Here is a 287,543-nt window from a genome sequence, read left to right on the forward strand (position 1 = left end):
TTTAAAATGCATTTCATGGAAGACCCGGTGCTTTCTGATGCCGCAAACTCACTGGATCTGTTGCATAAAAGGCGTTATGAGGAAAAGCTTCGTTCTATACAGTCGCCAGATCCATATTTGATGCCCAAATCGATGTTTTTCGACCCACTGTCTTCGCCCTGTCTGCCTGACATCTGCTACGCTGATATTTACAATTATCTTGTCCACACAAAATCAGCCTATTCCCACGAAAATTTGAAAAACTTCAAGAGCTTGGAGGCTTATAAATACTTCGTTGCTGGTTGGGTGAAACAGGTCCTCGTTCGGCAGGAATCTATCTTGTGCTTGGAAAGGTGAGTTACGAAATTTTCAATTCAAAATCTTTTGTTATTGCTAACATCCACTGTCAAGTCTAATGTATTTCATGTCGTTTGTCAATGGAGTTAAGGCTTTTAATGTTTATATGGTTTAGCGATAGCACTCTCACGACATACATACGTGTATGTTGTCGGCGATTAGCCTAGCAATGATCTTAATTGTGGTTATTTGTCAGCCCCGTAGACGAGGCCAGTTTCTTTCACTTGGTACCAGCTAAATATTATTCAAAAAATAACGATGGTGGAAGAAAGGGAAGTCACAAACATCTTTAATTTGAAACTATGTCGTACTACGTCGTATGTTGTCGGCGATTAGCCTCGCAATGATCTTAATTGTGGTTATTTGTCAGCCCAAAACCCCCTAAGTATATCTTAAATGCATCTTACCGGATATAAAATGACTACTACATAGTCTGTGGTGATTTTTTGGTGCCCAGTTTTCACGTCGAATTGCAGCCGTCCATTTCGCTCTCCTCTTTGGATCCCTCGGAATACGGTAAAACTTCAAGTCTCTCCTTCCATCTTCTCTGTTAGTGCAACCAACAGCCACACACGCCTTCACCATTTTGATTATTAATGTTAAGGAGCAGAAAAACACGCCGTAAATAGGAGAAATGTACGTAGCCGTAACAGGTTAACACTATGTTTTGACGGACAAGTGGGCGGTACCATTCAGGAGAGCGGAGCTGTGACGTCACGTGGGTAGGGTCTATTGACATCTTCATATGCAAAACAAATCTTACTGTCGTTGTCATAGCCATAATAAGTTGACTTTATTTTCTTACGGCAAAATTTGACATTCAAAAAAGTCAACGTATTGTTTCATCTAATTATTAACGGTAGGGTTGCCACCTTTCAGAAATAAGAAATACGGGACGCCCTCCTCGCACACAAAAGCTGTACAGGCGGATGAAAAAAGGGACATCCCAAAAAGTCCTAAAATGCATAGAAATGTATCTATTCATTTATATTACGCATTACTTCAATACAGAATGCAACATTTAATTCCCAATTTCAGATTGTTCCTTATTTTAAGGGACAGGTGGCAACCCTAATTAATGGTGAAAAATTATGCATTGCCTAGTGGTAACTGTCAAGATTCATCTTTTTATACCATTTGAGCCATTTTAAGATGAAGAAACGTTGGATTTTTGTGAACATACATGTTTCAGTCCTCTAAAGGGGTGGTGATATAGTGTTTTATTAGGTCCTTTAAATCTCAGTGTTATTCACGATGGAGTTCCAATCGTGACTCTTTTCATTCTGTTGTGTTTCATTTTAAGTTACTTTGTCAATGGCAGCCAATTGGTTAAAATGACAGTTATGAAGTTGAAGAATAGCAAATCAGTACTGGTCTTGACTGGCCTGGGACTGAAAAAAAACATTAAAAATGTACAAATGAGTGGATAGTCCCAAAGCCAAAAATGAGAATCTGAAAAACCCTTTTTGCTTTTCACCTTCAAGCTTAGCTTACCCTTGTTCTTGACCTCCAAAATGGTGGACACACAAAATCCGTCCAGTCCTGCCCCTGATCCCAACAAAGAGCCACTAAGCACAGACACACTTGTACAAAAGGAAAGAGGTTTTATTCACAGTTTGTCCCTTTTTATTCAGTACAGAGGAAAGGCGAGATGAATAGGGACGTCGTGGAGCAATTTACGAAGGAAGAGGAGGCCGGCGACCACGCCGTGAAGAGCAGAGGAGGAAACGTCGCCGAAGATGTGAATGTTTTCTTTCGGGGACGTCCCTCTTCTCCCTTCATGTGTCATCCCTTCCAGCCCCAGAGGACCTCTTCGGAATGGGAATGAGGGCCCCCCCAGGTGGTCTCAAGAGGACGCGTGGAAAGAAGATGGCTGGCGTATACGAATGATGACGTCATTTTTTATTGAAAAGCATCCCCTGTTCCCCCATAAGCCGACACAGACATCCCGTGAGCCCCCGCAAGTCTCTGCTTTGAACGAGAGAAGGGGGGATAGGGCGGGGGGTGACCCCACGGGTACACACGGAGGGTGGGATGGAGGGAAGCAGGCAGGGAAGTAGGAAGGAGAGGGAAGGCAGGAAAAAGCGAAGGGATTTGTCGTCTTTCTTCCAGTCTTCTTACTCCTCCTTCTCCTCTCCGTGTGTGATGACGTAGCAGATGTTCTTGTAGTCAACGTTGCCCGCGACATCAGGGGGGAAGGCGGCCCACATGTTCTTGATCTGAGGGGGGGGGTGACAAGAAGTGAAGGAGTCAGTTTACTTTGAAATGTTATTCTCAATTTAAACTTAATTCAACTTAACTTCAACTTAATTCTTTTGCGTATTGAAGGAAATAATACCTTTTCTCATATTTACTTTTGGCAGTTTGTATTACTCTAACACACCTAATATAAAATAAATAGAATTTATATCATAGTTTTAAAAAACAAGCAAAATATACTTGATATTATGGACTTGGAATGACTGGAAATTGCAGCGCCAAGACAACGGGCAGAATAGGGCATAAGAGATACAGGACACCTTCTGACCACGGAAGCCCAACGCGTGTGTCATGCAGCTGACTGAGCGAGATTGACTCTGACAAGCAGGTGATAGGCAAGACATCTACAAGCCCATGTCTGGCCCACCAAAAGGCCGCCATCAGCTCTTCTGTGGGGCCAACTATGGACTGTCCAGAACAAGGACGAGGCATGCTGCTTTACCACAAAGAAAGCCTGATATCACACTGATAACACAAGAAGACCAAGGCTGAGAACTTGAACACTCAGTGCCTCTTTGGCGCTAAGGTGGACAAAACCTCCTACTCCGGTTGCTTCAGTAACGGTGACTCCGCAACTATGACGCACGAATTATACAGCCCAACCTGCAACAGAAGATTATCCTAAACCCATCTTCCGGCTCACATACCGGCCCGCGAGAGCCTTAAAAAATACTGAATGTTTAACTAATCGTTGTCATTTTTCCCAGGAATCTTTTGTTGACTTGTGATATGGTGACCCTGGATCCAGTTTGCCTCCTCACCTGGGTCTCTCTGATCTGTATGATTGCTGCCGACTTGGAATAAATTGTCAACTTGTATTTTGAAGCTTTTTTTTCCAGCTTTTAAAATGTAGTCAGTGCAAGGGGTTAAACTTAAAACTAAGGTGAATGCGTGGAGTTTGGCCTTTTGGCCGGGTTGTCGGGGTCCGCCGACCCGGGTCGTTGGAATTGCGCGAGCGCGGTTCTGGCGATTGGGCTGTTTTGATTCTAGCAATCTTGCTAAAAGGTCACATTCCTTCAGTATCAATAGAGGGAGCCCGCGTGCCACACTTTGAGGGCCACTGATCTAAGCCATACATGATGTCTGAATAAAAAAAAATTTAAAAAAAAGATTCAAAAGCAGAAATAGACAGTTTACCTCCTCCTTGGAGAACCTGTCGCACTGAGTGGTCAGGAGCTCCTCCAAGCTGAAGACACGAAGGAGAAAATAGTTAGAATAGAATAGAATAAAAAATGACTTACAGTCACTGCAGTACATATTATTAACAAACAATGTATCCCTTTAAAAGAAAAAAGTTGAACCTAATTCTTTGCCTGCCACTGACGACGCTAGATGTCCGATCCATTTGGACTGGGAGAGGGCAAATTCGCCCCTCCCAGTTTGGATTGGACGTCCTGTGCCGTCAATGGCGCTGAATGATGAGCATTAACAACCAGTCCTCCTTGTTTAAATGAATTGGAAGTTTATCTTTGTCAATGTCAAGCATGACCCTACTGAGGAAACCCTACTAAAGAAATGTGAAGATGAAGAGTAAAACTCACAACTGCTTCTTGATGGTTCCGGTACCCTCGGGGTCCAGGACCTTGAAGGCGCTGAGAATGACGTCTTCGGGGTCAGCGCCTGTGAAGGAAATTAGGTCATTAATGAAGAAAGAAAAAAAAGTAATTATAGATTACTCTTGGTATGAAATAGCTAAAAACCTACCCTTCAGCTTCTCGCCGAACATGGTGAGGAAGACGGTGAAGTTGATGGGGCCGCTGGCCTCCTTGATCATGGCCTCCAGCTCTTCGTTCTTCGTATTCAGCTGGCCTGCAACGAGGATAGAAGAAGATCAGATTGCAGTAATAAGCACTTGGAACACAAACATATGGAAATTTGATAAGTCTGTCGTCCTGCCCTTGTCAAGGTTTCACGACTACTCTCAATCACTCACAAACTAGAGTAATATTCATCATTGTTTGCATTGTATAAAGATTATTTTTGGGATTATTGTTTGTCTCCATGGATTACTCACCAATTTGTGTTCAAATATTGGTTGCTTCGAGAGGGTATACCAAGTGTTATTTGCTGGTTTGTGGCATGTTCCATTTTATGTTAGCATTAAGCTAGCAAGGGCATTCCTAAGGAAAAATGATTTGGTTGTTGTTGTTTTTTTCATGTCTGGGTGAGTGATGTTGGATGTTGATTTTTGTGAACTGGGGGCATGTGAAGCCCTATGAATTTAATGATTAAGGGCTTCCTAAATAAACCTCACTTGTAGAGTTGAGAAAAATACTTTACCCAAAGAGGCCAGAACGTCCCTCAGATCATCTTTGCTGATGATGCCGTCTCTGTTCTGGTCGATGATTGTGAAGGCCTACGAGAAGACAAATTAATGGAGACATGAAGGACACCCAAGATATATTGGGTTCTCGTTTGAGTTCATGTGGAAAGCTAAAACCTTCTGGATGCTTGTCAATAAGAGTTTCCCCTTACTGAGCGAGGTCCTTGCAGTACAGTAGTCACATTCCACCAGCTTTCCTTACAGTTAAATTGGGACGAGCAGGGAGCAGCTGTGTGATTCGTCTCCTCAGATGAAACTTAAGATCTTTGATTTGAATCTTGGCCGCCATGCTAATGCTTCCCGCAAGATGGCATCATGATCAAAGATAGTCTTGTATGTGATGGCCCTATTCTAGGGGGAATTTATGTACAGCCCTGGTGTGAGGTGTAATTTTGGGGTGGAGTGACAGCTGGACAGGGGAGGTCAAAGGTAAGCTAAACAGGAAGGAGGCGTCGGACATTTCATCTCAGTGCAAACGATGTGCTTGTTTAAGTGTCATAAGTGAATGGTTTGTTGGTGTTTAGGAGGTGTGGGGCAAATAGCAACCATAGAGGAAATTAAGTGCAAGTGGGTCCAACAAGTTATTGAATTTGGGTGGGGTGGGTACTCACCTCCTTGTACTCCTGAATCTGACTCTGCTCAAACATGGAGAACACGTTGGAGGAGCCGCTGTCTCCGGCTGCCTGCCTCCTCTTGGCCTTCTTGGGTGCCTGTGTGACGAATCGAGAAGAAAAGTTAATTTGTTATTGATAAGGATGATTGAAGTCTTCATTCAAATCAAGGTTTAACATCTGCATATTTGCTTAATTACATAGTTCGACTTACTCTTTTATATACTTCTGTTTATTTGCTCACTTTCTAACACCTGCTTACTTTGATTCTTGTTCACTTTCATGCTTACGTTGTTTGCTTACTTATTGTCTTGCTCTCTTATCTATTTACTTTGTTGCTTTATTGTTGTCAAGCATACTTTTACCAACTTGCTTTTACAGAAACTTTTGAAATGTGCTTGATCGATAGCATTTTTTTTTTTTTTTTGCTTACATGTATTTACATTCTTATTTACTTGTTAGGATGGCTCTTTACTATTAAGGACATACTTGCTATCACTAGCTTACCGTCATCAAAAATTTTGCGAAATTATTTTTTTACTTATAGTGATTTGACTCTTACTACCTACTTGCCCATTCAATTTCTGACTCTCTTTCCTGTATTTTCTTGCTTTACTTGCTTGCTTACACAATCAATTTACGTTATTTTTGCTTAATTAAGTAAATCCTTGCTTCATTGCTTACTTGCTTGTCTACATCCTTACACACATTTTTTTTTACTTGTGCCGCTTTGCTTGCCAACGAACTTCTTGTTGCCTATGCATACTTAGTTTCTTTCTTAGGATTTTTACTTCCATACATACTTGCCTTGACTTGCTTGTTGTCTTACTTTTGCTTACGTGAAATAATGAATAGCCTTCTTGCTAGGTTGTGATTTATTAATTTTATTTGTTTACTCCACATCACTTATTTCCTTTCTCACATATGCTAATGTAACTCATGCTAAATTAGGCTTTGGAATTGGAAAAAAAAACAAATTATGGTCCTTGTTCCTGTGATCCAATACATTAGTCATATTAATAATATATTTTGCATCCTTAAATGGGTGGTCTTCTTCCAAGGTAAACAACAAGAAAAAACAAATAATTCCAGGATGTAGGGTGAAAATGTAGTCGAAGCAAGTGAGTCCACGTCGGCGGGGCAGCTACTCACCATCTCGAGACGCTGAGAGCAGAGGTTTGGGACGATGAAGAAAGAGAGGAGAGGGTGAAACCGCGTTGGTCATTTGCCCCCGGGGGGCTTATATAGCCCTGGGCCCCCTTGTCTAACTTTAGCCACAGCCTCAAGTTTGGATGGGGGATAAAAAAGAGAGCGAGAGGGGAGGATGCTTAGGGACGAGCGGATGGCAATAGCCGATGAGACAGAACGGCGGTGACGGCGTATCCTCTTACAGGAGAGCCGAAATAGATGTGGGGAGTCTTGGAATTAAAGTCAACCTGATAGCCGAGGGAGCTTGGAGCGGGTCCTCCGTCCCACGTGGACTAATAAGGACATTGAGGACACGGATGCTCGAAGGACTGAGGAACGAGCGCTCCCTCCTCCCTTCCCACTCCTTGTGTTCCACGCCGACACTAGACGCTTTTATTTTTGGGACCTCGGTGGGATATCATCGTGAATATGCAATCCACGCCGCCTTGACCGTGTATGTGCACGGCTCCCGGGGAATCATGTCACATTCAATGACATCACACAAATTCAGAATATTAATACTTCCTTAATGAAATATTTATCTTGCGGAACAAAAATTAAAGTTTTTTTTTTTTTTTTTTGATGAAAACAGCCATCACTGCAATAGGACGTTATGAAAACAAAGATTTACAATAAAATTAAATAGAATGAAAAGTATTGAACAGTTTGTTTATAATGAGTTCATGTTTCAATTCAATTCATTTTGCTGCTCCTTTTGGTTCACCCAACCACCAGGAGGCAATATAACACAGTCATATACACAAAATGGAGAAGATTCAGCACTTCTCTTAGTGACATAACAAGTTCCAATAATATTCACCATTGTTTGCAGAAGGTAAATAATATACATGTGATTATTGTCTGTTTTCATGGATGGTGCCACAATTTGTGTTTAAATAGGGGGTTATGAGCATAGGCGGAGTTTGACTTTTGGGCAGGGGGGGCACAACATGTTGATGACCCCGAAACGCAGTGTCAGCAATAAAATTAACTTACAAGAATATTTATAAAAATAAGTTGACAATGAGGGTTTTTTGTGTCCCATCATTCTTGAGGGGAATTCTGAATCAGGCTGCTTAGGCAATACTTTTCGCCAAGATCTTCAACCATTGAATATGGTACGCCTGCCGGTGTTGTGCCAATGTAGTTACTTCAGTCAAAAAATGTATCCCCTGGGCTGAGCCATATGGAGGTAGATTTGTGTCTTTATTATTTAATCCCCCCCAAAAAATTCGCTTCAATCAAAAAAATTGCAAAAAAAAAATTGAAACTCCCAAAAAATGCATGTGAAAGCTATTTCTTTATTGATTTTTTTTGGTTTTTTGATAGGAGTCAAGTTTTTGTTGATTGAAGTAAAGTTGATTTGTGTTCTGTGTGTGGATGTTTTTGTCTTTATTATTCAATTAAAAAAATAAGATGCTTCAAAAAATGTATATCTTCAAAAAGAAAAATAAATTTAATCAAAAAAAGGAAAAATTTCAATCATAGAAAACGTTTTGAATGTGAAAAAATATTTGAGATCGAAAAATTTGCATTTTGACACTTAATTTTTCATCCATCCATCCATCCATTATCTTCCGCTTAGTCCGGGGTCGGGTCGCGGGGGCAGCAGCTTTAGCAGGGAAGCCCAGACTTCCCTCTCCCCAGCCACTTCAGCTTTTTCATTGAAAAAGTTTTCTTTGATTTTTGTGTTGGACCATTTATGGTAGGACATTTGTGTCTAAATCATTCAACCCCCCCTCCCCCCCCCAAAAAAAATCAATCGAAGAAAAAACTCATTTGAAAAATAAAATTGCCCTCCTAGTCACATGATCTGTTCGAAAAATAATTTTGACCCATTATAAAAATATATTTTTTTGTTCATTTCATTCATTTTTGTTGCAGTTTTATTGCTTTACAATTTTTATATAGATAGAGGAAAGTCAATTTCATGCAATGACACTTTTCGGCCACCAGGGGGGGCCTGGCCCTTCCAGCCCCCCCTTAAAATCCACTTATGGTTATAAGCCCTACTTTTGTTTAGCCTGTCTATGGTGTTTTTTTTGTTGTTGTTAGCATTATGCTAGCAGGGGCTCCTAAGCCAAAGTGATTTGCTTGTTTTAAATACAGAATTGTAATTATGTTTAACTTGGCATAAAAGCAGTGAAAATTTGTTCACTATTGTCCACATCACTAACTGCTAAGTCTTCTTTCTGACTGCCTGTCATCATAAAATTTATGAGCCTTCACTGGAGCGTGAAAATGAACGACAACATGTCAGACACATGAACACACCGTTAATCTCTGTCTGTATGCTCTCTGTGCAAAGGTGTGACTTTGCTGCTTGGCATTTTCTGCACCTGTTTGCCAATCGGGACCTCCTCCACTTTTAAACCCCACTACGTTTCTAAGGCCCCTCCCTAGCCGAAACATAAGGGGATTACTCGGGATGTCGTTGGTGATGGCAGCAGACGTTCGCAGGAAAAAGGGGACAGCTGGGCGTGACCGAAATAGCAAAATAAACTTGAGCCACCGCCAAGGGCTTGCGAGGGGTGGCGGATGCGCGGGGGGAGCTCAAACCCTCACAAAACGTTTTGCTCGTGTTTGTGTTTTTGTGTCCAAATTTACCCATCCTTAATCCGCGCTCATTTCATTAACAAACCACCCATCGGTTGAGGCTATTATTGACTGTTTATGTTTCCACGGATCTTTTTTCACCTGCTGTGCTGGTTCACCTCTTAACCGCATACAGTTGAGGCCTGATTATTTATTATGGAGCAACCTGGGCCTTGGTCGCCCCTGACCCCCTGTCGCTTGTGTCAGATGACCTTTGACCTTGGCCATACGTAACTGTCACCACCTTGTTGGATGATTGATGTACGATGCCACGCTGTCATTTGGTCTTTAAAGAACCTTTCTTCTTTATGGTGCTGAAACATAAACTGTTGAAAGTGTGACTGGGGGCCCTTTGCTGGCCTACAGATAATTTTTTGATGGGCCCACATAATAGAGAAGCCGAAACCTGTTTCTCTTCGCAATGTGATGTGCGTGACGATCATGAGAAAAAAATTCGAAGAAGCCATGCCTGAAAACACACAGGAAGATTGCCATTTTGGTAGTAAAAGCCCATTTTGTTTTTTGTTTTTAAAATTTAGCCCAGAAGTCAGCTTCACATAGCAGCATTACCTGTACAGTAATATCCATATTCATCACAGCAAGACTGCTATTTTGGTTTCAAACAGACAGCAGCTATTACACACATCTTAACCCGTGATAATGAACATAACAACAACCTGTCTCCTTTTTCTGCTCTTTCTCGTGTACAGACTGACCTTCCTCACCCGTCACGTCACACATACGCTGACACGTCTGTACGTCGCATGTTGGCATATGCAACGTGACACCATCCCTTGGCATGCGTTTCCAAAACCATCCATCATTCTGACTTGATTGGCATTCTTGTCTGCCAGCCTGTCTAGCTGTCTGAGAGTGTGGCTGTAGTAAGTTAGTAACAGGGTAATATTTTTGAACCTCTAAGTTGACTTTTTGAGGTGTTATTGCAAGACATCTAACCTGATATAGATTCTGAAAGTATTTATTTATTTTTTTATTTATCTCTTGCAATGTACGTTCCTAAATATTTCACTTTAACAAGCAGACAAGTTGATTATATAGTATGTGGCGCCTTCTGTTGGTAGAAAATAGATAACACTTCTACCTGGGAGGCTCGTTTTGCTGTGGTTGATTCAAGGGTGTAGGTTTGCATAGGGCACAACCAACTTTTCAGGATGCGCAAATTGTCCCCACCAACTTCAAGTAACCTTGCATTATAAAATGACTTCAGTTATATTAGTTATTTAGATTGTATTTTCATATGTTCTAAGGATAGAATTGACCCTTTCATTAATACTAGGGTTGTTCAGATCAGAGGTCGCGTTAACCGAATATTTTCCGTCGTTGACTGTTTTTTTAAAACGGTGACGGAAAAAACAAGTCCATCTGTCATTTTGACAGGTTGCAATTCACACCCCAGACCACAGGGTGGCGAGTGAGCATATTAATTAGCTATTGTTTCTCTTGATGCATGACGTCGGAAAAATGTCAAGGCAACTGAGTGTCCGAAGCAGAGGTTGCGCTAGACTTTTTCGTTGTCTGTCATTTTGACTGACAGGGTCATAAAAATCCGGTCATAATCTATTTTTACCCGTCACTTAAATTTTTTAAATGATGATAATGACATTGTGGAGACCCTTTGTTTGACATAATTCATCTTCCGTACTTGTGTGTCCATTTGGCTGAGCGCGTTTACCGGCTACGACAGTCACGTGACAGAGACACTTAAGAGCCGCGCGCGGTCCCCTCTCTATTCACTCGCTCTCGCTATATGTTTCCCCGAAGAGTCGAAATGCTCTCCCGTGAAATGCCTGTTTAAAAATGTTCCCGTTGTTACTTCTTGCGTTCGCTTATAAGTGCCCATTTAAAAAGGAAAAGCGATGGATGATACTACACACAGAGCGTATTATTAACAAATGTTAAAGTTGTATAATCATATAGCGAGAATAAGGAACGTCACTGACAAGCGCAGGCCCCCGCGAGTGGATAGTGAGGGGTCTAGGATAGTGCGCCTACAGCTAACAAGACTCTTAACATTGCATACCGCTTCAACATATTCAATAGTATTTAGTTTTCATTCATTTTAAATTAATATTCTGTCCGAACAAGCTTAACAGAGAATCCACACCGTGCCATCACACATCAAGCAGATGAATATGTAACTTTTTCTCCGCAGTGACAAAAACAGCTAACTGTGGCCCCAGTAGTTAGGTAGCCTACCATATGTAGCATATGGAACAATGAATTTAACAGTTCACCTGCTGTGGCCTGAACGTAGTCTCACACTTTCCTCCTGGTGCGCATGGACTTGAATTGCGTGCCCGCTTGTGCAGTCCCTGTTTTTTCACCTCTTTTATCAACACCATCGTCGTTTTGGGGCTTTTTGAAGAAACTTCGGACACTCAGTTGCCTTGACATTTTTCAGAGTAAGGCCAACGACGTCATGCATCAAGAGAGACAATAGCTAATTAATAAGCTCACTCGCCACCCTGTGGTCTGGGGTGTGAATTGCAACCGGTCAAAATGACGGATGAACTTCAGTTTTTTCCGTCACTGTTTTTAAAAAATCGGTCAACGACGGAAAATATTCGGTTAACGCGACCCCTGGTCCGAAGTTTCTTCAAAAAGCCCCAAAACGACGATGGTGTTGATAAAAGAGGTGAAAAAAGAGGGACTGATGCAGTGGAGGATGAAGGACAAACAAGCAATCAGCCCTCGGCAACTACTGAGCGAGCAAGCGGCAGCAAGGAGGTCAGGAGGGGGTACAGAGTGTGAGACTGCGTTCAGGCCACAGCAGGTGAACTGTTAATTTCATTGTTCCATATGTAGCCTACCTACTGGGGCCACAGTCAGCTGTTTTTTTCACTGCGGAGAATAAGTAACATATTCATCTGCTTGATCTGTGACGGCACGGTTTGGATTCTCTGTTAAGCTTGTTCGGTCAGAATATCAATTAAAAATGAATGAAAACTAAATACTATTGAATATGTCATTATTATGATTTTAAAAATTTAAGTGACGGGTAAAAATAGATTATGACCGGATTTTTATGACCCTGTCAGTCAAAATGACAGACAACGAAAACGTCTAGCGCAACCTCTGGTTCAGATCATGTTTTTTTGCTCCCGATCTGATCTCGATCATTTTAGTTTGAGTATCTGCCGATCCCGATATTTCCCGATCCGATTGCTTTTTTTTTTTGCTCCCGATTCAAATCCAATCATTTCCGATAATTTTTCCCGATCATGTACATTTTGGCAATGCATTAAGAAAAAAAAAAGAATAAAACTCAGACGAATATATACATTCAACATACAGTACATAAGTACTGTATTTGTTTATTATGGCAATAAATCCTCAAGATGGCATTTACATTATTAAAATTCTTTCTGTGAGAAGGATCCACGGATAGAAAGACTTGTAATTCTTAAAGGATACATGTGACTTTGTATATTGTGACTAAATATTGCCATCTAGTGTATTTGTTGAGCTTTCAGTAAATGATACTGTAGCCATTTAACTGTTCTGCCCATATGCATGATGGGAAGTGCAACCATGACTGTGCGTAGTGGTACCAATTGATATATCTTCTCTGCATTGGGAAATAAGATAGCGTATTAAGAAATAGATCAATCACTATCTTTCTTCCCCACATTGCTTCCCACGATATTTCTAGTTGTAGGGAGAGGGATTGTAAGACTTTAGCCAATTAAAAAAAGTCTTCAAAGGCTGCCAAAATTCATTCTACTCATTTTACACTGCCTTTTATATATAGGTAAAACGGCGCCATTACACATTGAACGCGACAATCCGTGAGTGGGTCGTGCAGCGCATGCGTTAATTGCGTTAAATATTTTAACATGTTAATAAAAAATAAAAAAAAATCGATCGGGATGCCTCTAATTATTACCGTATTTTTTGGACTATAAGCAGGGGTGAAAGTGGCTAGAATTTCTTGCCGGAACTCCCCGACGTGAAGGTCGCCAAGGAGCCAGAAATTTTATTTATTTTTCATTCAAAATTGTATTTTTTCAATGATTTGCAAAATAAAAGTTAACAAAAACAGCAATAACCCCAACCGCCATCTCCTAATTTTTATTTTCCCTCAATTCCTCACATACTAATTGCTTAAGAACATAGGATATATATTCAAATTGAAGTTAATGTAACCATTTTTTTAAAAATAATAAACATATATGTAACATACATTTAAAAAAAATAAGTACAAATGACTTATATTATGCATAGTGAAATGGAATAAAGTTTGAAGATCGTGCAAACATTGACTTTTTTCAATCATAAGGAAATAAATAAGTAGCCTAACATAAATGAACAAATAGTCCAAAGTGCACATTGACAGCTAAGATGTTCTGAACCTCCCCATCAGAGCAAATAAAACTAAATATGACAAATAAGCCTCCTCAACTCTTTCATTGCTCTTAAATATTTGATCCATTTTATGTTGCAATGCTCTTTTTTGTCACATCAATTTAACAAGTTTTTTTTTTTTTTGCTATTCCAGAAAACATGCACATTTGAACCAATCAGAGCTAACCATCTCTGCTGATTGAACGGATAAATGAGTCCAGGCGTTTTGCTTTGCTGCGTGCATTCGCACATTGACGTGACTCATCATCGTCAGACTCAGATAACTGCAGCAGCTGGGGAAACCTCCATGCCGTCCGTGGAATAAAATCAATAATAAATATTGGTGGAGACAGATTACGCTACACAAGCACTTCATTATGCTTGTTGTTACCACTTGTGTATGTAAATCTGAAGATTGTTTTCTTCTTGGAGCTGAAATGCATGTGTGGCAGCTTAGCATTTTTTTTTTTTTTTTTACATAGAGTTTTGACATTTGCTGTCATTTTTTCAGAATCAAAGCACCGTGAATCTTATACCGGAACTGCGTTCTGGCCCTGAATCTTATACCGGAACTGCGTTCCTGACCGTTCTGGCCCATTTTCACCCCTGACTATAAGTCGCAGTTTTTTTCATAGCTTGGCTGGGGGTGCGACTTATACTCTGGAGCGACTTATGTGTGAAATTATTAAGACATTATTATATCATTTCACATGTTGTTTTGGAGTGACATGGGTGTTTTGTAAACTTGTTAGCAAGCTCTTTATGCTATAGTTATCTGAATAACTCTTAATAGCAATGTAATATTGTATTTTTTTTAATTGCCTTTCAAGATGACATCTGTTCTATGTGTTGGATTTTATCAAGTAAATTTCCCCCCAAAATGCGACTTATATTCTGGTGCGACTTATACTGTATATGTTTTTTTCCTCTTCGCTGGGCATTTTATGACTGGTGCGACTTATAGTCAGGTACGACTTATAGTCCGAAAAATACGGTAAGTGAATCTTTTTCATTATGTTCAGACATGTGCTGGTCCATTTTTTTCTCAAACGGACGTTTGATTGGCTGATGACTTGACCAACACACCAACACACACACACTCACAGCTCTGACAGGAATACAACATGTCGACAACATGCCGCCTCCTCCGCCCCCTTCGAAGAGGAAGGATGTTAGAAGTTTAGTTCAGCCAGCAGCAGCAAGTAATGTAAAAAGGCGTCAATGTCGTGGAGGTGGGGAACACACCAGATATTTTACTACTGAAAGTCTAACCTTATCAGAGTTAGGATAACATTAAGCTGTGTGAATTTGCTAACCCAAAAAAACTCGAGTAGGAAGCTGCTTAGAGAGAAGCGTCCTCCTGTATCTGTTTTCTAGTGTTAGCGTTAATTAAACTGTGAGAAATGTAGTGAGCTGAGGTTAAACCCTTTCTCCCCAATTTTCATTTTTATTTTGTTTATGTGGTCTTAAAGTAGTCCAAAGGAGCTTTCATTTTTGTTGTTGTGTTTGGCTGCACTTGTGGACAAAATCAGTCGTGTTTTACTTTCAGGAAGGCCCAATTTTTATCTATTTTTGTTATTCCCTGACTAAGAATTTTCAGTTATATATAATTTCTTTATTTAAACAGACAATGTGGCGTGGTCTTGAGACAAATGTTTTTTTTTTTTTATTCATGGATAGTTAAGCGATTATCAACAAGTTTGTATTTATTGTTTATGTTAATATAATTTAAATTATGTTCAAATATTGCTATTTAAATATGCTAATAAAATCTAGACAATTATTCTGGCTTAGGTTTTTCAAAATGTTTCTTTAGTAGTTTTTGAAAACAAAGGTTTGAATCGAAGGTTGTATGACCTGAACCAAAACATATGAAAAGTTAGTGTATGTCAATACAGATTTATTTTGCATTGATTATTAAACCTATCAATTAATTAGGTTCATATTTGTGAGAAATGTAGCCCCTACCTCTGTGCACCTAATCTGTTTGGTTTTATGAACGTCCCGTCCTAAGCAAAAAGTGTACATGCAGGTTATGCTGTTATATCGTCCCTACCAATGTTGAGACCATTCCTACGCCTTTGGGGTGATCATGATCATTTGATTGATTAATTACAAGAAATTAACTCCTTCAGACCTAAGCTTGCTGCTGAAGGACATGATGCTTTCGCGTCTCTAAACCAATAAATACACTGAATTTAGTTGCTATTGCCACTTCTGGGAAATGATTGGATGAAACTTTACCCATTGAAATCAAATCATGAGGCTTGGCATGCCCTCTTTGCTATTTTTGGCTCTTTGAAAATGGCTGACCAAACGGAACTTCAAAAAGGATAACGTAAAGAGCTCATTTCTCATCAAAAGCACATTAACATTAAAAATAACCAATAAAAGCATGCAATACCTCCGACCCAAAAAATGCACTTTGTTCTGGTGTTTGAGAAGAGTAAAAATCAGCGCAGATTTTTTGTGTGTGCACAGCAGGAAAAAAATGCCTGTCTGAAGGGGTTAAATATTACCAAAACATAACATAAATTACAATGTATTATTTGTTTATTATTATTATTATTGAATTATGGATCATCTTATGTACATGCTTACATTGTTTTGTTTTCACTCCATCTGCTGATGACCTACCATTTGAGCTATTATGTGGCCTAAACTCGTGTTTTGAAGTAGATAACATGCCAAGTTCCTTTTCTCCTTTCTTCTCAAAGAGTAATTCCCTTTTCACTCAGATCTATGAGATCTTGCACGTTTGTCTCTGGAGGCTGCCGTCTGGTCAGCCAAGCTTCGCGGGCCTTTTTTACCTCTTGGCCATAGTACTCGTGAAGTTTACGGAACTCCTCCCGTGGATCAGTCCCCAACAGGGGCCACTCGGCGTATGATGGCGGTGTTGGCACATTCAAGGGGGTGACTTGAGTGTTCCACCTGTGCCATGGATTGGGTGACTTTTTGATGACTACTGTTGATAAGGATGAATACAATAATGGTGGTCGTCTGAGGTTTATGGTGCTGTGGGGAGAGTCATCGGAGCCCTGGAGATGCTTTACCGCTGCAAAAAAAATGAAAGATGGGGTCATTGTAATGATTTTGACACACCAAGAAAGAGGATCAATTGTAAAGAGCATAGGCGGGTATCGGATAAGGCTACCTTGATACTGCATGTGCAGGTCTCGTAGAAGCAGCGAGAGGTAGCAGTGGCTGGCGCACAGCAAAGTCCGCACCCAGCTTTCCAGCGTATCTTCATCCCCCGCTGCAAACCGGTAGCTCTTTGTTTCAGACCCCTTGAAGAGCAAACAGAAGCAGAAGCGTCCGTCGGCGTCGGCTCTTTGCACCGCGCATCCCTCCAACACGATAACGCCCAGCAGGTGACGGTCACCAGGCCGCTCTTGGTAGAACAGCAGGTTGGCTTTCAGGACGAACCAGCGCCGATGGTAAGAGCCATTCATCTGTTTCTGCAAGAATTATGGGATTATTCGGCTTCAAACGTACTTTAATTTCATATATTTGGTTGGGAACCTTTTTGTAGAGAAATCCTTCTTTGTCCACCGGTGATGTGCAGGATTGGTAATGAGTCAAAATCTTCTTATGCAGCTTCATAACAATCCTGAATGGGGGAGAACAATATGATAGGAACCTTAACACCCAACCCATGGAACTGGACTTGAAAGAGCAACCTTGCTCCAGCTTGAATCCCAAACTTCAATCGGCATTGACTCCAATCAGCATGCTATCCTAATCCCAACCCTACTCCCCAAGGGTTTGTATTGGGACAGTAGGGACATAACTTTTCAGGATGCTCAAATTGTCCCCACCAACTTTTAAGCAACGCTGTTTGCATTATATAATGACTTCAGTTATACAGGTAATTTAGAAAACCCCACCTCCTTAAAACTGGAGGGGGGGGGGTACTAATTCCCTTGTTTTCAGTGTAAATCTACTAATAAGTGAAATTATTCACCAGTGCTTCAAGTAAATTTTACTCAGATTTCTTGAAATAACAAGATAGCTAGCTGAAACAAAGTTTACAGACTTATTTTAAGCAAAAAGTTTGCATATTTAATCTTAAAACTTGTCAGAAATGTTCTTAATTCAAAAATGGATATTGTTCTAAACCTTATTTGAAAGCATTTTTCTTGAATTAGGTGAGAAATCACCAACTTTTAGATGTATGGGCTTAACAAGAACAAATAGTAATATTTACTTAAAGTAAATGGAAGAATCTGACGCATTAATCTGTTAACTAGTCTTTAACACTCTAAACAAGATGGAGAAAATTATTCAACTAGATTTAAGGAAAATGATCGGATTAAATTGCAGTGTGAAAGTTAATATAAGTCAATACAGATTTATTTTGCATTAATCATTTAGCCTATCAATTAATTAGGTTGATACTGGTGAGAAATGTAGCCCTGACCCCCGTTCACCCAATCTATTTGGTCTTATTAATGTCCCGTACCCAGTCCCGTCCCCAGCAAAAAGTGTAAATGCAGGCATAGACAGAGTTTGATTTTTGGGGCGGGGGGGCACAACACGTTGATGACCCCGAAACTCAGCGTCAGCAATAAAATTAACTTACAAGAATATTTATAATAATAAATTGACAATGAGCGTTTTTTTGTTTCCCATCATTCTTGAGGGGAATTCTAAATCAGGCTTCTTAGGACAGCTATACTTTTCGCCAAGATCGTCATCCATTGAATATGGTACGCCTGTTGGTGTTGTGCCAATGTAGTTACCCCAGGCAAAATTGTATCCCCCTGGGCGGAGCCATATGGAGGTAGTTTTGTGTCGTTATTATTCAATCAAAAAAAAGTTGCTTCAATCAAAATATATATTTTCAACCCAAAAAAAAGTCGCTTCAATTAAAAAAATGTGTTTGAATGCAAAAATAAATTTGAAACTCAAAAAAATAAAAAAAATTTAAAAAATGCATGTAAAAGTTATTTTTCTTTGATTATTATTTTTTTCTTTTAGTTATTTTTTTTTGTTTTTTTTTGTTTTTTTTTGATTAAGCAACTTTTTTGATTGAAGTAACGTTGATTTGTGTTTGGGCCACATTTTTGCTTGGGCATTTTTGTCTTTATTATTTAATCAAAAAACACGTTGCTTCAAAAAAAAAAAAAAACATTTTCAAACAGAAAAATCCCTTCAATCAAAAAAAGAAAAATTTCAATCATAGAAAAAGTTTTAGAATGCGAAAAAATATTTGAGATTGAAAAATTTGCATTTGAACACTTCTTTGATTGAAGCCATCCTTTTTGTGTTTGGGCCATATTATGATTAGGACATTTGTGTCTAAATCATTCAATCCCAAAAAAGTTACTTCAATCAAAAAAAATATTTTCAATCCAAAAAAATCATTTTTAAAAAAATATTTTTTTCTAATATATATATTTTTAAATTATATGCAAAGCAAATGGCTGTCTAAGGTGCTCGAAAAATAATTTTGCCCCATTATAATTTTTTTGTCCATTTCATTCATTTTTCTTGCAGTTTTATTGCTTTATGACTTTTATAGATATAGGAAAGTCAATTACATGCAATGACACTTTTTGGCCACCGGGGGGGCCTAGTCCCCTGGCTCCCCGTTAAAATCTGCTTATGCATGCAGGTTACGCTGTTCTATCGTCCCTTCCAATATTGTGACCAAACCCACGCCCTTGCTACTCCCCATAAACAGTACCCAAAATCCCAACCCACCTGTTAACCCTAACGCCTATCTTAATTCAACTTTAAATCCTCATTACACACAGAACCTAATCATAAACTCTGTATTACGCAAAGTGTGCAGTAACGACAGTAGTGACTCACCTCTGCCAATGCTGAATCTTCTTCTTTAAGTTTATTATTATTATTATTTTAACATTTAAACATATTTTATCGTCTCTCCTCTTTTCCTTTCCATAGAGTGAGACATGGGCACTCTAAAAATGTTTGAATTTCAAAGTTTCAGGTTACTTCCTGTGAGTGCCAGCCCTCGAGGACGAGTGCTGTAAAATATAAATAACTCGACCCACTTCCTGGTAACAGAAACCAGACACATTGTGTTCTCTGTGATGTTACCGAGGCTCTCGCAGAGTCATCACCTAGCAAAAAAAAAAAAGCATCACCTGGAAGTGATGCTTGACCGCTTCTGCATTCTGTGTCACTCGTGACTTACTCCATTATTTCAAGTACATCATTGCCGACTGTTAAATCCTCATTTATGACATTTGTAATTACGCTATAGCCTGTAATATTTAGATTAATGAAGGCTTTATACCCTATTGTTCGAGGATCAGGTGGGCTTTAACTTGCTTGCCCCCCCCCCTTGTTTCTTGTCTTATTGCTTCTATTCTTGACAAGTGCTGATCCCTTTTATCCAGCTGGACCTCATGGAATTTCACATCTAAAACAGTCTCAAGTGTGAGGAAGATTGCAGTAAAGCACAAGATGACTCATGGTGTGTTGTTTTTGTTGTCACATAGACGAAAATAATTGTCCTTTTCTTCAACCCTTTCGTTTATAATCCCAAACAAAAGAGACAGAACAGCAGTATTTGAAAAAATGTCTAATTTTAGCAGTTTTGCACCAAAGTTCGCCCTCCGTACAGATGGTATCGCTGTAGGTTTGGGAAGGCAAACGTCTGCTTAGCAGAAGAAGAAAAAGAAACCACCGAAGAAAAGCAGGTCAAAGACGAACGTCGTTTAAATTGTTATCAGGTTACATTTCGTAACTTTTTGTGTTTTACACTACTATTTAAAACTATAAACCGACGCTTTCATTCCGCAACTTTTGCATTTGACTGATTAGTCGAACAGGGCTTGAGCTTAACGCCAATGAGCTCACAATGCTTTACATTTGTGCATGTGCCTCCTGCTGCTGCGAGCTAACATGTTAGCATCAGAGCTAACGTGATTGCTGTGCCAATATCAACACACTTTCTCCCAATACCCTACTATTCTTCCGTTTTGGGGAATAAAAAGGTTTGTTTTTTTCAAGCACCAAAATGTCCAAAAGGAAAGTCACGTTTGCGGATGGTGACGGTGGGGCGTTGGATCTGGACGACGAGATCCCAAACAAAAAGGTCCACATGCTATATTTTTCTGTTTGTAAACATTGTTCGTAGAGAAAGTGCACATTTTCTTCGATTTAAAAAATGCCATTTTAGAATGTAACTGGTTCTTACGGTGTGTTTTTTTCAAATCGGACATTTTTCAGAATTGAGCTTTAGATTTAAAAAATGTAAATGAAAATAAATATGAAGAATTTTTGTGTGTCCTTTAGCCGACAGTAGAGGTGGCGAGTGGCCCGGGCTCCAGGTTCAAGGGCAAGCATTCACTTGACAGTGATGAGGAAGACGAAGGGGAGGAAACCCAGAGCAGCAAATATGACATTTTGGCCAGTGATGACGTGGACGGTGAGTCTTTTATGTTGCCCACAAACTGCGGGATTGTCAATTGTTTTTTGCTGTTTCATCAGTTGTGCACTCTGTGTTGCTTCTCAGGCCAAGAGAATGCCACCATCGACTACGATGAGGGCGTTTCCATCACGCCCTTCAACCTGGAGGAGGAGATGCAAGAGGGACACTTTGACTCAGAAGGCAACTACTTCATCAAAAAGGAAGAGTTGATCCGAGATAACTGGCTCGACAACATCGACTGGGTAACTATTCCAAGGAACCTTTTCTTGAGCCGCTTTCACTCAGAGATCATGCTAAATTCCGCTGTCGGAAGACTGCATTTACCTTTTGCACAGAATCAAGTGATACACAGATACACATGCAAGAGTTAAGAAGAGAAAAAAAAATGTATACATGTACATGAGCAAATTAACCAAAACATTCAAACCCAACTGCATTTTGTGTAATTTAATACCTCAACAAAACGGAACAAGTTGAATGAATTCAATTTAAAAGTACAACTACTGTTCCACTAGATGGCGCCAAAAATTTGGTACATGCTGAGCAGATGCAGTTATGCGCAGGCCTCTAAGCAGCAGTGAGCATGGGCCAAAATCAGATTCTAACAGTATGATAACCTTGAGCAAAAACGGTATCAAAGCCAAAAAATGTGTTATTTTCTTGTTTTTCAGTTTTGGTTGAAAAACAAAACTTGATTTTGCTTTTAATTTTTATTTTTAAACTAAACTATTTGATCCAGTTAAAAAAAAAAAAAAAACATTTCTAAACTAAGTAAAAATTAATATAGAACATTCTTAAATCACCATTTCCTATCACTGTTGAGCTATATACAGGCATGAAAATCTCTCACCTTTCGGCGAAATTCGCCGTTTTGAAGTCAAAAAGGATGACCTACGTGAATCGTGTAGATCCGACGAGAAATTTTTTAAGGGGGGGTAGGCATGTGTCGGTTACCTTCACGGTTTACCATGCTATGAAAAAGTCGCGGTTACAAAATCACTAAAATTTTCCGTCATACAGTAGTACGTATCCGTTATTTTTCATGTGTCAAAAATACAGCCAGAATGGTAAATGGTGTTAAGTGGCTTGGCGAGGCAGCGCTTACCCCTTCCCCTGTTTGATGCTGCGTGTGTCAGTGACGCTAATCCAGCAAACCCAAAAACAAACACTCCAAACACAAGGCGTACTTTTCTTCAATTTATTGAGCTCTCAAATTGTGGTAACTGAAATATACCAAATGAATACATTTAAAACGTTGTACAATCGTATTTTCAACGTGTGAGTAGCTTCAACAGTTTAGCTTCATGAAAATGTTCGCCAAAAAACCCCCCACACATTTTCCTTTCAAATTCAATACACAAAGTTACTAAAAACTTACAAAGACGAATGATAGGCAAGGCTTAGCTAGGAGAGCAACTTCATTGAGGTTAATCACAGCTGCTGAGAGAGAAACAAGTTTGAATGCAGGGGGAAAAAAAGAGAACGTCAAAGATCGCTAATTGCGACAGATGATCTTGTCCTAAGCACAAATTCACGTTCGCTGGACGAGGAGAGGTCTCACTCCCAATTTTTTTTTAGATGAATGCATTTGCCAGCATATTGAATTTGGTGAGTAATGGTTTCAATCGTTTTCATATTTTGCGGCATGACAGCTAGCCAAATCTCCGGTGAAAAAAATAGCTCCCGTTAAGTTAGCGTCAAGCTTGTGTATTTAATGGTAATATAAAAGCAGTGTTGTCAGTAACGCGTTATGTGAGTAATGCGGAACTGTAATCTGATTACTTTCAGGAAAGAGCAATCTAACACATTCATTTTTCTAAATCAGTAATCTAATTAAAGTTACTTTCCTTGATGCCTGTGCGTTACTATTTTGCTATTGCCCCATAATGTATGTAGAAAGAAGAATACTGTAGTCATGGGAGTGACATCACATGTCACATTTTCTAATCGGGGATGGAAAAAAAATGGGTCACGTGTATTACCATAATGCGTGAGTCGTGAGCGCTGGGAGTTTGCGGCCAAAACAACATAGCCTTGCTACCTCGCCAGGATACAATGAAATAGGCAGGAGATATACTACAAATGGCTGCTTTTGCACACTGGAGAAACAGCCATTACTTTACATTTTTGTCCAGTAAAGATGACAAAAATATCTCCGTGCGCTGCGAACTTTGCGTAGGCTCAAAAAGACTGTCGACCGCTAAAAGCATCCAATTCAAGCACCACTTGGAATTACTGCACAACAGGTAACAAGACAGCCAGGACTTTTTTGATACTGCTTGTGCTCAATCCTCGGTTCAAGCTCAGTTGTTGTTGAAGGTTTTGAAAGCTTAGGTTTAAAGAAATTCTAAATATCCATCTTGCCTCCTCAGCTGTAGTTTTGGCTAAGCAAAGCAAACGGCTGTCTCTAAGGTGATTTCGTCACATGATCTGTTCGAAAAACAATTTGGACCCATTATGAAATACATTTAACGATTCTTGTTAATTTCACTCATCTTTGTTGTTTTTTTTATTGCTCTAAAACTTTTATAGACAACATTTTAATGGCCATATTCAATGGTCTTTATTTTAAAGGGGAAGTTCGGAATTTTTTACATTAGGCTTAATCTTTGAGTTAGCCGGGGTTTAATTAGTCGTTGGAGTTGATTTGAACAAATTCTGTGCAGTTTGCCTGTTATTTGTTAGTTTCAGGGCTCCGGAGTGGCTAAGCTAGCGCGAGTCAATGGTGGTTGAAATCAACTCCTTCAACTAATTAAACCCCCGCTACCTTGAATAATAAGCCTTATGTGAAAAATTTAAATTTTCAAATTGGCCTCATGTAGGACGTTTTGCCGACGGAGGACATTTTGGCAGAACGCCGGAACATATTTCCTCCACACCCTCCTCACCTTTTTAACCTCTGACCCATTTTCATGCCTGTATATACGTGAGTTACTTATGTGCTTGCAGGGGAGGGGCTACCTGATGCATGCGGGCACCTGCACTACAGACTAAAAAGCCCATAACTTTTAACATTTCAACCTTTAAATGGGGTCGAACAATCGATTCATTGTTCAGGCTTTAAAGTAAGAACCTTACAATCACTGTAAATGACGAATATAAATGAAAATATGAAAAACAATAAAGGAGAAAGGAATCCCAGCATCAACTAGATTCTTTAGTTTAAATTTTGGTATTGAGAAACGGCAGGTGAATGAGCGTCAAGGAGCTGATTTGGTTCAGCATAAGATGAAAATTTTGTCAAAACATTGAACTTTGTTGATACATAGTAGGGCTGTCCCAAACGATTATTTTCTCCCGATTAGTCTGGAGACTTTTTTTAACGATTAGTCAACTAGTCTAATAATGTTTTTTATGATTTTTTTTTTTTTTTTTTTTTTTAACGCTTGCAATTAAATTTTTGTTGACGATTATTAATTCAAAATACATGTTGGAACACTTAAATTCTTTATTAAAGTACAGTGTATCAAAAACGTGAGTACATCCCTAACGTTTCTGCAGATATTTAAGTACATCTTTTCATGGGACAAAACTGACAAAATGACACTTTGACACAATGAAAAGTATTCTGTGTGCAGCTTATACAATAGAGTTAATTTATTTTCCCCTCAAAATATAGCCATTAATATCTAAATCCCTGGCAACAAAAGTGAGTACACCCCTTAGAAACTACATCCCTGAATGTCCAAATTGAGTACTGCTTGGCATTTTCCCTCCAAAATGTCACGTGACTCGTTAGTGTCACTTGGTCCAGGTGTGCATAAGGAGCAGTTGTGTTCAAATTTGTAGAGCAACTCTCACACTCTTTCATACTGGTCACTGAAAGTTCCAACATGGCACCACAGCCAAAGAACTCTACTTTTCATTGCGTCAAAGTGTCATTTTGTCAGTGTTGTCCCATGAAAAGATATACTTAAATATCTGCAGAAATGCGAGGAGTGTACTCACTTTTGTGATACACTGTACAAATAAACAAATGAATAACAATAATATATCACAAACAATGAGGTCCAATGCTGATGGCGTTAACTAGTGCAAAACAATGGAATTTAAACTGATTCGGTAACCCCACTTTTCCAACAGCATTCAAAACAATTCTTACTTTCTCTTTTTGTGGTATATCTTTATTGTTTTCAGCATTAGAGTGAGCACCAGCAGAGTAGATAAATAAATTGTACGTATTACTGGAGTGAAGTACGTGAAAAAAACTTTGACACAACGCTACGCTGGAGTATTAGGGCCAAATAAGTAAATTAAAAGCAAGAAAGAAAATTAAAGTAGTAATATTGCTACGAGAATAAAAGTTGCCTTATTACGTAGGGGTAATGTTGCTGGGAGCTACGACGCAGCGTTAGTATAAACTGATTATAATTTAATGTAGATGAAGCAAGTTGATAAGGATTTCCTTAAACCGATTCTAAAACACAAGATGCTTTCAATATTGTTGATTTTAACGGGGGCTGCAACGCGCTATGTAAAGTGCGTAACTGCTTATTCAGCCACATTCGGCCGACATAAGCCCCTAATACTCTGTCGTACAACCCACATAAAGGCAACTTCAATAAAATATGGAATTATATGGACTTAAGATCCGCTTGTTGTCTCCTGCCGTCTTCCAAAATTATATCTGGGTGACGGGCCGGCGCTTCAGGTGTTCATTCACGGCCGATGTGCTGCTATGGTATGCAAGTTTGGCATTGAAGAGACTGCACATGACAGTGTACCCATAAATCCACGCTTTGATCTCTCTGGTGCGCTTTTTTTTTTTTACCTTGTGGCGCTTTCCCCGCTTGTATTCCAAGCGTCCGCCATTCTCAACTTTCCACGCATATATTTTTTTAACCATTTATTAACCGTTGACGGGATAGTGTGCTCGTCGATGCATTTACGTCATCAATGATGTCGATTAGTCGGGACAGCTCTAATATATACTGTATTTTTAAGTCGCTATATAATTCTATAAGTCGCACCAGCCCAAAAATGGGCAATGAAGAGGAAAAAAAACATAAGTCACAATGGAGCATTTTGGGGGGGAAATTTACTTGATAAAATCCAACACATAGAACAGGTATGTCATCTTGAAGGGCAATTTAAAATAAAAATACAATAGAGAACAAAATGCTGAATAAGTGTAATTGTGTTACATGATGCATGAACAACGAAATGCGAACGTGGCCGGTATGTTAACGTAACATAGCTATTAAGAGTTATTCAGATAACTATAGCATGAAGAACATGCTAAGAAGTTTAACAAACTGTGTCTCTCCAAAACACCAAAATAACATGTGAAATAATATAATAATGTGTTAATAATTTCACACATAAGTTGCTCCAGAATATAGTCGCACTCCCAGGCAAACTATGAAAAAAACTGTGACTTATAGTCCGAAAAATACGGTACATATTTTGTCCGCCTTTTGTATTGTAAGATTATCCTTGATGTTACTCACTATTCTCCTCCTAACTCTTCTCTCACATGGCTCTGCTAGTTACCTTAAAAAATACACTGCTTGTTAAATCTAGTTTGCAAGCGGCCAATCATATTACAGGCTGCAGAGTGCTCACAAAATAGCACAATTTGGCAAGTATGGCAAATTTCTGCAATATTTGGTACCTTGACTTTTTATAACCTCAGTATACCTTCAAACTGGTTATCAGCCCATGTCTACCTGATACTAATTAATAGGGCTGCAGCTATCGAATATTTTAGTAATCGAGTAATCGACTGAAAATTCTATCGATTAATCGAGTAATCGGATAAAACAAATATATTTTTAGGTGAAGAGCAATTATAAATATACATGAGAAAACAAGACATTTCATCTAATCTTGAACCATTTTCAGTCAATCAATGTCTTTATTTTCGATGTATATTGTTGAAAACAGCCAACAATGTCATCTCAGATGTAACTAGAATTAAAAAAAAGACAAATTCACTGCTTTCACTCAAAAAAACCTTTAGATCTTATTAATATATATATATATTTATACCTAAAAATGCCATTACGCTTGATAACACACATCACTTAAAAGTTAGGATTTTTTCCCACCTGTTTCAATTGAATTTCTATTTGTGTCAAGCCATTTTTAAGTACTAGTTAAGTTTTACGCTACTCTAAACTGTAAGTCCTGATAGGATTTTGTGTTTTTGCAGTGTTCAAGATAAATGTATGATACAGGCTGTATTGGAGCACATTAGGGACCAGTGCTACTTGGTGTTTTATCCAGCAATGACTACTAAGCTAAAATTGATAGTTAGCATTATTGAGTTTTTATTTTACACCCTTATCACTCCACAAAGCTATGTTATGTTAAAACCTGTATGTAAGACACGTTAGCCACGCATCGAAAGTGGTCATAATTAATAGAAACCTAGCCCTCTGCAGGGCTAACGTTGCGTGAGCTAGTGACTCAGACAGTAACGTTAATCTTATTTTTTAGCGCTTAGCGCTCTACTGCTTTAAGATGGCCGCTGTTTATTAACGCTGCCCAGACGCGGCCGAGTCTATCATATTGCATCTAGTTCAACATACATGTGATCTCTATGAGACTCCTCAGATGCTACCTGCTACCAACTTAACATCACGCGGGCTAGTTTTTAGCAACGTCGGCGTAGTTTGGAGCGGCTGTCGGCTGCGGAAATGTTTTTTATATTTTTTTATTGCTTCTTCCTCTACGCACGTGACGTCAGCGCGTTGTCCCGCATTAAAAGTAGTCCGAGCGAAACGGGATGCTTAGAGCTGTCAAAATAAACGATTACTCGAGGTGAATAAAATTACTCGGATCAGTTTTTAAACTCGAGTTACTCGAGTTGCTCGAGTATTCGTTTCAGCTCTACTAATTAAGAAATACTGTAAAAATTGAAAGAAGCTTAATAATTCTCATTTTCCCAGGTGAGAATCAAAGAGCAACCATTCAAACAAAAGAAGAAAGGACTCAGTGCCAAACGCAAGCGCAGAGCAGGAGATGAAGATGAGGCAGAGGAGGAGAAGAAGCGGGAGGAACAGCAGGAAAACAAGGAAGGAGGTGAAGATGAAGAGGACGAGGAAGAAGAAGAGCCGGAGCCCGCCGAGGACCCCCTGGCCTCCCTCACGCAGCAGCAGCTCACAGAAGCCCTGGTGGAACTTTTGTTGCCGGGAGAGACGGTCACGGCAGCGCTGCGTCGGCTCGGAGGCCTCGGCGGTCGCAAGAGGGGAAAACTGCGGGATGCCGGTGAACACGTGGCAGACAACAAGCGGGACACTGAGAAGCTGGACCGCCTCACATCTCTTGCCGACCGGCTGGTGGCGTCGGGCGTGTACGGCATCTACCAACAAACCCAGGAGAAGCTGGCCTACACGCTCAAGAGCATGAGCGGCAAGCGACCCGCCAAGCAAACGCAGGAGGAAGAGGAAGACAAAGATGAACTGGACATGTTCGGAGAGGAGTTCGACGAGAAGCACGGCGCTGGGGACAAAGAGAAGGTTGACGAGGACAAAAGAGGTTTGATGCTCGCTTTGTCAGGCAAGGGTGTACCTATTTCATTGAATCTCCTGTTGTCTCTCGGCAGTGAGCGAGGAGGTGATGTGGGAGTACAAGTGGGAGAACGAAGACAAGTCGGAGGTCTACGGACCGTTCACCAGTCAGCAGATGCAGGTAGATGGATCGATAAACGAAACTCAGAAGTCACAAGTACTATTGCAAACAAGTCAAACCTATTACAGTTTATTGATATCATTTTGCCGGAAAATCACTGGCTAATTTCTAAAGCAATGTTAATATAGACAATTACAAACGGTTTATCAACTGCTATTGACAGAGATGGACATCCAATCCATTTGAACTGGGAGCGATTACTCAACTGCCAGGCTCTCCTAATTATAACGGATTGGACGTCCATCTCCGTCAATGGCACAGAAACATGGTCTTTCGCTAAAATTTTCTCTGTTCTCAGGACTGGGTGGACGAAGGCTACTTCAGCAGCGGCGTGTACTGCAGGCGCTTGGATCAGGAAGGATCACAATTCTACAACTCCAAGCGATTGGACTTTGAGCTCTACACGTGATCGCATCCTGGCGCCTGATGATACAGCTTCATTTCTTGTTTCACCATTATTTTTAAATAAATCACCCATATACTGAATTGTTGTGTATTTCTTGGACATTACAATTGACGACACTGCTTGTCTATGCGTTTTGCATAATAAAACATTGTTTTGACCATGCCTTTCAAGATGTATTTTTTTATGACGGCAGAAAAAAACTTTTTATCCCTCCAGATATCACACGTAAATTACTGTATATCCATGGATACGCGCATTACTATTTATCACTGCTACAAATAAGTCGTTTTGCTCGAATACTAATTCTCATTACGAACCACATCGAATTCTTAATTGGTCAACCCTTCACCTAAAGTGATGTATCGAGATCTCCCATTGGCTTGACGTAAGCGGCGCTCTTCGACCGACCTACAAGCTCTACTCTGATTGGCCGAAACGTGTGTGTGTCATTGGATTTGTATAAAAAACGCACCCAAAAAAATGCTGTAGCCTCTGGCCGCCGTCGTCCGGTGTGTCTTGTTTACGATGAGGACGTAAGCCTTTTCCACCGTTGTCGCGCCGACATTTATTGGTAAGATTTTCCTTCTTTTTAAATACAAGTCCACTGTTCAATCTGCATAAGTCATTAAAGGCGCAGTGGTTCCTAGTACGGCAGTGAACACGTATACCGACTGGTCCCGGATGCAGCTATTCCCTGGCAGAGACCGTAATGTAACCTAGGAAAGGGATGTACTGATTAAACCACCACGCGACTCGGGTTCAAATGTATGGGCGATCTTTTCCCAAGCACTCCAATCCACGCTGAACTAATAAAAGGTCGAAGGCTCGCTCGCGCTTTAAAGTTACGATTTGACACGGGGTCCACTCCAGCAAATAGACGGTTCTCTACCATCCGCGGCGCGCTGCAGTTTCATTTTCAAAACAATGCTAGAAGTTTACATTGAATATAACCAATCACAAAATGTATGCAATTTGGCAAAAAATGTTTTTTATGTTGCCAGATTCATGTCTAAACTTCCGTCTTTAATGATTTTCCATTTCACGCTTAGTTGGGTGAGTCATTGAGGCGTTTGCACGTATGACTCGTCGCGTAAAATAGTAACTCTTTACAAATATTGTTACTTTTCCCCCATATATAGGCCAGTTAGCTGTTCAAGACTGAACTTCACATTTGGGAAGAATTTATTGCGAACTGTGCCTCCCTTGTAGAACTAGTTTAGTCGTTGCACTCTCAAGAAAACATTTTGTTTTAAATGGCCCAATTTGTAACTACTCTTCCCATCAACTCGAACAACATAACTGGGAAAAGTACCCGCGCAGTTGGCTCGCCAGCCATCAGTACTTGAATAACAAGAAAAATAAACCTGAATATTTATTATATAAATGTAATCACCATCATTGGTCGACTACAGCACAGCACACTACTTTTTTCCCTACCATGATGTCACAAACGCTACATACACATTCGGAGGTTCTAGAACTCACCACATATCCTTTTATGTTTTTTAAATTGAAAGTCTAGCTCTTCAAGTCCAATGAATCATTTGAAATAGCACAATGATAAGCAGTAAATATAAATAGGCATGTGCCGGTATGATATTCTGATGGTATGATAACCTTAAGCTAAAATATCACGGTTTCACGGTATTGCAATTACAGGTCTAAAATGTGTTATTTTGACATATCTGGGTTAAAAAAAAGAAAGAAAGAAAAAAAAAAACTTTGCCCCATTGAACAGGATTTAAAATTTTCAAAACATATTAGCAAATTGGAACATAAGAATAACATTAAGTTAAAAAAAAAACCTTTTTTTCCCATTGGACAGGATTTTTAATTTTCAAAATAGCAAATTGGAACATAAGTATAACATTAAGTTAAAAAAAAACAAAAAAAACAAATCGAAATAAGATTTAAATAAATACAGTCCTTTAGGCAAGGCAAATTTATTTATATAGCACAATTCAACACAAGGCAATTCAAAGTGCTTTACATCACATGAAGATCATAAAAATCACATTAAATCAATAGAACGTAAAAACAAAGACAATTGAAACAGGAAATAAAATTATACATAAAAATCGCATTTAATCACAAATAGAATAAAAAAAAAAAAAACTACTGCTAATAATAATAATTAAAATCAGCAATGGAGATAAAGCACAAGAGGAATAGAAAGCAAATAGCTTGAAATATATACAGTGCCTTGCAAAAGTATTCGGCCCCCTTGAATCTTGCAACCTTTCGCCACATTTCAGGCTTCAAACATAAAGATATGAAATGTAATTTTTTTTTGTCAAGAATCAACAAGTGGGACACAATCGTGAAGTGGAACAACATTTATTGGATAATTTAAACTTTTTTAACAAATAAAAAACTGAAAAGTGGGGCGTGCAATATTATTCGGCCCCTTTACTTTCAGTGCAACAAACTGACTCCAGAAGTTCAGTGAGGATCTCTGAATGATCCAATGTTGTCCTAAATGACCGATGATGATAAATAGTATCCACCGGTGTGTAATCAAGTCTCCGTATAAATGCACCTGCTCTGTGATAGTCTCAGGGTTCTGTTTAAAGTGCAGAGAGCATTATGAAAACCAAGGAACACACCAGGCAGGTCCGAGATACTGTTGTGGAGAAGTTTAAAGCCGGATTTGGATACAAAAAGATTTCCCAAGCTTTAAACATCTCAATGAGCACTGTGCAAGCCATCATATTGAAATGGAAGGAGCATCAGACCACTGCAAATCTACCAAGACCCGGCCGTCCTTCCAAACTTTCTTCTCAAACAAGGAGAAAACTGATCAGAGATGCAGCCAAGAGGCCCATGATCACTCTGGATGAACTGCAGAGATCTACTGCTGAGGTGGGAGAGTCTGTCCATAGGACAACAATCAGTCGTACACTGCACAAATCTGGCCTTTATAGAAGAGTGGCAAGAAGAAAGATATCCATAAAAAGTCTCGTTTAAAGTTTGCCACAAGCCACCAGGGAGACACACCACACATGTGGAAGAAGGTGCTCTGGTTAGATGAAACCAAAATTGAGCTTTTTGGCCACAATGCAAAACGATATGTTTGGCGTAAAAGCAACACAGCTCATCACCCTGAACACACCATCCCCACTGTCAAACATGGTGGTGGCAGCATCATGGTTTGGGCCTGCTTTTCTTCAGCAGGGACAGGGCAGATGGTTAAAATTGACGGGAAGATGGATGCAGCCAAATACAGGAACATTCTGGAAGAAAACCTGTTGGTATCTGCACAAGACCTGAGACTGGGACGGAGATTTATCTTCCAACAGGACAATGATCCAAAACATAAAGCCAAATATACAATGGAATGGTTAAAAAATAAACGTATCCAGGTGTTAAAATGGCCAAATCAAAGTCCAGACCTGAATCCAATCGAGAATCTGTGGAAAGAGCTGAAGACTGCTGTTCACAAACACTCTCCATCCAACCTCACTGAGCTCGAGCTGTTTTGCAAGGAAGAATGGGCAAGAATGTCAGTCTCTCGATGTGCAAAACTGATAGAAACATACCCCAAGCGACTTGCAGCTGTAATTGGAGCAAAAGGTGGCGCTACAAAGTATTAACGCAAGGGGGCCGAATAATATTGCATGCCCCACTTTTCAGTTTTTTATTTGTTAAAAAAGTTTAAATTATCCAATAAATGTTGTTCCACTTCACGATTGTGTCCCACTTGTTGTTGATTCTTGACAAAAAAATTGAATTTCATATCTTTGTTTGAAGCCTGAAATGTGGTGAAAGGTTGCAAGATTCAAGGGGGCCGAATACTTTTGCAAGGCACTGTAGACATTTATGGATATGCTGTGTTAAATAAAAGCATTTTTAGCCCTGATTTAAAGGAGCTAACAGTTTGAGCACAAGTTCAGACCTTCAGGTAACTTGTTCCAGAGGTGAGGAGCGTTATAACTAAATGCTGCCTCACCATGCTTGGTTCTTGTTGTTGGAACATATAGGAGACTGGTTCCAGACGACCTTAAGGGTCTAGATGTTTCATAGGAATCTTACAAATCAAGCGTGTATTTTGGTCCAAGGCCATTAAGTGCCCACCTAAACCCACAGATCAACACTATTTCCATCAGGACAAAAAACGTTTAATTATTTTCCATAAAATCCAAGTGTGTATGACTCGTATAATGTTTACATTGCACTCTTTCTCAACACTGACAGTTGCTAGAAAGAAAACAAAACACCACGTTTTACCACCGCTAGACACACTGAACAGTAGAGGTGGGAATCTTTGGGCACCTAACGATTCGATTACAATTTAGAGGCTACGATTTGATTATATTCGATTATTGATGACCCCCCCCCCCCCCCAAGCTTAAATAAACTACTATTTTTCAAGTTAACAGTTCAAAACTGTAAATAAAATACTCAAGTCCCCATTCTGTATCAGCAACTTTAAACTACATTCATTTTTTTTTTTTTTTTTTTTTTAAACCTGTCCTGTTCAGCTGTTTGACACAGAGAATGGAAGTCTAAGTGCCCGGATTCTGAACAGTTTTAATGTTTCACATTGAGAGTCTGACATACTCCCATTGTGATCATTCAAAATACCTTTTTATTATGACAAAGCAGCGAACAGGAAGGGATTATGGGGGGACAGAAGAAAAGAAATACAAGAGAAGAAAGAAAAGAAACACATACACAAACAACAACAAGAAATACATTGAACATCTAAACTAGTTACTAATATGCTGGTGCTATCGTCAGCGAGATGTATTTCCGGTTTACACCATGTGGGGGCCTATTGGCCAGTGAAAGAGGAGAATGGGGGTGGGGGTGTCTATAAGACTATAAGCTAAGTGATTGAAAGGGGTAGAGTGTACACAAATCAGTTCTGTGATCTAGAACCCAGTAATCGTGTGAATCTCTTATGAGTGTAAGCCCGTTGGCGACCAACCCTACGCCGCCGCATCGCCAATACCGGCACCGGAACCCCCAACCCGAGCATGCCCTACCACATCCAGCAGCACGCAAGCAAGCAACAGCATCTCTTCAACAGCAGCAACTTTAAACTACATTCAATTAATTTAATGTTGTGAATCAACCGTTAAAGTTGTTAAAACTGCTCCCGTTTTTCCATAATTTCCCTTCTGTCTACTTTCAACATGTGGAAGTTTTAAAGATAGATAAAAGTCAAGATTTTGTCGATTTAACAGTATTTTAGATAAAAAGTTAATTAGGTTCGCTTGGAAGTTTCTCTACAACAGCCTTCCAGGGAAGTCTACTGCTTTAAGATGGCGGCTGTTAACTAAAGCCGGCAAGTCTGTCATTTTGCATCTCGTTTTCTATACATGTGCTGCTACCGCTGTCGAGTCTGTCATTTCAAATCTAGTTCTTTCTACATGTGATATATATCATAGCATTATGTGGCCGTAGTTTGTAATGGCTGTCGGCAGTGTTCAGTTTTTTTATCTCGCAGTATGAGTTGAGCCAGAGCCGTGAGTTGAGCATTGTCATTACCCGAGTAATGACAATCATGATGTTTATTTGCGGTCCATTCCTCATTGCGTCCCGAAGACCGTGCTGACTGTGTTTTAGTTCCGCTTTAGTTGACATATTTCAATAATCGAAATTTGGATGTTCGTTCTCGAATCTTCCACGGCCGAATCGCGAATAATCTAAGAATCAGAAATTTCGCACACCTCTACTAAACAGGCTGGAGTTAACTCTCGTAGCTGGTGGAAAACGTTCATGACAGTGTTTACAAACCTTTAATTTTGTAGAAATGCGAAATCATATTGGAGGTATTACCAACATGTTTTACATGTCGGTTGGCCCTCTCATCTAAGCCGCGGCAGTCTGTAACTTTTCTGTAGACGAAGTATTCTAATACCAGCGATTTCGTTTTCTTCAATGGGGAGAAAAAAGTTCAGGAGTTTCACCTCATCCAGCCATCGTGTCGCACAGCTGACCCAGTGACACTGAGCAACAACCGGTGGGGGAGGGTTGAGCCTTGCAGCTGCAAGCGAGGGACTTCTCGATGCATTTTTGGGAGATAAAACAGCTTATACAGTGATCCATCGTTTTTCGCGGTTAATGGGGACCAGAACCCACCGCGATAAGCAGGGGTGCACATAAGTGGTCCGCATGCGCGCATGCCTACTGTACGTAGACAAACGCGCTGGCCCTCAACGGCTTCCATACGCTTTTGCGTACCGATGGCTGACCACTGTATTTGCGGTAGACACGAGAAAATCACTTCTCAAAATGTCAAAGAGGCAGGCCCCACTGAGTAATTATTTCCGTGTTCCCCAGCCCCCGTCAAAAGACAGACAGACGACAGAGACGTCACCAGAGCTACTGGGAAAAAAAGGACTTTTGCTGAAAAGTGGCTGCAGGAGGTACCATGGCTAGAAGCAAATGATGCTCGCACGGAAATGTGGTGCAACTTTTCCCCTGAGAATCCCAATGTCGTTAATAAGAGCAGCGCGTTTTATGTAGGGTCAAAGAATTTTAGCCATCCAAGCTTTGAAAAGCATGAAAAAAACAGAGCATGTGGCAATTAAGCAAACTATCGATGTCAGACAGGGCCCCACTCGCCCTATGGACAAGTGGCGGAAAAAAGTTATTGAAGAACTGCGCCATGCACTGACAAACGTGTTTTTGCTCGCTTTTCACAAAGCTAAACATGCACGTTCAATGAGCTCTTATGAGGAGGACATCCTACTTTTACAAAGGCTTGGAGTTAATGTGGGAGCCGCATATGAATGCCCTTTATTTTGAATTTGTGCTTTTATGTTTATTTCTTTACATTTCACTTCAAAGTAATGGCAATTTTGTTGTGCCAGTTTAAGTTTAATCAAGCGTTAATTGTTTATATAATTAATTAAAGGTAATTGGCTCTAAGGAAAGCTTGTCATAATTTTATCGCATCAGGTGGGTTGGCTCTCAAGCTCAATGAGGACCAAGTCACATCTCCAGGTCCTCCTCTGAGAACCTGGGCAAAAAAAATATGTGCACCCCTGGCGATAAGTGAAAAACGGCAAAGTAGCGACCCCCCCCCCCCCCCCACACACACACACACTATTTTTTTTTTTTTAACAACCTGTCCTGTTCAGCTGCTTGGATACAGGCAAATTTTATTTTATGTATATTACATTCTTTATATATTTTTTTGTGTATACAGTACACTAGTTAGAAAAGTAAATGCAATATTAATATACAATAACATGCATAAGATGAATAAAATGTACTCACCACACTGATGATCTTAATAAATAAAGAAAAAACTCCAGAACAATGGATATGAAGGTAAAGATGATTTATTGAGAAGCTTTAGAGCGATCTTTGTGGGCCTTAAAGCCTCGCCTCTTCACTTCTTCCTTGAAAAGGAACGTCCTGGATGGCATCCTCTTCCAAAAAAGGCCAGTCTCGTCCATGTTAAACACCTGCTCTGGGAGATAGCCACCCTCTTCAAATAATTTGGGAAATTGGTCCTCAACGTAACGAACAGCTGCGTCACGGTCCGCCGAGGAAGCCTCCCCATTCAACGTAACGGTGCGAAGTCCAAACCTCTTTTTGAATTTTTCGAACCAGCCCTTTCTGGCAACAAAACCACAATTTTCTTCACTTGAAGCACTGGTACTAGGCTGTGGTTCATCTTCGTCGTAGTCGGCATCACCCCCACCTTCATTCAACTCTCCTTCAGGAATGAGGCTATCATACAGCGCTTTGGCTTTTCATGTTTGTGTCAAAACTCACCTTCTTTTCCCGACAGTCCGATATCCACCCTGTTAGTGCATTTTCCATTTTTACAATCGTCTTGTTGCGAGGAGTCACTACTCGCATAGTGTCCCTGGAAAATGACATTGAGGTGGTCTTTCGGATTTTCGCCTAGTCTTTTTTTTTTTTTATGTAACGAATGGTTGATTCGCTTAGTCTGTAATGGCTTGCAACAGACACCTAGCTGTGGCCAACTTTAAGCATGTCCATTGTCCAGTAAGGGTTCGGAACGGAGGGGTACCGAACGAGTTTCTGACGTAATGTAATCCTTACTTTTCGAGGCTGTGAGTCGATCGGGTTACAGTTTCTTTGTGTAGATCATATTTGCTCAGTCTTCTCTACTATAATGAGGACCAACACGGTAGGACAGTATAACCCAGAAACGTCAACGGCGCGACAACGTGGCCGCCGCGAGAACACAGTGAAACGCGGGCGTTAAAGTCAATCAGCCAATGCACACCAGTCGCAGTGCGGACGTATGTTAGACGCGTTCCAGAAGCGGCTCAACACGACGCACGCGAAAAGAACGGCAGATTTTATTATTTGATGCGAGACGTATCAATACTACTACCGGTAGCTAGGATCGGGCAGACTGGAAGTCACTCATGTAAAAATACGGTGGATCCGGTCGATTTTCAAACTAATATGCAATCGTAACCCACATTTTGAGCCCATCAGATCTCTTGAGTGGTAGATCGGGGCACAGTTAACTTGTCTTTGTTGATTTACTGCTGTCTTTTCTGCTATAATAGTAACCAACACGGCCCCGTGTTCAATACAAAACCCTCCTACCACAACAAAACAAGTAGGAACTAATATTCACATAGGAACTAAAGTTATACAACATAAAATATACAATATAAATGAATACTACATCACATTTGTAAAATATAAACACATAATAAAATAAATTATAACCCATTTAAATAAAATAAAATGAAATGAGCTAAAACACCTGTAATTAAATAGTAAGAATAATGCACAGATCCTGCTTACACAATTAAATTTATTGATTTCAGTGTGGCGTTTTAACTTGAGAAAATCCACCAATAAAGCTTTTGAAAACCGTTCATAAGGGGGAAAAAAAGATTCATTGAGGCATTTCATTTGTAAAATATATGTTAAAATCTTTGTCAATGGGATTGCTTTTCTCCTTAGCACAGGACTTCTTTTTTTCTTCTTTCTTCCAGAAAGAAAGCTGACCAATACGCGGGGTCTGAAAGGCAAATTGTTGTTGGACTATCTTTAAATACCCGCTACTTTTTGAGCAGAATTCTAGCTTTATAAAGGCTAATGTTCCTATTGTTGAAAGCACAAAGGTGTGTAATAAACAACTAGCACATTTATATTTTGCATTTTGTTTTCTTACTGAACCGAAAATGAACCGAACTGTGTCCTCAAAACCGAGGTACGTACCGAACCGAGATTTTTGTGTCCCGTTACACCCCTAATGTCCAGTAATTGAACTTTCTCGTGCATCGTCATAATTTTTCTTTTCTTCTTGGGTTCGCTAGAGGATTGAGCAGGTGGAGGACGCTTTGGAGCCATTTTCCTTCGATAGCAGCAAGGTTAAACACATCTCGGCCGATCAGCTTATGATATTCCCGAGTGATGCTGGCCAGCAAATCAGAGTGGTGGGATATGAGTTGGGCGAGCTCTCCTTGCCTTCTGTTAGGGAACGGGCTGATTTTACACCATATTTTCTCCATTATTTTAATTTTTTATGCATGTATATATATATTTTTTTGACTGAAAAAAAAATCCGCGATAGACTGAAACCACAAAATTCGAAGCGCGAAGTAGCGAGGGATCACTGTACCTTAGAAAAGGTATGATGGCAAAATTTTTGCGGTTTTGAAACCTTGACGTTTTCATACCGCGGTATACCATGAAACCGGTAATCGGCACATGTCTAGCAGGGAAATGTCAGAAGTGAAGTTGGCTAAAACTAAAATATAATTAAAATTTTAGAATGATGCAAAAATGCACGGTGTCAGGACCCAATTAAGATGATTTGGTGTGACATTTTTTGTTGTTTGCAGAGGAGCAAGAGAGATCCGGGCCATGTTGACCTTCCCCTCCGACTCGCTCCCCCACCTTGTTTTCCCGATGGATGGTGATGCAATGCCCCCTCACCCTTTCTGTAGTGCACCCCCCCACAGTGAGCCTCCACCACCACTACCTTCTCTCCTCCCTCTCCCCTCCATCACTTCCAGGTATAGTCGCTCCTCACGATCTCCCTTTCTTTTTTTTTGTTGTTGCTTTTGCTTGTAAGCAAAGTGTTTAATACAATTATTGATTCCGCCTACACCTCTTGTTGTGACCAAATGACAACATGCCACTGATCCAACCTGCCGCGTGCCGGCTCTCTAACTCTGAATCCTTCTGGCCAGAGCGGGTGATGGAACCTCCGGCCACCGGAAGAGAGGTCACGTCCAAACAATCAAATCTCAGGTGGAGCAGAAAGTGGCGACGCTGTCCACGAACAATCCGTCCTCCTTCAGGAGACAGAGTGACAACATGGTGCCAGATGAAATGTTTTTTTCTGTATGAAAATGTGATGAAGATGGTCATCAACCTGCTTATCTGTTTTTTTTTTTAGGTGCAAGTATCTCTGGCCAAGCAGCCGAGAGTTGAATGCACGTATGAAAATGACAAGCACGAGCAGGTCAGTTTGAGTCTTTTTGACCCTTTTAAAAATGTTTGTACATTTATTTTTTTCCCCAGTAGTTGCCATTTGATCCCTCAGCGTGTCAACATGGCTGACCCGTACAGTGTAGTTGGGTGTGGGGGTTAATTGGGTGTCGTGTAATCCTCCTTTACGGTCTGCTGCATCACATCAGGACCAACCATTGAGCGCCTTTGTGCGTGACCCACTAATGACAATTTTAATTAAGCCCGACAAAAAAAAAAGTTTCATTTTCAAATTATTGCCATTGACGATGATAGACGTCCAATCTAAATGACGTTGTTACAAGATGTCGTCCAATCCATTTGAATTGGGAAGGCTAGCAGCGAATGAACATTCATTCACCTGCCGCCATGATAGAAGTCCAATCTAAATGACGTTGTTACAAGATGTCATCCAATCCATTTGAATTGGGAAGGCTAGCAGCGAATGAACATTCATTCACCTGCCGCCAGCCTTGCCAGTCCAAACGGACTGGACTAGAGCTGTCCCGACTAGTCGACATAGTCGACGAGCACAACATCACGTCGACAGTTAATAAAGGGTTAAAAAAATATATGTGTGGAAAGTTCAGAATGTTGGATGCTCTGTATGCAAGCGGGGAAGGCTGCACAAAGCCAAAAAAAGCTCACCAGTGTGTCCAAAACATTGACTTATTTCAAAGAAACAAAGGCGGGTACACTCTTCTGTCCTGTCTCTTCACTGCCAAACTTGGCTGCACGTCGGCCGTGAATAAACACCAAGCGCCGTCACCCAGTTTGTAATTTTTTTTTTTTTTCATTTTTTGTACACCAGAGGGTGCTGTCGCCTTACTAAATAATGATGTTTCATTGACAAAGTGCTATTAGTATTGTTCTTAATGCTAATTGAAAGGTTTATTTCATGTTATGGTTTATTTTATGGTATAGAAAATTTTATAAGCTTAAAAGGTCATAAATATATACAGTATATACAGTGATTGCACTCAAGGCAGAGATTGTCAATGATAAGGTAATAATTTAAGGTAAAGTCAATTCATATAGGCAATTCATTGATATATAAATAAGGTTTCAAAGGAAAAAGGTGAAAAGTTTTTCTTAATTTCTAATTGTGTTGTTTTATTTGTGTGCACACCGTAGCTCTTACGGTGTGTTTACATCAAGGATGGAATAAAAGTTGTAAACCATCAGTTTAAGAGACCATCTTTCCAGTCGGGATGCTACACTAGTTAATTCTATCAGCATTTGAACTCATTGTTTATTTGTGATTTATTATTGTTATTTACGTGTTTATTTGTACTTTAATAAGTAATTTAAGTGTTCCAATATATTTTTGTGAATTGATAAGCGTCAGCAAAAATTTCATTGCTAAATTAGTAAAAAAAAAAAAAAAAATTTTTAATTGTTTTTTTAATTATTAGATTAGTCGACTGATCGTAAAACTGGTCGGCTGACTAATCGGGAGAAAATTAGTCGTTTGGGACAGCCCTAGACTGGACATCTATCGCCACCAACGACGGCCAATGAGCTAATTGCAAATTAAGGCTAGATGTTGGATCCTCTTTTTTTTGTGTGTGTGTGTGTATATTTGTAAAGGTTTTGGGTGTAAGTAGATCAATATATTAACAATTTGTCACTGACTAATGAAGGATCTAAAGTAATACATCTAGGTTGCTATTTGATGATTTCTAGTTTGTGCGCGCGAGAGTTGGCATGGGATCTAACATAGGACATCTAGATTGCTATTTGATGATATCTAGTGTTTGCGCTGCGCCGCTTGAGTGTTTTCTGGCCACAGAAGACACTTCTGCTCATTACTGCACAACACCAGCATATTACAAATGACTTTCATAAACAGTACGAGTTTGAAGTACGGGGCTCTTAATTTGCCACTCATTGTTCATCATGAAACCATGAATTTGCTGAGTCTCCCACGGTCTTAAGCTTTCTGATCCCTTCGGCTCTACAATAGCAAGCGTTAGCTTACGCATGCTAATTGTTTGTGAATACCATGTTAAATGAGCAGTGTAACATCGCGGATAAGCGCTGTAGTGTACATTAGTAATATTGAAGATTAAAATGTAAATTTCGTGTGGTAATTCTGAGACAAAGACATTCAGATGTAATGATTTGGGAAGTTAGCTCATGTGGGGAGGACATTATATTAGCGTTCAAATGATGCCAGTACATGGTATCGGCGCCTTAAATGTTGGTACTCGTCGATACCGATACCACCAATTCGGGCCGGATCGGCGCCCCCTGCCGATACTGGTATCGGTATCGGTGCAACTTTACTGAAAACCACGAAGAACAAGCCACAAGAAGCGCGTCTGTGTGCATTGGAACTTGATCACAACCACGAACACAGTGCGGCATCGCTCAAAAGTTTGGTCTTTTTTTGGTAAAGTTAAACCAATCAGCTCATTGCAACATTTGCAACACAGCTATATAATGCAAAGGTGGCTGCACGACAAATTATGCACGATCGGCTTCATGGAATATAGTCTAAGTGTCAAGTGCAAAGCTAGCTGAGTGCTACGTAGTTGAGACGCTGCGCCGTCAGAACCACGTAAGTAAAACAATACATTACGTCTGTCTTCATCTGTTTCAGCGACCCGACCCCGGATTAAGCAGTAGATGATGGATTGATGGAATAATATGAGATTAAATTGTATTATTACGTCAGGCTATGGTCGATATCACATGTAAATAGAACTAGATGCCAAATGACACTCTGCGGCGTTAGAACATATAAAGAGAACTGGATGCGAAATGACAGACTCGCTGGCGTTGGTAAACAGCCGCCATCTTAAAGCAGTAGACACCTCCGTTAAAATCGACAGTATTAAAAGCATTCTTGTTTTGGAATCTGTTGTGTTGCTTATTTAGAAAGAAGCAGCCATATGAAGCATTCGATTACTTTTTTTAAATGAATTTGTAGCAGTGAAAACATAGCATCGCATCACAAAGCATCCTAGCCAGACGCTCTCATCTCTTCTTCTCCGCATTATACATACACATTTCTACAGCGCCACTCACTGGCCTAACTGGTATTGTCACAACATAAACATTGTATGTGTCTGTAAACACAACAGAATCGGTTTTACAAATAAGGCAAAATAATAAGGTTTCCTTATCTAAATCACCTTATAATCACTAGAAGAATTTATACTAATGCTTCGTTGTAGCTCCCAGCTAAGGTACATGTATGGCAAAAGAATATAAGTAAAATGTTTTCTCCGTGAGCTTTTGAAACATAAACATCTTTGTGAAAGTGCACTCCTGTGGAAAGAAACTTCATCACATTTGAGTTCAACGACTGATTTTTATATACAAGTTAAAAATAACCCAGTGAGAAGTTCATATAATTCATAGATTTCATATTAACTGTATTATTAATATAATTTTAATTTCATATAAATAATAATAAAGTTTAAACTTGTATAACAAAAAAAAAAAAATCAAAGTAAGACATTAATATAAACTAATACATTTTTAAACTATAGATCTTTTTACCCTGTCTTTTTTTTTTTTTTTTTTTTTGACGCTGCCTCTTAAAAGAATCTGAATCGAGAATCGTTCGGAACCGGAATCGGAACCGGAATCGCTCAGTTTCAAATGATGCCCAACCCTACTTGTGAATATATTTTATCTGTTTTTACATCGGTATCCTGCTTAGAAATTAGGCTAACATGGGAATTTATTTTAGGGAGACCCAGCTGTAACGTGGAAGCGGAGTTTCCCATTCATTACAAAAAAAATCAATATATGTGAAAAAGAAGTTTAAAAAAAGCAGAATCTAAACAAAGTCATGGGTTTAAGTAAATGTGTAATCTTAACCTTGCTGCGACCGTCTCCTCACTGTCTGAGTCACTTATTCCCTCAGTCATTCTCTTTTGAAACAGTGGCTAGGTTTGTTGGAAATTAAGTAGTCACTTATGTATTGTCCTTGTCGCCATTGTTCGCAAGTGCTCAAGTGCTGTCAAGTTTTCCCGTTAGCCCAATTATAAACTGCTCCACACATCGCCCACCTCCACTTTTTCCTCTGTTATATTTTCCTTTAGCAAACCAGCTCGTTACATTATGCTAGTTTGTCGGTAACAAAAACAAACACCCCCTTCCCCCTGGAATGTTACTGGTCGCGCGAGTAAATGAAAAAAAAATGCTCTTACTGGCGCTAATTTTAGTTGCAAAAATGCGACCAATTTGAATGTTTCTGCAGTTGCATGTAGTTCTTTTAATCAATTCACGAGGCGCCAATCACAGTTCGTCCGTGTGAGGCAATGGCTCTGCCCATGGCAATAGCTAGTCATTTTTCTAGTAGTTGACCTTGAGTTATATACTGTATTGTGCCCTGATTATAAGATGACCAACTCTTTTTCAAGACTCAAGTTTGAAAAAGACTTTTTGAACACCAAATTTTTCTACAGAAAATAATTACAGTACATCTGAAACAAATGATTATAACAATATATTTGAGAGAAAAAGCATGTTATTTTGCCTCATTCAAATCTTAATATCTGAACATTTATATATATAAACTAAAGCAATCACATTCATAAATTAATGGCTTCTGGTTTTTGAAATTTAAATAAGCCAATCTATTGTGGTAAAACGACAAAATTGCAATAACTGCATTACCCATTAAAGTGAGGTCTAACTGTAACTGTAGTCTTGAAACAAATCTGAATAAGGAAAAACATTGCAATAAAATAATGCAAACTGGTTAAACTTGAGAGTAGCTGAGATCTGTCATGACGGAACATTACTCAAGTTCAGCATTCGCTTCAATGATATCCGGCACCATCTAGCGTCGTGAATGGGTATAATGTCTAGACCCCGAATATAAGACGACTTCCATTTTTTCCGTCTTAGTTCAATGCAAAAAACAGTCATATATTCGGGTCAATACGGTAAATGTATTTGCCATTATGAGTCAAAATTGACTGTGTGTTATAGTGAAGTAAAAATCTTCACCATGTGGCTAACTGCCTATTCCTATATTTAAACTGCCAGTCTCTTGTATTGTTAAAAAAAAAAAAAAGTCAAATCATATCAAAGTCCATTTTTAAGGAGTGATGTACAGCACACAATAGGTAATCATAAGTTCACATCCAAATATTACCAACATTCTACAGATCATAAACAATTACAAAATATTGAATATGATGTGTCAAGAATGTTATTCTCAGCATTTTTTAAACTGATGAATGCATATCCATTTTTGCAGGATAGCTGTGATGTCAACCCTCCGAAAGAGTTCCAAAATGCGTAAGTGCCATCAGAGAGTAGCTAGCTAGTTTCTCTGCTGGCCTTCGTCTAGTTTCGTGTCTCATATTTTCCATCATTTATTCCAGGGAGAAAGACTTTGCAGAGGAACAAGACTCGCGTCATCTGAAGACATCAGAACTGATACTGGCCTGTGAGGCGCCGAGCAATGTCGTGAACGTAAGCGCTTCGGCCTCCAACGGGTGGCTGATGGGTCCCTTGTTCCAATCCTTCAAGTCCAAGATGGCCAGCTTCACAGAAATAGTCATGAGTCCCACTAAACTCTTCAAGGACAAAAACCTACCGGCTCCTGAACATGAACCAAATGAGACTGACTTGTTTTCGGAAACCGAACGGGAGCCTCAGGAAAATGGCAAATGGGAAGAAAATCACAGTTTGTTCACTCAGGTTCTACAACCTGGAAGTGACTGTTACCATTCTCATACATTGCAAAGCTCTCTGCCTGAGGAAGTCGAAGTGCCATCTAGCCAGGAAGTGTCACTTTTACAGAACCCCAACTTAAAGATTGACAACGTTGTTGTGGAAGCAGAAGTGCCAACAAGGTTAACAACGAAGCCTGGCGTTGAAAATAGTCCAGCCTTGCACTCCTGCAATGTGCAGCTGGAGTGTTTTCACTGCATTTCTCACGATGCCAGCGCTCTTGTACCGGACCATGTCGACATCGCTTCCCAACAGACTAAGTCCGGTTTAGTACGATCCAAAGTCTGGGTAGAGAGGAAAAGACTAAAGTCGGACACCCAAAGTGATGTCGTTAAACATCGCAAACAGAAAGCCCCGTCCGCGCTTACGGATGGGCAGGATGCACTCAAACCTGCCACCAAGTGTCGCAATGTCAAGAGGGACGCGAAAAGTGACAAACAGAATGACATTGAGAAGAAGGCCCAGAAAGCCCACGCGGTGCCCGCTGAGCCAGTTCTGCTGGTCAGGATGGCAAATACATCCACGCGCAAACGCAAGTCGCTGGGCCCGACACCCTCTGCCATTTCTGTCTACCTGCCGGTGACCACGCTGCCAGTCGCTCAAAATGATGGCGTTCCCGACACAGGGCGTGCCGGACCCATAAAAAGGCCCAAGAAGGCTTCCCAAGGTGGGATTGAGGTGCACACCAAAAAGACTGAAGCTAAACTTGCAAAAGCTCAAATGTCCACAGAACCACTTTACTTTGAAATGACTCGCTTTGAAAGTAATCCGTCTGAATGTACTGAGCCAGACCAAAACGGCGATGTGGGTTCCAATGCCACCAGGTTACTTGACGGAAGGGTTCACCGAAAGCAGTCCAAGAAGCCCCGCTCTAATCGGGCCCCCACACACAATATGAAGACCTCTGCTATGGCGGAGGACCTCCCGACGCAGACTGGCCAAGGCGTTTCGGCGGTCGGTCTATTGCGCAGCTCTTCGTGCCCGGAGATCCCCTCACTCTTTGCCCCGCTCCCTCGCCAGTCACCGCACGCTTTGGTCCCTGTGCAGGTTCCCGGAGGCTCGCACCGCACCCGCCGTCACACCGTGAGCGGCATGGAGGTGGAGCGAGAGATTGCGCCGCTGTGCCTGCGGAAGGAGGTGTACCCGTCCCGTCGCTCCTTCCCGTGCGATGGGCAGAACCTGTTGCCCACCCTCGCGCCTGCCTCCTCGCTGTCAGTGCTAGTTTCCTGCTTCCTGTCCAGCCCGTTGGCCTTCCTGTCCGGGAGAGACGAGGGCAGTTTGGCAGCTGCTGGCTCTGCTACTTCGTCTTCTTCGCCGTCTCTCGTGAGAACAGAAAGTCCGGGCGGAGCCCTGGATGCCTGCACCAGGTCAGTTTCTTCTTTGCTTTTCCCACGTTGAAATAAGTCAAATATTATTACCTATGCAAAGCGGAGGTTATGTATTTGGTAGAGTTGGGCATCGATGGGAACTGAGACTAACACTCCGGTTCTCCCGGAACCGTTAGAATTTTTTTTATTTCGATGTCCTGACTGCCGACCGGAAAAAATAGCTGCCGATCACCACGAAGAAGCCGCAAGAAGTGTGTGTTTGTGCATTGCAAACTTGATTTCAACCATGGACACTGAGGCGGTGCTCAAAAGTTTGGCTCAACTTCTCAAAACAAAATGACTAGTCAGCTCAGTGCAACATTTGCAACACAGCTATATCATGCAAAGGTGGTTGCACGACCAATATGATTAAACACCTCTGCACAAGTGCCTAGTAGCATAGCTGAGTGCAGCGCCGGTCCTCTAACAGTCAGAACCAGGTAAGTAAAACAATAAACCTCGGATTAAGCGGTAGATGATGGATGGATTGATGGATGGATGGATGGAATAGTACGAGAATTAGTCTTATTATTATGTCGGGCTAATGTAATTATATAAGCAGTGATGTATTAAAGCGACAGTATTAAAAGCATCTTTTGTTTTAGAATCGGTTTTACAAATAAGGAAACCCTTATTATTTTGCCTCATGTACAGCAAATTATAATCAATAGAAGAATTTATACTACTGTTTCCTTGTAGCTCCTAGCTAAAATACAGTGCCTTCCATAATTATTGGCACCCCTGGTTAAGATGTGTTTTTTAGTTTCTAATATTTTTTTTTCTAAATAATATGGGACCTTTATGGGAAAAAAAAGAGAAAAATCCAACCTTCAATACAAGTGCATTTATTCAGTGGGGAAAAGATCCCACGTAAAAAAATAATTATTTGACATTAAATAATGTGTGTCACAATTATTAGCACCCCTGGTGTTAATACTTTGTACAACCCCCTTTTGCCAACAAAACAGCACAAAAATATTAGAAGCTAAAAAACACATCTTAACCAGGGGTGCCAATAATTATGGAGGGCACTGTACATGTATATAAAGTGCGTAGCGGCTCAAAGCTACCTTACCTCTACGTAATATTTGTTTTTTCTCGTTTTGTCATATTTATGCGTTCAAGCTTCATCTACACCCAGTGAACGTGTGTTCTCCACTGCAGGAGACACTATCTGTCCAGAACGCTCACGCTTACTGCCTGAGAAGGCAGATATGATCATATTCCGCAACAAAAGCGGTTTGATTTTATACACTACCTGCTGTTAATCTGGACTGGGTTTTACAAGTTGTTTTTTTGTTTGTTTGTTTGTTTGTTTTTATTTGATATTCTGCACCAGGTTAGCCCATTAGTGGGAGCTCAATAACATGTAAAGATGCCTGCAACATACAAAACATAGGCAAAATAATATGTGTTAATGTTTTCTAAGTGAGCTTTTGAAAAATAGTCTCTGTGAAAGTGCACTGCTGTGGAAAGAAACTTATCATATTCAAGTTCAAAGACTGATATTAATGTAAGAGTTAAAAATAGACCCAATGGGAAATTTATAGTTAATTGAAAGTTCATATAATTTGAAAATAATCGAGAAGTTAAGAAAATAATATAAACTATGGAATTTTTTTACCCTGCCTATTAAAAGAATCGAGATTCGTTTGGAGCCGGAACCGGAACAGTTCAAATTCAAACGATGCCCAACCCTAGTATAGACCCTACCCACGTGACGTCACAACTCCGCTCTCCTGAATGGTACCGCCCACTTGTCCGTCAAAACATAGTGTTAACCTGTTACGGCTACGTACATTTCTCCTATTTACGGTGTGTTTTTCTGCTCCTTAACATTAATAATCAAAATGGTGAAGGCGTGTGTGGCTGTTGGTTGCACTAACAGAGAAGATGGAAGGAGAGACTTGAAGTTTTACCGTATTCCGAGGGATCCAAAGAGAGCGAAATGGACGGCTGCAATTCGACGTGAAAACTGGGCACCAAAAAATCACCCCAGACTATGTAGTAGTCATTTTATATCCGGTAAGATGCATTTAAGATATACTTAGAGGGTTTTGGGCTGACAAATAACCACAATTAAGATCATTGCGAGGCTAATCGCCGACAACATACGACATAGTACGACATAGTTTCAAATTCAAGATGTTTGTGACTTCCCTTTCTTCCACCATTGTTATTTTTTGAATAATATTTAGCTGGTACCAAGTGAAAGAAACTGGCCTCGTCTACGGGGCTGACAAATAACCACAATTAACATCATTGCGAGGCTAATCGCCGACAACATACGACGTAGTACGACATAGTTTTAAATTCAAGATGTTTGTGACTTCCCTTTCTTCCACCATCGTTATTTTTTGAATAATATTTAGCTGGTACCAAGTGAAAGAAACTGGCCTCGTCTACGGGGCTGACAAATAACCACAATTAAGATCATTGCTAGGCTAATCGCCGACAACATACACGTATGTATGTAGTGAGAGTGCTATCGCTAAACCATATAATCATTAAAAGCCTTAACTCCATTGACAAACGACATGAAATACATTAGACTTGACAGTGGATGTTAGCAATAACAAAAGATTTTGAATTGAAAATTTCGTAACTCACCTTTCCAAGCACAAGATAGATTCCTGCCGAATTTTCGTGGACGAGGACCTGTTTCACCCAACCAGCAACGAAGTATTTATAAGCCTCCAAGCTCTTGAAGTTTTTCATATTTTCGTGAGAATAGGCTGATTTAGTGTGGACAAGATAATTGTAAATATCTGCGTAGCAGATGTCAGGCAGACAGGGCGAAGACAGTGGGTCGAAAAACATCGATTTGGGCATCAAATATGGATCTGGCGACTGTATAGAACGAAGCTTTTCCTCATAACGCCTTTTATGCAACAGATCCAGTGAGTTTGCGGCATCAGAAAGCACCGGGTCTTCCATGAAATGCATTTTAAATTCCGCCATCAATTGAAAACAATGCTAATACAGAGTCAAAATGACGGACAAGTGGGCGGAACCATACAGCGAGCACGTGGTTTTGTGACGTGGGTGGGTAGGGTCTATTCGGTTACGTTATGTAGTCTGTTATGTTTGTTTGTCTATGTTTTTGTTCCAAGATAACTCTGTTATGGTGAAATTCTTTTCTGACCTCTGTGACCTTGGACCTCATAACCCCCAAATGAATCACCTCTTTGTTTCACATTACAAACATACCCTGTGAGTTAGTTCATCCCTTCTTTCGTTCTTGCGTTATCTTGAACACAAAAACAAAACCAAGGAAACATCAACAACCTATTTAATAAATTTACTCATTGACCGCCATAGACATCTAATCCATTTGGACTGGGGTAGGCAGTGGTCGAACGATTGTTGTCATACCCCACGGTCTAAATGCCTAAAAGGTGCTTCCAAAAAGAGCCTTAGTTTCAAAAGAGACGACAATGCAAAACTTGGTATACAGGCATACACTCACCGGCCACTTTATTAGGTACACCTGTCCAACTGCTCGTTAACACTTAATTTCTAATCGGCCAATCACATGGCAGCAACTCAGTGCATTTAGGCATGTAGACATGGTTTAAGACAATCTCCTGCAGTTCAAAATTGAGCATCAGTATGGGGAAGAAAGGTGATTTGAGTGACTTTGAACGTGGCATGGTTGTTGGTGCCAGAAGGGCTGGTCTGAGTATTTCAAAAACTGCTGATCTACTGGGATTTTCACGCACAACCATCTCTAGGGTTTACAGAGAATGGTCCGAAAAAGAAAAAATATCCAGTGAGCGGCAGTTCTGTGGGCGGGAATGCCTTATTGATGCCGGAGGTCAGAGGAGAATGGCCAGATTGGTTCGAGCTGATAGAAAGGCAACAGTGACTCAAATAACCACCCGTTACAACCAAGGTAGGCAGAAGAGCATCTCTGAACGCACAGTACGTCGAACTTTGAGGCAGATGGGCTACAGCAGCAGAAGACCACGCGGGGTGCCACTCCGTTCAGCTAAGAACAGGAAACTGAGGCTACAATTTGCACAAGCTCATCGAAATTTGACAATAGAAGATTGGAAAAACGTTGCCTGGTCTGATGAGTCTCGATTTCTGCTGCGACATTCGGATGGTAGGGTCAGAATTTGGCGTCAACAACATGAAAGCATGGATCCATCCTGCCTTGTATCAACGGTTCAGGCTGGTGGTGGTGTAATGGTGTGGGGAATATTTTCTTGGCACTCTTTGGGCCCCTTGGTACCAATTGAGCATCGTTGGAACGCCACAGCTTACCGGAGTATTGTTGCTGACCATGTCCATCCCTTTATGACCACAATGTACCTAACTTCTGATGGCTACTTTCAGCAGGATAATGCGCCACGTCATAAAGGTGGAATCATCTCAGACTGGTTTCTTGAACATGACAATGAGTTCACTATACTCAAATGACCTCCACAGTCACCAGATCTCAATCAATAGAGCATCTTTGGGATGTGGTGGAACGGGAGATTCGCATCATGGATGTGCAGCCGACAAATCTGCACCAACTATGTGATGCCATCATGTCAATATGGACCAAACTCTCTGAGGAATGCTTCCAGCACTTGTTGAATCTATGCCACGAAGAATTGAGGCAGTTCTGAAGGCAAAAGGGGGTCCAACCCGTTACTAGCATGGTGTACCTAATAAAGTGGCCGGTGAGTGTATAGTGAATGCTGACTGGGCAGCTGATACTAGCGACAGGCGCAGTACTTCAGGATACTGTGTTTTCTTGAGCAAGAATAGGTCTCCAATTTCTTGGAAAACAAAGAAACAACCTACAGTCGCACTATCTACCTGTAAAGCTGAATATATGGCACTAGCTTCAACCATACAAGAATGCATATATTTAAAACCACAACTAGTTAGCATTGATCATTATCAGTATACTCAAACAACTGTACACGATGACAAGCTTCTGGTGTTTCAATGGGTGTTTCTCGACAGCACGAGTCAGTTGGCGGACGAGCTCGACGGAAGAACGTGTAGCGAGGAATACTATGAGGACACAGGTCCCTCCGGTCAAGAGTTTGATGAAGCGACAGCGGCGCTGCGGGAAGAAAAATCTCTGTCCGACTTTGAGTTGAAGGTGGGTAGTGTCACCGTCTCAGTCACAGTGCGACTAATGGAGATTTGCTTGTTGTTGCCCTCGCAGACGTCGCAGAAGCACGAGCAAGGCGGCAAGGTGTCGTCCATTCGCATCCGGAGGGCCCTGCCTAAACCTCAGAACAACCTGACGCCCATGGGCCTCCCCAAAGCTGTCAGGTGGGTGCGCATGCGTCGCTGTCTTGTTTAGTCATGCAAATTTTTCTTTGTTTTGTATTTCTTTTTACAGGCTGAAGAAGAAGCAGTTCAGCTTGGAGGAAATTTACACCAACAAGAACTTTAGCAAACCTCCAGAAAGGTGAGCTCAAACAAATACAGTTTGGGTGTCATTAGTGCAAATTTTCAAATGGTGTCATCCATTTTAAAAGGGATGAGTGAAAGCCTGCGTTTTATGTCATCACATTTCCTTCCATGCGCAGACGTAATATATTGATTGCAACTCTACTGGCTCAGAAAGTCACCAATGAATATTAATTAGGATGATTAATCGTGCTTAGTGTGAAGGCAATCTTGGGGGAAAAAATCAGTGTACTGATCAGCTACTACCTAGATTCAGTTTCATTGAGAAGACCAAGAACCTGTTTATTGAGCAATATTTAGGCATGAAGATTTCTCACCTTTCGGCAAAATTCGCCCTTTTGAAGTAAAAAAGGGTGACCTATGTGAATTGTGTAGATCCGCAAACTTTTATATTTATTTGTACATAACGTTTTAATGTAGGGCTGCAGCTATCGATTATTTCAGTAATCGATTAATCAATGAACTAGTAAGTTGGAATAATCAAGTAAGGAACATAAAAAAATTAACCCACCTGAGCTGAGCCTCAAACGGTATAAATAAATGAGGATCTAGGTTTTCCATTATTAAAGGTATTAAAAGTATTAAATTAGCTGTCGTAAGTCTGGAAATTTTTCACTGTGGTTTTAATTTTCAAGAACATCTCAGTGCAACCTAAATTATATCCGTGACGAAGTTTTTTTTTTTTTTTTTTTTTCTAATCCATAACGAAGATGACGCGTAGAATTTTTACGATGCACTGCACCTCGTGCGTGCGCGCCGTTACCATCAACATCACAACAGCAGGCAATCGCACAGTACCAGGCCCGGAGTGGCTAATCGGGAGAACCAGGACAGTTCCCGGTGGGCCGGCCTGACGTTTGGGCCGGTCGTAATACACGTTTTTAACGAAGCTTTCAGTTAAACTATTTACTAACGGCATCACGCAACTTCGCGATAAATTCTGGCCCTTCTAGCATTCCATAGTTTGAAATTCGATACCCCGCAACAGGCCCCCGACTCATTCTCCAATGCCGCCAGCTCTGCCTCTGGGAAAGAGTATCATGATATCCTGTTGACTTGATTCTGGAAAAACTTAATTTTTGGTTTTAATGGCCGAAATAGGGCACGTTGAGGCAGCATGAAGAGTGTGAACCCGTCTGGCTGTTGGCGCGACCCATTATCGTTGTTTTTGAGCATGTTTGGATAAAGGTACAGCGATAAACTGTAAATGAACATGCGGAATGAAATATTTTTCATGAGAGCACCACTAAAACTTCCACCATGGAGGCTTCAGGCACTATTTTTGGGCACAAAGACTGAGGATTGGGGTGAAATCCACGTTCTCAGGCAAAACATAAGTTGGGCATTTTAACCCAAAACATTGCACTCTGAGGTGGACTGATGAGCGTAAACTACCCTGAAATACACAGGTGTCTGAACTGTATAAGTGCATTGGGAGACAGCCGTTTTGGTGAGTTCAATTACTCTTTCAATCAATCATTCAATCTTTCACATTTATTGCGGTAATTTTATGTCATGAATAATATGAAAACACTCATAAGTAATGATATATTACATTAATTTTTTATTTATTTAAACGATATACAGTACGCACCCAAAATTTTGAATATCAAGTAAAAGTTGTTTTATTTTGGTAGATTAAACCAACAAAATTGAGTATGTCAATTTGCATGTACCACAAACCAAAAAAAAAAAAATAATGAATATGATGAAAAGCTTCAGTTTTGTACACACTTGCCACATGTGTAATTCAAAACACCTGCAAAAGGTTCATTCTTTAAAAAGTCAGTCTAATATAAAATAAAATTATAGCTAGTACCCCAAAAATAAAATGGTAACTTCACACAGAACCTGCGCTTGAGCCCTTGAGAACTGTCAGTAGACATGCTCTTCCTCTGTGCCTCCCTTTTTACAAGTTATTTGGGGAAAATTCATATTTGATTCATCTTTACAAGTGTAAAGGAAAACTCTCTTCTTGTTTCTAATGAGGCTTAAATTTGATGAACTCCTGTGCTAATAGGTGTATTTAGAAATTGAAATAGATAATTTATGCATTTTAAAAAAGTTAACTATTGACAGCATGCGATTAGTCGCGATTTTAAAAAAAATTAATCGCTTGACAGCACGATTATTATTATAATATTTTAATAAGGTAGGTCATGACATAAAGAGGGCCGGTCTGTGGCACAAAACTTTTTGTTTTAATTGTTTCTTCAATTAATGTGCATTCTTTTGTCAAACACACTTAGTAATTGAGATTAAATTTGATGTTCAGTGCTTTATTTTTTTTAAATGATTAAATATTTATCTAAATAATGGGTGCGAGAAAAGTATTAATTTTCAGCTGAAATGGCATTAAAAAAGGTCTTAAAAGTCTTGAATTTAGATTTATTAATCCTGGGGGGACCCTGTTCACCAAAAGAACAATTGGCTAACTTGCATAGCAAAAGTCCGCTAGTTTAATTGCTATAGAATGCTACCCCCCCCCCCCCCCAATGCTTTTAACAAATGGTTCAAACACATATTCCCACAAAAACTGTTAAATATACCTATAAACTAAATTACGAATGCATTAAAAAATATCAGCTGAAACAAAAACTTAGCTTTTATGTTGGTCTTAATGGGGAGCAGTTGGATTCAGCCATGTGAAATGAGTTATGTTATATTCACTGTTGCCAATGAAGGGCAGTGTATCCCACCAGATCATAAAACTAAATGCAAACACTTTCAAAACCAACCATTACAATGGTAAATAGTAAATGGTGTTATACTTATATAGCGCTTTTCCACCTTCCGAGGCGCTCAATGCCACTTTTAACAAATACTTGAAGCTGCAAAATTTAATTTGAATCTTTTTTTTTTCTAGTTGAATTACTCGAGTTAATCGATTAATCGTTGCAGCACTATTTTAATGCAACAAAGCACTCCAAGCACTTGTCTTTTCCACATGGCTTTGAGCTAGGAGTGGGAACCTCTTGGTACCTCACGATTCGATACGATTTGCGATACAAAGCTCACGATAACGATCTATCGATATGGCGATACAACGATTATCGATACATTGGTCAGGAAATCATTCTAGGATATTCTACAAACTAATAAACAGAAAAACAAGCTTCTGCTGTGAATTGGAATGAGTTTATCACTAGTACACGTCCAATCCATTTGAACTGGGAGGATTGAACGTCTATGGCTGTCAGTGGCAGCCAATGCCAGGCAATTGGGTAATTTTGGGCCATTTAAGGTCATTTACCTGCTGATTTCAGTTACTTCCTGTTGATTTTGGAGTATTTTATGAGTCACTTCCTATTTAGTTACAGAATCACCCAAATTAATTGGCAGTGGCTCAAACACAACAGGAAATGACCTGTAAACGCTCTAAAATGAACAGTAAGTGACCTGTAAATGCCCTGAAAATCGGACAGAATGACTGTGAATGCTCTGGTTTCGAATGAACGAACATTCCCAGTAGGGCTGCAGTTATCGATGATTTTAGTAGTCGATTAATCAATGAACTAGTTAGTTCGAATAATAGAGTAATTGGATAAGGAACATGAAAAATTAAAATACCTGAGCTGAGCCTCAAACGGTTTAAAACAAATAAGTAAATAAGAATCCATGTACAACAAAAGAACAATTGCTAACTTACATAGCAAAAGTCTGCTAGTGTAAATGCTATAAAACTGTTTTTTTTTTTTCTTACAATGCTCTTAACTCATGGTTCAGACACATATTCCCACAAAAAACGGCTAAATATACCTATAAACTAAATTACGAATGCATTAAAAAACATTAGCTCAAACAAAAACTTGGCTTATGTTGGTCTTAACATGGAGCAGCTGGCTTCAGCCACGTGAAATGAGGCAGACTAGAGGGCAGGGTATCCAAATCTGGGGTTGCGTTAACCGAATATTTTCCGTCGTTGACCGGTTTTTTAAAACGGTGACGGAAAAAACTGAAGTCCATCTGTCATTTTGACAGGTTGCAATTCACACCCCAGACCACAGGGTGGCGAGTGAGCATATTAATTAGCTATTGTCTCTGTTGATGCATGATGTCGCTGGCCTTACTCGGAAAAATGTCAACGCAACTGAGTGTCCGAAGTTTCTTCAAAAAGCCCCAAAACAACGATGGTGTTGATAAAAGAGGGACTGGTGCAGTGGAGGATGAAGGATGACAACGAATCAAGTGAATCGCCGGTTCACTCCTCACAGCGGCGAGCAGTTGAAAACACCGCCAATTACTAAGAAGGGCAGAATTGGTAACACGGTGAAAGCGGCATAAAGCCAAAAAAGCGGACCAGACTAACCAGAGCCTGAAATTATTTCAAGGAAAATATGGAGGGTGCCACCACTGTGTGTACTCTTTTTGCTAAGCTGAGCTCGCATACCACGGTAGCACGTCGGCTATGAACGAACACTTGACGCGCCGTCTCCCAGGTGTATTTCGGAAGACAACAGGAAACAACAAGCTAGCGGATTGTAAGTCCATACAACTTTCTAACGATTTTTTAAAAAAATTGAAGTTGCCTTTATGTGCGTCGTATCAGCGTGCATTTTTATTTAGTAATCATAATACATTTAAAAATATATATATATATATATATATATATATATATATGTGTGTGTGTGTGTAATGGAATTATATAATATTTTATTAAATGTATTAGGATCATGGAAGGTCCCACTTGGGGGGAAAAAAAATATATCATGTATATACATAATATAATAAAAATATATATGGAAACACAGCACTGGCCTGCTTAGTGTAATCCATGACTGCACTAATGTTAGTTACTTTATATTATGCATCAAGATATAGTCATTTTAAAAATTTAAGTGACTGGTAAAAATGGATTATGACCGGATTTTTATGACCCTGTCAGTCAAAATGACAGACAACAAAAAAGTCTAGCGCAACCTCTGATCCGAATATTACTAGAGGGCAGTGTATCCAATCCAAATAAATAAAACTAAATGCAAACACTTTCAACATACACATTACAATGCCACTTTAATTAAACGAATACTCGAAGCAGCAAAATTTAATTAGAATCTTTTTTTCGAATCAGCACTATAGTTTCCAGTCCAAATGGATTGGGCGTCGAGCACCGTCAATGCAGCCTTATTGTATACATAACTGAGACACTATTACGGTGGAAGATTTTGGTAGCAACATGTTGGTTCCTTTTTTAAAATTTTTTTTAGACATTGACACCTTTTTAAAATGATATCTCGATTCTTGGCAGGAGCATATCGATAACCTTTTGGGATGCAAACTATCACGATATATCACCATTTCGATATTTTGTCACACCCCTAGCTTTGAAGCACATAAACTTGGTGACTTTTTAAGCAAACGGAAGATAAATGTGAACTGCAACTTCAAAGTACAAATAGGTCAGGAGTTCACTATATTTTATTCATTATGGAGCTTTTCCAGAAATTCTGTCAGGCTTTTGATTGGTTAAAATTTTTTGTTTATAGCACCGCACTTTGCTTCTCTCTCTCTCAATATTCTTGACAAACCCAGTGTCATTTAAATGAGTGCTAAAAATGTGGACTCTTTTGCTCTTCAGCCGGTTGGAGACCATCTTAGAGGTGCCACTCAGCCGCCGTGACGGCGCCGAGTTGTTCTTCGGCCAGCGCCGCATCAAGCGCTCTGTGGTGTTCCCCGAAATGGGCGCTGCCCGGAAGCCCAAGAAGGTAGCGGTCGGCGGAGGCAAAGTGGGAGTTGTGTCGTCCCGCACCCGGCGAGGGGGCTTCGCCAAGGGCGGCACAACCCCGTCTCTCCTGCCGCCACCGGACGCTGACACTCTTCTGTGCTCCAAGCTGAAGCAGCTGGACTTGTGGATTTCCAGCGACCGGGCGGATGCCGGGTGTTAATGTTGGTAGTTTTCCCGAACACGTTGCCTTGGTGCTTGTAGTTTTGGCTGCTACGGTTACCACACTTGTACCACAGTAATGGCAGCTCTTATTTATTGCAACTTAATCACATGACGCTCTTGTTATTGTGTGTGTGTTGTCGTTTAATGAGGCGGCTTTAAACACAATGTTAGTATTCTCTTTGTATCCAAGAGTCGTTTATTTTTTATTTCTACAGTGTCTGTATAAAAAGCACAACAAGCATCAAAGTAAGAAGGCAATAATACGTTTTTTTTTTGTTTTTTTTCAACCATGTTGGGTAACTTAAACGTTTTCTACAATATTTGGTATTGAATGTCAAGTATTTGTCACGTACAAATGCTGTCACACTTGTTTTTATACATGTGGTTTTACAAGCGGTGGAAAAATAAATATCAGCTTCTAAACGTGCCATACGCTTTGTTTTGTTCTGCCACCTCAGTCTTTCAGTGTGACCAAGTAGGAAATGAGCGCCATGAGTATCGGAGTAAGTGCCAGAATGGTCAGCCAGATGACAATGGAGGTGATGGCAAGCCTTTTGGACCGTCGTGAAAAACGGGCCGACAGCTCTCTGTTCACCTCCTTTTCGGCCTGTCGGGAAGAAAAAAAAATCTTTTGGCTGGCATTAACAGCCTTGGACATGCAAACTGCAATAAATGAAGACCCCTTGTTCGCAGATTATGTTCATTACATGGTTTATCCAGACAATTCCTGAATATGTACTCTGATTGTGTGCAAAGGACAAGTGCAGGGTTGTCCAAATTTTCCACGTTTGTTTTCTCCTTTTTTGAAAATCTAACTTCAAGTCACAATTTCTCCAAGATGAAACATCGTCACAAAATAGTTGATTATGTCTTTGGAAAACCAATGATTCTGTCTACAAATTCTTACTATTTTTGCTTTTGTGATTTTTTTTTGTATTTTCAAATGTTTCCTCAATTAGGTCATCTTTAACACAATGTTAGGATTAATAATAGTTACATTATGGAACACTCACATTATCCTTTGAATTTTTTTTTTTTTTTAACATTTTCCTTGTTCTCTAAAGTCTCCAATGCTTATGTTTTTACAATTTAATATATTCACCATTTGAGTTTTAAAAAAAAAAAAAATTTAAATACATGCAAATTATGAAGTCATTCATTGCTATTGACCCAGACATGGCTGGCATTTGACTGATCCTATTTTACTGCCATTGAGTGCATAGACTGGCAGCAATTGTTTGCATTCTGGTCAAAATGGATAGGACACCTAGCGCCGTCAATGGCAGACAATGGTTAAAAAATAAAGATTGGAATTTTTTTTTTAATGAGATCTGTCTCATTCCAGTTAATCAACACTCTTTTAAAAGCCTATACTCATTCCTAACCAAAATCACTTAAGCCCCCGATCCATTCCCTCGTCTCATGTGCTCTGCTAATTTTTGTGACGCAATCCTGACATTCTCCACAAAAATCACTGACATTCACCAATCCCTGACTCACCACGGCACTGCAGTTTCTGGGACTGACCCTGTTCCCTTTCATGTTCCTCTCATCAGCACCCTCTCCACATTTTACCTTCCTTCAATCCCAGCTATCTCTGACATCATCACCAAATCCAAACCCACTACCTGTCATCTTGATCCTCTTCCCACTGCCCTCATCAAAACCTCTCTTCCCTCAAGTGTCCCCCTCATCACTACTATCATTCACTCCTCAATCATATCCGGTACAGTTCCTCCATCTCTCAAAACTGCTTCCATCACACCCATTCTGAAGAAACCCAACCTGGATCCCACCAATTTCAATAACCGCCCCTTTTCCGACCTACCTTTCATTTCCAAAGTTCTTAAAAAAAAAAAACCCCGTTGCATCCCAACTCTATAACCACCTAATTACCAATGACATTTAAGAGCAGTTTCAATCTGGTTTCCGCCACCTCCACAGCACAGAAACAGCCTTACTTAAAATTACAAACGACCTCCTCATAGCATCCGAGTCTGGTTTTTCGATCAATCCTTGTCCTCCTCGATCTCACTGCCGCCTTCGACACCATTTCCCACACAATCCTTCTCGACTGACTCTCCTCCCTTGGTATCATCCACACACCCCTTTCCTGGTCCACTTTCTACCTGTCCGACCGCACACAATTTGTCAAATTCGGCCCCCATAAATCCAATTCCCTCCCTGTCTCCGCTGGCGTGCCCCAGAGTTCTGTCCTGGGTCTGCTCCTCTTTATCATTTACAGTATCCCCCTCGGTTCCATCTTCCGCAAACACAACATTCACTTCCACTGTTACGCGGATGACACCCAGCTCTTCATCTCCTCAAAACCAACCGCCTCCCTCCGACCTTCCTCCATCACCCTCTGCTTAGAAGACATTAATTCTTGGTTCTCCCCTAACTTCTTCCTTCTCAACAGCTCAAAATCAGAAGTCCTCCTAGTTGGAACCACCACAATGCTCTCTCATGTCCATAAGTTCTCTATTACCATCAACAGTGTACCAAACTCTCATAGTCAGGTTAAGAGTCCGGGAGTCATCCTCGACAGCACGCTCTCCTTCCGGTCACATATCAACAGCATCACCAAATCAGCCTATTTCCACCTTCGCAACATTTCTCGTCTCCTCCCTTCTCTCACCCGCCATATCGCTTCCACCCTGGTCTGTAGTCTAATAACCTCCCGGCTCGATTACTGCAACTCACTGCTCTTTGGTCTCCCTAACAAGTCCCTCCAAAAACTGCAGCTCCTCCAGAACTCAGCAGCACGCCTCATCACTCAGACCCCCGCCACAAACCACATCACCCCCATCCTCCGTCAACTTCACTGGCTTCCCGTCAAACAAAGAATCAATTACAAGATCCTCATCATCACCTTCAAAACACTCCATGGCTTGGCCTCTCCCTACCTTTGCAGTCTACGCTGTTTAAACAATCCACCCTGTCCACTTCGCTGTTCCACTATCCTCCCCCTTTCAGTCCCCCGTGTCCGCCTCCCCACCTTTGGTTCCAGAGCTTTAAGTCAGTGTGCCCCCCAGCTCTGGAACTCCCTACCCCCTGATCTTCGCAGTATATCTACCCTTTCACTTTTCAAATCCAGACTCAAAACACACCTGTTCACTCTTTCTTACCCACCATGACCCCTGCTCTGTTATATCTTTACTTCTCTTTATTGTGCTTTTAATCTTTTATCTTTTTAATCTCTTTTTTTAATGATTGTTTTGATCGTACTGTGATTCCATCTCTCTTGTGAAGCGTCTTTGTGTGGCTTGAAAAGCGCTCTAGAAATAAAATGTATTATTATTATCTAGCACACTGTTTTCCAATAGATTATTCCATAAGAAAGTGTGTTTCTTTAGCTATATTTACTTTACATATGGGGGCTGACAGCACAAATAGGGGAGAGAAAAAGATTATAATTTGGTAGTGCATATGCAATATACAAACCAGTGTTCATTTTTGACAAAATGATACAGCATTTACTGGGCTGTTTTTCTTTTTTGTGGGCTGGGGGAGTCTACATTTATTTAATCGATATAAAGTATCTCTTCACGAAACCTACCTTAACTGAGTTAATGAGCGCTTTGATTCCGATGCAGGAGATGCCGCAGATGATGCTGCAGACAGCCAGCTTCCTGTGATGCTTGTCTTGACAGCAAGCTGTCGTAACGCAGCCATTTTTCTTCGCAGTGTAGGTCGTCTGTGAGTCCGCCGATCCCGGCATCGTGTTCAGCGGCGTCTCTTCGTCTACTTTTATGCTGATATCAGATGAGTGGGACATGTCTTTGACCAGAAGAAAAACACATTAATGTAAGTTTTGTGTGCTCACATAAAGGCAGTGCTTTTTAATCATAAACAAATCTTTTTTGTCTTTTCTTTTATGTCTTTTCCACCCCAAATTGAACAAAGCTATCCCAACATTATAGCCATATAAAATGGTTATTGCTACAGCAGTGGTGTGAATAAAGCATATTAAATTCTCAAAGCCTTTTTTTTCAAAATGAGTTCTTCAGCACAAAATAAAGGTATATTTATACGTTTAAATATCTTATTTTTACGTAAATAAACATAAAACGTTGGTCATCCGTTGTGATATTGGCACCCCTGCAATACTGTCAGATAATGCTCAACTTTTCCCAGAACATGATTGCAATTACAAATGCTTTGGTAGTAATACCTTCTTTTACTTTGCTTGCAATGAAAAAACACAAAAGAGAATGGAATTTTTAAAAAAAAATCATGATCATTTTACACAAAACTCCAAAAATGGGCCGGACAAAAGTGTTGGCACCCGCTGAAAAATCATGTGATGCTTCTCCAATTTGTATAATCAGCAGTACCTCTTACTTACCTGTGGCACATGACAGGTGTTGCTGCCATGTGATTGGCTGATTAGAAATTAAGTGTTAACGAGCAGTTGGACAGGTGTACCTAAGAAAGTGGCTGGTGAGTGTATATATATACACACACTGTATATACACTGTGTATGTATATATATATATATATATATATATATATATATATATATATATATATATATATATATATATATATATATATATATATATTAGGGGTGTCAAACGATTAACATTTTTTAATCGAGTTAATTTCAGCTTAAAAATTAATTAATCGTAATTAATCGCAATTCAAACCATCTATAAAATATGCCATATTTTTCAGTAAATTATTGTTGGAATGGAAAGACACAAGATGGATATATACATGAAACATACGGTACATAAGTACTGTATTTGTTTATCATAACAATAAATCAGCAAGATGACATTACCATTATTAACATGCTGTTAAAGCGATCCATGGATAGAAAGACTTGTAGTTCTTAAAAGATGTTAGTAAGTTATCGAAATTTTATATTAAAACCCCTCTTAACGTTTTCGTTTTAATAAAATTTGTAAAATTTTCAATCAAAAAATAAACTAGTAGCCCGCCATTGTTGATGCCAATAATTACTTACACAATGCTCATGGGTGCTGAAGCCTATAAAATCAGTCGCACCCAAGCGCCAGCAGAGGGCGACAAAACTCCGAAAAACACAACAAGTACACATTTAACTGTGCTGTCATTTTAATGTTTGAGCGGTGCATGTGCGTTAATTGCGTCAAATATTTTAATGTGATTAATTTAAAAAATTAATTACCGCCCGTTAACGCGCTAATTTTGACAGCCCTTATATATATATATATACACACACACACACACACACACACACACACACACTGTATATACAGTATGTATATGTATATATATATATATATATATATATATATACATATATATACATACATATATATACATACATACATACACACTGTAAATACAGTATATACAGTGTATATATACACAGGGTGATTGAAAAGTAACTCCCTATTTTATAATACTTAGAATTCATTCAAATGTATGACAAATCCATGTTCTCGTTTTTTCCCCAGATCTATTAATTTGTTCGAGATTTCAGAGCCCTACAGAAATGGCTGGACATAGTTTGGAGATTCGTTGTTCAAGTGCAAAGATGGTGGAGAACCATTACAAAAACACGTGCTTAAGTTTAGGGCTGTCCCAAACGACTAATTTTCTCCCGATTAGTCAGCCGACTATTTTTACGATTAGTCGACTAATCTAATAATTATTTATTTATTTTTTAATTTTTTAAACTAATTTAGCAATGAAATTTTTGTTGACGCTTATCAATTTAAAAAAAACATATTGGAACACTCAAATCATTTATTAAAGTACAAATAAACACGTAAATAACAATAATAAATCACAAATAAACAATGAGTTCAAATGCTGATAGAATTAACTAGTGTAGCATCCCGACGGAAAAGATGGTCTCTTAAACTGATGGTTTACAACTTTTATTCCATCCTTGATGTAAACACACCGTAAGAGCTACGGCGCACACAAATAAAGCAACACAATTAGAAATTAACAAAAACTTTTCACATTTTTCCTTTTAAACCTTATTTATATATCAATGAATTGCCTATATGAATTGCCTTTACCTTATTACCTTATCATTGACAATCTCTCCCTTGAGTGCAATCACTGTATATACTGTATATATTTATGACCTTTTAACCTTATATAATTTTCTATACCATAAAATAAACCATAACATGAAATAAACCTTTCAATTAGCATTAAGAACAATACTAATAGCACTTATAGGCCCATTGTCAATGAAACATTATTATTTAGTAAGGCGACAGCACCCTCTGGTGTACAAAAAATGGAAAAAAAAAAAAAAACCTTACAAACTGCGTGAAGGCGCTTGAGGTGTTTATTCACGGCCGACGTGCAGCTAAGCTTTGCACTGAAGAGACAGGACAGAAGAGTGTACTCTCCTTTGTTTCTTTGAAATAAGTCAATGTTTTGGACACTCTGGTGCGCTTTTTTTGGCTTTGTGCCGCTTTCCCTGCTTGCAAACAGAGCATCCGACATTCTAACTTTCCACGCATATATTTTTTTAACCCTTCATTTACCGCCGACGGCATGTTGTGCTCGTCGACGGATTTACGTCATCGATGACGTCGACTACGTCGACTACGTCGACTAGTCGGGACAGCTCTACTTAAGTTGAGGCTAGGAAAATCAGGAATTGTCATGAAAACTCATAAATACAGGATGTGTGGTAGGGGTGTGCCATCTTAGGCACCCCACGATTCGATTCGATTACGATTCAGGGTGCTCCGATTCGATTTTTGAACGATGATCGCGGTTGTCACGATTTTCGCTGTTATCGCAATTATCGATGCATCGTGCAGTACTGTTTAATAAAGTAGCCAAACAAATTTATGTCCATTATTTATTTAAAATATCCTTATGATTCAACAGGAAAGATGGAAACATGCCCATACAACAAAAAGCTGCCCTTAAGCTGCTTATTTATTTATTTATTTATTTATTTATTTACAAGAAAGTGCAAAAACATTCACCATTTTAAAGGGAGTAATTATTTCTTTCAACAGTCAACACTACAATAAAATTTACATTGGTGGAATGAATTCCACATTTTCCGGACACAAACAAAGTGTCTTTAGAAAAAAAAGACTTCTTTTAACCAATATACTTTGTTTTCACGGTGTTACAGGTGGAAATCACAACTGCTCTTGATACCGACACGCACACACTCATTACAGCGCGCGCACTTCTCTCCCCCTCTCTCCCGCAACAATAGATTTCTTTACTATTTCGCATGTTTGTAGTGTTACCGCTGTACTTAATCATGGTTTTACACATTCTGCATATGAAATACACATTAGAGAATTAGCTAATTAGCTTAGCGCTCGGCGCTAACTATTAACATCTCAGAAACAACAACAATAAAGACTTAAAAGGGTTCGTATCTTATAGCCGCACACAGGTCTTAGCAACACACTCAGGACATTTTTCAATTGAAATTCCTTAAAACTACTGCTGGACAGTAGGAAAGACAAGGAGCAACGAACTCTCTCTTCCCCTCTCGCTCTAAAAAAAAAAAAAAAACTTGCGTACATTCTGTGCCTGCCTGTGTCATACACAAATTTATTTTCCCGTCTTTTAAAAAGGAGTAAATCTCTCTCCTAGTAACTGGGAGCATCCATCATAACGTTGTGCGTGCGTCCGTTAAAGACCAAATCTGAAGTAAGGTTGGCCAACCATGTTTTTGAATAATATCAATGGCTAAACAATTATAAGCATATTTTCGTTTTTTTTTTTTAACGCAACCCTTCCAGATTCTTTGTTTAACCCATAGCAATGCCCTTGACAACGAAATTGCTTTTCTTCGACAATCATCGGAAATCTTCGGAAATTACGTCACACCGAGAACTGCGAGGGAAGTCCACCACACACACAGTATTGTTGCATTGCTTCTCGGTAAGATGCCACGGCGGGTGTGTGGCGATGTATTGTTCTCAATCTAAAGAAAAGTTGTATGAGTGGCTGAAGGACAGCAGGGCCATGCCCAATGGACATTTTTTGTTCGCACTAAGCCAGGGGTGTCCAAACTTTTTGCAAAGGGGGCCAGATTTGGTGTGGTAAAAATGTGGAGGGCCGACCTTGGCTGACGTCCTTTACGTAGAACAATATATTTAAGAAAATTTTAGCAAGCCATTCTGTGTGTCACATTTGCTTTATTATTATTTTTTAAATTAATTTAGGGCTGTCAAAATTATCGCGTTAACGGGCGGTAATTAATTTTTTAAATTAATCACGTTAAAATATTTGACGCAATTAATGCACATGCCCCGCTCAAACAGATTAAAATGACAACACAGTGTCATGTCCACTTGTTACTTGTGTTTTTTGGTGTTTTGTCGCCCTCTGCTGGCGCTTGGATGCGACTGATTTTATGGGTTTCAGCATCATGAGCATTGTGTAATTATTGACATCAACAATGGTGAGCTACTAGTTTAATTTTTTGATTAAAAATTTTACAAATTTTATTAAAACGAAAACATTAAGAGGGGTTTTAATATAACATTTCTATAACTTGTACTAACATTTATCTTTTGATAACCACAAGTCTTTCTATCCATGGATCGCTTGAACAGAATGTTAATGTTAATGCTATCTTGTTGATTTATTGTTATAATAAACAAATACAGTTCTTATGTACAGTATGTTGAATGTATATATCCGTCTTGCGTCTTATCTTTCCATTCTAACAATAATTTACAGAAAAATATGGCATATTTTATAGATGGTTTGAATTGTGATTAATTACGATGAATTAATTTTACTGCTGTGATTAACTCGATTAAAAATTTTAATCGTTTGACAGCCCTAATTTCAACAATCTCGCAACTAGCCTTTGTGGCGTTCTCTTTCGACTCTCAGGCTCTTGCGAAATACTGCTGCTGTAAAATTAAACTAGCTTCAAGTTGCTTCAATTTCTCGCTACGTATCTTCCCTGTAATCTTGTCGTACATGTCGCGTGTCTTGTTTCGTAATATCGCCTCACATTGAACTCTTTAAAAACGGCGACTGTCTCTTTGCAAATGACGCAGACACAGTTGTTGCGTATTTTAGAGAAGAAATAGTCCAATTTCCACCTATCCTTTCTTTTTTTTGTTGAACGTCGCCATTTTAGAAATGTGGAATAAAGAGTAACACGGGGTAATGTTGCTTAGAGTGCTGCTGCCTTTTAGTGGGTATGTGAGGAGCAGCATTTAGTGTGTAAGCTACTTCATATGCTGGTAGCAGTACTGCTGACCAATTTATTAAGTCTGTGTGCGGGCCTGACGTTATTAATCTTATGACAGAGGCTTGGGGCCGGACGAAATTTGACCATGGGCCGCATTTGGCCCCCGGGCTGGACTTTGGACATGTCTGCACTAAGCGAATGAATTTCACTCCATCATCGAGTAGTGTTCTCTGCTACAAACACTTCGAAGATTCTTGCTTCCTCAATTGGTCTGCTTATGATCAAGGATTTGCAAAAAAGTAAGTGTGATTTTTGGATAGATGACTGATGACTTTGTCAAAGCAGAGCTGCGAACTGTTGTGGAATGAACAGCAGAAGGTAGCGACACTAGCTGAAAGGTAACTCGAGGCAAAACCCTGATCGTGTTGTGGAATAAACAGCAGAAGCAAACTCGTGGCAATCCCCGATCATAGTTGTATTGAGTTCATTTTGCCTACACTTATAAATTTGTCAAAACTTTTCTTTTATTCCAGGCAATAGTAGGTAGTTTATTTACCTGACATGCCTTGGCGAACACCCCCGCCCCCGTCAGAGGGTCCGAAGACGGAAGTGTTCACCGAAACATGCCAGGCAAACAAAAGCTAACGTCGCTAGCCTCCACCGCTCATTCCACAACACGATCGGGGATTTGTCAAAACTTTTCTTTTATCCCAGGCAATAGTAGGTGGTTTATTTACGTGACATGCTTCAAATCATAAAAATAATATCAGCCTCTATCTTACCAATCTTGTAATCTCGATGGGTCTTGTCTCCATTCCATGTCAGGTAGTCTGGGCACATTGTTTGCATCCTGATTAGCGTCTGGCTAATACATGTACGGTCCAACATAAAATTCCAACCTCCTCCTCTTCCTCCAACTCTTCAAAAACTTGGATCTCCTCACTTGTGCTCAATCTATCGCTTATATTGCTGTTTGAATCATTGTTTGAAGGGCTTTGTAGGGCGGTTGATGGAGCGCTGCCATCGCTGTTCTCGGTGTGACGTATCACTTCCGGGTTCGTCCCCTTTCAGGCTCGAACTTCGGAAACACGATTATTTTGTCAAATATACAACATATAAATTATTTTTCCATGCTTTATTTGTTGGACAATATTTATCTACTTTAATTGTGACCCTATTTGTCATTTTATGAAATTATTTCACATTTAGTGTTTAACGGTGTCCGGGCGGCAGACGTGTCTAGAATTTCGTTTGGCAACGAGCGGCTGTCATAAAGTTATGAGTGAAAATCATCTTTTTTTAACCTTTATGAATCGTAATCAAATCTTCACGTGTCGAATCGCGATGCATGTAATAATAGATTTTTTGGAACTCCTCTAATGTGTGGCTCATACCCAAAGAAGCGGTCATCCTTCAACTTCCAGGGACCCAAGTGTAGTGCAAAAAATGTTTACACGTAGCCCGAAAAAGTTGTTTTTGTGGTCTTCTGAAATCTTGAACAAATGAACAGATCTGGAAAGGAAATAAGACCACAGATTTAATTGCCATACATCAAGGGACATCAACAACAACAAAAATTGAGAACAATATTACAATATTTGAATAAATTATAAGTATTTTTGAAATAGGAAGTTACTTTTCAATCACCCTGTATGCAGACCTAAACTCATCCACTGCTATTATAAACATCAAATCCATTTCAGCTTGGAAGGTAGGCATTGAGTGGTCATGTTTCACCACTACTGACTGCAATAGACCCTCCCTGTTAAAATGGATTGGATGACGTCAATGGCAGCCAATAAGTTAATACCTAAAAATGAATAAAGATATTTAAGAATCCCTTTTTTGAAAATTTGATTATTGTCCTCTGATCAGGCCAGATTTACTATTTTGTGACCAGGGACATCCCTACCCTATTGAATTCACTCATTCCCTGCACTCAAAAAATGGGGTGTTGAACTGACATTAAAAAATTATGGAAAGAATTTGCACCTGATAATATTGCTTTCCTTCAGCATATAGCAATCGTGTCCTTTTAACATAAAGCACACATGTCTAGCCAACATTAGGCACTCATGTTGCGCGAATATAACGCACTCTTGTTGAGCCAACATAAGGCACTCATGTTCACGCCAAAATACATGTTGAACCGACATTAAAGAAATACATAATTTGTACCTGATTAAATTGCTTTTCTTCTGTATGTAGCAATTGTGTTCTTTTAACATAAAGCACACATGTTGAGCCAACATAAGGCACAACTAGGCCTGTCAAATTTATCGCGTTAACGGGCGGAAATTAATTTTTAAACTAATCACGTTAAAATATTTAACGCATGCATGGAACGACCCACTCACGCATTGCAGCAAACAGACTACAATGGCGCCATTCTACGTATATACAGAGCTAAGAGGCAGTGACAAGTGAGTGGAATGGATACAGGCATTCATTTGGACCGTGCTTTTAATTGCCTAAAGCTTTGACATCTCTTCCACAACAATTATAACTATTGAGGCGAGCAACGTGGGGAAGAATAACAGGAGTTGATCTTTTTCTTAACACCCTGCATTGTACACAACACAGAGAAGATATAGTATTTGCAGCCACCACACACAGTCATGGTTACCTACTTCCCACCATGCATTTGGGCAGAAGAGTTTTGTCACTACATTATCATTTACCGAAAGCTCAACAAATACACTAGATGGCAATATATAGTCACAATATACAAACTCACATTTATCCTTTAAGAATCTATCCGTGGATCCCTTTCACAGAAAGAATGTTAATAACGTTAATGCCATCTTGTGGATTTATTGTTATAATAAACAAACACAGTACTTATGTACAGTATGTTGAATGTATATATCCGTCTTGTCTTATCTTTCCATTCCAACAATAATGTACAGAAAAATATGGCATATTTTAGAGATGGTTTGAATTGCGATTAATTACGATGAATTAATTTCTAAGCTGTGATTAACTCGATTAAAAATTTTAATCGTTTGACAGTCCTCATTTTAACGTAAATGGCCGTCAATGGCATCAATTTATATATGCCTCAGTGGAATCCAGTGCATTGGCATCAATAGTAGCAACATTCATGATAGTCAATGGCATGGACGTACATAGCTGTCAGTGGTATTGACTTACTTAGGCGCCACTTCAATGTCAATGGGCTGTAATGGTAAGTGGTCAAAAATCCCAACCACCTATGTTTTCCTGTCATTGAAAATGAAGGGAAAATGTTTGTCATTAAAAATGAATGGAATTCCGGTCATTTTGATATTTAAACTTTAAACGGTGCCGGTCGGTCAAACGGTTTGGAGTCTCCAGCGTGCCGAAAAAATGTGGATAATAAGATTATGAATGAAAGAAATAAAAATAAAGTTGAGGAATTTTACTAGCTGGGCCTGTGCCTTGCAAAGCCCCGTCTAATAAAAAAAAAAAAATCACTTTTCACAAACAAAATAATAATTAAATTGTGACGGTTATTGGGCCGGCCGGCTCTACCAATGAGGTGTCACTTATTTTTTCAGGGAGTTGGCAATCCTACTTTTATTTTGCAAGAAATCACGAGACTATTTCAATTAGCTGAAAAGACACATTAACATGATGTTGCATCAACAATATCTAATCAAGCTCCTCATTTACTGTTCATGTTTATGTAGACTGCACGATTCAATCATGCTCGCCTTGGAAACATGATGGTTTCTTGCTGAAAATGCACACTGTCTTTTAGTAAACTTTACAACCTGCCTGATTCATTTTTTTGAGTGTGTAATTGACGCCGATAATCGTCCGATCCTCGATAGTGAACAATCACTGCCAGCTTTCCTGCAACATTTCGTCTGACCCATTGTGTGAACGCTACGGACGAGTTTCAACACGCTCAGCTTCTGTTTTGCTGCTGATTTCAACACCAAATCCAAAAGTGGCGCAATCGGCTTGGATATTCACGTTAGGGTTGGAAAAACATGAAAGCAAAAAGTTTCACAAACCAGTTGAATTTCCTTTTTCAGGCCTGCTGCCTTCAGGTACAGTCCAACATACAGTATGCTGAATTCAGGTACAGTTTGAAATGTCTGTTTAAAATTATAGCTTATTTTTTTGCCCAGCAAAAGTTGTAAGTGTTCTTAAATGTCTTTGAGGATAGTCAGAAATGAAAACGTCAAGAAATCTCTGTTTGAACGATGTATTCCTGATTTGACTGTGGAAAAAAAAACAGAGGAAAAATGTGGGCAGACCAGTTGAGGTTCCTTTCAAATAGCTTTTTAGTTGTGAAGAACATGACAGCAAAGCCGAGCCCAGAAGCGCTTTACTAATGTGTAATAGCACACATGCCTGTTAATCATTTGTCTTTCTTTCACCCAAAATGGCAAACAGTCTAATAAAAAGCTTATACAGTTAGTAACCTACTTTGAATTTGTTGTCCTCCTCCGTTTGTCTTTATTTCCTTGCTTTGATGAGTTGATGTCAGTGCTGAAGGCCTCCGCTGTTTGGCATGTCACCAACAAGTCAAATGTAGAGTTGAAGTCGCGCGAGTTGACTGAAACTGTGTGAAAGTGCCACGCCTATTTGCACTGCAGGCTTCTTTCTCCCTCTGACACACAAACACATGCGTGCGTCTTGTCCACTGGCTTCCTCTTCGGGCCCAGAGGTCGAAAGAAGCACGACCAAGGTGTGTCAAGGCTCTAAATAACACCTCGGGGTGAATCAAATTCCAGTCAGCTCTCATTTCGACACATGTTTATTAACTCATTCATTGGTCGCTGCCATCCCTCCCAGTCCAAATTGATTGGGCGTCTTTCACTGTCAATGGCAGTCAATGAGTTAAAGTATTGGCGAAACTGAGTGGGGCGGGGTTGCCCCCCGTGGCCAAAAATGTCATTGCATGTAATTGACTTTCCTGTAAATGAATTTAACCCTTAGATGCAGAAGTTACTGGACCCAACACTCTTCCATAGGTGGGTCAAAAATGACCCATATTAGAACCAATGTGTTTTAATGCCATTTTGGTGATGAATAATCACTTGTATATTAATTAGTGTTATATTTAGGGCCACACAAGAATTATTTCATGCTTGAAATATCTTTGATTCAATTAACATTTTTTGAAAAAAAAAAACAGAACAGCAATAGACTTTATTCTTCTTTGTATTTTATCATCAATGATGAAGAGCTCCCATGCATCTTTTTGGTGAGACAGCGGTGCTAAGCCCATATGGAGACACTGATCGATTTCTGAGGATATTGTGGCTCTGTTTTCTGCCCTGGGTGGGAGGTAATTCTCTCTAGTAAGAGCCCTACATACTCATTCTGTTGGCCATGATTTGGACACTTTCATCTTCAGGGGACACATAAGTGGAAACTTATGAGTCAGATTGATCCTGTTCAGTTGGATTTCCAGGTGGAAAACTGCCACTGCCACCTGGACAATAGTCTGGGTCCTCGTCATCAGAAATTTCGGACACTTGAGTCCAACCCCGTCACTGCCTCTCCCATCATCCAACATATGTGGGACCATTTCAGCTGTAAATGTAGCACAAATCCAATTTTTTCGTGTTTTTCTGAGTCGACTAAATGGGAAAAGTCACACAAAAGTGGACCATTTTCAAATTCGATCCATGTCACTTTCATATGTGGTTAAAATTCCATCCGGACCACATTTTCCAGAATGTGGCTACGGTCCGAACTGTCAAGTCCCCCAAATTGGAATTCATGCAGCAATTAACATCAGCAAAGAGCGAGAGAGACAGGGTGCTACAGTGCAGCTGTGCATTACGGTTAGCGCCTAGCATGAATGCGGCTTTTGGGGAGGGAGCGGGCTTGACAACAGTCATAAAAAAATAAAATGGGTTGAGAATAAACCTGACAAAGCTCGGTTTTCGCTCTGCTCCAATGCTCCTGCGCATGCAGGCCACTTTGCTCAGCGCATCTCGGACTGTGAATTAGAGCGCTGTGTGATACTTGAACAGGCTCTATGGACAAAGGCAGTCTGAACGGGTATGCCAAAAAAACAGCTATGACAAAAAATCGGAATTGTGCATTAGGACCTGCGGTATGAACCTAGCCTTAGTTAGCTAGCTAGTTATGAAGTAGGTTAATTTGTTGATAAATAATAATAAAGAGTCATGAAACACACACACACAAAATACCATATGGACATAATACTTACTGTACACGTATTAGCTCTTTCTGTGTAAAATAATCTCCTTGAGGGATGTCACTTTTTACATACCTAGTCTGTGTGGTCCACAGTAAATTTATTCCTGACAGCCAAAGTTGATAAGAATGAAAGATTCCCATTGGATTCCATAGAAAATGCATGTGGGTCATTTTTGACCCACTTGTGGAAGCTTAGGGTAGTCACACAAAAAAGACAACTTCTTCAAATGTATAAAAAGTTCATCACAAATTAGAATGGCATTATATCAAAAACATGTTTTTTGAGGAATACCTGGAATATGAATTGATAACAAGTTTTCATTCCGAAGATATTTCAAGAACACAACCTCACCGGGTCATTTTTGACCCACTTATGCATCTAAGGGTTAAAGGGAAAGTTCAGAACTTTTTAGATGAGGCTTAATCTTCGAGTTAGTGGGGGGTTTATTAGTCGGAGTTGATTTCAACAAATTCTGTGCAGTTTGTTAGTTATATGTTCGTTTCAGGGCACCGGAATGGCCAAGCTAGCACGAGTCAACGGTGCCTGCTTAGCATAACAATAAAAACAACATATGCACGCATGAGAATCACCGATGACCCATACAATCAACAATGTTGGCTACGTTTTAAGGATAAAGTTATTCGAACCTACATGCATGTCATACTTGTAGTATGAACAGCATGCATTTGTAAAGGCCGAGTTATATTTCTGCGGCAGACCTGCGCCGTCACAGCAGACCCGATTTGCGTCCCTCCACCTCAACAAAATCTTGACTTGTGCGATGTCGACACGTGGTGACGTGGCGCAAATGGACTGTGATTGGTCTGCTCAGACTGCTGTTTCCGGTTCAGCGCGAAATCACCGCCATTTTCAAACGTTTTGCTACACGCAAAAATGGACCAAGCCGATGGGAGTATAATCGAAGACAAAATACAACAACTTCTACAATGTCTCGTCAAGACATTATAAAGATTGCCAAATGGCAAGGTCGGCGATTGCATAAAAAATGGAAGAACCACCGAGACAAGTATGTGTGTGTTCGGAAGTGAATAGCCACCCGAAGCGGTGAAACAGTCGGCCAAAAACTGCCAGCGTCTTATCGCTTTATGTCGTATTTTTGGTTGGTGCATGTCATCATTTATTGTGTACATGTTTGTGTGAGTCTCTGACTTATTTACATTTCACACTTCAAGTATATGAAGAATAAAGCACAGGTTTGGTGTCAAAAGAGTTGTTTTGATGTTTAATTTTGAACAAAAGACAGTTCACACACTTGATAGATCATCACTGATTGAGAATGCCTCGGTGCATTTATGATATTGTGTTTCCCATCAAGGCTTCCAACCCAGTTTAGGAATTTCCATGGCTGCTGGAAATCTGCTATGGCTTCCCACTGGCTGGTTGTAGGACACGGCAAAAAAATCGGGCTGAAGGCTTTCCACAGTTCTTTGCAGACCTTGGACAAAACGCTGGACACAGTGCTCGATGCCAGTTTGAAGCTAGCCGCCATAGCTTGATGGCTTCCACCCGAGGCCAGAAGTCTCTGTGCGGCATCAACAGTCGGACAGATCACCTCCGAAACAGCCTTCTGCGTCGCCTGCGCCTCAACATTTGTATGATCAACATTTGCTGTTCAATATTGATGAGCTGAAGATCAACATTCAAGGGTTCCATCTTCGTTGGCATTGTTGTGCAACCGGAAGACATCTAGAGGAAGTTGACCCCAAAACCGTACAAACACAATGCCACACCCCTCTAGTGGCTTGGCGGTGAATTACGCGTTCCCTTGCCGCAGAACTATCGAATGCTCATTCATGCAGTAGTCGCTTCGCCGTCACCGCAACGCAGAAGCATAACTCAGGCTTAATCCAGCAGCTCTGAAGGGAACAGGCTGTCTAGGCAAGCAGGGCGGAGTGATTTCCCATTGCTTTGTTCACCTCTGATTTTTTTTTTTGTGGGAACGAAAGGGACTTCCCAGAAGACTGAGCACGAGTGGCTGAAGCACTCCTCTTTATTATGGTTGCATTACACATCTAAAAAATATAGTCCTGCAGAATGAAATGAATTACGGCAGTTTGGTGTGACATTGTTTTGGCCGCATGGGTATCAAGAACAATTATCTGCATTTTGAATTTATTTGACAATATTAGATCTGTTAATTATTTTTTTTTTATTGGCGTGCTAAGGAGGCACCATTGACTCATGATAGCTGAGCCACTCTGGAGCCCTAAAACTCACAAATAACTGACAAACTGCACGGAATTTGTTGAAATCAACTCCGCCGACTAATTAAACCCCCACTGACTCGAAGATTAAACCTGATGTCAAAAATTTTGAACTTCCCCTTTAAAAGGCCAGATAGATATCTACAATTTCTTTAGAGTGCGAATGACACCAAAAAGCATGTTTTTTTCATATTTCACGCAGTGTTTTATGCTCCTGAACAGTGTTGTTAATAACGGTGTTAGAATATAACGGCGTTACTAACAGCGTTATTTTCTTCAGTAGTGAATAATCTAATTAATTACTTTCTCATCTTGGCAACGCCGTTACCGTTACTGAGGCGGGAAAGGCGTGCATTACTATGTTGGTTGACTGACGTGAGAAAGTCTGAGAAAGACGGACTCACTGAGACGAGAGAGCAGAGCAGGAGTGGGGAGGAGGCAAGGGAGGGTGAAGCCGTTACAAACGTCATGCTACTATGCTAGGTGGCTCCAATAATACCTGATTGTAGCCGATAGCCTACAAACTACGCCCACATGACGCTTCGGTAGATATCTCATATATACAGAACTAGATGCAAATGACAGACACGGCTGCATTAGCTACATGTATAATAAAGAACTAGATGCGTTAGTAAACAGCCGCCATCTTAAAGCAGTAGATTTCTAAGGAAGGCTCTGTTGTAGAGAACCTTCCTAGCGAACCTAAGTACCGGTAACTTTTTTTTCTAAAATGCTCCTAAATCGGCAAAATCTTGACTTAAATCTATCTTTAAATGATGAAATAGTTTTAAAACTTACACATGTCAAAAGTAGACAGAAGAGAACTAATGCAATAACGGGAGCAATTTTAACAACTTTAACGGTTGATTCACAACCGTTGTGCCTAGTTAAGTTTAGGGTAAAGAATTGGGCTGGAGCCAATTGTCCCAAAAAACCTTTAAACTTCACATTGTGTGACCTGTTTTTTTTTTGTTTTTTTTTGAGGAAAAAAAAACAACATCAATAGTATCACCAGTTACTTTGCCAAATAACTAATTACTCTTACATTCAGGTAACTGAGTTTCTAACGCAATTACTTTTTGGGAGAAGTAATTTGTACTGTAATTAATTACAAATTTTTAAAAGCAAGATTAACAGCACTGCTTCTGAATGAAATGGACCGCTTGGATGTGTGTGGAAGCGATCGTTTCACATATTTAATTTTTTAATCCCGCGCCATGAAAATGAGTGACTTCCGGCTCCAGTCTCGGGTTTAGGACGAATGCGAATGTGACGCCACCTGGGTCAGCATCTCACAATACAGCACTGCTTTATAGCATGCAGGTGGACTGCGGATTCAGCTGATGTAGCAAATTAATTCGTTTATTTTTCAGATCGCGCCAGCCAAACTGCTGCAGGCTTTTGTAGCTGCACCAGGGAGAGGCGTTTGAGCTTCTTTGGGTTTCAGAAAGTTCAACCTGAGATCAGCCAAAACAAGTGTGCAACAACTGTGGGACCATTGGACTTACGAGGAAGTGAGTAAACATCGTGTTTTGTATTATGTAAAATACTGGGATCATGGCACACGTTTTAATATGGAGGTGGCTTGCATTTTGTGGCTGACATGCTCCTTGTTCACCGAGAATGCCACTCGGCCGATGACCGGTGGCTTGTCGCAATTCCCCCTCACCGGGAGAGCGCTATACTCGGCTTTTTGCCCTCTTCGTGTGCCCGGTGTTCTGTCAAATTTTCCACCCGATCAGAAATGACAACTTTGTGTTTTAAAAAATGGCCGCGAATTCACTGATTGCAAAGTAAACACTACAAACTGTCTTTAAATAAACAACTATTTACTTACATTTGATCATGGACGGGCATGTAGAAAAGTTCTCCTCAGACACATCCTGCCATGTTAGCTGCACAACAACTGCACGCCACTCTCTCACTGTTCTTTGCCATGTAGTTAAGCATTAATTTATGCCATATTTGTGTTGACAATGTGACAGCTATGCGCATCTCTGATGTCGGCCAGTTTGTCTGGCGGTAATTCTCCAGCTGCTTCCCCGGCAAACATGCTCTCTTCCCGCAGCAGGGGACAAGCTGTAACTTGCTCGCCGGCGGGCGGGTTGCTGATCGGCGAATACAATCAACAACCCCGCCGCCGTGTGAGATGATCCCGGGTAGTTTTGAGTGATTTTTCGCTTCGAAAGCCGAGAATAGACTTTAAGACATTACTCGGTTTGGGTTAGCATGTCGGCAAGCTGTCAAGCCTCCTGGTTTGTTTACGCTCTCCGAAGCCGGGGCAGGGAAATGACAAAAAACGGACTAACTCCGGTGGCACAAAATATCGTTCGGGAGGCGCGAGAGTAAAGGTGAGGTCAACAGAGTAATTTTGCCATGTCGTACTGAATGAATGCACTTTTAATATTTAATATTCCATTTAGCACAAGACTGTTATTTGTCATGACCATACCATATATTTAGCAATTGGGGAAAAATACTTCAATAAAAGAATGTCCTATTGGAGTAGAGATACTGAAACAATGACTCTCTTCGTCGCATTTTCCTCGTTCTGAATAATTCCCCTTCTATGGGTTGAATTCTAAATCAGATGAAACCATGACCCTGCTGACATCATCTTCCTGTTGGGGACGCTAGAGCCCTATAATGGTAGGCGTGGCTAAACGGCAGATTAAAAAACATATTTCTAGTCATCTGCGCTAGGCCAAATTCTTGTATATAGTCAAATCGTCTCAAAATATTGATTCTAATTCACATAATAATGCTATGTAAGACTTTTTTTTCTCCTCTTGTAGGCACTTTCAAAAGCTTCAACAACAACTGAGCATGAACCAAGGATTGAACACGTTTTGCACCCCCCCCCCCCCCCATCATGGGCGTCGCCAGACATATTTCACTGGGGCACGTGCCCTGGTATGAATTTCACTGGTACAAAAACAAAGAAATAAAATACTTTGGAGTTTTAAGTCTACATAGCATAATTTACAGAATGTGCCTATATTTAATATGGTCTTATTACTCTATTCACTCCATGTACACAATCTGCACATGGCTCCTACGGTAATTTATGCACGTGACTTTGGCTGTGGTAGGCATGAGTTGATATGCTGTGATCAAGTGTTTCGGGACATCTGAGTTCCCGAGTTGGTCTGACTGCTACAGTTACCTTTTCTGTTGTAAAAAAAAAAACAACTTTAGTAAGGAGGAAGTTATAGAAATTATAGATTTAAGATTTGTTATCAATGAAAAAATAAAAGTGTTCGTTGGCTGTCACTGAGTAGCATTTGCGATTGCTACACAAAATATAAATTACCCCCAAGAACAGTCAGAGACGTAGGACAACCAGAGGATATAATATATAGGAAAGACGGGGCTGCTGGTAAAGGATTGCTTGTTGAAACAGGAGAATGTCATTGTCAGTCGCGTAAGAAAAATGTGTCGATAAAAAAAGCTAAGGCTATGCTAAGGTCGGCTCATTTTTTTCGTCTTTTTCAGCCCTCGACACTCAAGCCATCTCTTTAACTGAACATTTTTATGTACTTCCACATCTTTGCAAGTTAATTTGGAACCAGGGACATCATTTTTGGAGAGAATTGGTAGGTTTAGCTTTGTAAACATCTCATTCGTACATGATTTCCATTCATTTCCTATTGGGGACAAACAGTGCCTTGTCCTCCCTAAGCAACAGTAGCTAACGTCGTGAATGATAATGAGCGGAATTGACGTGTTGCTTGCGGTACGACATTGCTCGTTCAACAGTGCCCCGTTGTGCCCCAGTATTGTATTAGGTGTAGTGACGCCCCTGCCTCCCATAAAAGTCAAACTCCGCCTATAGTTAAAAGTTACATTTTGATGTATAGACATATGAAACAAGAAACATCAATGCAGGCTTATACATATATTTATTAAAAAAATAATCATATATTCACTTTTGATGAACAGTCTCCATTCTCTTCACTCTCATTGATGAATAGCTTGAGCATTCTATGGGCTCTAGGTTTCAGAACAAATATCCCAGGAAATTGATTTCTTTTGTCCAAATTAATAAAATGGGGGTTTTATTGCCAAAAGTATAATATGAGATGAAATTCATGACAACACTGCTTGGTTTTCTTCCAACAGCAAAATCTATTCACTCTTTTTACACAGCAGTCGTCTACAAAGATTAGTCTAAAAGGAGTATCAGGACTACACTAAAAGTGGAAGGGTGATACAGTTTGGTTGTATAAGAGTTAATAAGTTGTATGAAAGCTTTGTGACTTTTAGGAAATGAAATTGGTTGAAAAAGTTAAAAACATTTTTGAATATTTCTCAAGTATTTTGTGAGAAAAATTACTGTCAGGAAAAAAAAGTTGTAGGTATACGGTATTTAAACTTTTATGTTGTAATTTTAATATTGAAGTTCTATTTGAAAAATCTTTTCCTAAGAAAAAGTATATTTCAAGTTAAAAAATATATATAGTACATGTATACCTTTTTTGAAAAACATTCTTGATCCAAGAAATATTGGAAATGTATTTTTTCAGGGAAAATCTCATTATCTTTTCCAAGAAAAAAAAAAAAAAATCAAATAAAAAATCACTATAAAAAGTTTCCGAAATAGAAACTTCTGTATGAGTATATATTTTAGGGAAAAAAGTTGGGAGTCTTTATGAGGAAAAACTGTTCAAATTACGTGTGTAAAGTTATGTATATCTCAAGATCTGATTTTAATACGAAAACATTTTCTAGACAATAATGTATATTGGGAGAAAAAAGTCATATTTAGTGACAAAATCTTTTTTTCCCCTTTAAAAAAAAAAAAAAAATTTTTTTTTTTTTTTTTTTTTTTGACAGGAAGCAAATATTTGGCGAAAACTTTTCAAGAAAATGTTTGAAAAAGTTGGAAATACAAATTTTCATGAAAACTAAGAATAGCTGTAAATAGTGAGGTGAGGAAAGGTTTTGATTTTAGAAAAAAAGTACAATTTTCGTTCCAAAATATATAAAAATGTTATTCATTTATAAAAAAAAAAAAAAAAATCTGGTATTTTCTGAAGTTGATAATGAAAGTAGTCCAAATATTGATGAAGTCACTGCTATTCTACTAATGGTAGAATGAGCAAGTACCATTAAAATATAAATTTGTAGTTTTGTTGTGTAATTGTATCTAGCATATTGTCATTGTACAGACTACAACTAGCTTTAAAGAAAAAAAAACTTACGATGCATTGGCCGGGAATCGAACCCGGGCCTCCCGCGTGGCAGGCGAGAATTCTACCACTGAACCACCAATGCTCACGTGTTCACCATACATGTTTTTACGTATACTTCAAGCATACCTCTGTAAAAAAAAAATGTGCAAACCATATTCATGCTAAAGCAAAAGTGTGTTCCATGTCCTTCCCATCATGGCGTTCCAGCATACAGTACATCTAATCTCCTCTCTTCAATGTTTTTTTCTTCTTTTTTTCTTTCCCAAAAAGACAGTGTACATGGTGATTGGATAGAGCGGGTGAGGGTGAAATGCGGCACAGCAGCTCTAGAGGACGCTGTGGAGTATTGAAAAGAGGCTTACAGCCCAAATCCAGTGAGGTGGAAAGCAACGTGGTGAAGATGTTTCAAAATTTCAAGTTTTGGAAAGGAGCAACATGTGCGTGCGAGGGACACACTGAAGAGAAAAAAAAATCGAACCGTACATGGACAAATTCAAGAGAATAAAGTCGAGAAAATTCCTGCGAACGGCCAAAATACCCAAACTGAGGCTGAAATTCATTTTAAAGCACTAATTAAAAAAAAAAAAAACATGTAATTATGTAAATAGATTTTTATCTTATTAAATGGAAATTTATCCAGAAAATGTTAAACTTAACTCTCATAATCTGATTTATTCCATGTAGAACTCCCTTTTTTGCTCAACACTTGAACAATTATGAATCTGAACTTTTCCACCTAATATTGCTTTCTGTTGCTCTCACAGCAAAACTTTCCTTATGAAACCAAAATGTTCACATTTTCAATTACATCCTGTAATGAGTTTATCTGTAACTCATTGGCCGTTATCGACGGCGATAGACGTGCAATCCATTTTGACTTGGCGGGTTGGCAGCCATCAATCGATCGATCAATGACGGTGAAACATGATCACTCAATGCTAGCCATCTCATTTGAAAAGGATTTGACGGTTATCACTATCAATGGCAATGAGTAAGTTAAAGATAAAAAAAATATTGAATCTCATGAGTTTCTCATAAGGTTCCTATTTTTTCTCATCCACTTTTTTAACATTTGGGGTGTAAAACAATAGAATTATGTGACAGAATCCACATTATTGCCTATGAATCTTGTAAATTAAACTTTTGGGGGGTAAATTTTCCTCACCAAATTCTGACGTTGTTTTGCAATATTCTCGCTGCACAACTTCTTTTGCTTGAAAACATGCATTCCTATCTTGCAACGGCAACACCATGCACAATTTTAAATAATCTGGCTGTAAAATCGCCATTTTTTGGGGGGGATTACTCGAAATATTTATTTTTTTCCCACCTACGATCCACTTTTTATGCAGTCACAGTTTTACATTCATTCTTGTAACTTTTGGGGCGTAACGTTCTCTTTTCAGTGTGTCCCCGATACCGATGAACATGAGAGTCCGCACCCCGCAAGTGGCAGCCAGTTCACCTTCTAGGGTGCAGGGCTACCCGGCAGGATCGGATCCGATACGTGCCTCAGAATCTCCCGCTCTTCCGAGGAGACCTCCAGATTCTCAGGAAGGGACGGATAGCGGCGGGTGGTGTCCAATGACCCAGGGGCCTCAGGCCGGGGCGGGGTCAGTGACACTGTGTCGTCAGATGCGGCCGTCACGTGGATCCCGCTGGACAGCGAGTCCTTGGACTTGGACTCAGACTCCGGACTCTACGTGGGGAAGAGAGAAGAGTCAAATGCTTTAGGATCAATAGCGTACAACATGAATGCTATTTTTAGACCGTGACGTCGCCATCGTAACGTGGAAGTGGGTCATTATTGACATACCCTCGCATACTACCCATGTTAGTTCTGCTTGTTTTCCCTGGTAATCTTTCAAAAACGAACATGCTAAGTAAACACTGCTGCTATGGAACTTGTAGAAACGACACTAGACATTAAGACATATGAAGGATGTTTTCTTCATACGTTTCCCGAGACCAAAAACCCAGAGGAAAATATGTGAAGAATGGATCAACTTGCGCGGAGGACCAAAAGACCAGTTTAACACCAGCAAGGAGAAGCCATTCATATTTCATACGCAGTAAACATTTTTAGAGGACGATGAGGTAAGCCACATTGATATTTTTACTTATTTTTTAGCGTGGCGTTTTGCCGTGCTGCTTCTGTCTGACAATGAATGACCTGGAAAAAAAATTAAAATGGCACCTGACTGCCACAGTTGTTACCTTTTCTGTTATAAAAAAACAACTTTAGTAAGGGGGAAGTGTAAATAAGATATAGAATTAACATTTGTTATTAATGAAAAAATTAAAAGTGTTCATTGGCTGTCACTGAGTAGCTACACAAAAATAGCAATGTAAATTGCCCCCAAGAACGGTCAGAGATGTAAGACAACCAGAGGATATAATACATAAGAAAGACAGGGCATATGGTGGTAAAGGAAAGATTGTTGAAACAGGAAAATGTCATTGTCAGTAGCGTAAGGCAATGCATACAAGAAAAAGGTGTCGATAAAAAAGCTAACTCTGGATCAGGTTGGCTATTTTTCAGCCCGCAACACTCAAGCCATCTCTTTAACTGAACATATGTATGTTCTTCCACATCTTTACCAGTGAATTTGTTTATTTCCATGCTTTTACTATTAGGGACAAACGGGAGGTTGACCCACCTAGCAACAATTGCTAACGTCATGAGTATTAATGAGCAAAAGTGGCGTGTTGCTCGCGGTACGCCATTGTATATTTCTTTGACTAGCAAGACGGGGTCACGCCTGGAAATGGGAGCGAGATGGTGACCACCTGTCCGGTTTTAGGATGGACACTCAACCTTTTCAGTGATGTGTCAGGCGTCCGGCACAACCGATTAGCCTGACGCTGTTTGTCAATATGATCTATAAACCGTGCAAAACTTTAATGTTGATGAAAATACACCGCAAGTCTGATGTTTTATCTTTTTTAAAAAGATGTCCTCCATTTGTACCTTATGGAAGAGGTCACCTTAGTGTAGGGTGACCAAACGTCTTCTTTTGCTCGGACTTGTCCACTTTTCAAAACCTGTCCGGGGCGTCCGGCGGGGGTCTATCAGTTCATGAAAATGTCCGGTTTTCAGATTTTTCACGGGACCAATTAGCGTATGTTGAAATTGACCGATGCTTTGCACAGAATACTACGGTACTGTGCTGCCTGTGGTGTGTTCCCAGAAAGCCTGCCCAGTTATTAAGACTTTTTTTAACGATCAATACGTATATAATCAAATGTTCATAAATCCAAATGAGTAATTAAGTCAAAAATACCTTTATTTTACTTAGGATACAAATTTGTGCATGCGTGCGCAGTCACAAACTGGCTTTATTGTGGCGTCAACTGTCAATTCTCATTCACAAACAAAGTTACGTCACAACAGGAGCAATTTGACAATTTGTCAACGACAATTGTCGTAATAGAAATTTTTGAAAAATATTAAGTTGGCACAATGCGTACTATATGATAATTAAATAATAATAATAATAAAATAATACTATATATACAATAGTATATATATATTTTATCATTATTTAACCATTTATGTTTTAATTTTTTTATTTATGTATTTATTTTTGCGTTTCTATTTATTTTCATTTAGGAATAATAAAGCCTGTTGAGTAACCTATGAGAATTTGAATTTGTGTCTTTGGTTGTATACTATATGGCTATAATTATTATTATTATTTTTTTTTTAAAACTGAATTTTTCTATCCAGACAGAGGAGGCACACTTTAAATATATTAAAGTGATATAGACCCCACTCACATGACGTCACAACCACGCCTCCGCGCCATATTGTCCATCAGCTCGTCGTGTTTACGCATTACCGCGACCTCCTATTATGGCGTGTTTTTCTGCTCGTTAACATTAATAACCAAAATGGTGAAGGCGTGTGTGGCGGTTGGTTGCAGTAACAGAGAAGATAGACAGACTTGAAGTTCTACCGTATTCCGAGAGACCCGGAGAGGAGAGCGAGATGGACTGCTGCAATTCGACAAGAAAACTGGGCACCAAACGATCACCACAGATTATGTAGTAGTCATTTTATATCTGGTAAGATGCATTTAATATATATTTAGAGGGTTTTGGGCTGACAACCACAATTAAGATCATTGCGAGGCTAATCGCCGACAACATACAGTTTCAAATTCAAGATGCTAATTTCTTCCACCATCATTATTTTTTGAATAATATTTAGCTGGTAACAAGTGAAAGAAGCTGGCCTCGTCTACGGATCATCAGTTAAACAGGGGTGTCCAAACGTTTTGCAAAGGGGGCCAGATTTGGTTTGGTAAAATTGTGGGGGGCTACCTGGGCTGATTTACGTAGAACAATACATTTAAAGAAATTTTAGCAAGCCCTTCTGTGTGTCACATTTGCTTTATTATTATTTTTTTTAATTCATAATTTCAACAATCTCGCTTTTGTGGCGTTCTCTTTCGACCCTCGGGCTCTTGCGAAATACTGCTGCTGTGAAATTAAATTAGCTTCAAGTTGCTTTAATTTCTCGCTGCGTGTCTTCCTGTAATGTTGTCGTATATGTCAACGTGTCTTGTTTGGTAATATCGCTTCACATCGAACTCTTTGGAAACAGCGACTGTCTCTTTGCAAATGAGGCAGACACAGTTGTTGCGTATTTTATTGAAGAAATAGTCCAATATCCACCTATCCTTGAAGCGTCGGCCATCGCAGTCAACTTTTTTTGGTATTGATTGTCGCCATTTTAGAAAATTGGAAGGGTCACACGGGGTAATGTTGCTTAGAGTGCTGCTCTTAAAAGTTTTTCAAACTTTCATGAGAATAGGCTGAGTTTCGGTGGACAAGATAGTTGTAGATATCAGGGTAGCAGATGTCAGGCAGAGACGGCGAAGACGGCGGGTCGAAAAGTATCGATATAGGCATCAAATATTGATCCGGCGAATGGATAGACTGAAGCTTTTCCACATAACGCCTTTTTTGCAACGCATCCAATGAGTTTACAGCGTCTGAAAGCACCGGGGCTTCCATGAATTGCACTATAAATTGCACGACAAATTGAAACCATTGAGAATACGGATAAACAATGACGGACAATATGGTGGCCGGATATAGCGACACGTCATTGTGTGACGTTGGTGAGTGGGGTCTTTAGGCATCATTGAGTGACGTTCGAGTAAAATTCAGGTATCTTGAGGCCGGGCTGAGTGTCCTCTTCTGTGGTAATCAAAATATGGACATCCTACCCTAGTGTCTGGCCATACGTCAAAACAATGTGCTGATGATGCTCGTAAAACAAGTCACAAAGCGCTTTTGAAAATGCACATAGTTTGTTACATTAACATATTCAAACGGACCCTTCTCACTCGATTGACCAACTGATCGTTACAATCGTGCATACTAAGCTTGAGAACCATAAACCGATATGACCGGATATCCGGTTTTACAGGTGAGAGATACAGCTGTATCGATAGTAAACTTACCATTCGACAGTAATTAGCCATTGAATATTCAATGAACCGATAGTAAAGATACAATTCGGGTATCGCGACCACAAGAATCAGCTTCTAATGCCTAGTTCAATTCATTGCTTAATATGATAAGAATTTAGCTTTTACTTCACATGCTGCACTTGTGTCATTCACCACACAGCGCACTTAGCTTGAGACCGCACGCATATAATATGGATAAGCACCACTCACAGTCGTGGTTGCCTCAACTTCCCATGCATTTTGGCAGAACCGCTACTAGTCGCCGTCATTACCCGATCGTCACGGGTATGTCATAACAACGCGAGAGCTAACAAAACCACTGTAACGCACGCTCCGTAGCGTTTTTTTCACAGGCCAAAACTAAACTAGTAGTGGCAACGAAGCAACATGCTAAAACAATGGACAGTTTGAGCACCGACGCCAGCGACGTGCAGCGATTGATTTTCAACGCACCCAGGAAAACAAAAGTCGGACTTTGAAGTGATGAAGGGAGCCAGATCTGTTCACATGGGACAGAGCTAGTGTGAAGTGTGGAGCGGTACAGAGATCGTGAGTTTTTACCCCTGAAAAATAACCCACTACAGTGGTGGAAAGGGCAGCGCGACACTTTGGAGATTTTGTTTCCACGAAACGCAGTCTACTTAAACATGAACATGTGGATTAGTTGATCTTCCTCAAGAAAAATCTGCCCTTCAAAAAAGATATGGACAGTGATGAGGAATAAAAAATGTGGAAGCATAGGCATAAGTGAATGACTTTGCTGTGTATAAGGTTAAAGTAATGATTATTGACCTGTCTGTCTAAAATGCCATGTTTTTATTCCCCCAATTATACCAGTGGTAAAGCATAATTTATTATTTATTTATGATAACACTAGCAGGTTTAATTCTTTTTTTCTAGAGCTGCTGCATAATCAATATTTTTTGTTTGAAAGATGTTTACATTGAAAGTTTGCACTTAAATTACTTACCTCTTTTGTTCAAAACACCAGGAAATACAGTAATTGAATTGAATTACTGAACTTTATTGTTGTCTGTCACTAGAGTTTTATTTTATTATCAATCCCATCCAACAAAGTGACGGTCATATAGTAAGCCTTATTTTTTTTTTCATAAGAAATAAAACATAACATTAGTATGAAGTTTTGTTGTTTAATTTTGCTATTGGAAATGTGGTCTTTTTTATATGTTTAAAATACTGTACGAACACACACAACAAATGTTTACTATCGTTTTGTTTTCACTCTGTATCGAACCATATCGTTCTTAAACTGTATCGAATCATATTGAATCGCTCGGCCTTAAAAATGTATCGTTTTTTAATCGAATCGTAACCTGTGTATCTAAATACATATCGAATCGGCTTCATGCCAGAGATTCCCAACCCTAGTGCATACCTGCAGCAGTGAGGCGGCGCTGTCCATCATGGGAGGGACAGCACGCAAGGGGGGTGGCGCCGTTGTACCATATAAGGAAGCAGGGAGCGGGCTGGGTGACACGGCGCTGTAGGCGGGCGGCACCGGTGCCATCTGACGCTGAAGGAGCTGTAGGATGACGGTGATGTCAGCCGTCATTCGGCTCTCCAGTCTGCGGTGACACACAACAAATGAATTGAAGTGAGCAAAATTTCTTTGCTTTCTTCGGGCTGCATTGTTGAACTGAAGAGACGAGGTTCATTTGGTTAAAAATCCTAGCAAAAAACAATCTTTGGCGCCATCTGTTGGCATTTTGAAAATATTTTAACTTTTCACGTGAGGATGTGGAGTCCCTTTTCATCTCCTGCAAATTTAGTGTAATCCATTACAGTCCTTCCAATAAAACAAAATGGTTAAATCACACATTTTTATCATGTGATGAGGATTTTTTTTGCGTTGTTGTTAGGTTTAAAATAACCCTTCATAGTTTATACGTAACAAATATAGTCTGTGTCCACCAGATTTCGCTGTTGTGCCGTCTCTCTCACATGATCACAATACACACTGCCGTTTGACGTGTTACGTCAAAGACGAAAACATACTGGTCTTTTTGTTGATTTCACGTTGAAAATCTCAAATAATCGGCGTCCAGACTGCAGTTAGACATGATTGGTAGCTCAAACCTAATTTGGTATACGCAGTTCGGGGGTATAGCTCAGTGGTAGAGCATTTGACTGCAGATCAAGAGGTCCCCGGTTCAAATCCGGGTGCCCCCTACGACAATGTTTTCCTGTAACACTCTTAAAAGGAATGAAGTATGTACTTTAATACTTACTACGACATTCAAAAATCTGTTTTATTTAAAAAAAAAAAAAAAAAATTCTCGAAAACCCGTACCTCTACTTCATGATGCCTGTCTCGGTCATGAAACGGTTGGCTACTCCAAAAATGAGACCACAAATAAAAACTAATATTTTTGGAGTCCTTTAGATAAGTAAGTGGCCAACTGCGAAGCCAGCAAAGGAGCCAAGGGCCCCAAAGAAAAAAAAAGCTTCTATTAACAGACAACACCAGGGTTCTACCTCAAATATGGGTTGATCACAAGAAGTTACTCTCACTCTCACACAACAATTCATTCTGCATACTACTACAGTGGGGCAAATAAGTATTTAGTCAACCACTAATTGTGCAAGTTCTCCCACTTGGAAATATTAGAGAGGCCTGTAATTGTCAACATGGTTAAACCTCAACCATGAGAGACAGAATGTGGGAAAAAAAAGAAACAGAAAATCACATTGTTTGATTTTTAAAGAATGTATTTGCAAATCATGGTGGAAAATAAGTATTTGGTTGATACCAAAAGTTCAGCTCAATACTTTGTTATGTACTCTTTGTTGGCAATAACAGAGGCCAAACGTTTTCTGTAACTCTTCACAAGCTTTTCACACACTGTTGTTGGTATTTTGGCCCATTCCTCCATGCACATCTCCTCCAGAGCACTGATGTTTTGGGGCTGTCGTTGGGCAACACGGACTTTCAACTCCCTCCGCAGATTTTCTATGGGCTTGAGAACTGGAGACTGGCTAGGCCACTCCAGGACCTTGAAATGCTTCTTACGAAGCCACTCCTTTGTTGCCTTGGCTGTGTGTTTGGGATCTTTGTCATGCTGAAAGACCCATCCACGTCTCATCTTTAATGCCCTTGCTGATGGAAGGAGATTTTCACTCAAAATCTCTCGATACATGGCCCCATTCATTCTTTCCTTAACACAGATCAGTCGTCCTGGTCCCTTTGCAGAAAAACAGCATTAAAAATAATGATGTTTCTACCCCCGTGCTTCATAGTGGGTATGGTGCAATTCAGGATTCTTTTTCCTCCAAACAAGAGAACCTGTGTTTCTACCAACAAGTTCTATTTTGGTTTCAACTGACCATAACACATTCTCCCAGTCCTCTTCTGGATCATCCAAATGCTCTCTAGCGAACCGCAGACGGGCCTGGACGTGTACTTTTTTCAGCAGGGGGACACATCTGGCAGTACAGGATTTGAGTCCCTGGCGGCGCATTTTCTTACTGATAGTAGCCTTTGTTACTGTGGTCCCAGCTCTCTGTAGGTCATTCACTAGGTCCCCCCATGTGGTTCTGGGATTTTTGCTCCCCTTTCTTGTTATCATTTTGACACCATGGGGTGAGGAGGGAGTTGAAAGTCTGTGTTGCCCAACGACAGCCCCAAAACATCACTGCTGTAGAGGAGATCTGCATGGAGGAATGGGCCAAAATACCAGCAACAGTGTGTGAAAAGCTTGTGAAAAGTTACAGAAAACGTTTGGCCTCCGTTATTGCCAACAAAGAGTACATAACAAAGTATTGAGATTAACTCTTGGTATAGACCAAATACTTATTTTCCACCATGATTTGCAAATAAATTCTTTAAAAATCAAACAATGTGATTTTCTGTTTCTTTTTTCCCCCCATATTCTGTCTCTCATGGTTGAGGATTACCCACGTTGACAATTACAGGCCTCGCTAATATTTTCAAGTGGGAGAACTTGCACAATTAGTGGTTGACTAAATATTTATTTGCTCCACTGTATGTGGCGAGAAGCTAGCGAACGAAGTGATGAGGCACCTTAAAACTACTTCGGCTCTTAAAACCAGGAATTTCGGACCCAATTGTTGGAGAGAATTAAAAAGTCACGGCCATTTGCAAATTAATCCAGGTTACAGACAAGCTACTACCGATTCAGTATATTTGTTTGTATGCCAGTCATTTGATTAGATTTTTGATGATTTTTTCTGTTATTGAGTGAAGAAAATAAGTATTTGAACACCCTGCCTTTTTGCAAATTCTCCCACTCAGAAATCATGAAGGGTTCTGAAAATGTCATCGTTGGTTATGTCCACTGTGGGAGAGATAATCTCTAAAAAGAAAAATTCAGAAATCACAATGTATGATTTTTTTAACAATTTATTTGTGTGGTACAGCTGCAAAGTTTTTGAACACCTGAGAAAACGAATGTTAATATTTGGTACAGTATCCTTTGTTTGAAATTATAGAGGTCAAACGTTTCCTGTTGTTTTTCACCAGGTTTGCACACACTGCAGGAGTGATCTTGGCCCACCCATCTGTCAGGTTTCTGGGCTGTCGCTGAGAAACACGGAGTTTGAGCTCCCTCCAAAGGTTTTCTATTAGGTCTAGATCTGGAGACCGGCTAGGCCATGCTATAACCTTGTTATGCTTCTTATGTAGCCACTCCTTGGTTTTCCTGGCTGTGTGCTTCGGGTCACTGTCATGTTGGAAGACCCAGGCACGACCCGTCTTCAATGCTCTGACTGAAGGAGGGAGGTTGTTCCCCAAAGTCTCACAATACAGAGCCCCAGTCATCGTCTCTTTAATACAGTGCACTCGTCCTTTCCCATGCGCAAAAAAACACCCCCAAAGCATGATGCTACCACCACCATTCTTTACAGTAGGGATGGTGTTCTTGAAATAGTACTCATCTTTTTCCTCCAAACAGTGTTAGCGGAATTATGACCCAAAAGTTCCATTTCACTCTCATCTGACCACAAAATCTGCTCCCATGACTCCTCTGCATCATCCAAATGGACATAGGCAAACTTAAGACAGGTGCATAGGCGGAGTTTGACTTTTGGGGCAGGGGGAGCACAACATGTTGATGACCCTGAAACCTAGTGTCAGCAATAAAATTTGCTTACAAGAATATTTATTATAATAAGTTGACAATGAGCGTTTTCTGTTTCCCATCATTCTTGAGGGGTATTGTAAATCAGGCTGCTTTGCCAATACTTTTCGCCAAGATCATCATCCATTGAATATAGTACGCCCGCCGGTGTCGTGCCAATGCAGTCACCCCAGTCAAAAATTATATCCCCTGGGCAGAGCCATATGGAGGTACATTTGTGTCTTTATTATTCAATCAAAAAAAAGTTGCTTCAATTTGAAATATATATTTCCAACCCAAAAAAAGTCGCTTCAACGCCCCCCCCCCCCCAAAAAAAGTGTTTGAATACAAAAATTAATTTGAAACTCAAAAGACTTCCAAAAAATGCATGTGAAAGCTATTTTTCTTCGATTAAAAAAATTTTTTTTTGGGGATTGAAGTCAAGTATTTTTTTCAGTGAAGCAACTTTTTTTGATTGAATTAAGGTTGATTTTTGATTTGTGCCACATTTTGGCTAGGACATTTTTGTCTTTATTATTCAATCAAAAAATTATTTGCTTCGAAAAATATATTTTCAAAAAGAAAATCACTTCAATCAAAAAAGAAAAAATTCAATCATAAAAAAAGTTTTTGAATGCGAAGAAATATTTGAGATGGAAAATTTTGCATTTGAACACTTAATTTTTCATTGAAAAAGTTGCCATTGAGGAAATCCTTTTTGTGTTTGGGCCATATTATGGGTAGGACATTTGTGTCTAAATCATTCAATCCCCAAAAACATTGCTTCAATCAAAGAAAAAAATCATTAGAAAAATAAAATTCCCCTCCCCTAATTTTTAAAAAAATTATATGCAAAGCAAATGACCGTCTAAGTTGGTAGTCACATGATCTTTTCGAAAAAATAATTTTCACCCATTATAAAAATATATATTTTTGTTCATTGCGTTCATTTTTGTTGCAGTTTTATTGCTTTACAACTTTTATATATATAGGAAAGACAATTACATGCAATGACACTTTTCAACCACCAGGGGGGGCCTGGCCCCCCTTAAGATCTGCTTATGCCTTCACATGTGCTGGTTTAAGCAGGGAAACATACTTTGCCATGCATGATTTTAAACCATGACGTCTTCGTGTAACCAACAGTAACCTTGGAAATGGTGGCCCCAGCTCTTTCCAGGTCATTGACCAGCTCCTGTCGTGCAGTTCTGGGCTGATTCCTCACCTTTCTTAGGACCATTGAGACGCCACGAGGTGATATCTTACAAGGGGCTCCACTCCGAGTGAGATTGACCGTCATGTTTAGCTTCTTCCATTATCTAATGATTGTGCCAACCGTGGACCTTTTTTTCACCAAGCTGCTTGGCAATTGCTCTGCAGCCCTTTCCAGCATTGTGGAGGTGAACAATTTTGTCTCTGGTGTCTTTGGACATCTCTTTGGTCTTGACCAGGTTACAGGTTTGAGTCTTACTGATTGTATGGGGTTGACAGGTGTCTTTAAGCTGCTGTCGACCTCAAACAAGTGCATCTGATTCAGGATAATACATGGAGTGGAGGTGGACTTTTAAAAGGTGAACAAACAGGTCTTTCAGGGTCGTAATTCTAACTAATGGACAGGTGTTCAAATACTTATTTGCAGCTGTTTCACACAAATAAATTGTTTAAAAAATCATGCATTGTGATTTCAGGATTTTTCTTTTATCTCTCTCAATGTGGACATGCACCTCGGAAGAAAATTTCAAACTCCTCCATTATTTCTAAATGGGAGAACTTGCAAAATAGCAGGGTGTTCAAATACGTATGTCCTTCACTGTATCTTGAATACCCTGTCCATCAAACCAGTCAGTGGCGTAAAAAGACTGGGGAGTACATCAGTACATATTGCCCAACAATATCCTGTTAATCTTAAATCAGACCTAGCAAATCTCACCGATTCAACTGTGACTGCAGAACTTCCAGTCTGGACCCAAGCTCGCCAGGCCGCTCGTCAGAACAGGGTGCAGGCTGGAAGCCTGCGGCCCTGGCTGCTGACGACGAGCGTCTCTGAGCCTCAGAATACTGGCTGGGTCGGCGATCCGGCCAGAAACCGTAAAGTCCTGAAACGCTGACCGGAACCGCTGCTGCCAAGACAGTTGTCAGGATGGAAGATTACATTACATTTCTTGTTTTTTTTAGAGAACAACACTCTTTGATGAATAACATTTGTTCGTTCTGAAATGGCGTTTTAATGATTCAGCCACAACATAATTGACTCTTCACCTGAGTATGGTGGACCAGCGAGGTCCATGGGCTTGCCCATCCCAGGGGGAGGTCTGGCGTGTGGCAGGAGGTTCATGACACCAGGAGGGTAATCTCTGGCATCTCCCGCCGGTGGGGCGTATAGCTCCCCCTTGCCGCTCCGCCTCCCACGCTTCACCTCTTCGTCGCTAGACTCGGATGAAAAAGTCTCGCTGCTGCACTGCTCGTCCCAGCGCGACGTGGCTACCCGGTGACGATTGGCTAATGGGCAAGATTGTTCGGGGTACGTGTCCTCCCGGTCCGTGCCATCTGAAAAATGTATATATATATTTTTTATAAAAATCAGTTTGAAAAGACAAGTTGGAGTCATTGCTCACCGGGTCGGTTGCGGCGTCGTGGGGAGCCTCTGCGGCGCCGCGTGCGACGGTAGCCACATTCAGAGTCCTTGCTCGGGGTTGTCTGGTTTAATCGATCTGCCTGGTACATAACAGCTTTAGTGATATACAAATACTACCTTCAAGCAGAATCTTTGCATTTATTCGAAGACATCTATTATCCTCAATGGCATTCATTATAAGTCTCTTTCAGACAATACAGTGGGGCAAATAAGTATTTAGTCAACCACCTATTGTGCAAATTCTCCTACTTGAAAAGATTAGAGAGGCCTGTAATTAATTGTCAACATGGGTAACTCTCAACCATAAGAGACAGAATGGGGGGGGGGGGGGGGGGGGGGCGAAAATCCCATTGTTTGATTTTTAAATAATTTATTTCCTATTTAGAGTGAAAAATTAGTATGTGGTCACCTACAAACAAGCAAGATTTCTGGCTGTCAAAGAGGTCTAACTTCTTCCAACAAGGTCTAACGAGGTCTCCACTCGTTACCTGTATTAATGGCACGTGTTTTAACTCATTATCGGTATGAAAGACACCTGTCCACAAGCTCAGTCAGTCACACTCCGAACTCCACTATGGCCAAGACCAAAGAGCTGTCGAAGGACACCAGAGACAAAATTGTAGACCTGCACCAGGCTGGGAAGACTGAATCTGCAATAGGTAAAACGCTTGTTGTAAAGAAATCAACTGTGAAAGCAATTATTAGAAAATGGAAGACATACAAGACCACTGATAATCTCCCTCGATCTGGGGCTCCATGCAAGATCTCACCCCGTGGCGTGAAAATGATAACAAGAACGGGGAGCAAAAATCCCAGAGCCACACGGGGGGACCTAGTGAATGACCTACAGAGAGCTGGGACAACAGTAACAAAGGCTACTATCAGTAACACAATGCGCCACCAGGGACTCAAATCCTGCACTGCCAGACGTGTCCGCCTGCTGAAGCCAGTACACGTCGTGGCCCGTCTGCGGTTCGCTAGAGAGCATTTGGATGATCCAGAACAGGACTGTTATGGTCAGATGAAACCAAAATAGAACTTTGTTGTAGAAACACAGGTTCTCGTGTTTGGTGGAGAAAGAATACTGAATTGCATCCAAAGAACACCATACCCACTGTGAAGCATAGGGGTGGAAACATCATACTTTTGGGACCAGGACGACTGATTTGTGTAAAGGAAAAAATGAATGGGGCCATGTATCGAGAGATTTTGAGTGAAAATCTCCTTCCATCAGCAAGGGCATTGAAGATGAGACGTGGCTGGGTCTTTCAGCACGACAATGATCCCAAACACACAGCCATGGCAACAAAGGAATGGCTTCGTAAGAAGCATTTCAAGGTCCTGGAGTGGCCTAGCCAGTCTCCAGATCTCAACCCCGTAGAAAATCTGTGGAGGGAATTGAAAGTCCTTGTTGCCCAATGACAGCCCCAAAATATCACTGCTCTAGAGGAGATCTGCATGGAGGAATGGGCCAAAATACCAGCAACAGTGTGTGAAAAGCTTGTGAAGAGTTATAGAAAATGTTTGGCCTCTGTTATTGCCAACAAAGGGTATATAACAAAGTATTCAGATGAACTTTTTGTATTGACCAAATACTTATTTTCCACCATGATTTGCAAATAAATTCTTTAAAAATCAAACAATGTGATTTTGTGTTTTTTCCCCCCACATTCTGTCTCTCATGGTTGAGGTTTACCCATGTTGACAATTACTGGCCTCTCTAATCTTTTCAAGTAGGAGAACTTGCACAATTAGTGGTTGACGAAATACTTATTTGCCCCACTGTAAGTATTATCATCCAAAAGAAAGCTGAAGCAAACAAAATACTCTTTAAATAATTTCTCCTAAATATGTATTTTACCTATATATTGTTATTATCACAATTACTCATGTCCAAGAGCAGACTGCCACCGTTGAGTAGGTTTTATTAATTTTCAAGCAACGTAAACAGACAGTCTGAGCTGCTCCACCAGCTTTTATTTTGTTACATCCGGTCTCCAGTCATGTGAATTTGCATATTAAATTAAATATTTAGTTCCGACCGTTTCCTGATTTAACATTTAGGATATAGGATACAAATTTAAGATTTAAATTAAATATTTAGTTCTGGATTTAAACATTGAGGTCCAAAACTTCTTATTTAAAAATAAATATTTAAGTTGCTAATTAATGTTGTGAATGTGTAAAAAAAAAAAGTGACTAAAAATTTCACATTTTAAACACTGTGTGATGCTAAATGTGAGAAAATGTCGTAATTTTCAGCATGTGCTGCTTTACAAACTGTGCCCCATACTCTGGTGGCACTCACATCTCTCAGGTTAAAGGTGACCTCCAGGTTGTGCCAGAAGGTGTCGGCAAAGTCGGGGTACATATCCAGAACCTCCATCAGGTCGTCCCTATGGATCTTGTGAAGGTCACAGTACGTCAGCGCCCGGACGTCGGCACTAGACTTGCCAGGTCTGCCGTACATGCTGACCGACTCGCCGAAGATGTCGTTCTTTCCTGGATGTGTGGAGAGAAAAATAAAACAAATCCACTATGGAAAAGGAAGCCAGGTGGTTGGGATTGGAGCATGACCGCGATTGGGGATCAATGGTGCTGTGGAATGGAAAAATGAAATGGAGCTGTGCCCAAACACCCCTGGCGAGGAGACATTGAAAAGTTGCGTGCACAGGCATGTATGTGTACGCTTACCAGAAAACAGGCAACACAAAAATAGCTTAAATTGTCTTTTTTAAGTAACAGAAAATACTTACATTTAAATTACATTTACAGTGAAAAAAAGTACAAACTGTATTTCAACACCCTGCTATTTTGCAAGTTTTCCCAATTAGAAATCATGGAGGAGTCTGAAATTTTCATCGTAGGTGCATGTCCACTGTGAGAGTGATAATCTAAGGAGAAAAATCCAGAAATCACAATGTAAGATTTTTTAAAACGTTTTATTTGTGTGATACAGCTGCAAATAAGTATTTGAACACCTGAGAAAATGAATGTTAATAATTGGTACAGTAGTCTTTGTTTGCAATAACAGAGCTCAAACGTTTCCTGTAGTTTTTCACCAGGTTTGCACACACTGTAGGAGGGATCTTCGCCCTCTCCTCCACACAGAACTTCTCTAGACCAGTCAGGTTTCTGGGCTGTCGTTGAGAAACACAGAGTTTGAGCTCCCTCCAAAGGTTTTCTATTGGGTTTAGGTCTGGAGACTGGCTAGGCCATGTTAGAAACTTGATATGCTTCAAAAGGAGCGACTCCTTGGTTTTCCTGGCTGTATGCTTCGGGTCATTGTCATGTTGGAAGACCAGCCACAACCCATCTTCAAAGCTCTGACTAAGGGAAGGAGGTTGTTCCCCAAAATGTCACAATACAGGGCCCCAGTCATCCTCTCTTTAATACAGTGCACTCGCCCAAAGCGAACACCCCCAAAGCATGATGCTACCACCAACCTGCTTCACAGTAAGGATGGTGTTCTTGGGATAGTACTCATCATTTTTCTTAGTGGAATTATGACCAAGAATGGTAAATGGACAGTACTTATATAGCCCATTTATCTGCATGGTTACCATGCCCAACGCGCTTTACATTAGCACACATTTACCCGTTCACGCACACATTCACGCATCAATGGGGCTGCTGCCATGCAAGGCGCTGTCAACCCATTGGAGGCAAATCAGGGTTCAGTGCCTTGCCCAAGGGCACTTCGACAGTGGGCAGTCGTAGCCGGGAATCGAACCACTGACCCTTCGGTCCAAAGAAAACTCCAGCTACCAACTGTGCCACAGCCGCCCACGAAAGTTCTATTTTAGTCTCATCTGACCACAAAACCTGCTCCCATGTCCTCTGCATCATCCAAATGGTCATAAGCAAACTTAAAACGGGCCTTGACATGTGTTGGTCCAAGCAGGGGAAAATTCCGTGCCATGCATGATTTCAAACCATGACGTTTTAGTGTATTACCAACAAATACCTTGGCAACGGTGGTCCCAGCTCTTTTTAGGTTATTGACCAACTCCTGTCGTGTAGTTCTGGGCTGATTCCTCACTTTTCTTAGGATCATTGAGACCCCACGAGGTGATATCTTACGTGGGGCTCCACTCCGATTGAGAGTGACCATACCATTTTCTAATGATTGCTCCAAAAGTGGACCTTTTGTCATCAAGCTGCTTGGCAATTGCTCTGTTACACTTTCCAGCCTTGTGGAGGTGTACAATTCTGTCTCTCGGGTCTTTGGACAGCTCTTTGGTCTTGGCCATGTTACAAGTTTGACTCTTACTGATTGTATGGGGTGGACAGGTGTCTTTAAACTGCTATCTACCTCAAACAAGTGCATCTGATTCAGGTTAGATATGGATTGGAGGTGGACTTATAATAGGTGGACAAACGGATTTTCAGGGTCAGAATTCTAGCTGATAGACAGGTGTTCAAATACATTTTTGCAACTGTTTCACACAAATAAATTGTTTTAAAAAATCATGCATTTTGATTTCTGGATTTTTCTTCTTAGATTATCTCTCTAAGGGTGGACATGCACCTACAATGAAAATTTCAGACTTCTCCATGATTTCTAAGTGGGAGAACTTGCAAAATAGCAGGGTGTTCTAATACTTATTTTCTCCACTGTATATTAAGTTCAAATTGAATTATATCAATATATTTTTATTTAAATTCAAGTATTTTTATTATTATTGTATATTATTTTGATTCACATAAAATAAAAATTTAAATCAACAGACTAACTCTTCTTGGGGGGGGGGGTACAATTAATTCTTAATCAAAATTTGAATGCGATTTAGAGCAAACTCAAATCAAATTCAGTCAAATCAATCATTTTCCCTTTTTGGGACTAAAATTTGTACAGCACATATGGATTCAAATATAAAGTAAATTAAAATGGAAAAAAAAAAAACAAGAAAAATGGATTTCCGCTTGAATCAGTAAAGGAAATGAGATTTGTTATAAGGTTTTGTCTATTCAGCTAAATTATTAAACTGATGTCATGCCACTGACATTTTTGGGTGTGGAATGAACCCTATTTGATAAATTCAGTGAAATCAGTGCAACTAAAAATCAAATGAGCAATGGTTATACTGTAGAATTGACTGAAAAAACAGGCAAAACAGCAAAATGAATTATTAATGGCTGTTATTCTAAAAAAAGCAAAATTTTTGGAGAGAATTCTTACTTTTTTTCTATACCTCTTAAATCTTTGTGAAATTCCTTGTAATGCCATTTGACACAATTTGGAATAACACTGCAAGAATTTGTTAGATAAATCTAAATTTAATATACAGTAAACATAATACGAACATGAAGAAAAAAAATCTGATCAGGATTGTGCTTTTTAAGAACTTTTTGTGCTGATGCAAGCAATTGGGTGGAAAGCTATGAATCATTATTTCTGTCATAGGAAGCAGTACCATCAGGCTCACCTAGTATGGCCACTACCATGTCGTCTCGGAGGATCTCAATAGAACCGCCGGAGATGAAATAGAGGGCGGTGAGAATGTCGCCGCTGTGAACTAGGGTGTCACCCGGCGGTGCATGGGTGGTCTTGAAGCGGATAGCCAAAGCGCGTAGACAGCCTTTGTTGGCGCCTCGGAAGGCTTTGCACTGCTGCATTAGAGTGCGGTTCAGGTGCAGGCAGATGTCGGCTTGCAGGCACTCGGGGAAGCCCTTCAGCACCTGTTTGGAAACATCAGCCGCTTGAAAAAAGGATTTGTTTCATTAAAACACTGTGATTGGCTGGAAAACAGTTAGCTGGGATAGGCTCTAGCACCCCCGCGACTCTCGTGAGGATAAGCGGTACAGAAATTGGATGAATGAATACATGAGAACAAGAAAAATTCAAGAAATACAAAAAAATGGATAAAAGGGAAAAATGAAAGTGATACTAAAATGAAAAAAAACATAGACCATACAAATGAAACAAGAAAAAAAAATGCCTAAAATAAGGCAAAACAAAGTAAAAAATCCAACTAAAACAAGAACAAAAATAAGGAAATGTAAACTTAAAACAACAACAACACATTAAAAGAAAGTAAGAAAAATGTTATTGCAGGAAAATAAAATAAAATGAAAGTGACATCAACAAGCAAAAACAGCATTTACGATAAAAAATTAAAAAAAAAAAATCTATTAATGATTCATCCGTCCACATGTCCTTCCATCAATCCATTTTCTATACTGCTTTGCACAGTTGACACCACTGTTGTGTGCTAACTCTACTCTTTACCACCAGTGATTGCATAAAAAACATCACAAAACATAAAAAAAGCAACACAAACAAAACAAGAGAGCCAAGTAAGAAATAAAAAGGAAACAGCACACTCACGGCGTTCATGTCGATGCCATTGGTGTAGGACCAGGCGTGCTGGAAATACTCCTCCAGGCGCTGCCGCAAGCCACCAGGGATTTGATGGAAGCGGATGAACTCTTTGACGCGCAGCATCTGCGTGTGGTAGCGTGCCGTGCCCGAGTAGAGCCTCTGGATGATGGCTGACACGTTGCCGAAGATGCTGGCGTACATCAGAGCTGATGAAAGACACAAGTTGAGCAATACAAAAAAAAAAAAAAAAAAAAAAACAAGAAAAATATTAAAATGAAACAAAATAAAAAAAAAAACAACAACAAAAAAAAAACTGTTTAAAGGAAACCTTGGACTTAAAGACTTATAGGCTCTAATAAGCCACAGTTGTTCTCTTTTACTTAAATATGTTATTAGAAACCTAAAATATTGCCATTGATTTAAAAATATTAGGGCTGTGAAACGATTAAAACTTTTAATCGAGTTAATCACAGCTTAAAAATTAATTAATCGTATTTAATTGCAATTCAAACCATCTCTAAAATATGCTATATTTTTCTGTAAATTTTTGTTGGAATGGAAAGATAAGACAAGACGGGTATATACATTCAACATACTGTACATAAGTACTGTATTTGTTTATTATAACAATAAATCCACAAGATGGCATTAACATTAGTAACATTCTTTCTGTTAAAGGGATCCACGGACAGAAATACTTGTAGTTCTTAGAAGATAAATTTTAGTACAATTTGTAGTAATTTTATATTAAAACCCCTCTTAATGTTTTCGTTTTTATAAAATTTGTAAAATTTTCAATTAAAAAAAAAAAACTAGTAGCTGTTGTACTAGTTGGCATCGCCGAGCGGTGACGTCACATAAAATCAAACAAACAATAAAACAGTGTCTTTAACTGCATAAGGTAGTGATTGAAATACACCACATGGTGTCAATGGCGAGTTTTAAATTACTTACAAATCAAGCCAATGAGTGTGTTTTGTCCCTCGACTGTAGTTCCCTGTTTACTGGGTCCATCCATTCCATTGTACTTCACGGTCATTTGAGTGCTGGTTTCCCAACGTACTTGACCTCTGATAGTTTGTATATTATGACTAAATATTGCCATCCAGTGTATTTGTTGAGCCGAACAAAATGTTTGAATAGAGTTTGCCCAAAGTCTGAGTAGGTTTCATGTGTTTTGCATAGCTATTTTGATTGGGAAAGCCAGTTCTCTTTGCGTTGTTGTTTAAATGTGTGAGAATAGGGCCTCATTAATACAGATTGAAGCGCTTTTGTTTTTGTGAACATTATTTTTTTTTTTTGAGCGATAGGAATATTATTTTTGCTGTGCTTTCACTAAATGATACTCATGTTTGTTGTGAAGGAGTTGCCGAAGCTTATGCCAATAAACGACGCGGTCCAATGAACGCCGGTGTGCACTCGCCTTTCTCTGCCTCTTGGCTCTCAATGTGCAAAAAATGGCGTCATTGTAAGCTGTTTGAGGCAAAGCATGAGCAGGTCATTCGCGCAGTCGTTAAATGCATCAAATATTTTAACGTGATTAATTTTAAAAAATTAATTACTGCCCGTTAACGCGATAAATTTGACAGCACTAAAAAAATCTATAATATTCAGTACATGTTTTGACCTACGGAGGGCGCCATGTTTTATGCGTGCAATGGACTGCATAGATTGTCACTGTCACGAGACCAACACTACAGGGTTACTTCAATTCCTTCTACGCTGCAAGACGTCCAACACATGCGCACATCGGTTAAAAGCGGCGAGTACTTACTATTTGTGCTTTTATTAGGTCTTTTATTACCTTTTCGTTGCCTCAAAATACTTCTCGCATGTGTTTTTCTCTCATACTTTTAAGCATGTGTTTTCTTTAAAGCAGATTTTTGATCTGTTGACCACATTAGTCACATTGCATATTTAAACCACCCTTATTTGATATTACTGCGTTTAAGTTTTTTCTTAAGGCATCTGTAGTATGTCCTGTTCTTATGCATCTAAAAAAAACAAGCTAAGAGCACACGGTAGTACTTTTGTTGTCAAATTCACCTCTTGTAGCACGTTTCGCCGGTGTAGCACAGTTTTGGCAGAACAGTTGTTTTTTTTTCCGACTCTCACCCCGTCTCATCCCGTCTTTCCTGCTCATCTTGCTTCTGCTGCTCGTTTTGTGAAATATCGACAGTGCTGTCATGCTCATTAATGTTCCTCTCGGGTTCAGATTGAAAAGGTTGAACAGATGACATGTTTATGTTGCTAGGCTTATTCTCTGGAAGTTCAGCAGTGTGACCATGTGACGTCACCGCCCTGTGGCGTCAACAACAATGGCGACCTACTAGTTAAACTAATTTTACAAATTGTATAAAACCAAAAACACCAAAGGGGGTTTGAATATTACATTATTTTAGCTCATAATAACTTTTATTGTTTAAGAACTACAAGTCTTTCTCTCTGGGTATCCCTTCAAAAATAAAGAAAAAAAAGGGTTACTATGTAAATGCAAATAATATTATTGGACCAAAATACAAAGAAATTGAAAAAACATTAAAAGGAAAGAAAACAGGAAACAAATCTATCTACGTATATAAAAATTAGGGCTGTCAAAATAATCGCGTTAACGGGCGGTAATTAATTTTTAATTTTTAAAATTAATTACGTTAAAATATTTGAGGCATTTAACGCACATGCCCCGCTCAAACAGATTGAAATGACAGTACAGTGTAATGTCCACTTGTTACTTCTGTTTTTTTTTTCTGTTTTGTCGCCCTCTGCTGGCGCTTGGGTGCGACTGATTTTATGGGTTTCAGCAGCATGAGCATTGTGTAATTATTGACATTAACAATGGCGAGCTACTAGTTTATTTTTTGATTGAAAATTTTACAAATTTTATTAAAACGAAAACATTAAGAGGGGTTTTAATTTAAAATTTCTATAACTTGTACTAAAATGTATCCTTTAAGTACTACAAGTCTTTCTATCCATGAATCGCTTTAACAGAATGTTGATAATGTTAATGCCATCTTGTTGATTTATTGTTATAATAAACAAATACAGTACTTATGTACCATATGTTGAATGTATATATCCGTCTTGTGTCTAATCTTTCCATTCCAACAATAATTTACAGAAAAATATGGCATATTTCATAGATGGTTTGAATTGCGATTAATTAAGATTAATTAATTTTTAAGCTGTAATTAACTCGATTAAAAATTTTAATCGTTTGAGAGCCCTAATATAAATAGAACTTTGTCTTTGTGTGTGTGTGTGTTCCCTATGGACTCGGAAATAGCTGGACAGACAAAATTTTACAGTTGTACTTTATGTTTCTGGAAGTGTTCTCCATTTAGTGGGGAAAATTCATTCAAAACTCCAAAAATTAGGATAGAAAATTCCTGACTGTAGAAGAGACTGCACCGTCTTTTGGGCGAAAAATGTGTCTCTTGCGATTGCAATTTCGCAGTTGACTATCAAACTTTACGGTTTCATGTACAAATTTAAATGTGCTGTGATGATACGTTGTGGCTTTGAGTGCGCCACAACAAGACGCTGAATTTCAGAAAAATGTACAATTTTCTGGAATATTGCTAAGGGATTCATTTCGGCTGGATATTCATACTGTAGTAACTGATATTTATTATGTGTTACGCCCGCAATGGTTCATGGGTAGTTGTAGCAACCATGACTGAGAGTGGTTGTTGCCGTTGTTATACTGTGGTGTTTTCTTTTCAATAAAGGCACTGTCTCTTCGTCGTGCGGTGTATATTGCGTTCAGGTTACACAAACCCGAGCAACACCGGGTCACATTGCGAGTACCAAACTAAAAAAAGAGAAGTAAAAATATAAACTAAACCAAAAACTAAGCAAAAGATGAAAGAAAAGTGTTGGGCAAATATGTTTGCAGAGGTGGGACTTACATCCAATGAGCATGACGCAGATGGAGAAGATCTTCTCAGGGTTGGTGTTGGGCGAGACGTTCCCGAAGCCGACGCTGGTGAGGCTGCTAAAGGTGAAGTAGAGCGCAGTGACGTACTTGTCCTTGATGGACGGCCCCGAGGCCGCGTCGCTGTCGTTGTATTGCTTGCCGATCTGCTCGGCCAGGTTGTCCAGCCAGCCGATCTTCAGGACGCCCACGCGCGCTGTACCAGTGCGCTCCACGTTGCCAATGGCGTACCAGATGCATGCGAGCCAGTGGGCGATCAGCGCGAAGGTGCACATGAGCAAGAAGAGCACCGCGGCGCCGTACTCCGAGTAGCGGTCCAGCTTGCGTGCCACGCGCACCAAACGCAGCAGACGTGCCGTCTTAAGCAGGCCGATCAGCGTGGTGGTCTGAGGCTGCATGGTAATGTTTACAATTACGATTATGTACAGTGGGGCAAATAAGTATTTAGTCAACCACTAATTGTGCAAGTTCTCCCACTTGAAAATATTAAAGAGGCTTGTAATTGTCAACATGGGTAAACCTCAACCATGAGAGACAGAATGTGGAAAAAAAAACAGAAAATCACATTATTTGATTTTTAAAGAATTTATTTGCAAATCATGGTGGAAAATAAGTATTTGGTCAATACCAAAAGTTCATCTCAATACTTTGTCATGTACCCTTTGTTGGCAATAATGGAGGCCAAACGTTTTTCTGTAACTCTTCACAAGCTTTTCACACATTGTTGCTGGTATTTTGGCCCATTCCTCCATGCAGATCTCCTCTAGGGCAGTGATGTTTTGGGGCTGTCGTTGGGCAACACGGACTTTCAACTCCCTCCACAGATTTTCTATTGGGTTGAGATCTGGAGACTGGCTAAGCTACTCAAGGACCTTGAAATGCTTCTTACGAAGCCACTCCTTTGTTGCTCTGGCTGTGTGTTTGGGATCATCGTCATGCTGAAAGACCCAACCACGTCTCATCTTCAATGCCCTTGCTTTGTATTCACTCAAAATCTCTTGATACATGGCCCCATTCATTCTTTCCTTTACACAGATCAGTCGTCCTGGTCCCTTTGCAGGAAAACAGCCCCAAAGCATGATGTTTCCACCCCCATGCTTCACAGTGCGTTTGGTGTTCTTCGGCTGCAGTTCAGTATTCTTTCTCCTCCAAAGCATGAGAACCTGTGTTTCTCCCCAAAGCTTCTATTTTGGTTTCATCTCACCATAACACATTCTCCCAGTCCTTTTCTGGATCATCCAAATGCTCTCTAGGGAACCGCAGACGGGCCTGGACGTGTACTGGCTTCAGCAGGGGGACACGTCTGGCAATGCAGGATTTGAGTCCATGGCGGCGCATTGTGTTACTGATAGTAGCCGTTGTTACTGTGGTCCCAGCTCTCTAGGTCATTCACTAGTTCCCCCCGTGTGGTTCTGGGATTTTTGCTCCCCGTTCTTGTTATCATTTTGACGCCACGGAGTGAGATCTTGCATGGAGCCCCAGATCGAGGGAGATTATCAGTGGTCTTGTATGTCTTCCATTTTCTCATAATTGCTGCCATAGTTGATTTCTTTACACCAAGCGTTTTACCTATTGCAGATTCAGTCTTCCCAGCCTGGTGCAGGTCTACAATTTTGTCTCTGGTGTCCTTCGACAGCTCTTTGGTCTTGGCCATAGTGGAGTTTGGAGTGTGACTGACTGATGTTGTGGACAGGTGTCTTTTTTACTGATAATGAGTTAAAACAGATGCCATTAAAACAGGTAACGAGTGGAGCCACGTTAGACCTCGCAAGATCTTGTTAGAAGAAGTTAGACCTCTTTGACAGTCAGAAATGTTGCTTGTTTGTAAGTGACCAAATACTTATTTTCCACTGTAATTTGGAAAAAAATTATTTAAAAATCAAACAAATTGATTTTCAGTTTTTTTTTGCACATTCTGTCTTTCATGGTTGAGGTTTACCCATGTTGACAATTACAGGCCTCTCTAATCTTTTCAAGTAGGAGAACTTGCACAGTTGGTGGTTGACTAAATACTTATTTGCCCCACTGTAAAAGCGTGGAGTGTATCCACCGTTTCTGTATACCTCTTCTGAGCCAGAGCGGAAGATGAGCAGGTCGAATGGGATGGCGGCAACGATGTCGATGAGGAACCAGCCCTTGAAGTAATGCTGGGCGATGCGGCCCGGGTGGCTGACCACCTCGTCGTTGCGGTTGACGTAAGTGGTTCGGAAGTTGATGAGGATGTCCACAATGAACATGACGTCCACCACCAGGTCCACCACGTTGAGCGGGTTGCACGTGTAGCCGCACGTTCGTCGACGGTCCTCTTCTACCTCGTTGAGAAGGAAGGCGGCCGAGTAGGGCGTGAAAATGGCAGTGTAGATGACTAGCAGCAAGATCAACCAGTCCCACATGGCCTTGAAGGGGCTGTAGTGCAAGATGGTCCAGCGGTGGATCCGCGGCGCCTGCAGCTTGTATTCGGGAAGCACGTCGGCACCCAGCGACAGCACCTGATGAACAACACATTCTTTGGCAACACACCTAAGATGTCGGCAAACATTTCCAAACTAAGAGATACTTCTTGGCTGCTGATTCATGCCTCTGTTGGCTTACACTGCCTTTAACGTCTCAGCTGCCTTTGATGGCAGTGGACACCCAATTCATTTGAAATAGATATACAATCGATTTGAATCCCTCTATTTCCAATGTGTTAATCGTGTGATGTAGGGAACTGATCAACATAAAAAATACTATTTGAGCCATGCGTGTTTGTAATATTATGGATACAATTCAGCAACAGTGTCAGGTTAAAATATTAGAAAGTGCCACTCTATCATGAAATTGTGACCTGATGTAACAAATAGAAATAAATTAATGGTAAAAGTGTACTAAATGAAATGCTCAAAACCAACATACACCACCAAAGCAACCAATTTCAGAGCATCACCAAATTTGAAATTCCTTTTCTGACCTCAGTGCCCTTAGACCCATTGCCCCAATATTTACGTAATTACTACTTCGGTTTCATATTGATAACAATGTTCTCCAAGTTTGACAATATCCCTTTATTTGTTCTTGAGTTATATCGTGAAATTCCTTCATTGACCTCTGAGACTTTGAACTGCATTACCCCAAAATTAATTCAACTCTTCTGGTTCATATTAAATAATCTTCTGCAAATTTGATAATAATACCTTCATTCGTTCTTTCATTTCATTTTCATTTCATTTCATTCGTTTATTTCAGGCCATGATTCCTTGTCAAGACAGCAAATATATACAGCTCATACTATAATCATGTAACAAAAAAGAGCAGCAAAACTAAGTAACATTGCAACATCAACTACATGCCTGAAAATGAGTGGGAAGAAGAGAATTTATTTAATCCCACCCCTATTCTCATCTAAGAACAACAACAACAAAAATCTTGCTACTTCCTTCCAAAAATGTAGGCAACCAAAAAAACAGTCCAAACAGTTTTGCACATATACATTTTTGTAACAAATTTTGTCCCTTGTGATGAAGTTATCACAGGTAACACCCAAACCAAAACAATTTCATACCAACATGGTAGATGAAAGTAAACCATACCAACGATGGTAAAGGCCACACACACAGGACAAACAACAATAACTATACCAACAACGGTCACGGCCAATATACCAGCAATGGTAAGAACAACCAGCACTGATACCAGAACAATGTATTGATGTAATTAAGACCTTTTATTAGTATACTGTGACCAGACCATAAGTTTGTATAACCTTTTAAATCTGTAGATAGTTTGGCATTGCTTGTGTTGCATTCACAGATTATTCCAAAGTTTCACTCCTCACACAGACACACAAAAACTTTTACGAGTTGTTCGAATTTTTGGTAGCTATTAAGAAATCTCCATATCCTCCTAAATTATGACTTCTCTCTTTCATTGTAAAAAAGTTTTGCAATTTAATCGGTAATATTTTGTTGAATGCGATATAGAGGATTATTGATGTATTATACTTTACAAGATCGTTAAATTTTAGCAGCTTCTATTGAATAAACACATTTTGTGTGTGAGCCAAATGCCGAACTTATGGATGATCTGCACGGCCCGTTTCTGTAAGGTGACTAAAGGATTTATCGTGCTCTGATAGGTGTTTCCCCAGACTTCAACACAATATGAGAAGTATGGGAGAACCAAAGAGCAGTATAAAGTGCGGAGTGCGTTCTCGTCAAGGAACTGTTTAGCTTTATTTATAATTGAGAGACTCTTGGAAATTTTTGTTTTTATATGTCTGATGTGGGGTTTCCATGTCAGTTTACTGTCAATTGTGACACATTCTTGCATTATCTTGAACACAAACATATAAACAAACAGACAATGGGCAACAGTAAAAATCAACATTAAAAAAGATGAAAGACAACAGCATGAATATTTTTTCAAAAACTTAAAAGAATATATTAACATTGTGGAAAAAGACAATTGAAAATCAATTAAATGTCATAAATTTAAAACAAGAATCCTATTTTTCCAACCAAAACAGCAAAACTGAGAAAGTTGAAATGTTATTGTTGAGATAATTATCGGGGTTTGATTGATTAAATGTTTGCTTGGTTGGTTGATTGAATATTTGCTTGTGCTCATATACCTGTATATTTTTACTTATATATTTGCTTGTGCTCATATATACCATAAATAATACATATTGCCATATTTTTCTTACCTATATAACCAGTAAATTATTATTGCTTGCTATACCAGGTTGTAGTATAATGCTTAAGTGTTACAAAGAGTAAAAGAGGGTCGGGGTGACAACTGTTTTGCTTCATGGCGGCATCATTGCGTAACTAGACCTTCCGAGGCATCCTCAGCACCTGGCGTCTGGACTTTCATCTAGACCTCCGAGGACAATTTTCCATCCGAGGACATCTTCCATGGCCGCAGCGTTGCATAACTAAAGTGTCTGGATTATTTTGACTGTTTATATGATTATTTTGACTGTTTACATGTTTGTTTACATAAGCTCTTGCTTCCACACGTTGTATTCACTTAGTTCCACCTACATGCACACACATATCCAATCGAAAACCACATGGGTGTCGCCAGCTTGCTTTCCCCTTCCCTCAGGACGACATCCATCTTGTTCAGGGAAAACCCCTAAATAAAATACCAAGGAGGTTTTTTGTCCTTTCGATCAATTTTGTGACTCACGAGTCACATTTTTGTTCTCCTTGGCCAAGAAAACTGAGTGTCTTCTCTCCTTATTTTTGGGTAATTTTACATTGGACTTGACAGTTATCAACAAAAAAATCTGTTCTTTTTGATCTCATAATGATTAATGAAATTTCCATGTCAGAATCCAAATAATGTTACTGGCCAAGTACATTAAAACACACAAGGAATGAGGCTATACACTGCGGGCCATAAGTATTGGAACCCCTGCAATTCTGTCAGATAATGCTCAATTTCTCCCAGAAAATGATTGGAATCACAAATCCTTTGGTAGTAATATCTTCATTTATTTTGCTTGCAATTAAATAACATGAAATAGAATGATTTTTTTTTTTTAAAATCACTATCATTTTACACAAAACTCAAAAAATGGGCCGTTCAAAAGTATTGGCACCCTCAGCCTTATACTTGGTAGCACAACCTTTAGACAAAATAACTGCAAACAACCGCTTCCGGTATCCATCAATGCGTTTCTTACAATGCTCTGCTGGAATTTTAGACCATTCTTCTTTGGTCAACTGCTCCAGGTCTCTGAGATTTGAAACTGCCATTTTCAGATCTCTCCACAGGTGTTCTATGGAATTCAGGCATGGACTCATTGCTGGCCACTTTAGAAGTCTCCAGTGCTTTCTCTCAAACAATTTCCTTTTTGAAGTGTGTTATGGGTCATTGTCCTGCTGGAAGACCCATGACCTCTGAGGGAGACCCGGCTTTCTCACACTGGGCCCTACATTATGCTGCAACATTTGTTGGTAGTCTTCAGACTTCATAATGCCATGCATACGGTCAAGCAGTCCAGTGCCAGAAGCAGCAAATCAACCCCAAAACATCAGGAAACATTCACCATGTTTGACTGTGGGGACCGTGTTCTTTTCTTTAAAGGTCTCAATTTTTTTTTTCCCCCCACCGTAAAATCTATGGTTACGCCTTTTCCCCAAAAAACTCTACTTTTGTGTCATCTGACCAGAGAACATTCTTCCTAAACATTTTGGCTTTCTCAGGTAAGTTTTGGCAAACTCCAGCCTGGCTTTTTATGTCTCTGGGTCAGAAGTGGGGTTTTCCTGGGTATCCTACCATTAGGTCCCTTTTCATTCAGATGCCGACGGATAGTACGGGTTGACACTGTTGTACCATCGGACTGCAGGACAGCTTGAACTTGTTTGGATGTTTGTCGAGGTTCTTTATCCATCATTTGCACAATGTTTCGTTGAAATCTCTCATCAACTTTTCTTTACCGTCCAGATCTAGGGAGGTTAGCCATAGTGCCACAGGCTTTACACTTAATTGATGACACTGCGCACGGTAGACACAGGAACATTCAGGTCTTTGGAGATGGACTTGTAGCCTTGAGATTGCCCATGCTTCCTCACAATTTTGCTTCTCAAGTCCTCAGACAGTTAGTTGGTCTTCTTTCTTTTCTCCATGTTCAATGTGGTACACACAAGGACACATGGCGGAGTCAACTTTAATCCATTTTAACTGGCTGCAAGTGTGATTTTGTTATTGCCACCACCTGTTATGTGCCACAGGTAAGTAACAGGTGCTGTTAATTACACAAATTAGAGAAGCATCACATGATTTTTCAAAGGGTGCCAATACTTTTGTCTGGCCCATTTTTGGAGTTTTGTGGAAAATGCTAATGATTCAATTTTTTCCCCCCATTCTCTTTTGTGTTTTTTCATTGCAATCTAAATCAATGAAGATGTTACTACCAAAGCATTTGTAATTTCATTTTCTGGGAGAAATTGAGCATTATCAGACAGAATTGCAGGGGTGCCGATACTTTGTGCCAGCAGTGTATCACAGAAGTACAGAGAGCCATTTAGGAATGTATGGATGTCACCAAAGCGGGGGTCAGCAACCTGCGGCTTTAGAGCTTAGTGTAGCTCTTAAGCGCTACCCTAGCGGCTCCCTGGAGCTTTTTCAAAAATATTGGAAAATGGAAAAAGATGGGGGTGGGAAATGTATTTTTTTGGATTCATATGGTTTCTTTGGGAGGACAAACATGACACAAACATTCTCCTAATTCATTAATACAGGTAGTCCCCGGGTTACACCGTACTTGACTTACGTGATTTCGAGTCCGCTAGCTTAAATATTACAAATGCTAATGTATTTACAGTTCTCATAGCAAATCACTCACATGTAACTCCACAAACTGCTGTAAACAATTACAAATGCATACACAAAACATATATTAGTTTAAACAACTTACAGCCTGATATGGGCTAAACCAGAGTGGAGTTATCCTTTATCCGTGTCAAACGTCTGAGTCTGCTCTTCAGTAATACAAGGCGACAGTCCAGCCAGACCCAACGCTGCCACCACAGATCAGCGTATCCTCTGTCGTTAAATAAAATACAATACTTTTGTACTTTTGGGATAGTTATTTTGAGATTTAGGTGTATGTAAAGGGTTAATTCCGATTTATCCAGAAATTCGGGTTACGTCGCCAGCGTAGAAACGGCAGTTGTTCGTGACCCAGGGACTACCTTTACTGTATTGTAATGAAGTTAAACATCGTACAACGGAGTATTCACATGGTGCGTCATTCTCTACAGGATACGCTGCAGGGAAAATAAGCTTTTAATCATGAAGGCTCATTATGTATTTGTAGCCAACTTCATTATTTTGATAGTAGACTAATATAGCTAATATAGATACAAACAGCATGTGTTGCCTTCATTAAAAGGCTTTTATTTTTTTGCGGCTCCAGACATATTTGTTTTTTATATTTTTTGCTCCAATATGGCTCTTTCAACATTTTGGGTTGACGAGCCCTGACGAGTGCAACGGTATAGTACAGATGGCCTTGAAAATCATTAGAGTTCTTGTCATAACTGCTTAAAAAATGCTGAAAACATCGTATGAAATACTCTAATTTCTAATCTTTAAATGTAATACTTTTGGTAAACCAAAAAATTTCACTTGCGTTTTGGGATTCTACTGACCGGTATGACAACCAGATCCTCTGCCTCCAGCCCGCCATCCGAGCGTGCACCCCAATAGCACGACAGCAAACTCCTCCAAAGCCTCCATAGCGCCACCTGCCTCATTCCTTCCTCTTCCCTTTTCCCCTGCATCATTTCGTGTTACAACTGACCCTAACCCTGAATCCAAAGCATATGCGTTCTCTGTCGACCTCTCCACAGTCAAAATGATTCTTGCTAAAAACGGGAGCACTTTCACCTGCTTCTGTCCCGACCATGTGACCCAATTCTGGTCTCGACCATTCTGACAGGCAATAAGTGCTGACATCAATTGATCGCCACGCGCATTTGCTAGAGTGAGGATGCGAACCACCACGGGACAGATTATTGCACAGGCTGGACCCAGAAGGGCCTGGAAATTTATTAAAATGTTCATTAGGTAGTAAATTTTAAAGACGAAAAAATGTTCAGGGCTGAAAAAGATTCAGTATTCTTGGTTTGCTGAAACCTTTTCACATCACTGGAGGTGCAATTTTTCATTTCATTTTATATGGCTCATGTCTTTAATGACAAGAAATGCCAATTTGGAAATGAAACAATGAGGACAAGAAGGAAATCCTGCACTGCAAAAACATCTCTTTAAAACTAGTTACATTCCTTTGTTTTCAGTGTAAATCTAGTAGAAATAAGTGAAATTATCTGCCAGTGCTTCAAGTGAATTCTACTTAGATTTCTTGGAATAAGAAAAATAGCTAGCTGAAAATAAACTTAACAGACTTCTTTTAAGCAATAAATTAGTATATTTAGTCTTAGAAAAAAGATTGTTTATCAGAAATATTCTTAATACAAGAATAGATATTGTTGAAAACATTATTTGAAAGCAAATGTTTCTTGATTGAGGTGAAAAATAACCAACTTTTATATCAGTGGTTCTTAACCTGGGTTCGTTCGAACCCCAGGGGTTTGATGAGTAAGTCGAAGTGGTTCGGTGAAGGTAAAAAAAAGAAAAATCAGAGCCCTATTTTCGTACGCTGATTAAATCTAGGCAAAGGGGCTTTTTTTTGACCAGGTTATGGACTGATTTGCTCCCAATTTACAGGCTTAATCCTTTTCTCTGAACTGCTAGCCCTCGATCTGATGGGAGGAGGAACTGGTTTGCTCAGTGGAAGGTTGACTTGCACTTGGTATGATGGAATACAACAGACCAATGGGCAGCGTGGTCTCAAATTTTGACCTGTTTATAAAACATGCTGTCAAAATGAGAACAATATTGATGGGGAATTTTCAAAAATATTAGCTTGCTATCGTAGATATCCATTTTGAATTTGAAAAAAGTTGCTTTATTATCTAATTCCGAAGGTTTCGGTGAATCCACATGGGAAACTTGTGGGGTTTGGTACTTTAGCAAGGTTAAGAACTACTGTTTTAGATGTATGGGCTTAATAACAACAAATACCGCAATTTTTGGTAAATAAAACGCAATTTTTTTCACTCATTTTGAATCCTGCGGCTTGTGCCTTGCAGCTTTATTTGACAGGAATGTCATAAGACTGTCATAAGACCGTCATAATTTTGACATGACACTATGATGGGCATTACTGAATGGTTATGACAGATATCATTAAGTGTCATCCGGCAAATTATGTCACTAACTCCATTTACGTCCAGTTTGGATTCTTTACATCCATTCAAAAGTGAGATCATTTCCCAGATGACACTATATGACATCTGTTATAAGCATTCACTAATGCTCATGACAGTGTCATGTCATAATTATGATTTTCTTATGACAGTCTCATGGTGCCACTGTAAAATAAAGTGTTACCAAATATCATAACTAGAAATTAATGAAACAACTGGGACAGTAACTGAAAAAATAATTTGCACGGAACATGAATTTTGTTTGTAGCGCCGCAGTGCATGCTAGGAGGCATGTTGTACGACAACAGTGTTGACAGCAGGTGGCAGCAGAGGTTGACTGTCTCCCCTAAGGAAGCAGTGAAGGCCAAATGAAGCAAATTGAAGCAATGAATGTTTGCAGCCAATTGGTTCAAAGCTTCATGGTGGTTCGTTTGGTTTTATGACAGTCTTATGATGCCACTGTCAAATAAAGTGTTATCAGTTAATATCTTTTGGTGTAAATATTCTGTAATGCAGTGAGGACAACTGCGGCTTATAGTCCGGTTCGGCTTATCTATGAACAAAAGCCGTTTTCGTGTCAAATTTGATGGGTGGTGGTTTATAGTCAGGAAATTACGGTCGTAATATTTACTTAAAGTAGCTGGAATAATCTGACACATTAACCTGTTAACTAATCTTTAACACTCAAAACAAGATGGAGAAAATTATTTGACTATATTTAAGAAAAATAATCTGATTAAGACATTGCAAATTTGCATTGCGCATGATGGAAAGCAAAGGAAAAACTCAATTTGGGCAAATAAAATGGGGGTAAGAGTGCCTAAAACATATTTTAGGGAAATGAAACCAGGAGCAACGGAGCAAAAATTCAATTCTGGCAAGAAAAACCTGCGATATGAAAGCTGAGTAAATTGTGGCCAGCTAAGCAAAAACAATTTTTATAAGCAAATCGAGAAGTGAAGCCAAGATGACAGTTAAGGCAGGTAAACCAGAGGCAAAAAGCAAAACTGAAATGTGAAATGTGTACAAAAAAGTAAAAAACCACAATAAAATATGGGCTACACAAGAAAAATGGGTAACACTTTATGATAACTATTCGTTTTACTAGTAAATAGATCATTAGTAAACTGATGATAAATGATTTATTGTAGATTTGTGAAGTATTTGTTAACAGTTTGTTAAGCATTTACAGGGTGTTCTTAACGTGAAAAACAGTTTGTGTAGAAACGTTTCAAGTTTTTGTGTGTAACGTTTGGCATTTCTGTCTTTTCAGGTTAAGAAATGCCGTTCACTTCAAAAGAAGAGGCATTTTGATAAGGCATTTTGCAGGCAGCGCTCATGTTGCACATTTATGAAAATCTGCCATAGAACCAACAAATATTTGTACTTTTCTTTGTATATTTAACCAGTAAAACTTATGACCTTCAACATAAAGTGTAAATAGTTTTATTAAGACCCATCAACTAGCATGGGCATTTAGAATGGGGTCAACCATATTGGAACACCCTGTAAATGTTTAACAAACTGTTAACAAATACTTCACAAATCAACAATAAATCATTTATCAACAGTTTACTAATGATCTATTAACTAGTAAAATGGATAGTTATTATAAAGTGTGACCGAAAAATGAACAATTCCAAAGATTAAATTGGGAGCAACTACGCCCCAAAATAATGTGATTATGTAGTGGTACTTCATTTTACGAGTGTAATTCCGACTGAGCCCATAACTCAAAACACTCGTATGTCGGAATATGAGAAAGTCACAGGATGCTTGGCACATTTTGTGTTGATCTCTACAGCCATTTGGCAGCAGAGTTTGATGCTTTTCATGTCCCGGCCGTAGTCATTTGCATTGTACTTTGCATGATGTCATCCATCATGAGAAAGCTCAACCGCTGCCTCCGACATGACCATTGAAGTCTCTCCCAGGAACCACAAAAAGCGTATTAATGTTCTGTTTCCACTGGCTGAGCTCCTAGCTGACAATAACCATCTTATAAAGGCACACACATAATAAAAAGAGCTTGACTATATTTGGGAACAAATCGAAATAAGGCCAGCAAGGGGTCATCGAAAGCGACGTTTGTTGACAGAAGCCAGTCGGTGTCACTTTTTAATCTGCTTAAGCGACACTCCGGGCCTCGCGGGGGGCGCCGAAGGGCCGCTCTGACCTGATGAACACTAGGGGAAGGACAAAATGCTAATGAGAGTGTAAACATAAGGTTGACTCATCCAACAAGTTATTGATGTGCTCTGTTTTGTAATGACCATCAGAATTCCCCATCGCACGCAACCCGTCAGCTCATTATAATTAACATGGCACCAGTTCGAGCTGCTATGGTGCTCTTGTGTTAGTCTGAAAGGAAGAAGTCATCATTGATATGTCACAGTTTCTGGACGAATACAGGGGGCAACAAAGATTTGGTAGGTAAAAAAATATATATAATAGAAAGCAAAAAAAAAAAAAAAAAACTCATTAATGTAGGTAATATGTCGAAAACAGACAAAAAACAACTAATTTGGGGAGAAAATGGAGCATTTGTGCAAAAGAAACAGGGGTAACAAGAACAATTGGGAGTCACAAAGCCAAAATGACAAATTTGGCAGAAAAACCTGGCGCATCAAGGCCAAAAACAACAATTTGGACACATAAAATAGGTCCAAAAAAATTCAAGAACACCAATTTGGGCAAGTAAATATGGACTAAAATAGGCAAATACAGCAGTAAATTGTGGTTAACAAAGCCAAATTGGCCAAGTAAATATGTCAAAAGACATTTGGGCAAGTTAACACAAGTGGAAAGAAAGACCAAAAAAGTAGTTGATCTCATGTAGTCACGTGTTAACAACCTGTCCTGACTTCCTGTTGCTCACCTGTGCAACTCCATATAGAAAACAGGTGCATCTGAAGAGCAATTTTTCAGTAAATACATGTGGGTTGAGTTTTTAAAAAGAAAAATACTCACAGGTTGTAGTTTCTGCTTGAAGCTCATTCTGAAGTGCACTTCAGGCAAACCAGACCAAGAGAGAGAACGATGGCGACCTCTGCCCGTACATCTACATTTCTCCCTCCCTAAATTCTTCCCCCCTTGCTCTCTTTCCCTCCCTCTCTAAGCCCTGAATGAGGCCCAGCCCAGACATTAAAATTGGCCCCACGTGACGAATCACAATATGGGCTGGTGAAATAGATGGAAACAGTTGAAATGATGAGTTAAGGAAGGCTTTTAACTAAGAGAGCACTTTTAAGAGTATTAAATGATAAACTTTTGGCAACAGACTCTGGCAAGTTTGTTGTTTTAGTTCTTTTAGATTTATCTGCAGTATTTGATACCATAGACCATGAGATTTTAATTTCTCGTCATGAGCACAGTGTGAGCAAGGTGTCGCTCTTGAATGGTTCAAGTCGGATCTAAATGAATGGAGTTTATGTGTAAAAATTGGCAATTTCATGTTCAAAAAGGCATTGCTTCCACACGGGGTTCCCCAGGGATCTATTCTCGGCCCTCTTTTATTTTCACTTTATTTATTGCCTCTTGGTTCTGTTTTTAGGAAACATGGTGCAAAATGGCACTTTCTGTCAACTCATTGAATGCCTCAACGATATAAAGTTGTGGCTTTCACTTAACTTTTTAAGTTTGAATGAAAGCAAGACTGAAGTCATTGTGTTCGAACCAAGTAGCCAGGCCTCCCTAAATGTTGACCTCGGTTCATTGTCTCCGTTTCTTAAGAACTATGTCAAAAATCTGGGGGTCAAATTTGATTCTGATTTTAAATTAGAGAAGCAGATTTCTTGTGTTCTATGGGACTGTTTTTATCAGCTTCGCCAGATTGCTATTGTGAAATCTATTGTTTCACACTCTGATTTGGAGAAATTGATTCATGCTTTTGTCATAACTCGGCTGGATTATGGTAATTCTTTGTATGCAGGCGTCGGTCAGGCTGCACTGGCCCGTCTGCAACTTGTACAAAACTCTGCTGCTTGACACCTAACTAGAACCCGCAGGCGCAAACATATCACCCCGATTTTAGCATCTCTTCACTGGCCAGTACACATTACCGGATACATTTTAAGATCTTATTATTTGTTTTTAAATGTTTGAATAATCTTGCGCCACCATATCTGTCAGAACTGCTTCAGACTTACAGTCTAACCAGAACCCTCAGATCAGCTGACCATCTGCTTCTAGAAGTCCCAAGATCAAGGCTGAAGCTCAGGGGTGACCGTGCATTTGCGGTGATGGCGCCCAGGCTGTGGAACCAATTACCACTTACTATCATACAGGCCCCTTCACTTTCGGATTTCAAATCTTGCCTTAAAACATTTTATTTTTCTTCAGCTTTTAATGTGCAATGATGTTTATGACTTCAACTTTTATTTTATTTTTTTATGTGTTTCTTTTATCTTTGAATGTTAACTTATTTTGCTGTTTTATGGTATGTAAAGCACTTTGGACTCCTTTGCGGATTTTTTAAATGCGCTATACAAATAAAGTTTGTTGGTTGTTGGTTGGTTGGTTGGTTGGTTGGTTGGTTGGTTGGTTGGTTGGTTGGTTGGTTGGTTGGTTGGTTGGTTGGTTGGTTGGTTGGTTGGTTGGTTGGTTGGTTGGTTGATTGATTGTAACTTGAGAGTAACACAGATGAACCCTTTCAGGGACAGTAGTGGTCAAAAGTTGACACTTAAGACTTTTAACCCTTTATAGGGCAAATGACTCTTCTGGGTATCTGAAAAAAAAAAAAAAAATCAGCATTCTATTCTATTCCTATTTGTTTTTATATGATTAATCATGACTGATTTTGTTGGTTTTGAAATTGCAATGTTAAGAAAATTAATTAATTAAAATTAATTAAAAATAATTAAAATGAGAAATTCACTCTGATTATGCCCCCAAGTAACACTCTAAAATATATTTTTTTAACACATTGCATGCCATTGACAGTGATAGACATCCAATTCATTTTAACTGGAAGGAGAGACTGTGAACGCTCATCTTTCAGTGCCATTGACGTTCATTCGCCCCTGTGGGTCAAAATGGATTGGACGTCTCGCGCCATCAATGGCAGACAGACGAGTTAAAGCAACGGTGGGAAACTTTTCAGTTTTGGTCAAGTTTACTGATGCGGGTGGACAACAGTGATAGTGTTTTGCCTTATGGAAGACTGCTTTTCCCATGAAGACCAGCGCACAGTGTTGTAAAATCACGATCCCACGATCGCCTGCTGATGGATTAAACGACATTTCTGTTTCCAGTGGCTGAGTGAAGGATGAATAGTAATCGGGTAATGAATCCAGTTGTGGCTAAACAATAGCATATGACGATGTTGATAATAAGAAACATTTCATTTTGTACCGTATTCAACCACCAGCCCATCGACACCCCCACTCAGCGCTGACGTGTTCGGTTGAAAAGGGGGGGTCACGCCAGCAAGTAAAAGCCAGGCCAATGTTTATTCTTGAGTGTCCTTTTATCCTGGTAGCCTCGCTTTTTCTTTGTCTCCTCGAACAAAACTTTTTGTCTCTTGTTTCTCTGCCATCTTTGCAGAATTCGCGCTAAAGCGTTCGCATTGACTTTCGCCTTTAAAACGAAGTGGCGTATGCCGTGAAGCAATTAGCACATTTGTAGTTAATTTGTGTGGCAGGGCACCTGCCACCCTCCAAGTTAATTAGTGCCGGTGAAAGTGTTACAGACCCCCTCATGATATATAAGAGGTATCATTCAACTAGTTGTCAGTCGACATATCATCACAAATGTTATGAAAATACCATATTGGCCCGAATATAAGACGGTGTTTTTTGCATTGAAATAAGATTGAAAAAGAGGGGGTCGTTTTATATTCGCGGTCTAGACATTATACCCATTCACGACGCTAGATGACGCCAGATCTCATTAAAGCGATGTTCTGTTAGGATAGATCTTAGCTACTCTCCCCATTCACGACGCTAGATGGCGCCAGATACCATTGAAGCGATGTTCTGTCATGACAGATCTCAGCTACTCTCAAGTTTAACCAGTTTGCATTATTTTATTGCAATGTTTTTCCTTATTCAGATTTGTTTCAAGACTACAGTTACAGTTAGACTTCACTTTGATGGTTAATGCAGTTATTGCAATTTTGTTGTTTTATCACAATAGATTGGTTTATTTACATTTCAAAAACCACAAGCCATTCATTTATGAATGTGATTGCACTTTAGTTTACATATTTAAATGTTCAGATATTAAGATTTGAATGAGGCAAAATAACATGCTTTTTCTCTCAAATACATTGTTATAATCATTTGTTTCAGATGTACTGTAATTGTTTTCTGTATACAAATTAATTTGGTGTACAAAAAGTCTTTTTTCAAACTTGAGTCTTGAAAAAGAGGTCTTATAAGAGTCTTATAATCAGGGCCGTCTTATATTCGGGCAAATACGGTAGTTTATAAAAGTTGAAAAGTTACCTAGTGTTGTTTTAAATGATTGTGGACATTCTAACCAAAACGTTTAGTACATATAGGTTCAACAAAGCCAAAATGGCAATTTGGAGTGATACTTGATCGCATTCATTTGAATTAAGATAACTTTTGCTTTTTTAACTGATATTCAAGTGACTATGACAGCAAAAAGCAAGTTTATTTCATATTTCACGCGGTATTTGATACTCCTGAATGAAATGGACCGCTTTGATGTGTGTGGAAGCGATTGATTTATATATTCAATTTTTTTAATCTCGCGCCATGAAAATGAGTGACTTCCTGGATTGAGGAAGAATGCGAATGTGACGTCACCCGGGTCAGCATCTCACAATACAGCATTGCTTAATAGCATGCAGATGGACTGTGGATTCCGCTGATTTTGCGGATTAAATTGTTTATTTTTCGCATCCCGCCAGCTAAATGTGCTGCAGGTTTTTGATGCTGCACCAGGGAGGGACGTGTGAGCCTTTGTAGGTTTCAAAAAGTTCTGGTTTACTGTGGAGATTGGCCAAAACAAGTCCGTCAACTGAGGGACCATTGGACTTCCGAGGAAGTGAGTAAACTACATGTTTTCTATTATGTCAAATACTGGGATCATAGCACTAATGCTCCTTGTCCACCGAGGCCACTCGGCCGACGACTGGCAGCTTCGTGTGCCCGGCAATAGACCACTATCCTTGGGTTGGGCTCAGGCAGCCACACGCTCCTCTGGCGTCGGCCAGTTTGTCCGGCGGTCATTCTCCAGCTTCTTCCCCAGCAACGAGCACTCCTGCCCGCAGCAGGGGCCGAAACTTGCTCGCCGCCGGAGGCAGGCCGATCGGTGAAGCTGTCACCCTCACCGCCGTGTGTGACTTGAGTTGGGGTAGTTTTGTGCTGTCTTTTATTTTCGACAGGCGAAAAAGATTGGAACAGCCGCTCAAAGGATATTCTCCAGCTGCTTCCTTGGCAACGAGCACTCCTACCCGCAGCAGGGGAACGACGAGCTGTAACTCGCTCGCTGCCGGGAGGTTGGCCGATTGGTGAACCCCACCGCTGTGTGACATGATCCGGGGTAGTTTTGTGTGATTTTTCGTTTTTGAAAGGCGAGAATAAGACTTGGAAATGCCGGTCGGGTCAAGTTAGCATGTCGGCTAGCTGTCACTCCTGTTTTGTTTACACTCTTTTCTCCATCTCCGAAGCCAGGGCAGGGAAATGACAAAAGCCGGACTAACTCCAGTGGCATAAAATACCGTTCGGGAGGTGCATGAAGTTTTGACCATTGTGCAGTAATGTTGCCATGTCGTACTGAATAAATGCATTTCTAATATTTCATATTCCATTTATTCTTGTTATTTGTCATGACCATACGATTTATTTAACAAGTGGGGAAAAATACTTCGATAAAAAGAATATCCTGTGAAAACATTGGAGTAGAGACATTGAAACGTCGCATTATCCTCGTTCTGAATCTTCCCCCTCAATGGGCTGAATTCTACATCAGATGAAATCGTGACCCTGCCGACGTCATCCTCCAGCTGGGGACGCTAGAGCGCAATAATGAGAGGCGGGGCGAAACGGCAAATTAAAAGACTAATTTCTCGTCATCTGTGCTTTGCCAAATTGGTCGAAGTGTCTCAAAATGTGATTCTAATTCACATAATAATGCTTTTTAAGATTTTTTTTAATCCTGTCACAGGCACTTTAACTGAACATTATGCTCCTGAGATAGCCAAGCCATTAAGAACCTTTTAATGCATTGAGTGCCATAAAATTATGCTAATTCATGTAACAACGTGTCGTGTTGTATTTTAAAAACACATATTTGAAAGTAGGGAAATTATTGGCACTTCCAGGTAAAATCCACACATTTCCTTTGTGGAAGCCAGGGGGTGCCACACACACAACACACATACCCCCGCACACACAGTCCCAGGCGTTCCTGCTCGATCACGCTATGACAATGCAGACCGATCGATAGCAGTGAGGATCAATAGCAACTTTCATTTCTGTTTTGTAAGTTGTCAATCGAAACTCAATTAAGCAGCTGGCAATTTTATGGCGTGACGCAAAAATAACACACATAAAGGCAATTTAACGTCTTTCTCAGTGTGACGCTGCTGTGTTGTTTGCCTGCAAGTTGTATTCATGTAAACGTTGTCCTCAATGTCCATTAGCTCAAGAGGCCAAGGTCAATGGAAGAGAAATGCCAGCCAGCCAGGCAACATCGCTCGATCGACCTACGCAGAGGCTCTTCGCTCGCTTTAGCAAGTAAACCACAGAGCAATCCAGACGAGTAAATAAATACAATTATTGCCATCTATACTTTGGGCAACAAAGCCAAAATGAGAGGTTTTACACCAAGTACTGCCTTCTATTCGAAGATGTGCAGCTCTTCATCATTACCAACATCAAAATACAATTTTGTATTCAGCCTAAAAGTTCATTAAAAGTAAGACATAGTTTATCTTATAATAAAATTTAGGATACAAATTGCGCATTAACACTAAATAAAGGGAAAACAACAAACTCGACAGTACTTAAAGATTTTTTTCTGTAATGCATGAACTTAGAAGTTAGTTCAGTTTTAAATTACCGTATTTTTCGGACTATAAGTCGCAGTTTTTTTTCATAGTTTGGCTGGGGGTGCGACTTATACACTTGAGCAACTTATGTGTGAAATTATTAACACATTATTATAAAATTTTACATGTTATTTTGGTGTTTTGGAGTGACACTGATAGTTTGGTGAACTTGTTAGTATGTTCTTTATGCTGTAATTACAGTGGGGCAAATAAGTATTTAGTCAACCAACAATTGTGCAAGTTCTCCTACTTGAAAAGATTAGAGAGGCCTGTAATTGTCAACATGGGTAAACCTCAACCATGAGAGACAGAATGTGGAAAAAAAACAGAAAATCACATTGTTTGATTTTTAAAAAAATTTATTTCCAAATTAGAGTGGAAAATAAGTATTTGGTCACCTACAAACAAGCAAGATTCTGGCTGTCAAAGAGGTCTAACTTCTTCTAACGAGGTCTAACGAGGCTCCACTTGTTACCTGTATTAATGGCACCTGTGTTAACTCATTATCGGTATAAAAGACACCTGTCCACAACTCTCAGTCAGTCACACTCCAAACTCCACTATGGCCAAAACCAAAGAGCTGTCGAAGGACACCAGAGACAAAATTGTAGACCTGCACCAGGCTGGGAAGACTGAATCTGCAATAGGTAAAACGCTTGGTGTAAAGAAATCAACTGTGGGAGCAATTATTAGAAAATGGAAGACATACAAGACCACTGATAATCTCCCTCGAACTGGGGCTCCATGCAAGATCTCACCCTGTGGCATCAAAATGATACCAAGAACTGTGAGCAAAAATCCAAGAACCACACGGGGGGAACTAGTGAATGACCTACAGAGAGCTGGGACCACAGTAACAAAGGCTACTATCAGTAACACAATGTGTCGCCATGGACTCAAATCCTGCTCTGCCAGACGTGTCCCCCTGCTGAAGCCAGTACACGTCCAGGACCGTCTGCGGTTCGCTAGAGAGCATTTGGATGATCCAGAAGAGGACTGGGAGAATGTGTTATGGTCAGATGAAACCAAAATAGAACTTTTTGGTAGAAACACAGGTTGTCGTGTTTGGAGGAGAAAGAATACTGAATTGCATCCGAAGAACACCATACCCACTGTGAAGCATGGGGGTGGAAACATCATGCTTTGGGGCTGTTTTTCTGCAAAGGGACCAGGACGACTGATCTGTGTAAAGCAGTACTTCTCAAATAGTGGGGCGCGCCCCCCTGGGGGGGTGCAGAGCAATGCCAGGGGGGGCGCATGTGACCTCGGGGAACATGTTTTATGTGTTTTTTTTTTTTTTTTTGCCGTACTGGAATAAAGTGTACTTGCACATCCACTCAGTAGGTGGCAGTGGCGCTCTCATTTTCAGAATGCGCGCAGTATTTTTGAACTAAGGAAGAGCACTCAGCACACACAGACAACAGATATGAAGAGCAGTGTGCCACCGCCGTTTTTGAAAGCCGTTTTCCGACCGGACTCACTCACGCAGCGACCCACTGTCTTGTCCGGTTCTCACGTCGCCGCCCGAGAAGTGCCATTTTCGGCTTGGGATCGTCACGACAACTGCCCTCACCTACGGTTCTACCTCGGCCGCCGTGAATGCGCTTTTTTCGTGCCGTTTGCCTTTTAGCTTTGACTTTTAATACAGTGGGTGATGATGAAAGACCACTGTTTACTGTATCTAAAAATAATTATAGCAGACAGCAAGAAGCCAAATCAATTAAGACGCCACTTAAAGACATTAGACCCCAATCTCATTGTTAAGCCGCTTGATTTTTTCAGTGAAAACGTGCCGAGTATTGCCAACAATCGTCCTGCTTTGTCAGTGTTATATCAGTAAGCCAGTGAGCATTGTTAGCATGTTAATTGAAAAATAACTCCACATCATTGCAAAGGAGGTAAATACTGTGAGCAGCAAAAATAAAAACTGTCCTGTCCAAGGACACCCCCCCCCCCCCCTTTTTATTCAGATTTGTTTTTTCGGTCAAATTTTTTGGCACATTGTCCTCATGAGTGAATGTTTCTAATCAATTTTAATTTGGTATTATTTACTGATTTTATTACATTTTATTTTTCTGTATCAAATGGTCAAAAATGTACCTTGAGTGTATTTTTTAGTTTGGATGTGAATTTTTTTTTTTAATTCAGGCAAATTGATGCACATCAAGTCTTCTCTGTTACAAACAAAACAATGTTAATAAAGTTATACTTTATTATAAGTTGATCTACGTTACTTTTTTTCTTTAATAGAAAAAAAGGACACAATGTTAGGCAGATGCGTATTTATAATAGTAATTTTATAGACAAATGATACTATTTACAGTGGCGGCAGAGAGTTTGGGGGGGCGCGAAACATTTACGTCTTCCTTGGGGGGGCGTGACAGAAAATAATTGAGAAGCACTGGTGTAAAGGAAAGAATGAATGGGGCCATGTATCGAGAGATTTTGAGTGAATACAAAGCAAGGGCATTGAAGATGAGACGTGGCTGGGTCTTTCAGCATGACGATGATCCCAAACACACAGCCAGAGCAACAAAGGAGTGGCTTCCTAAGAAGCATTTCAAGGTCCTTGAGTGGCTTAGCCAGTCTCCAGATCTCAACCCCATAGAAAATCTCTGGAGTGAGTTGAAAGTCCGTGTTGCCCAACGACAGCCCCAAAACATCACTGCCCTAGAGGAGATCTGCATGGAGGAATGGGCCAAAATACCAGCAACAATGTGTGAAATAGTGTTGTATCGGTCGCGAACGATTCGTTCTTTTTGAACGAATTGTTTTGGTGAACGAGACCGAACTAATCATCATCTGCACTGATTCGTTCTATGAAGGTGGTGCTTGTTCGCTGCGTGGGAGGGCGTTGAGCAAGCGGCAGCGTCTTCTGACATCGCACACGACCAATCAGACGCCAGCCTCATTGCGGGCAGGGGAGGGAGCGGAAACAGAATCAGGGCGTTTGTCACTCACGTCCACGTGTGGCCAATAAGCAGCCAGCGTGCAGGCAGGGGGGCAAGACTTAGTTTTGTCACTTCCCGTTCAGTGACTCGGTCCTCCGGTTCCTGACCTAGCTTGCTGCTAACTTGATTTTCCAGTAATGACTATGTGGTGAACGAATCAGAAAATGAAAGGAAATGACTTTGTCACATATTTGTTAACGTGGAGCCTATCAAATGCTGCTCAAACAGACAAAAACACCACACAAATCTAGCGAGCATTGTTTAGAGTAGTACTTTTCTCAACAAACTCGTGACTGCCTATGACGACATACTATCAAATTTACAGTAATTTAAAACACGGGTAGCTACGAGGCAAGCAAAAGCTGAGCTGCGGTCGCGTGACGGCAGTGAAGCGGGCAGAGAACTGTCACTATATGGAGGCTTCATGGCAGCGATATTTACCTCATATGTGCACAGAAAAAAATATTTAGTATGATCACCATGATACTGATTTGCAATGAAACTGTATATACATGTCAATTTTTTCCCGAGTGTTTTTTTTTTTTTTTTCGTGTCAGCGTGTCGGGTGTTGGTTGGTTTGACAAATTATGTCAATCCGTCCATCATGTGCTACTCAAGCGCCCAAAACAACGCACACAGACACGGGAGATGTCGCAATATGTCTACATTTTTCTTAACAGACTAATGAGAGTAGAAAGGCGACATCGTAAAGAGCTAACAATTATTTCTCGTCAGCATTTGACGATCTGAGATGCGGGGACGACAGAGGAGCTGACCGGATTATTTTATTTATTAATACCAGTGCAAAAAAACAATATGATCACCACAATACTGATTTGCAATGAAACTGTATATACATGTAATTTTTTTCCGAGTGTTTTTTTTTTTTTTTCGTGTCAGGTGTTGGTTGGTTTGACAAATTATGTCAATCCGTCCATCATGTGCTACTCAAGCGCCCAAAAACAAAGCACGCGGACACGGGAGATGTCGCAATATGTCTACATTTTTCTTAACAGACTAATGAGAGTAGAAAGGCGACATCGTAAAGAGCAAACAATTATTTCTCGTCAGCATTTGACGATCTGAGATGCGGGGACGACAGGGGAGCTGACCGGATTATTTTATTTATTAATACCAGTGCAAAAATTCAACACGATCATCTTAATACTAAAAAACAAAAATACAACAGAGCGAGATGTAAATATGATGTGTTGGTCGTTCCATATTCAGAAATTAGACTTTCGATGTATTTTTATTTTCCTGACAGCAAACATGCTGTATATGTGATTGTATGTGTGATCAAGAACCTGCTAAAGAAAGTCCGTGCGCCCCCGCCCCCTACTCCCCTCACAAAAGGAAAATGTTTAACCGTGTCCTAAATCGAAATGCAAGCACGAGCCATGACTTTGAGCCCATAGAACTAGGACAGACGACGCGGAAGTTCTCCCTCGCTTTTGCAGCAGCAGGAGGGAGACGAGGCTGTCTGTGAAAGCAGAATGATACCGCCTGTCACTCATTTCTGAAACTACGACGAGTGGTCAATGTGGAAGAGAGGGAGGGACCAAGCAATGTCACTTCCCGTTCAGTTATACTGCGAAGCGGTCTTTGGTGATTCGTTCGGCAACGTCACTTCCCGTTCAGTAACCGAACGATTCGTTTGGGCGGGGAGGGAGATGAGGGGGGCGAACGATTCGTTGAACGATTTGTTTGAACGAATCTTTTTACTGAACGAACCGGAATGGATTAGTTTACTCAAGTGAACGACAAATCTCGTCACTAGTGTGAAAAGCTTGTGAAGAGTTACAGAAAAACGTTTGGCCTCCGTTATTGCCAACAAAGGGTACATAACAAAGTATTGAGATGAACTTTTGGTATTGACCAAATACTTATTTTCCACCATGATTTGCAAATACATTCTTTAAAAATCAAGCAATGTGATTTTCTGTTTTTTTTTTTTCCACCATCTGTCTCTCATGGTTGAGGTTTACCCATGTTGACAATTACAGGCCTCGCTAATATTTTCAAGTGGGAAAACTTGCACAATTAGTGGTTGACTAAATACTTATTTCCCCCACTGTATCTGAATAACTCTTAATAGCTATGTTACGTTAACATACGGGCCACGTTCACATTTTGTTGTTCATGCATCATGTAACATTATCATACTGCACACTGATTCAGCATGTTGTTCTCTATTGTATTTGTTATTTTAAATAGCCTTTCAAGATGACATATCTGTTCTATGTGTTGGATTTTAACAAGTGAAATTCCCCCCAAAATGCAACTTATACTCCAGTGCAACTTATCTGTTTTTTTTCCCTCTTCATTGCGCATTTTTGGGCTGGTGCGACTTATACTCAGGTGCGACTTGTAGTCCGAAAAATACGGTAAGTACAACTGAATTTTACTCAGCTGATATATTGTAACGCTTTAGCCAGAGGTGGGTAGTAATGCGTTACATGTACTCCGTTACATTTACTTGAGTAACTTTTTGAAAAAAATGGACTTCTAAGAGTAGCTTTATTTTACTAAGCTATACTTTTTATTTTTACTTGAGTAAATTTGTGAAGAAAAAACACGCTACTCTTACTCCGCTACTTTGAGCTACACAAGAGTCGTTACATTTTTCCTCTTTATTCTACATATTATATATATATATATATTTTTTTTTTTTGTCAGTGGTGCCAAGTAGCTGTAGCAGCTGTAGTAGTAGCAAGTATCTCTGATTTCACCAATGAGACGTCGCAACAATAATCACATGACTCCATTATACCAATCAGACGGAAGCTTGCCGTTCTATCTTAACTCCAGCCTGTTCAATTATGTGGTGTCTTTAAAGCACTGTAAAAATTGAAGTATTTGATAGGGCGCTGCCCTCAACATATGTCGAAAGCACGGATTTTAACCTCTCTCCCAGTTTTTATTTGGCACCAAATGACCACAGAAAACCGTAGATATGATCCTTTTAATTTCAAAATAGTAATTTTGAATGAACTCTTCACTATTCAAGCTAATGAAGTCAGTATGCATCTCGCCTAATGTAATTGTTTTTCACAGAAAAACGCTGACAGTTAGTTTTGCCTCAGATAATCATGGACTTTAACTGCCAACAATAATCATGGACTTTTAACTGCCAACCAGCAAGGCTCATGAACTTCTTATCTGTACAGCATATAAGCAATGCCGAGCTCTCTGTTCAGTGTGCATTTCTCTACACAGCTTTTGTTCTGTCATTGAATGCACCCAAAAATTTCTGAAATTAAAACTGCGCAGTAATGATCTCTTGCTTCCAGTCTTTTATTTAGCAATCCAGTCTAGCCGTCTCACCTGAATTGAAAACGAACATGCGGAGGACCTGAAAGACTGCCTCCAACACTAGGAACTATTTTTTTTCCACCAGAGGGCACTCATGCTCTTTGGACGAATAATGCTTAATTTATGTAATTTTTTTCTCTTGTCAGAATGATTTTTTTTGTTTTTGTTTTTGTATTTCTTCGGCTTAATGTGGTTATGTAATGGGTTACTGTGCAGTATAATTATTATAACAACAGTTCATATAAGTATGAACTGTGCTCAGAAAAAAATACCGTTGTTTAAAAAAAAAAAAAATCCAACAAAAATATAAGCAGTTACTCACAATGTTACTTATAACATGAGTATTCTTTTCTTCAAATACTTTTCTATTTGAGTACATCTTTTTGGACAACTACTTTTACTTTTACTTGAGTAATCTTATTTTGAAGTAACGCTACTCTTACTTGAGTAAAAAAATTTTGCTACTCTACCCACCTCTGGCTGTAGCCTATTACAAAAAAAGTCGGATTTAAAAGGCGGATTTAATGCAGATAATCCTTCAGAGACAACAGGTGGAACACAACCCACATTTTGAGAACCTCTATCACTTGAATGATCATCCAGTGCCGAAAGCACCAAGGCATCACATTGAGAAGTTAACTGAGGTCGAAAAAGACAAACTGACATATACACCGGGGGCAACAAAGCCAAATTGACAAGTCAACAGAGGGATAAACATTATTTCATAACTCAGAATATTCACCACTGACTGCATATACAGTAATCCTTTTGTCCTGGCACATGTCTGCTTTTCTTGATAATACAAGAGCTTTCTTGTATCGAGGTGGTTTTGACACTGGAACGTCGTGGACGCGATGCAGTGTGCACGGCGTGAAGACACATGTCACACCTCAGGTGAGATTATTCCTTCCCGCACGTCATCTAGTGGCCTCGCCGAAAAGCCACAGGCGATCTTCCATTTTTAGACACACAAGTGTGTGAGTGCATATGTGTTTGTGATTGCATGAGAGCGACGATACTTAATGACCTGAAGCTGTCTCTCTCACACACACATAAATGCATGCACACACACAGAGGAAAAAAGGAAGGTTTTTTTCCCAGCAGGTGGTGGAGGAGCAGAAAATAGGAATCTAAATGTCACACTCACCTCCAGCTAAAAGATAAATGACAGCAGGAACGCTCAAAAGATCTCAGTGAGTACTTGTCCCTGCCAAATTACTGCATCCAAGTCCTTAAAAGGTAAAAGCACCTCAATTTTCACCAAATATATACAACTAAGGAATTGGATCACAGATTACAAAGATGGTTCTGACCATTCTCAATGTGATTTTTGACATTGTTTACACTGTCATTAATTCATTTGCTCCCAAAAACACATAAATATGTTATAATTTTAATTGTTTCAGTGTCCCAAAAACATATTTATACGTCTTTTACGTTTTTTTTTTCTTCACAAGAGACATCTGTAGGTTCTGATGCAACTTCGCTCCAAAGCACAATGCTGAAAAAGCATTTCAAAGCAATAAAACTGGCCACTGGTGGGCAGTAGTGCATTTGGTAAGACCCTCAACCCGATTCAACAGAAAGTACGGCCGGGGCGCCGGCAGAAGACGACCGAATGGACGACCAGGAGGACGTCCAGGATGCCAGGTGCTGGAATTTCAAGCAGGACGACCGGGAGGACGCCCGGGATGCCAGGCGTTGGACGATCGAGCAGAACGACCGCGACCACCAGTGCAGCGGACGATGCCGTTGAGTTTGTGCTGCTGCCCGCGCCACCGTGCTCGGCCGCTCGCGTCCCCCGCGACCCTCCATTGTCCCGCGACTCAGCTGGAAACGCACACGGCCAAACCAGTTCCCCCCAGGAACACCACATGCCCCACACAAGTTCCCCAGGCGAACTCAGCCACGAGGCAGTGGTCACCACAAAAGAACGACCCCAAAAAAATCCATCTTGATGAGACAGGCGGCAATGAGGGAAAAATTTACCCCGGCTGTCGCAGCCGCAACAGCGTCATCTCTCAGTTCAATAGTTTAGTTATGTGTAAATAAATTGTTACTTTTCTATCAAAAGCTTTTTGTCTTGTTGTTTATGTTATTTTGTAGAAGGAAAACATTCAGATGTTTGGGATAACACAAAAGCAAAAAAAAGCTGTGTTAAAGTCAAAGTTATGTTTGAAATGTATGCTTTTACAAAAAGCTCAATTTCAATTTTTTTTCATCAGAAATTGGAAAATTGCTCAAACTAAGTTATTTTCTAATGCTGATTTCTAAAGAATGGAAACAGATATGAACTAACCTTTTTTCCTGCTGAAAGAAGAGAGTCTAATCTTTCTTTTTGTGGGTTCCATGTTTGTAAAGCAATAGAACAGCGTTTTCTGTGGGCCTTGCAAAATCAGTCAAAATCCAGTAAAACAGCCGGGAGCGAAGGGGTTGCACCAGTAAAAATGGCTGGGAGTGAATGAGTTAAATCCTCAATCTGGTTCAGATACGGACTACAAATTTTATTTGATATGGTTTTGCAAATGTTTTCATTGCAAGAACAATCAAGAAACCTCTGCCAAGGATTAAAATGTAAAATTTTAAGACTTCACTATCAGTTGACGAGACAGCTCCTACAGACATTGCGCCAGGTCTTCCTGTAGGGGTTCGGGCCAGGCAGAGTGTCGTGGAAGCTTTCCCTGCGATAAACTCAAACATATGCTGCGTTCAAACGCTGGATTTAGGTGGAAAAGGACGAAAGTTTAAGTGCATACAAGCAGTCAGGTGTGTCTATAAAGAGATTTGGTCGAGCATTCAAGGTAATCAATATATAAAATAGCACCATGCATGCACTTTGAAACGTTGGAAAAAATATGAAATGAATGGAAAAAATTAGCATAAGTTTAGCTTGAAATATTTACGTAAAATGAATGATAACTGCTCGTTTTTATAGTTTTAAGCAAAAATCTGGACTTTTTTACGTTCATATCTATAGAAATTCCGTGATTTATGCATTTATTTACAATAATTTTCAACTTAAAAAAACTCTTTGTTTTGTGATGGCCGCCATGTTAGATTTTGTATACATACACAATAGCGTAACTTTACATTCAAATAACCAGGTAATTTTCTGCAAACTACCGTTTTTTTTTTTCTGCGTCCATACAAAATGTTATCTACATGTTTTTAATGTAACATTTCAATCTAAAAATGACGGGGGTCAGATAGCTGGCAAGACGTGCTGAGGCAATAGTGACATCGCAATTCAACCTAAATAAGTTGTGATTGTATGTAGAAAAATGCAAAATTTGCTTTTGTTGAGTACAATTAAGATGACTCAGCATGCTTTCCTCAAGTATTAAGTTTCTGATGTGAAAGTAAGTGATTTATTACCTATCGAAAACTTGCACTAACTGCTGGCCAAAAGTATTGGCACCCCTGCAATTCTGTCAGATAATGCTCAATTTCTCCCAGAAAATGATTGCAATTACAAATGCTTTGATAGTAATATCTTCATTTATTTTGCTTGCAGTGAAAAAACACAAACGAGAATGGAAAGAAAAATAAATCATTATCATTCTCTACACAAAATTACAAAAATGGGCCGGAAAATCATGTGATACTTCTTTAATTTGTGTAATTAACAGCACCTGTTACTTACCTGTGGCACATAACAGGTGGTGGCAATAACTAAATTACACTTGCAGCCAGGTAAAATGGATTAAAATGGACTCAACCTCTGTCCTGTGTCCTTGTGTGTGCCACATTGAGCATGGAGAAAGGAAAGAAGACCAAGGAACTGCCTGAGGATTTCAGAAGCAAAATTGTGAGGAAGCATGGTCAATCTCAAGGCTACAAGTCCATCTCCAAAGACCTGAATGTTCCTGAGTCTACCATGCGCAGTGTCATCAATAAATGTGAAGCCCATGGCACTGTAGCAAACCTCCCTAGATGTGGACGGAAAAGAAAAATTGGCGAGAGATTTCAACGAAAGATTGTTTAGATGGTGGATAAACAACTTCGACTAACATCCAAACAAGTTCAAGCTGTCCTGCAGTCCGAGGGTACAATAGTGTCAACCCATACTTTCAGTCGGCGTTTGAATGAAAAGGGACTCTATGGTAGGATACCCAGGAATACCCCACTTCTGACCCAGAGACATAAAAAAGTCAGGCTGGAATTTGCCAAAACTTACCTGAGGAAGCCAAAAACATTTTGGAAGAATGTTGTCTGGTCAGATGAGACAAAAGTAGAGCTTTTTGTAAAAAGGCATCAACATAGAGTTTACAGGAAAAAAAACGAGACCTTCAAAGAAAAGAATACGGTCACCACAGTCAAACATGGTGGAGTTCCCTGATGTTTTGGGTTTGCTTTGGTGCCTCTGGCACTGGATTGCTTGACTGTGTGCATGGCGTTATGAAGTCTGAAGCCTACCAACAAATTTTGCAGCATATTGTAGGGCGCAGTGTGAGAAAGCAGGGTCTCCCTCAGAGGTCATGGGCCTTCCAGTAGGACAATGACCCGAAACACACTTCAAAAAGCATTAGAAAATGGTTTGAGAGAAAGCACTGGAGACTTCTAAAGTGGCCAGCAATGAGTCCAGACCTGAATTACTTACAACATCAGGAGAGAGATCTGAAAATGGCTATTTGGAGAAGGCACCCTTCGAATTTCAGAGACCTGGAGCAGTTGGCCAAACAAGAATGATCTAAAATTCCAGCAGAGCATTGTAAGAAACTCATTAAAGGATACCGGAAGCGGTTGTTCGCAGTTATTTTGTCTAAAGGTTGTGCTACCAAGTATTAAGCTGAGGGTGCCAATACTTTTGCCCGGCCTGTTTTTGAAGTTTTGTGTAAAATGATAATGATTTAAGTTATTTTTTTCATTCTCTTTTGTGTTTTTTTCATTGTAAGCAAAATAAATGAAGACATTACTATCAAAGCATTTGTAATTACAATCATTTTCTTGGAGAAATTGTGCATTATCTGACAAAATTGCAAGGGTGCCAATACTTTTGGCCAGCAGTGTAAGTCGCTATTTCGGTTAAAAACTTGATCCTGAATATATAGGTGATAATCTCTGCATTTGGTGATTTTTGTGCATGTGGCGTAGAATCAGAGAATTTTACAGCCATTTGAAGTTTGGTTATACTTATATATATATATATATATATATATATTTCATTAGGAAATGACTTTGAATTTTTTGATGCCGCTGCTATTGGAGTCTCACATATGCCTAAGGGAGGTGCCTGTCTTGGTTTTAGGTCGCTAGCGGCTTTGGTTTTGAAAATATTTTGAATTTTAAATTTTTGAAAATAGGCCCCTATATGGAGCGGCCCCACGCCCCGTTTCCTGCCAACTGATAGTGAAGTCTATGTTTAAGTCAAAGGGTACAAACTAATCAAATCATTCATAAAAACAAGTCATCTGATGAGATTTGACCGATATTTGAATGTCTGACCATTTTGTACTGGAATTTCAATCTTGTGTTTACACTGTCACTTAAAGCTTAATCTGGTTCCCATCTGGATTCCAACTCGGTTTGATGGTATGATTCACACAAGGCAAATGTCTTTAAATTAAAAAATGATGCGTTATCAAAAATCAGCTTTTTCTATTTTTGTGTGAAAACCTTCGTATTTGGTAATAGCATAATTAGGTTAACATGCAATACTAATCTCCCTGGTGGTGGTCACGGTTAGTTCAGGTCTTACCTGTGTTACTTGAGTCACTTTCTCAGTGACATTCTGTGTTCTGTCTTTGACTTTGCTAGGTGCGATGATTTCAATCTCGCCGGGCGATGGCGGTCTGACGCGGTCCGAGCCGAAGGTAAGCGTCACCTGGGGAATGCGCCCGATGGCTCGGTGCCTCATCAGGTCTGAGTCTGAAGTAGAATTTGTGCCGCTCGGCTTCAGATCTGGGCAAAGCAAAATAGGACCTTAGGGTTGCTTTCTGCTGGCTCGTTATTCTCTATTTGCTCTTAAACCAAGTACCAGAAAGTACTATTCTCTCTATGTGAACATAATTGATTTTGCCATGGTCTTAACGAACGGTTTCCGAAGACTCACTACTGTTATTCCGGGTTTCACCGGGCCCAGCATTCAATTCGGATTTCTTCCCGTCGATGTCGTCCAGTGAGGAGGCGCGTCGCAGGCTGCGGACACTGTGTCGTGAGCTGCTCCGGGATAAGGACCCCCGGGGTAATGGCAGGCCCGTTTCCAGGCGGTCTGTCAGCAGAGAGCGGTGCTTGGCTGAGGGCTGGGTGACATGGGTGGGCTGATCCAGGTCTTGTTCTATGAGGGCCTCTGTCTCGGACTGCATGCAGCTCTCCTTGGACGGGATGCGGAAATCCTTTAGGGGGACGTCCTCATTGTCGGGCTTCAAAACATACAAATCAGTATTAAATATATGTAGTGATGCCTTGAGATGATTTATCTCCGTAACCGCATTTATTTACTTGTGTGTGAAATGTGAATAGTATTAAGCTTGTAAATACATCACGTGGAATTCTCTTGGTTTTGTGTTTAGTTTGACAGTAAACAACTTCAACATTTTGAAGCCTTTATTGTGATCATAGGCTCACATTTGATCAAACAGGAGCTTCATGTGAAGTGAGTTTACTGGAGCCAGACACCGCTCATATCTCAAGTTTATGCTTCCAAGAGAGATAGAAAAAAAAATGTCCAAATGACAGCTTGTATCTTGAAAATTTCACTTTAAGGCCAGGTTTAACCAATTGTAACCAAAACAATACTGCAGTGTTTATCATTGATATTAACATTATTAACTGTAATATAGAAGAAAAACTCTAGTTTTATCTTACCATTACAGATGAAATAATATTTGCGAATTCCAGTCTTACCTTATCTACTAGTATATTCAGTTTGATGCGTAACATTTTTTTCTTCTACTTATATAGTTTTTTGTTGTTGAAATGCAATCCTTTCCTTAATGACATGCCTTTCTCAGATGTCATCCCAGCAGAAGTCATTTTTATTGCACTGATGTCTTTTTATACTTTAATGACAGCTAAAGTCTAAAGAAATGTCACCACGATCCTGAGTGTCTGTTCGGTCCTTTTCCCACCAACATTCAAAGTCATTGAAAGACTAATAATTTGCCTTTATGCTAGTTTGTTTGTTTTTGTTTTTAAACTTTATACTTGCAATATTTATATATACCGTATACTTTATACTTGCTATATATATGGCACAAAACACTCAGGTGACATGAAGTTCCGCTCTGAGACCCCCAAACCCTAACCGTAAAACACAACGCTATTGGAAAGCTTAAAATCAAAATTTTCTGGGGGAAGAAAATTTTTGAACAGGAGTGCATTTGAAAAAAAAAAAAAAAAAATTAAACAGCAAAACCCTAACTGAAGGTAAGAGCACGCGAGAGCATAATTAAAGACACCATGATTTTAATGAGGTATTATTGTTAATGTCGCCGAGCCGTGACGTCACATTGGGCTCCCTGCCGTTTTTCCACAGTGTCTTTAACTACGTAAGGTAGTGATTGAAATACACTACGACGTGTCAATGGAGAGTTTTAAATTAGAGATCTAGCCAAGGCAAAGTCTGAGTATGTTTTATGTGTATTTTGCATAGCTATTTTGATTGGTAATGCCAGTTCTCTTTGCAGTGAGCGCTTTTCTTTTTGTGAACATTATTTTTTTTTGAGATATAGATATATTATTTTTGTTGTGCTTTCACTAAATGATACTTTAGCGACTTAACTGTTCCGCCCAAATGCATGATGGGAAGTTGGGCAACCATGACTGTCAGTGGTGGCTGCAAATGGTATACAATATGTTCTGCGTTGTGTTCAATTAAGCGTGTTAAGAAAAAGATCGTCTCTTGCTCCGCACAAATGTATGATAGGAGGCTGGGCAAACATGACTGTTAGTAGTGGCTGCCAAAGATTAAGCCTATAAAAGGTGGGTGTGTCCACTCGCATTTCTCTGCCTTTTCGCTCTCAATGTGCTTAAACGTCGTCATTGTAAACTGTTTGAGGCAACGCGTGAACGGGTCATTCCATGCATGCGTTAATTGCGTCAAATATTTTAACGTGATTAATTTAGAAAATTAATTAACGCCCGTTAACGCGATAAGTCTGACAGCTCTAATGTATAATATAAACAAAAGCCTCCCTTTACCAATTACTTTTAAACTCAGCTCATTACGTACTGTATGTTAAAGAGAACATTTGTTCTCTGTACAAGTATACTTACTAATTTACTAATGGGACGCTGTAAAGCTGTATGTACAGTATTGTTTAAAAAGAGTTTGGAATACTGGTTAGCGTGAGGCTGAAAGACAAAGGAATGTGTGTGTGTGTGCGTAAATGTGTCCGATATGACAGAGTGTCTTTCCGGATTGGTCGCTCATGGATCCTGTCAGGAAGTGACATCCCTCAAAAAACACAGCAGAGACGTCCAAACACGAGCAAGCTACTCATTTGTTTTTCATTTATCTCTTTGATGACTTTCCCCATTTAAACAATTCACCGCAGCTGTTTAATGAAACTTTCACATGGAATTTCATGTGAGCAGACCACAAAAACGTAAGATTTTAGCTCCCTCTGAAGGAGAGACGAATTGTTTTTAGAAATTAAAACAGACAGTCAATATACAAATTTATGGTGTATACTGTAGAGCAGGGGTGTCCAAACTTTTTGCAAAGGGGACCAGAATCGATGTGGTAAAAATGTGGGGGGGCCGACCTTGGCTGACATCCTTTACGTAGAACAATATATTCATGCAAATTTTAGCAAGGCATTCTGTGTGTCACATTTGCTTTGTTATTATTTTTTGATTAATAATTTCCACAAAATCTTGCAACTAGCCTTTGTGGCGTTCTCTTTCATCTCTTGGGCTCTTGCGAAATACTGCTGCTGTAAAATTAAACTAGCTTTAAGTTACTTCAATTTCTCGCTACGTATCTTCCCTGTAATCTTGTCGTACATGTCATCTTGTCTTGTTTAGTAGTATTGCCTCACATCGAAGTCTTTAAAAACAGCGACTGTCTCTTTGCAAATGAAGCAGACACAGTTTTTGCGTATTTTAGTTTAGAAATAGTCCAATTTCCACCTATCCTTGAAGCGTCGGCCGTCACCGTCAACTTTCTTTTTTTTTTTTGTTGATTGTCGCCATTTTAGAAAATTGGGAGTAAAGGGTCACGCGGGGTAATGCTGCTGAGAGTGCTGCTGCCTTTTAGTGGGTAAATGAGGAGCAGCATTTAGTGTGTAAGCTACTTCATATGCTGGTAGCTGTACTGCTGACCAATTTATTAGGTCTGTGTGTGGGCCAGACATTATTGATTTTATTACACAGGCTGGGGGCCGGATGAAATTTGACCACGGGCCGCATTTGGCCCCCGGGCCGCACTTTGGACATGTCTGCTGTAGAGTATACCAAAGGTGCTCATTACGTTGATCGCAATCTACCAGTCGATTGCAATGCTAGTGTGGGTAATTAAAAATGTTTATTTATTTATTTATTTTTTTTTTTTTTTGCCCCCCGCCCCCCCCCAGCTGTGCTATTAAGGTAGATCGCGGGAAGTTGTCTCCTTGAAAAGTAGATCTCTTACCTGCAGGTAGTCCACTACCACACCTTCAAATTGATCTTTGGGAAGCGACTGCCGCCGCATTGGGCGTAACACTGGGAGTCGCATCTTTAACCTGCGATTCTGACCTGTAAGAGAAACAAGTTCCAGTAAAAACGAGAAAAAAAAAAAACACTAAAAATATGAGCTCGTAAACGTCCCCCCCACAAAAAAAAAAAAAAACGACCAAAGAAATGAGACAAAATGACCAAACTACAGAAAGCAATGAAAAAAAAAGTGATAAATATTAGATAGAAATTGACAGACAAGACAAAAGAAGGTCTCAAAATAAGTAAAAAAAAAAAAAAACTATAAAGGTGAAAAAACTGAAAATAAGAACAAATAAAACATATCAAGAAGAATCAATTAAAAATGACAAAAACAACAACAAATACAACGTAGTATAAAATACTTTAAAATTAAAAAAATAATAATAATGAACAAACTAGACAAAATAACGAAACGAGAATAACGAAACCAATAAATTTAAAAGAAAAAAGCCTAATTGTGCCATGAGATATGAGTTGAATTTGCACTCGTAATTTAAAACAATCAACGAGTTAACCCTTTCAGGGACAGTGGTTACGCCAGAGGACATCTCTTCAAATGTTATCATTGGCTTAACTCAGTACTTCTCAAATAGTGGGGCGCGCCCCCCTGGGGGGGCGCAGAGCAATGCCAGGGGGGGCGCATGTGACCTCGGGGAACATGTTTTTTTTTTGCCATACTGGAATAAAGTGTACTTGCACATCCACTCAGTAGGTGGCAGTGGCGCTCTCATTTTCAGAGTGCGCGCAGTATTTTTGAACTAAGGAAGAGCACTGAGCACACACAGACAACAGATATGAAGAGCAGTGTGCCACCGCCGTTTTCGAAAGCCGTTTTCCGACCGGACTCACTCACGCAGCAACCCACTGTCTTGTCCGGTTCTCACGTCGCCGCCCGAGAAGTGCCGTTTTCGGCTTGGGATCGTCACGACGACCGCCCTCACCTACGGTTCTACCTCGGCCGCCGTGAATGCGCTTTTTTCGTGCCGTTTGCCTTTTAGCTTTGACTTTTAATACAGTGGGTGATGATGAAAGACCACTGTTTACTGTGTCTAAAAATAATTATAGCAGACAGCCAGAAGCCAAATCAATTAAAACGCCACTTAAAGACATTAGACCCCAATCTCATTGTTAAGCCGCTTGATTTTTTCAGTGAAAACGTGCCGAATATTGCCAACAATCGTCCTGCTTTGTCAGTGTTATATCAGTAAGCTAGTGAGCATTGTTAGCATGCTCATTGCAAAAATAACTCCACACCATTGCAAAGGAGGTAAATACTGTGAGCAGCAAAAATAAGAACTGTCCTGTCCAAGGACACTTTTTAAAAAATTTTATTCAGATTTGTTTTTTCGGTCAAATTTTTTTGGCACATTGTCCTCATGAGTGAATGTTTCTAATCAATTTTAATTTGTTATTATTTACTGATTTTATGACATTTTATTTTTCTGTATCAAATGGTCAAAAATGTACCTTGAGTGTATTTTTTAGTTTGGCTGTGATTTTTTTTTTTTTAAATTCAGGCAAATTGATGCACGTCAAGTCTTCTCTGTTACAAACAAAACAATGTTAATAAAGTTATACTTTATTATAAGTTGATCTACGTTACTTTTTTTCTTTAATAGAAAAAAAGGACACAATGTTAGGCAGATGCGTATTTATAATAGTAATTTTATAGACAAATGATACTATTTACAGTGGCGGCAGAGAGTTTGGGGGGGCGCGAAACATTTACGTCTTCCTTGGGGGGGCGTGACAGAAAATAATTGAGAAGCACTGGCTTAACTCATTCACGGCTAGCCAGCTAGTCACAGAGTATGTGTTGTGGTAGTTAATAAAAGAGGGAAATTGATATTGAAAACACTGTTTGATGGCAAAAGACGTCTAATCCATTTCAACTGGCAGATCGCTTCCAGCTCCTGCGAGTTGAAATGGATTGGGCGTCTATTGTCTTCAATGGCAGACAAAAAGTTGAGCTATGAGAGGTCAAAAAAATAAAACAAAAAATTAAAAAACAAAATAAGAAAAAAAAAAAGAGCAAAATACACACATGTCACACTTACTTTAATTTGTCCTTATTTTTTCCCCCCAATTTATTACAATTTATTTTCTTTTATTTTTTGAAGTTTTATTTGTTTTATTTTATTTTGAATTATTTATATTTTGTATTACTCATGGCTTTTTAAATTTTGTGGGTTTTTTATGACTATTCATATGCAGTAATTGATTTCTTATCTCAACTGCTCCTTCAATTACAACACTGCAACACTAATACTACATATGGATGTCCACAAGGTTGCCCCGCAGGCCACGATTGGTTCCTAGGCCGCAAGTTTGAGATCCCTGGGAGTGAAATCAAACAGCTAAAAATCTCTTTCTTGTTCACAATCCAAAACACACAAAAAATATCAGCGATAAAATAGCTTTTATTTGGAAGAACTCCTAAATTGGGTTGTCAGATAGAAAATGGCAAGTACTCACAGTAGAGCCAGCCCTGGCTGACTCGCTGCCTCAGTCCAGACTTCTTGATTGTGGGGTCCACAAGCTCCTGGAAGTCCAGGATGAACATGATAACAACACCTTCCTCATTCTTCACCGGAACGATGTCCACCATGCACGGCCTGCACGTTCCTGTCATTAAAGAGACGTCATGTATCATTAGAAACTATAACAAATAAATAGCAAAGGATGTGATGAATAGCTTGCTATGTTTTGTGCTACCTTCCTTGGCGTAGTAGAGGATCTCCACCTTGCGCTCTTCGGAGCCCAGCAGGGCCTGAGCTAGCTGTGCCAGTGCGCTCTTCATGGTGCCGGGTCCCACCAGAAACTGGCAGGTGCAGGACTGCTGCATGATCTCGGCTCGCGTGAAGCCGAACATCTGGCAGAAGGCCTCATTGCAGTAGATGATGCCGCAGTTTTTCATCTGCGCGTTGGCAATCACGAACTTGCGGTCTGATGGCACCACATGTCAAGATATTGAGTTTATTTGAATAACTCTTTAACATTATATGTCAATTTTTGTTGTAAGAAGAGCATATTGGTCAAGTGCTGTTTTACATATGAATGTGACAGTCAAATGTTATGTCAGCTTGCTGACAGGGTGGACATTTCTTGTCAATATAGGCATTTAATAAAGACGTTTTCACTTAACATGATTCAGCTGGCAAGCAGATTGTGTACTTGTTAGGAAACACATTAAACTTCTGATTAGTGGTCTGATTTATATGACATTCTGCCATGACAGGGTGGATTTGTTTACGGCTTCCAAATAAAACTCAGCTTCGACTAAATAAAAATACTGTGCTGGTCTCAATGTCACAAAAACCAGCACACTTGTTTTTGGCTCCTGATACTGAAACCGATGTACCGATACCATTTTGATAAAAATAATACCCCCCCCCCCCCTTTTCATATCAGAAAAATACTGCATACTCACTTGACTGTAAAGTAATTGCTATCATGGCTTGATCAGGAACTGCTTAACTCATTGTCTACCATTGATGGCACTAGACGACCAGTAATTGGTAAAGTGGGAGGAATGGCAGCGAATGAACACCCTACCACTTTAAATGGATTGGATGTCTAATATAATATAACATATAACAATATAACATTTTTATTCTTTACTTAATTGGCTGCCATTGACAGTGCTGGATGTCCAATCTATTTAAAGTGAGAGGGCTAGGAGTGATTGAATGAACGTTCATTTAGTCATTTTGTGCCATATCGATAGCAACACTAGCTAAAATGAAGGAAGCACAATTTCCTAAACATTGTATCAATATGTGTGCAAATGTTTGATCACTTATAACGAAACCTGAGAATTACAGTTGTGTTCAAAATTATTCAACCCTCACAGTGGATTTGTGGTTTTGGAAGTTTGACATTTATTTTTCATCTTGTTTACTAAACACGTCAAATAATGACATGTAAAACAGACAAATACAACTGAAAGAATAAAAATATTTTGGGGAATATTCCAGTTAATGGCCTTTCTGTGATTACCTCATTGACAAAATTATTCAACCCCCCTAACCCATAGTTCAAAAACGTGAAATAAACCAAATAAGTAGATCAGTTTTGGATTCCGCACACAAATTAGGTCCACCACTCTTAAGAACAAAGGTTTCCATCAAGTGTTGTCAAACAGCTGATGGAAACATCTGTACAGTGGTATGAAAAAGAATCTGAACCTTTTGGAATTTCTCACATTTCTGCAAAAAAAATCACCATTAAATGTGATCTGATCTTTGTCAAAATCACACAGATGTAAATACAGTGTCTGCTTTAACTAAAACCACCCAAACATTTATAGGATTTCATATTTTAATGAGGATAGTATGCAAACAATGACAGAAGGGGAAAAAAGGTAAGTCAACCATCACATTTAATATTTTGTGACCCCCCTTTGGCAGCAATAACTTCAACCAGATGCTTCCTGTAGTTGCAGATCAGTCTGGCACATCGATCAGGATTAAACTTGGCCTATTCTTCTCTACAAAACTGCTGGAGTTCAGTCAGATTCCTGGGATGTCTGGCATGAATCGCTGTCTTTAGGTCATGCCGCACCGTCTCGATGGGGTTAAAGTCTGGACTTTGACTTGGCCACTCCAGAACGTGTATTTTGTTCTTCTGAAACCATTCTGAAGTTGATTTACTTCTGTGTTTTGGATCATTGTCTTGTTGCAGCATCCATCTTCTTTTTAGCTTTAACTGTCTGACAGACGGCCTCAGTTTTTCCAGCAAAACATTGTGATAAACTTTTGAATTCGTTCTTCCATTAATGATTGCAAGTTGTTCAGGCCCTGAGGCAGCAAAACAGCCCGAAATTATGATGCTTCACGGTGGGGATGAGGCTTTGAGGTTGGTGAGCTTTTTCATTTTTCCTCCACACATGACATTGTGTGCTACTCCCAAACAATTCAACTTAGGTTTCATCATTCCACAAAATATTTTGCCAAAACTTCTGTCCAAGAGCCTTTTTTGCGAACATTAAACAAGCAACAATGTTTTTATTAGACAGCAATGGCTTCCTCTGTGGATTCGTCCCATAAACACCATTCTTGGCCAGCTTTACATATAGTGGATGTGTGCACAGAAATTTTGGACTGTGCCAGTGATTTCTGTTGCCATAGTTTTACATATAGTTGATGTGTGCACAGAAATATTGGACTGTGCCAGTGATTTCTGTTAGGCTTTAGCAGACACTCTAGGGTTCTTTTTTTACCCCTCTGAGTATTCTGCGCTGAACTCTTGGCGTCATCTTTGGTGGACGGCCACTCCTCCGTAGAGAAGGAACAGTGCCAAACTCTCTCCATTTGTAGATAACCTCTCTGTCTGTCGATTGATGAGCATCCAGACTTTTAGAGAAGGTTTTGTATCATTTCCCAGCTTCATACAAATCAACAATCCTGGATCGCAGGTTTTCAGACAGCTTTTTGGACAGATTCATAATACACATCAGACAGTGCTCCTCATCAAGACAATCCTTACCAGGTGTGTGTTTTATAGTGGGCAGAGCAGCTTTTAACCATTCATCAGTGATTGGGCACACACCTGACTTAAATTGTTTGGTAAAAATTAGTTTCACTTGCTCTTTAGGTGTCCTTAGGCAGAGGGTTCACTTACTTATATTTCCCCCTTCTGCCATTGTTTGCATACTATCCTCATTAAAATATGAAAACCTATAAATCTTTGGGAGGTTTTAGTTAAAGCAGACACTGTTTTTACATCTGTGTGATTTTGACAAAGATCAGATCACATTTGATGGTCATTTTATGCAGAAAAGTGAGAAATTCCAAAAGGTTCAGATACTCTTTCATACCACTGTAGATGTGAACGGAACCCTTATAAGCAGCAATTAAGAATATTTAAAAGGACTGTGACACATGGCTCTTCTTGGCAGTTAATGACATCTTTACAACATGGTGAAGTCCAAGAAATGGTCAAAAAAGTTCCGAGAGGAAGTCATTTCACTCCATAAGCAAAGATATGGATATAAAAAGATGGACTAAAAATTTCATGAGACACAATTGGGAGTCTGCAAGTTTAAAGCTAAAGGCACAGAGGAAACGCTCCCTGGGCGTGGTCGAAATAGGTTACTGTCTGCAAATGCTGTGCGATTAATGAAGTGAAAGGTGGAGAAAAATCCCTGGGTGACAGCTGAGGAACTATGACAGGACATGTCATACTGTAGGTAGGTATTTAGGTGTCATCCAGACAATAAGACACACACTGCGAAATGATTGCTTCTGTGCAAGAACTCCCAGGCACACCCCACTGCTGACAAACCACAAAGATTTTGAGATACTGTTCTCTGGAGTGATGAGACCAAACTGCAACTTTTTGGGCCAATGGATCAACGGTGCGTATGGAGGAGTAAGAAAGAACACCCTACCTACTGTGAAGTAAAGTGGGGGGGGGGGGGGGGGGGGGTCAGTCATGCTCTATTGTTTGATTTTTAAAGAATTTATTTGCAAATCATGGTGGAAAATAAGTATTTGGTCTATACCAAGAGTTAATCTCAATACTTTGTTATGTACTGTTTGTTGGCAATAACGGAGGCCAAACATTTTCTGTAACTCTTCACAAGCTTTTCACACACTGTTGCTGGTATTTTGGCCCATTCCTCCATGCAGATCTCCTCTACAGCAGTGATGTTTTGGGGCTGTCATTGGGCAACACGGACTTTCAACTCCCTTCTCACCCCGTGGCGTCAAAATGATAACAAGAACGGGGAGCAAAAATCCCAGAACCACATGGGGGGACCTTGTGAATGACCTACAGAGAGCTGGGATCACAGTAACAAAGGCTACTATCAGTAACACAATGTGCCGCCAGGGACTCAAATCCTGCACTGCCAGACGTGTCCCCCTGCTGGAGCCAGTACACGTCCAGGCCCGTCTGCGGTTCGCTAGAGAGCATTTGGATGATCCAGAAGAGGACTGGGAGGATGTGTTATGGTCAGATGAAACCAAAATAGAACTTTTTGGTAGAAACACAGGTTCTCGTGTTTGGGGGAGAAAGAATACTGAATTACATCCGAAGAACACCATACCCATTGTGAAGCATGGGGGTGGAAACATCATGCTTTGAGGCTGTTTTTCTGCAAAGGGACCAGGACGACTGATCTGTGTAAAGGAAAGAATGAATGGGGCAATGTATCAAGAGATTTTGAGTGAAAATCTCCTTCCATCAGCAAGGGCTTTGAAGATGAGACGTGGCTGGGTCTTTCAGCATGACAATGATCCCAAACACAAAGCCGGGGCAACAAAGGAGTGGCTTCGTAAGAAGCATTTCAAGGTCCTGGAGAGGCCTAGCCAGTCTCCAGATCTCAACCTCATAGAAAATCTGTGGAGGGAGTTGTCCGAGTTGAGAAGTCCGTGTTGCCCAACGACAGCCCCATAACATCACTGCTCTAGAGGAGATCTGCATGGCGGAATAGGCCAAAATACCAGCACCAGTGTGTGAAAAGCTTGTGATGAGAAAACGTTTGGCCTCCATAATTGCCAACAAAGGGTACATAACAAAGTATTGAGATGAACTTTTGGTGTTGACTTATACTTATTTTCCACCATGATTTATAAATAAATTCTTTAAAAATCAAACAAAGTGATTTTCTGTTTTTTTTTTCCACATTCGGCCTGTCATGGTTGAGGTTTACCCATGTTGACAATTACAGGCCTCTCTAATATTTTCAATTGGGAGAATTTGCACTATTAGTGGTTGACTAAATACTTATCTATATAAGTGTAACACCATTTAACACCATTTATTTGCCCCAATGTACATTTTCATGATGAGTTCATGACTATGATTAAGACACCAAAGGAACTTGTAGTAATATAATGGCGTTTCCTAGAGATAGTGCCCAAGCTTTGGTTATTAGAAGCATATATATATATATATATATATATATATATATAGTCAACAATCATGTGGAGTGGAACTAATGAGTGGAGCTTTCCAGGCTGCTTAGCGTCACCGTGACTCCTGAGAGGCCACGAGAGGAGCAGCTGGACAATAACACAGACTTGGCTGGAAACGTCACCGCTTCTGTGCATGTACAGTATATTTGTGTTCTATCGGAGTACTGCACAATATTGAGTGATTTGCATTCATTCGTGTCATTTCATTTAGTGCATTTCAGGATGAATGTGCATTTTCTTTCACTTTAACTACACTAAATAGTAAATACACTAAATAATACGACTCTACAGTACTCCTACTCTATAATTATGCATGGGCAATAACAGAAACATTTTCAAAAGCATTGTTATTAACATTATTTACAGTATTATCAATTTCGTTTCACGTTTTTTTTTATTGCTTTTCTTTTCATTTGTTAAAACTACAAGGTAACCTTATCTTTATTTATCAATGTATAATACATTGGCCCTGACTAGCTTTACAAGAGTTGACTATTTGTGCATTTTGTATTTGTCACACTTTTATTGAAATAAATGAGCCATTTATGTATTTAAAAGTTTATTTTATACACACACACGAACACACACATCATAGCTTGCCATTTCTGCTTCCTTTGTAAAATTCAATATGTCCCAAGCAGGTGAGCATGCTGCTTAGCAACCGCCAAGTGGCAAGGGGGGTTTCAAAATGCCAATATGAGCAGCAGAGGAACATGTAATGTGGCACAAGAGGCACAAGGGTATTGTGGGTAGCCAGAACAACATTGTGATAAAAGACAAGCGCATGATTGAAGTTGGCAGTTAAAAAAGCTGAAAACAGAACGGGCCAACCCCGACGGTCGCTGGGGTCGCGAACGCCTCAACCTTCAATAAGAGCCGCAATATTAGCCTTAGCACACTTATGTCAAATGTCTGTGTTGCGTGTTCATTTGGCACCTCGTTAGGACTCTTCAGCGTTTAATCGTGGCATATTTTTACGACAGATTCAGATATAATCGGGTAAAAAATGTGTGACTTCATGAATTTGAGTGTGGTTTTACATTTTCTCAGTTCTGACACGTTTTGAGATATTTGTTATTTCAAGTTTAAGCAATTTTAGCAATTTATATTACTGTCATTTCTCAATGGACTCAGACTCATGGGAAGAACACAATGTGTAACTTCAGCGGCTTGAGGGGGAAATCACTTTTCCCAGTCTCTACACATGTTGATTCAAAAACAGTCATAGGATTTTCAACATCTCTCAGCAGTTAACAACAGTGTTATTTATCTTCTCACTAGAGCTTCTTATTACTTATCTCAGTCCTGATATGCCTTTTGAGATATTCGACTTTCAAACATTCTCAACATCTTCAATTAATTATAAGTGTACTTACATTTTTGCATCTCGCAGAAATGTTTTGTTTTATTTAAGGTTGCAAGGTTTCAAACATGGTAGGAAACTTACTTTGCTCGTCGAATTTCCTGATGATGGTGTCGAGATAAGTGTTCTGGAGGGCGACGTGACCTCGTCTCACGGGCATCTTGACAGCGACGAAGATGACAACACATCCACCTTCCCGCAAAAACTAAATCGGCATCAGGAAGCGCCAAATTTGAAGTCTAATTCACAAGACTGCACGTGGAAAACTGAAGAAGGATAAGGATGAAGATGCTGATGCTGATGCTGCCAGGAGGATGTAGATAAAGATGGTAAAGGCTGGTTGCCAGGGTGACAGAGAATGCAAGATGTCACACGCTGATTTAAAAATAAAAAATGGAGGAAAAGTGCACTATAGTGCAGTTGATTTCAAACACTTTAGTGACAATTCAATTTGGAAAAAAAAAGATTTGAAATGACACACAAGAAGTTGGTGCCTTTTGTTTACCAACATTCTCCATCAAGTTTGTATGCTAAGAAAGTACGCAGATGAACAAGAAGCTCATGTCGGCCCAAAATTGGTCCCATCTACTCTATGCTGCTTTCCACCGTCTCCCGCGGGTCCACACAAGCCACCTTGTCAAGCCAGCAAGGACGCAGAGGAGGGGAAATGGCATGCAGTCAGCCTTTCAAAATAAGAGTGCGCAGATCGACATGTCTCTACCCCAAGTTTGGAACCCAAAATGCGATCTAAGCAGGTCGGAATCAAGTACGCCATACTGTACAACAAAATGATTTTAAGTCTTTTGTTTTGTTTTTCTCTTTTTATAGACAATTTCAGAAAGTAACGAGCAACTCGCTTAAAGTCAGCATTCGGGCCTTGAGTGGAATAATGTTTGGAAAATGGATGTATCGTAATGTTGTGGAACAAAAAGAAGAAAGTTAAATTTAAAAATAAGTGGAAGACCATGAGGCTCTAAGATGGTAAGCAAAAAAACAAAACAAAACAAAACAAAAAATTACATACAGTATTTAAAATATAGACTACATTTATTCTATATACCCTGGCATGGTTGTTGGTGCCAGAAGGGCTGGTCTGAGTATTTCAGAAACTGCTCATCTACTGGGATTTTCACGCACAACCATCTCTAGGGTTTACAGAGAATGGTCCGAAAAAGAAAAAATATCCAGTGAGCGGCAGTTCTGTGGGTGGAAATGCCTTGTTGATGCCGGAGGTCAGAGGAGAATGGCCCGACTGGTTCGAGCTGATAGAAAGGCAACAAAGACTCAAATAACCACCCGTTACAACCAAGGTAGGAAGAAGAGCATCTCTGAACGCACAGTAGGTCGAACTTTGAGGCAGATGGGCTACAGCAGCAGAAGACCTTGCCGGGTGCCACTCCTTTCAGCTAAGAACAGGAAACTGAGGCTACAATTTGCACAAGCTCATCGAAATTGGACAACAGAAGATTGGAAAAACGTTGCCTGGTCTGATGAGTCTCGATTTCTGTTGCGACATTCGGACGGTAGGGTGAGAATTTGGCGTCAACAACATGAAAGCATGGATCCATCCTGCCTTGTATCAACGGTTCAGGCTGGTGGTGGTGGTGTAATGGTGTGGGGAATATTTTCTTGGCACTCTTTGGGCCCCTTGGTACCAATTGAGCATCGTTGGAACGCCACAGCCTACCTGAGTATTGTTGCTGGCCATGTCCATCCCTTTATGACCACAATGTACCCAACGTCTGATGGCTACTTTCAGCAGGATAATGCGCCATGTCATAAAGCTGGAATCATCTCAGACTGGTATCTTGAACATGACAATGAGTTCACTGTACTCAAATGGCCTCCACAGTCACCAGATCTCAATCCAGTAGAGCATCATTGGGATGTGGTGGAATGGGAGATTCGCATCATGGATGTGCAGCCGACAAATCTGCACCAACTGTGTGATGCCATCATGTCAATATGGACCAAACTCTCTGAGGAATGCTTCCAGCACCTTGTTGAATCTATGCCACGAAGAATTGAGGCAGTTCTGAAGGCAAAAGGGGGTTCAACCCGTTATTAGCATGGTGTACCTAATAAAGTTGCCGGTGAGTGTATGTATATATATACAGTGGGGAGAACAAGTATTTGATACACTGTCAATGGGAAAACCCATTGGCAGTGTATCAAATACTTGTTCTCCCCACTGTGTATATACATATATATATATATACCTCTACATACAAAATTAATTCGTTCAAGGACCTTGTTTGTAAGATGAAATAGTCATATGTCGAGCAGGATTTTCCCATGAGAATACATTACAATTCCATCCATTCTTTCAATAGCCCGAAAACTTACACTGAATCCTTAATAAATGCTGCTGGTACTATTGCAAATCGCAGTTACACAGAGCAAAACAAATAAATGATGAATAGAAATTGGAATCTTAATATAACAATAGTAATAATAATAATACCTGTAATAATGTAACGAATCGGGTTCTAATGTGGCGGATGTGTTTTGCATGGTGTACCTGAACGCACCTCGTGGCTGACTTGACAGAGTGAGAGAGGACTTTTTACTTTTTTTTTATGTTCAGCTGCGTCGGACACTAGGGATGTTGAGTTGCACAAGTTCTGAAATAAATGATTGAAAACCTTACAATTTTTGGCGATGTTACCACAATGATAATGTCACCTTAACTTATAAAGAGTGGCGAACGGAGGTCAGAAGAGGAATGTCGAGATCATAGACATTCTACGGCCGCATTGTCGAGTCAGTTCACTTGATGCACACATCACGCTCATGTTTTTTTTTTATTTCCATCATCATCATTTCCATCTTCATTTCAGTGGTGAGCCTCACCTTTTTCCTTTTTTCATCACCTGCACTAACATTCTTGGAACCCTTATTGATTTCTCTCACAAGATAATCCGGCGTGCGTCCATCTTGCGAGAAAACAAAGAAACTGCGGCGTCATAAATCGTATTTCGAGCATGTCGTCGGATGTGAAAACAAATCACGAGACAAATTTTACGTTGGATGTCGAAAAGATCATATGTCGAAGCGATCGTATGTCAAGGTACCACTGTATAATACAAATAAACATTTTTATTAACTCATTACCAGTTTTTGACAGTGTTAGACATGTTATGTATTTAAGGTGGGAGGACCGGCTGTGAATGCTCATGTTTCTTGCCATTGATGTCGAACCCATTTTGACCGGGAGGGGCGAATGGACGAATGAGTTGAAAAGCAAATTATGCAATCAATGACCAATTTAACCAATCATCCCATGATCTAAACTCATCCAACAAATAAGGGAAAATTGAAGAAAAAAAAATACGTAAGAAATGAAATATAATATAAAAAAGGAAAGAATTCTAAAAAAAAAAAAAAAAAAAAAAAGAGCTCTACCTCATTAATGCACACTGTTGTTTTAGACATATGTACGTATGGACATTTTATTGTGATAGACGAGACGAACGGTCGTGTCGGCGGTTTGACTTGACGACGGTGGTCTTGTCAGTGACAGAGTACAGACCCTCATCAGTCTGCTTCACTCCACATCACAGCTCTGAAAATAGCAGCATCTCCGCGTGCGCCGCTCCCAACGCACTTGTGCCGCGATAAGCTGCAATTGTGTTCTCACTGTGTGTGTCACGTTAAACGCAAAAAAGGAAAACGACAAGTTTTGCACCTCCAAATCCTACAGCAAAACTTTGCATTCTCAAATAGAGCAAATGGGAGTGCCACTTGTGTACTATCGGTTAACACACAAAGCTTCACAAAAACAAAATGGTCATATTTTTTAAAGGAACAGTAATTGTTTCGATCAAGAGCATTCATCCAGCAGAAAGAATCTTGTTGAAGAATTTGAAATTTTTCATTTTTCTATTGTGTAAGAGTGGGAAAAAACATCAATAAAGGCCAATATTTCCAGGACATAGGCAGCCATTTTTAAATACCGGAAACGTTGGAGCCAATAAAAAGCGAGCATTTCAGATAGTCTGCCATTGCTTGTGATGTTAGATACACCCAAAATTTCCAAGACTATTGCAATGGCTATGTTGACATGTGTGTGTACATGTAAGTCCTCACTTACACTGCGAATTTATATCTATTAATTCATTTTCTGAGCCGCTTATCCTCACTAGGGTCACGGGGGTGCTGGAGCCAATCCCAGCTAACTATGGGCAGTAGGTGGGGTACACCCTAAATCGGTTGTCAGACAATCCTGCAATCAAATCCTGGTGAAGAACTACAGAAAGCGTCTGACCTGTGAAGTTGCAAGCAAAGGCTTCTGCACTAAATATTAGCGCTGATTTTTTCAGGGGTACAAATTAGGGCTGTCAAACGATTGAAATTTTTAATCGAGTTAATTACAGCTTAAAAATTAATTAATCGTAATTAATCGCAATTAATCGCAATTCAAAGCATTTATAAAATATGCCATATTTTTCTGTAAATTATTGTTGGAATGGAAAGATAAGACACATGATGGATATATACATTCAACATACGGTACATAAGGACTGTATTTGTTTATTATAACAATAAATCAACAAGATGGCATTAACATTATTAACATTCTGTTAAAGCGATCCATGGATCGAAAGACTTGTAGTTCTTAAAAGAAAAATGTTAGTACAAGTTATAGAAATTTTATATTAAAACCCCTCTTAATGTTTTCGTTTTAATATAATTTGTAAAATTTTCAATCAAAAAATAAACTAGTGGCCCGCCATTGTTGATGTCAATAATTACTTACACAATTCTCATGGGTGCTGAAACCTATAAAATCAGTCGCACCCAAGCGCCAGCAGAGGGCAGCAAAACTCCACAAAACACAATTAACAAGTGAGCGTTTCACTGTACCGTCATTTCAATGTGTCTGAGCGGGGCATCTGCATTAATTGCGTCAAATATTTTAATGTGATTAATTTTAAAAATTAATTAACGCCCGTTAACGCGATAATTTTGACAGCCCTAGTACAAATACTTAAAAAACCCCAGTAAATTACAAATTATTGAAAAATCATACAATGTGAGTTCCAAATTCTTTTTCAGATTATGTCCCTATGAGTGGAAATGCATTGTGATTGAAATTTCAGACCCCTACCCATTTTCTAAGTGGGTGAACAAAATCACAAGGGGGTGCAAAGTACTTTAGATCCTCACTGTATATAAACACTGATTTTGCTCAAACAAAAATGATATACGAAAAGGAGAACGTTGTGTATTTTGATCTACTCGTGTTACTGTAAGTTAGTCTACATTGCCATATTTTCATTTGGTGTTGATATCTGCTGCTCCCAGTCTACTACTTTGCAGATGTACTACAGTTGTGTAATGGTATGATGGTTTCACTGAGTGATTTTAGTTAAAGAGGATGGAGGGTAAATACAATATTGGGAACACAGAAAAGAAATGAGCTTCATTTCGTCTGAACAAAGGGTTTGTCTGCGTCCAAAATGGAAAAAAAAACAGAATGAGTGTGACACCAAAAGAGGTATAGTAACTTCAAAACTGACCTCATTCATCCTGCACACCACGCCTTCCAGTTACTGCCTCAATAACCTTAAACCCAACAACAACCCACTTTAAAAACAGTTTCTTCTCTATTGGAATATGCATCCTGAACTCTAACCCATTAAAAAAGAAATATGAGGACCATGTTTAATGTAATGTAACACATGTATATAACTTTTTGTCTTGTCTAAATATATGTTTGATATTGGAGGCTGTCCTAGGCTATACTGAAAAAAAATTCCACCAGCCTAGCTGTGTGGTCATTAAATAATCATTGATTGATTGATTCATTCATATTCATTCAAAACAGTGTGTGCCCGTTTCAGTTTTGCTTCTCTATACCTGTTTTTGTGTCTGTCAGCTTTTAAAAATTGGTGTGGTAAGAGTGCCTGCCAACATTCCTGTGCACAAACATCGGAACATTTGTCATTGATTTGTAACAGCATTAAATATAAGCATCTAAGTATGATAAATGGTTTGTCCCCAACTTTTGATTTCTTGGTCGTATAAACTGATTCTTTTCTGAATGAAGACGCTAAATCCAATGGTCGGCTTGTCTCAAACTGTGAGGCTACACTCACAGCCACTCTGGCATCCGATACAGAAAAGACTCTTCGTTCGAACTAAGAAACTTTATTCTTCTGACATCCTGGTTGACAGCCCATAAATTACATCCAGGAGAAAAGAGCTTGGGGATGTTTGACGTCAATTAATTTTATCCCAAAATGTTATCCCCTAAGAGTGTCATTTACTATTTGAACATTATTTTCTCTGTTATCATATTTCTAAAAACTTCAGATTCTTTGAACATGCATTTTTCACATGAAGGTCATTTATACTAAGCGGATACTATAACTTTAAACAGTTGAATTATACATTTCAGGTATAACAAAATATTATTGTTTTGCATGCTAAAAGCGTTATTTTTAAGGCCAAAAAGTCCCAACTCCAATGCTCGTCCGCATCGAACTTGGAAAGTCGCGACTCAGAATGCCACTACTTGTGTTGTCCCTGTCGCCGAGTTGCCCGTCTGTCATCACCTGATGCCTGAAAACACAGTGTACCAACACCGCCCGGCCGCTTTTTCACCTCTGGCCCGCACTGTCGCAGGACCCGACTGGAAGCAAAACGGACCTGGAGACTTTTTATCAGGATGGAATTTTCCTTGAGCTCCACTGTCGACATCACAGCCATCATTCCTGTGATAAGAAGTCCACAACGCACGTGCTACTGGATTCCAAACAACGTGTTACTGCACTCCAAATAACTTTTGTGGTGTTGAAAGTGGTTTGCTTCTTTTTTCACTTGAAACAAACACCTGAAAGAAACAAAAAATTAAATAGGGGGAAGGCATGATTTCCAATTAAATTTGTATAGATGGAGGATTTTTTTTTTTTCCCCGCTCCTTATGTCCAACAGCCTTCCTTCCTTTTATACAGTGGGGCAAATAAGTAGTTAGTCAACCACTAATTGTGCAAGTTCTCCCACTTGAAAATATTAGGGAGGCCTGTAATTGTCAACATGGGTAAACCTCAACCATGAGAGAAAGAATATGAAAAAAAAGAAAAAACAGAAAATCACATTGTTTGATTTTTGAAGAATTTATTTGCAAATCATGGTGGAAAATAAGTATTTGGTCAATACCAAAAGTTCTTCTCAATACTTTGTTATGTACCCTTTATTGGCAATAACGCAATAAGCAATACATTTCTGTAACTCTTCACAAGCTTTTCACACACTGTTGCTGGTATTTTGGCCCATTCCTCCATGCAGATCTCCTCTAGAGCAGTGATGTTTTGGGTGTCTTTGGGTAACACGGACTTTCAACTCCCTCCACAGATTTTCTATGGGGTTGAGATCTGGAGACTGGCTAGGCCACTCCAGGACCTTGAAATGCTTCTTACGAAGCCACTCCTTTGTTGCCCTGGCTGTGTGTTTGGGATCATTGTCATGCTGAAAGACCCAGCCACATCTCATCTTCAATGCCGTTGCTGATGGAAGGAGATTTTCACTCAAAATCTCTTGATACATGGCCCCATTCATTCTTTCCTTTACACAGATCAGTCATCCTGGTCCCTTTACAGAAAAACAGCCCCAAAGCATGATGTTTCCACCCCCATGCTTCACAGTGGGTATGGTGTTCATCAGATGCAATTCAGTATTCTTTTTCCTCCAAACACGAGAACTTGTGTTTCTACCAAAAAGTTCTATTTTGGTTTCATCTGACCATAACACGTTCTCCCATTCCTCTTCTGGATCATCCAAATGCTCTCTAGCGAACCGCAGATGGGCCTGGATGTGTAGTTTCTTCAGCAGGGTGATACGTCTGGCAGTGCAGGATTTGAGTCCCTGGCGGCGCATTGTGTTACTGATAGTAGCCTTTGTTATTGTGGTCCCAGCTCTCTGTAGGTCATTCACTAGGTCCCCCCGTGTGGTTCTGCGATTTTTGCTCACCGTTCTTGTTATCATTTTGACGCCACGGGGTGAGATCTTGCATGGAGCCCCAGATTGAGGGAGATTATCAGTGGTCTTGTATGTCTTCCATTTTGTAATAATTGCTCCCACAATTGATTTCTTTACACCAAGCGTTTTACCTATTGCAGATTGTCTTCCCAGCCTGGTGCAGGTCTACAATTTTGTGTCCTTCGACAGCTCTTTGATCTTGGCCATAGTGGAGTTTGGAGTGTGACTGACTGAGATTGTGGACAGGTGTCTTTTATACCAATAATGAATTAAAACAGGTGCCATTAATACAGTGGTAACAAGTTCGACCTCTTTGACAGCCAGAAATCTTGCTTGTTTGTAGGGGACCAAATACTTATTTTCCACTCTAATTTGGAAATAAATTCTGTGATCTTCTGTTTTTTTCCCCCACATTCTGTCTCTCATGGTTGAGGTTTACCCATGTTGACAATTACAGGCCTCTCTAATCTATTCAAGTAGGAGAACTTGCACAATTGGCGGTTGACTAAATACTTATTTGCCCCACTGTACATGTTTCTTTTTTCTTCCCTCATTCCATACCATGCCGTGTTATCTTTATTCCTTTCCCCCTTCCTTTTGGAGATACTAATTTCCATGTTCTTTTTCTTCATTTTTCTTCCAGCCTTCTCTCCTTTATTTCATTCATCCTTATTTTCTACCATCCTTCCGTTTTTCTTGCCTTCTCTCGTTTCATGCCGTCGTCTTCTCCACCAACAGTAACATTAGTTTCTTCTGACTTTCTTTCCAAATTTTCAGATTCTTCGAAGCCATACACATTTCCTTCTTTTCCTCCCAATATCCTATTGCTTTCCTTTCTCTCTTTTCTTAAATGTGTTTGACACACAGTCATTTACACCAGCCTGTTTTTCTTTTCTTACCTTCCTCTCATGATTTCAAGGGGGGTGAGGGGAATCCAAAAGTTAGTTCTTAATATATTATTAATTTTAGAAGTAAGTTTTTATTTTTCTTTCAAACTTTACACGTGTGGACAAATGTCCTTACATGGGAACTAGGGTAGTGACATTATATCGAAAAGTTGATATATATCGCGATACATTGTAGCTCAAAAGGTTATCAATATGCTCTCACCAAGAATCTATGCATTGTATTAAAAAGGCAATCCTGCATTTTGATGCAGAATGAACAGTAGGGGTGCTGGGATTGACCCTTGGGGAACGCCACAGCTCATAACCCATTCCTAGTTCAAATAGACTGGACGTCTGCCAGTGATGAACTCAGTGAAATTCACAGCGGAAGGATGATTGGGCATCTTACATTGTCAATGGCACTAAAAAAGTTCACTGCCATAGTCACGAAGACCCATAGCAAAAACTAAAAGAGCCACGTGCACTGCGAGAGCCGCAGGTTGCAGATCCCTGACCTAACCAATATATTGATAATTGTTGTATCGCCATATTGTGAGCTCATCGCTATTGTGAGCCTTGTATTGCAAATTGTATCGTATCGCGAGGTATCCAGAGGTTCCCACCTCTAATATTAATCATATCTTTCATTAGAACAAATGACAAAAATAACAAGTATGTGCTATCGTTAAGCAAAGGCTGTATTAGAGTTGTCACAATAAGATTCAACACAGGAATAATAATGTTCTCATCATCCTTGCTGGACAATCTACACACATACGCACGCACACACAAAAACGCCTCCTCAGTGTTCACATGAGAGGGGGATCAGGGAGAGTTAGGGGTCTTCACATGAGAAGTGCCAAATAAAACAGTGTAACCATGGCAACAGCTACAGACAGAGCAGCCCTCTCATTAGTGGTGGTCTACACTGATCCTCCTCCTTTTCTACCTGCACACTGACAAAAAGAGAAGCGCTATCCTCCACCCTGCACTGGCAACTTCTCTAGGAATACCTTGCTCATTTTAGAAACCAAATCTTGCTAATGTAAGGCTTTTTTTTTTTTTTTTTTAACATTGTAGCTTTTTTTAAACACATTTTTAGCAATCCAAAAATTTATATTAGAGACATTTTTGTGACATTGGAAATTTTGACTATTCGTTTTGACTGTTGCTGACAATGATTGAAGAAAAATATAAAATTGTTCTGATAGTTTTTATAATAAAAAAATAACTCATTTTTACTTAAATAAAACGGCAGAAAAAAGTCAGCTTAAAATTAAATATAATAAAACAAAATAAAATTATACTAAGATGTCAAATGGAATTAAATACAAAAATTGGACTAAAATGAAATTCAATAAAAAAATAAAGTCAGATAAATTCACTAAAATCAATCAAATTTGATAAGAAAATTGACAAAACAAAATGAATCATAGTGAAATAATAATTTACATTGTTAGAAAATGTGGGGTAAAACAATGACGCTGTATTGCCTCACAGTGGACAAATGTGAACGGTGCAAGGTTACGGTTCCTCTTCACGTTAGCCTTTGGCCTTCCGGAGACAAAATTAGGCTCTAAAATTTAGAATTAAACACAGGTGGCTAGAGTAGCCAAAACCTTTACTCAAATTACTTTCAAATAATATTACTCAAGTAAAAGTAGTCATCCAAAAATTTACTCAGGTAAAAAAAGTATTCGTTGAAAAGTATACTCAAGTTATGCGTAACATTGTGTGTAACTGTTTACGATGTCTGATTTAAAAAAACCAACAAAAAAATAAACAATGGTATTTTTTTTCTCAGTACAACTTCATCTATATGAACTGTTATTCTTATACTGTAATATAACCTACTACATGACCACATTAAGCCAAAAAGATGACACAAAAATCATGGAATTCAGACCAGAACAACGCTTGAAACATCACCTGTCCAACGAGCATGAGCACCCTCTACTGGAGAAAAACATTGATACCTTTGATTGGTATAATGGAGTCACGTGGTTATCGTTGCGACGTTTCATTGGTGAAACCGAAAAGCCACTGTCGGCATTTCTGTAAAATATAAAGTGAACATGTAGAATAAAGAGGAAACATGCAATTACTCTAGTGCAGTGGTTCTCAACCTGGCCCGATTTTTGGAAGCTGACTAAATTCAGGCAAAGTGGCGTTTTAAACCAGGTTTTGGACTGGTTAGTCCTCAATTTAAAGGCTTTATTCCAGTCCTTTCAACTGCTAGTCCTCTATCTGATGGGAGGGGAAACTGGTTTGCTAAGTGGAAGGTTGACTCTCACTTGGTATGAGGAAGTACAACAGACCTATGCGTGGGGTGCACTGCGTTGACACAAAAAAAAAGATTTGCGTCACATTTTACGACATTAAAATGGTATGTGAGGCAAGGATGTGATAGAATGAGAATGTTGACATCAAAACAAAAATAGAAACAGTGAAATCAATTAAGTTTAATCCCATTTTCCAATGTGAAAAGCAAACCAAAAGGCAAAATTGTTGTAAATTAACAGTGTTTACTGGATTTGTAAAAAGATTTTTTTTTTTTTTTAAACATAATGACTGTGTTTAAATTTGGCCATCCTTTTGTGCAGGGCGTTTCATAAAATTTATATTATTTCAGATGTAAAGATGGTAAATGGTGTTATACATATATAGCGTTTTTCCATTTTTCAAGGCGCTCAAAGCGCTTTACACTATCTCGCCATCCACCTACTGGTGACCAGTGTTGGGCACGTTACTTTAAAAAAGTAATTGGTTACATTACTCACTACTTCTTCCAAAAAGTAACTGAGTTAGTAACAATTACTCTATAGTAAAAGTAACTAGTTACCAGGGAAAGTAACTATTTCCGTTACTTTAAAAAGAACTTGTTGTATGTCAAAGAATTTGAAATTTTCTGAACACTATTCGAATCAGTGGAATAGAGAAGAACAGACAGGTAGTTAACTTGTTAGGTGCTTCAGCAGATTTGAATTGCTTACCACAGATGTCGACAAAAGCTTTGCCCCGGGACATAAATTACACATTACATGCAGGTTCTTTCCTTTAATTTCGACAAACTTGAAATAGTGTCTATATCTCCACCTCTTAAAGGACAATTTTTCTTCTGAATGCTCTGCCATCCCGACCCTGTGCATCTGTTTTGCGTGTGTGTTTGCCGCACGCGCTGTTCTGGTTTGCTTGTGAAATCACCAGCTTTGATTGGCTTACCACGACACATGACTCTAACCCTCAGCCAATCACAATCAATCCATCGCATCTCTTGAGGGGCTGCATTCAGGTAGGCTCGTTTCCCAACAATTCACGTCACCTTCAAAGCGTCTGCCGTCCTCAAGATGGAATCAGAATTATTGCTGGCTGACAGTGGGAGATGGGAACGAGGCTAGCATCAGGTGTAGCAAACACAGAAACGTTAACTAACTTTGGAAAGCATTGTCTAATTAAATGAGCAGGGACAAACAGCTTGGAGTCAGAAGTAAGTGCGCTATTCTCGAACCTGAACGCACCCCAAGTCTTGGATGACAAATCAACAGAGCAAAGAGTCGACTTAACACGGCTGGTAGTTTCTTCAATTTATTCAGAGTAAGTAACGCACCGCTTTTGACCGTCAGTAATGGTAACGGCGTTGTAACGGCGGAAAAAGTAATTAGTTAGATTACCCCGTTACTGAAAAAATAACGCCGTTACGTAACGGCGTTATTTATAACGGCGTTACTCCCAACACTGCTGGTGACGCAGCACCAGAAGCAACGTGGGCCAGTGTATTGCTCAAGGACACTTAGACAAGGTTATCAGGGCAGAGAATTGAACCAAAACCTCTGGATTGGTGGACGACTACTCTAACACTGAGCCACGCCACCCCGATGACAGAGAGATGACAGAAGCTGCACGGTCAAGGTTATTGCAACCAAGCAGATTTATTGTTGAACAATATAAAATACTGTACACTCCTTCAAATTTGAATGAAAAGTTCTTAGATACGCATATTGGGACAGTTTTGGTTTAGTGGTCTGATGATGCAACAGTAAGAAAGTAAAAATACAATAAATGAATAATGAATAAACTTTTTTAAACCTTGAGTTTTGGCTCTCAAAGGCCAAACAGTGCAACTTTCATGAAATTATAATAATAATAATTGACCACAGCATCTGGTTTCTCTATTAGCCTCCCTCTCTAAGCACCAGCAGCAACACACACTTAGCCACTTAGCTTAGCTTACTTTACTTACTTCTAAAGCACTTTTGAATAGGCTTGCCTCCTGTCCTTTGAAATCATGAATTGTTCCGAATTGGGAATTAAAAGTTGCGTTCCGTATTGAACCAATACAGAATACTGTAATACAGTAAATATATTTCTATGCATTTTAGGAGTTTTGAGGATGTCCCTTTTTTTTTGTCGCCTTTCTATCCATTTTAGGAGTTTTGGGGATGTCCCTTTTTTTTTTCGTCGCCTGTACGGCTTTGGGCGAGAGGGGGGGCGTCTCTTATTTCTATTTCTGAAAAGTGGCAACCCTACCTTTGAAACAGGTCTCTAACTACTGTGGCGTTTCTTTTACTAAAAGACAATAAAAGTAAATTAGACAAAGTGAGCTGACCAGGGTTTGTTGCTCCTGTCCAGTCCCTTTTCTCCTGGTAGCAGTTGCTGCTCTTGTAGCCTCAAACTCTTTGTGTTCGTTGTTTGGTCTTCAAATGTTTTATCAGGTTCGAGGTATTGAAACTGGCCGATATAACTCCACCTTTCGAAACTTTCAGGCCGCAAATCTTGCATGCAGCCATTGTACTCGACAGAGATTATAAACTGAAATATTTCCAGACCGCCGACATTATCCTCTCGTAGTTTGTTTTTCTTACATATGAAAAAGCTGCCCCGGCATTGGTTAAGAGCGGCTATTTGCCCGCTGTCATTGGTCTGGAGCAGGTCAATCGCGAAAGCTGCTCGGCATTCACAGTGACCACGTGTCATCAGACAACAGAGAGTGTAGTAGTAGTGTGCGGTCAAGTGTTACTGGACCGGTAAATTGTATCAGCGCTCTTTTTGTTGGTACTCGCCAATACCGATACCACCATTTCGGGCCAGATCGCCCCCCCGCGCAGATACCGTTATCGGTGCATCTTTAGTATTTATGTGGCCAAATATATTGTTGTGACAATAACTTTTTTTAATTGTCCATTATTGGATTTTTGTGAATGAATATTCCACTAAACAACTCATTTTTTTAAAATCTGAGAATAAAACCTTAAACCTAACCCTGTCCATAAATTTTGAGGGCTGAAAAGCTGCAGAAATAAATACTAAACACATTTAGGCAAGATATTTTCAAAATTTATTTATTTGATTCTAGAAGGCACTTTGTGTGGATAAAAAGAATTTAAACTCTTCTTTCTGTAAAATACATTTTGACTTTGCACCGCAAGTCCCGTCACAACATAGATACAATGATACAGTACATGAGTAACATGAACATAAATATGCATGAACATCATATAGAAACATCTAAACTAGCTCATGCTCATTTGCTCATCCTTAGTTTTATTTTATCATCAGACACAACATTAGGTACATCTGCAAATGACACACCCAATACAAGAGCTGCCCTTTAAAAAAAAAAAAAAAAAACTATAAATATTTTTTTGAGTAACAGTTATTAAAATATTTTTACCTAAATGGCTAATCAAAGTTTTAGGAACAGCTATCAGCAAATGATAACCAGAACATCAAATAACAGCAACAAATGTAATATAAAAATATATATTAATATAAAATACTAATATTTCTTCATACTGCACTTTTGAGTGTATTCAATAAAATAATTTCCGAGACTCTCGTGAGGATAAGTGGTACAAAAGATGAATGAAATAAAATAAAATAATACAAAAATAAGTTTTCTTTATTCTTTATTATTGTGGAAGTCTACATGATCTTATCACGTTAAAAAAGGCGTTATATAATGCAGGTATACCTAATGTTGTGGCAGAAGAATGGACCCTGCCCAAGGTGAACAAAGTCGTCATTTGGCTCAACAAACCACCCTCCACATTTTCTTGATTTAGTTATGAAGAAAATGTAATTTAAGATGTCCATTTAAACAAAATAATCCGAATGTCGTCAGAATTAACGCCTTATTTAAACCCTCTAATAGAACCTGGCCAGCCAAGGTTTGTTTCCCGCGTAGATAAAAAGAACTTATGATTTTTTTTTTCAGGGCACGTTTGCAAAACCAGTTGCTTTCTACTCAATATTTGTCATGACAACACCAACTGGAGTATAAAAAATACATATAATAAAATACAAAAATCCAAGTGAACTGGCACAGGGGAATACATAAAAAAGTCGCGTTTCAGTAAAAACAAATATAATTGATAACATTCATTTTTAAAAAGTGCACCTGATTAGATAATCATTCGCTAAGGCTTTGTTCTTTGGGCATCCGTGTCTTTTAAAAAAATAAAATGCTGAAACTTAATTATGACCAGCCTGTCATTTTGGAAAGGAAAACTTGACAGTGTGGATTTGGCGACCTCAAGCTGCACATTGCATCCAGCAAAAAGTAAACAACAACAACAACACGTTCCTGGTCATGTAACTCATAACAACTTACTTCAAAATGCCTCTACCAACTCTGCACAAACCCTGAAACCCATTTAATCAAGCACTGATTCATAGCACATACTGTAATGCTTGACTACAAACCTTCTTGAGACCAACTGAACAACTTTCTATTCTTAATGAACAAGGTGCATTGTAAAAGAGCTTAAAAAAGATGTGAATAACAATGTGGACAAAAGTTAAAGGACACACCTCATTTAGGCAATCATTTGAAAACCCTTGGACACACAGGCCGGAAACCCTGACTTGAAACATTAACTTTGACCAGAATAAGTCAAAAATTTACATTAAAAGCACAACACTAATTTGAAACTTATCATACCAATGGTCAAGTGTCGCAATACTTTTGTCCATACAGTGTACTTTACTCTGAATTTTAAAGGAGACTTTTAAATAAATCTGTTGCGTACATGTCACTGGATTGCTACATGGTCCAAACAAAAGAGGGCAGATGACATCCCTGTTCGTTAACTCATAAAGACTCCTATAAAAGTGTGCCCTTCACATTCAAAGCATATTAAACTAAAAATCAGCTACAGTAATGGTTTTACACACCTCACCTGCGAGCTTCGTTCGGCAGCTCCACATACTCGACACGCGTCAGCCATCTTAGCTGTGTGAAAAGGGGTGTCTGAGCAGGTCTTCGGCGCTGGGTCGCTGCTCGGCCTCCACAAAGATACGGCGGACAAAGTCGTGCGCCTGCTCGGAGGTGCCTGCTGGCAGCAGAGGCTTCGTGGGCTGTGTGGCAATCTTGAAGATGGCCGCCATTGCCTCGTACTCGGCCCACGGGGGCTTCTCCGTTAGCATCTCCACCACCGTGCAGCCAAGACCCCTGCAAAGAAACACTTCTTGGTTGGCATATTTGTATTATATGTATATAATATATATTTTGATTTGCTCAACCTAAATGCAAGCCTAATAAAACACAGATTTAAAAAATCTACTTTGAAAATGTAAACCTATTTTGAAATCTTCATTTGAAAAAAAATACCCTACTTTTCAGACTAAGTCGCATCGACGGAAACCATAATTTGAAACCCTAATCAGATTTGAACAACTATCTGTATTTTTTTTTTTTTTTTAACTTGTCCTGTTCAGCTATTTAGACAAGCAGAATATGAATTAGAGTGTCCCTATGATCTGAACTAGTCTTGTGCCGATATTCTGACGGTATGATAACCATAAGTCAAAATATAAAGGTTTCATGGAATCATGGTATTGCAATTACAGCTCGAAAATGTGTTACCTCGAGATAAATGTGTTTAAAAAACAAAACTGTTTTCCATTGAACAGGATTATTATTTTTCAAAACATATTAGCAAATTGGAACAGAAGTATAATGTTAAGTTTATTTATTTATTTATTTATTTATTTTTTTTTAAACCTGTCCTGTTCAGCTGTTTGACACAGAGAATGGAAGTCTAAGTGCCCAGATTCTGAACAGTTTTAATGTTTCACATTGAGAGTCTGACATACTCCCATTGTGATCATTCAAAATACCTTTTTATTATGACAAAGCAGCGAACAGGAAGGGATTATGGGGGGAAAGAAGAAAAGAAATACAAGAGAAGAAGGAAAAGAAACACATACACAAACAACAACTAGAAATACATTGAACATCTAAACTAGTTACTAATATGCTGGTGCTATCGTCAGCGAGATGTATTTCCGGTTTACACCATGTGGGGGCCTATTGGCCAGTGAAAGAGGAGAATGGGGGTGGGGGTGTCTATAAGCCTATAAGCTAAGTGATTGAAAGGGGTAGAGTGTACACAAATCAGTTCTGTGATCTAGAACCCAGTAATCGTGTGAATCTCTTATGAGTAAGCCCGTTGGCAACCAACCCTACGCCGCCGCATCGCCAATCCCGGCACCGGGACCCCCGACCCGAGAATGCCCTACCACATCCAGCAGCACGCAGGCCCCACCGGGCGCGCGACAGCCACGCAGACGGGCGGAGAAGCCGCGCGGGCGCCAACCCAGGGCCACAGCCCCCACCCAGCCAGCCCGGGGAGGGAGGGAGGGCGGGCGCGGGGGCGGGGGGCCATGCGCAGCCCATCCCTCCTCCCGCAGCCCAGCAAAGGAGCCATCGTCCCCCCCCCCGGGACCCAGGGTGGTCCCCCGGGCCACCCGCGCACCCATCAACCGGCCCTCAGGGATGGCAGGAGGGGACGCATCACCAACCCCACGCCTACACGCACCCCCGCCCGCCCACCCGGGCCACGAGCCACAGCCGCAGCCCCCCAACCGGCACGGCACGCCACGGGACCCCCAGCGGCCCACCAAGCCCCAGGCAAGGCAGGGTCCCCCGCCGGTGCAGGCGACACCCCGCTGATACACCGGCGCCCAGTCAGCGACCCGCGACGGAGCGCAGGGCGGATGCCCAGCCAGAGAAGAGAGGGGAAGGCGGAGGCAGGAGAACGCCCTGGAACTGCCACGGGGCGATGCAAGATCGGAGACCCGACCCCCCAACCTACTCCCGCGGCCGGCAGCCGAGGAAGAGGGGAGGCCACACCCCAGGAGCCACGCCATATAAAAAAGTGTGGGACCCACCTACCACCCTATTACTGTGGCTGCCAGGTTCCCGACTGGCAGCCATCACCCAGCACCGTGATGGGGGTGTGAGGGGAGGGTAGTGCAATGTATGCATTAAAATAGGAGAGCTTGGCTTGGGGCAGTGGGACCGCAGCATGGAGCTTCTGCCCAGCCGCCCGTCCCACCGCCCTTTGCCAGAGCTCTCCTGTGGAGTTTAAATTTAAGTTTAAATAAATTAAAAAGAACTAAAACAAAAATATTCAAAATAAAATTAAAATAAATGCAATCCTTTAGTTGAGTCTAAACCCACAGCCAGAGCTCAACATTATTACCATCAGAACAAAAATAATTATTTTCCATAAAAAGCATGTATGACTCGTATCATGTTTACATATACTAGTACACACACTCTTTCTCAACACAGAGAGTTGCCACAGAGAAAAAAAAAAACTCGTAGCTGGTGGGAAACGTTCATGGCAGTGTTTACTAATGTAATGTTTAATTTTGTATAAATGCGAAATCATATGGGAGGTATTGCCTCCTCGGCAGCCACCCTCCGTAAACATGTTTTAAATGTCGGTTGGCCCTCCTATTCGCGAGACGCGAGAAAAGTCAGAGACACGGAGAGAGAAGAGCGGAAGTGGGAAGGAGTGTTGTGACGCTGTTGCAAACGGAATGCTAGGCTAGGTTGCGCCAATATTTCCTGACTGTAGCTGATAGTAGAGCTGAAACGAGTACTCGAGCAACTCGAGTAACTCGAGTTTAAAAACTGATCCGAGTAATTTTATTCACCTCGAGTAATCGTTTATTTTGACAGCTCTAAGCATCACGTTTTGTTAGGACTACTTTTAATGCGGGACAACGCGCTGTCACGTGCGGAGAGGAAGAAGGGAAAAAAAAAAAAAACTTACCGCAGCCGACAGCCGCCACAAACGACGCCGACGTTGCTAAATACTAGCCCGCACAATGCTACATTGGTAACAGGCAGCGTCTGGCGCGTCTCATAGAGATCACATGTATGTTGAACTAGATGCACAATGACAGACTCGGCCGCGTCTGGGCAGCGTTTGTAAACAGCCGCCATCTTATAGCAGTACAGCGCTAAGCGCTAACAAAGAGCGCTAATAAAGAGCGCTAATAAAGAGCGCTATGCGCTAATAAATAAGATTAACGTTACCGTCGCTACTAGCTCACGTAACGTTAGCCCTGCGGAGGGCTAGGTTTCAATTAATTATGACCACTGTCGATGCGTGGCTAACGTGTCTTACATACAGGCTTTAACATAACATAGCATTGTGGAGTGATGAGGGTGTAAAATAAAAACTTAATCATGCTAACTATCAATTTTAGCTCAGTAGTCATTGCTGGATAAAACACCAAGTAGCACTGGTCCCTAATGTGCTCCAATACAGCCTGTATCATACATTTATTTTGAACACTGCAAAAACTCAAAATCCTATCAGGACTTACAGTTTAGACTAAATTAAAACTTAACTAGAACTTAAAAATGGCTTGACACAAAGAGAAATTCAATTGAAACACGTGGGGAAAAAATCCTAACTTTTAAGTGATGAGTGTTATCAAGCGTAACGGCATTTTTAGGTAAGATATATATATATATTAATAAGATCTAAAAGTTTTTTGAGTGAAAGCAGTGAATTAGTCTTTTTTTTTTAATTCTAGTTACACCTGAGATGCAATTGTTGGCTGTTTTCAACAATATACAACGAAAATAAAGACATTGATTGACTGAAAATGGTTCAAGATTAGATGAAATGTCTTGTTTTCTCATGTATATGTATAATTGCTCTTCACCTAAAAATATATTTGTTTTATCCGATTACTCGATTAATCGATAGAATTTTCAGTCGATTACTCGATTACTAAAATATTCGATAGCTGCAGCCCTAGCTGATAGCCTACAATCTATGCCCACTTGATGCTACACTAGATATCACATGTAAATAGAACTAGATGTGAATGAGACTCGGCGGCGTTGGTAAAATGGCGCCATCTTAAAGCAGTAGACTTCTCAGAAAGGCTCTGTTGTAGTGAACCTAAGTAACTTTTTATCTAAAATACTCCTAAATCGGCAAAATCTTGACTTGAATCTATCTTTAAATGATGATACAGTTTTAAAACTTTCACATGTCCAAAGTAGACAGAAGGGAACTAATGCAAAACGGGAGCAATTTTAACAACTTTAACAGCTGATTCACAACATTAAATGACTTCCAAACATAGCAAAGGTTAGTATGTTATTATTTTTATTTATTTTGGAAAAAAAACAAAAAAAAACATGAAAGGTAACACCAGTTTCTTTGCCAAGTAACTAATTACTCTTACATTCAGGTAACTGAGTTACTAACTCAATGACTTTTTGGAAGAATTAATTTGTAACTGTAATTAATTACTTTTTTAAAGTAAGATTAACAACACTGGTCATAAAGTTGCAGTTTGCAGAATGAAAAGTGACGAAAGCGGACATTTTATTCTGCCAATTTGTTGCCGAAAACAATCTGCCTGCAACTATTGCTGATTACTTCAGAATTAGCAAAAGAAATGTACCCCGACTCAAAGATTGCACTGGTAAGTTAATTTTATCGACTGACCTTTTTAATTTATAATTGGACACACTAACGAACTACCTTCAAGTTGAACTGTATTGCGAGCGGAAGTGCCATGAAGTGCAGCCATCAAAAGACATGATAGAAATTGCCAAAAGTGCTACAGACAATTATAAGAAAAGTCACTGTTAAATTTTAGTAATCATGATGTAGCTGAACATGTTGATTGTTGATTGCACCAGATTATATGTGACAATATTACCAATAAATTCATTATTTTAAAAATAGAGTTTTATTTTTGTTTAATATTGCACGCCATATAAAACGTTGTAAGATTAGTCACCAATTTGTAAGGGCATACATCACTATTTGTAAGATTGCCAACGTCCTCGGGTTGACAGGTATGCTAATACCTTATGGACGGTATGACAGAAAATTTTTGCGGGTTTTGAAAACTTGACGTTTTCATTGCATGGTATACCTTGAAACCGGTCATCGGCACATGTCTAGTCTGAACAGTTTAAATGTATCACACGGGAGTTTGATATCCTTCTATTGTGTGATTCATTTTGTTTCCATTGTTAGGAGAAAGCAGCGAGCAGGAAGGGGTAATGGGAGGACAGAAGGAAAGAAGAAGAACAAAAAAACAACAAGAAATACATTAAACGCCGATGCTACTATGAACATAGTGGTGCTATCGTTAGCTAATTGTATTTCCTGTAGAAAACCTTAGCTTTATCATAAAAATATGCAACCTGGGCTTGGATTGACACCCTGATTTAAAGCCATACTTCTAAAACTAAATATTGTAGGTTGTTTTGCGGACTAAGATTTCTTTCAAAAGAGTGGACTCACCAGACATCGGCCTTTCTGCCGTAGCCTTCCCCGCTGATGACTTCCGGGCTCATCCAGTAGGGGGTGCCCGTCACTGATCGTATGCCAGTTCCGGACATGCAGATGGTCTGCAAACGCTTGCTGGCCCCGAAGTCGCCCAGCTTGACATTGCCCTCTGAGTCCCGCAGAATATTGGCTCCTACGAGTCAAAGGTACTTGGTATTGAGAAGCAAAGGTGGAGGATTACAGTCAAAAGACTTGATTAAAATTGATCACTTTAGAATACTAGCTCATTCAGAAAATTGGCTTTTCCAAATGATATTTTATTTTTGAAAGATTTATTGTGTGTGTGGCGCTAGGGCTGGGCAATATGGCCTTAAGCACGTATCACGATAAATTGAGCAGATTTACCTCGATAACGATAAATGACGATAAATTCACCCAAGCAGACTGTTATATAATTTGAAAATCTAAATCAATGCATGAAATACAGATTAACCTTTTCTTGTTGATTTATTTACCAGCTTTTAATTTAATATATTTAACAATTGTACATGAAGTCTAAACATTAAGTATACAAAAATTTATTGTAAACAATAAGAATTCAAGTATGAACATTCAAAAGTTTTTATGGCTTGAACAATGTACATTGTCAAACTCAATATGCCTGTGCAAACATGTCATTGTAACACAAATTACTCACAGCTTGAACAGTACACTTTAAAAAGACAAATTATTGTTAATGGCTGCTGTGACATAATTACTCAACACAAGTGTTTACTACAAGGTTTCAAGGTTTTTTCCCCAGTGCATTTTTTAATACATACACCCACACATTAAAGCTGCATTGATCTAATGACACAGAATTAAGCACATACAGAAAAATAGCTGGGGCCATTAAACAGTTATATTATAATTTTCACTGTTTGATTGTACTTTATGCTGAATGCTTTACCATCACAAAAGCTATCAGAGAAATCACAGACAAGAGATACACAATAACGTGATAAACTAATGCCAGTGACGTCAGATTGAAACAACTTGGAAGTCGGGGTAGTTATTTTTTCTCCGACTTCGCGACTTGGACCTCCCAGTTCGAGTGGTGTTCCAATGATATTTTCCTACTCGGAGGTCGGAAAAGTCCGACATCCCACTTTTCTGGAACGCAGCATAATTGCTAGTTGCAGTCCGAGACCAATCCGCTCATTATGTTCAGCTGTTTCGACAAGTTTAGAGCCGCTATCCGACCCCATCACGTTCATTTGTAGCGTTAACCGCTAGCGTTAGCAACTAGCGTTAGCCTGTGGCTTGGCTACCAGTAGAAAGCATTGAAAGCATCCTCTTTGGAAATCGGGAGGACAGCGGGTGAATGCCCGTCTGGATGCCGCCAAGAGTCTATTTAATGACGGGTGAAAGTTTGGCGAACCTCCCTTGAGCAACACTCCATCACGTTTGCTTGTAGCGTTAGCCGCTAGCGTTAGCCTACCGGGCTCGTTTGATTGGCTTCCTGCTAACCATGTGACTCCATACGTAAGTGCACCGTCTGCTTTCTTAAAGGGGAATGAACATAGCCGAACAACACAAGAGTCAAAGCGGGATGAAAAGACTATATTTTCTTGTTTTATTAAATTACCGAATTTACCGTCATGGTCAAAATGACGTCGGTCATCGTAAAGAATTTCGGTACCGGTAAATTTTCGGTTTACCGCCCTGCTCTATGTGGAGCGCAGAAGTTTCCTCATGAGGGAAACTGCATGAAACGTGCAGGTTAACACTACCGTGAAACAAAACAGTTTACCTTTGATATCTCTATGCACGATCATGTTGCTGTGCAGGTAGGACATTCCCTCCAGGATCTGACGGGTGTACTTCCGGGTCACGCTCTCTGTCAGCGCACCATAAGCCTTCAGCTGGTCTTTGACAGAACCCTACAGGAAGCAAGACCACACTTCTATGGACAACCTTGCAAACAGGAACTACTGATAATGTGTTTTAAATCTAGAACCAGGGTAATGCATAATTCCCAAAGGAGCACCCTCCCAAGTGCTTTAGTTTTTAATACGCTAACAACAGGTGACAAGAGCTAAATGTTACTGGAACCTGAAACATTTGAAGAACCGATGTTTGGACTTCAGGAACTACAGTCTGAATTTTGTGTTTTAAAAGATCTCTGCCTAAAGAAGACCTTGCTAAGTGGTGTATTTTATTTCTTGGTACTACACGCACCGAGATTTGTTCAGGTGTTTTTATAACAACAGTTTTCATTTCTCTGACATTAAAAATCAGAAGCTGCGGTCTTGGCCAATGGCATATCCCTATTGTGTTCATCTTGGAAAGAGATAAGAAACAAAGGAACCCCAGAAAGAAACTAAATCACTTCCACACAAAAGACAAAACACTTCCCTTGCTTGAAATATATCTCCATGTCTTCTTTATCTCGGTAGTTCTTGGACGAGAATACGAGTTGGCTCAGGAACACACAAAGGAACATTTGCCATGTGATCCAAAAACGAATTGACTAACCCCAGGCATGTACTCCATGAAGATCGTGAGAGTCTTCTCATTGCGGTCCCTCAGGCAGCCGTAGTACTGCACGATGCGCTCATGGCGAAGGTTCTTCAGCAGCTGGATTTCACACTCAAAGGCGCTAACCTCCTGCAGGGATCACGGAAAAATTCAAACAAAACTGACCATTAAAAAAGATGATACAACACTGTATCATGGGGAAAGAGCGCACCATATGACAATGACACATAGGACCAGCTTAGGTTTTGTCAGAAGACAGGAAATAAAAAAATGTAAATGCCGGAAAGAAAGGTTGAATACGTGTACCAAAATTTTAAAAATTTGAGAGGCCTAAAAACTTCATCACAAAAAAATGCACTTACAGCTTGTCTAAAGCTTCCATCAACGTTAGCTTGATTATTGTTTGGCGGTTAACACGTTAGCAAGCAGTCTTAGACGTCACAAATGTATCGATTAAAAGGCAGCTTTGAAGAGCGCGAAAACTAGTTCGACCAATGCATCCTTAGTTCGAGCTCAAAAGGGCATGCCTGAAATTGACAGTAACTTTGCAATTGTTCTTCAAAATTAAGAAAGGAAAGCATATAAATCAGTTCTTTCTAACCTTGCTGGTCTCAGGACTGTCTGGATCGAACTGGACCTGCTTGGCGGCCAGCTCGCGTCCTGTGTCCACATCATAGCAAAGGTAAACACGCCCAAATGCCCCCTGGCCCAGGAGCTTTCCTCGGCGCCATGTCACCGGAGCACTGGGGGCTGAGAAGGCAACATGTCAACGCCTGTCCTACATTTTGTCAACGTGTTGTCACCGCATGATCATGTCATAAATACATTTATGGGCAACGGAGCATTCCTGTGGTCGGAGCCTGCCCTGGGTGTCCATCAGCTGCCAGCTCCCGATGCTTTCTTCGCTTCCGTTGAGAGAGCGGCGCGAAGGCACAAGGGTGAAGAGGTTCCCTTGCGGGCGACGGATGCGTGGAAAAGTGCGACGCCCTAACGCCGTGCAATAAAATTAAAGCCGTATGATTAACGTGTCATCGCGTGATGTCATAGTGTCATTAGCGGTACCTTCGTTGAGGTCCTTTTGATGCACTGAGATGTGGTAGCGACGAGGGTACGTGCCTCCCTTGCCGACTATGCGGTCGTAGACATGGTTCTCCCTATCTGGAGTTAAAATGGAAATCAAATGGGCCGTAGTTAGTAGTTAGTTACTCAAATGTTTGCTTTAGGGCCAAAAATGGTTTGAAAATTTAAAATTTATGCACGAGAAAGAAAAAAAAAAGAACATAAATGCAACTTTATTTCTCAGATTTAATTGCTTACTATAAGTTTACACAATTGATGTAATCAATTAAACCATTCATCAAATAAATACAATATTAAATAAACATTTTTTAAATTTCACAAATATTTTTTTTTTCTAATAAATACAAAAAAATGAAATTATTATTGCGTAAAAATGACAATCTTAAAAGCGCAGTAGTCAATTATTTTTTTTATGCATTATATACAACAACGTTAAATTATTCCATCAAATGAAAAATTAATGGAAAGGATTTTTATTTTTTTTTAAATTATGTTTGTTTTTAATTTTATTTAGCGTAAATAAACCAACTATTTAATTTTTTTTTTTATTGACGTTTAAGTTTGTTATTAATCTTTAAGTCAGATTGTACTATTGACATTGAATATTAAATAGAATGTCAAATGTGCTGTAAATGTATAACTGTTTACAGGGCCGGCCCAGCCTATACGCAGACTATGCAGCTGCTTAGGGCCCCTGACAACTAGCGGGCCCCCAATCTGGCAATTTTTCAATTTATATTCTATTTTGTTGACTACAGTTTGCTTTATTTGACTTTTGTAAGTTTTGATACTTGATTACAAGCCTAAAAAAATAAAAGTTCTTCCTTAACTTCTTTCATTCCTCTTTTAGAAAAAGGTTTGGCGCTATACTGTAAGAACTGGGGTGAGAAGTTTGACGTATGCAGTGCAACAAAATCTGATTAATATACAAAATATGGACGTATGGCTTGGATTGCATGTATGAGTTTCACAGTACACTGTGACGAAATGGTGGGCCAAAAATATGGGCCCCTTTGCATTATTTTGCTTAGGGCCCCCAAATGGCCTGGGCCGGCCCTGACTGTTTATTTACTTATAATAATTTTACAATAGTTGCCAACGAAAGAACCAGTTATTTAGTGGAATCTTTATGTTCTTTTTTCCCCCTAACTATTTTGACAGCTGCAAAGAGGCTTATTTGTGAGTGGTTTCTCACCTGAGAACTCTTGCCTGTTGTCTGGATAACTCTTGGCTCGGTACATGCGAGACTTTCTCTGGGAGGGGCTGACAGAAAAAAAGCTGACACTTCACTCACAAAGTATAATAATAATCATAAAGCTCTTCCCAGCGTTTAAACTTTGTCGCTGGTGAAATTCACAAGTGAACTTCAAATGTAGCTCAAAGCCAGCAGTGTTGTGCTAAATTAACATCATAAACATTATTGATTGTTTTGTTTTCCTTCGAGAATAACTCAAATGTTTCGTAGTTTTTACTTTTTACCAGGTTACTTTTTATACTTTTAGATAGTACAATATACAAAAGGCTACAATGCGAATGAAGCATGAACATTGGAAGGTTTTTCATTTTTTTATAAGGATGGTTCGACAGGAATGTTCAATATAACTTCGGTAGCTTTAAGGAATGCCAACCTGTCTGTGTTACTGTCCAGAGACTGACAACTTCCAGACACTGAGTTCTCAGCACTGCTCCAGGGATCCAGAACCTGAGTGGAAACAAAAACATTACCATTATCACTTAAACTCATCACCCAGCTGGAATTTTATTGCTGAAATAATAGGTTATAGTTTAGCTAAAGGGGACATACAGTGTATTACAAAAGTGAGTACACCCCTCGCATTTCTGCAGATATTTAAGTATATCTTCTCATGGGACAACATGACAAAATGACACTTTGACACCATGAAAAGTAGTCTGTGTGCAGCTTATATAATAAAGTTAATTTATTTTCCCCTCAAAATATAGCCATTAATATCCAAACCCCTTGCAATAAAAGTGAGTACACCCCTTAGAAACTACGTACATCCCTAAATGTCCAAATTGAGTACTGCTTGTCATTTTCGCTCCAAAATGTCATGTGACTCATTACAGCAGTGCTGTCACCATTGCTGCAGAGATTGAAGAGCTGGGGGGTCAGCCTGTTAGTGCTCAGACCATACGCCGCACTCTATATCAAATCGGTGTGCATGGCTGTCACCCCAGGACGAAGCCTCTTCCGAAGACGGTACACAAGAAAGCCCGCAAACAGTTTGCTGAAGACATGTCAACAAAGCACATGGATTACTGGAACCATGTCCTATGGTCTGACGAGACGGGCTGTGCCAACTCATCGTTCAAGCCTATCTCAAACAGAGCTATTCAAGTTATCTGGGGAAAATTCTTCTAGTTTTAATATCGCGATATAATATCACAATGTATCACAAGCCCCCCAAAAACGGCAATGATAGTTTTTTCCAATATCGTTCAGGCCCAACTGGGACTATTGCAAATAGCACTTACACAGAGCAGACGGGCTGTGCCAACTCATCGTTCAAGCCTATCTCAAAAAGAGCTATTCAAGTTATCTGGGGAAAATTCTTCTAGTTTTAATATCGCGATATAAAATCACAATGTATCGCAAGCCCCCCAAAAACGGCAATGATAGTTTTTTCCAATATCGTTCAGGCCCAACAGGGACTATTGCAAATAGCACTTATACAGAGCAAAACAAATAAATTAATAATAAAAACAGGAATGATAATACTACTACTAATAATAATAATACCTGTAATAATGTAAAGAATCAGGTTGTAATGTGGCGAATGGGTTTCGTGCGGTGTACCTGAACGCATCGCGTGGCTGAGTGAGATAGGACTTTTTACTTTCACTTTTCATGTGCAGCTGCGGCAGACAGTAGGCGGTTGTATTGCACAAGTTGATGGAATAAATTATTAGAAACCTGATGAAGCTGGCGATTTCTTTGGCGATGTTACTACAATAATAACTGTCACCTTAACTTATAGAGTCTGGCGAACGGAGGTCGAAGGAGGACCGTCGAGAGTAGACATTCTACGGCCGTATTGTCGAGCCAATTCACAGATGCCCACACCAGGCTCATATTTTTCTATCATTTCTACTTCATTTCAATGGTAAGCATCAACTATTTTTACCACCAGTACGAACATTCTTGGAACCTATGTTTATTCCTCTCACAAGAAAATCCGCCATGCGTCCATCTTACGAAAATAAAACAAAGAAACTGCGGCGCTGTCATAAATTGTCGTATTATTAGCATGTCGTCGGATGTAGAAACAAATGGCGAGACAAATTTTACGTCGGATAGCCGTCGAAAAGATCATGTGTCAAAGGGATCGTACATCAAGGTACCACTGTATTGATTAAAACAAAGAAAGTAAAAGATAAATATATTTGCAAGATTTCTATTTTAATTTCTAGAAACAAACAGCTAAATGAATGCAAACATTACAGATCATTCATGATCTATGGGGTTTTTGAGGAAGTTTTTAAAACAAAAAAATGGTGTCCTTTCTGCAAAATGTAACTCACACACTGGTCGCTGGTCTCAGGGATGAACTCGCCCTCGCTGTTGACGCTGGTGTAGGAACCTTGACGGGCGATCCTCTGCTGGCGTTCCGGAACGTAGCCTGGAGGTGGCGAGCTGCGACCTGTGTTCTGGGAACCTATTCGTCGGGTCAGAAACAGGAAAATAAAATAATTTCAGCTAAATGCCAGTTGCAGGCCTGTAGCAGCCTGTTGTAAATGTACAAACCAGATTCCCCCAAAAAGTTACAAATTACACAAATTGGGAATAATTTATGCAGAATTTTGAGTTTTTCAATACAGGTAGTCACCGGGTTACGACGTACCCGACGTACGTGATTTCGAGTTTACGACGTCCGGTCTCGTTCGCCATTTTGTCTCCAGTCGTTTTATTTTTTTTAGCTCCTGCAAATATTTGTTTCGCCAATAAGAGGAGCTGTTGTCTACTGAGCCCCTAAGACAGGGGTCCCCAAACTTTTTCCTGTGAGGGCCACATAACTTTTCCTTTCTCTGATGAGGGGCAGAGGTCAGTTTGTAACAGAAAAAGTGTGATGATTGCAGGAGTGCCTAAATGTAAAAATGTATTGTTTTTCAGAAAGCCACCATCAAATAACCCTTTCTGGATTCTTCACGGAACAAAAGTAAATAAAATAAAAATAATAATATAATATAATAATAATAAACAATAATAACACTATTAATTACATAGATAATAACCAAATAACCCTCTCTGAGTTCTTCACAGAAAAAGGCCAGGAAATAAATAACACTATTGAGAAGAGCAAAAAAAAAAAAAATTCAAAATGCTCTCTGGTATTGTTCAGGAGGCGGGCCGTATCCGGCCCGTGGGCCGTAGTTTGGGGACCTTTGCCCTAAGGGGATATGGATGAAGAAAAAAAGACGAGAGGGAAAAAAAAATTGACGTAAAAAAAAAAAAAAAAAAAAAAAAAGTGCCCTGAAACGGACACTGGAGATTTCTTTTTCTGTCGAAAAAAAAAATATATATAAGTTGAGGTTAAAGCAAAAAAAAAAAAAAAAAAAAAAAAAAAAAAAAAAATTCACATCAAAGCATTTTTTTTTTTACATTGAAGCAAAAAAAAAAAAAAAAAGTCGCAGCAAAATAGAAAAACACAGAATTCCGCTATTTTAAACGTGCACTGGGCGGCTCAATTTTTAGGTAAACAATGGCAACAATGGAGCGTGTTCACATGTGGGGCAGGTTAATTGAGTTTTACTTTAAAACAGGCCTAAATCAACTTAAGATCAATTATTGATATTAAGCGCGGATTCCAAAATAAGCAGAAGACATTTTCGTCGGAAAACATTCTGTGATTTAGTGGTCCTTGTTGACTTCATTTTTTTGCGTGCATTGTTTTGTTTTCCTGTTGTCATTGTACAATTCTTGGGAAAATATTGTTGATAATAATTTGTTTACAAGTTAAACTTTCACTATTTTAATTTAATTACAGAGAGCGCACACCCAATCAGGTCGCTTTCAGTTTTCTACTAAGGAAGTAGAGTCCGATGCAGCAAGCAACAGTGTAGTATAAGCAGCTCGACCTCGTCTAAGTTGCTGAAATCAAGTTCTAAATAAGCTTCATAAGTCACATCGACTTACCTGTTTGTTCACGAGCAGGCCAAATTGTTCTGCGGTGTGTCTGTGGTTTAAAAGTAAAACTAAAGTAAACACCAGTGAAACAAGAAGTCTTGTGTCTCCAATTGTGAAAAAGCCGGCATGCTCAGTGTATCTTTTTCACCATCCACCAGCATTGATGGTAAGTATGGTATCTTATTTTTTGACTTTATTTTAGTAATATGAGGTATATGTCGTACATGTTTTCAGATAGTTATTTTGAGATTTAGGAGGTATTTAGGGGTACTTAAAGGGTTAATTCCGACCAACGCGGAAATTCGGGTTATGTTGCCAGCGTAAGAACGGAACTCGTTCGTAACCCGGGGGCTACCTGTAATTGTTTTCTATGGGTTTTTAGATGCAGCCTCTTACCGGTGGACAGGTGGCGCCCTCTCGACTCTGATACCGGATAAGCAATGCTAACATCTCCGGTAGATTGAGAGGCCTTTATTCGAACCTGCTTGGAAGGCACGTGCTGGGTTGTCAAGGAGGCCTGTAAAATGGAGATCAGGTCATTCAAAATGGCGCCAATAGCACTTTTTATCCTATTTGCCGTATGGCAAGATCCTTATGTACTTTGTGTTGTATTTTCAAAACATACTATAATGATGGCATGATAAAATGATCTGTTAACACGCTTAGCCATTGCAAGCCAATTTTCACAATTGCTTTGCAGTGAAGAAACAACAGTTCTGCAATTGTGTTTTGTAAAGGCCTGCTTAGTATGTGCGTGCCTATGTGTCTCACATTTTCATGTTGCTGGGCGAGCAGAAGGATCCTGACGCTTTTCATGTTGGCACTTCGGTCCAGCAGGTCTACAGCCTTGTCGAGGTCATCCTGGCCTCGCAGTGGGATGGATAACTGGCAAGTGGTGACAAATATATCAAAAAGGCAAATGCATGATCACAACTGTGAGTAATACCTCGTTACTCATGTAATGGAGGTCCAGTTGTTGGCCAAACACCAGCTTGACTTTGCATTGGACGTCGTCAAACTGCACAGGTCTGCCAAACACGAGGATCCTGAAAGGAGAGACGATCAGTTTGGAGAATTCCTGCGAATAAACAGCCAAAAACTAACCTGTACACTGGACCAGAAATGTGTTTAAAGGACGCAAACATGACATCTTTCAAAGAAAATATAAACTTATGTAGCTGTCTTTTTTTAACATAATGTTTATGTAACTGTCTTTTTTAACATGCTGTGAGAATTATTTTTAGACTCTTTCCTGGCTATGAAATATTTTTAGAATCGTTTGTTAGAAAGATGGTTCCACTGATTAACTGAATAATTAGTAAAAACAATATTTAGCATTCAAGTTCATTGCAATATGCTTGGGTTTAGTATATCTCGTTCATCAATTCCTGAAAATGTGTCAATAAGAGTTCCTAAAATTAATATATATATATATATATATATATATATAAAAAATGCTTCAATTCAGAGAAACGGTAAATGCTGGAATGTCTGGCTTGCTGCAAAGGTATTGTTGCAGGATTATGAAAAGTTTTTGTCAGTGGGAGGAATACAAAAGCCTGTCTCACCTCCTCTCTCCTGAGAACTCAAATTTGATCCTGACATCCTCCTGAGAGAAAACAAACACAAAGCGATAAGCAGCAAGAATCTAAAAAAAGTACAAAAAACCTTGATGATGACCTACCTGTCTATTACCCTGAAATGTCTCAAGTTTACCACCGTCGCTGTCATACGGTAGGACAGGTTGTCGCCGCGTCATCTGCAGTGCCACCAGGTCTTTCATGATTGAGTGGAGAGCCTGTCGTTCATCTGGATGACGACAAATGCCATACAAATTTGGGTACAATATTTTCGGCATGTAAATAGCAGGGAGGCAGGGAGGGAGAATAAATTAGTGGACAGAGAATGACTATCATCAGAAAGGGGCGGGGGGCAAAACGGTTTCACCAAAACAGTCGGGATAAGAGCTTGTGCCTTTCACACAGAACCCGGCAAGTATTACGCACTATACAAATGTTTTGACACAGCTAACATGGATCTCACGTTGTAATATTTAGAGGATGGCTGTCAGCATTTGGTGTGAAATTTTTGCACACAGCCACTGTCCCGCGTCTGTCCATCACTGATATATACCCGAAACTGGAAAATGGCTAAGGACAGCTATGTCCTTTCCATTTCATGTTCTTTTACACGAGCAACATAGGGGGAAAAAAAACATGAAAGTCGGGTGATAAAACGTATTATTATTAATCCTTCTCACGAGGACATCATCCCACCTTTTTTTCTACCTCTGAAGCTGGGAAATTCACAGATTGAATTAAACCCATTTTACACTGTAGGAGTGGAAAAAGTTTTCACTTTGATGTCCCTTCTCTCACATTTGATAACCAGGCAGGTTTTTTGCCTCGCAAGTAGAGCAAATATTTGGTCTTGTGTAGCTTGGACCAACATCACAGTCAGAAAAAGCAGAACCCCACTTGTTCGGGCACGGAAACGCGATCCTTCACCCGCCAGAGTCTGGAACTCATGCTTAGACGGGGGTGTTTTTTTTTTTCTGTGCGTGTTTTTTTTTTCTTAGGGAAACCAAAAGGTTCTGTTTCACGTTGTCTGCATTTTGGTGTACTTACTCATTGTGGCGACGCTGGCGTGATTTTCAAAGCTTCAGGAACGCTGCAGGGCCAACTGGGGTAAACACAAAATAACATTATACTTCAAAATGAAGCTTTTTGGCAATGTTTTTCCTTCTGAAGGATATGAGACGACAAAAGGTTATCAGACAGACTCGCAACAAATGTCAGGATGTGAGCGTGCTGGCCTTTCACTCAAGAAAAGGCAACTCTGCCGAGAAGGTACATGACATAGATCGACATTAAAGAGACGTTCCTAGCATGAGTATCAACAGCAAAACGGTATTCCCTGCATAACAGTCCAACAGCACTGCAAGCCTGTTTCATGAATGTATTGTCTTCTAAGTGCAACAGAGCCAGTATCAAGTAGACCACACTAATTACTGGAAGTCAGCATTATAACAATTACTATTATTAGTAGACCTTCTACAGTCTCAACATTTATTCTTAATCGTTTCATTGAAAGCACACTTATATCCCTTGAAAGCAACTTTACAAATACAAACCATTAGCATGATCAAGTACTATTTCTGATGCAATGCCATTAATTAGCCTGGCCCACTTCACGTGCTATAAGCAATTAGTCTGGTGCGATTCATGTATTGGCTTTGCAGCACTGTCAGTAATTAGTCTGTCCCACTTTGAGCACTGTCAGCAGCACTGCTGGTAAATTAGTCCGGCCCGTCTAACGTTCTGTCTGCAACACTGCCAGCAATTGCTGTGATCCAAGTCACGTACTGACTGTGGAACTTGAGTGCATACATTACAGTATCTTCTTCACCTCAAGCAATTAGACTAGCCTGCTTCGAGTACAATCTAATAATTTACCAGAAATGAATCTCACTCTTCTAATTTTGTCTGCTGCACTGCCATCAACTAGTGTGCCTTGTCTAGTCTAATAGGCCAAATCTGGTACGTTACCAGAAGTTAGTTCATGTACTGTCAGAAGATTCTTCATTAAAGTTTAATTTTGGAAGAACATTGAAGCCAAGTAGGATTAAAAACTGTCAAACTTCTGAGAACTTTTGTTATGAGAATCGTTAAACGTGATTTAAAACATTGCCAGTACTGTTACTAAAACTTTTATAACATTTTGACCTCTGAGACATTTATTTCCATGTCCAATATTTTTTATGTGAAACTTCGTAAACGTGGTGCCCTTGACAACAAACCGCCGGCCTTATGTGTAATAATCCCGTTCAACCACAGGAATGCCGGGCACGTCCGGCGAAGGCCCATTGCTGCGTTGCTTTCCAGCATCCGTTGCTTGGTATACATGGCAGCCAATGCGGAAGGAAGGTGTTCACAGGCCTTGGATGGGCTTACTTGAGGAATTGCTTAAGAATAACAAGAGCAGTAAGCAGGGTATGAGATGCCCACTTGCGCTGACTACCTTCACTGCTGATTCGTATTAGCCTCCTGGCGGAATGTGGGGAATTTTGGATGCACGAGAGGCAGCGGCTCTACCAAGCCACTCTGCTATGCCTGCTTTATTTTCCTTGTATCACGTTTCAAGGACTGGCTGGATTTACAAGGATCACCCCCCTTCCCCTTACTGTTACATCCCCCCTCAGCTGTTTAGTCTGAGGCTGTTTTTCGCAGTCATCATTTTATTCCATCATCTTATCGAACTTTGTGACTAGGATGGCGTAGTCTCGTAGGCCTCATGCACTTGAATGTAACACACATCATCTCTAATAGTCAACATGCAACGTACTCCAGAAAAAAACAAAATTGGCCCACTTTCAGAGGTACATGAAAGGTTGAAAAGTTTTAATTCATGTTTTATTTTTTGTTTGTTTGTTTACACTGATAACTCATACCAATGCAAGTGGTGGGTAAGTCAATTTTGTCGTTTTTAAGTTATGATGCAAAGGCTGACTGCATTTGACACTTGTAAAAAATAGAATGTTTAAAAACGCAAGTATTAAAGTATACATAGCTTTGCTTTTTAATCGTCCACGTTTGACAGTTTAAAATTATTTTAATTTTGGATTTTCACATTTCATGTCCTGCCACAATTGGGATTTTTGGACCTTGGCTGAAGTCCGTCAAGTTTAGGTCTTCTCAAATTGTGGTACGAACGACCTTTTCGAATCCACTACAATATTTTTAATTAAAGCCTTTGATGCCCGTACTTACATTTTAAAAATATACATGAAAAAGCATTGAGGGAATACCTAAGTAAAGTGGAACCTCTACTTATGAACGTCTCTACATACAGAATTTTCAGGTTAAGACACACCTCAACGGGAAAGTACAGTACTGCCTCTTGCTACCAAAGAAATGTCAGGATACAAAAGGCAAAATAAAGTATGGCCGGTACTCGCAGCTCCCAGAGTTTACTGCTCTACCATTGGTTATTGCCTAGCATTTCTTGCATCAAATTGCCTAAGAGGGACGTCTACTGTCTGTGTGTATTCCAACATCCTCTATATTCGCCCCTCATGTTCCGACAGCTTTACATGAGTGTATTAACATGTATTCTTTATTTTGATTTTTTATATTATGCACAACTCTGATTTCATATTTATTGTGCAAGAGTAACATGTAACATGTATTTGTTACATGTTTTGATGTACTTTTATGCATTATGAAAGATTTATGTCTGAATTTTGGGGGGCTTGGAGCAGATAAGGGCATTTACATGGAAAACGCATCTCTACTTAGACTTTTCAAGTTACGAACCTACTTCCAGAACCAGTTAATTTGTAAGTAGAAGTACCACTGTACATGTATAATAATAACCATAAACAAAATATAAAAAATTAAATTGAAAAATGAAACCAACAATTGGAAAATCCTAAATGAATAAAATTAAAAATAAAAAGAAGTATATTATTAAAAAATATGTAATTCTAATATTAAAAAATAAATCAAAGTAAAAGATTTAAAAGGAAACTTAAAAAAAAAAAAAATTCACAGCAGAAGGATAATTGGACGTCTAGCATTACCATTGGCACTGAAAGAGAAATGTTAATTCAGGCATCAAGAGGTTACACTACAAAAGATTAACAGAATGTTTTAGATTACCCGCCACAAATTTAACAGCAGGGTTCTAATGCAAACATCTAGATACATCAATGCCAACCAATGAGTCAAATTAATTGGATGCCTATTCTTGTCAGTGGCAGGCAATGTGTTAAGGTAGTACAGGTAATTGAGTACTGGTACTGCAGTATAGTAAAATGTTTGTGAATCACTGGTCTTGTTTATTTACATAGCCCATGCAAGTCATGATGAGGCCATACAGAGGGCTTGGATAAAATAATGAAGACACCTTTAAAAATCAAAATTAAATAAAATTATGGTGTAGGTACGCCTTTTGCAGCAATTACAGACTCAATTCTCTGAGGTATTAATTCATGCAACTTGTGAATTTAAAGGAATTTTAAACCATTATTCAGTTGGAATACCCTCTAACTCTTTTAGAGACAATGGCAGTGGAAATCGTCGTCTTAACTGAATCTCTTGAAAACTGATTGTAAATGCTCAATAATGTTGAGGTCTGGGGATTGTGCCTCAACTTCATGAGAATGTTCCTCAAGCCATTCTTTAACAATTATCTTCAATGATTATGATGCCAAAATGTTAGGAGTTTCCATTATTTTTTCCAACCCCTGTATTTTGTGGACAATCAACAGTGCACAAGACGTCACAATGAACTCCTCACCTGAGTGGTCATTCCCACCTGCGATGACAGGTGTCGTCGTCGTGTTGCACGCATTCTCATCACTCAGTGATTGACAGTTCTCCAGCAGAACAATAAAACAAACCAAAAGGTCACGTGTGGGATGGTTAGATTGGACGTGTTGCTTCAGAGGTTCTCCATGTACTGACATGTTGGGAAAATATGGAAATTTTACTGTGTATAAACATCTGGAGATGCACAGTTGACTTAATTAGTGTCGTGGAATCCATTTCGGAGCAAAAAAAAAAAAAAAACATGGAGGAAGGGAACCCGAGTAGGGTCAAAACTTCAAAACTCGTCCAACTTCAGCTCGTTTCCGATTCAATCAAACGACAAACTTGTCTAACCCTCGGCACGGTACAGTTAGTCTATCATAGCTTTCAACGACCAAAACAAAACATAAAATCCTTTCCTACTGCAAGCGACTACCTCCAACTTCCTGACTGACAGAAAAAAGGCATTTCACCACCGGAACTCGTTTCTTAGCTTCCAAAGCATACTGGAAAAAGAGCCCGCCATATTCATGTCCTTGCTCTCCAAATGCCGCAACATCTTGTCGTCCAAATAGTCCATAAAACGTACTTTAATCCTGAAATGATTAGCTATTCAGCAACAAAATTAGCGCCATGGATCGACGGGAGCGCGCAGACATTAAATGTGTGACCGCGGGAACGCGCGCCATCGTCTGGGCGGACCAATGTGACGTAGAGTTGCCTTGAACTCGGAAATGACACTTCATTTGTATTTCTTTGCATTTCACAGTTTTGTATTCGTTTTGTTGTATGTGTGTGTTTGTTTAAAGAAATAAATAATATGTATATATTTTTAAAAACACTTAATTTGTAAATACATTGACTCGTGTACAGTATTATACAAGGGCATAGGTTTGGTCTCAACATTGGTAGGGACGATATTACAGCATAACCTGTATGTACACTTTTTGCTTGGGATGGAACATTAATAAGACCAAACAGATTGGGTGAACGAGGGTCAGCAGAGGCGTCGCATCTCATTAGGCAAACCAGGCAGTTGCCTAGGGCCCCCAGCGGGCCAACAGATTTAGCACACGCAGCTTTACTGCACTGTCGCAGCGACAAGTGCGACAGTGCCAATGAAAGCCTCGTGTTTGAGTTCCCTGAAGGAGCCCCTTCACTCGCTCTAGACTCCCCCCGCCCCTCCCTCACGTGACTCAGAGTGAGAATGAGTGGCGATTTGGCTTTTTATTTGGCGTAGATCCAAAATGAAGAGAAGTTATCCTTCTGGAAGCGACAAAAGAAAGACAAAAAAGCAGAAGAGGAGAAAAGGAAGCAAGACAGCGGTGAGTGTACTATGTTACTGTAATTTTTTGTCCTAATGTAGTACAAGCCGGGCACTTTGAGTGTCCTAAAAAGCGATCTATGTGACCGAGACGTTATTATACTTTTATCAAATATGCTATTGGTCCAAGTCCAACTGTCCCCCTTACTTGCACACGCTCGAAGGGCCCATGTTGCTTGTCGCCTGGGGCCCCCGGGGACCCTTGCTATGCCTCTGGGGGTCACGGTTACATTTCTCACGAAAATGAACCTAATTAATTGATATGCTAAATCAGGGGTGCTCATAACGTCGATCACGATCGACCGGTCAATCGCAAAGCTAGTGTGGGTAGCTCGCGGCATGCCCCCCAAAAAACACTTTTTAAAAAAAAAAAAAATACATGATAAATTATGATTGTTGTTTGTATGTTGTGTTGTGTGAGCTACATATGAGGTTATGCAGCACCCCTGTCTCTCTCTAAGGACTAAGCAGCTTCTTTCTAATGTTTTTCTAGTTCCATAGTTTCCAGCAGAGATCACTACAGAGTTCTCACAGTTTATTTAATGTTAACAGTAGAAAACACAAAGAGAAGGACACTTCTCTTGAAGCAACTTCCTACTTGAGTTTTTCAGGTTAGCAAGTTCACACAGTTTAATGTTATGCTAACACTGATTCAGGTTGGAAAATTAGCTAAATTAATGGTGTGTTCCCCACTTCCAAAACAATGATGTCTTTTTACATTTCTAACAATGGCTCCTGCTGGCTGTAAAAAAAAAACTTCTCATATCTGTAATGTGCATGTGTGTGAGGGTCAAGTCATTAGCCAATCAAATGTGCATTTAGGAGGAAAAAAATGGACCGGCACGTTCAGCAAGTGAAAAGATGTACATGTAAATCTAAACATAATGAAAATAATTCACTTAATAAGGGTGGGGTCTATTACGACAATTAAAACATATGGGAAGACAATACAAATAACTTACATAACTGAAGTCATTACATAACGCAAATAAGGTTGCTTAATAATTGGTGGGGACAATTTGAGCTTCCTGAAAAGTTGGTGGTGTTTTGTCCCAACCGTCCCTATGCAAACCTACGCCCTTGGTATTATATGCATTATGTGCATATATTACAGTAAATGCCTGCTTAAGGACTATGGATGTAAATGAGCAGCTTTTGGATGTGTCTAATAGATGTTCGTCAATGTGCACTGTCCCTATTAAAAAAAACAGATTTACAATGTTCTCTTGTAAAACCTTCTGGAATCGGAATAACAATATTTCATTTGTCAAATAAATGCAACTGCAGCAGTGGCGGTTCTAGGATTTTTCGTAAACAGGGGCGAAGAGGGCCCACATGTAACCCTCAGAGGCCAAGTATTGCTGTTATCTTTGTTCGGTGTTTGTTTTGGTCAATATGCAGATTATCTTGCATGTGGCGGTAAAAACATATTTGCTTGACACTGTCAAGCAGAGATGGACCAGTAAAGTTTGTAACAATTCGTATTTAATCATACTGTGTGCAAGTAATGATACAACACATGGAACAATAATTTTAATCACTTTTTTGAAAGCCATTCTAAACACGTAAAGCAGCAATAATATTTTAACATACTCTAGAATAGGCCTGAACCATATTGAAAAAAAATGTCATTGCTATTTTTTTTTAAAACGAATAATTTCCACCAGATAACTTGAATAGCTGTTCGGATAGGCTTGAACGATATTCCAAAAAATGAACACTGCGGTATATTTTGCCAATGCTCCACTCTCTCTGCATTTGTTGCACTTTTTTTTCTGAATGTGCAAAAGCACAAAACCCACACCCACATTTTTCAAAATGTAAATTACTTTTAAACAAGAATAACGTAAAAACATGCTTGTCTTTATTAAATGCTTCATTGAGTGAGTCCACTCAAATTCAGTTGTGCTGCAGACAACAGCCTCTCACTTACACAATAAATGAGTTGCCACAGCACACTTCAGACTGGGTTATCACTAGTGTGTAAGAAGCTTAACAATGAAAACCACATTTGTGCGTTGATCGTAGAGCTACCAAGCATAGGCGGGGTTTGACTTTTGGGGCAGGGGGGCACAACATGTTGATGACCCCAAAACGCAGCGTCAGTAATAAAATTATCTTATAAGAATATTTATAATAAGTTGAATATGAGCGTTTACCGTTTCCCATCATTCTTGAGGGGAATTCTAAATCAGGCTGCTTAGGACAGCTATACTTTTCACCAAGATCTTCATCTGAATATGGTACACCCGCCAGTGTTGTCCCAATGTAGTTACCCCAATCAAAAATTGTATCCACTGGGCGGAGCCACTGCGCTGCATTGATTTGCTTGATTTCCATGTTTTGCTGATGTAGTTATCTACAAGATTTTAAAACATGGCCCATCCATCAAAAAAAAAAAAAAAAATTCTGTCGTATAACGTAACATACGTACTGAACGTAAAAAAGGAAACGCTTTACTGTTTTACTCATAGGATGACCTATAACTGTTATTACTGTAATTCAAGTCCTGTAAGGATTTTCTCCAATTTAATAAACGTCGTCTGAAATATGGTGCTTTTCTGGCTTCATTTAGGTTAAGTTGACATAACTGAAAACTAATGCGTGTGTGCGCTCCCGCGGCCATGGAATACAATTTTTGACGGAGGTAACTACATTGGCAAGACACCGGTGGTGGCACTGTTGTACAATTAGCGTCTTTAGTGGGGCAAATTGAAACTCCGTTCAAAATTTTGGCGGTGCTCTCTGGCGTTTCATTGTCCACATTTTCAACCCTTGGTTCTTGCTCAGTAGTTGTCGCTTTTGAACGCTTAGGTTTGCAAAAAAAATTACATATATCCATCTTGCCTCTTCGGTCCTCTGGTGGTTTTGGCTGAGCAAAGCAAATTACTGTCCGATCTGTCCGAAAAATAATTTTCAGCCATTATAAAAATATCTTTGTTCGTTTCATTTTTGTTGTCTGTTTTATTGCTTTACAACTTTTAGAGACAATATTTTACTGGAAAACTTAAATTTTAAAATCATATCGGAAAGTCAATTACACGCAATGACACTTTTCGGCCAACAGGGGGCCCTGGCCTGCCCTTAAACTGTGTATGCTACAGAGTCTTCTCTGGCCAGTTCAAAGCTACAAACAAGTTAATCATTGATAAATTTAAGTACTAAACACCAGCTGCACTTCTGACAAAGAAAAACAGTTTGGTCGCATTGCTTAGCAAGAGGGATAGTGAGAGGCTATACTGTATGAGCATGAATCGGAAAAAAAGTATGCGTGTTTAAGAAATTAAAATATCACACGTCCTTGTGATGCGAATATTGCGCGTCTGCATAACACGATGACGATGTTCAAACAATATATCGTTCAGGCCTACTCTAGAAACAACATTCTCTCGCACTTCAGAAAAGGATTCACCGATTGCCATGGTTTGTGCTAATATGGGAACAGGTGCACTTCAGGGGCCATTCAAATTAGAAGGGGGACTGCCCGTAGTTGCCGTTGGGTAGTCAGAAAATGAAATGTAATACTTCAATTCCTCATAGTTACTTCAATCAAATCTTCAATGTCTTCAATCTGATTGCAAAACCAAATATTTAGCGACATTAAATGTACTCTTTCATGTATACACCTTGTAGTTTAAATGTAATAAGTAGAAAAAAAATGTAAGCGCACGGGCGCACACACAGAGAGCCAATCAGTGAAAAATGATTGAATTTGCAATTGCATAGCAGTGAAAAATGATTGAATTTGCAGTTGCATAATCTAAAACCCCCAAATGCGGGCTATAATGAAGTAAAACTCTGATTCGAATGATTAAAATCAACACCAGCATTTTATTTTTCCATCCAAAAGCATTAAAAAAAAAAAAAAAACACGACAAATGCTCAAAAACATATCGAGGCATAGAATAAAGGGCGTTTTAAGTGTAAATAAAAAGCATTTCTATAAAAAAAATAATTAAAAAAATTAAAAAAAGAGGGAAGAGGAAGACCACAAAGTGGAGTCCAAGCGTTCTTTTGCTATAAGGCCACCTCAATCCACAGGTAAAGTGTGTGTGTAACGTTTAAAAAAAAAAAAAAAAACATTCTCAAAAATAGGCGTATGTTTGAAAATAGTAGTCCACAAGAACAAAACGACAGATTTAACGTTTTTGAAAACTTCTGTCATCAACCACCTGAACAGAGAGATTGTTCACAGATGTACCTTGGTGAGTGACAACCAACCAAAAAGTAAAGACACATTTTTCCACATACAGTATAACAATTTTGATTTTAAAGCATTTAAGATTTTAAAACTCATCACACAAACATATGTAACAATAGAGTTAGAAATATTGTACATTTTGTGGAGGCGTGAGTTGAGTGGGAATGTGGCATGAGTAGTCCGTTTTTGAAAAGGCATGATAAGGACATAAGTCGAAGAAGGTTCTAAGGCTTCTCTTAAAAATGCAAATATCAATCTATTTATTGGTCACAGCATGCTCGATTCACAGTAATAAAATTAACCGAGTCATTCAAGTGTCAGTGAAGTACCTAAAATGTGGTTTCTTTTTGTCGTCACACCACAAAATACATTAAAATGCTATTTCATTGTCGGTCAATCGAAATGGATACCGCAAACTGAGGCAACTTTGTCTAAAAGGCATTTTTTTTAAAAATGTTGAAATTTACTATACTTTCTCAGACGAGCCAGCGTGTGAGCAGCAGGGGGCGCTCTGCACTGGCTGTCAAACATGCAGCATGCACGATTCATTTCAGAAAGGGGGCACCACTTCATCAAGGAATAGGTCCAGGTGCCAACAGATTAGGGAATTATATTTATCCATCCATGCCTGCCACGTACAATGACGCGCAGAAACATTAAATGCTTTCCCACTAACACCTTGCATTTAGTGACATTTTGTCATTTGTTGTCCTGTGACTTTCCTATTGTAAAATATGCAACTAGGCTTAATGAAGATTGGCACACACTAGTGGTTGGGGAGAGTAACGGAAAGGAATTTTACATGATTGTAATGGTTCAAATGACAAGTGTCACAAAGGTGGGGGGTTTCGGCAAACTCGAGGTCGGTGGAGAGTGGAGGGTATTCACGAATCACAAAAACTACAGCGCTATGTACAGAGAAATTCACTAAAGAAATGACCCAAGTGCTTGGAAATGAAATAAAACCAGTAACTTCGACATTATAGGCCGATCCAGTGGTTTAAAATAAGGCTGTTGGGATACACTCGTAGCGACCACATTTTACAAAGGTCGACACTTTAAAAAATAATGAGAATGAGCCACACACACACACACACAAGAGAAATACGATAAAACATGCGAGGTAATGTTACAGTACCCTGTTCGATCCCCCTTCAAGCGCTCCAGATTGCTGCGGTTTGTTATTCTAACATTTTTGTACAAAATCCTTGGGTCACACTGCCAATAAAGAGCCTGGGATAGTTGACCTGAGTGTGTGTGTGTAAAAGTGTGCCTGCTGACGTGATTAAATGGGTGCAAATCACTCATAATAAACAATAAGAAATAAAAGAATTGTATCGTCGAACCCCTCGCCATAGCCAAGAAGGCCTTTGGTCACAATCAACTCGTTTGGATAAACTTAATAACAACAAAAAAATGGTGTAAATTATGGCCAGTTAAAAAGAATTGTTTGGGAAAAAAAAAAGCTTGTGGGCGATCATGTCACCATTTTTTTGTTTGCTTTTATGCCGTCTTGGTAATGTTTTCCGTCTCCTTGGCGGCCCAGCGCTCTTTGTGCTGCTTGCGTCCGAAGCCCTCGTCATAGTTGCCTTTGCTCTTGAACAGCTGCTTGAAGTGAGGCTTGCAATAGAATTCACCTTGCAGGGCAGCAAAGGTTCCCAGGCTGCATGCAGAACAAGGCCAATCACGAACAGTTCGATCGAAAAGGAATACTGTGTTCTTTTATACCGGTACATTTATTTTTGGGGGATAAAACACATCCACTTGGAATTCTGAGAGCTATTGTGAATGTTTCTCATGTGTTGTACAAGGAAATATACAGTCCATTTGACTTATAAACTGACGAGTGAACTTTTTTTCTAAACACGGAACCTAAAAAGCCGTTGATGTCTATTATAGAGGAGTTTAAAAAAAAATCGATTATTACATGCAACGCGATTCGACACGTGACGATTCGATTACGATTCATAAAGGTTCAAAAACGATGATTTTCCCTCATAACTTAATGGCAGCCGCTCATAGCAGAATGAAATACAAGACACGTCTGCCGCCCAGGCACTGTTAACGGGCGCATGCACGTTATGATGGATGCTGTCGGTTACTGAGAGAGAGACTTACTCCTTTTTAAAAGACTGGAAAATAAATTAGTGTATGAGACAGGCAGGAACAAAAAGCGCGACCACACTTTTGTGCGCAAGTTATTTTTTAGAGCAAGAGGGGACGAGATAGTTCGTTGCACCTTGTCTTTCAGATGCCCAGCATTAGTTTTAAGGCATTTCAATTGAAAAATGTCCTGAGTGTGTTGCTAAGACCCGTGTGCATCTATAAGAGGTGAGTACACGAATCCTCTTGTACTGTTTAGCCTGTTTTGTTGTTGTTTTTGAGATGTTAATAGTTAGCGCCGAGCGCTGAGCTAATTAGCTAATTTGCTAACGTGCATTTCATATGCAGAACGTGTAAAACCATGATTAAGTACAGCGGTAACACTACCAACATGCAAAATAGTACAGAAATCTGTGAAAACAAAGTATATTGGTTAAAAGAAGTCTTTCTAAAGACACTGTTTCCAGAAAATGTGGAATTCATTCCACCTGTGTAAATGTTATTGTATTGTTGAGAGAACTAAGTACTCCCTTTAAAATGGTTAATGTTTTTGCACTTTCTTGTAAAAAAATAAATAAATAAAAAAGCAGCTTAAGGGCAGCTTTTTGTTGTATGGGCATATTTCCATTGTTTCTGTTGAATCAATAGAACATTTTAAATAAATAATGGACATAAATTTGTTTGGCTACTGTATTAATTAGTAATGTACGATGCATCGATAATCGCGATAACCGTGATCATAGTCGATACCGTGATCACCGTTCAATAATCGAATCGTAGCACTCTGAATCGCAATCGAATGGAATCGAATCGTGGGGTGCCTAAGATGGCACACCCCTAGTCTATTATACCTTCGTTGGAGATAAAACAGCTTAATCTTTACATTCTATTTAAATAAGTAACTAACGTATCATTGCAAACAGTACCCCACTAAAGAGTGATCACCTGAGTTTGGTGTTGCAGTGTTTGCAGCAGAAGCATGAGGAGTGGAAGACCTGGTTGTCTGCCACCAGCCGTTCCATGGGATAGACAGTCTTCTCACAGGATGTGCACACCTCCTTCTGCGTCTTGAAGCTGAAAGACTGAGCACACATAGCATACAGTCTGTTGATAAATGTATTCTTGTATGCTCCATTAGGAAGTGTACACAATGGCATTGTAAATATTATTCAATTATTAACCATTCAACAAAATAACACAATTGTTCAATGGTATTATTATGCATAAAAGTTTGTCATAAAACTTATGACAAAGCAAATTGGCCGGGACCATTTCATGATCTTCATAAGCCAAATTGTAACAGCCACAACTGACGATGGAACACTTGCAACTGTACAGTGGTAGGAAAAAGTATCTGAACCTTTTGGAATTTCTCACATTTCTGCATAAAATCATCATCAAATGTGACCTGATCTTTGTCAGATGTAAAAACAGTATCTGCTTTAACTAAAACCACACAATTATTGAGGATAGGATGCAAACAATGACAGAAGGGGGAAAATAAGTACAGTAAGTGAACCCTCTGCCTAAGGAGACTTAAAGAGCAATTGAAACCAATTTTTACCAAACAATTTAAGTCAGGTGTGTGCCCAATCACTCATGAGTGCCTTAAAGCCGCCTTGCCCACTATAAAACACACAGCTAGTAAGAAGTGTCCTGATGAGAAGCATTGTCTGATGTGCATCATGGCTCGGGCAAAAGAGCAGTCTGCAGACCTGCAACCAAGGATTGTTTATTTGTACAAAGCTGGGAAAGGATACAAATCATCTGTAAAAGTCTGGATGTTAATCAATCGACAGTCAGAGAAGTTGTCTACAAATGGATAGTTTGGCACTGTTGCTTCTCTCCTGAGGAGTGGCTGTCCGCCAAAGACGACGCCAAGAGTTCAGCGCAGAATACTCAGAGGGCGAAAAAAGAACCCTAGAGTGTCTGCTAAAGACTTCAAGAAATCACTGGCACAGTCCAATATCTGTGCACAGATCAAATATATGTAAGCCTTTGACCAGGAATGGTGTTAATGGGAGGAGTCCATGGAGGAAGCCACTGCTGTCTAAAAAAAACATTGTTGCTTGTCTAATATTTGCAAAAAAGCACTTGGACACTCCACAGAAGTTTTGACAAAATATTTTGTGGACTGCTGAAACCAAAGTTGAATTGTTTGGGAGTAACACACAACGTCATGTGTGGAGGAAAAATGGAACAGCTAACCAACATCAACACCTCATCCCCACCATGAAGCATGGTGGCGGGAGCATCATGATTTGGGGCTGTTATGCTGCCTAGGGGGCCTGGACAACTTGCAACCATTAATGGAAGAATGAATTCAAAAGTTTATCAGGATGTTTTGCAGGAAAACCTGAGGCTGTCTGTCGGACAGTTGAAGCTAAAAAGAGGATGGATGTGGCAACAAGACAGTGATCCAAAACACAGAAGTAAATCAACTTCAGACTGGTTTCAGAAGAACAAAATACACGCTCTGTGGTGGCCAAGTCAAAGTCCAGACTTGAAACCCATTGAGATGCTGTGGCACGACCTAAAGACAGTGATTCATGCTAGACATCCCAGGAATCAGACTGAACTACAGCAGTTTTTAGAGAAGAATGGGCCAAGATTAATCCTGATTGATGTGCCGGACTGATCTGCACCTACAGGAAGCGCCTGGTTGAAGGTATTGCTGCCAAAGAAGGGGCCACAAAATGTTAAATGTGATAGCTCACTACTTATCTTTCCTCGTTCTGTCATTGTTTGCATACTTTCCTCATTAAAATATGAGGACCTATTAAATGTTTGGGTGGTTTTAGCTAAAGCAGACACTGTTATTTCATCTGTGTGATTTTGAAGATCATTTCACATTTGATTGTGATTTTATGCAGAAATGTGAGAAATTCCAAAAGGTTCAGATACTTTTTCATATCATTGTAAATGGAATGCACGTAATTGACGTAGCACAATGGACATGACACAGGCAACCATGGTCATAACACATGAGGTGGATATAGTGCCAGAGTGGATGTAACAAGACACATGCAAACAATGGTAATGACCTGCACAACACAACCTTGTAAACACCAAGCATGTGACATGACAACGTGCAGGTAACATTCAAGCGTGATCTCAACACACATAACAGTGGATGTGAAAGCCCTTACAAATAACCGTGGCGGTACCCCCCCCCCCACACACACACACACACAACCACGGATTTTATACAAACACAACTCACAACTATTGATGCAGCAGGATTGTTGTTTTCATCAACGATGACGATAACGAAAATAATAAATCGAGGATCAATCTTTTTATGATGATGATGACAAGACAACAAGCTAAAAACTCGTCTGGGGAGACTCAAGACAAGACATAACGAGACGAATACCAGTTTTCGTATGACGAGAGGAGAACGAGACGAAAGTGCAACATAATTTCTGTCATATGTTCACAATGTCTGACATTTACTTATTGTACTCGTTAGTCACCCTGCATCATAGCAGCGTTTGATTGTCACTCATGTGACGTGCTGTGTCCCTCCCTGCCCACATACAGTGTTCTTCAAACTATACTTCACTCCAGGCTTGCTTGTTTTGGAACACATGGGCAGATTTGTCTTCTTATCTTAGCAAGAGAGAATATGCTGTGTTGCAGTGTTGTTAATCTTACTTTAAAAAAAGTCATTAATTAGTTACAAATAACTTCACCCAAAAAGTAATTGCGTTAGTTACTCAGTTACATGAATGTAAAAGTAATTAGTTACTTGGCAAAGTAACTGGTGATAAATTTCAGGTAAAAAATAATAATAATAAAATAAAATAAAAATAAAAAAACAGGTCACACAATGTGGAGTTTAAAGGGTTTTTGGGACAATTGGCCCTAGCACAATTCTTTACCCTAAACTTAACAAGACACAGGGGTATTGCAGATATTGCAATAACTAGATAGTAACCTTTGCTATGTGTGGAAGTGATTTAATGCTGTGAATCAACCATTAAAGTTGTTAAAATTGCTCCCGTTATTGCATTAGTTCCCTTCTGTCTACTTTCGACATGTGTAAGTTTGAAAACTGTTTCATCATTAGTAGTAGTTTCACCGTTAGTAACACCATTATATTCTAACGCCGTTATTAACAACACTGCAGTGTTGCTTTAACCTTTAAAGGTCTGTGCTGTGCTCAGTGATCATCACACTCTTAATGTATTCATAGTGTTAGCATAGAATTCGCGTTTGTGTTAGCATTAGCTTCAGCGTGGCAAGTGTCCTCTTAAAATTTACAGTCCATGGCATCCAGGACGGTGTAATTGAAATTAACGTACCCAACTATTTTCCTGCTTAATGTTTATTATGATTGGAAGAAGTGCTGCGTTTGGTGGTTTGGACATAACTTGGTAGCAATTTACATCTCGTTGTTAATAATAGTAGTAGTTGAAAAAGACCTGCTCCTTACATAGTGCTGGTATGAATTTGGTTTTGATTAAATAGTTTGTATAGATTTTTAAAACATATGCTGTCCAAATAATTGGAAAACCTTTTCGAAAACCTTAACAAAAAAAACAAAAAAAACAAAAAAAAAAGACTAAAACCTTTGAATTTTTGCAGACGAAAAAACTCTTGAGAATTCTTCGACGAAAACTGCTTTAGTATTCGTTGATAAAAACCAGACGAAGACTAACACCCATTTTGAAATGATTAAAACTCATAAGTATTTTTGTCCAAAAGATCAAGTCAAAAATTAAAAGGGCTGACAAAAACAACACTGCGCAACAGCAGATATAATTCACAGTTAAACAGATCAAAACATGGACATGACACTCTCCCAATGGCATGTTTAGTACAAGTAACAATGGCTGGGTGTAAAGACTTCTTCATGTTGTGATTTGAACTGATATTGAGGTAAAAGCTTTGATGCTGACCGAATCGGTAAGAAAAAGAAATAGACAAAGCAGGTACCAGATTTTTCTTAGATCTTCATGACCATGTGAAAATATTTAGTAGGCCAATTGGTAATTGACAAAAGACCTTAGTTTTGACTGTATCCTGTGTTGCGGAAAATATCTATATTCAATATGACAGCAAACATCAGATTTAAAAGGGCTCAGGTGCTTACTTTGGCCCCCATTTGTTGTTGATCGGGACGTGGCCCCCCAGTCATACAAGGCGAATCAAAAAGTTAAGCGCCCCTCAGTGACCAAAATGTTAATTTATTACATAATTAAAAATAATAAGTAGCGTATTATCAAAGAATATGGATGTTCCTCATGATCACAAGATTGTTTGGAGTTACTCGGAACACAGTCTTCCGAAATAACCTTGTGTCATGAGCCACATGCTCCTATACAAAGTCTGAAGAGGACATTATTTGATGACATGGAGCAGCCTGTCCTGGTACTGAAAGGCCGAGGAGCATCAAAGTGGGACAAGAGTAAATAACCGCAGGTCTTAACTTGTCTGATTAAATTGGTTTTCTTACGTAAGCTCATTTCATCCACACAGCCTTGGCTGTGAGCTGTGATGGAATACTTTATAGGAAGAACCCAATCTCAACCTCACAGTTATGTTTGTGAGTTTGTTCAATTGGGTTGTTTTATCACAAGAAGCTGCAGACACACGCATAGTTGTTTACCTTGGACCGCTGAACTGGTTTCTCCTCTGTGTTTCTGGTTTCCTGAGAAAGCATTTGAAAGATATACGTCAGTTTAAGAGCAAGGTATGTTCTCACGATGCCCTTATTACTCCTTACGAATACCTGCTCGTTCCCCTCCTGACTCCATTTGCCTTTTTGCACCCATGTGAGAGGATATACTAAGTCTGGATGCTCATGTGACACCGACAGGGGAACGTTCAGTCTAACGCTGCTGGCCTCAACCTCACAACCACAGCCATTCACGATCTAATGCATGTTACTTGAGATGCACAGATTGACATTTTTACAGAGTGAGTAAAAGTACTTAAATTTCCGTACTCGTTGAATTCCCTGTAGACCTGCTACAGAGACCTCTGAGATTGTATACATATACCCCAGGCAGAATAAAGCATGTGGTCAGTTACAAGTGTCATCTGTTTCTGCTATCTGAAAGGTTTATGTCAGGCTTGTTAAGTGGTGTTGATGTTATGGTTTCTTTAACTTTTTAAGTATCAGCAGCACTGACAATGATATTGGTGTGTCGCTAGACAAAACACATATAAACATCTAACCATGTCGACATAACACACACAAGTGTGTGAAACACAGTACCTTGTCTGTAACCTTTAATACCGTGGCTGTAAAACTCACCGAGTTGCAAATGTGAAAGCAACATACACAGACCTAATACAGTGGGGCAAATAAGTATTTAGTCAACCACTAATTGTGCAAGTTCTCCCACTTGAAAATATTAGAGAGGCATGTAATTGTCAACATGGGTAAAGCTCAACCATGAGAGACAGAATGTTGAATAAAAACCCAGAGAATTACATTGTTTGAATTTTAAAGAATTTATTTGCAAATCATGGTGGAAAATAAGTATTTGGTCAATACCAATAGTTCATCTCAATATTTTTTTATGTACCCTTTGTTGGCAATAACGGAGGCCAAACGTTTGCTGTTCACAAGCTTTTCACACACTGTTGCTGGTATTTTGGCCCATCCTCCATGCAGATCTCCTCTAGAGCAGTGATGTTTTGGGGCTGTCGTTGGGGAACACGGACTTTCAACTCCCTCCTCACCCCGTGGCGTCAAAATTATAACAAGAACGGGGAGCAAAAATGCCAGAACCACATGGGGGACCTCGAGAATGACGTACAGAGAGCTGGGACCACAATAACCAAGGCTACTATCAGTGACACAATGTGCCGCCAGGGACTCAAATCCTGCACTGCCAGACGTGTCCCCCTGCTGAAGAAAGTACAGGTCCAGGTCTGTCTGCGGTTCGCTAGAGAGCATTTGGATGATCCAGAAGAGGACTGGGAGAATGTGTTATGGTCAGATGAAACCACAATAGAACTTTTTGGTAGAAACACAGGTTCTCGTGTTTGGAGGAAAAAGAATACTGAATTGCACCATACCCACTGTGAAGCATTGGGGTGGAAACATCATGCTTTGGGGCCGTTTTTCTGCAAAGGGACCAGGACGACTGATCTGTGTAAAGGGAAGAATGAATGGGGCCACGTATCGAGAGATTTTGAGTGAAAATCTCCTTCCATCAGCAAGGGCATTGAAGATGAGACTTGGCTGGGTCTTTCAGCATGACAATGATCCCAAACACACAGCCAGGGCAACAAAGGAGTGGCTTCATAAGAAGCATTTCAAGGTCCTGGAGTGGCCTAGCCAGTCTCCAGATCTCAACCCCATAGAAAATCTGTCGAGGGAGTTGAAAAGTCTGTGTTGCCAAACGACAGCCCCCCCAAAAAAATCACTGCTCTAGAGGAGATCTGCATGGAGGAATGGCCCAAAATACCAGAAACAGTGTGTGAAAAGCTTTTGAAGAGTTACAGAAAACGTTTAGCCTCCGTCATTGCCAACAAAGGGTACATAACAAAGTATTGAGATGAACTTTTTGTATTGAACAAATACTTATTTTCCATCATGATTTGCAAATAAATTCTTTAAAAATCAAACAATGTGATTTTGTGTTTTTTCCCCCACATTCTGTCTCTCATGGTTGAGGTTTACCCATGTTGACAATTATAGGCATCTCTAATATTTTCAAGTGGGAGAATTTGCACAATTATTGGTTGACCAAATACTTATTTGCCCCACTGTATGTGACGAATTCGCAATCATGGCCTCAACAGATACATATACACAAACGGACAAGGATGTACGACCATACCCGTAAAAACACACGAATGTGGACACGACACACAGACCAGAGGACGTGATGTATTTAAGTACAGTAGTGTCTATCTGCACTTTCGAACAAAGTGCCAATGCTAAAATTCACACTAATGTTTAAAGCTGTAATGTGAAGTAAGGTTGGCCAACCATGTTTTTGAATAATATCAATGGCTAAACAGTTATAAGCATATTATCATTATTATTTTTATAGCAACCCTTCCAGATTCTTTGTTTAACCCATAGCAATGCCCTTGACAACGAAAATGCTTTTCTTCGGCAATCTTCGGAAATTACGTCACACCTAGACGCGCGAGGGAAGTCCGCCATAGAACAGTAGTGTTTGTTGCATTGCTTCTCGGTAAGATGCCACAGCGGTGTGTGGCGATGTTTTGTTCTCACTCAAACGAAAAGTTGTATGAGTGGCCAAAGGATAGCAGGGCACGTAAATGGACATCTTTCGTTCGCACGAAGTGAATGAATTTCACGCCATCATCGAGTAGTGTTCTCTGCTGCAAACACTTCCAAGATGCCTGCTTCCTTAACCGGTCTGCTTATGATCAAGGATTTGCCAAAATGTAAGTGTGATTTTTGGATAGATGACTGATGACTTTGTCAAAGCATAGCTGCCTACTGTTGTGGAATGAACAGTATAAGCTAGCGACGTTAGCCGAAAGTTAACTCGTGGCAATCTCCGATCATAGTTGTTGTTGCGTTCGCTAGGTTAAGCGTGTTTAAATTGTGCCTCATCTAGAATCGTGTCCGAAAGGGTTAATCCACTGTCAATCGGGAAACGGGTGTGGACGTGCATATAAATGGGTCGGCGTCGTGGTAATTCACGGTCACGTTGCAGTAAGAGACACACACCGCCGGTGAGTTTGTGCACATTTATTTGTATTTGTATTATGTATTTCCACCTTCATGCTTCAAGCATGGCATTGCATTTGTACGGTTCGGCGTTTCTTTCACGGTGATCGCTTGATGGCCTTCTAGTTTGTTTCGCGAGAGCCGCTGACAGGTGACAATTTAGCGTGTTGGCATTGAGTCAATCTCGCAGCGAATCAGCGAGCGCGCAGGTCACCCAGTGAATCATGGGAAATGTAGTCTCAGGACAACACTGAAGTGGTGCTTTGTAATCTGTTCGCTTGTGTGAAAAAAATACATTTCCTCACGCCATTAGACGCCACTTCCTGCCGAGAGCTGTGCCGAGCTGTGTTCTTGCTTTTCCATAAGAACTGCTCCATGTGTTAATAAAGAGACAAGGTTGTCAGCACGTTGTGTGTTCGATACATTTGTAAACAAAAAGCTCATAACAAGACACTATGCACGATCCGTTTAAGAGACGCTGGAGTAGGAGGCGAGGAGGAGATCGGCGAGAAGCAAAACTTTGCGGTCGAATGTGGCGGCAGTCCGCTATTATTTTGTTTTCTTATTGTTGCCACAATAAAGTGGAAAAAGCCATCGACGACTCATCTCCTTTTTTCCCCCCAACGTTTTTATATTATTATTTTATATGCACGAGAGCTTCCGGATCTGCCAAAATGGACATGAAGTCTGATTATTATTTTTTTTAACAATGTCATCAGATAGACAAAAACATAAAATTATGTGCAAATGCCTGCATCTTCAAATCATGAAAATAATAACAGCCTATATCTCTCCAATGTTGTAATCTCGATGGGTCTTGTATCCATTCCATGTCAGGTAGTCTAGGCACATTGTTTGCATCCTGATTAGCATCCGGCTAATACATGTTAGGTCCAACATAAAATTCCAAGCTCTTCTTCTTCCTCCAACTTGGATCTCCTCCCTTGCACTCGATCTATCGCTTATATCGCTGTTTGAAGCATTGTTTGAAGGGCTTTGTATGGCGGCCGTATGGAGCGCTGCCATCGCTGTTCTCGGTGTGACGTATCACTTCCGGGTTCGTCCCCTTTCAGGCTCGAACTTCGGAAACGCGATTATTTTGTCAAATATACAACATATAAAATATTTTTTTATGCTTTATTTGGTGGACAATGTTTAATTACTTTACTTGTGACCCTATTTGGCATGTGAAGAAATTACTTCACATTACTGCTTTAAGCTTTCTGTTGCCTCTTTCACACAGCTGATGTCTGAGCACTAGATACTACTCCCAACGCCGGAAAACAGTATGGTCGACTTCAGACCCCCATTCAGTGTCATTTCCAGAAACCACAATCACAAGCTGAAAATGACAGCTTTGACAGGTTTTAATCAAAGGGTGTATGGATTTCACTCAATTGGCAAGCGTCACCTTAACCTTTAGTGTACAACTGCATAATCTGTTAATGAACTTTGCGTCAGTCGACTCTGAGTAAGCTTAAACTGGGAAAAAGCCAGACGAGGTAAGCGTCAGGAAGAAGGATGGAGGTGTGTGCTGCAACAGTGCTAATAGGTATGGCTACTCCAGCAGTGCTAATAGGTATGGCTACTCCAGATATATTTTACCAAGATGTCCATTGTCCCGGAGTTGCACACAGAAAAGCCAAAGCTGTGGTATGGGTGAATAAAAGAGGCATCAATTCAGACAGGGCCTAAAAAAATCCAAGAGAAGATGTGGAAAGAAACCTGTAAATTAGTTCGAACTTAGTATGAAAAAGTTGAGCACAAGCAGAGCAGTCACCTAAAAGAGCTATGGATGACAATTAAATGCCTTTTTTTTTTTTTATCTGACAAAAGTGGTAGGGCAAATAAATGAGGGTTTTACACCTAATCCCAAGCACTGAGACTGCTAACAAACACTGGGATAGAAACCTAAATAGATTCTTGCCTTCAAGTCAAGTAAAAACCTGTCTTACTTAGAAGGAGCCAGCATGCAAGCTAGTGTTTCCTTATATGTACAATGCAAGGCACAGAAACACTGTAGGAAGTGGTTTCGACATGCTTCTTCCTCAGGCTATAGTCTCCGCTACGGTACTCGCTCAGCTAATAAATTAGGAGAACCCTAAAGCAGCTGATGCTGGACGCCATTGAGGAGCAAGTGAATAGAAATAAAGCAGCTTTTTGTCTCAGCAAAAACAAGGAGCACTTTCATAGGGTAGCCGGCAGTCACTTCATAAAATTCACATTACTGCTACCTACAGGCCTGGAGTAGAATATTATCTTTCAAGGATTTTTGAGACTGACAAATCCAAAACTATCCATAGAAGACAATAGAGCAACATTTATTTTTAACACCTCAGTGTGTCGTTCTAACTTTTAAAGGTAAAAAACATATTTAAAGCAGAAACTTTCCAGTCACTCAGTTGTGTAGGTACTCAAGTATTTTCTGCAGATGCCTGTACAAACATGCAAGAGCCACTGGATAGAAAGAAATGTTGCCCGTTTTTGACTCTAACATTCTATCACAGCCTCGACATGTAATGGCCCAGCCGGTCATGTGGATATACACAGAAACAACAGTGGTGCTGGTATGAAGCTAAAAAAAAACAGACAAAAAGCGAGTTAAATGTCTAGTTCCGTGCTGACTATATGTTGAGTGGTCTCGTTACTTATTCACATCTTTTCCCATTGTCCCCTTTAGTACTTAACAACCTCCTGCATGTCCCCAGAATAGTGATGCGGCATTTTTGCAGCAGCAACTTCCTGTCTGGGGAGACAGCCAAAGTTCAGATAGAACTTCAGCCAAGCGTGTAGCTCTTTTAATGTAAGATGCTATTTATAAACCAAAGAAAATAGCAATGTGAACCCACTTTCCAACTAATTAAAACAATACATCATAAACTTTGGATATAGTACCAGTGTATTGTGTTAAAACATACAACCTGCTTCTCAAAGAGTCTCAGGTTGTCACAAGCCCCAAGAACATTTCACAAGATAAACAGAATACATTTCCTAAAAGGTGTGGAATTCCTGAAAACAAGCCATAACCCATTATCTCCCGGTTAAGTTAAATGTTTGATTACACCATTATAAATTAAAACAAAACATGCAAAAAAGTATCAAAGAATAAGCTCTGCCAATTTGATTTTATATTTTGCTTGTTTTGTAATTAAAAAAAATCTTGATTATTAATTAAGATGTCTTAAAAAGTTTCAAACTTGTATTTAGCTTTCTATAGCTTGTACATACTATAGGTAAAAAGCATCTTAAATAGATTTGAATGAAAATGACTTATGTTAAATTGAAGTGAAAAGGTTTTTAAAAGTTTTACATCTGATCGTTATTACTTGAAATATTCTAAAAGGACTTGGTTTTGATTGGTATGGCCATGAAAGTCCTAAATATTTTACATTTTACATTTTGAGTGACCTATAGATGAATGCTGAAACTGAAGTGCTTATTAGGCCATAGCTGTCAAATTAAGAATTTTAATCAAAGCTTTTTAAGGCCTTTTACATGTTGTTTAGAACAGGGGTCCCCCAACGACCGGGCCGCGGACCGGTATGTGGCGCATTTGGTACCAGGCCGCGCAGAAAACAAATAATTTATTAACGACTGCATTCTGGCCGATTGACTTTGGCCTGTGCGGCTTAACAAACCAATATCCCTGTCTACTCTAGATATACTAACTACAGGATAGGAGGTCGTCATAGAAATGCATTGATTTGACTGTTACCGGTACATCTTGTTTTGTATATCTATGTGTGATTGGCCTCGATAATAACGTATGACGTAGGTCGTCGCCCATCACATTTGTTCCCGGAAATAATTAGCCCCCACACTAGAGTGACTGAAAAACAAACATCTTTTTTTTACGGGAAAAAGAGAACCTGACGAGCCAGAAGATGAGCCTACAACCTCGAAGAAAACAAAATCTATGCTACTTCCCAATCACTAAAGACCCTCAAACTGCGAAGAAGTGGATTCGTGACCCGTATGTGAATAAAGCGAGTGATTCGAGCATGTCTGTGCAACAGGAATATCAGCTTGTAGAGATCGCAAATGACGGCGACCTTAAACATACATTTGAGACAACAACTCTACCAAAGTTTTGGATTAAAGTCATTTCGAAATATCCTGACATCGCTAGGAGAGCACTGAAAACTGTGCTACAATTTCCCACATCGTATCTTTGTGAAGCGGTCTTCTCTCACTCTCCCATCTCGGGACCAACTCGTCTCAACGAAACAACCTCAGGCCTCCCACTGATGCAGCGGGTGAGTTGTTTTTTCCCTGCACTTAACACGACGGGGCTAAAAACAAATGTTATTTTATATTTGCTGTATTTTTCTGCCGCGTGTTCTGACAAATGTGGCATGCCTGTAACGTTAAAAATGACCGCGAATGCAGCGATTCCAAAGTACACACTACAAACTTTCTTTAGGAAAGGAATATTAACTTACGTTTGCCATGTTAGCTGCACACAACAACTGCACGCAGCTCTTTCTTAACGACTTCGCCGCGTTGTTAAGCATTAATTTACGCCATTTTCGTGTTGCACATGTATGTTTATGATGTAAATAGTTTTTTTTAACACCGTTGGATAACATTGAGTCCAACTGAATATAAAAGAGGGCTTTTTTTTACCGCCACAAAAGCTTTGGGAGCAAAATTTTATAAGGATGCAAAATTTGACAGAACACCGGTCCGTGAAAAAAAAAAGACCCAAATCGCAACGGTCCGTGGTGCAAAAAAGGTTGGGGACCCCTGGTTTAGAACCTTATTTTGTGGTAAAGTAATGTGAAACAGACTAATCAGCAGCTGTGAATGATTTATTTGTTCTAATATTCATATTGTGGAATAATTTGAACGACCTGTGGAATGGTCCACTTGGCCATACAAGAGCCAAAGATATCAAAAGTGGGGAAAGCGTCGTCTGTTGGGTGTTCAAGTGGCAGGCAATACCACACTTGACCAGAACTAAATTTCCCATACAGTTTATCAAAACACTCGCAGTACGATTACAGGGACACTAAAGGCAAAGAAGGGAAAATATACTGTATTTGACAGCCACGCATGATGTCAAAATCTTGTGTTCAGAGCCAGCACAAGATGTGGTCACAAGTTTTTGCTTTCACAGCAGACAGTCAATCTGCAAAACCACACAGACCACGAGGGACTTCAAACAGCACAGGTTAGCATTGTTACGCATGTACGGTCAAATTGAAGGTTTATGTCACCAAGTGAATTTTGCAGATTGTTTTTCTCAGAATCCAACGTTAAATCCAAACCATGTCGATATCATCGACGTTCCTCTCATTCATATGCTTCCAGAAAACTTCATTTGGAGGATTTCATAGTATATATTCTGATGGATTAATACTATGACTATACTTTTGACCAAATTTACATTTTATACAATTTATACCACCTACCTCTACTTTGAACGGATGGAATATTTTTTTAAACTACATTGAAGACATTTCAGGACCGTTCAAGGGCAATTTCATCAAATTTTTTGGTCCTGGGTTCAGAGGTTGGTAGTAATACGTTACATTGAGTGAAGTTTTGAGAAACATGTACTTATAAGAGTAGTTTTACTAAGCCATATCTTTGGCTTAATGCAGTTATAAAGTAGGTTATAGTCTTTTTCTTCAAAGTATAATAACAGTTCATATAGATAACGTTGTGCTGAGAAAAAAAAAAACACAATTGTTTGAGAACAAAAATCATACACCATAAGCAGTAACTCACAATGTTACTCATTATTTGAATTTTCTTTTCACCAAATACTTTTTTTTTTTTTTTTTTTTACTTGAGTACATTGTTTGTTGGCTTCTTTACTTGAGTAATTATATTTTGAAGTAACTCTTACTTGAGTATCAGTTTAGGCTACTCTACCCACCTCTGCCTGGATTTACTTTAACCTGTATGATAAAAATAAAATAAAACAACAACTGGACTCCACCTTCGAAGATGTTACAGTTCAAGGCACTTATTAAAACTGTATGATAAACACATCAGGAAATGTAATCCACTTGAGTCATTTCCAGGGGGAAATGGTCACACATCTGCAGAAGCAAAAGAAAAGTCCTTATAATGGCCCATTCTTGCTTCAATTTGGTTCAGATGGGCACACATTTTTTTTTAAGTTGCCTGTTTTGTGCAACTATAAAAGGGTAAGGGCAGAGGGTTGTGTCTGAAAAATATTGTGACAAACACTGCTTTCGTAGTGCAAAACATTTATTGCACCGGTGTGACTTAGGTTACCTACCTTTTGAGTACAACTCATGATGGAAGAAACACAGTTTTAAGTGTTGCATTATACTTTTCTTCCAGATGTTCATGATCGTTCTGGAACTTGCGGTACTAAATGCACAGCCCACCACTGACGCAAACAATACTGGATTCATTTGTGGGTTGGTTTGTACGGTAGAGGATTAGGGACAGTGAAGGGGAAAAAGCAGCAAGAAATCTGAATTTACTCTCAAAATTCTGACTTGATTCTCAGAAATCAGAATGCTGAGCTTATTCTCGGAATTCTGGGTTTATTCTCACATTTCTCACTTGAGAGTCAGAACTCTGAGAATAAACGTAGAATTCTTGAAGCACAAATTACAGAAAATAAAGTGAGAATTCTGACTTTAAAGGTTAAAGTGAAGAAAATCCTGCCAACTGTTTTTTGTTGTTTCTGTTGACTGGCCCTAATTGTCTTCCGTAGGATTGTAACACAAGAGGTGTTTGCAACTGCACGAATTGTCTATTAAAAGCCAAATTATTGGAAAGAATACCAGTTGAACCACACAACCACAATAATTAGAGTATAATTAAAATGACTGACTGTCAATCATTCCCTTGTAAGGCGATAATGCATTAGTACCCACTGTTGTGTTACTTCTGTAGTGTTATGCTGGGTGCAATGTAAAGCCTAGAATTCTACATTGTGTGGAACTGGTATTACAACACACTTGATACATAGCAAGACAAAAGGCATTTCCTTAACAGGGCGACTCATCATGTTAATGGGGAATATTGAGCATTAAGCACACAATTTGCGGTGGACAAGCACCTTTTGTGGTAGGTTTGTAATCAGTCAGCATGATAACTAACTTAATCTGTGGAAATAAAGCGGAAAACGGCGTGGTTAGGGGATTTGATCATATAAGAAAATGGTGTTTTAATTTTGTAAAATAGATGGCTAGCATTGAGCATCTCCCCCTCCCCAATCCGGACATCATCGCCTCACATCGGCCGAGCATAAAGGCAGCGTCGCGGCGGGAATGGAAACGGACGCAGCGTGCAGACCAAGCCGAGAACTCACCATCTGGGCGTCTTGAAGGGGAAACTCTTGTGTCAATTCGGCGCTTTCAGCGGCTTTTTGTTAAAGGAGATGCAGGTGAGCGATTGTGTGTCTTCCGCTCTCTGCTTTCTATACCGTGTCTTTTTTCTTGCCCCCACCAACAGGACGTCGCATGCCATTGGGTGGACTCGTCTGGTGATGCATTGAGGGTAAATCAGACAACTCAAACGTCGTACGAGGGGTATGTATAGTTTAACTCAACATGTATGGTAATCTTTCTACCAGTCGTATTTAAGATCTCGTCATACACTCTTGTTAAAACATTTATAAGGATTTTTACAACCACGTTTTGATCGCGTTTGTTCAATCGCCACCAAATTTTATGGTATCCCACTGTGACGAGTGAACATGAACGTATGAATATCCAGTCGAAACACGACAATAGTACATTAAAAAAAAATAGAATCTCGTGAATTAATTCGTTTTTTTTTTTTTTTTTGTCAGACATTGTATGACGTGAGTTTTTTTTTTTTTTTTTTTTTACATAGGTCAATTACACAATTTACCAACGTTTTATTCCTTGCAATTTCGATGATTAAAATTTACAATAATTTAACAGTTACATTATTATAAAATGAATAAAAAACAAAGTCATATAGACGCCCAATCCATTCGAACTGGGATGGCTGGCTGGCAATGAATGATTAGTTTTCAGTGCCATTGACGGCGATAGACGTCCAATCCATTTGGACAGACCAATTGGATTGGATGTCTATCTCCATCAGTGGCAACCATAGGCGGAGTTTGAATGCAAAAATAATTTGAAACTCAAAAAGATGCATTTGAAAACTATTTTTCTTTGAATTTTTAGGGGGGGTTGAAGTTTTTTTTTTTTTTTTTTATTGAAGCAACTGATTGAAGTAAAGTTGTTTTGTGTTTGGGCCACATTTTGGCTGGGACATTTGTTATTCATTGTTGTTTTATTTATTATTATTCAATCCAAAAATAAGTTGCTTCAAACAAAAAATATATATTTTCAAACGAAAAATCACTTCAATCAAAAAAAAAAAAAAAAAAAAAATCATAGAAAAAAAAGTTTTTGAATGCGAAAAAATATTTGGGACTCAAATATTTGCATTTGAACACATTTAATTTTTAATTAAAAAAGTTTTCTTTGATTTTAGCAGTCCTTTTTGTGTAGGGGCCATATTATGCGTAGGACATTGGTGTCTAAGTCATTAAATCCCAACAAAAGTTGCTTCAATTAAAAATATATATATTTTCAAAGGTAAAAATCATTTGAAAAATAAAATTTCCCTCGGCAATTTTTTTTTTTTTAAAAATAAAATGCAAAGCAAATGACTGTCTAAGGTGCTAGTCACACGATCTGTTAGAAAAATTATTTTGACCAATCATAAAAATATATTTTTTGTTCGTTTACTAATTTTTGTTGTTTCCTTTAATGCTTTACAACTTATATATATATATATATATATATATATAGGAAAGTCAATTACATGCAATGACACTTTTCGGCCATTGGGGGGGGGCTGACCCCCCGTAAACTCCGCTTATGGTGGCAACCAAATAATTTACTGTCAAGTGAGGATGAAGTATTTCAGTATTGAAAGAAAAAATATATATATTTTCAAAATGGCCAAAACATGTTAAGAACTATAAATCAAATAAAGGTGTTGTCAATGTAAAGGTTTTACAGCAACTCTGTTTAGTCTATCAATACCAATGACAGCCATCAAGTTAAACACAAATATGCTTCTAATAAATATGTTAATTTCTATAGTCCTAATAGTTGGGCCTCCTTTTGCACTATTTATTGCATCAAATCCCATCTTTTGCGTTCAAAGTACCCTTCAGAACATGCACTGCATTGTTGAATATGTTGTCACTAGTCTTCCTCTTGACAACCCATAGATGTTCTCTGGGGGTAGGGTGGGTTGATGACCAATAATAATAATACCACCACCATGGGCATTAAACCAGCTTTTGGTACAGCTTAATTGAATTTTTGGGTAGGTGCCAGGTTTTAATGGAAAATAAAGCATACACAGCATGTGAGAAAGTGGAAACATGAATTGCTCACCTATTTCCTGATTGACGGCAGCATTAAATGCAGACTTCAGAAATGCAAAACCTCAGAACTGTGAGGCTAAACACTCATCCATCATACTGCCCTGGTATTATAATTTGAGCAAACATCATTGTAGTGTTATCATCTACTTAAACATAGCTACATGCAGGTTTATTTGGGGTGAAATGAAGTATTCAAGACTGTGTATGTTTTCAAAGAGTTTTTTTAATCAAAACATCTTATTTTGTATAAACAAATAAACACAAGAAAGACTAGTGAAAAGCGTACAGAAGAGATTCATGCCAGGGAAGGCACTTCTTCACCATGACTCAGAAACAAGAAAAAGAACCAGAGTGTCTGATATCATCACAGGGGTTTCTTTTCTATAGTATTAACAAACAACACAGTTAGCTTTGTTTAATAAAGAAATAGAGAAATCACACACCAGAAGTCCAGTTTGAAAGCAAGAGGAGCACAACACAAGCTAATGTCTATAGAGGAGCTTCAAGATAGAGCATGGGGGGAAAGAAATGTAAATGATGGGCACAATATAGCGTTGACAGAAATTATTTGTGTGTTTATTATAATGAAAAACTACAGGTAAGCAAATGTTCTGGTCAGTGTGCTGTTGCCATGTATTTATTTCAGCTTATGTTTAGTACTTTGTCACACGGTTTCTCATCTGCTGACAGATCACACGACTTTATCTTCATCTTTTTTTTTTTTTTAAACTATTTGTGCTAATATGTAATTGTAAACTCATTTCATTCTTGTGTCGATGTCCTCAATTTCCTTCCCCAAATGTCCCAAGAATAATATCCATATCATTTTGTGTACAATTGTAAACTGCATATTAGACATGTTTCAGGGCCACAAATTGGTGTTTCTTTAGCACTGGAAAATATAATTACCTACAAAAAAGTAATCGATTTTAAAATGTTGCTATTTAATATGGATACCAACAAATTTCTTTTGTTCTACCAACTACTCACTGCATACCCACCAAATTGCAAATGCAAATAAATGATCATTTACAGTGTTTGCAGACTATAATCCGTTGTAATCCCCCAAAAATCCAATGTATTTTTGGGGAGTGGTCTTATTTTTTCCAGGGGTCTATATTGTGACCACAATTTAATTTTTTCCCCTCTCTGGATTAAGTCTGGGGCTCCGTAGTATTGCTTGACGCTGCAAACAAAGCGGTCTTGAAGGGGTTTTACAGTGACTGCATTTATTTTCAATGCTCTAACAGTTAGTTGTCCCACCTGCTCTTTCTACGTTTGGGCGGCTCTGGTACGGCGAAACTATCGTCTCCTCTGTCCCTCTCGCTCTTTCTGTCCTCTCTATCTCTCTTGCTTTCATCCCCATTACGGTTGTCACTGTGGCGGCCGCTTCGATCGCTGCGTTCCCGATCGCTGCGTTCCCGGGAGGGCGTCGGCACGCTGCTCTGTGCGGTGGACACTGTGCTCAGAGAGCCGGCGCTGGTGAAGCCAGGTATTGCAAAAGAGGCAGCGACAGCCTGGGCCCGTTCTGCGCCGTTGGGCGACTCTGTGGGCACTGAGCTCAGGCTGCCAGCGCTTGTCCAGCCAGATGAGCTGCTGGATTTGGTGCTGAGTTTAGGCGGGTTACCGGACGCCGCCACAAAGTGACTCTTGTATTGAGCCTGGAAAGATCAAGAGTGAAATGATTGAAATAATAGTCGACAGCATGTATCAACCTCAACGCCTGTTAGATGCAGTTGTCCATGTCATTTTACATCATCCCCATTTTTCGACATTTGTTCAAAACTAGCAATCCGTTTTTCCATCATCAAATAATAACCAAATACTGGGATAATTGTCTAATATAGTAAACCCCTGCTATTGCTGGGTATAGGTACAGGTCCTGCTGTGAATGGTGAAAATACACAAGGGTCATAATTAGTGACGGATGCTGAAGTTTCATGATTTTCTATATATGGCCCTTAATCGAAATGTTTCAAAGGGCCTCACAGGCCCATAGTTGACATATAATCATGACATCCACTGTCTGAACTGATTCACTGATCAACTCACTTCAATAAAGTTCTTTTAAATAGTTGCAGTTTCCATTTACGATGAAAACAGATTTTTGATCAATGGTCTACAGTAGAAGAAAAAAACTAAGGCTCACTGTACCTGGAAGGCTTGTCTCATTGCAGATATGCGATCTCCCATGGCACCGCTGCTCGGTTTGCTGAAACCCTCGTAGCCACTCAAGGAAGATAACACACTGCTGGTGCTGCTACGATCCTGCGAAGCATCAATAAATGCCAATTTTGTACATCTTGTGTTTGAGTTTCATTTGTGTATCACTCCTTTTTTTGTTTAATATTTTCGTACAAGTGTTTGAGTTCTGAATCAGATTTTCATAAAAAATAGTATGCACATAAGAACTCACAGATGTGTCGGCACCCAATCCCGGTCTCTCTTTGTAACCTAGTCCTCCCCCACCGATGTTCAGCTTCTTTCCCATGCCACCTTTGAATCTGGACTTCCTGAACCATGGATTCTACAATTAAAGAAAAGCAAATTAAACTTACACATAATACATAGTAGAGGAGTTCCAAAAAATCGATTACATGCATCACGATTCGACACGTGGCGATTCGATTATGATTCATAAAGGTTAAAAAACGATGATTTTCACTCATAACTTTAGGCACGGGTGCTCGTTGCCGAACGAAATTCAAGACACGTCTGCCGCCCGGACACCGTTAACGGACGCACGCACAACGTTATGATGGATGCTCCCAGTTACTGGGAGAGAGATTTACTCCTTTTTAAAAAACTGTAAAATAAATTTGTGTATATGACACAGGCAGGCACAGAATGTGCGCAAGTTATTTTTTTAGAGCGACAGGGGAAGAGAGACTACTACTGTCCAGCAGTCGTTTTAAGGCATTTCAATTGAAAAATGTCGTGTGTTGCTAAGACCTGTGTGCGTCTATGGGAGGTGAGTACACGAACCCTCTTCTACTGTTTAGCCTTTATTGTTGTTGTTTTTGAGATGTTAACAGCTAGCGCTGAGCGCTAAGCTAATTAGCTAATTCGCTAACGTGTATTTCATATGCAGAATGTGTAAAACCATGATTAAGTACAGCGGTAACATTACAAACATGCGAAATAGTACAGAAATCTGTTGTTGCGGGAGAGAGAGGGAGAGAAGTGCGCGCTGTAATGAGTGTGTGTGTGGCGGTGTCAAGAGCAGTTGTGATTTCCACCTGTAACACTGTGAAAACAAAGTATATTGGTTAAAAGAAGTCTTTTTTTTCTAAAGAGACTTTGTCTGTGTCCAGAAAATGTGGAATTCATTCCACCAGTGTAAATTATATTGTATTGTTGAGAGAAATAAGTACTCCCTTTAATATGGTTAATGTTTTTGCACTTTCTTGTAAAAAATAAATAAATAAAAAAGCAGCTTAAGGGCAGCTTTTTGTTGTATGGGCATGTTTCCATCTTTCTTGTTGAGTCATAAGGATATTTTAAATAAATAATGGACATGAATTTGTTTGGCTACTTTATTAATCAGTACTGCACGATGCATCGATAATCGCGATAATCGCAAAAACCTCGATCATCGTCAATACCGCGATAATCGTTCAAAAATCGAATCGGAGCACCCTAAATCGTAATCGAATCGAATCGTGGGGTGCCTAAAATGCCACACCCCTAATACGTAGATGGAAGCAAATTTAAGAAAATATATAAGCGAAACTCAGTACGTACGGATTTTGATTGGTGTAATTTCATTTCAATATGTTGTGTGTTCAATATGTCAAATGTTACAAACTTGTTTATCAAAACAGACACCAAAAGACATATCTACTGATGCCTATTTAAATCATTGGAAATGTAACAATTATCCAACTAGTTTAACTGTTAAAATTGAAATTATTTATACTGAATGAATTTTGACATTTTAACTTGAAATGTCAATATCAAAATATCTTCTTCACCTGCATGGCCAAGTCCATTAGTTCTTTGGAGACGCCCTGATTGGCACCTTCCAGGTTGCGCACAAGGTCTCCAGCGAAGGCGGTGTCCTTGTTGGTCAACAAGGTGTAGGCCACACCCTTTTCGCCGGCACGACCCGTTCGGCCAATACGGTGTGTATGTGTGTCGATGTCCCGTGCCACGTCGTAGTTGACCACCGTGCGGATGGACGGGATGTCCAAACCGCGGGCTGGGAAGAGAGGCAGAGGACTATGGTGAAAAAGATTGTAATGTCAAAAGAAAAAATGTTAGGTGAATAAAGTGTTACTATTGAGAGAGAAAAATGTGCTACTTTTGAAAAAATAAAAGTGGTAGAAATTGAAAAAACTAGCAAGCAAACAATGTGCCTATGGATCTGCTATCTCACCAGCGACATCTGTGGCCACCAGAACGGGCAGATTCTTCTTCTTGAAATCAGTGATGACCTTGTTCCTCTCGCTCTGGTCCATGTCACCATGCAGCAAGCCCAGGCTGTAGCCCTCCTGCATCAGGTTGGTGGCCAGTTCCTCAGAATTGGCCTTCTTGGTGACAAAGATCAGCACTGAACCGCTGGACGTGAACTCCACTAGGCGCCGTGTGAGCCAGCTCCACTTGTCTGCGCCGCTTGGCAGCATCTCCACCACCTGAGTCACGTCCTCGTTGGCCTAAAAGAGAAATTAAATCCATTGACCGCTTATTGAGAATTTATCCCGTCTGTGAAATGCAATACTTGGCTGTGACAAGCAGAGGCACTGTTGATTATTTGAATTTCCTCTAACTGTTAGCATGATAATAACAGTCATGATTATGAATAATGACAACAGAGGCACCTCTCCAATGTCTCCCTGCACCACACGGATAGGATCCATCAGAATGTCCCTGGCCAGCCTCTCGATCTTCTTCCGGAAAGTCGCGCTGAACAAAAGTGCTGTGGCAGTCATCATATTCATTACCATTACATTCATGAAAATGGGTTATAAATAGGAAATAAAAGTGGAATAAAATCACTCACTCTGTCTGTCTGGACGCACGTGACTAGAGATAGATCGAACTTGATACTCTGGAATAATGAACAAAAAAATGTATAACTATTTAAGTTTACACATTTTGAAATGTTTAATTTGTCAATTTAACCTACCAAAGCCCATATCAAACATTCGGTCTGCCTCATCAAAAACCAGGTAGGACACTCTCTGCAATGACGTGGCCTTCTTTTTGACGTGGTCTATCAGACGACCCTGAGGGGGAAGAGGGGAGTACACATTTCGTAACAATTTGTTGTCATGTTATGATGAGGTTTTCAATGAGTATTGCATTTCTTTACCGGAGTGCACACCACAATCTCTGCGCCTTCCTGCAGAGCTTTGGCCTGCTCCCACATGCTGCCTCCTCCGTAAACCGCCACAGAACGAAGAGAGTATGCTTTACCAAAGCGCTTGCATTCAGCGTGAATCTAGACAATAATTGAGAGCATTAGAACCCCAAACCCTAAATTTCCGAATATTCCCTAAAACTGCCTGAACACCATAACCTTATTTTATTCCCTTTTGCCGTCTTGAAACCCTATTCCAGTCATAAAATACAAATTTAAAACCTCCAAACTCTTAACCTTGGCCTGAAACTATACTGAAACCTTACTTGGACTCATTATTTGTTTCCTTGCCTGGCTTGCAAACCAAATGAGTAACCCCGATCATTTCATACCTGCTGACAGAGCTCCCTAGTGGGGCACACAATGACACCGATGGGCCCATCCCCGGGCTCCAGCTCCTTTTGGTCCATGATGTGCACCAACATAGGCCAGATAAATGCTGCTGTTTTGCCGCTGCCAGTTTTCGCAATGCCGATCATGTCGCGGCCTGACAGTGCAATAGGCACACCCTAGAAACAAATCGAGTATATATACCACTAAATGCTGTATGCTTCACTTCTCAGTGCCTTGACTTACCTGGCACTGGATAGGAGTGGGCTGTGTGTACTCTGACTTGCGGATTTGATGCATCAACTGCTCATCAAAGCTGAAATGGGCAAAGCTGGTACATGGTTTCGGTGGTGCAGCGCCAGACACCTAACACATTAGAATTTATGATGACCATTTTGGAAAATGACATTCACAGTGGATGACAATTCATTTTATGAATACTTACACGCAAGTTGAGCTTTTGTCGAAGTTCTACCACCTGCATTCCTGTCAGGGTACTAAGCTCCTCGTGCTCATTGTAGAAGTTTTTCTCAAATGGTGGATAATCAATCTATGAAGAGAATTGTATATTTGAATTCTTTTCCATTAGAAGAAGGGGAAACATACCCTATGGAATCTAGATTAACACAGTGCCTTAAGAAAATTACTTTAGAAAATTCAATTTAAATAAGTAAAAGTGCAGGTAATGGGTTTTGGCCAGTAAGTGTCCAGGCATATTACATTACAGAACCATGTGAAATAGATGAAAATCCACAATAACAAACTGTAGAGTACCTGCTCGGCCTAATATTAATGGCTGAAACCTGCCCACTGTGCAACGGGCATTAATAATGTTTCAATTCATTAAAATACATTGTAAAACTATTTGAACACAGAACATATTTTAACTTTAAAATGTATAAAAAATATATAGCAATTATATACGAACCCATTACACGGCAAGTGACTATTTTGGGTAATAATAATAAAAAACCTACTAAAGACCTGGTGTCCAAAGACATAAACATCACATTTTGGGTCATTTGGGCAAAAATATTATTGTTTGGTATATAATTGTGGCCTACATGACCCAAATCCGATGTCCACATATGTTACACATCTTTATAAATCATTATTGCATGTTTTAAATATATATATTTTTTTTAATGAAATCAAAAATGAATGAAATTTTGATTTTAAAAAAATATAATGAATAAAAACAAACACACTAAGGTTATGGCAACCAACAACGCTCTAAAGTTGATTTTTTAATTACATAATATTTAACTCATTGCCTGTCATTGACGATGTCAGACACCGCTGAGAGGACAATAAACGCTCATCTTTCAGTGCTATTGACAGCACTAAACATCCAATCCATTTTGACCGGGATGGCTGGCAGCAATTATTCACTGCCAGCCTCTCCCAGTTAAAATGAATTCAAAGTTTGGTGTTGTTAATGGCAGCCAATGAGTTAAATGACTGCCCGATAAAGGGTTAAAGAGAAAATATTTAATATTTAAATACAAAAATGCCGTTCTATAGCATTTAATACACCACTTTATAAATGTATTTCGTCATGAAAGGAATTCATTGTGGAATACCTCTGAGTGGTCGATAGGTGGTAGGGGCATGATTATTTTCTTGGCTATGGGGGCGATAGGATTGCCATCGCTGTCATAGTCTACATTCTCTTCCTCCTCCTCCTGCATCAGGCCGGCAGTGGGGTTCTCGGCCATGTAGCGGAAATAGGCCTCCTGCAGAAAGCACAATTACATATGTCTAGAGAAGAAATAACATTAACAATGACACACGTTGAGCATTATGCCAGTCAATTATTGTGTAGTGATCATTTGAGTTACGTAAACACTTAAACATGCTTAGTTGTCTTCACAAAACAAAACAAAAAAAAAAGAAGAATAAATAGTGAAGAGCCAATACAACCTATATAGCAAAGGAGGAGGGGGGATGTTTCCTCACTTGACAAAAAGATGCGATTGAATGATTCAAGTATTGTGAAGGGCTCACTACTCACTTGTTCATCTTCTTCTTCAATGTCATCACGAATACCCCTGAAAAGACAAGCGGAGAAAAAAAAAAACTTCCCTGCGGCTCGTTCATACACCCAAAATAGACCCCCCCCAGACCTGTGTGAGCACGCAGCTTGCTTTGCTTACCTGCACCTCCATACAAAAGAGTCTTAGGGCCACATTGAAAATTTAAAATTCAGTCGAAATGCTTTTATTGCATTGTATTGCGAGCAGAAATTATATAATGACAATATATTTATCATTTTATGAGAATTCAGTTGTTGTAAGAAATTTATGCAGATAATGTTGTTATAATGGACAACTGAAGTAATAGTATGAAATAATATTTATTTAAAATAATAACGGTGATGTGATGCAATATTACAGGATTAAAAAAAAATATATATATATATATATAAATATTTAATTTTATGATAAAGTTAATGCATATGACGAGAATCATGTCAAAACCACCAGATTCATGTTATATAATATTATGAGAAATATTGTATCCTGTGCAAAAATATAATAACATAATAAAGTTCGATTGTTACGAGATTAAAGAAATAAAAATATATCAATTTTAGTTGCAATGCTTCAAGGATAAAGTCATAAAAATAAAAATTATGTCATGTTTTGTGGTAAATTGTGATAAAAGCCTCCAAGGACAACTACTTGATGCAGGGTTATTTTCACATTTCTGTGATTAGGACGTTTTTTCCTATTACTCTTGCAGCATTTTTATCATGACATTTTAGTTAAAATTTCGTAATATTTCAATACAAGTCTCAAACTAATGTTATGTTACCATATTTTCAGTGCGGCCCTAATGCTCTTTTGTACTATAGAAGCCAAAAAACAAATGCTGGCATGTCAATTTCGTGCCACACAACAAAACAATCTATTTGAGTAGCGGGCATTTACTTATTGCTAAAGCACACCAAGTTAACACCCACATAAGAATGCCAAAAGAAACTAAAGATAGGCTTACTTGGCCGCTTTTTCCTCGATTTTCTTAATGTCTTTTGCTGCTTGGTTCTGGAAGAGAAGGTATTGGGAAATTGGAAAATATTGTTGTCAACAAATGACATAAAACATTATTTTACTCTGGTGATTATAAGTATTGTCTTAAAGTGATCCTCTACCTTTAATACATGCAGGCTCTAATAAACCACAATTGTTCTCTTGTACTAAAATATGTTGTTAGAAACACATAAAATGTTAAATCAATGGCAATATTTCATAATATTTAGTACACATTTTGACCGATAGTTATAGATAGCCATGTTTTGCGGGCTCGCAGTGACGACGTATATTTGGGATGTTTCCAAATGTGTAGTGTATACAACAATTGAGTATTGTTGCTTAAACTCGCAAAGTAAAATGCCACGATGTGCTGCTTTTGGATGCAATTTCCAGTCAAATTGAAACAAGGGGAGTGACGTCAGTGGTCAAGGTGGAATCATTATTTTTTGTGAATAAATGTGTATAAGTAGAAGCTTCTCCCCTTTTAGGTCCCTGCATACATCCTACCTACCACGCGTTACAACTGGCGCCCGAACATTTTTCCAGGATCCGACGGTCCCACCACGGCTGCAATATTGGTTTCGCATCTATTTTCTGGATTCGACGGTCCCACAGCGGCTTTTCGGATCAGTATATTTTGTGGATTCGACGGCCTATCGCGGCTGCAACGTTACCATGGGATCGATCTACTTCCTGTATCTTCGAGTGAGTGAAAACAGGCGGATTTGGATTACTATTGTTATCTTTTTTGTTGACTAATCTTCGTGGGAGTTTTCCCCAAATCATACAAAATAATTAAAGCACTATGGCACGCTACAGTGATGACAGTGACTCTGACATGGACCTTACTTTTATGTTGGAGTTCGTCTGGGAACGCGTGTGTGCGTACCGCTGAGCTCCCGAGTGACGAGTGGCCAAGGTGGAAATATTATTTTTTTGTTAATAAATGTGCATAAGTGGAAGCTTCTCCTCCTTTTGGTACTTTTATTCACGTATCCTACCTACCACGCATTACAATGTACAAGACATGGATTACACTCGATTCCAGGATTTGTTCCCGTCAGATGACGATTAATGAGGACAGTCAGCCACGACACGACTCCGAGCCTGACTATCAGACTTGTGCATTCAAAGTTTTATTATCTTCAGTGAGAGTTTCTAATGTCAATAGTCATGAAAATAAAAATGCACGAATGACAAGGTGTGTTCAGACTTTTGGCCTGTACTGTATGTAAAGCACACGACAGCCCCGGATGCTAAAAATCTACATAGTTATACTGGGATAAGTTTGATTACGCCCTTACCTTGAGGATCCGCTAACGTAAACCGGAGTTCTCAACAGCATACTCTCTCTAGCTCCATTGTCATTGAGACGCACTTGCTGCGAGTACATCACCAGTTTTTCCCAACTCTTGTCTTATCAGGTACTGTCTTTCCTGCTCACATTTTTCATTTGCTGCTCATCTTGTGAACGACCGACAATGCTGTCCTGCGCTTCACTTTTCCGATCTGGTTCAAATTGGAAGGGCAGAACCGACGGCATGTTGGGGTAGCTAAGAGTGACACGCTGAAAGTTCGGCAACGGGCCAGGTGACGTCACGCACTGCGACGTAACAAGAATGGCGACCTATCACTTAAAATAATTTTACAAACTTTATTCAAACAAAAACATTAAGAGGGGATTTATTATCAAATTAATATAACTCATACTAACATTTATCTTTTAAGAATTACCGTAATTTCCCGAATATAACGCGCACTTTTTTCCCCCAAAATCAACTTGTAAACTCATGGTGCGCATTATAAACGGGTACATGGATGGAGACAGAAATATATATGTATTACATAGAAATATAAACCGATTTTTTTTCATTGACACGGCCACGTTGTGTGGAAGAAACGTATGCGGCGACCCGTTGCCGACCATTACGGTACGTGACGTCACCGTTTTGTTTCGGTAATACTTCACTCTAATCGGCCGAATGATTTCGTCTGTGTTAAATTCTGCTTTTTTCACTCTTCATAAAGCACAGAATTTAGTTTCTTGAACTCATTTGAGTCGACGTTTATTGCAGCTCCGCAATTCGGACCATAACAAATGTAAGGACACACACTTCCTGTGTCCGTCAACTATATCGGTCCCTCGGGAAACTCAAACCCAAATAACAATAGTTCCTTTTGTTACTGTCGTGTTGACAGCTATGAGCTCTCACGGATTTCCGACTTACGTTCTCACTTTCATTTTACCGTATCAATCCATGGAAGAAACATTTATTCATCATGAGGAAACGAGCAAGTTATACAGCAGCCTTTAAAAGAAAAGTCACATCTGTTTTGTTTTCTCCTAGATTCTGGTAAGTTGGAGAAGTTGTCAAATCATATTATTACCGTAAATATTGTCAGTTTACGGTAATGTTTTGAACTACCAATGTGCTATGCTTGTGCTGTGTTTCATCAATGACATCTCTGTATCTGTACACAAGCTCTGTTTTCTTCTAAAATTAGGGTGCGCGTTATAAACGGGTAAAATAATTTTCCCTAGATTTTACAAGTAAATTTGGGGTGCGCATTATACACGGGTGCGCCTTATATTCGGGAAATTACGGTACTTGTCTTAAAGATGGAGGATCACTTTAAGAATAACACAACATCCTGTCATGGTTTTTAACCAACTTGAGTTATACAAGTGATGCAAAGCCATCCCAGCAAAATATTTGCAAGTGGAAGCATAGACATTTGGTATAAAATAGAGACCCAACAAATAATTGATTACAATTTTAATGCTGCTCATCAATTCTAAATGATAAAATTGATTATTTGCCCCAACTCAAAATAGAATGAAAATAGTGTATTATGCTCACCTCAACCTCGGCCATAAATGCATCTAAGGGATCGTCATCGCTGTCTGAGCCGCCGCCAGATTTCATTTGCAGTCGTGTTGGCGAGTTCTCCGCTGGGATGTACGGCAGGTCCGCATTGCTGCCAGACTCCTCCTCATCATCCTCAAAGTACCTTATGAGGAAAAGGATATTGTTTTGTAGAAATTTTTATGTCCACTTTCTCTACAGTTGGATTGAACACTCACGCATTTTCCTCATCGAAATTGCCTCTTTTGGTGCCAATTTTGTAGAACGATGGCAGTTGGTTCTTCCCGTAGCCACCACTGCCAGATCCTGATGCCCCGAATGACCCGTGGGATTTCTGATGGAGGGATGTTTCCTCTTTCTTCCCACCAGCAAGGGAAAAACCTCCAAAGCCGAAGCCTCGCTTCACGCCAGGACCGCCTTTGTTCCAATTCATGGCTGTGCTGTGGAAACCCACCCCCCGTTCCCAAAGTTAGATGTAACATTCAAATTCTCCACATACTATGATAGTCCTTCTAAAAAAATTAGCATATTGTGATAAAGTTCATTATTTTCTGTAATGTACTGATATTATTACATTAGAATTTGAGATTCATTACACACAACTGAACTAATTCAAGCCTTTTATTGTTTTAATATTGATGATTTTGGCAAAGAGTCAAGAAAAACCAAAAATCCCTATTTAAAAAAATTAGCATATTTCATCCGACCAATACAAAAAAAGTATTTTTTAATACAAAAAATAGTCAACCTTCAATTAATTATATCAGCTATGCACTCAATACTTGGTCGGGAATCCTTTTGCAGAAATGACTGCTTCAATGCGGTGTGGCATGGAGGCAATCAGCCTGTGGCACTGCTGAGGTGTTATGGAGGCCCAGGATGCTTCGATAGCGACCTTAAGCTCATCCACAGTGTTGGGTCTGGTGTCTCTCAACTTCCTCTTCACAATATCCTACAGATTCTCTATGGGGTTCAGGGCAGGAGAGTTTGCAGGCAAATTGAGTGGTTTTGGCACTGTGAGCAGGTGCCAGGTCGTGCTGAAAAATGAAATCTTCATCTCCATAAAGCTTTTCAGTAGATGGAAGCATGAAGTGCTCCAAAATCTCCTGATAGCTAGCTGCATTGACCCTGCCCTTGATAAAACCCAGTAGACCAACACCAGCAGCTGACATGGCACCCCAGATCATCACTGACTGTTGGTACTTGACACTGGACTTCGGGCATTTTGGCATTTCCTTCTTCCCAGTCTTCCTCCAAACCTTGATTTCCGAATGACATGCAAAATTTGAGCAACAGTCCAGTGCTGCTTCTCTGTAGCCCAGGTCAGGCGCTTCTGCCACTGTTTCAGGTTCAAAAGAGGCTTGACCTGGGGAATGCGGCACCTGTAGCCCATTTCCAGCACACGCCTGTGCACGGTGGCTCTAGATGTTTCTACTCCAGACTCAGTCCACTGTTTCTGCAGGTCCCCCAAGGTCTGGAATCGGCCCTTCACCACAATCTTTCTCAGGGTGCGGTCACCTCTTCTGGTTGTTCAGCGTTTCCCGCCACACTTTTTCCTTCCCACAGACTTCCCACTGAGGTGCCTTGATACAGCACTCTGGGAACAGCCTATTCGCTCAGAAATTTCTTTCTGTGTCAATGATGGCCTTCTGGACAGCAGTCAGGTCGGCAGTCTTGCCAATGAGTGCGGTTTGGAGTAATGAACCAGGCTGGGAGTTTTTAAAAGCCTCAGGAACCTTTCGCAGGGGTTTTGAGTTAATTTGTTGATTCAGATGATTAGGTTAGTAGCTTCTTTAGAGTACCTTTTCATGATATACAAATTTTTTGAGATGGGGATTTTTGGTTTTTCACTTTTTTGCCAAAATCATCAATATTAAAACAATAAAAGGCTTGAACTACTTCAGTTGTGAATAATTAATCTAAAATATATGAAAGTCTAATGTTTATCAGTACATTACAGAAAATAATGAACTTTATCACAATATGCAATTTTTTTTAGAAAGACTAGTATATTCGCAATTAAGTTCCCAACATATTTTCGTGGCCTTTCTGAAACACCACAGGATGAAGCCAAATCCCAAGCTAAAAACAAAGTGGTAATTGGAGTAAAAGAAGGCGCTGTATGTTGAAATGATTCATCTCTACTGATAAAATCTTTGTATGTAAGAGAGGAGCTAAATTTAGCCTGAGTTGCTAGCAGAAGTTATCAACAGTGGTGCTGGTGCATTTTCCCCCTCAAATTGAGATAATAATAAAGGCATTTTGAAGTATAATGTTGTAAAAACATACAAAAATTATATTCCAAAATTTTGTGGGGTTCATGGTTTGGACTTTAGTTGTACAGTCAATTATAAATATTTCAAGGGGACGTCCACAGACCTTGATAATTAAAGGCGAATAGTGAGAATTCACTGTAATGCACTTGCTGTTGCTAAATGAATACTTTTAACATCGCATCTCAATAAAAAGTTAGCATTGTAACATCATCTTTGTAAAACTATTGAATGGGTCAATATTTTGGCAATTTAGGTTAGGTGTTTAAACTGGAAACAGATTCTCCTTTACGTGGTTGCAGTCAGCAGAGTCAAATCCCTGCCGATATTTCGGAATTAGTATGTTAAAATTCATTGAGTTACACACAGTTTTTTTTTAACGGCGATCTGGACACGTATCGTATCATACACCAAGTAAAATCGTCTTACTACCCGAGTAAAGATCTATACTTTTAAATGGGGGGGGGGGGGGGGGGGGGGTGTTCACTGTCCAGCTTGAGAAATATACGTCCTAATGTGACAAACTAAGCATCAGAATTGATAACACATCATCTAAAAGCGGACGACTGGCTTAACTGAGGGCATTGTGATTGTAAATTTCATGTGGTTAGTGCACGATTGATAAGTGTTAGCATTAGCATTAACAAACATGATCGACAGGCCACGAGCTGAGGCCGAAATGAGTGTCGCCACGGCTTCTTCAGCTTTTTGGCGAAATGTATTAAGGTGCATTTTACACAAAAAAATAGGATTAAATGAATCATATAAGACGCAAATATCAACACATTCTTATTCTACCTTTTGGCTGATATCCAGCAAAGCGCCGTTGAAGTGTTTTCGCAGCCGACGAAGAAAGCTTTACGTCATCAATAAGCGACAGATTTTAGTCACCGCTCTCCTTTTGCGTAAATTGTACGCGACGCCGATAGTTAGCTGTCATCGGCGCATCGAGGATGGCGAGCTCATTTAGTTATCTGAAAGTTCAGTTTAAATCTTGAAGTTGTCTTCCCACACATTGTAATTTTTAAATGGTAAGTGGAAACATTAAAATACCCAAATTATTATGGGGAGTTATGTGCAAAGGAAGAGTCGCCTACGAGTTAAGCTAACGAGTGATGGCCTCATTAGCCTACGCACTTCACCATGACAACTAAGCGGCTACAACGACTCAGTATTGCGTTTTAGGATAAAGCTTCAGAATCATTCACGTATTGCTACCGCAATGTTTTAAGATCTAAAAAAAAATGTTCACATGTGATTTCAGAGGTATTCCAAGGACGTGGTTTCCACATTGGATGAACAAAGGGATCAATGTCTTTTCTTGTAAGTCACATTACCTATCTATCATGTCGGTCTTCGGAAAAAAACAATAATTGAAATTTGCATAAACTAGTTATCCAATTGAAAGGATTGTACATTGTGAGTCATCATAATCCATCTGAAATATGTTTCATGTGGAAGAAGTATTCGTCTTACTTGAATCGTCTTTCCTCTTTTTCTCGGTGTTTTGTCTGTGATTCTTAACCTTCTGTCTGTCAGCGTTGGGTGACTGAGAAATTGAGTGTCGAGAGCCTGCGGGATTTGGAGTTGTTCGGAGGTGAGGCTTAGCTAGGTGTAAAACCAGAAGACTGTATCTATCAACCTTAGTAACTGATCAGGTAAATATAAAATAATTTTAATATGTTAATACTTTCAGGCTTAGAGGCTAGAATTTTTCATCAAGGCTCTTTTTTCGAATCTTGGACACTTGCTCCATCAGGGGCCATACTTCCACCTTTTAGGACTGGTGCGGTTAGTCTTTGGTGTGGATGGTCATTTAAAGGCATCTGGATCCTATGCTGATTTGTGTAACTGAGCCTGTAAGGTTGAACACAGTCCATTTTGGGATCCTGGTCAAGTCTCTCTTACAGGGTCACGGTCTCCATAAATAAACTCATGATCTGAGTTTAGGTAACATATTAACATTCATCACTACTATGGGACTATATAATCAACCAAAATACAACACATGATTTTGCATTTGCAGCATGAAAATTGCTTTCATGCTTTTTTTAATTTTTATTTTTAAATAATCCAGTGTCCGCTCTACTTTCATGTCTTTTATACTCTGAAGCATTTTGCAATGTCATGGCCTAATACAAAATTACATGTGGCAGGTTGCCCCCTAAAGCAGTAAAAATTGATGTTTTTGTATATACAGTATGTGTGTTTGTGTGTGTCATGTCTTCATTTCACTGATGTGGTCTTTCTACCCCAGAGCAAACTCAGGGACTCTCTCTCAGGGAAGTAAGTGTCCTGTATCTGCATTGTTACGCCCTCTTTTGCCTGTTGTAAGTGTGTGCATGCATGCAGGTGTGTGCACACAACTTTATTACTGTGTGGAAGTCCACTATCAGGTGTCATCACAGGTATTCAATATGCATGGGTTAAATATTCACTCCCTTTTCTCCCATGTTGGCGATGTGCTCAGAATTCAGGCTCTGCCTGCTCGGAAACTGGTTTTGTTGTGTACAGCACATACACATCTTTCTTGAACTGTTTTCTTGCCAGCTCTCCCAGTCAAAATTGATTGGCCGTCTATGAGTTAAGATCACATAGGCCAGCCATAACTATATAATGAGGATCGATGCAAGACCTCTCAATGAAGGCATAAGACAATGAGTGCTAGTGATGAGCTCACGTTGGACGCATGTAAGAAATAGTTGTCACTAACGTTGTGCCGCTTTGGGAGATGGCTGGCGAGCTTCGCTGTGGCAATGCATGGCACTGCCGGTCCGCACCGTGTTGACAAACGTCACCTTCGTTTTTCCATCTTTTTGTTTTGTCTATTCCGCTCTACTGCTTTCACAATTATGCAGCATTGCACCACGAGGTGCGCGCCCTGGACATCACTTTGGAAACTTGGACACAGAGGACTCTCACGCAATTTCATATTGTACTACTTCACTGTTCTGTACAATATGAAGCATTGTTTGCGAATTGAGCAACTTGTTGATGGAACTAACCTAGTTGTGTGTTTTTTTAGCATCAAGTTGTCACACTGAGCAGGCTCCAATGTGTTATCTGCAACTTCCACTAGAATGATTCATCATACCTGTCAACCCGAGGCCATTGACAATCTTACAAATAGTGACGTATGTCCTTACAAATTGGTGACTAATCTTACAACCTTGTATGTAGCGTGCAATATGAAACAAAAATAAAACTGAAATAAACTAAAAATAATATGAATTTATTGGTAATATTGTAACATAACCTTGTGCAATGAAAGAACAATCAATATCTTCAGCTACATCATGATTACTAAAATTTAACAGTTACTTTTGTTATAATTGTATGTAGCACTTTTTGCAATTTCTATCATGTCTTGATTGCTGCACTTCATGGCACTTCAGCTCGCAATTCAGTTTGACTTGAAGGTAGTTCGTTAGTGTGTCCAATTATAATTTTAAAAGGTCAATATCTTACCTATGCAATCTTTGAGTCAGGGAACATATCTTTTGCTAATCCTGAGAAGTGATCAGCAATAGTTGCAGGCAAATTGTGTTCGGCAACAAATTGGCAGAATAAAATCTCCGCTTCCGTCACTTTTTATCCTGCAGACTGCATCTTTATAACCAGTGTTGTTAATCTTACTTTTAAAAAGTAATTAATGACAGTTACAAATTACTTCTCCCCAAAAATTATTGAGTTAGTAACCCAGTTTCCTGATTGTAAGAGTAATTAGTTACAAAGTAACTGGTGTTACCGTTCATGTTTTTTTTTTTCACCCCCCCCCAAAAAAAAACACATAGTAACCTTTGCTATGTTCTAAAGTCATTTAATGTTGTGAATCAACTGTTAAAGTTGTTAAAATTGCTCCCATTTTTAAATTAGTTCCCTTCCGGCTACTTTCGACATGTGAAAGTTTTAAACCTGTTTCATCATTTAAACATAGATTCAAGTCAAGATTTTGCCGATTTAAGAGTATTTCAGATAAAAAGTTACCGGTACTTAGGTTCGCTAGGAAGGTTCACTACAACAGAGCCTTTCTGAGAAGTCTGCTGCTTTAAGATGGCTGCTGCTAACTAACGCCGCCGAGTCTGTCATTTCGCATGTAGTTCTATATGCATGTGATATCTAGGCGTAGATTGTAAGCTGTCGGTTACAGTCAGGAAATATTGGAGCCATCTAGCCTAGCATCGCGTTTGCGACAGCATCACAAAACTCTTCTCTCTCCATGTGTCTGACTTTTCTCGTGTCATTCAACCAACGTAGTAACGCATAGTAACGCACATTGTCTCGTTTGCCGAAACGGTGACAAAATCCAAATGGAGAAAAAAAACGTAACGCACGAAAAACGTAAAGATTTTGAATGTACGGCGTACACATTTAAAAATCAGTGCTCACTTGCACAAATTACGCCGAAACCGTACAACTTGACAGGTATGATGAATGTCCCCCCGGTACATCATGGTTTATGCCCCTGATGTCTTCCTTTTCATGGGTTTCTTCAGTCCTTGTATGTGAGAAAGGAAGGCAACAGTCACAAAAAACATCGCTAACCAAAAAAATCTGCTATCTTGAAAAAATTGCCATGACAGCATAGTAAATAATAACTAGTTACTTGGGCAGTTTTGATCCAGTAAGTCTTGAGCGTCTGAAGAACGAAATGGGATTCAGATGTCTTTTGGCATCTGTTGTCCTAATTATTTCATTCTTCCCTTTTTGGCCAGACCCATGAAGACAGCAGGGAAAGTGTGACGTCCCTTCCACGTCGAGACACCATGGGCAGCTTCCTCCCCGACAGCAGTGCCTATCAGCTGCTCGCCGTTATTGGTTGGTCCTTTTCCTTCTTTTCTCAGTACAGTGAAGCCTTGCTATCCGTTGGATAGAAGTCACGCACTGCGGCAAATAGCAAATTTGCATGGGTTCTAGGCCTGAACGATATTGGAAAAAACTATTGCTGCAATTTATTTGGGGTTTGCGATATTATATTGTGATATTTAAAAAAAAAAAAAAAAATGTATATATATTTTTCAAAGAAATTTTCACTAGATGACTTGAATAGCTGTTTGGAAAGACTTTGGATGACTCACAATGACCAGTGTACAGTGATCTCTCGTTTTTCGCGGTTAATGGGGACCAGAACCCGCCGCGATAAGTGAAAAACCGCGAAGTTGTTCACCCCGCCCACCAAATTTTTATTTTTTTGTGTGTGTGCTCAATGTATTTATTCAGATTTAGCATTGGAAAGAGATACATATAAGGCATGTTTTTTTATCACTTTTCCCCAAAGTATGATTAAAAAAAAGAAATAAATAAAATAAATATATATATATATATATATATATATATATATATATATATATATAAATAAATGGTTTTAAGCACTTCAAATGTAATAATTATGATCAGTTTTAAACATAACTGTTCAACCAAATCATTTTTGAACAAGAATAAAGTACTGCAGTAGACAAATGCTTGGCTGTTATATTTGTGATGCCGAAGAAACACACACGTTTGCTTCCAACAACAACTTTACTTAGACTCCCTTGCTTCCGCATTCCCAATAACCACAACAACTCCGATGGCTCCCCCCAAAGGCACCGGAACCCAACTACATTAACATACATGCAATAACTACATTGTGAACATCACATTTTCCCCCTCTTCCCTTGAGAAAACAACAAAATCACAAACCTTTAACCGTAACATGAAATGCCCCCCCTTCACCCAAAGTCTCTCATGTCCCGATAACATAATCGCCATGCCAGACCGGCGGGGCCCTTGCTCTCTGAGGACGAGTCGGCTGGCGGGCCGCCCCTGTCTGTTCAGCTGGGAGAGTCCCCTCCTGGAGGTTTCCTGGACGCGGCCTCCAATTAAGGGATGCGGCCCGGGAGAACGTTGGAGGGGTGACTGTGGGGGGTGAGACCCTGTGCAGCCGGTTTGAGTGCCAACGAGTCCCATTCTCCAGACGGTATGTGACCGGACCCAATTGCGCTGACACCCGAACAGGTTCAGACCAGTACGACTTCAGCTTGTTTTGACGGTGTGCATACCTGATCCTGACCCAGTCACCAACCGAGAATGCCGGGGTCTGGGCATGATGAGTGACATCAAACCTCCCCTTCATGCGGGCTTGTGCACTTTGGACATGGGCCCTGACTTCTCGATGCTCCTGACCCTCCTGTATACGTGTAGTCACAGCTCTCAGACGGTCCAACGGTTGCTTCAGCTCTCGCCCTATCATCAGCAGCGCAGGTGACACTCGCGTGGTGCAGTGTCTCGATGCTCGGATAGTCAGGAGGGTGCGATTTAGAGCAGCATTAAACGTTTGTCCGTCTTCTAGGCAGGCTCGAATGCCCTCTTTCAATGTTTTGTTCAGTCTTTCTACCCCCCCGTTACCCTCTGGGTGATACAGCGCTGACCTGATATGCTTGGTGGACCGCCGTGCCAAGAACTCCTGGAACTCCGACGACGTGAATTGAGTCCCGTTGTCCGAGGTGATGGCAGCGGGGAGGCCCCAACGCCCAAAAAGCACGTCCAGACTGTTGATGATGGCGTGCGTGGTGATGGAGGACAACTGCACCACTTCGGGCCACTTAGAATGTAGGTCATGCACCACAAGCAGGTAGCGTGCATGAGCAGGTGCCCCATGCAGCTCCCCACAAAGGTCAATCTGAATATGGTCCCATGGTGCTGAAGGCCATGGTGTTGGGTTAAGAGGTGCCGTGGCAGGCTTGCCTGTCTTACCACTCAGGAGACAGCATGAGCAGTTCCGTACCAGGTCCTCCACATCAGTGTCGATTTGAGGCCACCACACGGTGTCATGGCAACGTTGTTTCACCTTGACCACCCCCAGGTGGCCCTTATGTGCCATATGCAGTACTCGGGCCCTTAGTCTCTGTGGAACAATGGTGCGGTGACCACGGGCAAGGCAGACTTCTCCCCAGCACGAGAGTTCATCCCTGACCCGGTAAAAGGGTAACAGCTGGTCTTCTACCTTACCCGGCCATCCATTCTTAATGTGCTGGCGGAGGGTCACGAGGGTATCGTCCTCAGCCGACGCCTGCTGCAGTTCTGCCAGCGTGACCATCGTGCTGAGAGGCCCGTGCAACACATGGACCCAGTCCTCCTCGCACTCCAGCTCAGGCGTTTGATCAGTCGTTGCCCTCGTGATTGAGACTGCCCTGGAGAGGAGGTCGGCTACTGTATTCGCCCGTCCAGGCATAAACTCCAGGTCGAAGTTGTACTGGTTCAGCCTGTCTGACCACCTCAGCAATCTCATTGGCTTATGACCTGAGCCTTTTGTCGCCAGCAATGCCGTCAGTGCTTGGTGGTCTGTGCGGATTGTGAACCTCCTGCCGTACAGAAAAACATGCCAGCGCTCGCATGCCCACAAACAGGCTAGAGCCTCCCTTTCTCCCACTGAGTACTTCTGCTCAGCCGGGCTGAGGGCTCTGGAGGCAAAGGCTACAGGACGCTCAACTCCTCCGTGGACCTGCGAGAGAACAGCACCAAGCGCCACTCCAGATGCGTCACAGGTGACCATAGTGGGCGCAGTCAGGCTGAAGTGCGTCAAAGTAGGAGGGGACGTAAGCTGCTGCTTGATTGTTTGTACAGCCTCCCGGCAGGCTGGGGTCCAGTGCCACGCGGCATCTTTCCTCAGGAGCTGTCGCAGAGGGGCCGTTGACTCTGAGAAATGAGGCAGGAACCGCAGGTAGTAGGTTGCCATTCCCAGAAAGGACGCGAGCTGGGAGGGTGACTGCGGGTCTGGCAGCGAGAGCACCGCATCAGTGTGCGACATAATTGGAGCGATGCCTTCTTTGGACAACCTGAATCCCAAAAACTCCACCTCAGCCACACCGAAAGTACACTTATCGGGGTTCAAGGTGACGCCGCGCTGTTTAAACCTCTCAAAAACCTGCCGAAGGCGGGTGTCATGAAGCTCTCTTGATGGGGCATGCACCACTACGTCATCCAGGTAGATGGACACCCCGTGAATGCCAGCCAGGATGAGAGTCATTATTTTCTGGAAACAGCTAGGAGCCGACGACAGCCCAAATGCCATGCGTTTGTACCTGAAGACCCCCACGTGGGTTACAAACGCCGTGAGGTCCATGCTGGCTGGAGCTAGAGGGACTTGAAGATATCCATTACGCAAGTCCAGCTTACTGAAAACTGCAGAGCCATGAAAATGGCTGGTCAGTTCTTTGGCCGTGGGCAGAGGGTATTTGTCCGGGATAATGGCTTTGTTGACGTCCGTCAGGTCAACACAAAGACGCAATCCGCCCCCTCTTTTTTCGCAATCACTAAGTTCGACACCCATGGTGAAGCATTGACAGGCTCAATGACGTCCTCCTTCACCAAGCGGTGTAACTCCACCTCCACTGAGTCCCGAAGAGCCAATGGAATGCGACGCAGCGGCTGTATAACTGGACGCACCTACGAATCAACGGTGGGTTGGTGCACAAACCCGGACATGTGGCCCAGTCCTATGAACAGCTCCGGGTAGCAGTCAGTCCAGGAGGAGGCGACGTTCAGGATCTGCACGCCTTTTGCGTCAGTCATGGTGAAGCCCAATGCGAGCAGTAGGTCTAGGCCCATGATGTTCGCACCCCTCCGCGTGATGTGGAATTCAGCAGCAGGAACACTGCGCACGTCGTACCTGACAGGAAGGCACGCTACGCCCATGATGGAGATTGGAGAATGGCCATAGCCCGACAGAGGCAACGTCGCCCTTTTTAACGGCACATGACTAAACAGACGATCATACGTGTATTTGTTGAGAATTGACACTTTAGCTGCTGTATCCACAAGCAACGAGACAGGCACGCCCCCCACGTTGCATGTACAATGTTTGAACGATGCCTGCCTGCTATGAACAGCATTAATGGGAACAGCTGCTGTATTTTGGCGCGCTGGAGAGGAGCGGCAGCAACGAGCAAAATGGTTCAGTTTATTGCAATTACGGCATCGTTTGCCTTGTGCGGGGCATGCACTATCCCTCGACGTGTGCTTGGATGATCCACAATTAGTGCAACACGCAGGCGCAGCCTCCTTTGGTGCCCGATCCACTCTTTGCACCTCCAGGCTGCACCCCGCCGCGCCAGCGTACTCTATCGCTTGGATGGGCGCGTCTGATGACGTCACCGGCTCGTGGATTGCGCGGCTAAACAGGCGGGCTTCCGACAACGCCGCCTCCAACTGCCTTCCGAGTGCGAGCGCGTCAGCGAGCGTCATCGTGTCAGGTTCCAACAACAACCTCTCCCTCAGCTGACAGCAGTGTGTCTTCTCTATTAGCTGATCCACGATAAGTCCATCCTCCAAGCCGCCGAAATCACAGTGTCTTGCCAGCTCACGCAGAGCCGCGACGTACTGGGCAACCGACTCGCCCGCCTTTTGAGCCCACCGCCGGAACTCAAAACGATACATACGCCGGCTCCGTCCCAAACAAAAATGAGTTCTTAAGCCAGCTATGGCCGTGGCATACTTGTCATCCACTAACGGAAGCGTTGCGAAGATGCGTTGCCCCTCCTGCCCGAGGCAATGCCGCAGCAGCGCGCACTTTCTCGCATCTTCCAACCCTGCGTGACCCAAAGCCAGCAGGTAGTCCTCAAAAGACGCCAGCCACCTATCCCAAGGAACAGTCGGCTCCCCCGGGAAGGGGAGAAAAGGTGGAGGCGGTGGCAGAGCAAAATCAGCCATCCTCGTCTGCCAAATGTTATATTTGTGATGCTGAAGAAACACACACGTTTGCTTCCAACAACAACTTTACTTAGACTCCCTTGCTTCCGCATTCCCAATAACCACAACAACTCCGATGGCTCCCCCCAAAGGCACCGGAACCCAACTACATTAACATACATGCAATAACTACATTGTGAACATCACATTGGCTTTATTAAATACTTCTGTTTATCTACCTTAGCTGTGACTCTTGGTGGACATGTAGAAATGACAAACTCCTCATGATCACTTCTGGCATTTAATTTATATGTCTCAAACGTCTCCACACACACACACATTCATTCCAAAGCGGCTTCCTTGCAGAAACTGTTTAACAAGTTAAACAATGATTGACAGCTGCTGCGCTGTGATGTCCGCTTCTTTGGCAAGATCAAAGATACCAGCATCGTTAACTTTCATAAGCAAGTGCTGCAGTGACTGTGAGGTTCAAAGAGCTGGGAGAGGGAGGGTGTGAGGCTCTGTGCAGAGCAGAAAGCAGGGCGTATGTGGATTAAAAAAATAAAAACTATCACACGTCCTTGCGATGGGACTATCGCGCACGCACACATCGCGATGGCGATGTTTAAACGATATTTCGTTCAGGCTTAATGGGTTCATTGTACAATTCTATTTACATTTAGCTATACCGACCATCTGTACAATCTTATTTCAATGTACCACTACTTTACACAAGCACTGGAAAGACCGTTTGAGTGAAACTGGGTTGTCTGTTTAACAGGTCAGGGGCTGGATCACCTGATGACTGTCAACCGGGCCAGGTACAGACCCACCGGGGAGCATGTGGCCATCCGACGCATCGACCTCGAGTCGTGTACTAACGACATGGTCGCTTATCTGCAGGTTTGTGTCCGTCTGAAAGCGGTCTTCTGTTTCAGACAATCCCCTTTAATTCTCTCAAGAAACAAACTAAACATACTGTTTTAATCGCTTTGGTGTTATTCCTGCAGGCAGAGTTGCACGTGTCCAAGTTGTTTCACCACCACAGTATTTTGCCCTACAAAAGTGTTTTCATTGCTGAGAATGAGCTGTGGGTCATCACCCCCTTCATGGCATACGGTGAGCTGCAAGCGTATGGATGATTAAAACATTTTACGTTTTCACTTCATGCAGCGCGTTGTTTTTACCAGGATCTGCTCGAGAGCTCGTCAGCACATATTTCCCTGACGGCATGAGTGAGCTCACCATCGCATACATTCTACTGGGTGTCCTTAAAGCTCTGGAGTACATTCACCAAATGGGATATGTGCACAGGTGGAAACATGGATAGCATTAGTCACACATTTACATCTGTATTGTATTGTATATTGTATTGTGTACGACCAACAAAGTACAAACAAAAGAAAAGCACTGTGTTGAAAATGAAAAATTCAATTTTGTGTGTGTCGTGTTACTTCCGGCTTTTGTGGCATCTGCAGGAGTGTGAAAGCAAGTCACGTGCTGATTGCCGCTGATGGCCAGGTGCGCATGTCGGGACTTCGCAGTATCTTCAGCCTGATCCGACATGGTCAGCGGGCCAAGGTGGTGCATGACTTCCCGCAGAACAGCGTCAAGGTGCTGCCGTGGCTCAGCCCTGAAGTGCTGCAGCAGGTACAATGGCATCCCACAATCTCAAGTGATTCTCAAAGTGTGTTATATGAGCTGCTGACGTTACGAAAAAATAATGTCCTTTTCAGAACCTACAGGGCTATGACTTCCGCTCAGACATCTACAGCCTGGGCATCACAGCGTGCGAGCTGGCTAACGGACACGTCCCCTTCAAGGACATGCCGGCTACGCAGGTAAGAAGAAATGCCATCTACCTGATGTTGGACAAAGTACTACTTTTTAAACCCCACTTTGTCTACACAGATGTTGCTGGAAAAGCTAAATGGGACTGTACCGTGCCTGCTGGACACGACCACCATCCCGCCAGAGGAGCTCTCCATGAAGCCATCACGCTCTGGTGCAGATTCTGGTATCTGCGAGGGCCTGGGAGGAGGCGGTAGCGTTGGCGGGATCCGCCACTCCAACGGCGAACCAGCTTCCTCTTCCTCGTCGGGACACCCGTACAACCGCACTTTCTCGCCTCACTTTCATGCCTTTGTCGAGCTGTGTCTTCAGCGAGATCCAGAGAAAAGGTAGAATCAGTGGTTGCGTTTACATGGGTTCGAAAATCCTATTTATAATCCGATTGAAAGGCCAATGCGATTAAAAATGTCTCATATAAACACCTTGGCCAATAGGATTTACCCAGATCTTATTTTATTTTCGATTGGATTGTAAGAGGTAGTCTACGCCGATCTGCTCGATGCCCCATGTATACTGCTGAGTGGAGCGGATTGTTCGGTTTGCACATGTGTTCCTACTATGCGGGTGAAGCAGGAAGTGAACCTCTTCTTCTCTTACGCTGCCTTCATGACACGCCGTAATTACAGTAAATATCACTTGTCGACTGGAAAATTGCATGTGAACAGCCCATCAAGTCGTATTTTCTACTGGTAAACTGGGATTTTATCATGATACCCGAGTTTATGAGAATGGTTGACTGTTTACTATTAGTAATGGCAGAGCGCTAACAAGAAGTTGTGAATGGTAAGAAACTATCATTTTTTTAAAGATTTATTATGAATTTGCACCTTTTTTTTTTTAAACATTAGCATCCACACGTGTACACATTTATAAATTTGTTTTTTTTTTTTTTTAAACCAATTTGTTGCTTAAATGTTGAGTTACAAAAATTGTAGTTGATGAATTAATAGGTCTAAAACTGTTTTGTCCAGGCAACAAACCAAAATGAAATGCTTGTTTGCTGTTTTTTTTTTTTTTTTTTTTTTTTTTGCAATGACAAGAAAAGCACATGAGCAGGAAGCACTTGTAAATACCAATTAGCAAGTGGTAAGGATCATCTTTCCTACTGCATATGAAGGCAGCATTACACATTACAAGTACTGGTAGAGAGTAACGTAATTCGCATTTCAAAAAGAATACAATCAGATTCAGCTGGGTCCATGCAAACGTAGATTGAATGTCAATCTCTTAAACTTCATGTATACAGATTAGGGCTGTCAAAATTATCGCGTTAACGGGCGGTATTTAATTTTTTAAATTAATCACGTTAAAATATTTGACGCATTTAACGCACATGCCCCGCTCAAACAGATTAAAATGACAGCACAGTGTCATATCCACTTGCTGTGTTTTTTGGTGTTTTGTCGCCCTCTGCTGGCGCCTGGGTGCGACTGATTTTATGGGTTTGAGCACCATGAGCATTGTGTAATTATTGACATCAACAATGGCGTGCTACTAGTTTATTTTGATTGAAAATTTTACAAATTTTTTTAAAACGAAAACATTAAGGGGTTTTAATATAAAAGTTCTATAACTTGTACTAACATTTATCTTTAAAGAACTACAAGTATTTCTATTCATGGATCGCTGTAATAGTGTTAATAATGTTAATGCCATCTTGATCTATTGTTATAATAAATACAGTACTTATGTACAGTATGTTGTACAGTGGGGATGTACAATGGGTTTTCCCATTGGCAGTGTATCAAATACTTGTTCTCCCCACTGTATGTATATATCCCGTCTTGTTTTATATTCCAACAATAATTTACAGAAAAATATGGTATATTTTATAGATGGTTTGAATTGCGGTTAATTACGATAAAATTTTTAAACTGTGATTACCTCGATTAAAAATTTTAATCGTTTGACAGCCCTAATACAGATCAAATCCTATTCACTTTCAATTGGATTGATGGAAACTGCCCTCGTAAACGTACCCAGTGTGAGGCATGAAATTGCATTTAAAATGTACTCATAATTCCCTTTTCTTCCCTTAGACCTTCTGCCTCTGCTCTCATAGGTCATCCCTTCTTCAAACAGGTGTGTATGACAACTGAATTAACTCTGAAGTTGTTGGAGTGATGCTGGAAAAAAACTCTGAATGCAATTCAATGGAGGGGTTTGTGTGTGTCGATGTATACCTGCTTAAAACTCACCATGTTGTAACACTACGTGTGCCCCCCCACTCCCCATCTCTTAGATTAAGCGCCGTCCCTCCGAGGCGCTGCCCGAACTCCTTAGGCCCGCGTCACCAATCGGCTGCAGCGAGGGATCCCATCAACTGCCTTCGCCCTCCGGACTTGCCAGTCTGGAGTCAAGCCTCAGCCACTTAGACGTCGATGACTGGGACTTCTGATGCTGGCACAGAGACGAGCTGAGTCAAAGTGTAAATAAATTGACATTACTCTTCCCAGAGGTGTTGAGCCGGTCGCAGTCTCGTCTTAAAATGGCGTCTTCGTCCTCTCAGGCTTTGTACGGAAGATGCTCTACCTCTCACTCATCACACACTCGTGTTTGCATGTTTCCTAACTTGACCAGTTGCATGAATGTTATGAAATTTGACAATAAAAGAACTTGCTAAAAAATACAACTTTATTCACAATGTACACAAACGCAGTCAGGGAAAAGGCGGAGACATCAGTCGTCCTCATTATCGGACGGTGGCAGGTCAGCAGCAGCTTTGCGTTTCTCTATTTTGGCCAGCAAGTCTGAAAAGACCATTAAGTATAAAAATACGCAATTAGCCTTGCACTCAGAAATGTGAAATTTTAGGCCAAACTTAAACCCCCTACTGGGATTTTAGAGCAGCATAAAGGGTTTACCCTTAGCTGGGTTGAAGACACCGTTCGTCTGAGTGTTGCACACATAGCAGCGCTTGGACTTGCGGTAGTGCTGAAGGGCGCAAGTCTCGCAAAAGTAATGGCGACACCTGGGAGGAGATAAAAATCTGTGTCTGCTCCAGTGCACACTCTGTAAAACAGATCGATCCACTTACTTTGTGACGATGGGATTTTTGTAGGAGTCCCTGCAAATGAAACACTTGAATGGCAAGTCCTCCTCATCGCTGCTCACCTCATAGTTTTCATCATCTAGAGTGCAGTGTTTTTCAACAAGGAATTCAAAATTATTACCCCCCCCAAAAAATCCTTTCAAATGCTGGTTTCATATCTCGCCGTGGGCTAGCTCACCATTAGCACCGTATCGACCCTCTTCCAGTTCCCTCTCGATCTGCCAGCCGTGTTTGTAGTCCGATCGGTCGTGGAGAAACTTGCAGCTGTCTGAAATAAGAAACGGAAGGTGAAACAAGCTTGTGTAATCAATGTTCCAATGATCGTATTTACGAGTGGGAAACTCTTGTTACCTCACGATTCGATACGATTTGCGATACAAAGCTCACGATAACGATAATCTGATGATATGGCGATACAACGATTATCGATACATTGGTCAGGAAATAATTCTAGGATATTATACAAACAACTAATAAACACAAACACAAGCTTTTGCTGTGATTTGGAATGAGTTTATGACTACTAGACGTCCAATCCATTTGAACTGGGAGGGTGGCCCTCCCACTTCAAACGGATATAATGTCTATGGCCGTCATTGGCAGCCAACGCCAGGCAATAAGGTAATTTTGGGCCATTTGTCATTTACCTGTTGATTTTCAGTTATTTCCTGTTGATTTGGGGGTATTTTATGGGTCACTTCCTGGTTGAGGTACTTCCTGTTCTGTAACTCAAAATAAACAGGAAGTGACCTGGGAATCACCCAAATGATTAGGTAGTGACTCAAACTCAACAGGAAATGACCTGTAAATGAACAGCAAGTGACCTGTATATGATAAATCGGACGGAATGACTGTGAATGCTCTGGTGTCGAATTAGTGCTGCAACAATTAATCGATTAACTCGAATATTCGATTAGGAAAAAAAGATTCAAATTAAATTTTGCTGCTTCGAGTATTCGTTTAATTAAAGTGGCGTTGTAATGGTTTGTTTTGAAAGTGTTTGCATTTACATTGATTTGGGTGGATACACGGCCCTCTGGTCTGTCCTCATTTCACATGGCTGAATCCATCTGCTCCCTTTTAAGACCAACATAAGCTAATTTTTGTTTGAGCTAATGACTTTTTTGAATGCATTCGTAATTTAAAGGTATATTTAGCCATTTTTTGTGGGAATATGTGTCTTAGCCATTTGTTAAGAGCATTGTACAAAAGTGTTAGCATTTTATAACATTTAAGCTAGCGGACTTTTGCTATGTAAGTTAGTCAATAGTTCTTTTGTTGTCCATATATATATACCGTGTGAGGCTCAGCTCAGGTATTTTAATTTTTGATGTTCCTTAACAGATTACTCGATTATTCGAAATAAATAGTTCATCGATTAATCGGCTACTAAAATAATCGATAGCTGCAGCCCTATTTCGAATGACCGAACGTTCGCAGTCTAAATGGATTGGGCGTCGAGCACCGTCAATGGCAGTCTTAGAGCGAGACCTTTGATACTATTATGGTGGAAGATTTTAGTAGTTTTTAAATTTTTTTTAACACTGACATATTTTTAAAACGATATCTTGATTCTTGGCAGGAGCATATCGATAACCTTTTGGGATGCAAAGTATCACGATATATCACCATTTTGATATTTTGTCACAGCCCTAATCCTATTATGATTACCCCCAAAGCCACAGAATCCAGTCTCCTTGTAATCCTTGCAGATGTCTGGCTGGTAGTCCCACCTGACGGTTGCTCGCAGGTGCTCCGGGGCTCGAATGGGTCCTTTCCTGTATGCTCAAATTTAGAAACTGGATCTTCGTGGGGTGAAAACATACCGAACGACCCTTATAAGAAGTTTGTTACCCACCGGACCATGCCAGAGGACGCGTTGCCCATGGTGGTATCTTTGGGTTTAATAAATTTCTGGTAATTGTTGATGCCACGGTAGATTTTATCATCCTCCTTGCCCGTCCGTTCCTACAGGGCAGCCACAACTAGCTTCATCCATTTGCATTTTAGTCATACTTTGATGCTTGATCAAAAACAATCGACTTTAGTTCATACAAGTCAAATACCTGCAGACAATTTGAAATCTAGTTTACCTCTTGAATTTTCTGGCTCCTCTCAAAGATGGCCTGAGCATCCTTGTCACGCTCCGTGTCCAGCTGGTATGTTGCTGTGGCGCCCATGTCCTCTGGGCCCTCTGGTTTCTTTAAAAAAAAAAAAAAAAAAAAACTGAACATTTAAATACGATCAAATTAATCGACTGATGCTGCGTTTTTAATCTGAGTGATCAAATATGTACTCTTTTTAATGCTAAAAACATGATAATCTCAACTCACTGCTGAGCGTTTAGACTTGTAGGAGATGGTGATCTTGTCTTCCTTGTCGTTCTCACTATCACTGGATGAGACTGCTTCTTTCTCCACTTTCTTGGACTGTACACAAATATTACATTAGACCAGTGTTTTTTAACCGGTGTGCCAGAGAGATCATCAGGTGTGCTGCGAGAAATTATCCAATATTGCATTTTTATTTTTTTCACGTTGTCGGGTGGAGTTGCAGTAGGAAGGAAGGAGGCGGTACAAAGTTCCGGTCGTGTGCAGATGAGAGAGGTATTGCTCTTGTCACGTTCAATACCTGCTCAGATTTTTAGCCATCAGCTACCTTGCTCTCTGCGACTAGCACGTCTACAGTACATCATTTGATTAGACTCGTCAACAGTCAATATTCACAAAAGTGTCCTTTCCATTTTATCCATATGTGACGACAGTCAATCCTCAGGCATGCAAACTGGTTAGGGATGAAAAAGGTGACAAAGTAACATGGACACAAGACATGCGCGGAAAAGTGCATTTCATAGTGCAACCAGAGACATCTCTAATTAAACATAGTACATAATAATTTAACATATACAAGTCTAAATCTCTCATCCTGAAATCAGAACAAATAAGACGCATTAAGTAGCAAATTATAGAAAATCTAAATTATAAAATATACCGTATGTCCCATTTTCATATAGCAGAGAACAGCTGTACAGCATAAAATATGAATTTACAGGTACAGTATAAATTCCATTCACTTAACTATTATGTGTTAGATAGATAGAATATAAAAAAAATGTACAAGTCTTCAAAAGCATTAACTGTAGTGATCATAACTTTATTTACATTCAACCAAAGCAATTAGTCCCATGGTCCTTGACTTCGATCTATATGGCATCATAATGGATAAACAGAAGTACACCTGTAGGCTGTTTTATGAAAGGGGGTGTGTACGAACAGCGAATGGAACAGGGAATGGGGGTACTTTCAAATGCGACCTGTAGCGGAGCTCTCCGGTTTGATAAACTCTCGATGGCTAAACAAATGAAACGACCTCCACAACAAGGCAAAACTCTTCCCTTTCTGTAATTATCGGAGAGTATAGAGGGGCCTTAAATAACTCGTTGTCAAAAATAACTGGTGACCATTCAGAACTTTACTAACAAAGCCCTGAACATGACTTGTATGGAAGGCACTAGTTCATCACTCTAGTTACCTCATTGCTCATGATTTTTTTTTTATATCGTTAACAAGCGCTTTACAAAGGGGCCTTAAATAACTTGTCACAACGCCAACTGGCGACAATTTAGATCCCAACTGACATTCGCTAACTTTACTAGCAAAGCCCTGTGTGAAAGGCGCTAGTTAGCCCCTCCGCAGTTAGAGCTACCTCGAGTAACAGCGTTCTACGAGGCGGTAAAATATCGAGGACTATCTGAAGTCAGTTATCAAGAAATTAAGCGAATACTTTTGTTATAGACACCATTACAAGCGCAGGAATTGATCGAACGACACGACTGAATGATTTATGAAGACTATTATAGCCCATCACTCAAACTTTTAGCTTTAAGAAGTTAACAATTTTTGACATGAATCCCTTACCTTGCTGCAATTTCCAATGGGTCCGGGCAAGAAGCTGGGATGGACAGAGGTTCGGCCTCCTCATTGCTGATTGGTGATAACTGTACTCCCATCTCTCATGCTTGTCAGTTATTTGTTGTCACAAGAAGAGAGCGGCGGTGATAGGTCTAGGTTATAGACCCTACCCACCGACGTCACAAAACCACGTGCTCGCTGTGTGGTTCCGCCCACTTGTCCGTCATTTTGTCTCTGTATTAGCATTGTTTTCAATTGATCGAGGAATTTAAAATGCATTTCATGGAAGACCCGGTGTTTTCTGATGCCGTAAACTCACTGGATGTGTTGCATAAAAGGCGTTATGTGGAAAAGCTTCGTTCTATACAGTCGCCAGATCCATATTTGATGCCCAAATCGATGTTTTTCGACCCACTGTCTTCGCCCTGTCTGCCTGACATCTGCTACGCTGATATTTACAATCATCTCGTCCACACAAAATCAGCCTATTCCCACGAAAATTTGAAAAACTTCAAGAGCTTGGAGGCTTATAAATACTTCGTTGCTGGTTGGGTGAAACAGGTCCTCGTTCGGCAGGAATCTAACTTGTGCTTGGAAAGGTGAGTTACGAAATTTTCAATTCAAAATCTTTTGTTATTGCTAACATCCACTGTCAAGTCTAATGTATTTCATGTCGTTTGTCAATGGAGTTAAGGCTTTTAATGTTTATATGGTTTAGCGATAGCACTCTCACTACATACATACGTGTATGTTGTCGGCGATTAGCCTAGCAATGATCTTAATTGTGGTTATTTGTCAGCCCCGTAGACGAGGCCAGTTTCTTTCACTTGGTACCAGCTAAATATTATTCAAAAAATAACGATGGTGGAAGAAAGGGAAGTCACAAACATCTTGAATTTGAAACTATGTCGTACTACGTTGTATGTTGTCGGCGATTAGCCTCGCAATGATCTTAATTGTGGTTATTTGTCAGCCCAAAACCCTCTAAGTATATCTTAAATGCATCTTACCGGATATAAAATGACTACTACACGTGGGTAGGGTCTATAGGACTAGAGTGTAGTTTTGAGCATGGACTACGGTTTTGAAGTTAACGGTTTCACTCGCTCGTTGACATGCCCCTTCCCCCCACATTTTTTTCTCCTCGGATCTATGTGATTCAGAAGAATGACCCATTTTGATTTCAAAACGGCGAGATTTCGCCGAAAGGTGGCAAGTTTGCATGCCTGAATCCTCCTCCTGTATTTTATTTCAACACATTGTCAAAGGGCAGCAAGGTGGCTGACGGCTAGAAATCTGGGCAGTTCTTGAACGCGACACGAGCAGCTATCCTAAACGTCATCCCAAAACGAAACACCTGTCGCTTCAAAACAAGTCGATGGACTATTTTGTTTGCCTTAGTGAAAACACAGAGGAACAGGCAACTTTTTTGAGAAAAGCTACAAAGGTAAATGAGAAAGCCCCCAAAGCCAGCTACATTGTTGCTGAACTTGTTGCTAAATCCAAAGTCCCACACTGTGGCAGAGATCATAATACTACCTGCCTGCAAAGCTTTTGTCAGTGAGCTGTTCGGCCCAGATGTGGTTCAAGACATCGCTAAAATCCATCTGTCTGATAATTCAGCGCTAGACGTCCTATCATTTTCATTTCATAAAAATTTTGGAATAAAAGTCACCTTTTGAATCATCGGGTTTACTCGCTTCTCTTTCCTATCTCTTCTGACCACAGAGCTGGTCTCTTCTTCATCACTGTCTGCATCTGAACATGGAAATATAATCGTAGAAATCAATACGCATTACAACTATTCGTAAGCATAACAATATTTATTAATCACTGGTACCTTTATCGCTGTCACTGGTCTTTCTTTTTCGTCCCGAAAATTTCTTTGTAGATTTTTTGAATAAAAAAGTGCATGATCCTTCTGTTGGCGTGTTCCCTTCCGCCATCTTGTCCGCTCAAAACAGGTAAAGCTCTTTCCCTACAGCGCCCTCTAAGGACCCGGATGTATTGTAATAGACCAACCAGGCCAGAACCAAACAAAAATAAGTATTTTAGGACATACAGATTATTATTTCAAATTGGATGTTTGACAATACTTAAAATTAAAAGTCTTGACTAAAATATTTTACATAGGACACGTAATGACGTAGCGTGCCTAAAACCGGAAATACTTCAACCTATTTTTTTTTTTTTTAAGACACTCCTACTATATGAAAACGTGAGCTTTAGGCACAAATAAAATGAAATAGTGTACAGCATGGCCATCAATGTATTTACTGCGTTAAATGTTAACACAGGGGGGAAAAAATTGCATTATTTCAGTGGTTTTTGTTTTGTTTTATTTTGAAGTATAAAACAGGAAGCAGTGTATTTAATACTTCAGCACTTAATGGTTTCGACCTCCAGCCTCAGCAGCAGCGTCCGCACTCCGCAGCATCAACGGCCCACGCTTCCCGTAGAGGACAGCGGCTGCAAGCCCGGCACGGGGCCCGGCGGAGGGAAGGCGGGGCCCGGTGGTGGGTGCGGACAGCTGCCGGTGTCGCTGCTGCTGGATGGACAAATGGAACCCGGCTGTGTGCGCACGGCAATGGCCATGGGGCTGACGTCGAAAAAGGCGTCCGCCCGGAGCATCGGTGTGGAAAGAAAAAACCTCATCACGGTGTGCAGGTATGTCACGACATGCCAGATCATCCTTTCCCTTTATTAATAATGTTCATGCTTTGCGAAAAAAAAAACAAAAAAACAAAACAAAACAAAAACCCACACATTTCGATAACAAGAAAAAATGTCAGGTACCAGTCCCCAGTGGCACTTCCTGCTCCTTTATGTTTGCCTTTACATTTAAATACCACTCACTTTCCTTTAATATTTCCACCGGAATTATTTATAGTATATTGTAGGCCTAAATTTTGAACGAGTTTGCTAGCTATTAAAGCTTTATTCTTTCCTAATTATTGCTAAATGTTGCTCTATTTACTTTAATATTACCTGCCGAATCATTCTGCATAATATATTATTATTAGATATGTTTACATTTTACATGTAAAGGAAATAAATGCTCTCATGTCATGATGATGTCCACTGCTTTCATGGGACAAGGGCGTGCAAGGTCTCCTCCCCCTCTATCTTTCTCCATTTGAGGTGTCCTATATATCATCATCATCATCATCATCATCAACTTGATCATGGGAGGTCATGGCTGTGTGTTGTGCCTGCGTCACTTTATACTGCCCTCGCAAATGTAGATTCTTATCTGAGGCAAATTTACAGGTCAGGCTTCGCGGTCATGATGACACGTTTGGCCTCAATCTCTGGGAGCTCTAGCAGTAGAGTGTAGAAGCTGTAAATAAGCTAAAAGAAGTAATGCAGAAGTTGAGAACAACACATTTGTAGTGATTATTATACGAATGAAGGTAAAGTAAATGATCAAAATATCATATAAATAAGACTCCTTTGGTACAACATAATGTATGTCGGCATGTGCCGGTATGAGATTCTGACGGTATGATAACTGTAAACTAAGATATCACGGTTTCACAGTATTGTAATTACAGCTCTAAAATGTGTTGCTTTGAGATATCTGGGTTAAAAAGAAAATCCATTTAACAGGATTTTTATTTTTCAAAACATAAGCAAATTGGAACATATTGGGACATAAGTATAATGTTAAGTTAAAATAAATAAAAAACAAAATATAAAAAATATTCTAAATAAAACTGAAATAAATGCAGTCCTTTAGGTGAGCCTAAACCCACAGCCACAGCTCAACATTATTACCATCAGAACAAAAATAATTATTTTCCATAAAAAGCACGTGTGTGTGACTCGTATCATGTTTACATTACACTCGCTCTTTCTCAACACAGACAGTTGCCACAGAGAAAAAATACACTAGATGGCGATGTAGTGTAAAGCGCTTTGAGCGCCTTGAAAGGTGGAAAAGCGCTATATAAAGTATAACACCATTTACCACAATTTTTACCACCGCTAGACACACTAAACACACTGGAGTTAACTCTCATAGCTGGTGGGAAAAGTTCATGACAGTGATTAGTAACCTTTAATTTTGTATAAATGCGAAGTAATATTGGAGGTATTGCCTCCTCGGCAGCCAACCTCTGCAAACATGTTTCACATGTCGGCTGGCAACTCCTCCTCTAAGATACGGCTGTCTGTATTCTGGTGCCAAAGTATTCCCATACCAGCGATTTTGTTTTCTTCGATGGGGCAAAAGTCCTCCAGCCATCGTGTAGCACAGGTGACTCACTGACACTGAGCAACAACCGGTAGGGGAGAGTTGAGCCTTACAGCTGCAAGCGAAGGATTTCTCCCTGCGTTTTTGGGACATGAAAAATAGCTAATAGCGTTGGGATGGTATGACAGAAAATTTTTGTGATTTTGAAACTGTGACGTTTTCATACTACGGTATACCTTGAAACCGGTAATCGGCACATGTCTAAACATATATGAACCATTCAACTGAAAGCAGACACTTGAGTCAAATATAAAAAAACATTATTTTCAGATGCCCTTTGTATCAATTTTCATGGTCCATTTACCTGTTTTCAATACAGATTAACCTTATTCACATTGCGGGTGAAGTGGAGCTGTATCTATAAGGTAACTATAGATTCTCCTGCCATGTTCTACTTCGTCGAGTGTTAAAAATAAACATACCCTCCGCAAGAATAACAAAGACGGCAAATCAAAAATAGACACAACCATCAATAGTTTTTATTCCAGTAATAATATCTTCCTGCTTTATTTTAGCACCACAAACAATGAAACATACAAAATCACAGGGTGTAAAAATGAAAAAAAAAAAACAACAAAGAAAAAAAAAAAAGGGCATTTATCAAGCTCACAAAAAACACGTGGGACTGTTCTCAGATCCGTTAGAGTGATACACATTTTTTTTTTTTTAAAGAACATAAATAATCATAATGACGACAGTGCACGAGGACAAGACACTAACAAAGCAAGCACATGCACATTTTTATCAGTATTGTTGACACGCTGTTTCTCTTTCTACTTTCTAATGAGCGGCAGACATGAATTCCTCTGCCTTCTCACCCATGCCATTCATGGAGGTGATTAAAGTCATGGTCTGGAATGGGTAGTGGCAGGCATGCTGGTCCCACGTCAGCTGGTTGGAGTAGGTACAGATCTGCTTGCTGCCGTACTAGCTATAAGCGGGCAGTAATGATAAGGTTAATGCACCAAGGACTCCCAGGTTAAACGTTAAATGAGAATGTGTTGTAAATTACAATAGGAGTTTTTCTTGGCTTTTATTGGCTAAGTGTCTTATTTTTGCCTGAGCCAACAGTGTCGGGAGGTGTTTTTATTTTTTTAGTTGAAATACATTTTTGCGTAGGTAAAATACTTGGGTTTATCTTACCCAAGGTGGTTAAGTTTTCATCTATGTTGCCATTTGTTAGCTACAGTGGTTATGCAAAAATACTTAACAGGCCATAACTCACTATCCCAGTAACCCCTAGTCCCTAACGTCATCTAATTTGCTTCTGCATATCATTGGTTTTATACATTATAAGCAACAAATTGAGTTTGAAATCTAATATCATGGAAAATAGTTACAACTAATACAAATACTTTTGTTAAATTTCTGTCGAGAAGGGGTATGGAGGGGAAAATGCTTGTAATTATATTGAAAAATGGCAAATAAATCAACAAATCAATTTAGCATGATGTAGACATACTTGAGGTGTTTTAGTAAGCCACGAAAAATAATGTGGCAGTCACTCAGGCCTTAAGTTTGACACTTCTGCCATAATCTTAAACCAAATCTCCATCATTAGAACGTTTTTTTTTTTTTTTTTTTTACCTTTTTGCCATTATGGTTTGATCTAGGGCCAATTTATCCTGTTTGCATGGAACTAAGAGGAAAACAAAACAAATCTCGGAGTGCGACATTGTTGAAAGGGGGCGTCAGAAGCCACGAAAAAAGTCATTTGATGACATTTTGGGGAAAACACTGAGAAAGAACTGCAAGCGGAGATGACAGAAGAATTGCTGCACACTGTCACTGGGCTGTGATTCTGTTGCACCTAGCAACAGGCAAGGGGGATTTTTAATTCAACATTTAAATGGATGTTTTGGACTCTCTGTTTATGGCGTTGGCGGCAAGAACTCGGCGAACCTAGGAAACAAACAACAGCAATGAGACTAAAGAGAGCTTAACGGCAGACATTTGGCCACTAAACACTGAAATATTGAAAGAAGTGTCACAAGATTCAACCCTATCATGACACAAATGACATTTTCTGAAAAATGAAAATGAGTCACAGCATGTTTTTTGTTTGTTTGTTTGTAACAGATGGGTCAGATAGGTCAAAACCACTGTGAGATCTTGAATATAGTGAACTAGGAACCAAGACATAACACACAGAATAGCAAAAACTTCGACCAATTTTGAACCCTCGGAAATGTTTTAGAATGTCCTACATTCAAGACTTTAAATACGCCTCATACAATTCAATACTATTTCAAACACATATGGCATTAACATTAAAAACAATTGGACCCCTGATGTCTTTATATTTTTTGCGGGGGTCACTATAAGTACAAGGATCCCGTCATTTATGTTGCCTTTTAAACTTGAAAAAGTACAGTACTAATTACGACTTTGTTACTAACTCTTCGGCCACGCCTTGTGGCAGTTTAGGGCGTTACAAAAAAAAAAACTAAAATTATGCTGATAGGATAACGAATTACAGAATCACAAATTGAGTGGGTTCTCCATTTATACACCAGATATCAATTGTGTGGTCTTCTTTGTTGTTTTCTTAACAGCAGTTCCTTACGATAAGTGTTCCCTTAAGCATGGGGGATTAAAAGTTTAGTGACAATTTTAGGGAAATTTACAGTATATATGGTAAAGTCATTTGTCTCACTGCTGTATAACTAACCTGTCCACATCTTGTGATTTGAATTTCAGAGGTATTCTAAGTAATAGTATTTTGAACAACTCTGGATTAAGTTCTCCCTTCATTACAGTATCTGATTTAAAGACACTAGAATCTTGTGGAGGTTCATTTTCCACCCTCCTCGCTATTTTTTTGAGTAAATAACCGCCTTACATACTGTTGTGTAGTTAGACTAGTTTCCATGGCCACTTTTAGAAGTAATTGCTGTTGTTTTTTGTATTTTTTATTTAATTTTTAAATTTTGAATAGTTGTGGTCTGATGTATCCAATCGAGTGTATTATTGAAAGAAACTAGAGACAATTAAAAGTTCTCCACTATTCTTCATCCAACCAATTTCCTACATCTTTTGTCTGCCCCGCCTGTTTTTTCTTTCCACACGTCCACTAACAGCCAAACACATGCCAAGTCGCTCGGTAATAGGGGATAAAAAGGGGATCGGAGACACACCCAACAGGAGTTACACTTTCGATTTTTCAATATTCTTGAATTATTCATCAGCCATTAATTCTCTTGGACATCTCCTCAGACTGTCCAACTGGCGGTGGGCCTTGCTTCATCATCGTCTGCTGCTAATGTGACTGAAAAATAAAGGAGAAGTAGAGAGAGAAAGTAGAATCAAAGCGTTTGTTCTAGGAGTCCCAAAAAGAATTTAAATAATCGGTTTCGGTTTGAATCAAAACCCTTTAGAACAGAAATTTTAATTTGACTGTCCCTAAAAAAATTTACAGTTTAGGCTATGTCATTCTATCATAAATTCCTAATGCAACTGTATAGTTGAGGCTTAACTTAGCAAGGACACTGTAATGACAAATATACTCAGTGACTAGCAGTGGTTTTACTATATGTTCACGACCCCGACTGACAAGAGTGCGACAAACTACTTCTTCATACATGATTGTGACCATGGGAAGTAACATATACAGTGGGGCAAATAAGTATTTAGTCAACCACTAATTGTGCAAGTTCTCCCACTTGAAAATATTAATGAGGCCTGTAATTATCAACATGGTTAAATCTCAACCATGAGGGACAGAATGTGGAAAAAAAACAGAAAATCACATTGTTTGATTTTTAAATAATTTATTTGCAAATCATGGTGGAAAATAAGTATTTGGTCAATACCAAAAGTTCATGTCAATACTTTTTTATGTACCCTGTGTTGGCAATAACGGAGGCCAAATGTTTTCTGTAACTCTTCACAAGCTTTTCACACACTGTTGCTGGTATTTTGGCCCGTTCCTCCATGCAGATCTCCTCTAGAGCAGTGATGTTTTGGGTCTGTCGTTGGGAAACACGGACTTTCAACTCCCTCCTCACCCCGTGGCGTCAAAATGATAACAAGAACGGGGAGCAAAAATCCCAGAAACACAAGGAGGAAATCTGCATGGAGGAATGGGCCAAAATACCAGCAACAGTGAGTGAAAAGCTTGTGAAGAGTTACAGAAAACGTTTGGCCTCCGTTATTGCCAACAAAGGGTACATAACAAAGTATTTAGATGAACTTTTGGTATAGACCAAACACTTATTTTCCACCATGATTTGCAAATAAATTCTTTAAAAATCAAACAATGCGATTTTCTGTTTTTTTTCCCACATTCTGTCTCTCATGGTTGAGGTTTACCCATGTTGACAATTATAGGCCTCTCTAATATTTTCAAGTGGGAGAACTTGCACAATTAGTGGTTGACTAAATACTTATTTGCCCCACTGTATAAACAAACCACGTCGGGTTGTCATGATACACTACAGAATACACACGTCTTTCCTCGTCTCTCACCATTGTCACATTTGTGCTGTATATGCACATGCTATAAGCGGTAAAGATAATCGGTGGGCGTTCACTCAAAAGATCCATTTTCATTGTTTCCCTTACTGTATCCAAAGATTGACCGAACCATGACATTAAACTCAATGTGATATACCAAAGTACGATTTTTACCATTATACCCTTTTTGATAAGGCCAGTTAAGGGACTGCAGTGAAAGACAGGAGTGATGTACCTCATGAAAGGTCCATTGAGTGAGCATCAAATGATTTTTCCTTGGCTCTTTGACAACAAAAGAAGCGACTTCAATAAGCTGTACTAAGGTTCCAGAACCAATTGGGTTTGACCTCCAAGGTTTGAGTGTACAGTAAGAAGGGCGAGGCGGGAGAACAAGAGGGCATTTAAAGTGAGCCATGAGTGCGCTGGGCGCTGGTCCAAGCAGAGGGAGAGTGGGTTGTGTATGTTGGGGGGCAGGGGGGTGAACACAAAAGAAACTTTTCAAAAGGAAAAGCTGTTGTTTTTCTGTGTCAAATGGTACCAAGTGTAATCTGCTAGTCTTCAACAGCAGGTTCCTTTTGGATTCTGAGGAGGGCAAAATCTGGTCAAGGAAGTCATTTATAACCGCAGCATTGGTGTTTATTACAGAAGCCTGTCCTCAACTCCGCCTGGATGGGGTTTTAAACAGTCTAACAGAGCATATCTGAGTTATCATGACGTGTCATACTGCACAGTTCTTAGTTCCAGAACCACCTTTCTTAGTTCTGGTTAGGAAGTCGATTTGAACAATCATGGACTCTCTATACCAGGTAATTCCATCCACTGTACTACGTCAGACCGTAAATATATATATTTGTATGAATTTATTTTTCTATATCAGTGCAGATACAGACAGGACCCATGCGTTGTTCAATAAACCGGTTTCTTTCAGTACAAATATGACACCACTGACCTGTTTGACCGATCCGACGTTGTCCGGAAAACAGTCAGAGCCGCAAAAGTGAATTTATTCCAGTTATTGTTTTCGGTCGGAGAAGGCCCACAGCAGGTGTTTGTGGCTGTTTGCTCCTGGCCTCCCTGGACGGGATGAGTTTCCCCCTCCCTGCCTAGAGTGTCTTGCGTTTGGGGAAGATCGCTTTCCGAAATGACGTGGTAGTGGTGCCTCGGCTGAAGGAGGCACCGCCCAAGGAGATTTTTGTCTTGCCGCTGGTAATGGTGGAGGAACCCAGTGAGGTGGTGCTTTTGCCCCGTGAGATGGAGGAGTTGCCCAGGGCCAACTTGCTCTTGCCCCGCTTGATGCTGGTGTTGCCCAACGTCAGGGCCGTCTTGCCCTCGGTGAAGCTGGTGTTGCCCATTGAGGCAGAGCTTGTCGTTGTCTAGGCCCAGAATCGGACGCGGCGGTCTGGTCTCACTCCACGTTGAGCATGACAAGCTCATGCAGCTCGAATGCCAGCTCTGCAAGCCCTCAGACGCTGCAGTAACGCCAGCGATGATCCAGAGCCCACCAGGATGCCGAGAGAACCCCGACTGGCATAAAGCCTCTGTTGAGCTGCTGGACGTGGGCTCGGGAAGGCCGCATACCACCCTGGAGTCACTGTGAATGCACAGAGGCAGCCCGTAGGTTGTAGGCTGCCTATTGAGAGGGTGATGGGTTGGGGGGAGACTCAGGACAGTTACACAATTGTCCTGTGGACTTGACGACACCGGGAACATTGTTGAGACGGGTGGGGGTGTACAATCTAGCGGTGACATCACTTTGTTCTGCACAATTGTTCCAAGTGAAAATGCTTGAAATAACTGAAAAACACCTTAAAATATGTTTCCGTGCAGTTCACTGAAATGGATTTTATTATCCATTTGCACGTCATTACAGATTTGTAGGTGTCACACAGCCAAGACAAGCAAAGTTAAGACTCATTATACTGTGAGCATTCCGCTGATTCAAAAATAGACATATAACTGTACATTTAAGAGTTGCTGATTATAGTGCACTCGCTTTTTTCCACACATCCCCCTCACCTTTAAGTTTCTCAATGATTACAAACAATTCTTGCAACGTGCTGATACACCGTAATACCTCGCCTCGCCCACAAACCAAGCACTATAACTGACCTGACAGCAACAGACCAGTCTTGTATATTAACGTTTTTTTTATCGTTGTTTTTTGGTGAGTACATACTGAATTCACATCCATCATTTTCGTTTTTTACGTGCTGGACTCATGGTCGATAATTCCAGTAGATGTGGCTGTGCGTCTTATCGCCCCTGGTGAGGGTGGTCCTGACCACAGATGCGCACTTGGTCCCGTGGGTGAAGGTCAGCGTGGTGATGGTGCTGGATGTTTCACCTCGTGTGACTTTGGTCTTTCCCACCGCCACTCCACTCTTTCCCAATGTTAGCGTGCTTCTGCTCCAAGAAATGGAGAATTTGCCCCAGGAGATTGCGTTCTTGGTGCTCAGCAGTGAAACTTTGCCTTTGCTGAAGGAAGTCCGGCTGGATGAATAGCTGGTCTTCCACTCACTGTCAGGGTCTATTTTAGACTTGTTCTTCTTTACTGAGCTGGCTCCTAGGTTCCGGTCCATCTAGGTGTTTCTGCGCTTAGGCATGAGCGCTTTGCGGAAAGAGGTGGTGGTGGTCCCTCGGCTGAAGCTGGCCCGCCCTAGAGCGACGGTGGTCTTCTGCCTCTGGATAGTGGAGTCTCCCATGGAGGTGGTGGTCACGCCGCGGAAGATGGAGGAGTTCCCCATGGCGACGGTGGTCTTCCCCCTGGCAATGGAAGTGCTTCCCACTGCCAGGGCGGTCTTGCCCTCGGTGATGCTGGTGTTGCCCATCGCCCTGGAAGCGGGTGACTAGCAGCTCCTAGCAAGCGTCCAGCTTGGCCCTCACCCTTTATTGGGATGTCGCCGATCCAAAGCTAAACTAAATCTGCAGCAGTCCTAAATAGCTGCGATTAGATGAGGGGGAGGGAAGGATTTGATCTTTTTTTTCTCCTCGATACGAGGGCACAAAAGGACCTGGAAGCTCCGTGTGTGCACAAAGGCTGCAAGGACAGGGGGTTATTTGTATTGTTGTCATAACACTGAAGGGGTGCTTTGTGCGGCACACAAGACAATTGGGGTGACCTCAGGGAAAAGATGGCGTGGTCCCCCCCACCAACTAAACGAGCCGCCACTACCTCCACTGCGTCGCTGCTGTACAGTAGTGCATTTATCCACAGCTAAAGAAGACACTTCTGTTTTGTTTTAGGTTTTCGGTCAAGACCCTCCTGGAAAAGTACACCGCTGAGCCCATCGACGATTCGGCCGAGGAGTTCGTAAACTTCGCTGCCATCTTGGAGCACATACTTAGCCACCGCTTTAAAGGTAATGGAAAAACATCACATGAGAGAGATGTTAAGCATGTTTTAATTATCCTGCTCCTATACACTAGTTTCAATTTGTCCGGTCAGGTGTGGTGGGATGTACACCACAAATACTTTGTTACTCAGCAGTTCAGGTATCTACTTTGCTGGAGTATTTTTTTAATGAATACTGTATCTACTTTTAGTCCCTATATTTGAAAACATCAATACTTTTCAGTTATTTTTTTTTAATGAATACTGTAGCTACTTTTAGTCCCTATATTTGAAAACATCAATACTTTTCAGTTATCCCTTGTCAAAAAATAAACTAATTACTTGTTTTTAACCTCTCCGGATGATGACATAACATAAAAGGCGGACGAAAACAAAATAGACAGCAGCACGTATTTGCAAGATTACGGCATCAGATATGGGAAAAACAAAGAAACAACAAAAGTTAGCCCTCTTACATGGTGTTATTTAGTTGAATTGTTTGATTTTGCTGGCTATAAATATGATCATTGGTTGTGTAACATCTTAACTCATTGGCTGCCATTGATGGCACTAGATGCAGGGGTGAAAGTGGCTAGAATTTCTTGCCGGAACTCCCTTGGCTCCAGCACCTCCGTGACCTTCGTGAGCTTAAGCGGCTCAGAAAATGAATTAATAAATTAATAGGTTTCATACATTCATTAGGCTGCTGCATTACACTGGAACAAGGCATAAATGAGAAACTGATTACCATCAAAATAGTATTTAGTCACTGATTTACAAAATTCCATTTAAAACGCCATCTAATTTTTATATTTCTTCAAATTTAAAAGCAAAACCTCAATTTTAACTATTTAAGAACATAGGATATCTTAAAATGGAAGATAATATACTGTAAACACTGGCTTTTTTTCGAAATAATAAAGATATAAGTAAAATCAATTTTTAAAAGTGCAAATGACGTATATTATGCACACTGAAACGGAATATATTTTGAAGACAAAGCAAATGTAGACTTTTGTTTAATCATAAGGAAACAAATAAGTAGCCTTACATAAATGAACAAAAATAAGTGCACATTAACATGGAAGGTGTTCTGAACCAACCAATTAAAATAAAATAATACAAACCAACCTTAATCAACTCTTTCCTTTCTCTTAAATATCTGATCAATTTTCCGTTGCATTGCACCTTTAATTCAACAAGCTTTTTTTTTTTATTAGAGGATAGATCTTTAGCCCTGTTAATTATTTTCGCTCGGGTCGGGCCGGACTTCTCTCTCACTACCTTTAAAAAAAAAAAAAAAAAAAAATATATATATATATATATATATATATATATATATTTATTTATATATATATATATATATATATATATATATATATATATATATATATATATATATATATATATTAGGGCTGTCAAACGATTAAAAATTTTAATCGAGTTAATTACAGTTTAAAAATTAATTAATCGTAATTAATCACAATTAATCGCAATTCAAACCATCTATAAAATATGCCATATTTTTCTGTAAATTATACATATATTCTGTAAAATAAATTGTTGGAATGGAAAGATAAGACACAAGATGGATATATACATTCAACATACGGTACATGAGGACTGTTGTGGGCATTTCACTCTACTGTCATTTAAATCTGTCTATGCTGTCCTCACTCAGAAGCGTCCAATTTTTCCAAAGCTAGACAGCTAGTGAACGACGCCTTAATAATCAGACTTCTTCCTTTTTCATCTGATTTATTAACAAAATAGCCTCAAACCATTGTCCTCTTTAGACCGTCGTAAAACAACAACAACAAAAAAAGTACACAAGCATTGCATTAGCAACAACGTTAGCTTAGCACGCTATACAGGTTCACTAAACATAAACAAAAAGCGTCTCATACAAAAAATATAACATTTCACTCACTAACATAATATGTACATTCTTTACAACAACCATACTTACGGACAAATCTTGTCCAAGGATCATATAAGCACAACATTACAACGTAGGCGTCAGCCCGAGACGTCGTGCAGCCATATTGAACTGGCAAGAGAACAATAAACCATGTCGCAAAGCGACCACAAGAGTTCGCTGTTAGACAGCACAAAAAGCCTTGCTGTAAAACTTACCAAAAGGCAGAATACTGTCTGAGCGGGACATGTGCGTTAATTGCGTCAAATATTTTAACGTGATTAATTAAAAAAATTCATTACCGCGCGTTAACTCGATAATTTTGACAGCCCTAATATATATATATATATATATATTATATATATATATATATATATGTATGTATACTAAAACGATGTATGGATGTCAAACTAAGGAATATAAAAAAGGAGAGTGGGGCATGGAAAGGCTTCAAATTGATTGTTGAAGATGCAGAAACCTGTGTCGGCGTCGCTGAATGTAAACGAATGTGACGCTGTGCTCTCATACAAGAAATATATTTAACAAACTTTTCCAGCGTTGTTTCGTTGTGTAAATGCATTTATAATGATCATAAAAATATATAGACTATTTCATCATTGAGAAAACTTGCATTTTTTCTGCCAACTTGAAGAGTTTAAAATAAATGTCAAATCCACTATCCGCCTGATAGGAACAGACACACAAATATAAAAGATATAAATGTTTATTGTTTAACTGAGAGAATTCGTTACAAAAGACAGGCTTTAATTTGTTATCCTGGGAGAATTCGTTATAAAAGACAAGCTTTATTTTGTTATCTTTATGGACAGGCATCGTCACAAATGTGATCACACAAAAAGCAACCATGCACCGCATCCCAGCATTTCCTCCTGCTCCTGAGTCCTAACAAATAAAACATAACATTTCTGGGTAATTTTTGGGGTCGGGCCTGCAAATCAAGTTACTTGATCGGGCCGGGTCGGGCTTTAACACCCGCGGGCCGGGCAGGGCTGGATTTTTATGGCCGATCTAAACCCTACTTGTCAGATACAGAGAGACTCTGGGAAGAACTATACGGAGAGTAAATAAATGAATAATAAATATCGGTGGAAACGGATGACGCTACACAAGGTCTTCATTATGCTTGTTGTTAACACTTGTGTATGTAAATCTGACGTTAGTAGATTGTTCTTATTGGAGATACGTGTGTGGCAGCGTGGCAGGGTTTTTTAAAAAATGGGGTTTTGACAGTTGCCATCATATTTTCGGGATCAAAGCACCGAATGCCGGAACGGCGTCCCGCCTGAAAAGTTCATCCCGGTACTCCGTTCCGGCTCGTTCCGGCTCACTTTCACCCCTGAGTAGATGCCCAATCCATATAAAGTGGAAGGGTTGACAGAAAATGAGCAAATGTTCATTTACTGCCACCATCCTACTTCAAATGGACTGGATGTCTACTAGTGATAAACTCGTTTAAATTCACAGCAGAGGGAAAAAAAGAGCCACGTGAATTGAATTCAATGCGATCTTGATTTAGAAAACATTCATTGTATTTCTTGTGTTCTTTGCGCTGTCTATAGTGTATGTATGAATAAAAGATGAAAAATATTTGATTCTGTTTATTTATTTATTTTTAAATCAAAAGATTCAGAACGTGGCGGCGCGGTTGCAGAGTGGTTAGCACGTCTGCCTCACAGTTCTGAGATCAAGGGTTCAATCCCAGGCTACGGCCTTCTTGTGTGAAGTTTTCATGTTCTCCCCGTGCCTACGTGTTTTTTTTCTCCGAGTACTCAGGTTTCCTCCCACATCCGAAAAACATGCATGATAGGCTGATCGAATACTTTAAATTGTCCCTTGGAGTGAGTGTGTGCGCGAATGGTTGCTCATCTCCTTGTGCCCTGCGATTGGCTGGCAACTGATTCAGGGTGTCCCCCGCCTACTGCCCATAGTTAGCTGGGATTGACTTCAGCACTCTCGAGAAGATAAGCGGCTCGAAAAATGAATGAATGAAAAAATGATTCAACATGTGTATTGTATATTTGATTGACAGTAGAAAAATATTTTACAAGTATGTCTACTTTTACCAGTCTTTTAGCACTGTGGAAAATCTGGATATGTTTCCAGGCTCTGCCAGCTGGTTTAGCTCAGATGGACAGCGTAGCTTCTGGGAGTACATTCGGATGGCATGTGGTAAGGTGCAGAACAACTGCATCGCCAGTATTGAGAACATTGAGAACATCAGCACATCTCGAGCCAAGGCAAGAACATACACGTGTATATATGTGTGTGGTTGCATATCTGACTTAGTGTTATTTTCAGGGACGGGCATGGATTCGAGTGGCACTGATGGAGAAACGTCTGTCGGAATATGTGTCTACTGCTCTAAGGGACACCAGGACAACCAGGTGCAGCGAGTTCCAGAAGTTTGAAAATTTGCGAATCAAATAGAGCCCTGAGTCCTGACCCAACAGATCTTCTGAGAATTTATCATTTAACTGTCAATTTTAACAAAGCTCTAGGAATAGTTGCCAGGTTTGATTTTAACAGAATTTTTGGGTTGACAGGAGGTTCTACGACGATGGCGCCATCATGCTGAGAGAGGAAGCCACGGTGCTGACCGGCATGCTCATTGGACTGAGTGCCATTGACTTCAGGTGATTTTTAGTTAAAACAATAAGTATAAATTACTAAAATGATTGGAAATCTTTAATAAGAACAACAAACGACAATCTGAAAATTGCCAAATTACATTTTGTCCATGTAGTTTTTGCCTGAAAGGGGAAACGCTAGATGGCAAGTCACCAGCGGTGATCGACTACACGCCCTATCTGAAGTTCACTCAAAGGTAAGCCTTTTATTGATTGCTTTGCATTAGCGTGTGTCGCTAACACTTGCTGACAGCTACGATTGCCTGAGCGACGACGAGGACCGGCGCAGCGTAGACAGCAGCAACAGCGAGGAGAGTGTCCCTGAGCATCCTTACATCCCGCTGGTCACCGACGAGGAGAGCTGGAGCAATAAGTGCCGGAAGATGGAGCAGCGATTCAAGATTGTATATGCCCAGAAGGTGAACAAAACAACGTGACAGAATAACCCAAGATACTAATAGACCAAGCTTTGCCACGTGTAATGAAAAACACTATACCACAAATTATCATCACCAAATTCTGTAATATAATGACAAAGCCGTAGCTAATTGGAGACTAATAATGGGTGTGAAGGAGAAGGACACTCTACACTCAAGGGCAAAGGCGTAGGTTTGCATAGGGACTGTAGGGACAGAACAATACTAACTTTTCAGGATGCTCAAATTGTCCCCACCAACTTTTAAGCCACCTTATTTGGATATATAAATGAGTTCAGTTATCTGGGTAATTTTGATTGTCTTCCCATATGTTGTCAGGATAGAATAGACCCTTCCATTTTTAAGACAATTATTTTCATTATCTTCAGACTTACATTTATCCCTTTTCACTTGCTGAATGTGCCGGTCAATTTTTTTCCCCCCTGAAACGCACGTTTGATTGGCTAATGACCTGACTGCCCGCCCCCTCCTCCAGCCACACAGACTCACACAACCTCGCCGACAGAAATACAACATGCCGCCTCCTCCAAGCCCTTCGAAGAGGAGGTATATTAGAAGTTTTTTTTGACCAGCACAAGCCACTGTAAGTAATGTAAAAAGACATCAATGTTATAGAGGTGGGGGAAACGCCATTAATTTTGCTACTAAAAGTCCGACCTGCATCAGAGTTAGCATAGCATTAATATATGTGAACTTGATAACCTACAAAACTACTGCAGTCAGGCCGGCCTCCACAGGGAACAACGAAGCCAAGCTAGCCGACCCTCATTTGGATCAGCGTTTGCGTTATGTGCATTACCGTAATGCAACGCGGTGGCCTCAGATTGCAAACTGACATCAACATGAACCGACATGAAGAAAAAAAAGTGAAATGAAATCACACATCAGAATTTCATTAGAGTACTTTAAACGCCTCAGATGTAGATTGGTCCTTGGATATTTCAGATTTTTCTCATGATTTTTTCTCCAAATCACTTTTATATTACAGTACTTTAGTTTGAGTCAAGGGGTGCTCCAGTGTCCCCCAGAAGTGGATGCATTCTTGGATAGCGCCTAGTTTTTTTTTTTTTTTTTTAAATAAAGATGGCTTGCACTTCAAAATGTTTTAGTAGTTTTTGAAAACAAAGGTTTGAATCTAATGTTGTATCACGTGAACCAATACACAATAAAGTTAGAATAAATCAATGCAGATTTATTTTGCTTTGATCATTTCGCCTATCAGTTAGTTAGGTTCATATTTGTGAGAAATGTGGCCCAGACCCCCAGTAAGTAATCTGTTTGGTCTAATTAATGTCCTGTCCCAAGCAAAAAGTGTACATGCATTTTTATGTTGGGCTGTCAAACGATTAAAATTTTTAATCGAGTTAATTACTGCTTAAAAATGAATTAATCGTAATTAATCACAATTCAAACCATCTATAAAATATGCCATTTTTTCTGTAAATTATTGTTGGAATGGAAAGATAAGACACAAGACGGATATATACATTCAACATACGGTACATAAGTACTGTATTTGTTTATTATAATAATAAATCAACAAGATGGCATTAACATTATTAACATTCTGTTAAAGGGATCCATGGATAGAAAGACTTGTAGTTCTTAAAAGATAAATGTTAGTGCAAGTTATAGAATTTTTATATTAAAACCCCTCTTAATGTTTTCGTTTTTATAAAATTTGTAAAATTATCAATCAAAAAATAAACTAGTAACTCGCCGTTGTTGATGTCAATAATTACACAGTGCTCATGGTGCTGAAACCCATAAAATCAATCGCACCCAAGCGCCAGCAGAGAGCGACACAACAACAAAAAACACAAGTAACAAGTGGACATTACACTGTGCTGTCATTTTAATCTGTTTGAGCGGGGCATGTGCGTTAAATGCGTCAAATATTTTAACGTGATTAATTTAAAAAATTAATTACCGCCCGTTAACGCGATAATTTTGACAGCCCTAATTTTATGCTGTTATATCGTCCCTACCAATGTTGAGACCAAACCTACGTCGGTGCTCCAGGGGTTTACTGTTATACAGTATGTTTGGTTTTTCAGGCAAGATAATATCACAAAAATATCATAAACAGATTATACACTTGGCAAAATCAAATTTCCTTCATAATGTGACGTATAGGGCTACCTTGAGGAGCTGGTTCGTCTTCGCGAGTCACAGCTCAAGAACGTGGAAACGGAGAACAAGCGTCTGAGGGCAAAAGTGGACGAGCTGTCATCACAGAGTCAGCGTGAAAAGAAGGAGCTGGAGGCCGTCGTGCTGGAGCTGCAGGCTCAGCTGTGAGACAGTGACTCTTAACTTTGATTTTGGGTTTGGATTAGCAGGATTATTTAAAGACAACATATGTTGTTGTTTATACAGGGTGATTTTATTTTGCCACAGATTCAGCTCAAGGTCCAGATTGAGGAATTTAATTTTTAGTTGATAAAATTACCATCGCGTGGCACTAATGTGATAGAGAAGGGTTTCTGTTGAGATCAGGAATGATTGTTACTGTCTGTCTCTCCTTAAGCTCATCTCTAATGCCTTGTGACTCGTCCCACCTTGGAAAAAACCTTTCCATCCCACTTATCAACCAGTGGACCACTGTCACTGACCACCAGGGTGATGTCAAACTCTTCCGCAGGTACTCACGACTGTAGCTAACCCAGTATTACAATGAACTCGGGCGAATTAATGTTACTTCGGGATCCTCCAGGAGGAGTTTCCATAGTATGGAGCAACTTTCTGCCGAGATAAGCCTCAACTCGGACTCTCAGAGGACAGATGAGAGGCAGAACGGTGATGCCGCCTGGACTTCAGCAGGTAATAAATGATTGCTGAGAATTATACATACTTGGAACTTTGCTTGAAATGACGTTTTCAGCAAGGGCGTAGGTTTGCGTAGGGAAGGTAGGGACATAACACTACCAACTTTTTAGGACGCTCAAATTGCCCCCACCAACTTTTAAGCAACCTTATTTGCATTATACAATGAGTTCAGCTGTAAAGGTAATTTAGATTGTCTTCCCATGTGTTGTTAGGATAGAATTGACACTACCATTATTAAGTGAATTACTTTCATTATGTTCAGACTTACATTTACCCCTTTTCACTTGCTATTTAGTAGTGCCGGTCCATTTTTTTCCCCTCAAGCGCACGTTTGATTGGCTAATGACTAGAAACCCCACATTCACACAATCCCGACAGAACTGCATGTCAATAAGCTGCCTCCTCCGCCCCCTTTGAAGAGGAGGGATATTAGAAGGTTTTTTTTTCCTCGGCCAGCAGCAGCCACTGTGAGTAATGTAAAAAGATGTTGTGGATGTGGCAACACACCACTAATAATTTTGCAACTAAAAGTCCAACCAGCATCAGAGTTTGCATAACATTAAACTGTGTGAACTTGCTAACCTGTAAAACTCGAGTTGGAAGCTGCTTAGAGAGGTGTCTTCCTGTATGTTTTGTACTGTTATTGTTAATTCAACTGTGCATTTTGTGCATTTATTCATTAATTAAAATGTATTTATTTTCTTCATCATTTAAATATATATATATATATATTATATATATATATATATATTTTTTGCAGCCTATGCACATATTACCCCCCCACCCAAAAAAAAAAAAAAAAAAAAAAAAAACTTCAAAAGCACAACCACTCTAAATTTCCTTAATATGAAGCAAGCATTTTGGAAAATGACTTTCTCCCTCTGAAAATAATGTTGGGTACACTGGTCCCTACATTTAAAAAAAACAATCTGTTTGGTCTTATTGATGTCCCGTCCCCAGCAAAAAGTGTACATGCAGGTTATGCTGTTATAGTGTCCCTACCAATTTTGAGACCAGACCTACGCCCTTGGCTTTCAGTGTGTATTTCGACAGCAGGAATTTAACTCAATTTTTAATAACTTGGGCTACAAGCTTTTTGAAAACGTTTTTTTAACTGCAAAATCTACTGTTGGGTCATTTATCAGAGCAAAAAAAAATTACCTTGTTGGGTCTGATGGTCCTAAATTCGAAACAGTTTGGGCGGGATCTGTAACTCAGAATATCTGATTGGAATAGAGTGGCAAAGGGTTCAATAACTTCTTGTGACAACCTATGATTGTAAGACTGCTTATTTAATTTGTTGTTTTAGGAAAAGACAACACGCCGTCCATGTTGGGTCTTTGCGGCTCTCTGGCGTCACTGCCGAGTTCCAAGTCGCTGACCAGCCTCAAGTCCAGTGAGTGTCTCGTCAACATCAGCGCCGAGCCTAGCCCCGCGCTTTCTCCCAGCTAGGGGAACACCCCCACTTCCCCTTTCGATCCCTCTTCCTCCCTCCCACCCGGACCAACCGCCAACGTCTCCTTGAATGTACAGCAGGAATTCTGGTCATTATCATCCTTGCCTTCCACTTTCTTTCTGTCACTCTCTCTCTCTCTGTCGCTCTGTGTGTCCCTCTCTCTCTTTCTTTCTGTCCCCCCCTCCCCGGCAATTTAGTTTACTTTTGACATCACACCAACACAATCTAATCATCAATACTGTAAAACCAAAAACAAACACGCACTTCCTATTTCAGCCCACTGGTATTTCCTTGTTTGTACGCTTGAAACCTGAGATTATTATTACTCTTATTATTGTTTTGTGTTGCAATAAACAGCCTTTTACATGAATTTGTGTGCATGTTTTATGTGCCTTAATTATGTTGAGCTGCAACTCGATGGCATAAGCGTGCTTTGGCTCCATCTGGTGACTGATTAAAAAAAATTCACAGGCAACTACATTGCAGAGAAAAAATAATTCAGTGTAATCTGTGTTTATTAATTAAAAAAATATATTTTGGTTCAACTACAGTCTTAACCACCCTAGGGAAAATTTGTAAACATTTTTTAACTGAATTTAATGGAATCAAACATTCATCACCATATTTTATGATTCCTCCATTTTTATCAGAAACGGGAAAAAAGAACCAAAGTAAATCTGAAGTTTCCTTGACAAATTCAAATTTAAAAAAAATTCCCCCCATTATTATAATATGATTTCAATATATGTGGTGCATTATTATTATTGTTTATGGTTCTGTAAGACATTTAACGTTTTATGAATACATTTTAATATTTATATTGTATCATTTTTCAACCTTTCAAGGCAATTTAAATCATTTTGTTTTTGAAATATTTATTTGATCAACTATTAAATATGTGTTGTATCAGGCTTGATACTAGAAATAATGTAAAAAAAAAAAAAAAAATATATATATATATATATATATATATATATATATATATATATATATATATATATATATATATATATACAGGGTGATTAAAAAAGAATGTGCCAAAACCATTGCAAGTATATTAAAAAAAAAAAAAAAAAAAAAAAAAAAAAGCTGAATACAAGTATTGTATATAACTTCAAGTTTTTTATTTCATGCTTTACAAGTGCCCAATGTGACCACCATCAGTGGCACGGACAACATCAAGCCGCTATGACTTAATTTGTGAAAATTACTTACTTGTATTAATTCATATTGAATTTTTAATTCATTTTAATGAATTAATTCATAATTAATTCATAATTCTGTCTATTTCAATGATTTTGGCACATCCTTTTTAAATCACCCTGTTTTTTTTTTCACCACAGATATTCAATTTTTACATTATTCAGCAAGGTAGTGTTACAAAATTAGGTAAAACGTGCTTCTTGCAGGTCCATAACCTGTATACTGTATAGTGCGTGTATGTAAAAAATGCAAAGGCCATACAATCATGAAATAATTAATATAAAATAAAGTAGGTTGGACCTCCAAACTTTTCCGAAAGTACTTTTTGACAGACGGATGTGCTGGCCAATAGGAACGCGCTTGTCTTGCTCTGGCCAACCAGATGCCAGACTACATAAAACTTTTGCATGGTGTCGCGATTGGTCTTGTCACTTGTGTCGAGTACAAGCAGAAGAATCCACGCCAGAAGAAGAAAAAGAAGAAAACACCTGACAGTAGGCCACCATGGAATTTCGGGAGCATCGGTGCTCGTGAACTGAAAAGGGGAGCGAACGCGTGTCCTTCCGAGGGAAGTTCCTTTCTGCCAGGGCGAGTAAGTGATGTCAGGCCGAAGTGGAGCAGCTCCTCGCGGCTGCAGCAACCCCAACGTGCCGCTGCTGCCCCTCCGGGCCACGGTGCCCTACCAGATGCTCCTTAAGACGGGTACACACGCACACGTACAATCACACTAGAGTTCACTTCAATCTTGATTTTTCACAAGTATTCATTACTGCAACTAGAATTACAATTTAAGGTGCAACAAAGGAAGTAAGTCTTGTTAACAGATGTCTCTCAATCATGATAATAAGAGATATATTACATTTTAATAGTCAAGTCAACATGCTTGGATGACACAATTTTTTTTTTCATGATCAAATATTGATAATGTCAATTTGTCATTGTTATACTATTTTCATGTTACTATTATTTGACTTATACATGTCAGATATTATACAGGATCAGCCATGGTTTTCTTCTAATATTTTATTCAATGACAGTATCGGGATACCGGTTTAACGCCAAAAATAAGTTTCTGATAGTGACATATCATGGGATTACCACCCTTTAAAAATACAGTGATTTACAGTATTATCCATATTTTTATTTCAATACTTGTTTCTTCTTCAGTTATCGGGCAATAGTTGTATAAAAATATTGGTATCATCAAAACAGCAATATTACCTTCTGAGTTGCCGTAATTCTCATTCCTCATAGATATTGTAACCTGGTTCCTTCCAGTAGTTTAGTTTGCGTAGTCACTGTATTGTGATTCGATGGTTTGATTTTATAGTATTCTGGAATTTCCGCCACTAATTGATATCAAGATGTATGGTACATTGTTTTATCCCAATACATAGTGTATTTGTATAATCTCTCTATCTTGATACTACTATAAGTATAGTTAAACAAAAACATTGTATTATGAGTTCACGATTTCCACCCATATTAGGTATCCTAATGGAAAATACATACCCCTGCCCCCATATATTAGTTAAAGCTGTATTGCACAGTTTACTTGTGTTTCTAGTTGGTCTGCCAGGTTTAAAGATGTGTGTGTGTGTGTCTTCAGACCTACACAACGCCTGGGATCAATTTAGCAAATAACTCGGTCTTAAGAGTCTTTTCATGCCTTTTTTTGTTCCCCTCCTCCCGACCCAAAAAGCTGAGCGGACCTCAGCCCGCCCGCCCAGGCCCACCATGCGGCGGACCCTCTCCCTGGATGCCATCCTTGCGCCATACCTACAAGGGCAGTGGCCTAAAGAGCCCAAAAAGAGTCCTTCGGGGAGCTGTGTCTGCGATAAGGCCACTCAGGTGAGCGCTACAAACATACAAGTTCAGATTGATGCATGTTTTACTCACCAGCATGTAATTTTGTAGATATGTCTCATATGACCAGACACATAGACAAGTCTCAAGTAGCCGTGCCTGAAAGGCCAAAGGAAGACACTGCCATTTTGGTTTGAAAAGGCCCATGTGGCCATTTCAAAGGCTCCTTCAAATAGGACCTCCTCAAGGCTTAGTGTGACTGCTTCTAAATTTGCATGTTTCCCGAGGAGGACAGAGTAATTAGAGAACTAGTTATAAAACAAGAAATTGTTTGAAAAATATCCATCCTGAGAAGCCAGTATGACCTGGCAGTAATGCTTTTGGTAAATAGTATGATATTATGAGTAGCCCCACAAAAAAAAAAAAAAAAAAACAACAACTATCAATTATAAAATTGTACAATAAGTCAAACATTTCAGTTTGAAGTAACCATTTTGAATTCATTTTGGTTGTACCATGCTTCATGCCCCATGATGGACAAAATATTAAAAAAAAAGCAATTTGTTCTTTGGGAGATGCCAATCTGGCCAGTATTGTGTTGCCTTTGAGCAAGTCACTGTCACTTGCCCACAGCTAAAGAGGTGTAGCTGTCTTTATCATGATATCTTTCCGTTCATGCCTGCATATGCGTGATCTGGTTCTGTGTGGTGTGCAACACAAAGATATATACAGTAAAGTGAACGTATAATGACTATGACTATAATTATGAAGATCAAATGACAATACGGATTCAACATACATGCAACGTAAATTTCACTTAAAACTTGAAATTTAGGAGGCATGTATATGATGTGTAAACTTACAAAAAATTGATAAAATAGTAAAAAATATATGCATTCACCCTCAGAACCAATATTTTTTCATCATGTTATGAATATGACAACTTTTGCGATGTATGGCTTGCAGGTGTTTGCCGCATATAAGCCAACCAACTGGAAATTGTTGGGGTTTTTGGTTACAGACTCCAGCGTGCGTCAAAATGGTGTACAAAAAATGGCGCACAAAGCCCCACACCCCCCCATGTATCCTCTTTCGCCGCCCAAGCCGAGGAACTTTGCCAAGCTCCTTCGAGCTTTCTGGGCTCCTGACACAGTTTAAAGGCGAGCGAACCCCCTCAGCCTCCATTGTGAGATGCGGCTGTCCCCTCCTGACCTCATTATACGCACACCCCATCCCCCTCCATGCATGCATACACACAAGTCAGCGTCTACCGCCCAACCACCCCCCAGCCTCGTGGCATCCCATCATACAACTTATTGTTGGCCCGATTTCATCCTTCACTCGCTTTCTTTGTAAATGGCATCCTTGGACTTGATCATTTTAACATTATGTGGGACGTAGATGCTCGTATACATCTTGTGGTTAAAACAGTGAGTTTTTGCTGTTAGTGTAAAATAGCTTGGTTGACTTTATCAGTATTGGTGTCGTTTGGAACATGGCAAGGAAGCTGGGGAAAATGTTTGAAAAACACGATAAAAGGGGCTTTGGACATCTCGAGGTGGGAAATTTGCTGCGTCAACATTGTCACTTCGTTCTGTGTTATTGGCATGAATTATAATGCAAAAAAGGAAACAAATGTAGGCCTTTACAGGTTCTAACCGTAGTATTTCGTTCCATGTTGGTGCTGTTTATTCAGAATATGGAACAAATGTCCACTTATCGGAATGTAAAATGCCTTTCGAAAGACCTGAGATGAAAAAGGGAAAATTACCAGATTTGTACACCAATTCTGTGTTGGCGCCAATGATACAGATGAAAAAGTGGAAAAATGTCAACATTACAATCATAGTTCTTAGTCCATGCTCATTTTTCAGTAATAATCCTCAAGCATGTATCATATATCTAGAAACAAATACTCCAGTCCTGTATTGCTTAATTCCTGCATGTAGTGTTGCAGTTCCATTTAACTGGTCTTATTTTAAAGCTGCGTTTCCCATGATCCCCTCACTGGCAGAGGGTGTGAGGTGTGAGAGGTGACGGCTGTAACTTTATCCAGCAAAGTCACGGCATGACTCACTCGGACTTATTTAGCAACTGGACGCGACACCGAGGACAAAACCGACGACAGCTTTCTCTTTATTGTGTAGTGACGGCGACTGTGCGAGGGCGGGATGCTGGCTTGGTCGGGATAGACTGCTACGGCCCCAAAGGGGAGTTCGAACGAGGAGAGTGGGAACTTGGGGGGTTAGTAATGGACAACAGAGCGTCTGTTAGAAGATCTAGAGTCCATGTGAAGAAAACGGTACTGCCTGTGTGTGTGAGGTGTTGAATGCCGATAGTTGCATGGTTGTGTCTATTCATAGACGTGCCGCTAATGTTGTCTGTAATGTACTGTGAGAGGAAGGGGTCTCGTTGAGCATTTCCTCCTATTCCTCTGTGCAGGTGCATCCTGGCAGGTGGACCACACGCACCTGTTGAGTTTGTTTGTCATACTTGTTGACTGGTAGAAGGCAAAAACTACTTCCTTTTTTTGCAGGGAGTTGAGAGGGGAGTGTAAACAGATGATTTGCTTGGAGAGAACATGCCGAGAAATGTGTTCATGTTTCTGCTTTGCATGACACGTACCTCAGCTATTTACTTAGTCAGTCACTTGGTTTTAGGGCAGCACAATTGATCAAATTTTAATTTTAATCATGGTTTTGGCAGTCACAAATAAAGTAACCGAATAAATTAACCTGATTTAAGATGGGTGACATTTAACAAAATTTGTTCATTTTGAGTTGGAAAAGCGGCTAGCCAGTTAGTTTCTTGAGCAGTTGCTCAGGCAGCTGTTTATTCATTTAGTTAGTCAACTCAGCTCACAGGATAATATAACAGAGATCATGAAACTGTTGGGGCACATCCCATTGTGGAGCAGTGACCCACCATATCAGATTTTTCAATGTACATGACAGCCACCGACAGGACTGGAGTTGATTAACACCATCAGAAGATTTTTGGGTTTTGGCGGAGGTGTGCTATAAAATAACAATTACTCCAATGTCGTTTTGCTTTCAGACGCCATCTTGTTGGGCAGAGGAGACGCAGAACAGGAGAAGTTTCGGCGGTCACAAGCGTTCTGCATCGTGGGGCAGTGCAGAGCACCTCAAGGAGGCAAGCATCTTTAAAATGTCATTGTCATGGGCTTCATTGCCATCATCATCATGTTCCCTCTAGGTGGCCAAGCTGAGACAACAGCTACAGAAGCGATCTCGCCATGCTGCTCCCTCTGCGGCGGGGTACGAACCGTCACACCATGCACTGACAACGGGCGTCACTCAGGTATTCCTGATTTGCCTTTTTGGATTTTCTGAGAGATAGTAGTTTATGCTCTTCTCGATTTGTTGGTTTTGCACTTGGCAAAAGCCCTGCCTAACAGCAGTGCTCTGCTGCCCCCGTGTGGGCGTAAGCATTTTTATGGTAAACTTGTCAGTTTTCCTGAGTCACGGCTTTATATTTGTGGGTGAATATAGTCGCAATTTAAACTAGGAACTTTTGGAGGAACTTTGTGTGTGTGTGTTGGGTGTGTGTGTGTGTGAACTGTAGGAGCTATTGTCTATATCATTTTAGCACTTTTGGGAACTTGGGGACTGAGCAGACAAAGTTGCAATCCTGAAAATATCTGAAATGAATCTTAGTGTCAACAACTAAGAAAAACAGAAATGCATCTGTAGGGACTCAGGAACAAAAAAAAAATACAAACTGAAAATACTATATATATATATATATATATATATATATATATATATATACCTGTATATATATATATGTGTGTGTATTAGTGCTGTCAAATTTATCACATTAATGGGCGGTAATTAATTTTAAAAATTAATCACGTTAAACTATTTGACACAATTAACGCACGCACGGAATGACCCGTTCATGCCTCAGTTTACGATGACGCTGTTTTAGCACACTGAGAGCGAAAAGGCAGAGAAATGCATAAAGGCAGATTGGACCGCGCCTTTTATTGGCTTAAGCTTTGGCAACTCTATCACAACAACTATAAGTATTGTGGCGAATGACGTGGTGAAAAATGACAGGAAATGATCCTTTTCTTAACACACTTAATTGAACACATCGCAGAACATAGTGTATAACATTTGCAGCCACCACTGACAGTCATGGTTGCCCAACTTCCCATCATGTATTTGGGCGGAACAGTTAAGTCGTTACCGTATCATTTAGTGAAAGCACAACAAAAATAATATTCCTATCTCTCAAAAAAATAATGTTCACAAAAAGAAAACCGCTCAATGCAAAGAGAACTGGCATATGCAAAATACACATAAAACGTACTCAGACTTTGCCTTGACTAGATCTCTAATTAATTTAAATCTCGCCATTGACACCTTGTGGTGTATTTCAATCACTACCTTACGTAGTTAAAGACACTGTGGAAGAAAGAAGTAGAAGAGCCCATGTGACGTCCCGCTCGGTGACGTCAACAATGGCAAGCTATTAGTTTATTTTTTGATTGAACATTTTACAAATTTTATTAAAACGACAACATTAAGAGGGGTTTTAATATAAAATTACTATAACTTGTACTCAAATTCATCTTTTAAGAACTACAAGTCTTTCTATCCGTGGTTCCCTTTAACAGAAAGTATGTTAATAATGTTAATGCCATCTTGTGGATTTATTGTTATTATAAACAAATACAGTACTTATGTACAGTATTTTGAATGTTTATGTCCGTCTTGTGTCTTATCTTTCCATTCCAACAATAATTTACAGAAAAATATGGCATATTTTAGAGTTGGTTTGAATTGCGCTTAATTATGATTAATTCATTTTTTAGCTGTCATTAACTCGATTTAAAATTGAAATCGCTTAACAGCCCTAATATATATGTATGTATATATATATATATGTATATAAAAAAAATTCCAAGTAAAATATTTTCAAAGATTTGACATTTGATAACACTGTACCGTATTATAGAAAAATACAACAACAATAGAAAAGTAAAAATAAAGCCAAATATTGGAAAAAAAGATGAATCCAAGTTGTACAAAAAAGTAACATTTGAAATATAGTAAAAATAAATATCAGCACAGTTGTAAGGAAAAGGTTAAGCTTGAAAACCGATCTGAAGAGTGCATAACCATAGAACAGGTACAGTACCTCTATGAAGTGTCAGTGTTTTGTTTTGTTTTTGTTCTAGACGTCGCCTCTCGTACCTCTGAGTAGACTGGCTTCGCGTCTGCGGCGGAGTGTCGAAGGACTCAACTTGGAGTTGGAAGAGGTGTTTGTGTCAGAGAATCGGGATGACCAACATGAGGTTCTGAGCGGAATCAGGATGAAATTGAGGATCCTAGGAGTAGAGTGTAATCAAAATCACCTCACTTTATTTTGCAGCATTTGGACATCCCAGACGGACACAGGGCTCCCGCTCCAGTACAGAGGTGCAGCAGCGGCTCCCAGAGTGAATCGTCGCCTGGGCCCTTAGATCTTTCCCTGCTGTCTCCTTCTCAGTCGCCGTGTCCCTTGGACCCTTCGCTGCTGTCTCCGTCCACCTCGCCTTGTCCTTTAAACCCTTTGCTCTTCTCCCCTACCCAGTCGCCAGGTAAGATACTTTGATAGATCTAAAGTATCTTAATATTTTGCAGAGATTGTAAACAGTATTTTTATCCATCTATCAGAGTCTGCTACTCGTGAGGTCCTTTGTCCATCTCCTTCCACGTTTTTCCCTTCATATGGAGTAGATCCTCCAGTGTTGCCACCATGCTCCACCTCCTCCTTCTCATCACCGCCATGTCTCGACCAAAGCCTTTTTTTCAAGCGGCAGCCGCCAGAGGGCAGCGAGCCGCTTCCAATGTGCCAAGACACAATGTGAGTTCCCTCTGCTATGTGTACAATGTATCTTTCAGAATAATAGTAGTTTTGCGTTCAAATCTCTTTTACATTAAAATATTTTTAGAAGAAACGGAAACATTTTTATTATTAAAAAGGTTATTATTTTTAACATCGGAAAGATTGTTCCATGTCAGAATAGAAGTGGAAAATGTGGTCTTGGTCATGAAAACTTTAAGAACAGCTAAAATTTTCTCAGTGTCTTGTTTACATGTCTAAAAACACTGAAAACGTGTAATTTTATGTTTAAAATATTAGGAACAGTAGATATCTTGTGCTGTTTGACATGAAAATAAAAGCCGTGAGGAATTGGTGTATTGTGACGATCTTGAACAACATTGAAAATGGTGAAAATTCTCAATAAAATGCCCTCAACAAATGCAAAAAAATATCTGATGTGTATCTATTTATCATAGACTTCATAATGTAATTGACGGGGCGCGGGGCTGATAAATAGGGGGCCTGCGTTGTTGGCGAGGCTGTCAAATTGACCGAGTGGAATCAGACATTTTTTTTGAAAATTCTTGTGAGTAAAGGCTTAAGTCCCTGAATTCTTTATAGATATGGATGTAAAACAGTCTCAATTATTGCTTAAAAGCAAAACAACGTGCAGGTAGCATTTATTTTACGTAAATATTGCGAACTATGATGCCAGTACCTTAGTGGCTAATTTCTCCATTTTTTTCCACAACATTTCATGCATGCATGGTACGAAAAATATAATAATTACCTTTAACCCTCGAAGAAATCACTCCTGAGACAATCCATCCTGTTTGTATGTGGCTTTCTAGTTTTTGGTAAATACTGACATAGCGCTTTATCTACATTTGTTATAATGGCCAAAGTGCTTTACATTAGCACACATTTACCCTTTCACGCACACATTCACACACCAATGGCGCTACTGCCAACCCATTGGGGGCAAGTTAGGGTTCAGTGCCTTGCCCATGAGCATTTTGACAGTGGGCAGTCATAGCCGGGAATCGAACCGCTGACCTTTCAGTCCCAGGACAACTCAGGCTACCAACTGCGCCACGGCCGCCCATTTTTCAACTGAAATCCACCGGTAGTTCACTGCGTGCGTTTGTGACTAGCTCCTCTTGATGTGGGCAGCCCCGCTTGTAGGATTGCGCAGTGCACGGCCGAGCTGACCAGTCAGTAATGATGATGTCTATGCTATTTATATTCTAAAAGACATGTAATATTCAAATGTTTACGTTCAAGGAAACTGTAATTTCAAATATGCTATACAGTATGTGCATGACAAAGCTTAGACGAGTGGGCGAGTTGTGCAGTTCCCCTGTAAAATATTTACTAACAGTGGATAAATGTGTGATGTAATACTTAAATGTGTATCTCCGCAGGTTGGCGTGTCCGAACGAACTTCTCAACCTCCAGCCTTCCTGTCCTGACCTCAACAAGGTGAACTTCACCCCGCACGGCGGCTCTGCTTTTTGTCCCGTCAGCCTCCTTAAACCCCTCCTGCCTTCCATGGATCTGCTCTTTCGTGGTCTGTCCGTCTCCCCCGTCACCGGGTGCCCGGAGCAGGTGTCTCCCACCCGGCAATTGGGCATGCAGTGAGGGTGAAGACCATCTCTGGACTAAACCAATCTGAGTTTACTCGGAGGTTACTGGCTTGTCACTGTAGCCTTCATCGTAGATGAATACAAAAATGTTTTGGGCGTTTGTTACTGTATTAGAAACCAACCCATCCTGCTCTAAATGGCTACTTTTATACAAATGCAATACTAAAAAGAAAGTATATTTTTGTAGCTTCTTAAAACAAATGTCAGGCTGGAGAAATGAACTAATTTCTATGTTTATACTGTGTCCAACTTCAAAAAGGAAGCTTTAATTGCCTAAAAATGATATCTTTCTAAAGTATTGTGAATGCAAGACTGTTAAATGGAATTGATTTACTATTTGGTTCTCACTCAGTCTTCTGTATCGTGCCTACAAGAACGTTTTTCATTTTTTTCTCAGCGATGTGGTAAAACTTGACCAAAACAATCCAATAAAGAAAATATTGTCATCTGTCATATTTTCCAAATTCTACTAAGGTATGCAAATTTAACTGTACAGAATGTAGATTAAACGACAGACCCGCGGGTTGAAGGGGCGTTAAACGCCTTGTTTTAATTATTTTCGTGAAAAACTAATTACAGAAAAAATACATATACCTGGTTGCATGACCTGTTTTCATAAATCCAATTTCAGCATGTATCCTATCTATTTCTGTGGGACACGTGGATTTGCGGTTTTTAAATATAAGTCCCGCCCTTTCACATCAGAGCCGTACTGTGATTAGTTAGAGAGGATTGAGGCGTTCGCGTATGCACCAATACACTCAATCCACATATATCGACGTCAAAAAGTTGCGCGACATTTCCCCCCCACATTAAAACCGCCTTTCAAATGATCGAGATACAAATATATAGCCAAGTACTGAAACATACCTACCACTAATCCAGAAATTTTTTATAACGGTTTTGTTAACACGCATCATATACCGGAGAATAACACTTAAAGAAAACTTTTGCATTCAGGCGAAACTCTGGACACCACTTTTGAAGGTCCTTTCACAACAGCAGGTTTTCCAAATGACCTCATCATAACAACATCCCGCCGCGCTATATCAGGGAAATGTAGACATGCTAAATGCAACAGGATAAATTATTAAGAAAGAGCATCGGTTTTATAAAACTAAAAACATAACAACCCGACTACCCACTCTCCCTTGGGACCGCAGCTATAGTGGAGCGAGACGTCGGTGTCGGGGGCACCGAGAGGGTAGCGGTGTCGGTTTCCATACCCGGACTGGTGGTGGACGACATGGGTCCGGGCAAAGGAGCCGCCGGTGGCCAGTCGCTGTGGGACAACATGCGGCTGCGCTTCATCGTATGTTTCCTTGGCGTCTTCGTGTGTTATTTCTATTACGGGATTTTACAAGAAACAATGTAAGTAACCAGGACTCTTCGTGCTATGTTTCGATGACAGTTAATAACTTAAATTCAGTGATATGGTTAGCTGCTATTGATCTTAATTTGTCCCTTCCCAAAAAAATATCGCATTTAAATGGAAATTATCCTTATTGAATACAATAGTTCTAAACTGACAGATGGTTCCATAAAATGTGAATACAATTCACATTTTATGGATCCATCTGCCAGTCTATTTCACAATGTAAAGCAATGTTTACATCCCAGTTACGATGTTGAACGCTGTATGTACTATTTTTATCTTTTAAATATGAAAACAAAGATCATATTTCCACTGAAGCCTTTGTGATAGATGAAACTGATAATTCCAGTGTCGAATAGAAGGGGGCCACGACACTTGGAATGCGGAGAAGTGGCATGGGAATGGGGGCAAGGATTATATCTGGTTACTTCGACATCACGACAGTATCACACACATTGTTGAGCGAATAATAATGTGGTTCTGCTCAGAAACAAAAGGATTGAATGTATAATTTACATATCAACATTTCTTATGCAGTACAAGAGGTGATTATGGCCATGGCGACAAAAAAGAGAAGTTCCGATTTGCCAGGACTTTGGTGTTCATCCAGTGCATCATCAACGCGCTCTTTGCCAGGATGTGTAAGTACTCTAAAGTCTAATATAGTCCCTGGTGAGATGCTTATTCCATTTTCAACATTCTACATCTCTAAATATCTAAACTGTCGTGGTTGGAAAACTTTTAAATTGATTCTTTAAACACTCAGAAAACACGAGATTCTTGATTTGAATGCGAATCCCTTCCTGTGTATATGGTATTTTTGTTCCTCCTCCTCCACAGTGATTCAATTTTTAGAAGGCCCAAAACCGGACCAAACCAGGAGTTGGCTGTACGGGCTTTGTTCCCTCTCCTATGTCGGAGCTATGGTGTCGAGTAACTCTGCCCTACAGTATGTCAACTACCCCACACAGGTCAGTCTGAAGTCCCTCTAGTCTAATTAAAAAAAAAAAGGAGTCCCTCTTACCTAAAAAAAAATAATTTGATAAATGATTATGGTTCCTAAAACAATGCAATATTTATAGGTTTTGGGAAAATCCTGCAAGCCAATCCCAGGTGAGTGACTTTTTATTGTCATGACTTCAAATTGTGCAATAATTACATAAATACCAACTTTTCAGTCTGTACCATTTTTTCTGAAATATTTGTAAATGATGATGGAAATCAAACTGAAGTTGATACATCAATAATTAAATTAATTGTTGATGAATTTGAACCTTGACAGCCTTACATACTACAAGCAAGTGAAAAAAAACATGTCGTTATGCTTGTGAATTTTATTGACCAAAATGTGATCCCATCACAATGTGTGACAACATGGGACACTCCAGTGATGATCTTGGGGGTGACCATCCTGAGGAAGCGCTACCCGATGGCAAAGTACTTGTGTGTGCTTCTGATTGTGACCGGCGTGGCGCTTTTTTTGTACAAGCCCAAAAAGAGCTCAGCGGTAGTGGACGACCATGTTTTTGGCTTTGGGGAGATCCTGTTGGTGAGTATTTGGAACTATAAAATAATTTGAAAAAGCATCCCATTTGAACACTCTGAACTGTATGCAAGACATTTGTTTCCTCTCTAGTTGGATTATTTACTATTTGTGAACAAAAGAACACAAAACGGTGTTAATTTTTAGTTTGTTCTGTGAATGTCCTTTGAAACAACAAACCATTGCAAAAATGTGTATGAACTGTGACAAACGACATTTTAAAATCACATACTGTATGTCCATACGTGGTCAAAAACAGCCAAAAGCTCTGAGGGTAGCAATATTGAACAAATTCATTATTATCATTACGTATTTATAGTTAGTGTCTCTGACGCTGGACGGCTTGACGGGTGTGGCCCAGGACCACATGAGGTCTCGATTCCAAACCAGTGCCAACCACATGATGCTCAACATCAACTTGTGGTCCACTGTGCTCTTGGGACTAGGTGAGTCAAACTGACAACATAAAAATGATTAAATTATTATCCATTCATGTATGTATGGTAAAAACTTCAGGGAAAGTCTGAAATTATAACCATGTCCTTAAATGATCTTCAATGTTCATCTATTCATCTTGCATCCTACTTTGCCATTTTTATACTCACCACTTGGCAGCGCCATAGACACACTATAACTTGTGTCAAACATCCGTTGCACTGGAACTCTTACAAGCACTATTTCAGTGTCCTAATAGTCATCATCTTTATGGACTTGTTGAGATGAGAGAAAGAAGGTTGAATATTGCCTGTGTGTATGATTGGCAGCTGTGCTGTGGACTGGTGAGGTGTGGGAGTTTCTGAGTTTTACCGAACGCTATCCGAGCATCTTGTACAACATCTTGCTCTTTGGATTAACCAGTGCGTTGGGCCAGGTGAGCCATTGTTAAATATGTATTCAAAAGAAGTATTCAAAGAGACTGACATGTTTTCCTGTTTGATCTTAGACGTTCATCTTTATGACGGTGGTTTACTTTGGACCACTGACCTGCTCCATCGTCACCACCACAAGGAAATTTTTCACCATCCTTGGCTCTGTCCTTCTCTTTGGGAACCAAATGAGTAACATGCAGTGGTTTGGTACCATCCTGGTATTCCTTGGTGAGAGAGAGCAATTTAATTGCATGTATAGTGGTACCTTAGTCACTTGGAAGTTAACAGCTATTTTATGACAATTTACTGATCTGATTCATCACACCTATTTGGTTACCTTTCAGGCCTCGGATTGGATGCTAAATTTGGCAAGGGACCCAGAAAGACGCAACGTTAAACCAACTGGACATACTTCACAAGGCAGAATCTTACTTTTTGTACAGGCTGAAACTTGTGACCTCATTTTTTAAATAAAACTCCTCTGTTTTAACACATTCATCAATGACAACCAATTCCAAGATTTAAAGCAATGAATTTACCCCTAAAAAAAAAAAACGTTGTTTGCAAAATGTGTCATTATGACATATTCTTGGCCGATAATTAGCCAAGTAGCTTGTCATACAGAAAACATGACTTTTGTCTTATGTTTTTTTATTTTATACAAATGAGTAATTACTTGCATTAAAGTGAACCTGTCACCTCTTTCCTCGATGTGTATTCATTAATTCAAATTATGGTGGCAGGTAACATTGAGCAACCACAGTCATCTGAAAATGTGGAATCATGAGGTTTTGTTTTTTGTTGCTGTGAAAATGGATGGATGGATGGATGGATGGATGGATGGATGTTCTTCTCCCAACAGCGACCTCTATTGGCTTAAAAAATATATATATATATATATATATTTTTTTTTAAACATCGTATTACCAGGTGGCCAATTAACGAGCAATTCATGATTAAAATGCTACTGATCTAAAGAGACGATGAAACGCTGTGAAAACGTCACCTAGATACATTTATTGTCATTTAAGAGTGACATATGTAAACGAAGAATACCCAAAACGACTTGTTTTGGGGAAGAAAGAAATTGTAATACTGGCAATTTTACGGTGCTTGTAGTGTTGCCAGATCGAAATATCACTTGTAAGAGCAGATCTAAAACGATGATAACAGAGTGTTCTATAATGTAGATATCTCTAAGCCTGTTTTTTTTTTTAGACGTTTACTAAAAACATGGTCCAAAAATAATTAAATACCTTGCATTTTGGATACTTTTAGTCAGGCAGTCTCCCCGACCCTCTAGTTTTGTGCTGTTTTCGCTTCTGCTCTCACTGGCGGATTAAATAACGCAGTTTTTTTTAAACTGGTCAGACTACATATAATCCTCTATTTGTGTACACATTGGGAGAACGCACACAATACTACCTTTCATGATGTTTGCTACAGTCCGCAAACAACTGAGGAATCACCCTGCTGTGAGTAAACTTGTTTTATCCAAGAAAAGACAGGAATGCTGCAATGTTTGCTGCGGAATTCTGTGAATCTTCGCGGTTAGCTTAGCAGCTTCCTCTGACACGCGCTGAGCTTCGATAAACTTTTCGACAAGGGAAAATGAAACCACTTGTTTTGCTGTTATTCCCTTATAAAATGTTTTATGATGCATCAAAAGTACTTAAACGTGCGTCTGGGATGCTCTGAAGTCGAATGGGGTCAGACGCCGTACACCCTGATAAGAGCCCTGTAGGCGCTAGGTCGTAAATAGCAGCTACTTAGCCTTAGCTACTTACTTAGCAAATATCTCTTTAAAATGCTCATGTACTCTGGAACATAACACACAAATAACCCAATTCAATGACACATTGAAACGATTTCTTCAGATTCTAAGATCTTGTTTCATATAGTGGCTAAAGTAATTTAGAAAAAAAAAATAGTTTCAATATTAAATGTTTAAGATTTAAGGGGCTATCTTCTTTTGAGTATTACAATGTCTTGGCACATATTTTGACTAACATCACAACGGAAATAGAAAATTGCTCCTGTTTTCATACTCTTGTTGTTTATTGCAGCTGATTCCACTTTTCTTCTTCATTGGCGGTGGCACAGTCATGTCCCTAATGTATCTGGGTCGTCTGGCTCTCAAGAATCCAGATGTTTGGTAAATATATCCTACTTACTGGTAAATAGAAAAGGGTCAAATATGCCTTAATTCCCCCTGTAAGTGATTTACAGTCTGAAGTCTTAACACCAAATTGTAAAATTATACAAGGTGACCAAGTGCAATGTTTTGGAAAACAGTTGACACGCAAAACGCAAAAGGTTTCTGATGTCAGCAAGTCCCTTAAAGGGTTTATGTGGGTCATGAATGGGATTTTGTCATAATTCTGGCTTTAAAAAGCATTAAACTAAATGTTCAAGGCATTAAAAAGTATGTAAACTTGATGGTTAATTTTTTTTCTACATCATTAAATCTTAATTTTGATTATGTGTGGGTGCAGGCACAGAGGTGATGTTGGAGAGAGAGGTGACATTGTTTTTTTTTGGGGGGGGGGGTTGTGGCGGGTGGTAAACGGAGTGTGTTTCTTCCTGTGAGTTACACTATCTTAAACCCAAGAATCTCTCTTATGTACCGGTAGCTACTCTGTTTGCTCATTTTAGGGCTGAATGTAATACCCTATGGCTGCTAGTGTTGTTCTTCTATCTCTCGTCCATACATGCGTGGCCTTCCCAAGCCTTGTGTTTTCACTGGTGTTTAAGTTGCATTTGTATTTTTCAACGGTTAAAAATATTCATGGTTTAATGCTTACCATTTGTGTGTGTTAAACTATGCCTTTGGGCATGGACATTAATTTAAAGTGGCATTAAAAAGTTTTAAATGAGATTGATGGCTGTAGAAAACCCTGTCCTTGAAAATTGAGGTCCTTGAAAATTTAGTTCAGCAAGCCTCGGAAGCGCACAAAGTTTCTGTTAAATACCCTCAGACTTGTGAAGTTTAATTTTTGTAATTAATACGCAAACAATTTATCCAACCAAATGCTATCGTGAACAAAAAAATTCTACTAAGCCTATCAGGTGAATAAATGCCTTTAAAACGCCACTAGGTGACCCTGTCGCCTCATGAACAGGTTTCTGTTCTCGCTCCATAAAATATGAACCCATTAATTTATTTTGCCATGAATGTGGAAAAATGGTCAAGTGCCACATGAGTGGTTTTCCACTTGCAATGTTTTTATGGTGTGTTGACTGTGTATGGATGAACAACTAAAACAAATTTTTTTTTGATTTAATATTTTGCAGCTGGGATCGCAAGAACAACCCTGAGCCCTGGAACAAGATGGCCCCGACTGATCAGTACAAGGTAGGGATTTTTTTTTTGTCAGGAAGAGGCATAAATACAAAAAAAAGTCTATTATGGATTCTTCATGACTGGGCCAGGTTAAAAAAAAAAATAAAAATAAAAAAAATAACTGAAAATATCCAAAAGGCCATTTTTTGCAGAAAAGTTTGATTCATTGCATATGTGTATGTAACAAATATATAAGATTTTGTCTATTTTGTAACCCAAAATGCATGTGTAGTTTGCTACTTAATTATCAAGTTAGTTTAAAAAAATATTAAAGGTATTTTTATTTTACACTGTGTGCAACTTACGTGGACTCATCCTTTTGATTAAAAAAAAAAAAAAAAAAAAAATTCTTTTCAAAACAAAAATGAACTTACAAAGTTCCGATTCACATAAATCATGAGTTGTAGTTTGACACCATCCAAGGAGGATGCTTTGCTCCTCATTGAACTACTTTGTAAGTTAACATTACTGCTGTCAGTAGGACCAGACTGGAATTTAAGCCTCCTCCTCCATTGTCAGTTGTAACACATGGGAGGGAGGGAGCAGTTTGAGAACTTTTGAGCCACCTATCTTGTCCGTTGTGCTCTTTAGTTCTTCACAGTGAACATGGACTACAGCAAACTGAAGAAGGAGGGGCCTGACTTCTAAAGGGTTCCCCGTCTGCTGGACCAAACGCACAAGCACACTGTCTGTCGGGATTCCAGAAGCTATACCCGCGCAATGATTCATATTTAACTTTTCTCATCACATACCCTTTTATTTGAAACGTCTCCCGTCTTCAGCTTTGGGTGTTGTCAATAAAGTGAAAGGAGTCTTTTCTCCTCCTTACGAGAGAAAAGAATCTGTTTCTTTTTATTGGGATTATTCATGGCATTGTCCTTGCACAGCATGTTCAGTCATGTTTGCTTTTTATATGCTGGTTTTCATCATCCCTTCACCTCATGTAACCTTCATGCTGCTCACTTCATTTGGCTGCCATCCAGAAGCTTATCAGTCGAATGTTGCCATAAACCAACAAGCAGGGCCAACTAGGAGCATTTTATTTTTGAGCAAGCCAGAAAAGACGAAAAGTCAGTATTGAGTGGAGGAAAGAATACTGGCGCTGTCGCATTTCTTCTTTCGTCTGATAAGTTTGTAAATGTCAACATGTAGTTGCATCGGAGGCGTAGCCGCACGTGGGAAAGAGGCGACAAGGATGAGCAGCCAACGCCGGTGCGCAAAATGTCAAGAAGACCTTTTATGTTTGAACAGAAGCACTCGGCTAAATCCACCGCCGCCTTTTTCATCCACTAATTTCTTTTCGGGAACGGCCTGTGCACAATGTGAAAGCAGTCTTTGCCTAAGTGGTTTTTAATGACGATGAGTGTTAAAAAGCCGCGTCCACCGTGCGACGACCCCTAAAAAACTCAAGCTGTCATGCCTGAAAATGCAGAAAGAATCTGTTATTGTGCCCATTTCATACAATACTTCAGAGACAATATAGTATTTTGTCTGATTGGTACCAAATTGTTTTCCAAAATATAGCCAGAGGGCACTTTGCATTCTACCCCCTGCATTTTAGTAGCCCAAATATTAAAAATAGTACCCTTACACAGTAGTAGGTTCCTATTAATGAGAAGCCACAAAATCTGTAACAAAATTTCAGTTTATGATCGCAATAAAGAATAAATACTACACCATTTGTCTTATCAACCTAAGCAGAAAGCTGTGATGTAGCTACCATTTTGCAGTCATTTTTTTGACATCTATTTTTACGACTTACTGGGACCTTAAATCCCTAATATGATAGAGTGCTGCAGGTTTCTGACGCATGTTTTGAAAAACAAAATGATTTTTAAAATAAGTCCTGCGATTGGACGCCAATTAAAAACAAAACACAAAAGGTATATTTTTGTATACGTAATGCAAATAAAGTGCCTCTTAATTAAGTCGCTTGTCATTTGTTTTTCATCACCCAGACTCCTGAAAGCAGTTGGATGAGTTGCCATGGTAACTACTCAACTCACCTAATGCTTTCCCACACAGGTCAGCAGCAGGTTGTCATGAATATAATTTTCATTGCTGCAAAAGTAGGAAAGGTGCACTTATACAATTACTGCCGTCTACCAATGGGGAGTGCTGTGAGACTGGTAGACATGTTTTGCATCTTGCTTTTCAGACCATACAATCCATGTTAATTTTTTAGGTTTTTCATTACAAAGCTTTTCATCACTTGAGGTACAGTGATGAAGGAAAACCAAGAAGTAACCAATACAATGAAATGCAATACTACGAAAGAAATGGAGCGGACCTCTTAAAAGTGTGGGGAGAAATGCACAAAGACCTTCATAGTTCTTAGGGCTGTCACATCTCTGAGAGTAGTTCATCAACTATCAGTTGCTTTTCTTCTGCCTTTTTAGGGACCCGAATTGCAAAAGTAGGTGAAGCAAGGAGTTAGGTGATGCACACCTATGTTGAGACTCGTGGTCATTTAGAAGCAAATTTAAGCTAGATTTTTGGTTTTACTATAGTTCCTACAATTAAAGGTGCTAAGTTACGTTTACATAGAGTTCCAAATTCTAAGAAGCTGCAAGGTGCGATATGTGTTAAACATGTCACCATTAACTTATGTTTTGTCTTACATTTGTAGTTTGTTAACAGTGGCATCTGCAATAATTTGCTATGCTTACATTGAATTGACATTCTCTTTATTTTTTTAAAACACATATTACAGTATGACCTCAAACTTTGCCTGCAGAAAAAAATGAGTAATTCGCTTAGATTAGAGGGGGGAAGAACAGCATTGGCTTTGTCCACTTTGGTATTGCAAAATTATTAAATTATTCATACTACATCCAGCTGAGCCTACATGTTTTCAGTCTCCCTTCTCATCACCCGGCTGGCTATTTAGGGCGACATAATTGATGTCTGTTTTTGGTAGATATACATGTAGTATGGACAAACACAAGTGGACAGAAGGAGTTTGTCAAGGAACGTTTATCCCCCAAAAGTCTTATTGATCCTTGGGCTTTGTCACGCAAGATGACAAAGTGCCATTTTGCATCGCAAGCATCAAAAGGTCACAGCTGCCGTTGTGTTTTCCTCATGAGGGATGGCGCTGGAACGCTGGGTTTAGGAACTGTTTGAAGAGAAACTGTGCTGGGATGAATCACCGACGTTTCAGGGACGCTTTAGTCTAGCGTCGCGACGGTGTTTTATGTAGCGAATGGGGACGAGACGTGTCGAGGCCGTGCGTTTGATCTCGAAGACAGTCAATGCTGCGTGAATAGTGTCTTCAGGCAAAAGCGTAAATAGGTGTTGTGCGTTTTATGTGGCAGAGGGTACATCTTCACTGGGCCAAGGGGAGGTAGGCAGGTGAAGAACAAAAATGAAACAGCTGCCTTCTTGTCATGGCATCTGTTTTGATGAAACTCATTCTTCATAGGCAACAAAAGTAACAAAATGAGTAGAATCTGAATCAACAACATATAAATCCATATCGATGAATAATAAGTCTTTGTGTAGACCCACCCAGAGCCATATAGAGTCGCGACCCTCCCATAGGGATCCATTATACGATTTTACTTCTGGGTTTTCCGGGTTACGGAGCCTCGGGTAGTTCCAAACATGTCTTCGACGAGGGTGGACCGCATTCATACGAATGGCTGGCTGTCAAGTATATTCAGAGGTAAGTTGATGATAAAAACGGTCCCTTTTGAATTTTCAACAGTCTATATCTGGGTTCACTAAATCCGGAACTCGGTGCCACTTTTCCTGTAATGTTTTCCACGTTTCTCTCCTCTAACACACCTGAATCAAATGATTATGTCATCAGCAACCTCTCCAGAAGCCTGATAATGATCCTGATTATATTGATTCAGGTGTGTTGGAGGAGGGAGACATGGAAAACACGACAGGAAAAGTGGAACCGAGGTCCGGATTTAGAGAACCCTGGTCTATATTCTATAAGAGGTGCTTTAAAATGTATATGTTGAGCTTTATTTGTATGTGCATGGCGTAGTTATACATAGATTTTATCTAGGTGACGAACTATTTTCTCCTAGTTTTTAAGCTGACTCTGCTAACTGGGAATGTATCGCCAGGGATAATTTCATCAAGTCACTACCTCTTTTAAATTGTCAACTCTTCCAGAGGGCCTATGTGACGTTCACACTCATCTATATATGTGAGTATTGGTACACGACTGGCTTTCACGTGCTATTTAGATCGATTTTGTAAGCTTTGAGCTAAGGTATCACCCTCATGGAAGAGTACCAAGTCGATGCATGACAACCTGTATTCTTTACACCAAAATGTTAGACATTAATATATTGTAGAGATCTGTGTAGATTGAAAAGTGATGTCAACAAACAATAAACACGAATTTATAATAGAAAAGTAATTTTATTTTTTTATTTTTTAGGGCACATGTTCAAGATCCGCTTCTGCTGGGGACTGTTGCTGGTGCCTGCTGGCTTTGGGCACGAAGACCATTTTTTCAGCCTTTTATTTCATGTTTTGACGGCTGACCATTGCCATTCATTTTTTCTGCTGTTCTTCTTCTTCCCATGCTGCATAACCAACAATCACACGCCACTGATCTATAAAATGTTAGGTGTAAACAATGAACCATGACACCAATTGTTCAATAAAAATGTTTTTCTTTATCAAAGGGTAGTAAGTTGTTGTTATTGTTATACATTACACCATGTTACAGAAAATAATACAATTTTGTTCCTGTCTTGAAATCATTTTATTTGTGTTACTTGGGTCCAAACTAAATGGGAAAATGCCTCTAAAAAGGTACAGGTTTGGTTTTGCTAAAATTAGAGGCTATATTAAAAATTTGAGTTAAGCGGGAAATATTTGTTAAATGTAATTTCTTTGTGTTTCAGGTCAAACTAAGTCTATAAAATAAAAAAAGAAAATGTACACACATACATATATATATAAGCGTTAGAAAGTACAACAGTAAAGAAAAGTGGAAAATAGAATTTAAAAGTCGTGACCTCCAACTTTTTGGGAAACAAAAGTTTTTATATGTCAATGCGATGAAACAAACTAGGATGTGCCATTTAGAACTTGGGAACACACTATGTTATACATGGTGTTATCTTTAATATATTACCACAGGTACAGTAGGTGAATCAAGGAAATGTAGACATTCTCTGGAAAAACAGTATTCTTGTTGTGAAAAAAGAAAATCCTAAATCATCTTGCATTTCAATATAAAAGTCGATTTCTTGTGCAAATGCTAACACAAACATGAAACCTTTACTCCACATGGGAAAGTTCCCCTCTGCGTAACAGTTTACATAGTTTTCAGTTGTCGCCTTACCCCTCCAAATGTAAAACTAGCATTTAAATATATGTTATAATGCAATGACAAAATCAAACTACTACTTAGATCCGCAATTTTATCAATTTTCCCATAAATGTCGCAATTACCGCTGTCAGTTCCATTGAAAACCACTACAGCGCTGCTTGTGCTTGGAACTACCCACACCCTACAGGAACCACGGGATCACCTGCGGCGACATCAAAGAGTGTCGCGACTCTCTTTATACGGCTCTGGACCCACCCAAGAAATTCTCACAGCATCACACTTGATATGGCACATTAAGTCGGCCATTTTGGTTTCAGGCTGCCTGTCTTTGCACTGTGACGGATTGTTGACTAGTCCATATGGGGTGTAGTCAGGCTTTTTGCCAAGCTTTCTGCCACCCAGGACAGGATAAGCAATCCAGAAGAAGAATGGATAGAGGAAAAAATAAAAATGTTTTTTCCCATCCCCCACCGCTGTAAAACAGGTCAGAATTTAAATAGCTCAAAATAGAACATCTGGCTGGGCCTTGTCAGTCAGCGGCGTGTAATGAAATATGGAAATTTAGTGCTCTTCAAAGAGAAGACGCGGGCCTCTTGGTGGCGAGGTCTTCAGCACCCCACACTGCACACCCCCTCTCACTAGTACCCTCCTCGCCCCCGCCCTCT

The 287,543-nt window shown here is 39.9% G+C and overlaps 16 protein-coding genes, 2 long non-coding RNA genes and 2 other non-coding genes across 31 annotated transcripts; 9 read left to right on the top strand and 11 right to left on the bottom strand.

The window, feature by feature from the left end:
* Positions 1-1,923: 1,923 nt before the first annotated feature.
* mylpfa (myosin light chain, phosphorylatable, fast skeletal muscle a) lies at positions 1,924-6,840 on the bottom strand. Its single transcript, XM_057817807.1, has 7 exons — positions 6,682-6,840; positions 5,530-5,628; positions 4,876-4,951; positions 4,300-4,404; positions 4,137-4,215; positions 3,733-3,781; positions 1,924-2,555 (listed from the first exon to the last, which is right to left on the bottom strand). Exons 1-7 carry the CDS (start codon positions 6,682-6,684, stop codon positions 2,454-2,456), a joined length of 513 nt encoding a protein of 170 aa, XP_057673790.1. The 5' UTR covers positions 6,685-6,840; the 3' UTR covers positions 1,924-2,453.
* A 5,714-nt stretch (positions 6,841-12,554) lies between these two features.
* pheta2 (PH domain containing endocytic trafficking adaptor 2) lies at positions 12,555-19,663 on the bottom strand. The gene is made up of 4 exons (XM_057817109.1): positions 19,495-19,663; positions 17,200-17,287; positions 16,832-17,135; positions 12,555-16,732 (listed from the first exon to the last, which is right to left on the bottom strand). Exons 2-4 carry the CDS (start codon positions 17,278-17,280, stop codon positions 16,389-16,391), a joined length of 729 nt encoding a protein of 242 aa, XP_057673092.1. The 5' UTR covers positions 17,281-17,287; positions 19,495-19,663; the 3' UTR covers positions 12,555-16,388.
* A 640-nt stretch (positions 19,664-20,303) lies between these two features.
* On the top strand, positions 20,304-29,277 carry cd2bp2 (CD2 (cytoplasmic tail) binding protein 2). Its single transcript, XM_057861365.1, has 6 exons — positions 20,304-20,749; positions 20,950-21,082; positions 21,170-21,327; positions 27,979-28,567; positions 28,635-28,720; positions 29,019-29,277. The coding sequence occupies exons 1-6, from the start codon at positions 20,672-20,674 to the stop codon at positions 29,127-29,129; spliced, it is 1,155 nt and encodes a 384-aa protein (XP_057717348.1). The 5' UTR covers positions 20,304-20,671; the 3' UTR covers positions 29,130-29,277.
* Positions 29,278-29,555: 278 nt separating this feature from the next.
* Positions 29,556-59,255, top strand: prr14 (proline rich 14). Its single transcript, XM_057861364.1, has 10 exons — positions 29,556-29,697; positions 38,924-39,097; positions 39,275-39,404; positions 39,484-39,549; positions 44,779-44,819; positions 44,906-46,624; positions 51,587-51,728; positions 51,795-51,904; positions 51,975-52,043; positions 57,624-59,255. Exons 2-10 carry the CDS (start codon positions 38,946-38,948, stop codon positions 57,928-57,930), a joined length of 2,736 nt encoding a protein of 911 aa, XP_057717347.1. The 5' UTR covers positions 29,556-29,697; positions 38,924-38,945; the 3' UTR covers positions 57,931-59,255.
* On the bottom strand, positions 56,718-71,890 carry LOC130932021 (transmembrane protein 265-like). Of its 4 annotated transcripts, none has more exons than XM_057861367.1 (5): positions 71,497-71,890; positions 70,231-70,299; positions 68,472-68,589; positions 61,492-61,712; positions 56,722-58,539 (listed from the first exon to the last, which is right to left on the bottom strand). In XM_057861367.1, exons 3-5 carry the CDS (start codon positions 68,485-68,487, stop codon positions 58,387-58,389), a joined length of 390 nt encoding a protein of 129 aa, XP_057717350.1. In that variant the 5' UTR covers positions 68,488-68,589; positions 70,231-70,299; positions 71,497-71,890; the 3' UTR covers positions 56,722-58,386. The 4 variants fall into 4 exon arrangements, with proteins under 4 accessions (XP_057717352.1, XP_057717350.1, XP_057717351.1 ...); XM_057861368.1 differs by lacking the exon at positions 71,497-71,890 and adding an exon at positions 71,079-71,448; XM_057861366.1 differs by lacking the exon at positions 70,231-70,299 and having other exon boundaries at positions 56,723-58,539.
* LOC130932023 (uncharacterized) lies at positions 70,900-78,576 on the top strand. Its single transcript, XR_009067343.1, has 3 exons — positions 70,900-71,146; positions 76,845-76,985; positions 78,267-78,576. It is a non-coding gene; the product is annotated as an uncharacterized LOC130932023 (long non-coding RNA).
* Positions 78,577-79,362: 786 nt separating this feature from the next.
* kcnh6a (potassium voltage-gated channel, subfamily H (eag-related), member 6a) lies at positions 79,363-148,719 on the bottom strand. Of its 3 annotated transcripts, XM_057817114.1 has the most exons (17): positions 148,203-148,719; positions 141,549-141,779; positions 141,309-141,458; positions 138,769-138,872; positions 135,247-135,556; positions 134,893-135,095; positions 106,206-106,631; positions 104,117-104,534; positions 100,212-100,411; positions 99,310-99,562; positions 96,189-96,382; positions 93,861-93,960; positions 93,505-93,792; positions 93,176-93,365; positions 87,546-87,735; positions 82,109-82,365; positions 79,363-81,002 (listed from the first exon to the last, which is right to left on the bottom strand). In XM_057817114.1, the coding sequence occupies exons 1-16, from the start codon at positions 148,276-148,278 to the stop codon at positions 82,135-82,137; spliced, it is 3,564 nt and encodes a 1,187-aa protein (XP_057673097.1). In that variant the 5' UTR covers positions 148,279-148,719; the 3' UTR covers positions 79,363-81,002; positions 82,109-82,134. The 3 variants fall into 3 exon arrangements, with proteins under 3 accessions (XP_057673097.1, XP_057673098.1, XP_057673096.1); XM_057817115.1 differs by having other exon boundaries at positions 79,363-82,365; positions 93,176-93,362; XM_057817113.1 differs by having other exon boundaries at positions 79,363-82,365.
* trnag-gcc (transfer RNA glycine (anticodon GCC)) lies at positions 80,678-80,748 on the bottom strand. Its single transcript has one exon. It is a non-coding gene; the product is annotated as a tRNA-Gly (tRNA).
* Positions 88,268-88,339, top strand: trnac-gca (transfer RNA cysteine (anticodon GCA)). The gene has a single exon. It is a non-coding gene; the product is annotated as a tRNA-Cys (tRNA).
* A 13,623-nt stretch (positions 148,720-162,342) lies between the features above and the next one.
* On the bottom strand, positions 162,343-185,289 carry map3k3 (mitogen-activated protein kinase kinase kinase 3). The gene is made up of 17 exons (XM_057817997.1): positions 184,595-185,289; positions 180,922-180,976; positions 179,979-180,103; positions 179,863-179,903; positions 179,241-179,340; positions 179,066-179,179; positions 178,691-178,811; positions 176,692-176,825; positions 174,777-174,850; positions 174,344-174,411; positions 173,131-173,226; positions 172,894-173,055; positions 172,670-172,818; positions 172,066-172,197; positions 171,341-171,470; positions 169,564-169,741; positions 162,343-164,438 (listed from the first exon to the last, which is right to left on the bottom strand). Exons 2-17 carry the CDS (start codon positions 180,923-180,925, stop codon positions 164,216-164,218), a joined length of 1,851 nt encoding a protein of 616 aa, XP_057673980.1. The 5' UTR covers positions 180,926-180,976; positions 184,595-185,289; the 3' UTR covers positions 162,343-164,215.
* Positions 185,290-189,780: 4,491 nt separating this feature from the next.
* On the bottom strand, positions 189,781-208,367 carry limd2 (LIM domain containing 2). Of its 2 annotated transcripts, XM_057817726.1 has the most exons (4): positions 208,205-208,367; positions 197,848-197,889; positions 193,179-193,315; positions 189,781-191,793 (listed from the first exon to the last, which is right to left on the bottom strand). In XM_057817726.1, the coding sequence occupies exons 1-4, from the start codon at positions 208,205-208,207 to the stop codon at positions 191,634-191,636; spliced, it is 342 nt and encodes a 113-aa protein (XP_057673709.1). In that variant the 5' UTR covers positions 208,208-208,367; the 3' UTR covers positions 189,781-191,633. The 2 variants fall into 2 exon arrangements, with proteins under 2 accessions (XP_057673709.1, XP_057673710.1); XM_057817727.1 differs by lacking the exon at positions 197,848-197,889 and having other exon boundaries at positions 208,205-208,363.
* Positions 208,368-210,499: 2,132 nt separating this feature from the next.
* ddx42 (DEAD (Asp-Glu-Ala-Asp) box helicase 42) lies at positions 210,500-225,033 on the bottom strand. Of its 3 annotated transcripts, none has more exons than XM_057817932.1 (18): positions 222,617-222,773; positions 222,087-222,308; positions 221,863-222,013; positions 218,967-219,013; positions 217,981-218,017; positions 217,550-217,702; positions 216,412-216,516; positions 216,213-216,332; positions 215,969-216,145; positions 215,589-215,717; positions 215,403-215,502; positions 215,277-215,324; positions 215,095-215,192; positions 214,653-214,929; positions 214,249-214,475; positions 212,691-212,801; positions 212,429-212,542; positions 210,501-211,935 (listed from the first exon to the last, which is right to left on the bottom strand). In XM_057817932.1, exons 2-18 carry the CDS (start codon positions 222,299-222,301, stop codon positions 211,525-211,527), a joined length of 2,520 nt encoding a protein of 839 aa, XP_057673915.1. In that variant the 5' UTR covers positions 222,302-222,308; positions 222,617-222,773; the 3' UTR covers positions 210,501-211,524. The 3 variants fall into 3 exon arrangements, with proteins under 3 accessions (XP_057673916.1, XP_057673915.1, XP_057673914.1); XM_057817931.1 differs by lacking the exon at positions 222,617-222,773 and adding an exon at positions 224,940-225,033 and having other exon boundaries at positions 210,502-211,935; XM_057817933.1 differs by lacking the exons at positions 217,981-218,017; positions 222,087-222,308; positions 222,617-222,773 and having other exon boundaries at positions 210,500-211,935; positions 221,863-221,958.
* Positions 225,022-238,300, top strand: strada (STE20 related adaptor alpha). 3 transcript variants are annotated; one of them, XM_057817936.1, is made up of 13 exons: positions 225,022-225,172; positions 225,406-225,464; positions 225,681-225,738; positions 226,399-226,427; positions 228,857-228,959; positions 234,592-234,713; positions 234,821-234,929; positions 235,001-235,124; positions 235,289-235,460; positions 235,547-235,651; positions 235,722-235,990; positions 237,701-237,743; positions 237,904-238,300. In XM_057817936.1, the coding sequence occupies exons 2-13, from the start codon at positions 225,453-225,455 to the stop codon at positions 238,057-238,059; spliced, it is 1,302 nt and encodes a 433-aa protein (XP_057673919.1). In that variant the 5' UTR covers positions 225,022-225,172; positions 225,406-225,452; the 3' UTR covers positions 238,060-238,300. The 3 variants fall into 3 exon arrangements, with proteins under 3 accessions (XP_057673919.1, XP_057673920.1, XP_057673921.1); XM_057817937.1 differs by lacking the exons at positions 225,681-225,738; positions 226,399-226,427 and having other exon boundaries at positions 237,904-238,298; XM_057817938.1 differs by lacking the exons at positions 225,022-225,172; positions 226,399-226,427 and having other exon boundaries at positions 237,904-238,299.
* Positions 238,278-244,607, bottom strand: rnf113a (ring finger protein 113A). Its single transcript, XM_057817942.1, has 10 exons — positions 244,465-244,607; positions 244,300-244,382; positions 241,047-241,142; positions 240,807-240,914; positions 240,572-240,681; positions 240,385-240,491; positions 238,892-238,981; positions 238,699-238,792; positions 238,526-238,632; positions 238,278-238,411 (listed from the first exon to the last, which is right to left on the bottom strand). The coding sequence occupies exons 1-10, from the start codon at positions 244,568-244,570 to the stop codon at positions 238,341-238,343; spliced, it is 972 nt and encodes a 323-aa protein (XP_057673925.1). The 5' UTR covers positions 244,571-244,607; the 3' UTR covers positions 238,278-238,340.
* Positions 244,608-245,012: 405 nt separating this feature from the next.
* rundc3aa (RUN domain containing 3Aa) lies at positions 245,013-264,320 on the top strand. Its single transcript, XM_057817935.1, has 11 exons — positions 245,013-245,291; positions 254,578-254,693; positions 258,708-258,841; positions 258,903-258,988; positions 259,148-259,237; positions 259,348-259,428; positions 259,485-259,650; positions 261,805-261,962; positions 262,196-262,309; positions 262,382-262,488; positions 263,804-264,320. Exons 1-11 carry the CDS (start codon positions 245,014-245,016, stop codon positions 263,944-263,946), a joined length of 1,473 nt encoding a protein of 490 aa, XP_057673918.1. The 5' UTR covers position 245,013; the 3' UTR covers positions 263,947-264,320.
* On the bottom strand, positions 247,337-252,440 carry LOC130904865 (uncharacterized). The gene is made up of 2 exons (XR_009060918.1): positions 252,284-252,440; positions 247,337-250,147 (listed from the first exon to the last, which is right to left on the bottom strand). It is a non-coding gene; the product is annotated as an uncharacterized LOC130904865 (long non-coding RNA).
* zwi (zwilling) lies at positions 253,914-254,256 on the bottom strand. The gene has a single exon (XM_057817944.1). The coding sequence runs from the start codon at positions 254,160-254,162 to the stop codon at positions 253,914-253,916; it is 249 nt and encodes an 82-aa protein (XP_057673927.1). The 5' UTR covers positions 254,163-254,256.
* Positions 264,321-265,444: 1,124 nt separating the features above from the next.
* fam117aa (family with sequence similarity 117 member Aa) lies at positions 265,445-274,883 on the top strand. 2 transcript variants are annotated; one of them, XM_057817939.1, is made up of 8 exons: positions 265,445-265,855; positions 266,856-267,004; positions 270,017-270,112; positions 270,176-270,280; positions 272,169-272,285; positions 272,363-272,570; positions 272,647-272,836; positions 274,222-274,883. In XM_057817939.1, exons 1-8 carry the CDS (start codon positions 265,753-265,755, stop codon positions 274,436-274,438), a joined length of 1,185 nt encoding a protein of 394 aa, XP_057673922.1. In that variant the 5' UTR covers positions 265,445-265,752; the 3' UTR covers positions 274,439-274,883. The 2 variants fall into 2 exon arrangements, with proteins under 2 accessions (XP_057673922.1, XP_057673923.1); XM_057817940.1 differs by lacking the exons at positions 265,445-265,855; positions 266,856-267,004 and adding an exon at positions 268,876-269,261.
* A 406-nt stretch (positions 274,884-275,289) lies between these two features.
* On the top strand, positions 275,290-278,936 carry slc35b1 (solute carrier family 35 member B1). The gene is made up of 9 exons (XM_057817941.1): positions 275,290-275,814; positions 276,356-276,459; positions 276,659-276,789; positions 276,901-276,931; positions 277,207-277,367; positions 277,681-277,807; positions 278,126-278,232; positions 278,305-278,458; positions 278,575-278,936. The coding sequence occupies exons 1-9, from the start codon at positions 275,690-275,692 to the stop codon at positions 278,625-278,627; spliced, it is 993 nt and encodes a 330-aa protein (XP_057673924.1). The 5' UTR covers positions 275,290-275,689; the 3' UTR covers positions 278,628-278,936.
* Positions 278,937-279,499: 563 nt separating this feature from the next.
* ndufa4a (NDUFA4 mitochondrial complex associated a) lies at positions 279,500-285,436 on the top strand. Its single transcript, XM_057817943.1, has 4 exons — positions 279,500-279,705; positions 280,297-280,385; positions 281,525-281,585; positions 282,165-285,436. The coding sequence occupies exons 1-4, from the start codon at positions 279,661-279,663 to the stop codon at positions 282,219-282,221; spliced, it is 252 nt and encodes an 83-aa protein (XP_057673926.1). The 5' UTR covers positions 279,500-279,660; the 3' UTR covers positions 282,222-285,436.
* Positions 285,437-287,543: the final 2,107 nt, after the last annotated feature.

This window comes from Corythoichthys intestinalis, chromosome 16 (assembly GCF_030265065.1).
Source record: "Corythoichthys intestinalis isolate RoL2023-P3 chromosome 16, ASM3026506v1, whole genome shotgun sequence".
Lineage (NCBI taxonomy): Eukaryota > Metazoa > Chordata > Actinopteri > Syngnathiformes > Syngnathidae > Corythoichthys > Corythoichthys intestinalis.

Bases quoted from the DNA above. Each gene is read 5' to 3' on its own strand.
- rundc3aa (XM_057817935.1), top strand. From the start codon at position 245,014: ATGGTTTCGACCTCCAGCCTCAGCAGCAGCGTCCGCACTCCGCAGCAT. The intron at 245,292-254,577 runs GTATGTCACGAC...GTTTTGTTTTAG, and splicing joins AACCTCATCACGGTGTGCAG to GTTTTCGGTCAAGACCCTCC. The intron at 261,963-262,195 runs GTGAGACAGTGA...TCTCTCCTTAAG, and splicing joins CTGGAGCTGCAGGCTCAGCT to CTCATCTCTAATGCCTTGTG.
- map3k3 (XM_057817997.1), bottom strand. The intron at 172,819-172,893 runs GTATTTATGACA...TTGCCTTCTCAG, and splicing joins ATGCTCCGTTGCCCATAAAT to CCCCCAGTGCTCCGGTGACA. The intron at 169,742-171,340 runs GTAAACTGTTTT...TTTGACTCGTAG, and splicing joins CGTGCATAGAGATATCAAAG to GAGCCAATATTCTGCGGGAC.
- LOC130932021 (XM_057861367.1), bottom strand. The intron at 58,540-61,491 runs GTAGGTTTCGTG...TCTTCCCGACAG, and splicing joins CGCTCATTAACTCAGTTAAG to GCCGAAAAGGAGGTGAACAG.
- kcnh6a (XM_057817114.1), bottom strand. From the start codon at position 148,278: ATGCCCGTGAGACGAGGTCACGTCGCCCTCCAGAACACTTATCTCGAC. The intron at 141,459-141,548 runs GTAGCACAAAAC...CTTTAATGACAG, and splicing joins CCTCTACTACGCCAAGGAAG to GAACGTGCAGGCCGTGCATG. The intron at 99,563-100,211 runs GTGAGTGTGCTG...GTTTCCAAACAG, and splicing joins ATGGCATCGACATGAACGCC to GTGCTGAAGGGCTTCCCCGA.
- strada (XM_057817936.1), top strand. The intron at 235,461-235,546 runs GTACAATGGCAT...TGTCCTTTTCAG, and splicing joins GCCCTGAAGTGCTGCAGCAG to AACCTACAGGGCTATGACTT. The intron at 237,744-237,903 runs GTGTGTATGACA...CCCATCTCTTAG, and splicing joins GTCATCCCTTCTTCAAACAG to ATTAAGCGCCGTCCCTCCGA.
- zwi (XM_057817944.1), bottom strand. From the start codon at position 254,162: ATGGGCAACACCAGCATCACCGAGGGCAAGACCGCCCTGGCAGTGGGA.
- ndufa4a (XM_057817943.1), top strand. From the start codon at position 279,661: ATGATGTTTGCTACAGTCCGCAAACAACTGAGGAATCACCCTGCT. The intron at 280,386-281,524 runs GTAAATATATCC...AATATTTTGCAG, and splicing joins CTCAAGAATCCAGATGTTTG to CTGGGATCGCAAGAACAACC. The intron at 281,586-282,164 runs GTAGGGATTTTT...TGTGCTCTTTAG, and splicing joins CCCCGACTGATCAGTACAAG to TTCTTCACAGTGAACATGGA.
- mylpfa (XM_057817807.1), bottom strand. The intron at 4,405-4,875 runs GTAAAGTATTTT...TCCTCGTTGCAG, and splicing joins GGACGTTCTGGCCTCTTTGG to GCCAGCTGAATACGAAGAAC. The intron at 2,556-3,732 runs GTAAACTGTCTA...CCCCCCCCTCAG, and splicing joins ACAGGTTCTCCAAGGAGGAG to ATCAAGAACATGTGGGCCGC.
- slc35b1 (XM_057817941.1), top strand. From the start codon at position 275,690: ATGGGTCCGGGCAAAGGAGCCGCCGGTGGCCAGTCGCTGTGGGACAAC. The intron at 276,790-276,900 runs GTCAGTCTGAAG...CAATATTTATAG, and splicing joins ATGTCAACTACCCCACACAG to GTTTTGGGAAAATCCTGCAA. The intron at 277,368-277,680 runs GTGAGTATTTGG...ACGTATTTATAG, and splicing joins GCTTTGGGGAGATCCTGTTG to TTAGTGTCTCTGACGCTGGA.
- cd2bp2 (XM_057861365.1), top strand. From the start codon at position 20,672: ATGTCCAAAAGGAAAGTCACGTTTGCGGATGGTGACGGTGGGGCGTTG. The intron at 21,083-21,169 runs GTGAGTCTTTTA...GTTGCTTCTCAG, and splicing joins GGCCAGTGATGACGTGGACG to GCCAAGAGAATGCCACCATC. The intron at 28,721-29,018 runs GTAGATGGATCG...CTCTGTTCTCAG, and splicing joins TCACCAGTCAGCAGATGCAG to GACTGGGTGGACGAAGGCTA.
- fam117aa (XM_057817939.1), top strand. From the start codon at position 265,753: ATGTCAGGCCGAAGTGGAGCAGCTCCTCGCGGCTGCAGCAACCCCAAC. The intron at 270,113-270,175 runs GCAAGCATCTTT...TGTTCCCTCTAG, and splicing joins GTGCAGAGCACCTCAAGGAG to GTGGCCAAGCTGAGACAACA. The intron at 272,571-272,646 runs GTAAGATACTTT...TCCATCTATCAG, and splicing joins CTCCCCTACCCAGTCGCCAG to AGTCTGCTACTCGTGAGGTC.
- limd2 (XM_057817726.1), bottom strand. The intron at 193,316-197,847 runs GTAAACAACTAT...ATGTGTGCTCAG, and splicing joins AACCAGTTCAGCGGTCCAAG to TCTTTCAGCTTCAAGACGCA. The intron at 191,794-193,178 runs GTGATCACTCTT...TTCTGCATGCAG, and splicing joins CACTGCAACACCAAACTCAG to CCTGGGAACCTTTGCTGCCC.
- ddx42 (XM_057817932.1), bottom strand. From the start codon at position 222,301: ATGAATTGGAACAAAGGCGGTCCTGGCGTGAAGCGAGGCTTCGGCTTT. The intron at 218,018-218,966 runs GTAAGCCTATCT...TTGTCTTTTCAG, and splicing joins ATCGAGGAAAAAGCGGCCAA to GGGTATTCGTGATGACATTG. The intron at 211,936-212,428 runs GTACAGTGAGCC...TGATCTTTCCAG, and splicing joins CAATGAGACAAGCCTTCCAG to GCTCAATACAAGAGTCACTT.
- rnf113a (XM_057817942.1), bottom strand. From the start codon at position 244,570: ATGGCGGAAGGGAACACGCCAACAGAAGGATCATGCACTTTTTTATTC. The intron at 238,982-240,384 runs GTAATCATAATA...TTCTTATTTCAG, and splicing joins TGGATTCTGTGGCTTTGGGG to ACAGCTGCAAGTTTCTCCAC. The intron at 238,412-238,525 runs GTAAACCCTTTA...TGGTCTTTTCAG, and splicing joins TGTCTTCAACCCAGCTAAGG to ACTTGCTGGCCAAAATAGAG.
- pheta2 (XM_057817109.1), bottom strand. From the start codon at position 17,280: ATGAAGCTGCATAAGAAGATTTTGACTCATTACCAATCCTGCACATCA. The intron at 17,136-17,199 runs GTTCCCAACCAA...TAATTCTTGCAG, and splicing joins AAGGATTTCTCTACAAAAAG to AAACAGATGAATGGCTCTTA. The intron at 16,733-16,831 runs GTAGCCTTATCC...TTTTTTTTGCAG, and splicing joins CCTGCACATGCAGTATCAAG to CGGTAAAGCATCTCCAGGGC.
- prr14 (XM_057861364.1), top strand. From the start codon at position 38,946: ATGTTGACCTTCCCCTCCGACTCGCTCCCCCACCTTGTTTTCCCGATG. The intron at 39,098-39,274 runs GTATAGTCGCTC...CCTTCTGGCCAG, and splicing joins CTCCCCTCCATCACTTCCAG to AGCGGGTGATGGAACCTCCG. The intron at 39,405-39,483 runs GTGCCAGATGAA...TTTTTTTTTTAG, and splicing joins GGAGACAGAGTGACAACATG to GTGCAAGTATCTCTGGCCAA.